This window comes from Myotis daubentonii, chromosome 2 (genome assembly GCF_963259705.1).
Source record: "Myotis daubentonii chromosome 2, mMyoDau2.1, whole genome shotgun sequence".
Taxonomy (NCBI): domain Eukaryota; kingdom Metazoa; phylum Chordata; class Mammalia; order Chiroptera; family Vespertilionidae; genus Myotis; species Myotis daubentonii.
Genome location: NC_081841.1, coordinates 193646715 through 193871335, shown reverse-complemented (window position 1 = coordinate 193871335; position 224621 = coordinate 193646715). Strand labels below are relative to the sequence as shown.

At 48.6% G+C, this 224621-nt stretch overlaps 3 protein-coding genes and 1 pseudogene across 3 annotated transcripts; 3 read left to right on the top strand and 1 right to left on the bottom strand.

Moving 5' to 3' along the window:
* Positions 1-31182: 31182 nt before the first annotated feature.
* Positions 31183-38048, bottom strand: CFAP97D2 (CFAP97 domain containing 2). The gene is made up of 3 exons (XM_059681091.1): positions 37959-38048; positions 32221-32301; positions 31183-31305 (listed from the first exon to the last, which is right to left on the bottom strand). Exons 1-3 carry the CDS (start codon positions 38046-38048, stop codon positions 31183-31185), a joined length of 294 nt encoding a protein of 97 aa, XP_059537074.1.
* A 917-nt stretch (positions 38049-38965) lies between these two features.
* LOC132228836 (small nucleolar RNA U3) lies at positions 38966-39141 on the top strand (annotated as a pseudogene).
* Positions 39142-72032: 32891 nt separating this feature from the next.
* Positions 72033-191306, top strand: RASA3 (RAS p21 protein activator 3). The gene is made up of 24 exons (XM_059685205.1): positions 72033-72193; positions 110147-110264; positions 131153-131256; positions 144849-144943; positions 151395-151471; positions 162444-162524; positions 162912-162984; positions 166203-166279; positions 168952-169056; positions 171296-171452; positions 171873-172021; positions 172830-172944; positions 173738-173812; positions 174661-174784; positions 176051-176157; positions 177048-177125; positions 178291-178368; positions 179342-179415; positions 180245-180351; positions 180928-181010; positions 184418-184626; positions 185703-185806; positions 188255-188438; positions 189714-191306. The coding sequence occupies exons 1-24, from the start codon at positions 72139-72141 to the stop codon at positions 189787-189789; spliced, it is 2505 nt and encodes an 834-aa protein (XP_059541188.1). The 5' UTR covers positions 72033-72138; the 3' UTR covers positions 189790-191306.
* A 2063-nt stretch (positions 191307-193369) lies between these two features.
* Positions 193370-204563, top strand: C2H13orf46 (chromosome 2 C13orf46 homolog). Its single transcript, XM_059681216.1, has 8 exons — positions 193370-193559; positions 198245-198296; positions 198863-199091; positions 199181-199228; positions 200312-200359; positions 201611-201678; positions 204173-204253; positions 204426-204563. Exons 1-7 carry the CDS (start codon positions 193370-193372, stop codon positions 204237-204239), a joined length of 702 nt encoding a protein of 233 aa, XP_059537199.1. The 3' UTR covers positions 204240-204253; positions 204426-204563.
* The last annotated feature ends 20058 nt before the right edge of the window (positions 204564-224621 follow it).

Sequence of the window (224621 nt, the reverse complement as noted above, 5' to 3'; positions counted from 1 at the left end):
TATTACAACTAGGTATATATACGGATCAAAGAAAATTCACCCTTCCAACTGGAAACGAACTCAAAGTACACGGACAACCTTTTCCAGGACCATCTTTTCTATCTAACACTGTAGCCAAGTGATTTATCTACTCCTTATTCGAGGACTGCTAGGGCGTGGGGAGGAAAAACCTCTTAAATGCAGCCAGAGGCATAAGTGTAATAAAAATGAAGGCCAAGGAAGACCTATGAAAAAACCGAACCATCCTGCAGGGCCACACCATGGGGGCGACAACAAGTGTGTTGTTTGGTGAGAAAGGGGGCACTGGAGTTAAACTGCCTTGGTTCAGATTTTGGGGAAGTTTCTCAACCTCTCTGTGTGTCATTTTCCTCATCTGTAAAAGGGGGATGGTAATAGCTCATACCTATAGCAGGGGTGGGGAACATTCCGCCTGTGGGCCGTGTGAGTCCTGGGAAATGATTTGGTCTGGCCCTGGCAAGGCATTGGAGGTGAGTTAATTAAATGTTTGACCAAATATCGCAGGCTAATTTTTACGTTGATAATTTTGTATGGCCCATGGATGATGTAATAAATATCCAAATGGCCCTTGCAGAAAAAGGGTTCCCCACCCCTGCCTTATTGGATTGATGCATGTAAGGATTCAATAAGATTATTAATGTAAAGTGCTTAGAAATACAGTGATGGCGAACCTATGACATGCGTGTCAGAGGTGACATGCGAACTCATTTTTTTTGGTTGATTTTTCTTTGTCAAATGGCATTTAAATATATGAAATAAATATCAAAATATAAGTCTTTGTTTTACTATGGTTGCAAATATCAAAAAATTTCTATATGTGACACGACACCAGAGTTAAGTTAGGGTTTTTCAAAATGCTGACACGCTGAGCTCAAAAGGTTTGCCATCACTGGCTTAAATAATACAGAAACATATTCTTGTAATTATAAATAATGCAGAGTAGGGCAAAAGTAGGTTTACAATTGTGAATACATGAAAGAGCTTATTCTTGTACTATTATTTATTATTGTATTATTTTCCATGTAAATAACATAGTGCCCCACACTATGTCTATCTATATATTGAATTGCATTACATTATACATTTTTAATTTAAATCATTTTTTATTTTTTAATTACAGTTGACATACATTATTATATTCATTTCAGGTGTACAACTCAGTGGATTGAAAATTATATAATTACTAAGTGATCATCCCAATGACTCTTGTACCCATGTGGCACCAATAGATAGTTATTTAAATATTATTGGCTATCTTCCCTATGCTGTACTTTACATCCCCATGACCAGCCGTGGGCAAACTATGGCCCGTGGGCCGGATCCTGCCCGTTTGAAATGAATAAAACTAAAAAAAAAAAAAAAAGACCGTACCCTTTTATGTAATGATGTTTACTTTGAATTTATATTAGTTCATACAGACACTCCATCCATGCTTTTGTTCCGTCCCTCCGGTCCAGTTTAAGAACCCATTGTGGCCCTCGAGTCAAAAAGTTTGCTCACCCCTGCCCATGACTATTCTGTAACAACCAATTTATACTTATTCATCCCTTCACTTTTTTCACCTATCCTCCCAACCCCCCCCTCCCCCCATCTGGCAACTGTCAAAATATTCTCTGTATCTATGAGTCTGTTTCTGTTCTGCTTATTTTGTTTTTTAGACTCAACTGTTGATAGACATGTATTTATTGTCATATTTTTAATATTTTTTTTCTTCTTCTTAAAGAAGAACCTTTAACATTTCATGTATTACTGGTTTGGTGATGATGAACTCTTTTAGTTTTTTCTTGCCTGGGAAGCTTTTTATATGTCCTTCCATTTTAAATGATAGCTGTGAACCAAGGTTGGCTGCTGATGGTGGTGGACCTGGGGCCACTTATTGTGAGGTACAGGGCATGCTAAGGCCAGATGCTGCTTGTTTGAGAGATTTTAGGAGAGCCTAAAGCATGAGCCAAGACAAGTTGTTCATATGGAAAAGCCACTGAAAACAGCTTGGGTGGGCTCCCAGGTTGGGTGGGGCAGGGTCTCAGGGAATCACCAGGGGTGAACAGTGTGAACTTGGTTGATAGAGAGTCAGATATGGTGCCCCTCTTCTGGCTCTGTGAGGGGGTTGGGGCTCAGAAAAAGAATAATGGCCTCTGCCAGAAAGCTGCCCCTGCCCCCAGCTCTTACCATGATGCCAGACAATTCAGTTTCTCCCCATATGTCCCAGTTTCAAGCTACTGCCCCAGTGATGGAGCTCAAAGGGAGAGAGTCCAAGTAAGTACATGTGCCGGCCCTTTAAGAGGAACTGCTTGGGACTCCAGCAGCCTGCTGTCTTAGTCACAATCCCTGCTGGTTTTTACAGCCAGAAGTCATGGGGACTTCTTTTCCTGTCACTGGAACCCTGGGCTGGGGGGCGAGTTATGGGGCAGGGACCCTCACTCCTTAGGGGATACAACTGAGATATTCCTCTGGATTTTTATCCACCACAAGTGGGTGTGGGACCAGCTCCTTCCACATGTCCACCCCTCCTGCTAGTCTCGATGTGGTGTCTTCTTTAAATCTCTGGTTGTTGGACTTCCACTGATGGTCATTCTAGTTTAGTTGTAATTTTGATATGGTTTTGGAAGGATGTTAATACCACATTTACCTACTCCGCCATCTTGACCAGAAGCCCCTACATTATATTATTAATTGCACTTATTAGTAATGATAGTAGTAGTAGAAGTTTTGCTAATAATTCTGAGAGACAAAAATTAGCAGCATGAAAATCTGTCCTAGCTATTTCTCAGGGTCTGTTTCAAAATTAGACTATTTGCCCTGGCCAGTGGTTGCTAAGTGGTTAGAGCCTCGGCCTGTGCACCACAGGGTTGCTGGTTCAATCCCTGTGTGGGAGGCAACCAATTGATGTGTCCCTCTCACGACATTTTTTTTCTCTCTCTGTCTCTCTCCCTCCCCCTCCCCCTTCCATTTTCTCTAAAAAAATCAATGAAAAAAATACCCTCAGATGAGGATTAACCACAAAAAATTTAGACAGTTTGTCCAGTTCCATTTGAGGTCCTTGTGCCAAGACAGTTTTTATTTACCTTCTGGCCTGCTTAACTCTATGGGATGACTAAAAAGCAGGTTTGCCAAATGAAGTTTCTGGGACCTCAGATAGACCTAGAATTTCTCTATTGTAGTAAAGGTGGCCAGGCAATTTGTCATAGCTGATTTCATGCTTAGAGTTTTTACTGAGCATTTTTTAATTAACCTAAATGTCCTAGTTAGTCTTATGTTGGAGATGAGTAATTAGTGAAATCACAAATATAGCCTTAAATTTTCTTTCCATCAAACTTACTTTTAAAAAGACAAAATAAAATAGTGGATTAAGTTTGAATTACAAGCTCTTGGTATCTTGATCATGTTGACATTACCCAGATGTGCTTGAAGTTTATACATCTTCTATTTCATTCTGTGCAGCCAAGCTCTCAAAATGTTTTCATGTCTTAAAATCTTTGCCGCAAAAGATTTAATAATGTAAACACATACCGTTGAGGGCACAATTTATCGCTTCTTTCCCCCCCCCCCCCCCCCCCAGTTTTTCTTTTCAGCTCTTGACGGCAGCTCCAGAATCCTCTCCATGGCACTCAAATCAAGACGACTCAGTGACTTTCGACTATCTGAAGAATTTAAACCTTGGAACAGTTCATTTCAAAGTCCTAACAAGCTTAAAGGAATAACCAATATCCATATGAGACTCCCCCCTCTTCTAAGTGCCTTCCTGTGTAGCATATCTTTCACCTCGCACCTTCCTGTTTTGTGGGCGCCAGCCATGTTGTGCAGGGTGGGCTCTGACTCTCAGAGGTTTGCTGAGACAGCACCAGGAAGATGACTCGTTCTGCATCTTGTGCTTTTCTGGGTCACCTCCCCTCTCCCCCGAAATAACTATTCAGAAATCAATGATTTGCAAACATGTCTGTTGTCATTTTACAATGACAGTTCTATAAATTTGGAAATAACTTCTACCCAAACATTAAATCTCAATTTACTGTGCATTTCTCCATGTCTTGATGTGCTTGCTGTTGGCATGAGACTAAGGGTCTGAACCAAACACCTACTTAAAAACTGGCCAGTTGGATCCATCTGAGCTCTGATGGGCTGCTAGTGTCTCCCGCAGAGGCAGGCGGTGGAAACTCAGTGCGCAAGCCCTTCCACCTGTTGGAACACCAGCACCACAAAAAGGCTTTGTCTGATGACACAAGGAACGGAGGCCCTTAAGGAGAGACCCAGAATCTTCTCAATTAATAGCTGTCCTCTGAATTAACTCTATTCAGATAAATAATGTTTGAGAAATAAATGTGTGTTCATTTACATGGGAGCCGTCTGTTGGTTTATAAGTGTGTAGCTTGTGATACTTTATGGAAAGTGAGCCCTGCAAGGATCACTTGCCTGTGCAATGTCATAGAGCCCGTCAGTACCAAACACAGTGGAAGCGTGGACGTTTGACCAACAATGACTTCTGTTGTCTGACTCATTAGTGGCTCTAACTGTGGGGTTTTAAGGCAAATGCAAGTTCTGGGGGAAGTCTTTGGGGGTAAATGATCATCTCAGAATCTTCAGAGTACTGCTGACTGCTTGCTTCTGTGACCCTGTGTTACTAGCGCACTGGAAAATTGATTACTTCTTTGTTTCACCTGGCCTCTCACAGTTGAATGAATGTGGTATATTAGTTTGAGCATATTTCCATTATGGAATACTATTGACTTATGCAATTGGTCAAAGTTAGGGCACGTGATTGGGGGCATTCCCTTGTCAGTGAGAGTCGCAGCTAACTCATTTGCATGGGGCTTTACAGGAATACCAGTGTCGGTGTAAGAAACATCCAAACCTGTAGAGAATTTTTCTGAGTTTATTTGAGCTGAGTTGATGACAATTGCTGGGAAGCAAAATTGATGACAGTTGCTGGGAAGTAGGTTATAGTAATCTCAGCAAATGGAGAAAATGCTCCAGAGAATGGCAGGGTTTTTTTGTTGTTTGTTTGTTTGTTTTTCTGTATTTTATATATCACAATCAAAGGAGGAAATGTAAGGAGGATTGCATGAAATTCATTGGTAGGTTAAGGGGGCAGGAGAAAGCAAAGCAGGATGGCGGAGTCTCTCGGACTGGATAAATAGCTAAATAGAAAAGGCATCCTTCTTTTGCGTCGGTGGGTCCAGGATAGTTGGCAACGAACATGTACAGCACATGGATGTGGTGTGGGGAACAAGATAACAATGGGGGAGAAGGGGCTTCCGGGGCCTCATGGTTTGGTGCTAGTGGTTGTGCCTTGAGGGGTCTGGGAAAGAAGATTACTCTGACATTTCAAAGATACCTTATCTTAGATACAAAAAGACAATAGAGAGGCTCACTTGAAGACTGACTTTTGTCGAGGAAGCTACAGACCTAGAACATGACTACCACCATGACCCATATTTAGTTAGGAATTTTTTTTTAAAATTAAATTTATTGGGGTGACATTGGTTAATAAGATGATATAGGTTTCAAGTGTACATTTCTATGATACATGACCTGTATATTGCATTGTGTTCCCACCACCCGAAGTCAAATCATCTTTTGTCACCATATACTAGTATTTGGTTCCTTTTACCCTTTACTACCCCCCCACCCCGCTTCCCTCTGGTAACCACCATACTGTTGTCTGTGTTTACGAGTTTCAATTTTATATCCCACGTATATTAGTTAGGAAATTTTCTGTTCAGGCCATCCTCTGTGGTTACTTTGAGTTCTGAGTTTGTAAGGCCTGCTCTGCAGGCCTTCCCTGAGCTTGTCAGATTTAGTAAATGGCTCCTTCTTCCTCACTGGGAATTACTGAGTCTATTGCCAGGGATTTATCTTGTGGGGGAACTGGGTTTGAGGCTTGGGAACATGAGCACATCAGCATGGTGTTTGCTTTGTGCAGGGGATAGCTTGACCAAGAGAAAATGCCTTCGTGTTGGGGCGGGGAGTGATCTTATTCTGCCTGTGCAGGTAAAGTCTTACCAGGTAAAGGGATGCCTGGAGAGGCTTTACCGTGTCTCCGTGTCTCCAACCATCACCTCCTGGAACTGCAGCATTAACATGACTGCAGAGCTGCCTGCAGCAAGCTACGTCACCTGGGCATAGCATCTAGTTCTAACCAGCAATCGGCACATCCTGCCACACTGTCTGCAGGACAAAACAATGACGGGTGCCCCTCTGCAGCTTTGCAGTCTGTGGATGTGGGCAGCTGGTCACGCGAAGGTGGCAGGCCTGACCAGGCCTTTACATCAGGTTAAACATCCAATTCACAAATGTCTTCTCTAGCTGGTTACCGTGTTATCTGTCTAAATGTATCAAATTAAGTGAATAAATCTCCGATGTGGTGTTAAGCAGACACGAACCTCATTATTAGCTAAGGAGTGGTCATCAGTCTTACATTGAATTTCAAATTCAGGAAAGCATCTTTTAATATAAAGTATTCTCTTTGCTTCATTCACGTGTTTATTTTAGTCTCATGTGTCCACTGCTGAGCCAGGAGCTGGGATGACAAAGAGGGAAAGGACAGAGCTATAAAAACAATGAAGAGAGGCAGTGAAAGAAGCACGTTTCTGAGTGTGGAGCCTCATGAAGGAATCGCAGTGTGGGCTCCGGGAACAAGGCCCATGTCTGGAGGGGGTGTGGAGTGGGGGAAGAGAGGGTGGAGGGATAAATTCCAACGAGAAAGATGCCCTCCTTGCACCAAGAAGAAGAGAACATTATTGTCACCAGATACGAAGGCAATGCAAGATGAATCTCTACAAACACACCTACTAAGTTAACCCTTACTTCCATAATTTTTCCCCTATATTTCCTATCCAATGTCACACCCGTGGCTCAAGCCCCTTTGTCTTGTGACATTCCCACAATTTATCATTATTTGTTCAAAAATGTATATAAACTTTTGGCCTAATGGTTTCTTTAGGTTTTCATTTTCCTTTTGAAGACTCCCATGTGCACGTGAGAATAGTAAATCAATTTGTGTGCTTTTCTCCTGTTAATCTGTTTTATGTCAGCTCAGCTCTTAGGCCAGCCACAGAATCTAGCAGGGTAAAAGGAAGTTTCCCCCTTCTTACTCACTGCTCTTTACACATGATTTTGTTAAGATTCTTGGGGAATCAAGTATTTTTTCCCCAAACTGAATTTCATAATTTGGAGAATCTTCGTATAAAACAACAGTCCATAAACTGTGCTGAGGAATTGCTGGTTTCAATGAAAGTAGCACTTGGTGACTGGATGTATTCTTCTTGATCAGGTCTCAGTTTTCTGGGTTACTTGGTACATATTGGTTGAGAACAATCAATTCTCCTGCTACAATTTACAATTTGATGAAGATATTGAGGAAAAATGTGAAAAAATAGATGTTAATTAGAGGAGTTGAAGTGTGGGCTCCTTAAAATTCTTCATCAAACTTGTAGAAAGAGAGAAAACTTTAAATTGTCCTTGAGTGATTTGGAAATGCTTTGTGGTTTGCTTCTTCCACCAATCGGAACATCTTCAAGTTGGCTATGCAGTTCCAGAAAACACCACTAGTGGGTGCCCCTTCTCCATGAATCCATTGGCTTTTCCCTAACCTCTGTGGGGGACCACAGCTGGCCCGAGACATTTAATTTTGTGCAAGTCCCTGGCCAGACAGGTGCTTGGTCAGGCTAGGGACGTTGGAAGTTTGTCATGAGGCCCAGGTTAGAGCTTGAGAATCAACAAGGACTACTAGGGTTCTTTTGAATTTGAATTGAAATTATTAAAGATTTTGCTCCCTGGCCAGTTTGGCTCAGTGGATAGAGCGTTGGCCTGCGGACTGAAGGGTCCCGGGTTCGATTCTGGTCAAGGGCATGTATCTTGGTTGCGGGCACATCCTCAGTTGGGGGGGGGGTGGTTGGTGCAGGAGGCGGCTGATCGATGTTTCTCATCAATGTTTCTAACTCTCTATCCCTCTCCCCACCTCTCTGTAAAAAATCAATAAAAATATATTTAAAAAAAATATTTTTCTGACCTTGGTGCAGTCATCAATTTAAATGGAGACTGCAGCCAAGAAATCGAGAGAAGGCTGAGACTCAGAAGAGCAGCAATGAAAGAATTGGAAAGATTGACAGGAGTAAAGAAGTGTCACTAGAGCCCAAGGCTAAGATCATGCACACCCTCATATTCCTATGCATGGATGTGAAAGTTGGACAGTGAAGAAGGCTGGTAGGGAAAAATGGATTCATTTTAAATTCAGTATTGGAGGAGAGCTCCACAGATAGCCTGGACCACCAGAAAGATGAACGTGGATCCTAGAGCAGATTAAGCCTGAAACATCTCTGGAGGCAAAAATGACAACACTGAAGCTGGCCTATTCTGAGCACATCATGATAAAGTAGGGTTCTTGGGGAAAGACAAGAATGCTGGGAAAGAGAGAAGGCAGCAGGACAAGAGGAAGACCCAATATGAGATGGATTGACTCCATCACAGAAGCAGTCGGCATGAGTCTCCAGGAGCTGGGCCGGGCTGTTGAGGACAGGACACAGCGGACATAACATAGTCACAGGGTCATCAAGAGTTGAAGCTGACTCAACAGCACAAAACGCATCGGGTTTTGAAGATTGGTCCTATTTGTTGTTTTCCCTAATTTACTAAGGGTTACATAAAAATTAATGTGGTCCTTAAAAATGTATTACTGTCTGCAGTGTTTTAGGATATTATAGTGAATGTTGAGGGGAGAAGACAATTAAACGCTACACAACAGACCTAGTTGATAAATACTAGGAGCTTCTGCAGTTTCGTTAGGAAAACCAGGCCTCAGTGAATGGCTCACACTCAATGTGACTCAGGACAGGCTCATCCATGGACCTGAAAAACACAGTGTAATTTGCTTTTTTCAATTTATCTTCAAACTCAGCCGCTCTCGTTTCCTGGTGGATTAAACCCGTGTCGCAAGATCCAGTTTCACTTCTGTTTCTATACTCACCCCTGGTTTCTTAATACAACCCAGTTTGTGGAACCCACGTTATTATTTTTTTTTAATTAAATATTTATTGTTCAGATTATTACAGTTGTTCCTCTTCCCCCCCCCCATAGCTCCCCTCCATCCGGTTCCCAACCCACCCTCTACCCTTACCACCTCCCATCCCCACTGTCCTCATCCATAGGTGTACGATTTTTGTCCAGTCTCTTCCTGCACCCCCACACCCCTTTCCCCCCTGAGAATTGTAAGTCCACCCTTTCTATGCCCCTGATTCTATTATATTCACCAGTTTATTCTGTTCATCAGATTATTTATTCACTTGATTTTTAGATTCACTTGTTGATAGATATGTATTTGTTGTTCATAATTTGTATCTTTACCTTTTTCTTCTTCTTCCTCTTCTTAAAGGATACCTTTCAGCATTTCATATAATACTGGTTTGGTGGTGATGAACCCCTTTAGCTCTTTCTTATCTGTGAAGCTCTTTATCTGACCTTCAATTTTGAATGATAGCTTTGCTGGGTAAAGTAATCTTGGTTATAGGTTCTTGCTATTCATTACTTTGAATATTTCTTGCCATTCTCTTCTGGCCTGCATAGTTTCTATTGAGAAATCAGCTGACAGTCATATGGGTACTCTCTTGTAGGTAACTGGCTTTCTTTCTCTTGCTGCTTTTAAGATTCTCTCTTTGTCTTTTGCTCTTGGCATTTTAATTATGATGTGTCTTGGTGTGGTCCTCTTTGGATTCCTTTTGTTTGGGGTTCTCTGCGCTTCCTGGACTTGTAAGTCTATTTCTTTCACCAGGTAGGGGAAGTTTTCTGTCATTATTTCTTCAAACAGGTTTTCAATATCTTACTTTCTCTCTTCTTCTGGCACCCCCATAATTCGGATGTTGGTACACTTGAAGTTGTCCCAGAGGCTCCTTACACTATCTTCATATTTTTGGATTCTTTTTTCTTTTTGCTTTTCCGGTTGGGTGTTTTTTGCTTCTTCATATTTCAAATCTTTGACTTGATTCTTGGGATCCTCTAGTCTGCTGTTGGATCTCTGTATAATATTCTTTATTTCAGTCAGTGTATGCTTAATTTCTAGCTGGTCCTTTTTCATATCCTCGAGGGTCTCACTAGATTTCTTGAGGGTCTCACTAAATTTATCAGTGGTTTCTAGAAGATTCTTTTTTAAAAAAAATATATTTTATTGATTTTTTACAGAGAAGAAGGGAGAGGGATAGAGAGTTAGAAACATCGATGAGAGAGAAGCATCGATCAGCTGCCTCCTGCACACTCCCCACTGGGGATGTGCCCGCAACCAAGGTACCTGCCCTTAACTGGAATCGAACCTGGGACCCTTGAGTCCGCAGGCCGATGCTCTATACACTGAGCCAAACCGGTCAGGGCTAGAAGATTCTTGAGTAACCTTATAACCGTGGTTTTGAACTCTATATCCAGTAGTTTGCTTTCCTCCATTTCTGTCATTTGTGACCTGTTTTTTTGTCTCCTCATTTTGGCTGATTCCCTGTGTTGATAGAGTGGCTTTCTGTGCTAGGTGTCCTATAGGGCCCAGTGGCTCAGCCTCCCCAATTGCCTGAGGTGGACACTCTTGGTGCACCCCCTTGTGGGCTGTGTGCACAGTGTTGTTGTAGTTAAGCCTTGATTGTTGTAGGCATTACTGGGAGGAATTGACCTCCAGGCCAATTGGCTGTGAGAATCAGCTGTGTCTGCAGTGGGAGAACTTCTGTGCTGGAGACACCCTTATGGGGCAAGACTTGCTTCAGTGGAGCTTTGGTGCTCACTGAGTCTGCCCCGTGAGTGTGTCCCTTATGGATTTGAGGAGTTGTAATCTGGATGGTCCCACTCTGACCACTGGGTACACTGGCTCTTGGATCTCTAAGGAGGTGCTAATTTAGCCTCTGCCTGAGGCTACCCAGCAGAAGCTATGGAGAGATCTGCAGAGTCCTCTTCTTTGTTTGGGGTTTGAAGGTGCCCAGATGAGGCCCAGCTGTGAAGCAATGAAAGCTGCTGTGGGGCCTTGGGCCTTCTTTTGGAAGTTCTGGGTCTCTCTGACCCTGTTGCAGTTTGTTAGGTAATTTTCAGATTGAAAAGGGCCAGGCCATTCATATGCAAAAGCCTCTGTCACAGCTTGGGTGGGGCAGGGTCTCGGGGAATCAACAGGGCGGAGCAAACAGCTATGGCTGATCCTCAGTACTGCCCTAAGAGGCCCAGGGTCTCAGTGTCCTCGGTATTCGCTGCAAGCACCTCTGAGAGAAAGCTGCACTCTAGTTCCACCCGATGCCAGACAGTCCAGCTTCTCTCCATATGAGTCTGGGTCCCCAAAGACTCGCCCGGAACTGGAGTTCAGAGCAGTCGGGAGCTTGAGACTCCCACCAGATTGAAAAAGACAACTGTGTCCTTAGTTGCCAGTCTTTCCGCGTGCGCCTCCGTACCTCTGCACTTTACTTCAGCACCTCCTCTGAGTCTCAGTGTGCTTTTCTCTTCCCTTCTACTTGTAGAATTTCCTCTCAGCCAGCCTTCCTGTGGCTCTGGATGGTGTCCGTTTTGTCTTTTAGTTGTATTTTTGAAGTGGTTGTGCGAGGCAGCAATTTCCGGTGTTTACCTATGCCGCCATCTTGGTTTCTCTCCTGTGGAACTCACTTTAGCTCAGAGGCGTTTGCTCCTCTGCTGGGCAAGTCTAACCGTCAGGCCAGACCACTATTTCTGGAAGTAAAATGTTACAGACCTTCAGCACTGGAAGGGCCACCCACACCTGCATTTCCAGAATATTCTCTCGCATTCAGGACTCTACTAGTATCTGCTTGGCAACCAGAGAGGTCTTCATGTACTCCAAGGCCAAAAGAAACAAGACTGCCTTGGATCGTGATCTCCTTCTCTGTTTGGGAGACAGGGGACATGGGACCCCAGGGCAGCCTTGTATGGTGCTTTCAGGCACCTTTGGCTGATTTGGCAGCAAGCAAGAGGGTGAGTAATGTAAAACTTGACAAAATTGGCCCCAAATAGAGTTTGGAGTTTCTGGCAGGCCCATATCTCGCTGTCCTTGAGAAAAGGGAGAGTGGCCACTGCATTGTGGCACTCGCACTGGGGGCTGGGTTACAGAGGAGGGCCCCCCCAAGTTCAGGGTCAGGCCTTGAGGGGAGCACCTTCTCCATGAGGCCTCTCCTTGCCTCACCCGGTGCCCTCCTGGGACACAGCACCCAGCATGGTGCGGCTCTTCCAGGCATGGCTCCCTTCTCTTCCTCTTCTTCCCCCTTCCTCCTCCCATTCCCCGCCCCCTCACTGCTTCTGTTTACTATCTTTATGGTGTTTTAAAAGTATTTCAAAGTTCTACACATTTAAACTAATTTGATGCATGGTGTACTATAGGACTAACACATTTCTTCACCTGAAAACATACCCGAAATGTACTTTACTTTTCCAAGTTATCTTCAAAATCAGAGCTCCTGGATAACCCATTTTCACCCTAAGGGGTGTGTATGGAATAAGATCCATTTGGCAAATGGCCAACTAAAGACTCTGAGCAAGGTTCAGAGAGGAAAGAGCTGCAGTCACCTCAAAACCGGAAGACTTGTAAAAAGCCTGGTTTCCAGTAGAGAGAGCTACTTCTTGACCACGTGTAGTAATTGGACCGTCTTTATAAACTGTCAGCTTTCTGGGCAATGGCAGGTGGAAAAAAAGGGTTATTTTTCTCATGACTACATAGCAATGCTTCTAGTTCTGTGATAGATTTTTAAAATTTCATAGCATTGGGGTTTTTTGGAACAAGGCCGCAGAAGCCAAGGTACTAAAAAACAGCTCAGAGTAATGTGCTCATTGGGGTGAGGAGCAAGGCGTGAAAAACACCGACTGTAGTCAGAAAGTGCACTGGTGTCAACTCTAAAATTGCCACCATTAAAAAGGAGGCGCACATATGAAGGCTTGTAAATCAAGTCAGCAATCGCTACTAAAGGGCCATCTCTCTATCAAATTTAGCACTGATCTGGACTCTTCACACAGCACTTTGCCCAGCTTGAAGTTTCACAGTAGGAAAGGGAAACTTTACTACCGTGGGAACTAGGAGAGGTTCTGAAGGTGCCCCTACAACGCACTGAAGGCTCAGCCCACAGTTGAGAGCCAGGTTCCAGCTCTGCTTTGCTCTACGAGGAGAGGCTCAGAGAGGTTGAATAATCTGACTCCAGATTCAAGATTAAACACCATGGATTAACAGGCCTGCTGCAAGGAAGAGAACAGACCTGGGTTGATTCTGTTTAGATACAGAAACCTGAAATGAGACTCGCTATTGATCACCAAGTATGCTTGAAAGGGTTTGTGTATAAAGGAATAAAAGTACGTTCTTCTTCTCTCTCTCTCTCTCTCTCTCTTTCTTTTTTTTTTTTTGTAGAGAATTCAACCCAAATCTATAGCATGAATTAAATATAGGAAAAGTACTTAGATACCGTGATTTTAAGGAGGGGTCCAGCTCTGTGAGGTGGAGACCACCTATGTCTTCCTCCTCTTGAGTCCCAGGCTGCCCTAGTATCTGGCACATACACAGAGTTTGTAAAATAAATGAATGAATGTGAGACCGAGTATTTAAATCATTTTTTGAGGCCCTAACTATGAGATTATTGTGGAACAGGGTAAGCATGATTGTACCTGGCTGGGCATGGCAAAAAAGAACCATTTCTGAGACTAAATGTTCTTTTTTGTCATGCCCAGCCAGGTACAATCATGCTTACCCAGATATGCTTCTTGCTCTAACCAAGACCCACTGATTTCTTTACATCTTATGTTATGTATCCAGGAGTCATGCTATAGTTTCATCATGGTGAGGAGTTTTTATCTGATTTATGTAGGTATTTGTTAAAGTAACAGTCACGGGTTTTCAGGGTAAATTAAACACATCCACCTGGGAATCATAACAGAGTAAGTATTAATAGCTAGAGAAATAAACATAATACAAAACCCTTGAACTGCCCTGGCCAGAGTGGCTCAGGTGGTTGGAGCATTGTCCCATGTACTGAAGGGTTGTGAGTTTGATTCCTAGCTGGGGTGCATGCCCAGGTTGTAGGTTCCATCCCCAGTTGGGGTACATGCAGGAGGCAACCTCTCTCACATTGATGTTTCTCTCTCTCCCTCCCTTCCTCTCTCACTAAAAATCAATAAAAGCATGTCCTCAAAAAACAAACAAACAAAAAACAGCACAACCACAAACAAAACACAGAAAAACCCTTTTGAACTCCCAATAATCCTGTGCATAATTGTTTCCAGCTATCAGTCTAAGAAGCACAAAAAATAGTTTTGCTGCCTCATCCGGTCAAGCACATTGTGTAAATGCACAGTTGTAGGGTGCTGCCTCATGCACAGTTACAGCTGTTCTCGGTGTGATAACAGTGGAGAGGACCCGGCCAGCTTCCCCCAGACCAGCGCTGGCTTGGGCATCGGGGAGCCCATGGCGGCCTTGCCATTTCCTCATCACTGCTTCTCGTACTTATCTTCTTCTCCCAGTTTGTGTTCTGAGTCCTCCTTTCTGCTTCGCATTTTGAATCCAGGCTTGAATGTAGCCTTGCTTAAAGTTCAGTTTAATTTCCTACTGGAATCAAAAATATACAATGGAAATAAATACTTTCCTTAGGCAAGGACAGTAAAATATCATTATATTAGAATGCTTGGGAAATGGAGTATTTCAATTCATTGACAATTCTAATCTATTTAGAATTAATCATATTATCTTTTAAAAAAATAACAGCTTCATTGAGACATAATTCTATACTGATTCATCCTTTTAAAGTGCTTGTGTCAGTGGTTTTGGTATATTCAGCATTGTGAATCATCAGCAAATCCAATATGAGAAGAATTTTATCACCCCTCCCCCCAAAACCCCATACTCCTTACCTATCATTCCCCATTCCCCTTCCTACCCTGGCAATCACTAATCTACTGTGTGTCTCCAAGGATTTGCCTATTCTGGGCATTTCATATAAATGGAATCCTACAATATGTGGCCTTTTGCATCTGGCTTCCTTCACCCAGCATAATGTCTTCAAGGTTTAGCTTACCCGATGTAGCATGTATCTGAATTTTTATTCCTTTATATGGTTGTATAATATATCATGGTGTGGTTATATCACATTTTGTTTATCTGTTCCTCAGTTGATAGTCATTTGGGTTATTCCTACTATATGGTCATTATAAATAATGCTGCTATAAACATTTTTGTACAAGTTTTTGTGTGGGCATATGCTTTCAGTTCTCTTGGGTATATACCTAGCACCGGAATTGTTAGGTCTTATGGTAACTATGTTTTGAGGAACAGTAGGCTGTTTTACAAAGTGGCTGTACCATCTTACATTCCCAATAGTAGGTGTGAAGTGAGGTCTTGTGGTTTTGAGTTATATTTCCCTGATAATATTGGGCATCTTCTCCTAGGCTTATTGGCCATCAATACATCTTATTTGGAGAAACGTCTATTCAAATATTCAGGTAATCCTTTATTATAATAATAATGGTGTTGAAATATCTTTCTAAAATGCATCAAAGTACTTTTACACTAAACCGGTGCATCTACACGTACACTTTAATGTTGTCTGCTTGTTGGTATTGGATGTGCAGAGCCTTCAGGATGTCACCCAAACCCCAGAGTTTTTTATTTTTTTATTTTCCTCATCCCTCCCTGAAGGCTGTTCTGGGAACCATCTGTGGAAACAGTCTGGAGTAGTGGGACCTAGTGTGCAGGTCTCTCAGGGAGAAAGGTGGAATGGGGTTCTTTCTCTGCTATGGAATCATTTGGACTTGGAAAAGGGGAAAATTAAGGCTCACTGCCATTTCCTCCACCGAAGAGTGTCCATTTACCCTGACCTTCCATAGTGTGTGGGGTTACATTGCACATATCAGTGTTTCATCTAAAATGCTAGTTGAATTCTTAGAGTTGTATTTATTTGCACAATAGAGTTAAGATATAATCAGGCAAACAACCCACCAAGGCATGGCCAATATAATCACAAAATTTTCCCAAAGTTTCTATATAGCTCAAGGGGTAAATAGAAAAGCCACCTCAATAAACACAATGATGGGTTCCTGTGGCTTAAAATAAACCACATTAATTTTTTTTCTATTATCTTAAATGGTTAAAACCTTTAAATAGAACCTATTGGATTATCTTCAACTTTATAAGCCTAAAACAACAAATCCCTATTGGGAGCTATGCTGAGTCTTTGATATATAGTAGGCTCTCAATGAGCACTTGTTGACTGATGACACAGGAATATTTTAATATTAAATTCTTGATTCCAACTACCTATGTAAAAATGTCAACCTATTCCTAGTTCTATACTTTCATAAAGTAATTGAAATAACTTTAACAACAATCACTACTTTTTCATTATCCCACTTATTTCCACACCCCCTTCTTCAACACACACACACACACACACACGTGCACATGCTCACCACATACACTAAATCCTTGAGGTGGTAAATGTCTTAAGGTACTGCCTGCCCACATCTTTTTTTATTATTATTTATTGTCTAAAGTTTTACATATATGTCTTTTTTCGCAGGTTGACCGCCCCCCCACCAGGCCGTTCCCACCCCAGGCAAGCCCCCACTACCCCAGTGTCTGTGCCCATTGGTTATGCTAATATGCATGCATACAAGTCCTTTGGTTGCTCTCTAACACCTCCCCCGCCACACCTCCCCTGCCATTTGTCTCTGGATCTATTCTTGTTCATCAAATTATGTTGATCATTATATCCCACATATGAGTGAGATCATGTGATATTTATCTTTCTCCAACTGGCTTATTTTGGTTAGCATAATTCTCTCCAGTTCCATCCATGCTGTTGCAAATGGTAAAAGTTCCTTCTTTTTTATAGTGGCACTAGAGGCCTGTTGCATGAAAAGATTCGTGCAATAGGCCTTCCCTTCCCCTGGCTGCCGGCACCAGTTTTCCTCCGGCACCCGGGACCCAGGCCTTCACTCCAGCCGGAGCCACCTTCAAGCCTTTGCTGCTCTGGCCAGAGCCGCCTTCAGTCTTAGCTCCGCTGCTTCACACCTACGTATGCAAATTAACCACCATCTTTGTTGGCAGTTAATTTGCATATCTTGCTGATTACCCAATGGGAGGTGTAGTGAAGGTATGGTCAATTACCATGTTTTTTTTTATTATTAGATAAGATAGTATTCCATTGTGTAGATGTTACACACTTTTTAAAAAAATACATTTTATTGATTTTTCACAGAGAGGAAGGGAGAGGGACAGAGAGCCAGAAACATCGATGAGAGAGAAACATCGATCAGCTGCCTCCCGCACGCCCCCCACTGGGGATGTGCCCGCAACCAAGGTACACGCCCTTGACTGGAACCGAACCTGGGACCCTTCAGTCCGCAGGCCGACGCTCTATCCACTGAGCCAAACCGGTTCTGGCATTACACATTTTTTTAATATATTTTTTATTGATTAAGATATTACATATGTGTCCTTATCCCCACGTTACCCCCTACCACCCCCCCCCGCTCATGCCCTCACCCCCCCCCCTGTTGTCCGTGTCCATTGGTTAGGCCTATATGCTTGCATATAAGTCCTTTGGTTGATCTTTCCCCCTTACCCCCACCCTCCCCTACCTTCCCTCCAAGGCCCGACAGTCCAATCAATGCCTCTCCCTCTCTGGATCAGTCCTTGTTCATCAGTTTATGTTGTTCATTATATTCCACAAATGAGTGAGATCATGTGGTATTTATCCACTCTCCAGTTCCATCCATGCTGTGGCAAATGGTAAGAGTTCCTTTTTCTTCTTCCTCTTCTTAAAGAATACCTTTCAGCATTTCATATAATGCTGGTTTGGTGGTAATGAACTCCTTTAGCTTTTTCTTATCTGTGAAGCTCTTTATCTGACCTTCTATTCTGAATGATAGCTTTGCTGGATAAAGTAATCTTGGTTGTAGGTTCTTGCTATTCATCACTTTGAATATTTCTTGCCACTCTCTTCTGGCCTGCATGGTTTCTGTTGAGAAATCAGCTGACAGTCGTATGGGTACTCCCTTGTAGGTAACTGACTTTCTCTTGCTGCTTTTAAGATTCTCTCTTTGTCTTTTGCTCTTGGCATTTTAATTATGATGTGTCTTGGTGTGGTCCTCTTTGGGTTCCTTTTGTTTGGGGTTCTCTGTGCTTCGTGGACTTGTAAGTCTATTTCTTTCACCAGGTAGGGGAAGTTTTCTGTCATTATTTCTTCAAATAGGTTTTCAATATCTTGCCCTCTCTCTTCTTCTGGTATCCCTATAATTCTGATGTTGGTATGCTTGAAGTTGTCCCAGAGGCTCCTTACACTATCTTCATATTTTTGGAATCTTTTTTCTTTTTTTTTTCGGTTGGGTATTTTTTGTTTCTTTGTATTTCAAATCTTTGACTTGATTCTTGGGATCCTCTTGTCTGCTGTTGGATCTCTGTATATTATTCTTTATTTCAATCAGTGTATGCTTAATTTCTAGTTGGTCCTTTTTCATATCCTCGAGGGTCTCACTAGATTTCTTGAGGGTCTCACTAAATTTATCAACGGTTTCCATAAAATTCTTGAAAAACCTTATAAACGTGGTTTTGAACTCTATATCCAGTTGTTTGCTTTCCTCCATTTCTGTCATTTGTGACCTGCTTCTTTGTCTCCGCATTTTTTATGCTTCCCTGTGTCGGTAGAGTGGTTTTGTGTGCTAGGTGTCCTGTAGGGCCCAGTGGCTCAGCCTCCCCCGTTACCTGAGGTGGACACTCTTGGTGCACCCCCTTGTGGGCTTTGTGCACAGTCTTGTTGTAGTTATGCCTTGATTGTTGTAGGATCACTGGGAGGAGTTGACCTCCAGGCCAATTGGCAGTGAGAATCGGCTGTGTCTGCAGTGCGAGAACTTCTGTGCTGAAGACACCCTTCTGGGGAAAGACTTGCTTCAGTGGGGCTTTGGTGCTCACTGAGTCTGCCCCCTGGGTGTGTCCCTTATGGATCTGAGGAGTTGTAATCCGGATGGTCCCCCTCTGACCACTGGGTACACTGGCTCTTGGAGGTTACCCAGCAGGAGCTATGAAGAGAACTGCAGATTCCCCTTCCTTTTTTGGAGTTTGGAGGTGCCCTGAGGAGGCCCAGCTGTGAAGCAATGCAAGCTGCTGTGGGGCCTTGGGCCTTCTCTTGGAAGTTCTGGGTCTGTGGCCCAGCTGCAGTTTGTTAGGTAATTTTCAGGTTGCAAAGGGCCAGGGCATTCATATGCAAAAGCCTCTGCCACAGCCTGGGGTGGGGCAGGGTCTCAGGGAATCAAAGGGCGGAGCAAGGAACTATGGTGGATTCTCAGCCCTGCCCTAAGGGGCCGCGCGTCTCAGTGTCCTGATAATTTAATTGCTGCAAGCACCTCTGAGGGAAAGCCGCCCTCGAGTTCTGAGTTCTGCCCGCTGCCAGACAGTCCAGTTTCTCCCCGTATGAGTCCTGGGTCCCCAGAGACTTCCCGGAACTGGAGTTCAGAGCAGTCGGGAGCTTGTGACTCCCTCCCAATTCAAAAAGACAGCCGCGTCCTCAGGTACCAGCCCCTTTCCGCGCACTCTCGAGCCTCCGTACCTTTGCACTTTACTTCCGCAGCTCCTGACCCTCAATGTGCTTTTCTCTTTCCTTCTAGTTGTAGAATTTCCACTCTGCCAGCCTTCCTGCAAGTTCTGGATGATGTCTGTTTTGTCTTTTTATTGTGTTTTGAAGTTGTTGTAGGAGGCAGCAATTTCAGTGTTTCCCTATGCCGCCATCTTAGTTTCTCCTGTTATACATTTTTTAATCCACTCATCTGCTGATGGGCACTTAGGTTGTTTCCAAATCTTAGCTATTGTACCCACATCTTCTTAATAAATGATTTTTGATCAACAGAATTTAGGGTTTGCTTAAACATTAAAGGCACTGTCCTCACTTTTTTATTTTAACCTTTTGAATTCCTCCACCTATTTCTCTCACCCATCTCCTGCCTCTGGCAACCACTAATCTATTAACTTGTTTTGTTTTTCAAAATTAAAGATATAGGAAATCAGGTTGTATTTGTCTTTCTCTGTCTGACTTGTTTCACTTAGCATAAGGCCCTCGAGGTCCATCCATGTTGTCTCAAATGGCAAGACTTCACTGTTTCTTATGGCTGAGTTATATATATACCCCACAATTTCTTTATCCATTTATCCATCTTTGGAGAGTTAGGTTGTTTCCATGTCTTGACTATTATTCATAGTGCTACAATAAACTTGGGGTGCAGATGTCTTTTTTAGTTACTTTTTTTATTCTTGTTTTTATTCTGTGTGGCAGATGCATACAGTAAAGAAGAAGAAAAAAGATTGCTTGCCAAGTAAATGCCAGGCACTTTCATAGTCATGTTTGCAAACACTACTTATTTAAACCTGATTTGAGTTCTGGGACAGGGTTCGTATCCTCTCCACAAACTAGAAATGGAGGTTCAAGGCGCTGAGTGAGCTTGGAGGCAGCCTCACGTCCCCTGCATCTCATCATGCCACTCTGCACTCATCAGTAAACATTCAACTGTTGCTCCTTGAGATCACTTGTGTTTTATTTTTGTTTCCTGCTCAGGTATGTGGGTTATTTGGGGTTGAGGCACTAGATTAGAGTAATACATACTAGATGTACCAGTTAATAATGCTGATTATTTTCAATAGATGGAGTTACACATATGTTGATATATATGCAATTTGATATGTATGTTATTTTGTTGTATTGCTCCTTCAGATTACCACTTGTTCCGATCGATGGCACACGCACTTTCTGAGCAGCACTTCAAAACATACGAAGAAGTGGAAAAAGTCTGTCTCAAAACAAGGAAAGTTCTATTGGGATGGTATCCACAAATTATCTGAAAGATGGGGGACATGTGGAGCTAGCAATGGACATTACTTTGAAGAAAGAACTTTTGATGTTTCTCTTGAAATTATCGTGTTTTCTTTGATTACAAAAATTCACATTATTATAGTTAATAATGCAGATTAATGATTAACAGTTAATAGTGTGGATTAATTATTAACCGGTTAATAATATGGATTTTGTAATCCAAAGAAAACACGATAATTTCAAGAGAAACATCAAAAATGCTTTATTCTGAAGCAATTTGGCCTTGCAAGTCAATGTTGATAGTTGACCTGGATCAACCCATGATTTTGTGCATTTGGGATTCTCAAAATAAATCCACTTTTCATCACCAGTCACAATTCGATGCAAAAAAGACTTTCTTTTGTGCCGTTGAAGCAACATTTTACTGATGACTTTTCGGTTTTCCATTTGTCTTTCGTTCAGTTGATGTGGCACCCATTTTCCGTCCTTTAAAATCTTTCCCATTGCTTGTAAACGATCGGAAATTGTTTGCTGAGCCACGTTTAATCTTTCTGCAAATGAAGAAACATACAGCGTTCCCTTATAGTGGTTTTCAACCTTCCTAATGCCACGACCCTTTAATACAGTTCCTCATGTTGTGGTGAGCCCTAACCATAAAATTATTTTCGTTGCTACTTCATAACTGTAATTTTGCTACTGTTATGTAATGTAAATATCTGATATGCAGGATGTATTTAGGCAACCCCTGTGAAAGGGTCGTTCGACCCCCAAAGGGGTCGCGACCCACAGGTTGAGAACTGCTGCCTTAGGAGATGCTGCAGGGAGAAAAGGAATCTAGGCTCTAAGGAAAAAGGGCAAGTCAATGAGAGAGGGCATATTTTCTGAAAATTTAAAGGTAAACTGTGTATATCCTGCCTGTCCGGGACCAGCCAAGGTCCCAGACTCAGCTGACCTAGGAGGTGGCATCTGGTCTTCAGATGGCTGGGAAAGGGCGGCTACTGGAGTTTCTTTGGGCCACTTTCCAACTTTCTTGTCCTGTAAAACAGTTCTTTCCTCCCTTAACCTGCAGTTTTCAAGTAGCTGATTTTGTTTTTCTTTTTAAAGGGAAGACCCTTACATAAAAAATGTCCTGCTACCCCGCCCCCACCTCCTGCTGACTAAGTGCCTGATGTTTGCAAGGCTGGGAGGCAGGGCTAGTTCAAAGCCCTCAGACCTGACAGCAGGAAAGGGGGTTTTCTACTGAGGAATTCCATAGCCCTGCTCTCTGCCTATGTGTTTATCACTACCTCCCTCCCTCAGGGACACCCTGAAGCAGAAGGCCCTGGAGTCTTATAAGCAGGGTGTGACATCACGTCACTCGTGACAGAGCTGCCTGTTGATTTGGGGCACTCAGATCACAATTCCGACTTGGGAGGCAATGAGTTGGCAGTTGTTTCTTTCTGCTTTCCATGCTTGTCTTTTCAGGAGGAAGGAAAGCACAGAGCAGGGATAATCTCACCAGTCCCAGTGCTGGGACGCCTGCCACCCTGGCTGCTTGCCTATGGTCTTTGTCAGAACTGAGTGCTTCTCAAGGTCTCTTTGTTGAGGCACCATTCCTTAGGGCTTCATCACAGGGGCCAAACCTGCAACACTCAGCAAGCTGGTGACACTGCAAATAAATGCAGTCTCTGGGCTGCAGCTGCAGGAAACCCCGTTTCTAGAGGCTTGTTTTCCCTTTCTTTGTTTTGCTTTATCTTAACATCTCTTGGGCTTTATCTGTTTCCTGTTATGTAAAAGGAGACTTTCAAGAGAGTCAAAGTAAATGAATGAAGGATGGATTTGAAGCATAGGTTTGGAATATATATATATATATATATATATATATATATATATATATATGATATCTGTTAAAGAAAACAATATAAATGGGAAAGAAATAAGGAAATGAAAACAAAACAAAAAAATCAGAAATGAGCACAAACATAATACTTATGTCTGTGGACGAAAGGGGCCACATGCTAACCTGACAAGCTCAGGGGAGGCCTGCATGGTGGTCTTACAAACTCAGAGACCTAAAGTAACCACAAAGGATGGTCTGAAATTAAACTTTAACTAAAAGCAGTTATGGTGGGTTGTTACATCCTAGGCCGGTATCTTCACTGACAAGGTCAACCTTTGCCTTAACTGAGCCTGTCTTTTTGCATCTATAATAACATACCCTTGAAATGTCTGGGTAACTTTGTAACTTCCCTTTTTCTGGACCCCTTGGGGCACAATCTAATGTGCCTGGGCACCAGGACAGATACCACAGATTCCTTCGTTGTTATCATGTGAATTGTTTCTGAACCTACCTAAGTATGTGTCTATCATTTTACTTTTTATCCAATTCCAGGATTCCTCGCGCCCCTACACCTTTGCTTTCTCCCACCTCTCTAGTCTATCTCTACCAATGGATTTCATATAGCCCACCTTCATCCCTCCTTTGATTGCAATCTCTACTAATAATTGAGGAATATTCAAATTGTCCATGATGTCATCACAGTAACAGTAACGACCAAACAGCAGGCTGTGTGGGGCAACCAGGCCAGCAGGGGGGCAGTTGGGGATGACCAGGCCTGTAGGGGAGGGTAGTTAGGGGCAACCAGGCCTGCGGGGGAGGGCAGTTGGGAACGATTGGGCTGGCAGAGGAGCAGTTAGGCATCAATCAGGCTGGCAGGGAAGCAGTTAGGGGATAATCAGGCAGGCAGGCAGGTGAGCGATTAGGAGCCAACAGTCCTGGATTGTGAGAGGGATGTCCGACTGCCAGCAGTTGAACATCTCCCAAGGGGTCCCAGATGGAGAGGGTGCAGTTCAGGCTGAGGGACACCCCCCTGCATGAATTTTGTGCACTGGGCCTCTAGTCCTATATAATAAAGAGCTAATGTGCAAATGGTTGTCACACCCTCGTGCCCTCACACCCTTGCACCCTCGTGCCCTCACGACAGGGCCAGGGGACCTGGACTGGGCTGGGGGACCTGAGGCCATGCCCCCCACCCCAGTGCTGGGGCCGGGGGACCTGAGGCTGTGCCCCCACCCAGCAGGGCTTGACGGGGGATCTGAGGCTGTGCCCCCTGCCTCACGGGGCTTGACGGGTGGGGCTTGCCGTGTCTGGGTCTTACGCAATTTTGAGGTGCACGTGGGTGGGCGGGGACTTGACTCTTGGTCCTGTGGTGTGACCCAGACTCTGACAGGAGGGAGATTTTCATGTACATTTTATTGATTTTCTTTCATCTCTGACACTTCTATTATAAAAGGCAAATAGCAATATTAAATTATTTCCTCTAATTAATTCTCTTTTAATGTGTACGAATTTTGTGCACTGGGCCACTAGTGTATAAATATAGATGTAACCCGCCATTCTCCGGGGCATTATCTCAACTTGTTGAGGTTCTGGTTCCCAGCAATTCTTGACAGATTGGCTCAAATAAACTCACAAAAATTCTTTACAGGTTTGAATGTTTTTTCTTTATGTTATATGTCAATAAATATAACTGGATAAAATGGAGAGGACAAAAGCCTCCTAGACTAGAATAAAAAGCACAATCACAGTGTTCTTAGAAGACACAAACCTGAAATAAAGTGACACAAAAATACTAAAATATAAAATGTCACCCCACTGGCGTGGCTTAGCGGTTGAATGGCTCAGTGGTGGATACCAGTCAGGGCATAGGCCCAGGTTGTGGGCTCAATCCCCAATGGGGTGTGTGCAGGAGGCAGGCAATCAATGATTCTCTCTCATCATTGATGTTTCTATCTATACTCTCCCTCTCCCTTCCTCTCTGAAATCAATTAATATATATGTATTTTAAAAATGTCAAAAAACAAATTCAACAGATGTAAACTGAAGGAGGGCAGCAGAGATAGCAATGCAAAAAAAAAGATCCCAGTGGAAAAGGGTCCCAGGACATGGAGAGCTCACATGACCAGAACAACTTCAGTGGCTATCATGGAGGCGACTCCTGCTAGCGAGGACCTAGGAATGCCCTGTGTACTGCTGGGGCACGTAAGCCCCTGTAAACCTCTGGAAACCAGTTTGCAGGAAGTATGAAAAATATGATAGGTTTCTGATAATGTAAACTGTTTTTTATTTAACTTGCAATAAATTTGTGGAGGAAATGAACTTTGATCTCTAACTTACACAATGTGTAAAAATTCCATATTTATTAAATTCTGTTACTTAAAGTGAATCAAGAAAACTGTAAAAGCATTAGGAAAATATTTTTCCAATCTTAGCCTGAGAAAGATAAGGGGCATGCTGAGGCCAGCTGCTGCTTGTTTGAGAGATTTTAGGAAAGTCAGAGGAATGAGGAAAGAGAGGCCAATTGTATGTAAAAGCCACTGGAAATAGCTTGGATGAGCCTGCAAGTAGGGAGGAGTGGGGTCTAGGGAATGAGGGTTGGTGGAAATGTGAGCCAGGTTGATGGAGATTCAGGTATGGCCCCTGCCTGTTGGCTCTGTGGCAGGGAGGGATTAGCAAAGGAACACTGGCCCCGGCCAGCACTCTGTCTGGGAGAAAGCTGCCCCTCAACCTCTTGCCCTGATTCCAGACAAATTAGTTCCTCCCTGAATGTCCTAGGTTCCTTTCAAGCTGCTATCCCAGCACTGGAGCACAGAGGGAGTGAGGCTCAGTAAGCCTGTGTGCCAGCCCTTTAAGAGGAACTGCCTGGGCTCCAGCAGCCACAAGCCCCCCAAGTTTTTACAACCTGAACTTTCAGGGAATTCTCTTCCAGGCACTGGAACCTGGGGCTGGGGTGCTTCGTGTGGGGCTGGGACCCTTTGCTCCTCAAGGAAATCTCCAAAGCCAAGGTATCCTCCCAATTTTAAACCACTGCACGTGGGTGTGGGACCAGGCAGTTCCTGAGTTTCCACCCAGCATCTCTGCCCCTCCTACCAGTCTCGATGTGCTTCTTCTTTAATTCTCTAGTTAAGTGGTTCTCAACCTTGGCTGCACTTTAGAATCATCTGGGAATCTTTTTAAAATCCTGATTTCTGGGCCTCATCCTCTGGAAATTCTGTTTCTTTGTCATGGGCTGGGGCCACAACATTAGTAACAAAGAAACAGAATTTCCGGAGGATGAGGCCCAGAAATCAGGATTTTAAAAAGATTCCCAGATGATTCTAAAGTGCAGCCAAGGTTGAGAACCACTGCTCTAGTTGTAGGACTTCCTTCAGATAGATTTCAGGTGGTTCTGAATGATGGTTGTTCTGTATTTTAATTGTAATTCTGATGTGGTTGTGGGAGGCAGCAAGTACCGAGTTTATCTACAGAGCCATCTTGTTAAGAAGCCTCCATTGATTTTTAGAGAATGGAAGGGAACAATACCTGATTATTTAGTCAGGGGCACTGACCTCTTTTCCCTTAATGTCAAATAAAAAATGACAGTAGCCAACACAACAATAGCCAAGTGGTGTGAATGAATAAAAATTATACCATTTTTTGTTAGATCAGCAAAAACATGTATATTTATTTTTGGTGTGCCAGATAATTTTAGTAATTGGCTTATGTGTGCCATGAGATGAAAAAGGTTGAAAATCACTGTGTTATTGAAAAAAATGAGAAATTTACAGAAAATTACATAGAGTATGGCCCACTTTTGTTTAAACAAACAACTAATGAAATTAAAAATAAAGATTTGAAACAAAATGTTCGAGTTTTCAATGTAAATTGCAAAACAAACTTAATTGTCTGAATGCCTTAGTGATCAGTAATTGCTTATTAGTTAAGCTTCTTTGCAAAAGATATTTGTTTCCTCTGTGCCTTAAGATTTTATAAGAAATGTCCAAGGCAAGCAGGCAGGAAGGATTTGGCTTCTCAACGTCCCTACCAGGCAAGGAAAAAAGTGCTGGTGGAGCCAACATCAACTCCAATGCCTGTGGGGACAGCGAGGACCTAAAGGAGCAGTCCCTTTCAGGGAGTAGCATGGTATGGGAGCCTGTGGGGCCTGGAGCATGTTCAGGGGGTGGCGGGTGGGGGCCAGGAGTGTTTGTTTAAACTTTGATATCATGCATTTTTCTCTATGATGGACTAGATTTCAAGGGGAAGCAATGTGCTCAAATGTTCCACTGCATAATGGCTATATATCCAGATGGGGAGTGAGTGGAGATTTTACAACTCTTTCATTTGATTTATTGGGACATTCATGAGCAGGATAATTAATGACAAAATTAAAATTTCTTTTTGTTTTCCATTCAGAATTATGGTTGTGTCACCAGAAAGGATAAGATGAACAGGGAGAGTTTAGAGTTTAAATTATCTGGCAAGCTCTTTCAAATTACTGGTTTTCTTTGCTTTTCTGGATGCAAACTCTTTCTTTGCTTTTCTGTACTAGCAGTGTGTGGCAGCTAATTCAGAATAGTCACATGATTTCTTAATGAGGTTTTATGCATACTATCCTGCTAAGTTATTATTTTTCACTAAATCTTTCTCCCACAGCCTATAATCAGTCAACTGAGCTCATTTTTATCTCCTCACAGTTTTTGTTTGTGTGGAGGAATTCATCAGTTGAGTCATTGTTCCGTGTCTTCTATTATTAGGGTATGACCATTTGGCATAGGCTTGTTGACAACAGAATAAAATGCCCTAAACAAGCAAAGAATAAGTGAGCCCATATGTTTGATAAATCTGAGGAAGTAAATGGAGATTTGAAATAGCTATGGATTTAAAATGAAAAAGAAATCACAGTTACCTTTTCCCTTGCCTGTCTGCCCAATCCCAGGATACTTCTCGAGGGCGTGCCGGTACTTCTCAGTCCTTGTCCAGTCTTCTTGCCATTTTTTAGCTCCATACAATGGCTCTGAGTTTGTGATCCTTCCCAGACTGACTTTGTTTTCTCTTTGCAGCACATTGCTTTCCTTTGAACTCTGCGAAGTTTCTGTTCTCTTTTCCCCCTGTTTAGACTAAAAACAGCAACAAAAACACCATAGATATTTCTTGGAGTAGTGAGAGAGGTACAGCCAGGGACAGAGTTCTCATTCTGCATTCATGAGGGAAGCCTGAGTGCCAACAGAGCAGGAGGGGCTCTCAGAGAGGGGGTGTACGCTCTTGGTGGCAAACACTTAGTAGCCCATTCTTCTCTAGGTGCCCAGATTGGGAGATGCTGGGTTTCAGAGATGAACTAACATACCAGTAGCTCTGAACTCAGGGACCTCATGGCCCAATTAAGGGAGATTAGATGTAGGGGAGAAAATGTAATGCAATGTTATAGATGCAGGTGGGGACACAGAGGTAGGAATGCTCAGGACTTCCTGACCGTAGTGGGAAGAGGTGCAATCAGAAGTAATGCTGCGACAGAGGCTTGGAAGAAAAGTGGGAGTCACCAGGCAAGCAAGGAGAGCAAGGACATCTCAGGTGGCATGGCACATCTGGCAAGAGGGCAGTGGGAAGCTGACAGAGGCTCGTATGCAGCTCAAGGAGTTCTGACCTATGTTGAAGGCAATGTAGAGTCATCGAATGGCTTCAAACCACAGTCAAATATGCCTTTTAGGTCACGATTTGTGAAGTCACCTGTTCAGCTGATGCTCAGGGTGACAACAGGGCTAAAGACGTGGATGTGGGAAGAAATCTGCAGCATCAGAGCGTGTTGAAATGAAGGAAGGGGTACAGGAGAGGCACTGGCGTTTACTGATAAGGAGGAACCTTTGCCATCTTTCTACTTGTTTTCCATATGCTGTACAGTTTTTTGTTCCTCATTTCCCGTATTACTGTCTTCTTTTGTGTGGGATTTTTTTCTTTTTTCAGTGAAACATTTAAATTCCTTTCTCATTTCCTTTGGTGTATATTCAATAGTTGTTTGATTTGTGCTTAATCATGGGGATTTTGTGCTTAACATCCTAAAGTTATAACACTCTTAATTGAATTTATACCAGCTTAACTTCAGCGATATACAAAAACTGTTTGTTATAACTGTCTTCATCTTTTTGGTTATTGATGTCACAAAATTACATCTTTATAGTTTATTCTTCGGTTGATGGGCATTTGGGTAGTTTCCACTTTTTGGCTATTATGAATAATGCTACTGTAAACATTTATGGACAAGTTTTACTTATGGACATGTTTCATTTCTCTTGTGTATGTAACTGGGAGTGGAATTATTGAATCATATGGCAACTCTATGTTCAATTATTAGAAAAACAGCTAGACTTCTTTCCAAAGTGACTGCACCATTTTACATTCCCACCAGCAGTGAATGAGGGTTCTAATTTCTCCACATCCTAACCAACACTCGCTATTATCTGCCTTTTTTATTCTAGCCAACCTAATGGGTGTAAAGTGGTATCATATTGTGGTTTTGACTTGCATTTCCCTGGTGACTAATGACATTGAGCATTTTTTCATGTTTTTTGGCCTTTTGTATATCTTCCTTGAAGAAATATCTATTCAGGTCCTTTACCCATTTTTAAAATTTGGTTGTCTTTTTATCATTAGTCTGTAAGAGTTCTTCATATATTCTAGGTACAATTCCCTTATCATATATGTATATGATTTGCAAATATTTTCTCTCATTTTGTGGGGTGTCTTTTCACTGTCTTAATAGTGTTCTTTGAAGCACAAACATTTTTCTTATTTTTATATTTTTAAATATATTTTTATTGATTTCAGAGAGGAAGGGAGAGGGAGAGAGAGATAGAAATATCAATGATGAGAGAGAATAATTGATCAGCTGCCTCCTGCACAACCCCTACTGGGGATCGAGCCATAAGCCAGGCATATGCCCTTGACTGGAATCGAACCAGGGGCCCTTCAGTCTGCAGGCTGATGCTCAGTCCACTGAGCCAAATGGACTAGGGCAAAGCACAAATGTTTTTAATTTTGATTAAGCTTATCTATTTCCTCCTTTGTTGTTCATGCTTTTGGTGTCATATCTAATATCATTGCCCAATATAAGGTCAGGAAGATTCACCTCTATGTTTTCTTCTAAGAGTTGAACAGTTTCAGCTCTTACATTTAGGCTTTGACCCATATATGGGATGAGGTAAGAATCCAACTTTATTCATTTACATATGAATAACGAGTTGTCTCAGCTTCATTTATTGATAGTACTACTTTTTCTCCATTGAGGGGTCATGGCACCTTTGTTGAAAATAAATCGACAACAGACACATAGGCTTATTTCTGGACTCTTAATACTATACCATTCTATTAAATATATTTTAAATGTCTGCATTTATGCAAGTACCACATTGTTTTGATTACCATTGCTTAGTAGTAAGTTTGAAATCCTACTTTATTCTTCTTTCTCAGGAGTATTTTGATTATTTGGTGTCCCTTACAATTCCATCTGATTAGAACCAGCTTGTCAATTTCTGCAAAGAAGTAAGCTGGGATTCTGATAGGAATTGCACTGAATCTGTGGGCCAGTTTGGAGAATATTGCTATCTTAACAATATTGAGTCTTCTGAACCATGAACATGAGATTTTTTTCCCATTTATTTAGATCTTCTTTAATTTATTTCAATGATATTTTGTAGTTTTTCAGAATATAATTTTGCACTTCCTTTGTTAAATTTATTCACAAGTATTTTATTCTGTTTGATACTTTTGTGAGTAGAATGATATTAATTTCATTTTCAGATTGTTCATTGCAAGTATATGAAAATACAAGAGACTTTTGTATGTTGATCTTGTATCCTGCTACCATGTTGAACTTGTGTATTGGGTCTAATAGCTTATTTTTTTAGTGGTTTCCTTAGGATTTTCTATATGCAAGATCATATCATCTGTGAATAGAGACAGCTTTATTTCTTTCTTCCCAATTGGGATGCCTTTTATTTCATGTCCAATAAGGCTTGGACTTCTCCACACTAGGCTGCAAATGATGCTATTTCCTTTTGGGGTGAGATCAGGAGCTCTCTGTGCTCTGGTCTGCTTCTCTCCCTGGGTAAAATCTCAGAGCACTGGAGCTGAAGTGGGGACAATGGTAAGCTTCTCTCTGAGTGATACCGGGGGTTAACTGTTAGACTAGGCCCCTTCATCACAGCTTTAAGGTAATCAATACTGAACAGTGATTTTACACTCAGATTAAATATCTGTCTTTAAAGTGGAAAGTGATGCTAGATCTAATGTAGGAAAATGGAGGTTGACCCATAGCTCCAGATTTTAATGACAGCAACTGGATAGTGGGGTGCAACTAGGAGGCACAGGATGTTCCTGACACCCAGGCCGACTCCACCTGCCCCAAAGCTTCCTGAGTGAAGTCACGTCTCAGGTAAAACATGGACCACAGAGAAAAAGGCCATTCATTCTCTGGCATGTGGTTGAGGGAGGACGGAAATGCCTCACTCTGTCTCATGGGCAACTCTTCTGCTCAGGCCCTGGAGCCAAGCGCTCCAGGTCCTTCCGGGTGGTTCTGGGCCCCAGTTACCTCCTGTGTGTGTAGTCATCTCTGCTGTCAGTCTGTCCACTGGTCCTCATGATGCAGGCCACCTTCTCCAGCAGCAGGCGGTTGTCCCTGTCGATGACGGAGAGCCTCTCCTCCTCCAGCTGTGGGCAGACACAGGAGCCTCTACAAGCACCAGCTGCATCTGTGCTATTACTGTGCACAGAGTTATCCAGAGGATCCCTCAACCCCTTAGACTTGAGCACCCTGTGGGTTTCCCATTGCCCCCAAGCTCCAGCATGAGTGTGATGTGTGCAGGCTCCTTGGTCTCTGAATTGGAAACCATTAGGATGGAGCCAAATCTCATATGCCCAGAGTGAAAGTCACAGAAAAGATGATATGATTCTTTGTGAAAGTATGTCATCCTCTAAAACTCTGACCTGTGTCAGTGATGCTACTGAGGAAATCACTTTATATTTTAAGAAAGATATCTTACACTGCTCAGAAGAAAAGATTTAAGCCCAGGGAAAACAACAGCCCTCTTGTTTTAGGTTTTCACATGGATTGATCTGTTGACTTGCTAGAAAGTGGTTACATAGTTTTTGTTCTGCTAATTTAGGATAGTATTACTTAACAGGCACATAAAAAGCACATAGTGGTTTGCTTTTGGGGGCATTATTATCAGCATAACCTGTGTGATTCTTAGTTTCACTTGATGGCTTAAGCATCAAGAAATATATATTCTGAGGTGGCCATGAAATGGCCTGGTATAAAGAAATGATGCTAATTACTTAATTACTGAATAACTAAATCACCACTGTGAATTTCCTCTCCTCCCCGCCCCCCCTTTTCCTCAAAGCATGATGGATCAACATGAAGACTAGAGAAAGATTCCTGGTGCAATTCCCGCCAGTTCCGTTTGGAGCGTGACAAGGTAAATTGGTTGTCTAGACAGCATTTTATCTTTGATAGTGACTTGTTATTCCTCACTGAGCCTGCCTTTTCCATTTTCCTGGGTTTTGAAGCTGACATTTTCTAGTTAGCTATGATGGTAGCCAAGAAGTAAAATGGAAAGGTACCTTCAGCTTCTTGAGGTTCAGGTGGAAGTGGCTGAGAAACAGCGGGGCACGGGTGTCCACGAGGGGCTGGGCCTCCCGGACCTGCGGCACAGAGCGGGCGATGTGACCTCAGGCACACTTGTAGTAGATAATTAATGTCAGCTTAGACTGTGCAGCTTCTGGGTTGCTGGCACTGGGGACATGTATAGATCAGTATTCCTGGCACCAAAGCTTCTAAGTCGGCTGTGGTAGAACGTTCTGAATGAGGCTCAGGACTTGATTCAGAATCCAAATATCCCCTGGAGGAATCAGGCAGCCCTCAAAAATGAGCCTATTGTGTCATTTTCAAGTAGAGAATTAAATGGGTACAGAGTGAGGTTTCATTAACCACAACCATCAGCTGACATTTCTGTTTCGCACTCTGTTGCCAAGGCCTTTAAGACAGTGAATTATGTCCCTGTACCCACCTCACCCTAATCTCTGAGCCTCCAGCAATATTTTTAGGATGAGCGCCTTCGACATTGATTAACTTCAAAATGATCCCTGCAGAGTTTCCTATCAGAAAATGTATAAGCAAGAGAAGAAATGTATGTTTTAAAATGTGATGGGCTAAACGCATGAGGGCTATTTGGCATTTGCAATAAAAAGGAATCCCCCCAGATTCTATACAGATACTTGCTTATAGATATCACTAACCACCGGGACCTATTAGCCGATAATCTGAGAGGGACAGCATTGGGAAGCTCCACAGCTGAGTCTGCTGAAATGATAATGTAAGCACCATGCACTCTGGGAATCAAACCCCCAGAGATGGAACAGAGCCCATGTGTGGAGAGCCAAGGGATGGTGAAAGGGCTGGATGGTGAGAGGGTTTGAGTAACACCTCGTTCTGGAATGCTTTTAACATTTCATTTTGTTTTATAACATGTAACATGTTTACATGGCTCCAAAGTCAAATCTGTCAAACAGCTTCTTTTACTAAGTGGTCTGAGCCCTACCATCTTCACCCTATTCCCTATTGACAAATCTTCTAACTTTATAGTGATTCCTTTCATTTCTGAAAATATGAAGATACATAATATATATACATCCTATATAATAAAAAGCTAATATGCAAATCGACTGAACCACAGAATGATGGGTCACTATGACACGCACTGACCACCAGGGGGCAGACGCTCAATGCAGGAGCTGCCCCCTGGTGGTCAGTGAGCTCCCACAGGGGGAATGCCTCTCAGTCAGAAGCCGGGCTCATGGCTGGCGAGCGCAACGGGGGTGGCGGGAGCCTCTCCCACCTCCACGGCAGCGCTAAGGATATCTAACTACCTAAGCTGTCAGTTGGACATCCCCCAAGGACTTCTGGACTGCAAGTGAGTGCAGGCCTGGCTAAGGGCACCCCCCCCCAAATGCACGAATTTCGTGCACCAGGCCTCTAGTATATATATCACATTTTCATACCCTCTTTTTTATTTTTATTTTTATTTATAACTATTATTTTAATCTTTATTGTTGAAATTATTACATAAGCCCTTCTTCCCCCCTATTAACCTCTCCCAGCTGGCTCCTGCCCCCCCTCCAGATCCCCACGACTCCATTATCTGTGTCCATGGGTTATGCATATATGAGTACAAGTTCATTGGTTGATTTCTTCCCACCCACTCTCCCCTGCCTCCCCTCTTCACTCCCTATTTTTAGATATAAAGAGGACATTTTACACATTTTCATCCATTGTTTTTTTCAAAATACATTCTAGAGATAACTTTATAGTACTATATACAGCTGTTTTTCATCCGTTTTTATACCTGTATAATACTTCACTGTGTGAAAGCATCCTAATCTTTTCACCCAGCTCACTTTTGATGGGCATTTTGGTTAGTTCCAATTTTGCTATTACAAATAATGCTGCAATTAGAATCTTTTGCAATTTCTTCATGTATCTTTGCCAGTGTACCTCCGGAGTGGATACTAAGAAATGGACTGCTGGGTAAAGTAAAAATGGGTGTATAATTTCATTAGACATTGCTAAATCACCCCCTAACCTCTCCCCGGCTACACACACACAGGGCTGTGCCCTTTTGCCCACCAGAGTGCTGCCAACAAGTTTGGGAACTTATGACAATCTAATAGTTAAGAAATGGCATTAGAGTGCAAGTTTAATTTGCATTTCTCTATTACAAGTGAAGTTGATAATCTTTTTATAGGTTAAGAGCTATTTGCAGTTCTTTTTCTGTGAACTTTTGTTCATATCACTTGTCCATTTTCATATGGGGTTGTTTGCATTTTTCTATTCCTTTTTACAAATCCTTTATACATAAGGATATTTTAATATGTTTTTAAAAATATAGTTTTATTGATTTCAGAGAGGAAAAGAGAGGGAGAGAGAGAGATAGAAACATCAATGATGAGAGAGAATCATCAATCGGCAGCTTCCTGCACACCCCCTACTAGAGATTGAGCCTGCAACCCAGGCATGTGCCCTGACCCAGAATCAAACCAGTGACTTCAAGGTTAATGGGTCAATGACTGAAAATCCATTGAGCCACACCAGCCGTGCTATACATAAGGATATTAACCCTTTGTCTGTGATATAATTTGTAATTACTTTCCCCAACTATATTTATTTTTTCATTGATTCTTTTAGATCCATCAGTTATTTAATCATTTCATCCACACATAGAAGACAACCCCAATACCTATTTTCTTGCCTAATGGATTTGTCTTGTCTACTTGTATTGGCTAATACCGCCAACACAATTTTAAAAAACATATAACAGATAGAAGGCATACTTGTCTTATTTCTTACTTTATAGGGAACACTTTTAGTGTTTCCCTGTTAATTAAGATACTGGCTTAGGGATTAGATATTTATATTGCAAATTATTATGTTAGAGAAATAGCAATTTGTATTTTATTAAGGTTACTTTAATTTTATTTTAACATAAAGGTGTAATCAAGTGTAAGGTAGAGGGCTCTGTTGAGATGCCAGGGTGAGACATGGTTCTGCGCATGGTGGTCTCCTTCAAGTCTATTTTCTCCCCTCTATTGCATCAAAGTCCCTTATATTCCCAGGTTTCTCAGCCAAGCAGTAAGAAACAAAATTACTTTAAAGAACTGACTTCCCCTATTCTTAATATAGAAGAATTTGTTCTAAGTCAAGTTGTTGTTTTTTTAAACCCTCACCTGAGGACATGCTTTGACAGAGGGAAGGAGGGAGGGGAGGAGAGAGGGAAAAAATACGGATGTGAGAAAGAAACATTGATCAGTTGCCTTCCATATGCTCCCCAGCTGGATATTAAACCCACAACCCAGGTATGTGCCCTGACAGGGAATCGAACCAGCAACCTTTTGGTGCACAGGACAACGCTCAACCAATTGAGCCACTCTGGCTGGTCTAGCCAAGTTGTAATGCCATGGAGTGTAAAAGGGTCTTGATGCTTCTTCCCTGCTGCCTCCAGGTAGAGCAGGGTGTCTCCCACACCCACAGCCCTCATTCCTCCTCACCCACGTTCTGCTGCAAGCCTGTTTCCTCTCATTCACTGGGGCCTTTAGCATCTGGACCACAGTTTTGTCTTCCCCTAAATGAGTTCTACACCATGGGGACAGCTGCGCCAGGTCTCAGGCATCGTCCTCACAGGAACCACCCCTTTGGGAAGCTGTGCTTCAGTTGTCCATTCTTCACCCACAGTCCCTTTCCTTTCAGCTTTCTTAGTTGACTGTGCTCAAGAGTGACTCCTTGACCTTACGTGGCTCCCAGCATCTCTCCTTGACTGACTCCCCCTCTTTATTTCATCCCCTTCCAGGTAAGATCTGTGGCCCTCCCTTTAACTCCTCATGCCAGGATCACTGGTTCCCTGGCCCCATGCCCTGCTGCTGACCACGAGCTGTATTGGGGTGTGCCAGCACTCCATCGTTAGCCCCAGCAACCATGTGTTTCTGGGACATCGTAGAACTGCATGAGTCGGTGTTATGTGAGTTTATGCTCCCCACCCACACCTGGGGCCCATGCCAACTGTCAACACACTCTCCATTCAATCAGCTCTCCACTTTCCACACTGACTCTTCTGAATCTTCCTCACCTTACAGTTTCTTAGGCACAGTTTCCTCATGTTTACGGGGGGTGTTTATCAGCCACCTCTTATCAGGGACGATTCTAGTCCCTGGGATACAGAAATGAACAACACAACACCCATGGTGTTTACAGTCTTGTCTATTATTCAAAAAGGTGATGCTAATGGTTTATACTTGTTACTGTCATGCATACCCTTTTCTTTTTAAAAAATATATTTTTATTGATTTCGGTGTGGGAGAGAGATAGGAACATCGATGATGAGAGAGAATCATCGACTGGCATGTGCCCTTGACCGGAATCGAACCATGACTTCCTGGTTCATAGGTCGACACTCAACCACTGAGCCACAGTGGCCAGTCATGAATACCTTTTTCAGTCTCTCCCTGGCAACAACGATGTACTAAGCAGGTACTGTGTGCTCTAGGTGCTGAGAATATCTTGGTGACAGGACACAGCCACCCCCTCACAGGCTGGAGGAAACAAACAAAATAATAAATCTGTTACATCAGTCATGAAGCAACACGAGACAGCAGAACAAGAGACTGCAGAGCCAGGTGGAGATATGCTTCTTAGGCACAGACAAGACTTCCAGGAAGGCCAGAGGTCTAGGAAGTGAGGGTGAGCCCTGGAACAGCTGGGCGAAGAGTGCTCAGTGGGACTCTCAAGGAGCACAATGGGTTCAGGGCCCAGTTGTGCATATGGGCACCAGGCCAGCCTTGTAGTAAGTGCCACCTAAGCCTCCCTGAGGCCACCATGTCACACCACAACCCAGCTGGGCAGAACCCTGAAGGAGTAGAAAGGCTTGCCTGGGTCTCGTTATCCTGCAGAAACCTTGGTTCTACTGCCTGGGGGGATCGCTACAGACAATCACAGAGCAATAGTCTGTACCAGAACATCCCCTCAGAGCATTTCTCAACCTGGATGAACACTGATGTGGAGACATGACCAACCCAGCACTGAGCAGTTGGATGGCTCCCCTGAAGTCTCATAGGCAGAAGACCCCGGCAGGCCATTTGGAAACCTCATGGTGACCTCAAAAGATGTCCACATTTGCATCAAATCAAATGGAAATAATAATGAATCTTCTAATGGAGATAAAAAATGGCTTTTTGTCCCCACTGAAGAATACTGATTTTTTTTAACCCTCACCCAAGAATATGCTTATTGATTTTAGAGAGAGAGGGATAGAGAGAGAGCGAGAGAGAGAGAAACATTGATGTGAGAGAGAACATTGATCAATTGCCTCCTGTATGCTCCTGCAACCTAGATATGTGCCCTGACCAGGAATCAAACCTGCAACCATTCAGTATATGAGACCGTGCTCCAACCAACTGAGGCACACTGGCCATGAGGGAGTATGCCGTTTTGATAAGGAAAAGGGTCCCTCAGATCTTTCTGTCTTAAGATACTTTTGAGTGGTTTATGAAAAACTAAGTACTTTATAAACATATGCTTTAATTGAAAAGGAAATGGTCCTAAAACATGACACATGAAAACCATGATCTATTTAATGGAATTTTTATTGTATGGCAACATATGTGACCGACTTTTTAAGGAAATGTCATTTCAATCATTCCATCTCTGAAAAGAAAATTAGCTTTTGGTTTTCAGGGAAAGCCCTGGCATTTCATGGTTACTGTTTTGGGGGCCTCACCTTGAGCCACCAGGGCCTGTCACCCACCATTCCTACCTTTTTCCTGTGATCCTGGTAGGCTTTCTCCCATGTGCTCTGCAAGTACTCACTTCTGCAGGGAAGTGTCAGCCGGGGTGCCCTGAGCATCGCAAACAGCAACACCAACCTGCTCCCTGCAGAGAGAGACTGGTTCAGGCCAAGGTGCTACCCTGGAGAGGGCTGTGTTTGCTGGATCACATGACAGTTGCCAAGGCATCTGAGCTAAGGAGAAAGGGAAGAGGACAAGAGGATCACCTAAGCGTGCTTAACAGAAAATTGAATATTCTTCCCTCCAATGAATATTTTCTCAAGAGATCTTGACTGGCTTAGTGATGCCATTTTGATGACCATCCCTTGCTTCTCCCATAATAGGTCAAAGAATTTCTCCTCCAACTAACTTTTCTCCTTCCCTTCCTTCCTTCTTTCCTTGCTTTCTTCCTCCTCTCTCCCCTTGTCTTTTCTTTCCCTTCTTTCTCATGTTTTCTCCTTCCTTTCTCCTTTCCACCCTTCTTTATTTCCGCTCTCTCTTATCTTATTTTTTATGACCTAATAATCCCTTTATTTGGAAAACAACATTTACACATCTGGTGCTTTGATCACAGGACAAAGTTTAAAAATGGGGCGTGCTTTGCAAACGTCAGAGTTCTGCTTTGGGTGGTCATTTCATCTTCCACTTTCATGTTTTTCTTGTGAAAGGTCCCGGCTTCCACGCCTCGGTTTAAGCTGAGGCTTGTCCCACAGCTGGTGCACTTTGTTGTCGTCAGCGTTTACGTGAACCAGGCGGGGCTGGAATAAGTGGTGTGTGATTGGCCATTCAGTAATTGTATGCTAATTAACGTGTCAGCTTGAACTGTTTCAAAAATGCTGGAGGATTCAAAACGCTTTGTCAAGCTTTGAGAGTGAAAAGGTTTTGAGAAAACTCAGGCCAATATATGTGTGGGTAAAATAGCACAGTTGGAAAAAGTCACCATCACTATGGTATGTGTGGGTTTCGTGCGCTTCGGAAAAACCCCCACCCCCAGGTTAAGACTATACTTTCAGGGATCATTTCTATAGTTTGTCACGTGAGAGAAGTTCCTCTGACCGGGTAGAGCATCCTTTCCTGAGCATGAAGCTGGCTTTTGGCATTGCTTTTGCTGCTGCCACCAGCCATTGATGATTGCTCTTCTCTTCCACTGGGAGAGGATGCAGTCTGAGTGGCTTTTCTCATAGCTCTGGGGGTGGAAGTCCCAGATGGAGGTGTTGGCAGATTTGGTTTCTCTCAATGTTCCTCTCTTCTTGTTGCCTCTTCACATGGCTATCCCTCTGTGCTTGTGGGTCCCTGATATCTCTCCCTGTTCTTATTAAGGACCCAGTCAGATTGGCTTAGCAATTAACTGCCTCATTGAAGCAGAATCTCTAAATACGGTTACATTCTGAAGTGCTGGGGTTGGGAGTTTAACATTTGAATTTTGGGGACACACAATTCAGACTGTAACCCATGGGACACACACAGCTGCAGGATCTCTTATCTTTTAATAATCCTATCCAATGATAGACAAACATGGTAATTGAACGTACCTTTGCTACACCTCCCATGGGCTAATCAGCGTGATATGCAAATTAACCACCAACAAAGATGGCGGCTAATTTGCATACTGCAGGCAGGGTGGGACAGCGCCATCCTGCCAGCCCCACCGCCATATGGGTCTGATATCTATGACCCGGGTCAGCTGGGCGAGGCAGCAGCGATTGGTTGGCCCGCCCGGGTGTCCCCTGTGCGACCCAACCCAGGGCAGCGCCCCAACCCCCGGATCGGCCCTGCCGTGTGTGTGACCCGGGGAGGCAGGGCAGGCACCAAGGGATCGGGCCTGCCATTTGCCACCCGGGGAGCGGGCCTAAGCCAGCAGGTGGTTATCTCCCGAGGGGTCCCAGACTGTGAGAGGGTACAAGGGGGGCTGAGGGGCACCCCCCTCCGCGCCAGTGCACAAATTTTTGTGCATCGGGCCTCTAGTTTATAATAATTTGGACAATTCCAAATACTTTTATTTGCAACTTAGGTGGCAGATCTTCATTAATTTTTTTTCAATTAATTTGAGGATTAGTTATGGAAAGTTTTAGCCATTTTAAGCCCTTCCTTGCTGAATGGCTTTTATCTAGTTGGGATGGGTTTTCTATGAGACAAATGAAGTAAAAGTCATGCTGGCATATCTGTTGAGTCATACAGCTTTGTTGAAATCATATGCATCATTTTGGAAATGACATTAGAAGAATTGGTTAACAACAAAGTAGCAATATTATTTTCATTTCAGAATTCTAATCTTCATGACATTACAGTATCCATTACAGAAAATGTTGTAGTGCAGAATTAGTGAATGGGAACTCATTGTTCAGTTGTGTGTAAATAAAGAAAAAGGGCATTTTATGAGAAATCGTGTTCCATCTATTAGTATGATTCAGTGCCTGTCGGTCTGAAAGAGAATCAATCAAGCTTAAACTGAATCAGATTTGGGAAAAATAAGATGTGAATAAACAGAATATGATTGTCCCTTTTTCTGCTTTAGGCAGCTGAGTTACCTGTACTTTGCTGGTCTGATGATCTTCAAGACTTTGGCAAAAACCTTGTAGGCTACTAAAGTGGTTGATATATTGACAGTTACAAAACAGTTTGGGTTTTTCAAAGAACTAATTTATTTTAGTTCAGAATTACCCACAAGTATTAACTTTAGAAAACTATGCATGTGTAGAAGATAGATGAAAGAATTACTACCAAAAAATACAGCCAACACTTTAAGACATAAGACTTCATTAAGATTTCTTAGCCTACAAAATCTATATGTCATATTCAGAGGAATTCCATTAAAATAATTTCCTTTACCCAATTATTGTCATTGGTCCAGTCCAATATTAAGTAGACGTTCAATAAATATCTGCTATTTTAATGATGATGGAAATAATGATCTGGTTTATGAATGATTCCCCAACTGAGATGTTTTTGGTTCAGACTGTGGGGCTGGTTCTATATGATTCTTATCTTTCCATTTCCTGAATCCTCTTTGCCACATGTGCTGAGAAACTTCTGACAATGCTCATAGTTGCTGCCAGTCAACTGACGAGTGGAGGCAGTGGTCTGTCCAGTTTGCTTACATTCATGTGGACAGACCAGTGGTTGAGGGCAAAATAGAAACTGGAGGGTTTTTTAACTAATGGGAGCACTCATAACGTGTTGATACACACATTTTTTTCAATGGCTCCTGTCAAAGAAGTGACCTCAAGTAAGAGTCCTAGTCATCTATGTTTATTCTTAACTAACCAACCACTCACATAACATTTGCTATTTGATTAAACTTGATGGTAGGGCCCCAAACAAAGGATCTAGAAAAATTTGACATGCCCCCACCCTCCCCCACCATGAACCGGAAAGACCATCATCGACTGCATGACTTGGGTTTCAGTGCACTCACCCTCACAGGCTCAAACTAAGTTTTGGTCCTTAACCGTGTTCTTAACGAGGTCAGGCCAGAAAAGTCAGTTAACCAGTATCTCTGTGAAATCTATCCTGAGGAAATAAACTGAAACACTGATAAGGATTCATATACATCAAGTAATTACTCATAAAAGTAGAAAATGGAAAAATCTGGAGTTTAATTAATAGTAAGTATCCATGTTAATTTCTACTAATGTTCTTTTCCTTATTCCAAGATTGAATCCATGATACCACTTTGCATTTTATGAATTTTTTATATTGAGCTGGGTTTGAACGTTTAATATCACAGTTTCTACTCATACCCTGCAGAAAATAAACAACAAAACCTATTTTTCATTCGATTATTCAGATAATAATTGTGCGTTTGGCTTCAGCCTTCATCAGTGTTTTGGCCCAACAATGACTTGAATATTGAGTTTATTAGAAATGTCCTGAAATATTACCAAGTGATAGGTATCCTGAATGTGTGAAGACCATTACATAGAACTAACTCTTGTATTGTTTATAGTATATGGTACAAAGCCTTTGTTATATACTATATATCCATTAAGCCCTTAATATTCATAATTCTTTCTGTGTGTCCCATGACTATAACTTTATGTTCAAGCTTTGGTTTTTATGTTCCTCTACCCTCCCACAAGAGCAATGAGATAAAAACAAAGCAACAGACTTCGTTCTTATTCTTATTCCTTAGAACAGAATATATAGAGAGATCAATCAGTTGCCTTCCGTATGTGCCCCGACCAGGGATTGAACCCAAAACCCAGGTATGACCGGGAATCAAACCTCCAACCTTTGGGTGCACAGGACTATGCTCAACCAACTGAGCCGCTCTGGCAGGGCTGAAGCAATGCAGTTTTAAGGTAAAAAACATGACAGGGATGTCCCTGTGACCTGCAAGAGGTGCTTTTAGTATAAATTGGATATATCTGTTGGGTATTTGATCCTAAGGCGTTCTAGTTGCCAGTAATTAGTAATGGTGATGTTAACTGTAGCCTTAGTTATGCAATCACTTCTCAAGAATGTTAGTCCTGAAAAGATTCACTGAGGTCTATTAATCCTACAAGAGAGGAAAAACTTAGTACACAAACAATGGATTTTAGTGTTATTTACTTACCGCTAGTGAAGAGCGCCGCCTGCGATGTCCACATGATGGGATATAGTGCCACCGATACTATTACAATCAGAATGATTGTAAACCCAATAAAGCAAGTACCAAATTGTTCCTCCTATAATATGTAAGAATCAAGTATGTCCACAGAGCTAGAAGACATCCTAGGAAAGTTAATTTGTTATAGGTGGAGATAAAAAGATTTTTAATTTTGAGAATGGATTTTACCATATTTGTGTGGTTAATTTTTAAAAAATCTATTTGATGTGCAAATTAGGCCTCGATCATGCCATTTTCATCCCACCCTCTTCTCCCTGATGACACTTTTCTTATCCAATGAGCTTTGAGAATTCAACTAATACATAATTACCACCCCTCCTCCTCCAGCCCCGCAACCCCCACCTACCCCTTCACAAGACAGAGTCTCTTGTAAAGCAAACAAGAATCTCCTTGGCTTCTGATGTCTAAACAGTGCATTCCTGGGTCCTCACATTTTCTGGTCATGTGGTCAGTGAATGTGTCTTTGCTTAATCAACCCCACACTGTTTTCACGGCGTCTGACTGTCTTAGGGCATGTGCACAGGGGAGCCCACTGATCAGGAAAGCACTGAACACTGTGACAGTTTCACAGACACAGAGTATTCCTGGGAAGAATGCCTGGAAAGGACCCTAAGGGCACTGGTCCTTCTTTTTCCCTCCTCCTCTCCCAAGCTGGCCTGAGTGAAGAGCTGGTTTGGATTTTCAGTCTGCTTTTGCTGGGAAACCCGGGCAAAGCTGACCCCTCTAGCAGTCTTGCCAAGAGCTCCCAGCTCCCCGTGTAGAGAAAGCAGAGGCCCAGGACCCACCATGATCTTTCCCAGGGTCTCCACCCAATTTACTTTTTACTCTGCCGATAGAAGGCAGTGAGACTTTCAGAGCTTCTGTGCTCTTTTAAAGGAGCTATTTTTTGTCACTAGTTATTGGTCCTCAGGTCTGGCCTTTGGTGAAGCTCAAGCCATCAGCACAGGGAGGGTGGCTCCCTGGGGCTGAGGGGGCGGGGAAGCGGGTACTGGCTGGATCAGAGGAGTCAGAAGGGCAGCCAGTCCCTGGAGGAGAACCCACAGGCCCTGCCTGCCAGGAAGGCTGCTGGGAGCCGCCTTTGATTGCACACTGGTGTGGACACCGTCTCAATAGCTCTTGAAGTCTGGACTCTGCAGGGGGCACAAACTAAACAGGATGTGTGTGTGTTCTGAGCCCTGCGGGGGTGGGGGGGTGGGGGGGGTCGGTGTCTGGGAGACACTCCAGATGACCGCGAGCACTTCAGAACCGGGGAGGGAATAGGGCCCCAGGCTCTCAACCCCACCATCTTTGCTGTCATTTAATTCGGATGTAACTGAAAAATATAAATAAACCATTTTCTCCATCATACAAACAAGGAAGCAGTTCATGAGTATTTTTGGCAGCATGGCGTTCCCTTCAAGAAAAAGGAGAAAATGAAACTGAAAAACAAACTACACTCTCTCCTCCAATGCAGAGGGAAAATGAAATGTGAGGAGAGAGTAATATTCACCTGAACAGTGAGTGATGAAGCACCTTGACCTCTGGTGGGACAGCAGTTCTGGACAAGGAATTGCTACCACGGTCTTGTGTCTCGCCTGTGACTCCTGACTGTGGGTGCTGCTCTCCTGGCACATTTTAAAGTGGCCAGGAGGAGGCTGTGAATGGGAAGCTTCATCTCAGTCCAGCTCCATGACTGGGGAGCCTTCTCTCTGGCAAAGCTAGCACTGTAGCTCTTCAGCCTGTCCCATCTTAAAGTGCCCCAGGCCCACCACAGCCTCCCTCCACCACCCCCCGTTCTCCTGCTCCTCCTTCCCCAGAATTGCCTATCACAGTTTCCATTACAGACATGATTTCCACTGGGTGCTCCGGACGGAAAACCATCTCCCCACCCCTTCCCATGCTTTACTAAGAGTGCTTATTGCCTAATTGGAAGAACTTCAAGCAAGGCAACTACAAAAATGGTCTAATTCAGGGTTTCTTAAGCTAAGCACCATTGACATTTTGGGTCTTTGTGGCTGAATAATTCTCAATGCCAGCAGAAACCTCTCCCTCCCAGAGTGACACCAAAAATGTCTCCAGATGTTGCCAGTTGTACCCTGGGGAGAGCTGGAAGGTGGTGGGGGGGAGGAGAGGGAGTACAGCTATCAACATCTGGAGACATTTTTGGTGTCAGTTGCGAACCATTAATAGGTCTAATCTGTGAAACTTCAGGCTCGGTAACTAGGTTAATTTTGAGGGAGATTTGTGAAGTCAGAACAGATACTTGTCTTTCATGTGTGATAACAGGGAGACTGATATTTATTGTTATTAAGTCCAGGCAGGCAGGAAGCACAGACTGGCCTAAAGAGTCTGTACCCACGAGGAAGGCAGTTCGATGAAAGGCTGTCTGCCCTTCAGAAGGGTCTGCGCATGTGAAGGGACCATGAAGATGGGCGGGGTTAAGGAAGATGGAGAACATGGGTGCGAGCCAGGAAGCTGGTGGACAGTTGTGTGATATGCAGTGTAATTTCTCCCCACAACTATCAAGACCCCAGTCAAGTTACTAAGCTCTCAAAACCACATTGTAAGTGGGTGTGGGAAATTACAGTGTGTGCCGCTAGTTCAAGATCAACCTGAGGAAGCACTTATGGACCTGCAGCAGAGATGAGAGGCCCAGGAGGTAGGAAGATGGGAAGGTCACAGGAATCATGGAAAAGGTAAAAGCTTGCACAAACTGTGGTTTTGGAAGTTTGGGCCAAGTTTACCAAAACTGGTGAGAAAGATCAGGAGCCCAAATAACAAATAATTTCTTCTTGGCCTCAGCATCCTTTCTATCAGTAGGTTATGCAAGGAAGCAGTGTGTACAACGGAGTGCACACACCCCTGATGGCAGGTAGAGGACTTTTTTGGCTTTTGTTAATCCTCACCTGAGAATATTTTTCCATTGATTTTTAGAGAGAGTGGAATGGAGGGGAGAGACAGAGAGAGAGCAACCTTGATGTGAGAGAGATACGTGCCCTGCGCTGGGGATTGAGCCTGCAGCCCAGGTGCACATCCTTGACTGGGATCGAACCCCGGACCTTACAGTCTGCGGGCTGACACTGTATCCACCGAGCCAAACCGGCTAGGGCAAGAACTTTTGTTCTAGAAGCAAGGCAAGTGACTGAAGCCCTAGGCTAGGTGTCCCCAGTCTCGAGATTATTAGGATATGGGCTTCATAACTTCTGTTCTTATACCTTCCCCAAATCTGTGGCAAGATCTCATCATCTCTGTTCTCTTTCAATTACATTCTTATTATAAACTAGAAGCCCGGTGCACAAAAATTTGTGCACTGACGGGGGGGCAGGGTGTCCCTCAGCCCAACTTGTGCCCTCTCACAGTCTGGGACCCCTCGAGAGATAACCACCTGCTGGCTTAGGCCTGCTCCCCTGGTGGCAGATGGCATGCCCAATCCTGTGGTGTCTGCCCCATCTCCCCCAGTTGCAGATGGCAGGCCCGGATCCCGAGCTGGGTTGGGCGGCTGCTCAGATAGTGCAGCCTCCCGCCCCGCCTGCCCTGTCCCACACAGGACAGGCCCGGATCCCTCGCTGGGGCAGGATTGCGCTGCTGCCTGCCCCGCCCGCCCCGCCCCTCACAAGGTAGGTCCAGATCCCGCGCTGGAGCGGGCAGCGGCTCGGGATCCCGCTGCCGCCAGCCCCAGGTGGGGTGGCGCAGCGGGATTTGCCTGCAGTATGCAAATTAGCCACCATCTTTGTTGGCGGTTAATTTGCTTATCACGCTGATTAGCCAATGGGAGGCGTAGCGAAGGTTTGGTCAATTACCATGTTTGTCTATTATTAGATAGGATGGGTGTTGCAGATACTTTTTGGGGTGTTTGCCCAGCTCCCATGTCCCCCCAACTCTCTAGACCTGCTCCTAGCTGCCATGTTCTTACCATATCATGCCCTCACCCCTGTCCCTGGCCTGGGCCCCAGCTGATTGAATCAATAAAATGATCTCTTTAGAAATTGAAATTAGCATTTGAATTCAGTTAGTCTGTCTGGGCATGTGCTGGCACTGAGACACCCACAAATTTTTGGGAGATGAGAAAGTGATTTTCTTTTCTTTTCTTTTTTAAATCCTCACCTGAGGATATTTTTTTCCATTGATTTCTAGAGAGAGTGGAAGGAAGGGAGAAGGGGGAGAGAAAGAGAGATAAACATCAACTTGAGAGAGACACTTCGATTGGTTGTCTCCTACACTTGTCCCTACCAGGACTGGGGAACCTACAGCTTGACAGGGAATTAAATCCACGACCCTTTGGCCCAAGGACCAATGCTCTAACCACAGAGCAAAACCGCCCAGGGCAAGGGAGTCATTTTCCATCCTGCCGACACGGAAGCAGGGAGAAACAGCCTTCAGAATGGAGAAGGCTGAAAGACATGAAGAAGGGGACAGAGAAGGGGCTCCTGCTGGAGCACAAGTTTAGATCTGTAAGAAGTCTTGTTTCCTTTGGGTTTGTGACAGACTCTAGAACAGGGGTGGGCAAACTTTTTGACTCGAGGGCCACAATGGGTTCTTAAACTGGACCGGAGGGCCGGAACAAAAGCATGGATGGAGTGTTTGTGTGAACTAATATAAATTCAAAGTAAACATCATTACATAAAAGGGTACGGTCTTTTCTTTTTTTAGTTTTATTCATTTCAAACAGGCCGTAGTTTGCCCACGGCTGATATAGAATCTTTTTTTAAAAAATTAAATCTTTATTGTTCAGATTATTACATTTGTTCCTCTTTTTTTCCCCCCATAACTCCCTTCCACCCAGTTCCCACCCCACCCTCCTCCCTCAGTCCCCACTCACTGTCCTCATCCATAGGTGTACGATTTTTGTCCAGTCTCTTACCGCATTCCCCACGCCCCTTTCCCCCCCCAAAATAGTCAGTCCACTCCCTTTCTATGCCCCTGATTCTATTATATTCACCAGTTCATTCTGTTCATCAGATTATTCACTTGATTTTCAGATTCACTTGTTGATAGATGTGTATTTGTTGTTCATAATTTGTATCTTTACCTTTTTCTTCTTCTTCCTCTTCTTAAAGGATACCTTTCAGCATTTCATATAATACTGGTTTAGTGGTGATGAACCAGTTTTTTGTTATCTGTGAAGCTCTTTATCTGACCTTCACTTCTGAATGATAGCTTTGCTGGATAAAGTAATCTTGGTTGTAGGTTCTTGGTATTCATCACTTTGAATATTTCTTGCCACTCCCTTCTGGCCTGCAAAGTTTCTGTTGAGAAATCAGCTGACAGTCATATGGGTACTCCCTTGTAGGTAACTGACTTTCTTTCTCTTGCTGCTGTTAGGATACTCTCTTTGTCTTTTGCTCTTGGCATTTTAATTATGATGTGTCTTGGTGTGGTCCTCTTTGGATTCCTTTTGTTTGGGGTTCTCTGCCCTTCCTGGACTTGTAAGTCTATTTCTTTCACCAGGTAGGGGAAGTTTTCTGTCATTATTTCTTCAAATAGGTTTTCAATATCTTGCTCTCTCTCTTCTTCTGGCACCCCTATAATTCGGATGTTGGTATGCTTGAAGCTGTCCCAGAGGCTCCTTACACTATCTTTGTATTTTTGGATTCTTTTTTCATTTTGAGGCGAACGTGATAACCACTACACTACGGAAACAACTCTTTTTTCATTTTGCTTTTCTGGTTGGGTGTTTTTTGCTTCTTCATGTTTCAAATCGTTGACTTGATTCTTATAATCCTCTAGTCTGCTGTTGGGAGTCTGTATAATATTCTTTATTTCAGTCAGTGCATGCTTAATTTCTAGTTGGTTCTTTATCATAACATCAAGGGTCTCATTAGATTTCTTGTAGATCTCATTAAGCTTATTGGCACTTTCTAGAAAATTATTGAAAAACCTTAAAAGTGTGGTTTTGAACTCTATATCCAGTAGTTTGCTTTCCTCCATTTCTGTCATTTGTGTCCTTTTTCTTTGTCTCCGCATTTTTTATGCTTCTCTGTGTTGATACAGTGGCTTTCTGTGCTAAGTGTCCTCTAGGGCCCAGTGGTTCAGCCTCCCCAGTTACCTGAGGAGGACACTCTTGGTGCACCCCCTTGTGGTCTTTGTGCACAGTCTTGTAGTTAAGCCTTGATTGTTGTAGGTATCACTGGGAGAAATTGGCCTCCAGGCCAGTTGGCTGTGAGAATCAGCTGTGTCTGCAGTGGGAGAACTTCTGTGCTGGAGACACCCCTCTGGGGCAAGACTTGCTTCAATGGGGCTTTGGTGCTCACTGAGTCTGCCCCCTGAGTGTGTCCTTTATGTTTCCATGGAGCTGCAAACTGGATGGTCCCACTCTGACCTTTGGGCTGCCTGGCTCCTGGATCTCTAGGGAGGTGCTAATCTAGCCTTTGCCTGAGGCTATCCAGCAAAAGTCTCCCTGCAGGGCTTGGGCGGGGCAGGTCCCACGGGATCAACAGGGCGGGGCTAGCAGTTATGGCTGCTCTCAGTCCTGCCCTCAGAGGCTTTGCTTCTCAATGTCCCGGTAATCGCTGCAAGCCCCTCAGAGAGAAAGCTGCCCTTGAGTTCCAACCAATGCCAGACAGTTGTATTTTTGAAGTGGTTGTGCGAGGCAGCAATCTCTGGTGTTTACCTATGCTGCCATCTTGGTTTTCCCTCTAGAATCTTTTGATAAATTCCTCTTCTATCTTGAGCTGTCTAGAGTAGACAGAGACCAATCTAGAGAATTTAAGACCATAAGGTAAAGTAATTCCTGTTTCTAACTAGTTTTATTTTTATTTTTAATCCTCACCCAAGGATATGTTTTCATGAGAGGGAAAGACAGAGAGAAATATCGATGTGAGAGAGACACATTGATTGGTTGCCTCCTGCACACTTCCCAACCAGGGCCTGCAACCAAGATACGTACCCTTGACCAGAATCAAACCCAGGACCTTTCGGTCTGCAGGCTGACGCTCTATCCATTGAGCCAAACCAGCTAAGGCTCTACCTAGTTTTATGATTGGTGATAGTTGTCTTCCCAGGAAAATATAGAGAGGTGACCCAGCTTCCTCAATAGAAATATCTTAAATTTCTAGTTGACTGGCCTTTTTTATTTTATTTCACCCCTAGAAAAACTAAGAACTATTTTCAAAATCTTTAGGTTCATATTGCTACTTGAAGAATTTAAAAAATATATTTTTATTGATTTTAGAGAGGAAGGAAGAGGGAAAGAGAGAAAGATCAATGATGAGAAAGAATCATTGATTGGCTGCCTCCTGCATGTACCCCACTGGGGATTGGGCCCGGAATCCATGCACGTACCCTGACCAAAAATCAAACCTGACCTCCTGGTTTATAGGTTGGCACAACCACTGAGCCACATGGGGCTGGCTTGAAGAATTTTTAAGTGCTTTGAAATTTCTGGAACAAGGGTGCTCTGTTAGCCCTTGATAACTGAACAGTCATCACTTAGTTAAAATCTGGAAAATATAGTGAGTCCCTCAGATAGAAACCCAGTTATATTGGTTTATAGTTATGTGGTTTATTGGCTTAAATAGTTATGTTTATTTTAAAAATAGGACACTAGTCTCCCTTTGAGGACCTTTTACACTCTTCCCTACTAGATATCACTTCAATAATAGTAAGTTGATGAGTTCTTAAAGCTTATTCCTCTCAGGACAAAGTTGAATTTTAAATGTCAGAAAAGCACCTTATAGTCATGTTATCCTTGGACCAGAGATACTCTCAGGCTACTTAATTAAAAAATATAGAAGTGATTGACCAGCTAGCATGGCTTGGTGGGTGAACATCAACCTGTGAACCAGGAGATCACAATCTGATTCCCAGTTGGGGCACATACCCTGGGTTGCAGGCTTGATCCCCAGTGCGGGATGTGTGGGAGGCAGCCGATCAATGATTCTCTCTCATCATTAATGTTTCTATCTCTCTCTCCCTCTTTCTTCCTCTCTGAAATCAATTAAAAAATATATTTTAAATAGAAGTGATTATTGTTAAAACGGTACCCAGATCTGATAAATAGTAATGATTGTTTCAACCTTACAACGCAGTCCCAACATGGGTGAGCCAGAGCTGGAAATCAAGTGTTCTGATTTGTGGCCCAGTGACGTCTCCCTCTGATTAGACCTTTCTTTGTGTTTGAGATGTCTTGATGAAATAGGCCTGAGGTGTTTTGATGGTGGTAATTTACCTTCTTCTGTAGACAGCATGATACATATTTTGGTTTCAAGGACATAAAAGTTAGAAGGTTCGACCAGATCTTTAGTTGAGAACAAGCTGTTGCTTTCCTTAAAGTAATAAGATTACAGTCAAAGGGTTTTAATTTCTGAGTCACTAACCCATCAGGCCTGGGAAGGTGAGGGAAGGGACAGGGCTGGCCCCGGGCTATGATGTCCTTCGTTCCTTCCTCTGATTCATAGGTTGCCATGAGCTGTTTCTACCTCTGTGTGAGCTTCCTGAGAACTAACACTCACTGGGCTCTTTCCAGTCAGGTTCCTGGCCTCCAGTCTTTACAGAGACCACACTGATAAAGATTTCTAAAATCTTACTTGGTCACTGCCAAACTCAAAGATGTAGGGGGGTGTCTTAAAGTGGCCGAATGCCCTGAAGGTCTGGGCACTGTCCTAAACTTGAGCTGAATATGATGGAGTGGGCTGCTGAGTGCACTGAGCACACGCAGCCTCCTTCCTCCTTAGGCCCCACTGGACTGGCAGAAAAACAAGCAAGGAGAATTAATCCGTAACGGCAAAGAGAATGGAACATAGGATGACAGATGATCTCTGAAGTTGGAAAGGGGATGGAAGGTGTGGGTGTGTGGGAAGGGCAGAGGAGGGTGACAGTGAAGGCTGGTGTCATCTTGCTGAAGGAACCCTAGAGAGACACTGAGATGTGGGGTGTTAACTGTAACTGGGGTGTAATTGTGAACAAGCTTCCAGCAACTGCCCTGCCCCCTACACACACATAGCGGACAGGTTCCCAGCAGGCAGACACCAGAGGGCGCTTCATCAAACACCTTGAATCAATAGCCTGGGTTGGGCTACAGCTTCTAGCATGCGTCTGAGGCCCCAGAGTAAAACCTTCCCTATTTGGGCTCGGGATGGGGCATGTCAAGGTATATTTATCCATCCTAAATAAAGCACAAACCCCATCTGCAGACACAGGATTTGCAGCTTCCCTTTCCATTCAGAGGAGCCCATGGCAAACCCACAATAACTCATCAGAATGAACCACGGATTCTTAACATTCTCAGACTTCCAAGTATCCCCAGACTTTCAGAAGAAAATCAGCAACATAGGGAGGAAACACCTAAGTTAGAAAACAAACACAAAAATAAATTAAAAGTCTAATTATTGTCCTCAGGAAGATTCAAGAAACTATTGCATAGCTGTAAGTTAAGAACCGGAAGATATTTACAAACAGGCAGAGAACAAGAAAGATATTAAAAATGTGATTGCTGAATTTAAAGTACCACAGGATAGATGGAGGCTGGAGCCAAAAGTATCTTTAGAACATAACGCCAAAAAATGGAGGACTATACAAGGAGAGAGAAGAGATATAGGTAATCAACTGGGGAGTAAAATGCCTGACCACTATGAGTTCTAGAGAAAAAAGAAGGATAAGCAATCATTAAGACATAACAGGAGAATTTCCCAGAACGGAAGACGTGACTCATGAGACAATCCCATTGAGGGCTGAGGCTGTTGGGTGTCGTGAGCACATGGAGACCTGGCCGCAGGGACTCAGAACATCTGAATGGGAGCCCTCTGAAAGCTCCAGGAAGAAAAGGCCAGGTCACCTGCGAGCATCTAGAACCAGACCATTCCAGACCTGTCAGCAGCATTTTAGAAGACACTGGAGCACGTGAGACTTCACATGTAGAAGGGCAGGGTGAGAATGACATTTCCTCCCTTCTCTTTTGGGGGAAAAAAAGGAGAAAAAGAAAGAGAAACACACTATAGCTCCAGCAAAACAGGAGACAGTGTGAGTCTCAATTGCAGTAGGCGGGAAGGTGGTTCACAGGAACACCAGCCTGAAGACCCTAAGAGGCTGTAGGTCACAAGCCTTCAGAGTAAGTGTCACATCCTCAGAGGCAAACAGTGTGGGCCTCAAGCCTTGCTTGACATGAAGGAGGAGAGATAGTACCACTGGACAAGACGCACCTTCAGGAAGCAGCACGTTGCCTGCACTGCTCATGGGGGCAGAGCGGGCAATCACTCATGCCCACCCTGGTCTTGAGAGGAGTTGTGTCAGCAGGACTGGGTCGTAGCCCCCCATGGAACTTCCTATAATTAGCTGATCAGGAGCACTCACCACACTTGAAAATGACTCATAATCAGAAACAAGCCAGCACAGGATTTATACAAAGATAGAGCAAGAATAAAAAGTATAGAACAAAGGGAAAGGAATGAGTAAAATACACTGTAGAAGAAGCAGAAGACTGTGACATGAAGGGAATGAAAACCGTGACCAAACATCTCCTGTAACAAAAATGTCGCCCTTCCAAACTAAGAAACACATACATAGTCAATGAAAGAACACAGTCATTTTTTTAAAAGGAGAAGCAATTATAATTAAAACTATAACATGAAATATGATGACAAACTAAGACCAACTTGTTGTTCCTATCAATGAATGTCCATAAATAAGCTCAACTCACCTGTTAAAATAAACACGAGGCTGAAGCACAAAGGAGAACACAGCTTTAGGCTATGTAAAAGCCTAAAACAGAGGTGTATGGAGGGCTCACAGTGAAAGGATGGGCAAAGCCATGCCAGGCAAATGATCCTCACAAAATGTCAACATGTGGTGCGTATTATTTTTTTAACTAGACAGGATAAAGCATCAAAAACAGCTACAACAATATCTCAGAAAAAGGACTCATGGTAGTGGGGGAAGTGCTGGTAGATAAATCAATGAACAAATTAGAAAGCCCAGAAATTCACTCATGCTTATTCAGGAATCTATTGAGAAAAATGACATTTCAAATCATCAGGGAAAGGATTAATCTACATGTGATCTTGAAACAACTAAATAGGCATCTGAAAAATTAACTTCAATTCTTACCTTGCACCTTATGCCAAAATAAATTCTAGATCAATCAGCATTTAACTGGAGAAAATAAAAGCATGAGAGTAGTAAAAGAAAATAGGAATGATTTTATTTTATTTAAAAAATAAATTACCTTATTTTTTTTTTATTGATATGTTTTTATTGACTCCAGAGAGAGGAAGGGAGAGGGAGAGAGGGAGAGAAACATCCATGATAAGAGAGAATCCCCTCTACAGGGGATTGAGCCTGTAACCTGGGCATGTGCCCTGACTGGGAATTGAACCAGGACCTTCTGGTTCATGGGTCAACACTCAAACACTGAGCCACACCAGCCGAGCACTGTGAGTGATTTTAAAAATAATGAGAGGGGAAGGTCTTTCTAAGTGTGACACAAAACTTTAGAAGATAAAATAAAAGATTAATAAAAATAATCCTAAATAATAAAATGCTAATATGCAAATCGGCCAAACAGCAGAACGACTGGTCGCTATGATACCCACTGACCACCAGGAGTCAGACACTCAATGCAGGAGCTGCCCCCTGGTGGTCAGTGCATTCCCACAGGGGGAGCGCCTCTCAGCCAGAAGCTGGGCATGGCTGGCGAGCTCAGTGATGGTGGGAGCCTCACCTGCCTTCGCGGCATTTGGACATCCCCCGAGGACTCCCAGACTGCGAGAGGCCGCAGGCTGGGCTGAGGGACTGCCCCCCAAGTGCACAAATTTTATGCACCGGCCTCTAGTTTAAAAATAAAATAAAAGATTAATACATTTTATTACATAAAGACAGAATATCTCCTCAACCAAAAAAATGTAAACACAATTCAAAATAACCAAACTGAGGTCAATATTTGCAAACTTTAATCATAGACAAAGCTAAATTTCTTTATTAAATAAGGAGTATCAACAAATTAATACAAAGACCACAGATGTAGCAGAAAAATGAGCAATAAAGATGAATAGATATTTCAGAGCAAAAGAAACAAATTGGCCTTAAGTTATGAAAGGATGCATGATACTAAGAAATGCAAATTTGCATTACACGGAGCTCTCTGGTGGAGTTTGCACAACGTCCACCAAAATTCATTCCCCCCTTTTTTCTTGGACATATGGCTAAATGCATCTGCATCTCCCCCTTGCAGTTGGCAGTGGTCATACGTTAACTCCTAGCCAGGGAAATGGGAGTGGGAGAGACATGTGCTATTTCTAGGGTTAGGCCTTTGAATCATAGATTTGTTTCCTCCACCCTTTCCTTGGGTGGGGACCAGGGCTGGCCATTAAACTGTCATATCTCCACCCAAAGAACACCCAGTGGGAAGTGGTGGGTCGCTTGATTTTCAACCAACCAATGAGCTTTATTCAGCCAAATGCGGGTGGTTCTTCTAAGCGTGGGATTTACTGTAGCCTAGTGGAAAGAGCTTGTGCACTGGAGTCTGGGACCCATTTTGCACCTTTATGTGTAAGCAAAGGAGCCCCTTTGTGTGGTGATTAAGCATGAACTTGGGACAGGGGACAGGTTCAAATCATGGTTCTGCTGCTAACTGACTATGTCATCTTAGGCAGGTGCCTAAACTCTGTAAAAAAAAAAAAAAAAAAAAGAATGCTAGCAAAAACACCTATTTCATGGGATTATAGAAGAATTGAGTGACTTACTACACGCTAAGTACCTAATACAGTGCCGGCATATACAGTCAGCGATAATCAAACAAAGTACAGGCACAGTGCTGGGCCTTGATGAAGGGCAGACAGCATGACCGTTTGGGCTAATGCTGCACTAATAGTTAGTTAGAAGATTACATGCTTATGCAATGAAGATGCTATTCTTCAAAGCAGTTTTATATTCTTCAGAGCCAGTGGCACATTCTTCTGACTATTCTTAAATATGGCAAATCTTTGTCTTGGAAGGTAAATTTGAATATTATTTTTCAACACAGACCAAAGTAATTTGGAATCATTATTTAAATGGAGTGATTAAGACAGGCCAATAGCACTTACCCAAACGTTAAATGTGCCTCTTAGTTGTTGAAGCAATGCAGTGAGGCGGTTACAGCTCTGGCATTGGACTGCCCATGTTCAAACCTCAGCCCTGCCGCTGACATACAAGAACATCTGGGACAATCACTTCGTGTCTCCAAACCACGATGTCCTCATCTGTGAAATGGAGAGACAATAGTTTGAATCTCATGGGGTGAACCCAGGGTGACCAAGTGTATTGGTTTGCCCAGGGCTGAGGGTTTACTTGGATGCCAGTCCTGTGTAACCGGGTTAGTTGGCCCCCTAAAATCTAGAAGTAGAGAAGTCTTGTCAGCATCATGCTTGGTGGGTGCTCTACCAGTTAGCCTTTCCCATTTCTCACAAGTTGCTTTTAAAGACAATTCAGAAACAATGAAGTTTTTTTGTTAAAAGAAACAATGAGGTTGTGGCAGACCTCACAATGGCCATGCCTCTGAGCCTGTGTGATCCCCTTCCACACTGCCTCTGGCTGGGCCACATGACTTGGTGTGACCAATGGGACAGCAGCAGACACTTGAAAAGTGTGTGGATCTTGGGGTGTGCCACTCTTGCAGTGAGGAACCCTTTTGGCACAACATAAATGAGCCCGGTTTGCTTACCTGAGAACATGTGAGCAAATGACCAGAGACACCCCCATACCCGTCCCTGCCCCTCCCTCTGGCGCCCCACTTACCCTAGTGAGCGAGGCCCTCCTAGACCCCCAGCCCCAGCTATCGGAACCATCCCACCAGCCTTCAGAATCAGGAGAATGATGCTGGCTATTCTAAGCCACTAGGCATGTGGGGGTTTGCTATATAACTGATTGAGAGATTTTGCTTAAAAGTTAATGAATGAAGCTAAAGCTGTTTAGTGCATCAATCAAGATGTGGAAATGATTCTATGTACTGACATTAGAAAAGAACATAACATTTTATGAAATTTAGAGCTAAGAGCAAAGAAGTGAAGCATATAAAGTTCCTATTTAGCTCAAATACACAATGGTCTCTTCAAGTGTTTTTTTTATTTTGTGGGTTTTTTTTTTTTTTTCTGTTTGAATGGCTACCTCTTTCGAAGTTCCTCTTTATAAGATACAATTTCTTGTAAACGAATTCAGATTAGGTATTAGAGGCTGATTCTGTTATCTTTCTTGTGCACTTACATCTCAAAGAAGGAAGTCTACAATAAAAACACAAAGTTTTGAACAATTAATATTAGAAGTATAACTTCATCAGAGCAGGGTTCTCAACGTGCGGTCCCCAAGTGAGCATCTTGTGCCACCTCAAACGCAGTTTTAAAACTGAAGTCTGTGACCTGAGAACTCCTCCGTAGTCCCTGGCTGACTGGGACTACTGGCCACTTGGAGCTATGGCCTGACTCAAGGGAGGGGTCCCGACTCAGCCCCAGACCTGGCGAGGTTTAGGAGCCTGAATTTGACAGGGTTGCACTGGGGCCACCTTCCAGACCTCCCTTTTCACTTGGGGACATTGTCATTATTTCCAGCAGGTGGCACATGCTAATTGCCCCATCACCCTCCCACCCTTAGAAATCTGACTGAGTAAATCCATCCTTTGAGTTACTGAAATACTAGGTGTATATATATTTGCAAAGCACTTGCAGTCAAATTAATGCCATCAGCAGTGATGAAGAGAAACTTGTAATTGGCATAATTAGTACTTGAATGCAGTAATGTGTCATCAAAAATATTTTTCTTTGGCTCCATTAACACTAAGACAGATAGGTACAGATTTTTTGAGGGACAAAAATAAGAATGATATTTTAATGTTCAGCACCTGTCTACTCATTCAATTTTTGAAATGTACTGTGCTTTGTAGGATATAAGTTAATGTTGCCCAGTGCTGGTAAAAATCTATGAAATGTTTTGGACAGAGAAGAAAAATAAGATGATTTAGTGATGTGTGTGCGACTGAAAATGCAATCTCTTTCCATTTCCTAAGGAGAAAATTTGAGGCAAAGTAAAGACACTGGCCCCATAAATTTTCACAGATGCCTTAAAATAAAAAGCCCACAGTACAGGTTATTTTCTGCTACCTGACACAAGGAAATAATCCGTGTGTGTTTCCTGTCCTGGGTCTTCTCAATTGCCTTTTAAACTCAGCATTGAGGGCTGGGAAGGCGTGTGAGGAAATTCACCAACAAGGTGTTGCCATTGGATATCAACTTCCTATGTGATATCAACTTCCAAGGTGATTGCCTATAGTCTGGGGATTGGTGTCTTTTGCAAAAACAATAGAGAACAGCGGTCATGGGGCCACTCTGAGCATGACTGTGAGCTGCGGACAGCAAGCAGATGCGAGGTAGGCCCTGAGCCCCCAGATCTACCATGGGCCAACCACGGAACCTTGGTGGGTCCCAGCACCTATCAGGCCCACACCTCACAATCAGCATTGCTGAGAAATTCTGTAATTAGGTGCTCTTAATGCTCCTACCACGGTGTCTGCTGCACACTGCACCTCGGGAATCTTGGCTGCTACCATGACTTCCCAGAATTTGGGAGAAAAGTTAGCATTGGGACTAGCAGGAACATGGGCCTCTCAGAAGTTTGAATAGATGGCCTTGTAAGTCGTCCCAGTAACTTAGCCAGAAATTAAGCATTTCAATATAGCACAAGGAAGTTAAATATAGCCAGTAAGCCTGCCAGGGCCCTGGGTTGAGCAGGGCCTTGCCAATGAGCACAGATAGTCTCATAGAAGAGTCATGCTTCCAAGGGCATTATGAACATGGTTGGGAGTTTTCAAAAATGCTGTTAGTGAAAAGGCCTTTGACTATTTTGGTCTCTCTTAAGAAAGTCTCATGTTGATAATTACACAATTGTGCCTATCTATATATAGTTTTAAATGCTGGCATTTAGTTTAGAGAACAACAACAACAAAACATGAAACAGAAGTATAAGATCCTCTCAAAAAAAAAAAAAAAAAGAAGAAGAAGAAGAAGAACCAAATACTATCCTTTTGAATAGAAATTTCAAGATACTATACACCATTTTTTTGTATTTCTGATTATTTCATGGAGAAATTAAGACAGATGATGCTAATATACACTTGACAAGTGAGACTTGAGCTAGGAATGAAATGGCAATCTTAGATTCTCATTTTGAGCTGCAGCAGTTGTTCCTGCTTACTTTTCCCAACGCTCTTTCTTAAACCCACTTAAAAGGAAAAGGAAATAATCCGTGTGTGTTTCCTGTCCTGGGTCTTCTCAACTGCCTTTTAAACTCAGCATTGAGGGCTGGGAAGGCGTGTGAGGAAATTCACCAACAAGGTGTTGCCACTGGATTAGTGGGTCAGAAGTTGTGCTGGTGGCTTCCATCTCCTCACCACCCGACAAAACGCAGCAAACTTTGACTCTGAGATCCTTGACTCATTACTTAAAATAGATATTGGTCATCGGTTCAGAAGAGCTGCTAAATTAGAAAAAAATCCTCAATTACAGCAATTATGATGCCACGGTTCTTAATTCTCATTTTGACCCACTTTTTAATTTCCATTTGAGTCTAATCACTTTTCTTTTTCTTTCCTTTTTTCCCCCCCAGTTTCTTTTTCAGTTGCTTATTTGAATGGATGTGAAAGTAACCTGTGAGTGTATAAAGGGAGGTCAGGCCGGGGAAAACAGGCCACACACACAAACGGAAGACTTGCTGGCTGGCTTCTGGAGCTGTCCCAAGGAGGCTGGAGTGGCAGGCAATTCTTCTTGTCTCCCCTGCGGAAAGTGCTCCCCCGGAGAGCAGGAAGGAAGTGACTGGCTGGGCAGCATGAGTCATCGAGCTCAGGCCGAGGATCCCTTCAGGGATGGCATAGAAAACATGAGAACATTGGGTAGCTCTGGAAGCTGGGACCAGTCCCCAAGCACCCCTGAGTTTCAGTCCTTTCTGTTTTCAGATTTGTATACTCCATGGCTGAAAAACTACAACGCATGAGGGTCAATTTACCCATGAAGCAGGTTCTCAAATGATAAAAGCATCATCAGTCTGAATGCAGATTAGTGTTTTGTTTATTACTGTAGAGTGAGTTCTCAATTAGGTATTTTCACCCCACTCAGTCTGGGAGAGACAGAAAATAAGCAATCAATTACAGCTGTACTAGGTCAGGTTGTGATAAATGCTAGGAAGAAAAATAAAGCAGAGTGAAGAGATAGAGAATGAATGGGGGTGGGGAGGAGGGTAGTTATTTGATCTAAGGTAATCAGAGAAATCTCTGACAGGTATCATTTGAGCAAAGTCCCAAAGGAAGAAGAGAGGGCAACATGCAGCTATGTAGGGACAGAACACCCAGTAGAGGGAACAGTAAGTGCAAGGTCCTAGGGCAGGAGAGTTTAAGGAGCAGCAAGGAGGCCAGGGGCCTGGAACAGTGAGAAAATGAGCTGTGAAGTGAGGGCAGAGGATGAGTGCGGCCAGATCACATCCAGTCTTGTTTGCATGGGAGGGGTTCAAGATTTTAGGTGAGAGGCCAGCACAGGGTTTGAGCAGAGGACTGACATGGCCTCAATCAAGTTTCCAGAGGAGTCCTCTCACTGAGAAATAAAAAATAAATGTTCATTATCCTTTTAAAAAAATATATTTTATTGATTTTTTACAGAGAGGAAGGGAGAGGGATAGAGAGTTAGAAACATCGATGCGAGAGAAACATCGATCAGCTGCCTCCTGCACACTTCCCACTGGGGAAGTGCCCACAACCAAGGTACACGCCCTTGACCGGAATTGAACCTGGGACCTTTCAGTCTGCAGGCTGACGCTCTATCCACTGAGCCAAACCGGTGCTGGCAAATGTTCATTATTGACTATATTCCCTATAGTGTATGCTACATCCCCATGACTATTTTTAGAACTGGCAATTTGTACTTTTTAATCCCTTCACCTTTTTCACCCATCTTCCCAACCCCCCTCCCATGTGGTGACCATCAATATGTTCTCTGTATTTATGCGTTTGTTTTTGTTTTGCTTGTTCTTTTATTTTGTTTTTTTTAGATCCCACAAATAAGTGAAGTCATATGGCATTTGTCATCCTCTGTCTGACTTATTTCACTTAACATAATAGCTCCATCCACGTTGTTGCAAATGGCAAGATTTCATTCTTTTATATGGCTGAGTAATAGTCCATCGTGTGTGTGTGTGTGTGTGTGTGTGTGTATGTATATATATCTCACATATATATGCCACATCTACTTTATCCATTCATCTATCAATGTGTCAATAACTTGGCTATTGTAAAAAATGCTGCAGCCTTGGCTGGTATGGATCAGTTGGTTGAGCATTGTCTAATTTGATTCCTGGTCAGGGCACATACCCAGGTTGTGGGAATCCCTGGTTGACTGAATCAATGTGATGTCTCTCTTTCTCTCTGTCTCTGTCTCTTTCTCTCTCCCTCTCTCTCTAATATCAATAAAAATTTTTTTTTAAAAATGCTGTAAATGATCACTTTATAAGTTTTATAAATGTATAATCACTATGTTGAAACTAATATAATATTGTATGTCAACAGAAATTTAAAATGTTTTAAATTAAAAAATTAAGTATCTATGCTTTATTATAATAAGACAGTAATCTTTTTTTTTAAAGGATATATGTTTATTCCTGTACTGGGTGGGTCACAGTAAATGTGCTCTACTGCACATATTTATTTTAAAGGTAACTTCAGAGTGATCGCAGGATCAGGTACCATCCCAGGACTTAGTTAATTCATCACCATAAATTTATATCTGAGTCCCTTGACTGTGTGAGCCAGAGTTGAGCTAGAATTACAGGAGATAATCCAGCCGGCGCGTCATGGCTTCCTGCTATCCCAGCTCCCAAACATGGTGTGTCAGCGCAGGACCCCAAGTCTGTCCTGTGGGGTCCTCCAGTTGCCTTTTCTTTCGTCTGCCCAGACTTCCAGAAGCTGCTTCTCTACAGCATTTGGGGTTGGAGAGGTGGAGACAATGAAGGCCCGGGAGCTTGTGCCCGGGTTCCTCGGTGATCTCCTCTTAGGCCGTCATCTCATTAGAGGCGCACTGCAATTTGCAGCTCACTTTTCCTCTAGAGGAAAAGAGGCCCTGCTAATTGTGTCTGTTCTTATTTAAACCTGAAAATTGCAGGGAGAGAGTTGTGATAGGAGAGAGATCTGTGGCCTCACACCTCATCCCCATCAAATATGCAAATGAGGTTAGCAGAGGCTTGTTTTTTGGTCTCAAGGCCCAGAGCCTCAGTGCCCATTCAGTTAAAATATGGAAGGAGACACACAATAGCTTCAGAAGGGAGGATGTAGGGCTCTAGCTGTCTAGGACCTTCATTACAACTGTATGAAGATCAAATGTGAGGAACAGGCTGCTGGAGATGAGCATAGAAACATAGCTTTCGTGTAAAAGGGGTGGGATTATGAGTGCATTCTTTTAAGTTTCCCTAATTGTTGCTTTTATAGCAGTTAAAATAGATGATGAGAGGAAAATACTTTGGAATACTGCAATTAAACATATTTTTAAGAGCAGCAAGGGCCCATCATTTCTAGCAACACAAACTGTTATCAGTGGGGTATCCTCCATGTCCCCACTTATTGCTGGTGAAAGTGGAGCTCTTGGGGTGCCGCAAGAGTCCCCCAGGGGAAGCTGAGGTATTGTGGGAAGCTTTATTGATGATGTAATATTAAGGCATTTCCCTTCCAAGGTCCCATCTCTCTCTTTCCACCATGGAAAAAGTCCCATTTTGTCTTCAGCAGAACTAGGATTAAAGCCACTGCTTGGGGTCTACTCTCCATACTGAAGCACAGTGCAGTCCAGCCATCTGGCCATCTTAGCTGTGTTACCAGCTACAGTCCATTGTGTGTGGGGTCCACATGGCTGGGGCCATGCAACTGCCTAAGGCCACATGGCTATGGAGGTGCATGGTGAGTGCAGGTCATGGAGCAAATGAGAAACAGGACTGCAAGTGGCAAAATGGACAAGAGAGAGAGATAATTCTTTGTTTTGGGGATTATAACTGGGAGCTTAACCAATGAATCCTTCAGAATTTCCACTCCTCTGGCCAGTGATCTTTTTCTCAGGTTAGACTGACAGGCAAGCACCTTACCTACTTCATCCTGACTTCCCTGCACATGCGCCCATCTTCCCCTCTGTTGGACCCCTTCCTTCAGTGACCTGCAGGGAATGGACCAGTGGTTGCCTGTGGGGAGTGTGAAATTGCAACTTCCTGGTGAAGCTGCCCAGCTCACCATGCTTACAATGTCTGGCCTTCCCTGTATTATTAATATTAATAACTAGCTAGTTACGATGGTAACAAAACTACATATAATTTCCCCATCAGACAGTCTTTCCAATTTATGGGCAACCTGGAGAAACAGTTCGAAGGGCTAATGTTTTTAGTCACTCTAGGTTTTCTTCTCCTGCCTCCTAACTAACATGTCATAAGTAGGTTTAGAAGGGGCAAATGAAGAAGTACACCGAGGAGAGGATGAATCAGGAGGACAGAAAGCAATGATCGCACATGTCCCCAAAGCTGAGTCTACACAACTGCCTTCCCTTGCCTAGCACCCCACCCTGGCTGCGTATCGGCTGCCTGACCAAGAAGACTAAGGTCAGCTGGTCGTGGTTCCTGGGACGCACACGGGCAGAGTGGATGTGCCTGGAGCAGGGACCTACTCCCTGCCCCTTCATGTCTACATCTCAGAAGGACATGATCAGCCCTAGATGGGACAGGGGTTCTGTTTCTAACCGCAGAGCCTCGCAGCCCAGCTATGTATAGACAGTCCTTACCTCCAGACTGGGGTGAAAGTTAAGAGGCAGAACTCTATGGGTGACAGCATTGTATCAGAATCAGAATTAGCTTGAACACTAGCTAGTCCTGTATCATGAGCTCTTTTACAAATTCCCTTCAGTCTCTTCACATAAAACATGAAAGTGGAATGGGACTGGTGAGGAGAATTGAATAGAATAGAGCATTTCAAACATGAGTCGCAACCAAGGATGTGCTGGTAAATGCTTAACAACCAACTGGAAAAAAGAGGTGGGGGCAGTGTGTAGCACTTGCCAATGTCCATGGTGTAAATACACCAAGTTGGGAAGATATGCAAAGGGCATGTCATTATATAGTATTTCCACCATATATTAGATATGGATAATCTCAAGAACATGGGCTTATATAATTTTGTAAGCATATATAATGTAATTTTTAATAATGGTTCTTTTAAACAATCAGCTGACAAAATTCCTGAAAATTTAATAGTTGGATCTCATGAGCTGGTACCTATCTAATGGAGGGTCCTGAAATCAACTTTTAAAATTAAATGAATCAGATTAGTTTACATGAAGGTGGAATAGAAAATAAAATTTTAGAATAGATTATATACAGTCTGGATAAGTATTGTTTCATAAAATTTGTGTAGCACCCTGAGTGTATCAGGTCATGACCTAAAATGTATTTACTTTTGTAGGTCTTTTAATAAGTTGAACAAGTCTTGAATCAGGACCTCCAGCTGCTTTTCTATACAATGTTAGTTTGAAAGTGACTATCAGGAGAGCCTCAATGGCCATTAATGTAGCCCAAATCTCAGAGTTAAGAGAGCAATTAAGCCTAGTTGGTTGGAGTGCAGGCCTGATGTGCCGGGTTGTGGGCTCCATCTCAGGTCAAGGCACATGCAGAAAGCAGCCAATGAGTGCATAGGTGGGTGGGGTGGTAAGTTGATGTTTCTCTCTCCCTCTCTCCCTTCCTCTCTCTTTCTTTCTCAAATCAATCAATAAAAAATTAAATTAAAAAAAGGGGAACAATTGGGCTACTGAAAGTTTATGTGCTTCCTGAGAGAAATGAAGATTAGATGAGGTCCAGAGAGGCTGAGAAGATTCTGGAAAAGGAGACCCTTGAGAGAAAGGAATGCAGCAGGAGCCAGGTTTGCCCTTGGGCTCCCTGAAGTTGCAGAAGAAAATCGCAGTCTTCAGATGTGGCTGGGTCTCCTCAGGTCAAACAGGGTTGACAGGGTGTTTGCAAGTGAGGACTCTGAGTTTCTTCTGGCCTCAGTCTTCCTCTCATGACAACAAGGGACGTTCTCCTCACATGGTAAGGTGAGTAAACATGAGGTCACGCCCTTCCTGTGTGTAGCCAGATTTCAGTCTCCCCACAGGAGAGGATGTGGGCCCTTGTGGGGCAGGTTTGCAAGCACAGCAGGAGATAGTCAACCAGTTGGTATCCACCACCTTTAAAATTATTTTAAATTCGAGATCATTGTACATGCACAAGCAATTATAAGAAACAATAGAGGTCCCTTTGCCCAGTTTCCTCCAACAGTGACATCTTGCATGACTGTGACGACTATGGTACAAGATCACAGCTAGGAGATTGCACTGATGCAATACACAGATTGTACCAGTTTTACATGCATTCATGCATGTGTGTGTGTGTGTGTGTGTGTGTGTGTGCCTAGATCCATGCTATTCCATTACACGTGTAGAGTTGGGTGGCCATCATCACTGTCAAGACATAGAACACTTCTGTCCCACAGACTCCCTGCTGCTACCTGGTTAAAGCCACTGCCACCTCTTCCCCCTTTCCTGACCTCTACAGTCTGTCATTTCAAGAATGTTGTGTAAATGGAATCGTACAGTGTGTGTAATAGGCATTCCTCACTCAGCTGTGAGACCCATCGGTTTGTTGTACATCAGTAGACCTTTTCGTGGCCTTGTAAAGTTTAACCATTTACCTGTCAAAGGGCAAGTTGAAAGTTCTTTCTGGGCTTTGGCGATTCCAACATTGGTGGTTTTGTGTGCACAATGTCTTTTAAGGACATTTTCTTCCCACCGAGGGGACCAAGGATCTCTAGGTCAACATGGGCCTAACATCACCTTAGATCACCAGAGGACTCCTTCTACCTAGTCATTCTCATGCTTGGGAGTGGGTGGAATCTGGAGGTAGCTGACTTCCTGGTGAGGGAACTGGTGTGGACCCATGCCCAACCAGAGATCCAGAGCCAGAGCTGGTGTCGGTGCTGCACTGACTTCACCAGGCCCTGGTGCTATGTCTCAGGAGAGCTGGCATCTACCAGGTGCTCAGCAGGGCATGTGATGTCTGGAGGGTGAGAGAGGAAAGAGCCCCGCCCTTGCCTCGGGGAGGAACGATGAGAAAGCCACTGAGAACTGACTTTTCTTATTTTCTCGATATTGGCCTCACTGCTGTGCCATAAGCCACATACCAACTCATGGTACCCAATCCTGTGTCAAGGCACTACTGTTCACCCCATTTTACCAACATAGACACTTAGAGATAATCTGGAGGGAAGAGTTAAGTTAGCATCAAATTATTTGAAAGGAATAGAAAGGAGTTTAAGTGGTGTATCAGACCAGAAATATAAGCAAGGCAGTGCCAATCAACCATTTATCATCCTCAAAGTGAAATGAAATTCACTCATGTGCATGGACAGATGCTGTGTTGGCTCCTGAGCCCCGGCTTTACCTTCCTGCCTCTCTGTGGTCACGGGGCCGCCCCACGATGCACAATCTGGCAGGTGTCCCCCTCAGTCAGCTACCATCATCCCTGAAACTGGGAGTAATGGCAACCAAACTTCGCGAAGGGTTGAGGGCCATCACAGGTGGTTCTTCAGTCCCCCAGAGCCACCACATTATCAGTAATAGGCTTTGAGTTTTTCATGCAGTGATATCTATACCTCAGAGACCATGTCTGGTTCTAGGATTTTCTTCTGTTTATCTTTTTTTGCTGTATTACTCTAAACCGAACCAACGGAGAGAACCTGTGGAGAAGGCAAGCCCTTCAGTGACTGAAGTGTCCTGAGGTTAGGGGAATGTGTTGTATTTCTCTGGTGTTCCCATAGAAATTGGCAGGTTCTGGACATATTGTTGGTACTCAATAAAGGTTTGCTAAAGAAATGAATGGCTAAATAGAGTAAACACTCATTCAAACAAATTGTGTGGCCACTGTGTAAAACTGTATGAACCTTGAAGGAAACAAAAGAAATAAAAATCTTTGCATTAGAATGGTGGGCACACAGGCACACAAGTGCATCTTTTTCCTTTTAAAGTTTCTTTACCATTATGTTGGGTCTCTCAATCCAATGTTTTACAAAAGAAGCAACTCCTATGGTCATTGATAAAAGTTGTTTTGCCCAGTTGTGACAATGCTGTAGACCAGCTTAGGACTTGCTGCTGCATCTACCGCCGGGTCTCCAGTGTCTGGTCCCTGGGACAGGAAGCATCTGTGGGTCAGATGCAGGTCTTTCTAGGGCCCATGTTGGGGTTCTGTTTTGAGAATTGAGTGTCAGAATAGAGTCTTGATGGCAAATCCTCCCCCCAAAATGGTGTGAATGGGCACTCTTCTCCTTTTAACTTCTGGAATAATGTGATGGAGATTTTAGGGGAAAAATACATACCTTCCTGTCATAGCTAAGAAGACAAGATTAGAAGTCTAGTTAATTGCTGATTTCAGGGTGTCTTCAAAAAAAAAATCACCATGCTATATGGCTAATTAGGGTAAAATAACAAGTTAAACTCTATTATGATAAGAACAAATAGTCATTTTGAGCAAATGTTCTTCATAATAAGCTATCAAGGCATTATACAAATCTATTCAATGGGTAAATCCATTAGCTATCTGAAATTACACTTTACTATCAACTCAAATCGACAGGTGCTTTGACAGTTACTAAATTGCATCCCATTTAAACTCTATTAGCGTTTTTTATTAATGAAGATAGGGTAGGCTTGGGCTATGCCAATGATCCCCAAGTCTTCTTGGCTTTACACAACAGAAATTTATTTCTTCCTTTTACAAAGACAGCTGCAGATCCCAGCTGCTCTCCAGGGTAGCTGCCCTCCATGTAGTGACTCAGGGGTCTAGCAGCTTCTATCTTACCTCTCAGTTTCAAAATGAGGCCTCTCAATTGTCACAGTAGAAGAGAGACACTGGAGAAGGCCACAGTGGCTTTTCTCAGCTTCCAGTCAGATGTGATGCCACTTAATTTACATTCTAGGCACTGGTTCCTCCCTGATCTGTCGGGAAGGTGGGCAGAGTGGCCCTCCACAGTGCACTCTAGTAAGATCTCCCGACTTCTTACTGCAGAGGGTAGTGTGGGCCCATTTGCCGCTGGTGCGCCGCGTCTCCTTTCTCCTAGCAGTACAGAACATCTGGGCTTCGAGCACCCAGAAAGAACCTTAGTGCAGACATATTCCTTTTTGACTCCTTTTCTCTGTGTGGTCCAAAAAATGAATATTTGAGAAATAGTATTCAAAGGTGGGTTTTTACTCATTTTTAGATTCTCTAAGTGTTTTCTCTAAAGCCTATCAGGTTACTAAGAAGCTACATTCTTTGGCTCCTAAGTGCCTGAATAAATTTTATCAAGAATTATGATTTAGCATAATTCCCAACTTTTAAAAGTTGAGCTTTTAAAATGTGTCAGGCACTGTAGAGAGCATATCAACAAAGGTTAGTCATTTGAGATTGAAAACATCTTTCCCTAATTTGTTGAATATCTTTAACGAAAAAGTTATCTAAAAATTTCTCATGTTGCTTCATAGGCCAAAATACTGTCTTTTCTGAAAAACTGATACACTTCTTTTTATTAGATAATATAACGTGTGTAAGATACCATATTTCCATCTTTCTCCTTTTCACCTTGACTAGTAGGAAACTCAAAGCTGAGCGCAGATATTCATTGCAGTTGCTGTTTTTTCCATAGATGTTTGATACGAGAATGTCTTCCTCCAATGCTTTTGTTGTACTCTTTCAAAATTATTTTATTAAATACTGGTCATTTAATTTTATGTCACTTCAAATCCTTTGAAAGTAGGTTGATCTGATATTCATAATAAATGATCTAATGATGCTGTCTTAATAATAAATAAATATCCACTTGTTGATAGATTGTGCATCGTGGGGAGGCCCCGTGACCACAGAGAGGCAGGAAGGTAAAGCCGGGGCTCAGGAGCCAACACAGCATCTGTCCATGCACATGAGTGAATTTCATTTCACTTTGAGGATGATAAATGGTTGATTGGCACTGCCTTGCTTATATTTCTGGTCTGATACTCAAGAAATATTTTTGGGGCATACAGAAGAGAATTCTATCAAAGAGAAAAAAATGTAACTGAGTTATAAACAAAAGAGATTACAGATACTTTCTGTGAAGTCATCCCCTTTTCCTTTCATCTTTCAACATTTTCCTGTCTCTTATTATCACACTTCTTAGCAGCAGTTCTCAACCAGTGGGTCGCGACCCTTTTGGTGGTCGAACGACCCTTTCACAGGGGTCGCCTAAGACCATCCTGCATACCAGATATTTACATGACGATTCATAACAGTAGCAACATTACAGTTATGAAGTAGCAACGAATATAATCTTATGGTTGGGTCACCACATGAGGAACTGTATTTAAAGGGCCAGAAGGTTGAGAACCACTGTCTTAGGGAATAGATCCTAATTTAGAAAACTAATGATCAATTCCTTTGTACAGAGCACAGATTTGAGAAGGCATGGTGCTTGCATAGTTCTGTGGAGTTTAGTTTTGTTAAGGAAGGAATCCCGGAAGTATGCTGTGCAGGCCTCTGTGCTTCTTAAAGGGAAAGAGAAGCCCAGGCTCATGAACATCTTGCCCCACTCGTGTGGGGATCTCCTGAATCTTCATACATTTATGTCCTACTCTCTGAGCACATGTCTTATCAAAGCCTCCCACGGATTGCCAACTTCTAGCTCATCTACCTGATTGAAATATCACCAATGTAGTGATCCAAATTGATGTTCTGCAAACTGTCCAGATGGTCCAGGTCTCTACAGTATATTCTAACAGAGGGCAGGAAAGCCTTGTGGGGGTGGGGGGGTGGGTGGCAGGGAGGCAAGAGTATATGTGCTAGAGTCTATGCCATATGATGTAAGCTGCCTTCTTTTTAGGGTTGGAGAAGAGTGCATTTGTCAGCTGCACGGCCACACACCATGGACCAGAGGCTGTGCTGATGTGTCTTGGCAGTGGCCCACAGCTGGCACTGCAGCTACCGTTGGGGCTACTGTGTGGTTTAGCTTGTGGCGGTCCACTGTCATCCTCTAGGACCTATCTGATATCAGAGGCGGGACTGGTGAATGAAAGGACCTTTTAGGATAGTCTTGATCTCTGACTTTCTGGGTCAGCAACAGGTTTTCCTATTTTATGGAGTATATTTACTCTCCTGTGTCACTTCTCAGAGCATTTGGATGCCATCCTCTGCTGTGTGCTGTGCCCATTTGGCATTTCCACTTTATTTAGTGTGGGACATCACTGTCTACAAGCTTCCACATGGTCTTTGCCAGGGTGCCAAGTTCTGTACCAGGGTTGAATAATCCCATATCAGTCAACTCTAACCTGATCTTTCTTTATGTTATGCCTCCCCTAAGTCCAACTTTCTCTGGATTTGGCTTTGCATTTACTCCCGAGCTCCCTCTGGCATAGGTTTCATAGACCCTGAAGCTCCCTGGTCAGGTCCAGCACTTTTCCAGCTGGGTGATGCAAATGTTGTGGAGGAGTGAGTTGGAGGCAGACCGCTGGGGTGTCTGTATTGCTTTGCAGAAGCCTCTGTATCATCTTTAAGCATGGAGAGCACTTGCCTTAACAGGGAGTAGTGAGACACCTCTCCAGGTCCAGAAGATTCAGAAAACCTGGGGTTCAAGATTTTTGAGTGCGTTAATCCAGAGGTTGTTCCCCCAAGCCTCAAGGACTCCCTTCTTCCCAACCAGGGTCCTGACCTCAGTACAGCAACCTTCCTTGGGTTGAGCAATCAACCTTCTCTCAATCTTCATGATTAAGTCCTGGCTCTGATCTATGCCTCCCTCCCCCCCCCCCCCCCCCGCCTTGCAGGAGATGAGAGTGTCTTCACATGGTACTAGGAAAGCCCTCTTTCTGTCATATTTTTTGTTAGATAAGTGATTTTTTTCCATTGCCTTGCCCTCAGCAAGAGCAACCTGATCCCATAGTCCAAATACTCACTGCTTTCCCCAACCTCTGCAATGCCTGCGACACTGCACCCACCCCTGTGTTCCTGGCTCACCCCTGCTACAGCACCAGGGCTGCTGTGCCTCCAGCGATGAGCCAGTGGGAGTCCAGCTCTCAGATTCCCTCACAGAGACTGCTCCCAGACGCTCCTGGTCCAACTACCTTATGTTGGGTTCCCCTGGAAACAGACTCGGAGGCAGAGATCTGTGTGCAGGATTTTATCAGGAATGTTTTCAAAGAAGTCCTGGGAGCGTGAGAGGCAAGAAGGATGGGCAGAGAAGCAGCTTAGCCACAATCCTCTGAGAGGCTCAGGAGCTGGGGGGGCTATTCCGTTATCCGACTGGAGGCAAAGCCTTGGTTTTAAGGGGGAAATCTGGAAGGCACGGCACAGCATGCACGACGGAAATCTCCCCAGGCCCCAGAGTTAGAGGCAGCAGCACTGAGGTCTGAACCAAGGAGCTGCTTTCCTCAACTCCCACGTTAAACTGCCAGTAAACACCAGAAGTGAAGGTCTTGAGAGGATAAACTCAAAACTCAAGGATGATTGAGGGTAGTTAGGGTAAGGAATGGTTCTTAATGCTTTAAACACATACTCAAGCATTTATTTTTATTTTATTTGTTTTAGGCAGTGAGGATAAAGCAGTGAAAAGAACAGACCCCTCTCTTCATTAAGCTGTTATTCTGGTATATGCAGGGTGTGTGTGTGTGTGTGTGTGTGTGTGTGTGTGTGTGTGTGTGGTATAGGCCCCATGAAGATAAAAGGGAGAAGGGAAGTGGAGAGGAAGTCAGGAGGGGACCTTGAGACAGAGAAGTAAAAGAAGTGAGGAGGTTAATCTCTTTCCACCCCCTCCCCAACCGCAGGACTTGTATGCATGCATATAAGCACAACCCATGGACACAAGACACTGGGGGGGGGGGGGGGGAGGGGGGGAGGAGGGCATGTTCCAGGGGGTAGGGGAGGCTGGGGGAAGGCCAATGGGGGGAAAAAGGAGATATATGTACTACTATGTGTAATACTTTAAAGAATTTTAAAAATAAATAAAAGGCACATGGAGAAAAAAAGAAGTGAGGAGGGGACCCTGCAGATGCCTGAGTCAGAGAGCAGACAGCAGGGCTTGGCCGGTTCCCCCGCCTCCCCTACTAGCCCGGGACTCGCTGCGCCTTCCCATCCCCAACCCCCGTCTGGTGCCCCCCCCCTCACCCTCCCTCACTCGGTCCCTACCGCGCTGCCTCCCCGCTCTCCTCTTAGGTCCCTCCCCCCGCCCCTCCCGCGGCCTCCCGCGGTACCCTTCTCCGCGTCCCCCTTAGTCCCCCCATTCCCTGTCCCCCAGCCACCTCCACCCGCTCCGGGTCCCTCGGGCTCCCACCGCTGAAGCAGACCCCGCCCCTCCCCCGGACTCGGCCAATGGGCAGTTGGGGTCGCGCGGTGGGCGGAGCCGTCACGTCCTCGCCCCTCGGCCGGCCCTCGGCCAATGGGGAGCTGGATAAGAACGCTGGGCGGGCGCGTGGGTGGGGCCGGGAGGCCGGGGCGCCCCCGACCCGGCGGGCGCTGGGTAGGGCGCAGAGCCGGGACTGTGCGGCCGCTCGGCTCGGCTCTTCGGCGGGACTCCGCGCGCGAACCCGACCAGCATGGCGGTGGAAGAAGAGGGACTCCGGGTCTTCCAGAGCGTGAAGATCAAGATCGGTGAGCGTCGGGGAGCCGGCGGGGCAGCGGGGTCTTCGCGGGTCTCGCGGTCGGCGCGCCCAGGTCCCGGATCCGCCCCTGGAGATGCGCGCTCCCCCGAGGCCCCCTCCTCACCCCCCGGGGACTGCTGGTCCGCGGGCCGCGCCCCTCCCCCCTCGTGGGCACCAGCGGTCAGTTGGCTGTGCCCCCAGGACGGCCCCCTCCTCACCTCCCCCAGGACGGCCGGTCCGCCAGCCGCGGCCCCCTCCCCACCTCTCCCGGAGGTCGGTGACTGGGCCGAGCCAGGCCCGGCGGCTTCGGGAACTCAGCTCCCCGAGCCCCTGGAGGTGCATTGTCGGGAGTGGGGTCGCCTGCACGGAGGGGGTGGTGCGCTGTAGGACGCGGGTCCGTTCCCTCTAAGAGTGTGTGCCTGTGTGTGCGCTTAAATGCGTGCGCGCGTGTGGAGACTCTGGATGCGTGCATTTCAGGTGTCAAATCCACCCATCTCATGGTTCAGCATCTCCTTGGCTGCTGCACCCAGAAACTTCCTTTTCTGTGAACGTGTTGGCTCTTCCTCATGTTCCCCCAGGGCCAGGGCCCGGGTTGGGCTGTTGACCGGTGCCCGTGTGTGCACACCTCTGTGTGGGTGTGTGCACATGTGCCCGTGTGCACACGTCTGTGCCGGTGACTGCGTGTTTGTGTGCGCATATGTCTGCCTGTGAATGTGTGGAGCAATCTCTGGCCCCGGGCTCCCTCAGGGCAGGGAGCCACCCCTCCCCCACCGTCCATTGAGAACTGGCTGAGGGAGCTGTTGGCCAGGCCCTGTCACCCAGGCCAGGAGGATTCTGCCTTTCTCACTGGACTCAAGAACTGGGGGAGGGAAATGAAATGCAGATTTTGGAGGGGGCTGGAGGGCTATATCTGGATTTCCTGGGTTTATCTGGAGAGATTTGTGTTTTTTTTTTCCAGTTCTGTTTTATCTTTGGAGGGTGATGAGCAAGTCCCCCCTCCATCTCCTCACTCCCCCAAAAAACAACACAAAAAACCCAGCAAGATCTATGCCTGGAATTACTGTTAGACGTTAATGCCATGAAAGTGCCGGGTGAGAGGACAGTTCATGTTGGAGAGGGCTTCTGAGGACCCAGCGTGTCGTCACGCTCAGGGTCCTTCCTGCCCGCTGACCTCCCTGTCACTGGGAGTGCTCCACATTCCCATCTCTTCCCCCGTGAAACAGGGCCACTGGGAACCGCGCCAGGCACCTAGTGACTGCTGAAGTGTCAGTTGCTGATGACATTTGATGCTGCCTGAGGAATTCCAGCTACCCCAAATCAGCATGTTGTTTCCTGTCTGCTTTATTTTGGTTTATGGATCATTGCTGAGGCGCTGTTGGTTTTTGGCTCAGAAGCACTGCAGATAGCATGTGGCAGCGCTTCAGCCCGGGGAGTCAGCCTGGAGAGGGCTGCTCTTGTTTACTTGGTTCAAGTCTGCTGCACTCTCACACTGAGAGATTCAACAGTGAACGCCACCCAAAGCGGGGGCAGGGGAAAGTGCCTCTGTTAGGGTTCCCTCAGCCAAGAGCCCTCGCTCATTGCCTGGGTCCAGTGCGTTTCGTGGTGGACCCCCGAGGATTTGAGGTGCTTCCTTGGAAAATCAAGGGGAGAAGATAGGGGCATTGGAGTGTGGGTGTGGCGGTGGGGAGTGTACCAGGTTCTGGGTGCAGCAGACAGGAATGGCTCTGGGGACTGTGTGGTCCAGGGCCCAGCACAGCAAGCCGGCCCCAGACTCTGCTTAAGGAGGGCTCTGGAATGGCGGTTTATTAAGTAGAGAGCATTGATTTCTTTCCAGGATGGCATAGTGCGTGAAGCAAGAGGGCGAGGAGACACTCAAAGATCCAGGGGAGGCTGCCCCACTGCCTGTCAAGTGCACACTCCTGGGAGGGTTCTGGACCTCAGCACGGAGGGGCCTGTGTGGAAGAAGGGGGTTAGACGACACTGTTTGGTGGTCTCTCTTGTGTGCTGCACTTTAAACAAGAGAGAGAAACACCCAGCTCAGCTGAGGATTAGTCCAGTGACGGGAACATCTGCCATCTCTAACCCCACATGGGGGATGGGTATTGTCAGAGCCTCTGGATCCCCCACCCCCATGTTTGGGAGCTATAGCAGTGAGGTAGAAACGCCTGTGCAGCAGCCATCCAACTCCCTGCACATGGTTCCAGCTCCGAGAAGCCCCTGTTTTCTCTCCTTCCTGAGGAGGGTCCTTGCCTATGGGGCTGGGCTACAGGAGGGTGACATCTGTGTCTCACCTTGGTAGCTGCGGGCATGCAGAGAGTCAGGGCCTACACACAGAACAGGCAGGGCCTCCTTCTGTGTCTGGGCACAGAAATGGACGAGGCTGTGCTGCTGAGTTAGAGCCTGGACTGGGCTGGACTGGGCTGGAGACCCGGAAGGTGAAGTGTGGGTGGGCTGGTTTGGCGCAGTCTCCTTTAACTTGTGGGAAAGCCGTTAGTAGAGCAGGATGATGATGATCCCGAGGTGGGTGGTGTGCCGATTTCTTTCCCTAGGCCTCTATTTGTGGCCAGTGTCGGCTCTGACTGGCCTAAATGATGAGGGACGCTGGAGTTGATTTGGGGTCTGATTGGCCTAAATGATGAGGGACGCTGGAGTTGATTTGAAGGAGGGGCAGATGTGCATGAGACACCGCACACACCGTCACATGCATGCTCGCCTCTCCTTCTTTGGAGAGACACTGGCCGAGCTGTCCATTCATCTTTGAGCCTTGTTTCCAGGCTAGCTGGCTGCATGCCCGTGTCTGCTGTTGGCTTGCTGGATGACCTGGGGCAAGTGTCCTCCCCTTTCATAGCCTTATTTTTCCATTTGCAAAATGCAGGCTCTTATTGTCCACTGCATCCGGTGGGAGCTTACAAGACCCGTTGTTCAGCCTTGCATTAACGCCTGCCTGCCTCACTCCCAGAAAAAGGCAAAATGAAAAGTTCTCCCTAAAGTTATGCCAGTAAGAGCAATATCACTGCTGTTGCTAAGAAAAAAGACAGAACACTTTGGAGGGGATAAAGAGGGGTTTTTTTGTTTGTTTGTTTTTTACGTGTAAGAGTTTGGCCTTTAGTCCTGAAATCATTTTGGAAAGTGTGATGGTAACTTGGTCTCATTGAAAGGCTAAAGTTGGGGGAAATGGAAAGAGTCTCTTTTTCCCTCTTCCCTTTTCTTTTTCCTTCCACCTTTTGCAAATGAGATAATACATAAGAAAGTACCGAATACAAGTGAGATGTTTTTATTGTAACTATTTGGAGTCCTTGTCTTGAACCTGTTGTTTTCCCCATGTAAGTCTTGCAGTGTTATCCTGGATAGCTCTTCAGGACACTTAAAAATCTTAAACACTGTCTGTCTCTGGTGCCGGTTATTAACTGTTTTTACACCAGCGTCTCTTGTCTTGTAAACTGGACGCACTTCCTATGGACTGACCGCTTTGAGGAAGTGTGTTCTGACTTTCCATGAGTCAGGACTTCAGCGCTGAAAGGGAAGCAGCTAGAAGATTTCTAGACTCTGGTTGGGGAAGAACCCACACGAGATCACTTCTGCTGGGCAGCGTTGTTTGGGACCCAATGCTCCTTTCTTTAAGCATTTGCTCGATAGCCTCACTTCCCAGGGATATATTCCTTTTCCATAATAGTTACTACTCATTTTGAAGTGTCATCTTATCTTGATAAATGTGTTCACTTAAGAGCAACAGACAATGGTGTTTCTCTCAAGCCCCCCCGCAAAAATAAAAAAGCATAGCCTTGCACTTCAGAGTGAAGAAAGCCCGCCTGCTCTGTTAATGGTTTTCCGCATCCGTCTGAGGGTGCCGTTGGATCTGTTCGGTGTGTTAACGGCTGTGTCCCATGGGAGGCTGAGCTCCGCCTGGTTCCTTGCGGCAGGCCTTCCTCTGACCCTGTATCTCCCCTCCTTCTCCTTGGATCCGGCTGCACCTCGTTTGCTCACTGGGCTCAGAGCAAGCTCTCATGTTCCTTCTCTGACAGATGAGGGCTTGTCCGCCAAGAAGGGCGATGGCAGTCTGGGTCCAGCACAAGCACATCGGAACTGGCCGTTCCTCCCATTCAGCAAAACGTGGCCCTGCTGCGGGCCTGCCCCAGCCTCTGCCTTCCCTCCACCGAGTGGCAAATGTAATCCCATCAGGAGCCGGGGGTCCCTTAGGCAGGGCAGGGCGCTGAGTGAGAGGAGAGCAGGGAACTGTGGAGAGGGTCCCTAGCCTGCGCCTCCCTTGGCCACTCAGCTGTGAGGAGGGGAGATGGCACAAAGACTCAGACCACAGGGGTTGGGACCTCAGGGTTCTAGGTGCGCTCCGCTAAAAGTGTGATATGTAACCCGATTTCCTCCATGGGAAACAGTAGTGTGACCCTCACAGGTTCCTATAAGGATCAGTTGAGGTGGTGGTCCTGTTTACTAAGTTAAAGTAGTTATTGTTAGTTGTAGTGGCTTCACAGGGCAAAGAAAAATTGTGTTCTCAGAGAAAACCTTTTGTGAATTTGAGTGATGTCAGTGACATTAGTTGTGTGTGTGTGTGTGTGTGTGACAGTGTAAAAAGAGGCTGTGCTGGCCACACGTGGTTCTTGGCATCAGGGATTTTATATTCTCCTGAGCTTTTTGATGCTAAAATTAACCTGGATATTCTATTAACCGAGATCAGCTAGCTGCCTGTGCTATTTTTAACCCCTAAGGACTAATGTGCAGAACGGGACTGTGCTTGGGGAGCAGCTGGGCTCAGGGCCAAGGGTGATTTCAGCCTGTGGCTCCAGGTTTTGCCTGGGAAGGGGGTGGGTTTGCTGTGCATGCATGTGGGGGTGGAGAGGGATGCAGACTTCAAGTGTCTACCTTGTGTGTATTATCTCACTGTAATTCAAATTCTCACAACTCCAGGACACTTGCTTCGAGGAAGGGGGACTTCTAGAACTTAAATAACTTGCCCAAAGTCACCCAGCCTGTAAGAGCGGAACTGGGATTTGAACCCACTTTTGTGTTATGCCAGCATTCTTATTCTCCTCACCACTTAATACTATCTGTCTTTTCTTTGTCCATGATCTTGGGTTTGAATGGTGATGGCGGTGGTTGGAGGTGGGGATAGAGAAGGGCTGGGAAACTTTGCGGCAAGTGCTGGCCCGGTTGCTCTGAGCCACTGACCAGGGGTCGCCGGGGTAGGAGTCTGAGAGGAGAGAAATTGTGAAGATTTGATCTTGAACAGAATGCAGAAATCCAGAGATGGTTCTTCGAGAAGGGCCGCCCCCCTCCCCCATACAACCCCCAAGGCACTGGGCAGGTGAGCCTGAGGCAGCCTTGTAGATGGATCACCTGGCTGCAATATAGCATTTGGTAGAAAACTTTAGATTTGCTTCTCTGAAGCCAATGAGGCATTTGAGTGTATAAACACGCCCACCTTCCTGAAGGTACTTGGGGAGTGAGAAGACTTAGTCTTAAGACGAATACATGTTTAGAAGGAGATGGATATATTCGCTGGGAAGAACCAGAAGTGTAGCTGCTAAGGCCTGAGATGTGAAGTTTGCAAGTCGCACTTAAGTGAGTGAAGATGGTCGGGCTTCTGTGTTCACAGGTGGAGTTTGCAGGCCGCCGTGGGGACCACAGCCCCGGGAGCCAGCGCTGGAGAGGGTGGAGGGTGTAGCTAACCACAAAGACTGAGTCACGGCTATGTTTTCTCACTAATTCTGTCTCTTCAGACAAATCCAAGTTCCCTCTGCCTCAGTTTCTTTGTCAAAGTGGAGAGTAAGACCTTTTGGGGGAGCTTAATGAGCTTGCAATACTTCCACTGCTCTGCTCTTTATTGACAGGTGTTACCAGTGTGATTTGAAGCCCCAATTTGAAGCTATTTGTTATGTTAACCTTGCAGCAAATTAGAGTTCCCACTAAACAGATAGGACAGCTGCACTTTGTGCCGATAGCAGGTGGGCGAGGTCAGGCATCAGGGGGAAAGCAGCCTTGACCCTACCATTACAAGTTTGGAGAAGGAGGGAAGCATTGTGTGACATAGAGCCGGGCAGTGGATGCAGCTTTGGGGGACAGCAGTGGTTGGCTGGAGCGGCCAGTGAGGCGTGTGGATAGGCCTCTGGCCTCGGAGCGGGTAGAGTGGGACACTCGGATGGGCCTTGTGGGGACTTGAATGTCGAGTCCTGCAGCTGCTGGTCACTCCTGGAGAGTCCAAGGTGAGAGAGCAGATGTAAGATCTTGGCATTGGCAGGGTCGGGTGGGGGAGGTGAGGGAAGTGAGGGCGCATCCTCACTGGTTGTCTAGTTTTCTGCATCCTGATATCAGGGTGGGGGTCTGTACTCTGCAAAGGAGAGGAGGAGCTCACAGCGTGACGGAATGCTCTAACCTCGACTGGTAGGTAGAGATGTACAGGAATGCTCATGGCAGCAGCACTACAGTCAGGGTTAAATGAACACATAGCAAAAGTGAAAACAAAGTGTATGCCAATTGGAAGGGTGCTTCCACAGCTTGGAATATTATGCAGCTTTCAGAGGAATGAGTTAGAACCCGGCCAGGCCATATGACGTGCAGGAAGTTCCATGGGGTATGACTAGAAAGGAAAGCAAAATACAGAAAGTCTATCTCCGATCATCCCCTTAAAGAGCAGTAAAAGCCAGGTAAACAAGTGCAGACGTGGAAATCAAGACCTGCACAAGCCCGTCAGTCGGACGCCTGTGGTGGGGAGTGTGGAAAGGCTTCGGAAGGAAGAGGGAAGCAAGTAAGAAATTAAAGGTCTGTTTTGAAAAAGCAAGGGCATGACTCTCATGCACGGATATGAAATTTTGTATCTAGATAAGTAAATAGAGATTTTAAAAACACAACAACTTTAAAAATGGATAGAACCATGTTCTGTAGAGGAACCAAGGCCCAGAAGAGAAAATGATTTACCTGGATTATAGAAGGCTCGCTCTGTACAGGGAGAGTGTGAGAGAGACAGGAGTAGGGCTGCCGCCGGAGTGCAGAAATGAGTGACTAGCCAGCTGGAGCACAGTGGAGGCTGCTGGAGCGGAGGGGCCAGGATTGGCTCATGAGAGGGGCCTCGGACCAGCTCCGACACGCCGAGCGGGTTTGGCGCCCCGGCTGCTGTGTTCAGAAAACTCAGACACGGGTGAAAGGGAACTTAAAGGCACGTCATCCGCAGCAGATGGCCCGGTGTTTTCTTGAAGTGTGAGGCAGCTTCCAAAATTAACAGTTAACACATTTAAACTTTGGTATAAATGCAAGTCCCGTGATCATCCTTAGAAATAAGGAGATGAGTGTCTCCCAGTTCCTGGCTCCTCAGCTCTCTCCGTGGGCCGGAACCCAGGAAGTGGTTCTCACATGCGGGAACCTACCCAGGGATCAGGGTGTCTGGGGAGCTTTTGGTTTGAGTGTGTGTGTGTGTGTGTGTGTGTGTGTGTGTGTTTTAATCCCTGCTGGAAATGATGGATCATCAAGATGACCGTGGGATCAGAGATAGTGATTCCTCGCTCTTGGAGTGTCGGCAAATGCTAGGCGTGTTTCTGCATGCAAGGCTGGATTCCCCAGGGCCGCAGCTCCCTCTCCTGAAATTTGGCATTGTTTCAGTTTTCGAGTAAGTTTGAGCCCCACATTGGGGACAGTTCGCCTCCCGGGATAAGCCCGCGGCTGGTAAATGCTGCATCTCAACATGTAAAACACGTTGTTACGGTCAGTGTCTCCCATGGGGGCTGGAGGGAGGCTGGGAGCCATGCTCAGGGTTACGTAGGACATCGGGACCTTTTCTAGATAGAGCACAGTGCCCTTCGCTCCGAGTCAGCCGAGGAATGTGTTTTCCTCTCACATTGCTTCTGTTCCTGTGATCTGAAAATTTCCCAAATGTAGAGAATTCTTCTATCTTGGCCCCCAGTTTCCAGCAGGATACAATCCAAAGGTCAAGTCCTCCTGTCGGGCGGCGGTGCTCTCCTAACCAGGTGACTGCATCCCCCTGAGCACTGGACGCCGCCGTGCTTCCTGCTCAGCAGCCGAGTGCACCAGGACCAGGACCAAGTCACCAGGCCTTGCCTGAGGACCCTCTTCCCCTTTGCCCGCCTCTGGGACAGACAGGATTCTGGGATTGGGCTCGGGCTTCTGGCTTCTTGGGGACAATGAACAGAGTTAAGGGTGCTAATTATTCGTGTATCTCTCTTGTGAGCTTTGTTGTTGGAGCCACACGGGTCCAGTTAGGTGTGATCTGTGTGCGGGCCACTTGAGTCAGGGCCAGTTTCCTCCTTCCTTGTCATGATAAGAAGCCACACAGAGTAACCTCCAGTGATCCTCACACAGCCAAGCCCGTGAAATGGTTGAGGATGCTACATCTGCCCCCAAATCTTCTCTTTAGCTTTGTTTTATGTTGTTTTTCTCTTTTGAGGAAAAAAGATTTCATTTTCTTTTTAGCTCTTGTAGTTTCTCCGTTGGGTTCTAAATCCATTCCTGGGAGTTACCAGAACAGCCGGTTTGTTTGATTTTGTGTACGCTGTCCATTTTCACAGATCAGGCCTGGCTCCGGGAGCCACGGGCCTGCCGAGGGATGCAGAGACGGCTCCTGTAGGACGTTGTACTGATTCTGTGCAGGGAGGCTCCCAAGGTCACACAGCAGGTGCGTTTATGACGGCTACATTGTCCTGTGATGAACTTGCAGTTACCCAGGTGCTTCTGTGGTTAGTAAGGCGCAGCCTGCTTGGGTGTGTATCAAATCACTTCCTCAAACAGAGAGCCGATTTCCCACCTGAGGCCTTCTCCTTCTCAGTGAATCTTCAAATGGGCATTTATGGGACTCACTGAGGTCCTCGAGAGGCCACGACAGCTGGGGGCTTGCAGCCTGCTGACCCACTTCCCAGCTGAGTGTCTTGAGTTGCCTCAAATGCCTGAGCCACTTCTGAGACCTACAGACCGAGGCTCTTTGGCAAGGCAGGTTAGGGGAGAGGCGGGGGGAGTGGGGCAGTTAAACTTGGGCATACAGGAGGGGGCTTCAGCCCCAGGCCTCCACGCCTCTGGGCATCTGCTTATGTTGGCCCAGCTAAATTGGGGCTTTCCAAGGCTGGGGTCAGACTGTGGTACAGAGCTATCAGCAGAGATCCAGGAAAAAGAACTGTTCCGGAAACTCCATCAGCGTGCAGACCCCAGGGGACCTGACCAAACTGGCTTCTTGTTAGATGTCTGCGTAGGATGCCGTGATGGGCTGGCTTTCCCATGGCCTTTGGGCTGGGGGCTGGGATGGGGAATTCCAGATTACTAGGGACTGGGCTGCCTTTTCCGGAGGCTATGCTGGCCTGTTGGACAGCCATAAATGGTTTTTAACTTAGGATCAAACAATTGGCTATTTTATCTACTTCATAGGAGTGAGTTTCAAGTGCGGTAAATTCTGCTTATATCATGCTCACATGGCAAACACACACCACACTCCCCAAGCCCCGAACAACTTCTGGACATAAACACAGAAACATATGGGCACAATACATGGGCACATGTGCACACACATGCAAATATGTGTACATATAAACACGTGACACAGACAAACATGTATACATCTCACACACACACACACACACACCACACAGGCTCTGGGGCCTGTTTCAGGGGTAGCGGTACATAGTGCTGTGTGCCCAATGTGGTGGTGGGATGGAGGTATAAGGAAGGCTCACAGCAGCTTCTGCGGATCGTTTCCCCATAGCCAAGATCTATGGCACCAGAGAACCAGCCTTGTGTGCCGGAGTAAGGAGTGTGGAGTATAAACATGGGTCCTGCCCAGCCAGCATGGCTCAGTGGTTGAGCATCAACCTATGAACCAGCAGGTCACGGTTCAGTTCCCAGTCAGGGCACATACCCAGGTTGAGGGTCGATCCCCAGTGTGGGGCATGCAGGAGGCAGCCGATCAGTGATATCAGTGATTCTCTCTCAGTGTTGATGTTTCTATTTCTCTCTCCCTCTATCCTCTTCTCTGAAATCAATATGTGTGTGTGTATGTGTATGTAGACATACAGTACACACACACACACACACACACACACACACGCACACAATGGATCTTGTTTCTCAAGCGAGCCTTAATCTTGTTTTGTCTTCCAGACACAGTGGAGGCTGCAGAGACACTGCAGTGGTCACATGGCTCATGCAGTCTGGTCCCAGGGGGTCTGTGGGTGTGTGTTTGGGGACACATGCAGTCTGAGAGCCCTGAGGGCTGCTTGCTGAGGCCCCCACCGCCTGCCCTGGGGCCTCAACTGCTGGGACACCTGCCTTTCCACTTTCTATGGCTTGAGAGCTTTTACTACAATTGTTTTTGGTTTTTTAATATTTTGTATTTGTATCAGAAACCTTTAACTCTTTAGGCCCCCAACCTGGGGGTTTTCTTATAGTTTTTCCCCTGTTTCTGGCCTGTTCTCTCAGTTGCATGTAGTCAGGTGGGAGCTCCCAGTCTTCCACCAGCTCTGAGGTCCCTGGGCTGGGCTCTGCCACTCAGGAGAATATACTGGAATTCAAGTGAGAGAGATGTTAGTCTAGGGGACACATGAAAAAGAAACCATTGCAAACACTGGTACTTGAGTTGTAATCATTTAGAAGTGAGCAGTGTCCCACCTCGCCTAATGGAAGTCTGCTCCCTGCAGGGGAACCGGAGCGTGTCTGGTATCAGTAAGGGGAGGCGATCCCTGGACGATTCTGTAGTTTTTGATGGGAAGTTCCGTCCACCTGTTAACTTGGGGCAGAGTCAGAGGGTGTTTGTATCCGGCTCTTGCTTCATACCAGGTACAAACCCCAAGGACTAACCAGCTTGCTTCTGTGAGAGCCCCTAGCTTGGCAGCCCAAGCCAACACCTCCCTGGAAGGGGGATGGCCTGGCCTGGTGGGAGTCCCTCTGAGCTGGGTGGGCTACAGATGGCGCGATTGTCCCCTTGCAGTTGTACTTCCACGGTGATGACTTCCTAACAAATCATGGGAGGTGATGGTCAGACCTCAGCAGCTTCCTGAGCACCCCCAGCTGGCTCCATCCATCTGGAATCTGCGGCATTCCTTTCTCTGTTCATCATTTCCTGCCCCGTTCAGCTCTGCATCAAGTATTTGGAGAAAGGGTTTCAGCATTTGGACCCAAGAATGTGTTTATTCACGTCCTGACTGGAAATAAAGGGTCGCGTGGGAAGAAAGAAACCACTTGTCATTATGTTTTTGCTCAGGACCTTGGTTTTCTGTTGATTTTCTTTACTAAAGCACATTCCGGTGTTCTCTTCGGGGAAGCCTTTCTCTCTCTACCTATGCCCTTCCAGGGCAAGCAGACTGTTTAGTCCAGGAGCCGAGGGGAGCGGTCAGGAGGCAAGAGGAGGGAGCAGGCTGGGTGTCTTGTCCTTCAAATTAGATTGGTCTTTTATTTCTTTTTCTTCTGATCATGATTCACTGTAATATAGAACTAACAATTTAGTTCTGTATTTTTCCTTTTTTCTCTCGGAACACTGGAGAGGTGGTACTACCCAATCCTGCCCTTCTGTGCACTGCCGTCTCCTCTGCCCCAGTCAGCTTTCCTGTTGGTAACTGCACTAGAATCCGCCAGATTTGTGAATATAAGAATGTAGTTTTATTTAAAATGTTTTTAATTGATATATATATATTTTTTTTTTTAGAGAGAGAGAGGAAGGGAAGGGAGAGAGAAAGAAACATTAATGTGAGAGCGAAACATGGATCAGCTGCCTCCTGCACAACCCCCTACCAGGGTTTGAGCCTGCAACCCAGGCATGTGTCCTGATGGGGAGTCGAGCCAGCAACCTTCTGGTGAATGGGACTATACTGAACCAACTGAGCCATACTGTGCCAGAGCAAGAAAGTTGTTATTTAAAGGTAGGATATATCTGCTGATTCTCCATAATGAGGGCCAGGCAACGGCAAGTTGGGTCTCTAATCCATCATGGACTGATGGATGGTTGCCTGAGCACATGGCTCTCTAAAGCCCTGCCTCTTGCTTTAGAACATAGTCCAGGCTTTAGTATCACCATGGCCTCAAAGTGGGGCTGGCACTGTTTATAAAATACAATATTTAGAACTATTTGGGACATTTCCGTATGCATCTGATCTGGGAAGTATTGTGGGATATATATATATATATATATATATATATATATATATATATATATATATATATGTTTTGTGTGTGAAGACTGGGGGTGGACCAGGATGGGGTAGCATTCAGAAGTCAGTGTAAGATAGATGACTTTTTGGGGTCACTCCAATAAGCAATGACAATAACTTTTAATTTGACTTGAGGCATTAGTCACAAATACTAGCTGTTCTCCTCCCACTCTAAAGCACTCATGGGTTGCTTAGGTGGCAGTTCCAAAACACACAGGCTGACTGCTAGCTGAAGTCAGCCCAGGGGGATCTGATGTGCGCCACCTGTGTGTTTCATGTAGTTGGGTCCATGGAGCCATAAACTGGGGGTTTCACAAGATGCAAAGAAAACATAGGCCTTGCCTTCCAAGATGTTAGAGACTAAAGGATAAACAAGACAGACTTATTGACATAGTCACTTGTGTATGGGAATAATAACTGGGGAATTTTCAGGTCTTGGGGAGGTAAGCTCCCCTTTGTGCTAAGGTAAACTGAGACAGGTCTAAGCTGCTCTTCCTATTCTTCCAGAAACAGATACCTAGGTGTACAAACGCATGCATGCATGCCTGTGCATGTGCACACACATGTACACACACTGCATTCAATGTATTTTCCAAACCAGTGAATTCTCAGAAATAACAGAAACTATAAATGCAGAATTAATTTTCATTATACACAGTGGTCTCATTGAGTAAGAGCAGAACTTTAATCATTAGAAAGAAATAAACATTAACTCAGTGTTTTACCTCTTTTAAAGATTCATCTATCGGTAAGTGTAGTTGATCAGTTCTGGAGAAGGTGCGTTGACAAGCGACTGTGAGTGTTTCCCATTTTCTTAGAGGGAGATAACAGTGGTCTGTCTTGCAACAGAGGCTTCTTAGGTTCCTTGAAATGTGCCATTTTCCTTGGAAAGCAGAAGCAGGGAAGACTAGGAACGGGACATAGAGATTAACAGGAGTGCAGGACAGGACATTATTTGCACTGTTTCGTATGTTTATGTTTATATGTGTGCTTCAGCGTTGCAAACCACATTCAGGTAAAATAGGGCCCATTGGACATGGGATGGGGCGGGGGGTAGGCCTGGCACACTTGGTCCATCAGGTTGCCTTCCAAGGGGACCCCAGGATGTGGCCAACTTGACTGTAGGATGCTTCTGAGCCTGTGTGTTCTCTTCTTAGAGAGTGTCATGCTACTTCTTGAAGCATCTGGTTATGACTTAAAAGTGAAATGTTAACCAAGAAGCATAGTCGCACATATAAATGCAGTTTTGTAGGAATAAATATTGTCTGTAGCAACATACTAACTAGGAGGCTGTGTTTTTCCCCCAAAATGCAGTGGAAGTAGGGAGTAGGAGGTGTTTTTCACTTCTGGGCTAGTTAGAAAGCATTTAGTTTAGTTAAAAAAAAAATCCATACAAGGCTGCACATGTTATGGAAAAAACTGGAAAACAGCGGGCCACGCCACTCCATTTGATTCTACGGACTTTAGGTGACAGTTGAAGTTACTTAGCATGTTGTTTTGAATTCTGTAACTTTTTTTTCTGGATCATTCTATGGTTTTTATCTCTGTGGCACAAGGCTCTCATGACAGGAAGTGGGTATTAGTGAATCAATTAACTATTTTAAAAACTGTAGGAAGTTATCTTGTGATGAGCCTGCTCTTAGAGCTTGCAGGCGCCACCCAAACACAGGCACCGAAGCACAAAGCATTGCTTTTGTGTGCTGGGTGGGGGTATGATTGCTCTAACCCTTGGCTGCTGTTCTTGGATCCTGTGGGCCTGGTCATTGAGGCACTATATTCATGTGCTAACTATGCCCAAGAGATACTAGAGGAAGCTGTTGCTTCTCTCACAGAGGGACAAGGCTGTTACTACTGTGTCTCTGGATGCAAGTTTGAGTTGCAGATTACCCCACAGCAAGGGAAGCCCTCAGTGGGCCAGAGGTTTTTGTAAGTGGGTAGGCCTTGCCCTGTGCCCCTTGCAGCAGTGACCTCTCCATCAGGCGGGGCTGCGGCCTGGGGTGCTTTCTGCACAAGGTGTCATCCGAGCAATAGACTCACATCATTAATCTGCGGGGTTCATTAATCTGCGGAGTTCATTGGGAGTTCTGGATCATTTCATCCGTGAGTTAGAGAGTCTGCCTTCTCCGTACACGTGGAAATGGGGCTGCTGAGAAATCAACACCAAACAAGTTGTGGAGGGGGTATGTTTAATCTACTCTCAGGTTTATATGAAAAACTTGCCCAAATTTTATTAGCATAAGAGTAAACAAAGATTAGGGAAGGATGAAGAAAACCAAGTTGCTTTTATCAGGAAAAATTAAATACATAATAATACTCCACTCATTTTGGCCTGTGCAGTTTAAAGACCAGCCAAGAATAAGGTATGTTGTGTTGTTTTTAAGGGTAGAATGGGGGTCCTGGCCCATTTTGCACCATTTAGCAAGTGAACAGCTAGGTTTTGTGGCTGGACCGCACGCCTGCCAGAGTCGGAAATGCCCACTTCTCTGGCCCCTTCTGGTCAGGAGCGATTGCTGATCACTTCTCATTGCCTTCCTCCCACCCCGCACTCCCCTTACATGTGCAAGGCCGAGATGACCCAGACTCCTTTCCAAGATAGTTTTGGACTCAAGTTTAATAAAGGAAACCCCAGGAAATCCAGAATAGAAAGTTAGCACATGACGGGAGGAAATTCATTTTGAGCTCTGCAGATAAATTTGTGGTTTGGCTTTCTAATATCGCAGCGAACTCAGCTCGTGGAGGGAGTGAAGGTCGGGTGGCCCCAGCACCAGGCACAGTGACTGCTTGCATTGTAAGCGATCTATAATGGTTTGTGGAATAAAATTGTGGGTATTGCGCAAACTAACAAATCTGTGGTATAAACTGTTTCACAATTATGAAATTTAGGTAACAAAGGCTACCAATCTAGTTTTCTCATTAGCATGTTTCTCTCTTTTTTAGAAGTTTGTCAGAAGCAACTTGGTTATTGCTGGTGGGCTTAGCAGGGATCTGCATTATATTTCAAATCTACTTTTTTGACATTTCTTTTGTTTCTTATCAGCGTTCTGTTCTGCAGTCACAGGTAACGAACGCACTGTCTGTCAAAGTGACATGTGAGGTTGCTGTCACTGAATGCTAGGAGGATGCAGGGGCTGTGCAGGAAGACCCAGCCAAGACTGCTGGGTCAGAGTGCCTGCTGGGCTGGGGCCTGGCCCTGGGGGTGGGGCTGGGTCTCTGAAGCCCCTGGTGCCCTATGTGGGCCTGTCCTAGGAAAGAGGTGTTGTCCATGAAGGGGCAGGACCAGTGAATAGCAGTGGAGCAGGGGAAGGGTGCCTGGAGTTGTGGCTCCTGACCAACGCAGGGTTGCTCATGTGGGCTGTCCCAGGTCCACTCCCTGCCCCTTCCCTAGTCAGGAGAGGTTTCCCAGCACCTCCCTCTCTCAGATCCTGGTCAGCCTCCTCCAGGAGCGCCTAGCTCTCTCCTCTGAGCTTAGTGCCCCCGGCCCGGCTCCCCTCTCAATGCCCCCTGTTCTGTGCCCCTAGCTCCCTGCCCTACATCGCCCAGCCACCCCCTTCCTGTACCTTTGCAAGTCCCCCGTCCCTCCACCCCATTCCCCTTCTGAGGGGCATGGCCTCCTTCCTGCTGAGGTTTCTCTTTGAAACCCTTTGCTCTGAGAGCTCAGCCTGAGGCTGGGCTGCCTTCGGGAGAGGAGGCTGTTGGGTCCACCTGGAGGTGGGCTAGCAGGGGACACCTGTGACAGAAAGAGCTGGCATGCCCACCATCCCTTCCTGGAATTCTTCCCCTCAAGTGTGGTCCCCACACCAACAGCTGCAGCACCTGGGCACTTGTTTGATGTGCAGATGTCCAGGCCCCACCCCAGACCTACAGAAGCAGTAACTCTGGGCAGGGCCTGGCAGTCCTTGTTTCCAGGGGTTCCTAATGCAGCAAAAGTCGGAGGGCCCCTGGGCTAAAGCCGCTGTTCCCTCACCGCTGAGCTGAGAACCCCACAGCTCTTTCTGCCCTGTCACCAGTGGAAAGTGCTCCTCATCTGACGTTTCTGGGCGAAAATCCTGCTGCTGCCGCCAGGTTCCAGCTCCCGTGGGAGAAGGAGGAGCTGGCCCAGCCCAGCTACCGCCGCTCAGGGAAGGAGCCCCTCACCGGGAACCCTCTCTGGGTGCCATGCCAACACCCATGAGCAGTAGACGGAGGGTTTTGTTCCCTTCTCTCTATTCGCTGTCACAAAATTGGTCTGATTACACACCAGCATTTCCCACACAGACTGTCTGATGCGCCCAGTCTTAGGTGCCGGTGCGGCGTATGGGGCCCAGAGTTAATAGCACAGGGCGGGACATGGTGCCACATACCCGACCACACAAAAGGGCTTCTCCACTTTTGTTTCGTCCACTCAGGCGCCCACTCTCCCGCCTAGTCTTTGGAATTAAAGGTTAGGGTGCGATCTGTACCAACAGCATACATGGGAGCTATTTTAAGTTGATCATGTCCTGGTTGGGATTGCTGCTGCCGTGCCTTGTTACCCCAACCACAATGTAGGATTTGACGCACCCCTCGAAGTCCCGGCTTTGCTTAAATTGCAGGCAGGGAGAACCCTAATTACTGACCTTGGAGGGAGGTTTACATGCTCTGTTATTACATTTGAGGTTTTTTTGAACAGCCTGTGTGGTTAGAGGCTATTTTGGAAAGAAAGACTGTCACGCATGTCGTTGAAAACACTGAGCCTTTTCATGGGTGTTGTGGAGAGGCGGGGCTCTGCGTGGGAGCGTGGGGCGTGGGAAATGATGCTTCTTTCCTAAAGACACCACCCCTTCGAAGCTTGTCTAGAGCTCACTTGTGGCATCAGCAACTTGCTGTTCTATGTGGTAGTTTTAATGGTTTTGCCTGAGCAGCCCTGAGTGATGATGCATGCCAGCCTGACCTCTTTTGCAGGATCTCACAATGGAAGCGTTGGTACAGCCCCGCCTTCAGGGTCTCAGCGCCAGAATCCCTCCCATCAGCCTGAGTGGCTGATCAGGTTTTCAGGGTGGATTCATGGTTCTCAAAACAAGCATCAACCAGGGGTCAGCTTGTTATTTTCAGAGGAGTGTGTCCCTGTGCAGTGAGGCCCTATCCTGGCCCCCTCAGGGGCATGTGGGGCTAAATGCCTGAGTGCATGTGCCACACACTGTGCCAGGCGAAGGCTCATGCTGCCGGCCCTGATAGCCTGGCTGCCTGCCTTGTAGTGAGATTCACACAGACACGTGGGGTGTTCCTGTGCAGATGTGTTGCAGTACCCTTAGCTCAGAGAGGAGTCCCTGGGGGCCGGTGCCCATCTCTGTGTCTCCCTAACCCAGAGGGAAAGCCCTCAGGCTGGGTGCACATCACAGTCCCCTGGGAGCTTTAAAACACCACCAGTGCCTGGTCCACCCACTGAGGACCTGATTCCATGGGTCTGGACTGGGCGTTCACAAACTTTCCATGCCCCCCCCCCCCCCCCCCCGCAGCCTGGGGGGCGGGGACCTAATTTTTGCCAGGATTCAGGAGAAGAAGAGCAACATCACTGAGGAATGCAGCGGGGTTGAGGGTCTTCTGCTGTGTCACCCACTCCTGCTCTCCCCTCCCCTCACGTTTCTGCTGTAAGCGTCTCTGGCCCAAATGCTCTTCACTCCCATCCTCTGAGCATTGCCAGCAACTGCTGGCTTTGAGTCTTTCCGATGCCGTGTGTGTGTGTGTGTGTGTGTGTGCGCGTGTGTGTGTGTGTGTGTGTGTGTTTATAAGAGTAAACATTTTCACTGAAGAAGATATTTGGGGAGTACAGAAAAGCAAAAGCAAAGTTAGAATATGAAAATGTGTAATTCCACACCGATGCCTTTTGCACGTCTAAACCCCAGACACGCCCTTTGCGCAGGAGAGACTGGACTATTAGTGTGTCTGAGAGTGGCTAAGACACGGCACATTTATGGGGCACCTGCTGCAAGGAAGCTCTGAGTGCTAACATCCCATGTGGGTCCAAAGCTGTCAGTCCTATACTTAAGCTTAGAGATCCCCCCCTTTGTCAGAGGGCACCTCTCCCTCCCTGGCACGTGGAGCCTTCTCAGTCTCTGCCTTGGAGCTTGGAGCCAGAGGACTGATGGCAGTGTTTAGAGATTTGAGGGTCTGGCCTCAGCTTCCTACGTGATTGTGCAAGACCTTCGTGCAATGTTACGAGGACAGGTTGAAAGCCAGTTGGTCCCGGGTTCACTTTTAGCTTTGACCTTGACTAGTTGTATGCTTTGAGAGAACAGGAACTTAGCCCCTCAGCCTGGAATTCACACAGCTAATCTCCTTGGGAGAAGATTGAACAGAATTGTGGATGTCAAGTGCCCATGGTATGCACCACATAAATGCTGGTGGATTTTATCCTCACGTTCTTGAACGGTCATTGGTTTGGGATTATCTAAACGTGACTGGAGTGTGCCCTGGAGTTGAGCTTCAGAACTGATGTTGGGGCTGACGTTGGAGATGAGAGGAGGCTGTGAACAGGCCCCACGTGCTCTGCTGTGGATGGGGCTCTGCTGTGAATGCGGAAGAACCGCACAAAGCGGTGACCAAGTTAGATACGTGAAGGGAATGAAGGAAGAGACGCTCAGTGCTGTTTATGCTTTTCTCAAGATGAGACCACAGGGCCAGAGGTCTGGCCTGAAATGAGGCCAGATGAATGTCCCGTCACTGAGGTGAGGCTCTGAGAACTTGTTCGTCAGGCCTGGCTCTGCACTGCCTCTTGTCCGACCAGAAGGATTGACGGTTTCTCAGGAGAGTTTCCCTTGGGGAACTCGTGGGCCCTTGATCCCGTGAAGGTTGTAAGCCAGTGGAGGTGGGCACTGCTTCTGGCTCTGCATGGCTTTGCCCTAACCCACCACGAAGCCCCTTGCCCATTGCAGCCCCAGTGGCCTCCTTCTCCTTTGCTCTAAATTGAATGAGGTGACGTCTACATCTGCTGCCTGTTCTGTTATTCTGATATACCTCTCTGTGTTAGATTGAATATTCACTATGATAATTTAGTGGAGCCAGAAATTTATGGAAAGACAATGATTTACTATGGAGATATTTGGGGACAGTGCAGAGTAACTCCAGCTGAATAGCTATTATTGTGATTCGGGGAAATCATTGACACATCTCTCCTCGGATCCCAGCCCCAGAGCTAGGTTGTATCTCTGGCCTCTAAAGTCATTTTGATCATGTATGGTCAGCAGGTCTTACTCCCTGTTGTGTTCTAGCACCAAGAAAGTTATGTGGTGAAGACAGCCATTGGTCTCTGATGCTAACCTCAATGACATCAGTGTTTTAAACTCTCGAGGGGGTTGTTGACTGCTACCTAGTGAGTGTGCCAGCACCATGCTAAGCATGTCATAGGCAGTCTTATCCCTATTTAACTGATGGGGAAACCGAGGCTTAATGAGAGTCTCATACCTGATCTGAGATAACAGTGGGGAGGGCAGCTTGGCTGAATGCTGGCCATCAGCATAAGCCTCTGGTTTGGAGAGAACCATGCTTGGCTCCATTCTGGAAAGCTCAGCAGTAATTTGAGCCCCTCTCAGCTGGCCCCACAGTTCATTCTCCCGTTGCAGGGCCCTACTCTCATCCTGGTGGCTTTGAGCTTCCCGGGAGGATTGGGATGTGGGTGGTGGTGGGCCAGGATGCCCTTTCAGATGGGAGTGGAGCTGCCACATGAACCTCCTGGAGAAGCTTGGCCTCCTGCCCGGGTCATGGTGATGTCCAGGCTGTGAGTGGCACAGCTCCAGCTCATGTAGGAGAAGGAGCTCAGGCCTGGAGGGGCACAAACGTGGGTGTGCAAAGAAACAGTGTTGCACACTTTGTCCTGATGTGAGATGCTCACATTGAAAGAGCAGGTTGTGAGGTTGGAAAGTTAAACCCATAGAATCATGTTACATGAAAGCAGGACACCAAATGTACGTCTGCTGACCACCAGTGTGTAAAAAGTATCACAAAAGCATACAGGCCACCAGGGGCTGCGCTAGGGCCATGGGCTTATGTGTGAACTTTCCTCCTTTTTTTGAATTTCTGATGTTCCAAGAAGTCATTGTATGGCGCGCGCACGTACACACACACACACACACACACACACACACACACAGAAACACACACAAGTGGTTAGTTGTTTCCTGTGTTTCTAATTCATGCCACCGTGCAAAATGTCTGGAACATTCCCTCTGCCCTTGTGCCTTCACCTTCCCTGACCCCTACCCACTTTGTCCCCACCTCCTGTGGCTTGACCTCCATCTCTCTGCCTCCTGGTCCACTTGTCTCAGGCCATGCAGGGCCTGCCCACTTCATCAGGGTTCCGGCGGGGAGAGGCCGACAGGAGGTTTCAGTGGCACAGAGTACTTTAATGTCTTAGACATCATGGTAGGAAATAGGATTGGGGATTTTCTATGAACTCAGTTTATTTTAATTCATGGAAAATTGTGAATTGGCCCTTGATTCCGTACAAGCCGTCTAGACCAGCCAGTGGCTCAGATTCCGGGAGCTAAAAATAGAAGTGGTAGGGAAAGGGAACGCCTTCCTGGAGGAGAAATCTCTAGATGGAGCTGAAGTGAGCAAGTTTCCGCAGGTAAGATGGCAGCTCCCAACTCTGACAGCTGGCCGGGGAGCAGGCAGCTCAGGGTGAGCTAGCGCTTTCCTTAGTTCCGAGTGTTAGTCAAGCACCAGTGGTGTACTGTGAGAGGTCTGTGGACAGTTTACATTTAAATGGCAGTAAATTAAAGAATAAATGTGGAATTTTCAATGTTTATTAGCTGTAGCTACACTTTAAGCCTGAAAAAATTATTCAGAAGGTAAAAGCGCTAGGTGCCTGCTTTGTATATATGTTAGTGGGTGGAAATAGGATCATAACTTGGAGACTAACAAAGGTGATAGAATTGTTAAATAGGTGTTTCATATATATCTATATAGTATTTTAATATATGTGGTCAACTTTTAAAAACGTTAAGCAGGATATACTTAGATTTCTAATAGACAAACTATATAATAGAGAATACAGAAGTAAATGAAAATATATATTGGAACCTAATTTGTTATAAAGATGGCATTTTGTTTTAGTTCACTGGGGGAAAGAATGGTATATTTGATAAATGGAGTTGTCTTAATTGACTGCCTTGAAAAAATTACATCCGAACTCACACCATATAAAACAAACTCATACAGAGTAAAGGTTACAGTGTGAAAAAATAAAAAACAAAAATATCAGGACCATTTTGGAAAATACTGTGAATAACCTCTGGAACAGGGGAGAACTTCCTAACTAATTACTAAGCTAAAAAGCTGAAGAGGAAAAGATGACAGAGTTGGTTACATAAGAATTTAAAATCTCTGTATGGAAAAGACACTAAATGACAAATGGCACACCTGAAGGAAATGTCTGTGACACCCATTCATGACCCATCTGCTCACAGTAGACCTGGGCGCTCACACGCTGGGACAGACCTATGTTCCAGAGGCACACGGGCTGGGAAGTGACAGACGAGAAAACGCAGGTCGTCCCCAAGGCCAATCTCTGGAGAACGGGCCAGGCACCGACGGACCAGCACCACCAGCACAATCCCAACAGCATCACCAGCCTCCTGGAAGTCAGCCTTACACACTGCAGAAGAAAGGATATAAAAGCGGCTGCCAGGTGGCTCTCGACAATCAGCGCGAATGTCCGGGATGGATCTGTATCCCGGACTGGCAAGGGCATCCCAACGCCCACCCAGAGGTCTGATCGTGTCCTGACCCCCTTCACCCCCTTGGGACCCTACCCATGCACGAATTCGTGCACTGGGCCTCTAGTGGGTATATATTTCTTTTGTAATTAAAAACATTTAAAAATGGATAAAGAAACAAATAGTGTTTCTTTATACAACTCTTAACTTTACACATAGAGATTTCTAAAAGGGACTATGCATATCGTTCAGTTACTATGGATTACCAGTATGTACCTACTGTGTGCCCAGAAATGGGGAAAGGTGAGCCCACCTGGGTGAGGGGACGACAGTGCATAGAGCAGAATGTGTCACAGTTTGGACCCCACATCCTGGCTCAGTGTTGCCAAAGGCTTTCTCTGTTAGAATCTCCCATTGCTGAACATTTAATTTTTTTCTCCTTTTTGGTTAACATAAGTATTGTTATAATAAACATTATCCTTCATAAATCTTTGTTTTATGGACTATTTCCCTAAGAGACCTAGGTATTGACTTATTCATGGTTTTTAAACAAATATTATTAAAAGATGGAGAAATGGCAACTTTGGAAGTCACAGGCAGGCATAAGGGGAGGACAGGAGCAGCCTGGAGGGCGGCGGGCGTGTCTTTCCCTTTTCCTGTACACCTGTGACTGGTAACAAAATGTAGGTGCCACACCATCGGCTGCAGGTGTGGAAGGTGCATTTCTGTTTTGTCAGCCTTTACCCCTTCCTTGATGTGGTGTATCTTTTCAGGGAGGTGGGAGGCAGGCGGGAGGGGTCTTTGTCCCCACGTGGGAGGCTGGGGTTGCTGGGGGATGGGTGCTCCACTCTTTTCTTTTTAAAAAAAATATATATTTTATTGATTTTAGAGAGGAAATGAGAAGGGGAGAGAGAAACATCAATGATGAGAGAGAATCACTGATTGGCTGCCTCCTGCACACCTCCCACTGGGGATCAAGCCCGCAACCCAGGCATGTGCCCTTGGCTGGAATTGAACACGGGACCCCTCAGTCCCCAGGCCGACGCTTTATCCATTGAGCCAAACCAGCTAGGGCATGGGTGCTCCACTCTTGTCTGAGGGGCAGCAGAACCTCTTCCCCCCCCTCTCAGCCCCTTGCCCTGGGCACCACTCCCACAGGTTGGAGGTGCTCCCTCACCAGCACCTGCTCTCTGTGCTCTGAGAGCCTCCGCTGATGTTATAAATAAACCTGCCACTTGCTGGTTATACAGCCTCAAAAGATGAGCCCACCTGGGTGGGGGGATGACAGTGCATAGCACAGGTGCAGCCTGCTGGGGATGTAGCTGGGAGCCCACGTGAGGGCTTACACCCCTAGTGGGGGAAGCTCTTCTGTTCCCTCTGCTCAGAGGAGCCCACGCCAGCTTTCTGTCTTTCTTCATCTGGGCTGGGAGAGCTCCCTCTATGAGGTCTGCAAGGCGGGCGCTGCCTGCCCTGGATGGGACAGAACGCGTTCTCCGTGGGGGCCTGGGGTTTGGGACAGGCAAGGGCTTCTCAGTGCAGTGTCCACTGAGTTGGAGAGGATGCTGGTGACTTGGATGCATTTCTGTGTTTGCTAGTGTTGGTGACATCAGGAGTATGGAAAAAGGTTCATGCACCAGAACCAACCAGGACATGACAGTCTCTTTGCACTTAGAATCTCATCTTTCTCCGGGGCAGTCTTTTACAGTAATAAGTAAGAAAGGAAAAACCAAAGTTTTAATTCTGCAGTTTTCCTCGATTCTAAACTGACCATTAAGACTCACATCCAGTGGCCAGAGCAGGCTTTGGTTTGTGGTTCTCTACAGGGGACAGTAGATCAGAGACCGTCTTTGTGGCTGGGTTCACTGAAGTAGGGCCAGACGCTCACACCATGATTGATGGGGCTGGAGGCGGTGCCCTTGGTTGTTATCCCCTGAGGACCAGGGTCAGGTAGAGAGGACCATTTCTGGTGGCTGAAGGTTCATGTACATGAAAACAACCCAGAGGCACAGGCCTTCCTGTGGGGTTTCGTGAACTGTGCTGGGCTTGTTGATTCCAGCAGCACCTCAAGGGAGGGGCGCTCTGCTGGTGTGTGTGGCAACATGGGCTCATCTTAAAATGTGGCTGCATTCAGCAGTTAGCCCAGGTTGTGGACCCTGCCTCTGTGGCGGGAGCTCGCCCTAAGACAAGGCCCCATGTGCCGTGAGCCAGCTTGCAGGTCTCTTTGGAGAACAGAAGTCTCTGGAATAGACGCATTGTGCTTCTGGGATTCTTGGCGCATTTGTTGGTGCCTTTGAGCCTTTAAGTCCCTTGCGCTTTGATTGGACAAAGGAGTATGCTGGGTTCTTCTGAGACACACCCCTGCACCAGCCACGGCTGCTCCAAAGGCATCCAGTTGGACCCGAAGTCCAGTAGGTGCCAGGCAAATATGCACACATCCCTCAAAGCATCTGGAGGGACCCCTAAGTATTGTCACATCAGCGAGCTGGCAAATGCCACCACAACGATGACAGCAGCTCCCTGGAAAGGAGAGGAGTCAGCTCATTGCTTGGTGCTCCAAGAGCTGCATCACCCGGGCTGCCATGACCCACAGTGCAGGATGCTGCATGTGGGCGTGGTCCCCACAGGCCAGCACAGGGGTCCATCTGGCCCTCAGTCCTGGAGAGTCTGTGCAGCAGGAATAGTTTAGATCAGGAGCCTGACTCTGGAAGACCTACGTCCAGGTGTGAAGGTCCACCTTGCCAGGCGGGTCTGCACTATCACTTGACTCCATTCTTGGCAGTGGGCACCTCGGACACAGGACCCTGACCCCCTGTGTCTGAGTCCCTGGGGCTCTACCTCCGAGGAATCTCCACCAGCTGGAAAACAGGGCATTTTCAGAGGAAGCAGACACTGTGTCAGGAAGCCTCCGGGAATGCAGTCCACTTCCTTAAGGAAGTAAGTGCCTTTGTGCATGCAGGGCCCTCCGAGGCTCAGGTTTATCTCAGGATGGCGCCTGAAGCAGGAAAGGCAGAATAGGCCTGTGTCTCAGAAACACACACAACCAGATGCCAGCCACAGTGTGGTGAGGAGCCCAGACCACCCCAGGGTAATGGCCTTGGGCCTCAGGGCAGTTTCACAGATGGAATGGCTGGTGTGGGAGGGCCTAAAGCAGAGCCTTTGCCTGGCGAGGTCTGCAAAGCCAGCAGCATTGTTGGTGATTTGGTGCATCTGATCAGTGCTGGGCTCCTCACTTCTTTTGCATATGCTGGAGTAGGAATTCTCCACAGCTCTCTGTTTTTAAAGATAAGGTGTCCGGGCACATCTCTAAAAGAGGCAGGGGAGGAGGGGAAACATGGAGGAGGGAGGATGGCAGTGAAAAAAGGGAAGAAGGAGGGGAGGAGAGAGTAGGTAGGGAGAGGGAGAGAAGGGGAAGAGGGACAGTACAGGAGGGGCGGGGGCAGGAAGAGGAGGAGGAGAGGGAGGACTGGAGGCACAGGAGTTCCATACAAGTGATCTGGCTGGTGTGCTCCCTCTCCGAAAGGATGATCCGAATGGGGAGATAAAGTTAGAGTTGAGTCTCCTACAAGTTCTTTTATTCGCCTTTTAGTTTCTTCCTTATTTCAGCAAAGTTAAAATAAAACATCCTGACCTTAGTCTCATCTGTAATGGCCCATGGTCCTTCAAATGCAGCCGGCTTGTAAACTTGGCAATGTTTCTTGCCTAATTAGACCAACAGTGATGTTAAAAATAATTTTGGAGTTTCAAACAGCTCTTGAGCTCAGCAAAGAGAACTCTAACTTCCTGTGTGAGATGCTGGAATGCCAAGGGGCTGCCGTGTGTGTGTGTGTGTGTGTGTGTGTGTGTGTGTGTGTGTGTGTGTGATAGCAGTTGGTGGTGCCAGGCTTGAAGCAGCCTTATTTAGACTGCAAGGGGAGGGAGGGGCCACTCAGCATGGGATGCTGGTCTGAGCATGACTCATGCCCAGTACACTCCATCCAAATGTGCCGGTGGGTCAGGATCTCATGGTGTCTCCTTGTGGGCCGGGAGACTGTGTTGAGCTTTTCTCCTCTTGTGCATTTGAGTCACAGCTAAAAGAACAGCCCATATCCCATCAGAAATAATTTATTTTTAAAATGTTTTTATTGCTCTTTAGAGAGAGGAAGGGAAAGGGAGGAGAGATAGAAACATCGAAGAGAGAGAAACATCGATCAACAGTCTCCTGCAACCTGGGCATGTGCCCTGACTGGGTATCAAAACAATGACCTCTTGGTGCATGGGTTGATGCTCAAGCACTGAGCCACACTGGCCAGGCCCGTTAAATAATTTTAAAACTTTCGTTAACTTATTCTTTATAACCCTCCGAAGGTTCTGCCTCTTCCCACCTATGCGCCTTCCAGTTGCCTCTCTCCTTGCTCAGTCAAGAGGAAGCCTGCATTCTGCAACATTTCATGGGGTTTCATGTCTCCTCTGGGTCTAAGTCAGCTTCCACCTCACCTGCCCTTCCTTCGTCTCCCCTGTGGCCCGCAGTGGGTCACGTTTTCTGTGAAGCCTTTGACTCCCCAGCCAGAATGTGCTCTTACCACACCTTTCTGTGCCCAGTCTGCAGTCTCCAAGGGCAGCTTCCACCTGGCACATGTGTTTTGCACTACATGTGCCTAGTTAACCTGAAGCTCATCAGGGCAGGGGCCATAGGCTCCTATGAGAATTCTTCCAGCCCCTTGACTCCAGCCATGCTGGCCCCTGGGCTAGTGCAGGACACAGATACCCACCCGGCCTCTGTTCTTTCTGCAATTGTCCGTATGACAGTTTCTTCCATCTTCAAGTGCTTGTTCCTGGCAGTGAAGCTGTTATGAGCATTCATGTACACGGTTTTGTTTGCACGCCTATTTTTAGTTATTTTGAGTAAATCAAAATAGGAGTGGAGTTGCTGGGTCATGTGGTAACTGTTTAACTCTTTGTGGAACCACCAAACTGTTTCCCACAACAGCTGCCCTGTTGTAAATTCCCACTGGCATCCCATTTTATCTATATTCTCACCAATACCTGCTATTTTCCTTAAAAAGAAACCCACCAATACCTGCTATTTTCCTTAAAAAGAAACCCCAGCTGTCTTCGTGGTGCGAAACGGTATCTCATTGTGCTGCTGAGAGCAAGAAGAAGGAAGAAGGGATTTTATTGGTTTATTATGAGGAAGCAACCTCTCTGCTTTCTGCAAATGGAAGTTAGATATTGCCAGGGTTTCCTTAAATGCCACCTTCTTACAGAGGAGCAATAACCGGCGGGCTACACACATGCATCCCCACAGAGGTTACACCTGTCCACATGTGAACAGTAACAGGCATGTTACACACATGCATCTTTATAGATGCCACACATGCACAGTAACAGGCTTATTACACACAAGCATCTTCACAGATGTTACTCTTACTTAAGTGTGAAGTCGGATGAGCAAATAGCCTTGCATTGAGCTGGCCATGCCATTATTGCCTTCACGCGTGGGGTATGCCCCCCGCACCAGGAAGAGTCAAAGACAGCCCTGACTACAAAATCAGAACTGCTTGAGAAACTGAGCCTGTTGTGTATTTAGCCAACTGCAAATTAACAAATCATATGTGAAAATTTCAAGCTTTTGGGTCAGGAAGGCCTCTCTGAGTCTTCTGTAGCCCCAGAGTAATAGATGAAAGACAGGTCATTCCATGTGAAGTCTGGTGTTAGTCATGGACCTGGAATATTCCACAGTGTGTCTGAAAGTATTTATTTAGGTGGTTTCCCTTTCAGGTTAGACGTGAATGAACAAAGGAATGCCGTCTGTTTAAAATACTTTCTGGAACTTGTGTTTTGCACTACGTGTATTAATGGAAGACTCTGAATTTGTTAACATCTAAGACATTTTCTTTCTCAAGTTCAAGCCAGGACTCTTTTACAGAATGATGTGGGGAAAAGAAAGAAAAGCAAAAGTAGTACCAAAATATACTGGGCGGAAAAGAGCAGGGGCAAATCGTATGTTGATTGTTTCCGAAAAGTAAACTCGGATCTTGAAAGGGGAGATTCTCTTTCCACCGCTAATGGGGAGCGGTTGTCTTTGGCCAGGTCAGGCGTCTTGTTTTCCGCATCAAGACCAGTCCGTGGGCTTATGGTAGCAGTAGGCACACTGCCTTTCCACAAATTTGTTATTTCCCAGATTGTCTTCCTTCCTTAACTTCAAGAAACACTTAATGTAAACTATGAAGAATTTTTTGCTGTCAGAACCCAGGAACCTGCACTGCAGTGGTGACAGCTAGTTGTTAAACTGGTCATGACGAGGTCCTCAGCCTTCACCTTCCTCAGGGACGAGTCCGGTTCAAGGGCGGGGAGAGCCCCCAGCATCTGGGCTGCCCGGGGCCCAGAGCATCTGGCTCCCCAAGGCTGTGCGCCACTGGCTATAGAGTTAGAAGCAGTGGGTCCAGGCATAGTTGGAAAAACTATTTGACAGCAAAGATGATTTCCGTTTCCCTAAACATTGTTTCCGTGGATCCCATTGGAATGGTGTGTGGCCAGCCTCTGCCAGGGCTGGCTTGTGGGGACCTTGCTTATGGAGCACAGAGGGGGGAAAAGCTGTGCAGGGGCCTTGGGCTTTAACTTCTGAATAAATGGAATACAATTAGATTCTTGGAAAAAAAAAAAAAGAATCCTTTGTAATAAATTAAGTGCATTACACACACACATCATTTTTCCCAGATCAGATTAGCAAAGACCCACAATTTTGATAACTCATTACCAGCAATGATATTGGAAAATGGCATTTTCAAACATGGTAGTAGGAATGCAAATTGCTATTATAGAGAACTGTTTGGCACTATGATAAATTTGTATGAAAATTACAAATTATCCTTTGTGCCAGAGATTCTGATACCAGGAGTTTATTGTTTAACCTACAGAAATGGATTCTGTGCATGGTTATTTGTTGCTGCAATCCTGGTACTAGCACCAGCCGTGGGCAAACTATGGCCCACGGGCCGGATCCGGCCCGTTTGAAATGAATAAAACTAAAAAAAAAAAAAAAAAGACCGTACCCTTTTATGTAATGATGTTTACTTTGAATTTATATTAGTTCACACAAACACTCCATCCATGCTTTTGTTCCGGCCCTCGGTCCAGTTTAAGAACCCATTGTGGCCCTCGAGTCAAAAAATTTGCCCACCCCTGTCAGCCAAAGACTGAAGATAACTGAAGTGCGCATCCTTGAGGGAGGGTTAAATGGACTGTGTTCACTTAATGAAAAAAGGTGCAGCCCTAAAAAAGGGGAGGGAATTCTAAATGTACTGATAATCTCCCCAGATGTATTGTTAATGCCCATTTTAAGAAGCATGTGCTGCCATTTATGTAATATACCAGCTTGTATTTGCTCCCAAAGCCTCCAGGAGGAACAAGGAACTCGTGGCATTGTTGCCTGTGAAGGAGGCTGCAGGATGGAACTTACATTTGGACCATTTAATGCTCTAAAGAGCTCTTACAAATAGAACAGTGCCTTAATGTTAACTCGAACCTGGCTATATACTTGGTCAAACTGTAAGGACACTTGGGCTGCAAAGATGCATCCTCCTGCACCCCAGAACCAGGTGCGTGGAGGAGGTGCTCAGGCCAAATGAAAAAGGAATGAAACAAAGGTGGCAGAGGGTGAGAAGCAGTAGGGTCTGGGTCTGACATGAAAGAGGCCAGAATGCTTTAGGGGGGAGCTGCCACCACATATTGGGAGCGGTGGTCTTTGGCCAGGTCAGGTGTCTTTTCATTGAACCTTGGTTCTTAGAGGGCCTACTGGTCTTGTGGGCTTAAAGATTTAGAATCAACTTATAAAGAAAATAGGCAAGACAATGTAAAAACAGTCTGACAACAGAAATTGGGAGTTGGGGGTGGGAGATGTATATGGCTTTCAGTTCTTTGTTTTTCATAGCAGGGAGTTGACGGAGGAGTTTAAATTAATAAACCAGGGACTGTTAGTGAGGCTGTTGTTTATATTTGTCTTGCTTGCTCAAAGGACTAAGACACAGGTTACTAAACAAGGCTATTTCTAGAGAGCATGGGCTACAGACAGACTCTTAATGTTTAATCTTGGACTCCTACATCTGGAAGTTTCCTACTGTGCATTCCTGGTACTACTGAACAATAACAGCAACAGAAAACATGCATATAAGTCACAATGGAAGACTCCGAACCGGAGTCATAATCAGGCCTCTGGAACCGCTCCAGCTTCCTCTAGAAAAGGGAACTGGCTTTCTTTTCTGTGCCCACGACTCGGGGCCAGCTCTGGTGAGCTGAGCGGAAGCAGATGGATTTCATTTTTGTGTGGTTAGTACCCGAGCTTCCAGCAGAGATGCCCTTGCAGATACGCATGCCTGCTCATCAAGTCTGGCTCTCTTGCGTGACATGTTTTTCTCTCTGTGTTTTCAAAGCCAGTGCTCGGCCATGTGCATTGTAAACCCAGAATCTCTCGCGCTGGGATTAGGGGCTGGGGAGGTCACTCTTCTGGTCAGAATGGGACACGAAATCCAAAGTGATGCATCCTGGATGTGCTGCCGTGTGTAAAGAGCTTCATCTGTGCTCTTCGGAGACAGTTTCATGACCTGCCTGGATGAGTGCCAAAAGTACTTAGTCTTAATAAAACTGTTGCCATGGTCCCCCACCCCCATTTTGCCATCATAAAATAAATGAAAACCGGCCTGGCCGGCGTGGCTCAGTGGTTGAGCATCGACCTATGAACCAGGAGGTAAAGTTCGATTCTTGGTCAGGGCACATGTCCAGGTTGCAGGCTCCATCCCCAAGAGTGGGGTGCGGGTGTGCAGGAGGCAGCTGATCAGTGATTCTCTCTCATCATTGATGTTCCTCTCTCTGTGTCTCTCTCCCTTCCTCTCTGAAATCAATAAAAATATATTTTTTAAAAAAGGAAACTGCTATTTCTTTGATTCAAAGTAAAGCTATAATTGAAAAGCTGGACAAGAGTGTCAGTGAGGAAGTGGAGAAATTGAAACCTTTGTACAATGCTGGTGGGAATGTAAAATGGTGCAGCCGCTATGGAAATGAGTGTGGAAGTTCCTCAAACAATTAAACACAGTTACCGTGTGACCCTGCATTTCCACTCTCATGTATATATAACCAAGAGAATTCAAAACATACATTCACACAAACACTTGTACAGAGAACCCAGAGCCACATTCTTCACAGTAGCCCAAAGTTGGAAACATCCCAAATGCCCATCAGCAGAGGAATGAATGAACATTGATGAAGAGACCATGCCACATTCACACCATGGAATATTACCCAGCTGTGCAAGGGACCAAGTCTGACACAGGCTGTGGTGCGTAGGGACCTTGAAAACATGCTGTCTGAAAGGGGTCACACTCAAAAGCTCGCATAGTCTATGATTCTGTTTGTATGAAATACCCAGAATAGGCAAATCTGTAAAGCTAGAGAGTGGGTTAGTAGTTGCCAGGGCCTGAGGGGAGAGGGTGCGGGGGGGGGGGGGGCGCGGGCGGGTAGGAAAGAGGACATGACAGTAAATAGTTCCTGTTTCCCGTATGGGGACAAAAATGTTCTAACATTGATGTTGGTGATAGTGGTGTAACCCTGTGAATATACTAAACATCATTGGACTATACACTTCAAATGGTATGCTGAGCCTGTCTTAATAAAGCTGTTTAAAAAAGCAGCAGTCAACACACACATGTACACAGACATGCGCACACACAAGCAAATGTGTAATACACAGGTACGTCTATAGCAGGAAATGACCACTATGGCCATGTGGGGCTGGTGTCCACTCCTGGCCGTATACCACGTGGTAGCAGGCATTCTTCCCTTTTCTTGCTTCTTTCTTTCTTTGGGTCACATTTCACTGGGTGGGGTGGGGGGGTGGGGGAAGAGGAGCGCCCGTGGAGAGCATTCCCAGTCTGCAGTTCCTTGTAGCACTGGCGGCATCCCACGGACCACGTGTTCTGTTCTGTGTGGTCTGTGCTCATTGGCACCTCTTGTTCACTGTCCAGGTGCACAGGGATCGATGTGGAGGTGGCCTCCCTGTCCTGAGTCTTGCTCTGGGGAAGGCCCAGGGCTTGCCTGGGGGAGAGCTTGTAGTTTCCAGCGGTCCTCATCTTCCAGAAGTTTCCATAATATCCTCACCTTAGCAATACATGTCTTCATTGTTGATGGCCTGCTTGCTGTTTTCTGGTCTTAATAGCCACTAGATAGAAAATACAGCATTAGATGAAAAAAAATATTTTGTAAACGGAGGCATAACATTTTTGTTTCAAAGGAGTAAAAAATACCCATACAGTATGACACTTTAAAATTAAAAGGAAACTAGTGGTTTCTTTATTCCTTTTCTTGGCTTAATTTTACAGTTTTTATTTCAGGATTGAGTTATTGTCAAGAACACTATTTTCATGTCTAGCATAATTGGAAAAGCGCAGGAGAATAGAGCATGCTTTCTTTTTCCCCAGTGGGAAAAATACCAGATTTTAAGGGAAAGAGCAAAGTTAGCTAATGTTTTGTGTGTATTTAGGTGCTGAATAGGTTGAATTCAGTTCAAAACTGAAAATCTAACTAATTCTGGAGACGTGCTCTTGTCTATAACATTAGTCTGAAAATGGAGAAGTGGATGATTTTCCATCTGCCATTCTTAGTATCTTGGGCTTTTGTTTCTTGTCTGGAGCCTAAAATGCACTTTTCTTTAGACTTCTGAGGTCTCCTTCCCCCAGCCCCACTCCTGTCATAGCAATTCTGATCATCCCGTGAAAGCAGAGAGACATTGAAAGTGTCCCGGCACATGGACTTGCATAAATGACAACAGGACAGCCCAGAGTGGAGCAGGAAGAGTGGAGGAGGGAGGAGAGCAGGAGATGCTTCAGGGGTGTTCAGGGAGGGGAGCACAGTTCCAACGCTGCAAGGGTGAGAGGGGCACAGGGTCCCAGGGAGCCAGGTGGGTGGGTGCCAGTCTGTGTTTTGTAATTACAGAGTTGCCACAGATTTTTGCCCGGAGTTACCTCCTCCCCTACTTGCAGCCTGCCCCTGGGCCGTGCATCCAGTCAGGAAGTTCCCATTACTCAAGGTGACCCCAGATGCCACTTATGGGAGGAGATGGGAACTTCTAGGGACAGTTGCATCTTGGCGTACAGACCAGCACTCTGAAGAGCTGAGGCACAGGACAGACAAGGTCAGGCATGACTGTGAGAGGTGTTGGGAGTGGAAATGCCAGTCGGAATTTGTCCAGTGTGTGTGGATCTTGCCTTGAATCAGATGGGGCAGTACAAAGCAGCCCCTCCTTGGTTATCACCCACCTCCTCTGCAGAGAACTCTTTTCACAGGGCTAGCAATTCATATTGTGCACCCACTTCTCCTGATGGACAGAACAAGAAGTAACGTGGAGCACGTTTATGTGCCGGGTCCATCACTTAATGTCTCCCAGATAAAGCTGCCAGCCATGGACTTGCTGTAGAAAGATGTTTCCTCCTGGAGAACTGGTGTGTTTTGTTTTTAAATAAATTATGACATTGATGTGCTCCACCATATTTCCATTTGTACCATAGCTACTAGGAAGCTTGGCACTCAATCACTGAGTCATCCACATTGGGGATGGATAGATGTAATTTTCCTTCCTTTTACCATATTTTAAACTTTTAATTTCAAGTTCAACAGCCTTATTGTATACTTGGCTTTTATATTGTAACGCACTACCTACCCCTTTTGGAAATTGGAGGAAATCCGAAACAGATGTAAGTCACTATTCATGTACGGTTCTCCTCCGGGAAGCAGATGTATGCTGTGACGGTGGTTGGGTGATGCCCTGCGGGCGTCCAGGCAGCTCAGCATGGAGTTTTCCAGACTTCTAGATCAGTATGCAATAGAGGAGGCTGTTTATAATGTGATTTAGAAATCCAATCTCATCTGGCTTTATGGAGTTTTGTTCTATTTAATAGCAAGTGCTAAAATAGCAAGGCAGCCAAAAATATATTCAAGGAAATAGAATTTTTAATCATGAAACTGATCTCTGTGGGGAAATAGCTTTTATTTTGTCATAATCAGCTATGCTGGCTACCAGAATTCGTAGAGCCATTTGCGGTGTAAATCAGGAAGGCCTGCCTGAAGATGGGGAGCATTAGGAGCGGCCACTCTTCCTCACATCTGCTTCCAAACATGAAGGCCTCTGGGTTGGGGGGGGGGGGGGGGTTGCTCTTACGGGACTAGGGCACTTGGCTTACAGACCTGTGTGTATTATTCAGTGAGGTTCATCTGTAGTTGAGTTGAAAGGGCCGGAGTTGTGTGGACGGCTGGTAGAGGCAAGCACCTCTGGGTAGCCTGCTTCCAGATGGTTCTGTTGGTGTTGGCCCCAGGCTCACAGCTGGAAGAATGGTGCTTTGTCAGTTAAAGCCCTTAACCCTCACTCTTCCCTCCCAATGCCCCCTTCATCCTTTCCTCCATCCTTCTCTTCTGTGGGTTTTGTGAGAGCACATTGGCCTCTCTAGATGCTGGAGGGCAGCAAACAAGACCAGACCACCCTTAGAGGTGACATGGGGTTGAGCTCTTGCTACTTACTCCTAGAGTGCCTGGTGTCTGACATCCCCTCTCGGGGCATCGAGGGCATTGTTCCTGAGTGCCCTGCAGGGAAGCCAGCCTTCCAGACAGGCAAGGGGCTTCCTTATCAGAGCTGGTCCCAGGGCTGGGGCACTGAGACCTTCCACGGCCCCTCCAGTGAGGCACAGGCATTCACCCATGGCTCTCCCCTCTCCCCAGCTGCCTGCAGGTTTGGGTTTTCTGGCTGGTTCATTGAGAGCTTACACAGGAATTATCGCCGGTCAGGGATGATGACCGCTTTCAGAGCCTAACCTTTGCTTTCCTCACCCATTGCCTGATTCCTGTAATTAGAAAGCAGAGATTGCCGTTTCAGCACTGTTTATGTTACTGTTTTTCAAGTGCTGCCTTTTACTTCTGTTAGTAAATTAGGTGTTCAGAGATGATATCACATACCAAACATGCTGTCTTTAGCAAATCTACCGATGAACAGTTCAGGTTGGTGAACAGTAAATTTTAGAGATGTGGTTAATAGGAAGAATCATATAAAAATGATTACTTATTTGCTTCTTAGAATGAAGCCAGAGTTTTCTTTTCTTCTATCTTGTAGTCATTTATTCATCCATTCATTAAACAAACAGTTTAGCATTTACTGTATAACAGGACCAGCTTTATATTCTTATTAAATGCCTCTACTTACTACGGAAAATAATGCTTTTTCTCTGAGAGAGAAAAAAAAGACCCATAATATGTAGTTAGGAAGTGATGCAACCCCTAGCCTTTGGCATAAATAATCAACATGGAAGAAACAAATCTGTTGCAAGTATGGTTGAGGTGAAATAAGCCCTAAGAGCTGGGACATCCACCCTTGCTCTGCTGTGGGGCTTCAAGCAGAGACTTGGGAGTAACCCATCATTCTTGGCCCTTTTTGGTGGGGTTCCCAACTGTAAGGGCAGATTATATGGCCCAGGGCGGGGTGCTGGCTGCTGCTCCCAACCCTCCTGGCCCGAGTGGTTTGTTAATGTTGGCACAGGTCCACTAGCTGGCTCTCTAGTGTTGTCATTGTCATAGCAACAAGGATGTTTCTATAACAGTCCAGATTGGGAGCCTGTAGGGTGGGAGGAATGTGGATGAGACTGCATTCATATCAGAATAATATAATTTGGCATTTTCACATTTTTAAGTATCTGTTATTCAGCTCTTCTTTCTTTCATCCTACAGTCCCCACCTTGAGAAAGAGAGAGAAACATCAATGATGAGAGAGAATCATTGATCGCTGCCTCTTGCTCGCCCCCTGCTGGATATTGAGCCTGCAACCCAGGCATGTGGCCTGACAGGGAATCCAACTGTGACCTCCTGGTTCATAGGTTGAAACTCAACCACTGAGCCACATTGGCGAGGCCAAAAAATAATTTTCAAAGGAAAATAGGGTACGCCCCAATTCACATCATAAAGGTGACAGTAAGAAAGTCAATAAAGTCAGGCTGGTTTGAGGTTAAAGATTGTGAACACTGCAAAAATGATCAGTTCCAGAAACAGAACTGGAAAACTGACAGGCCCCATGGTGAGCTTGGTGTGTGTGGTGTGGCTGCCCATTCAGGTCTGCTCAGCGGAAGGAGCAGCCACCAGGAACCTGTGTCTGCTCCTCCTCATACCTCCCCCTCCACCTCCCAGTCTGGAGATGCCCATGGAGTCACGTCCTACCCTTTCCTGTTGGTGGGTTCATCACTCCCTCTGCATGCATATGCATGTGCGCATATGACCTTTCACATCTGCCAGAAGCCTTCGGAGAATCTGTCTTTTGACATTTAACAACTGACTCGAAGCTTGGCTCGGATTCAAATGCCTCTTCCCAGATTGGCCATGTTTTCATTTGCTCAGCTCATGTAAAATGGCACGTTCTGGAAGGAAGCCTTGTGATGTGAAGGTGTTTTAAGGATAATGGCTATAAAAAGACATTTATTTGTTATTTATTTTTCTTCACCAACTGATAGCCATTGATGATTCCTTGATGAGAAAGAAAAATTTCTGGAACCTATTGGGTTAGAAAAGTCTCAAAGCTAGAGGGGCCTTGGAGAGTTCTTTCTTTTAGAGTTGGGAAACTGAGGCCCAGAGAAGAAGGTAGGTCTCATGCCAGAAATGTCCATAGGCATAGATTAATATTGGTGCTGTTGGAAATCCCCCAAAACACCTTTGTGTATCAGAAATAAGATTTATTGGCACAGAAGTAAATTATCAGCATCTACCTGAACTGTTGTTGGCATGGTGCTATGTGCCCACACCTGTCCCTCTTCCTAGTGCTGAGTCTGGTGCCAGTGCACGCCCAGAGCCAGGCATCTTTAGAACTGAAATGACTCGGTGACAAGGAAGACTTTGGGAGGTGATAGCATGTTCGAGGCATTTCTTCCATGTAGTGGTCTTCACCTGGGCATCAGCTGTACTGGTCGAAAGCCACCTCTCATTCATTCCTGCTCGCTCTCAGTTCACAAGTAAACAGAGCTGTTTGGACAACCCCTCATGCTTAATCTGAACTTCTAGCAGAGGATGCTGGCCGTTGTGGTTTTGATAATGATCTCTAGACAGACCCAGGGTCAAATAGGGGGTTGTGACATTGTGGACATTTCCTGCAGGGCTGGCCAGGCAAGCTGGCTTTCTTGAAGGTTCCTCCTTTTTCTCCAAATGTGCTTGTGTGTGAAGGAAGGGGCTTGTGAGTGGGAGACACTCAACCTAGAGCCGCTCTCTCTTTCTGGAATTTTTTCCTAACTGATTAATCACTCTGTATTTTAAACAACTGTAGGTCATAGTTTACTCTCATCAATAGTCTTTCTCCTTAATTATTGCCCCAACTTTGACTAATATTATCAAATTAAATTCAGAATAAAAAGGAACCTGGGGATTGAATGGTTAAGCAAAATGTGGCACATACACAATGGAATGTCATTTAGCCGTGAAAAGGAAGGAGAGTCCGGCACATGCTGTAGCATGGGTGAACCCTGAGGACATTAAGTAAAATAAGTCAGAGAGAGAAGGACAGATACTGTATGATTCCACTGCGATGAGGTTTCTAGAGCAGTCAGATTCAGAGAAACAGAAAGTAGAAGGGTGGTTACCAGGAGTGGGGGGAGGAGGAAATGGGGAGTTGTTGTTTAGTGGGTACATAGTTGTTGTTTTTTTTGCAAGATGAAAAAATTCTTGAGATTGGTTGCACAACAATGTGAATATATTTAACTCTACTGAACTGTACACTTGAAGATGATTGAGATGATTAATTTTAACTTATATATATTTAGCGTAATTTAAACATTAAAAAAATTAAAGAGACTAATGTGAGTAAAACAAAACAAAAATCCTTAATTCCTAGGTTGATGGATTCCTACTCTTATCAATTTGTTTTAGAGGTTACTGTGAATGCTACGTTGCATTTTTAACACCACCGATGGTATTTTCATCAATATTTTGACTTGTGGTAGCACGAAAACCATGACCTTATGAAGACCTAATGAATGTACAAAAGTGAAAGCAGGTGCCTTGCTATGAAATAAACCCATTATTTGGAAACGTGTCTGTGATTAGCAAGGGGACCAAATAATTATATGCTATGTTGGTGACATATTTACACTTGCTTTTTAGGTGAAGCCAAAAATCTTCCCACTTACCCGGGGCCAAACAAGATGCGAGATTGCTATTGCACCGTGAACCTGGACCAAGAGGAGGTTTTCAGGACCAAAATCGTGGAGAAATCACTCTGGTAATGTCTGCTCTTGCTGTATTGGATACCGATAAGTTTTATTCTGTATGGAAACGATCCTGAACACATATGGCATCTTGCCATCTTCTGTGTTGCTTAGTTTGCGTGAGAATTAGGAAATGTCCACATGGGCTCTGGCTTATAGGGCAGTTTTAGCCAGAGCATCCATCCTCAGTGGCAAACGGATACTCCCCAGACGCTTGTAATGCCCAGGACTGGACAGCATTGGGAACAAAGTGCACATATGTGACTGTTTGTTTGCCTCCAAGACAGTCTATAATAATAAAAGGGTAATATGCTAATTAGACTAGACATCCTTCCAGGCGTCATTCCAGACATCCTTCTGGATGAAGCCAGGGCTGGAGGGAAGCAGCCTGTGTCCCGGGTGCCAGAGGGTAGCCGGTGCCGGCAGCCAGGGGAAGGAAGGCCTACTCTTGCACAAATTTTTGTGTATCGGGCCTCTAGTGCAGCAGTTCTCAACCTGTGGGTCGCGACCCCCTTGGGGGTCGAACGACCCTTTCACAGGGGTCGCTTAAGACCATCAGAAAACACATATATAATTACATATTGTTTTTGTGATTAATCACTATGCTTTAATTATGTTCAATTTGTAACAATGAAATTGGGGGTCACCACAACATGAAGAACTGTATTAAAGGGGCGCGGCATTAGGAAGGTTGAGAACCACTGCTCTAGTGTCTTATAAGACATGGACTGGAAAGTGTATACTGCACCAGAAGAGTATAAATCAAGGATTTTGAGTGGGTAAATATTTGGAAAGCACTTTTTTTTACCACCTTCCTTTAAATTTATCTAGAGAGGCATGCCCAAGATGGTCATAGAAGTAACTATTCACCGAGGTAGGAGCCCTAGAAAACATTTATTGATAGAATTTGAGCTAGACAGGGTTCAGGTAAGAAAGAGCAGCATCTAACAGGTCTTAAGACTGAGATGTTTGCTGTATAATTGAAAACATTAGTGTTTCTCAACTTTAGCTTGCTTAAGAATCACTTGGAAGGTTTATTAAAAACAGATGTCTGCCCCAGGATGTCAGGGGTGGGGCTGTGATTTGCATATATAACAACTTCCAGGAGCTTCTGCTGCTGGCCCTGGACCACACCCAGGGGGTAGGAAGTGATGGCAACTAAAAGCCACAGCAGTTACAGGGGGTGGGAAGTGAGAAACCAGAAATTTGAACAGTGAGACGGCAGAACATTTTGGTACATATGTGTTAGCAGTTGGGGGATGGGGGCAGTGGTTTGCAGTCTGGGGGAAGCACACCAAAGCCAGCAATGGGGCCCTGAGCGTGTTGTTTATATGAAGTGAAGAAGAATCCCTGTGCAGCCAGTGACTCCACCTTCGGGTTTTGAATTATGGGTTGTGTGGGTCCATCCAAACAGCTATTTTGAGTTTGAGAACATTTTTAGCAGATGAATTATATCCTTGCATATTGCTGCTTCTAAGTGGGAACAAACAACACATTCCAATGACTTAGTGAATTTAATTTTTTGAAAACTGCAAAGGATCTCCTGCCCCTGAAACATGGAGACATTTCCTTCTCCATCTGCACCATTGCCACCAACACTGGCAAGGCTCCGAGCTATTACAGTTGTGTTGTTTTAATGCATACACCAGATTCTCTGGAGTGCTTTCCTGAAGAAAAATGAAAAGCCTGAGGAATTTGTCAGAGGTAAAGTCTGGTTTTGGGTTGATGATAAGATGACATTGGGGATGGTGATGTTACTGAACCTTCAAGGGTTATTTCCATTTGCCTAATGTGAGAAAAACCCTTTCCGTGTTTAGTCAATGTTAGAGGCCCGTGGGTCATAGACTTGGAGGATTACTGTCAGTCCCTGTAAAGCGCTACTCTCCATAGGCTTGTGAATGAGGGTCTTTGGGAAGGGAATAGATTTGGGAACCTCTCTTTTAGGCAAGGTTGAGAAATGGGGACCACTGTCTTCAAAATATTTCAGGCAAATTGAGAAGTAGAAATCATGGTTTCTGGTTTTGGTGGCACTAGAAAATGTTTTTATGAAGCCAAAAAGGGAGGATGAGAGTTAAATAATGACAATGATTTACCTTTCTGGGAAACCAGCTGTAATACATCCAGAATCAGGTGTGAGCCCCTAAAATGCTGCCATAAGAAGCTAGTTAATTATAGTGAGTGCATGAGGTAATACTCCCAATTCATCAGAACTTCTAATCCCTCCACATACTATTCACACTTTTCTTACAGATAGTTTTAATAAACTTAGTTATTTTTGTTTATTAATTTATTCATTAGCTTAATGAATATTTATTGAGTGCTTATCTAATACTAGAGGCCCGATACATGAAATTTGTGCATTGGGGGGGTGTCCCTCAGCCCAGCCTGCACCCGCTCCAATCTGGGACCCCTCGAGGGTGGGGTTGGGCCTAAATGGGCAGTCAAACAGCCCTCTCACAATCCAGAACTGCTGGCTCCCAACCGCTTGCCTGCCTGCCTGATTGCCCCTAACCGCTTCTGCCTGTCAGCCTGATGACCCCCTAACCCAGGGGTGGGCAAACTTTTTGACTCGAGGGCCACAATGGGTTCTTAAACTGGACCGGAGGTCTGGAACAAAAGCATGGATGGAGTGTTTGTGTGAACTAATATAAATTCAAAGTGAACATCATTACATAAAAGGGTAGGGTCTTTTTTTTTTTTTTTTAGTTTTATTCATTTCAAACGGGCCGGATCCGGCCCGCAGGCCGTAGTTTGCCCACGGCTGCCCTAACCACTCCCCTGCCAGCCTGATCGATGCCTAACTGTTCCCCTGCCGGCCCGGTCACCCCCAACTGCCCTCCCCTGCTGGCCCAGTCACCCCTAACTGCCCTCCCCTGCAGGCCTGGTCACTCCCTACTGCTTTCCCCTACAGGCCTGGTTGCCCCTAACTGCCCTCCCCTGCAGGCCATCTTGTGGCCACATGGGGCAGCAATCTTTGACCACATGGGGGTGGCCATCTTGTGTGTTGGAGTGATGGTCAATTTGCATACTGTTAATGAATAATTAGCATATCAGGGCTAATTAGCATACTCCTCTCTTATTGTGTTGGAGTAATGGTCAATTTGCATACTGGTTGTGACTAATTAGCATACCTGGTTGTGACTCTGAGGGCCTCGTGACCAATTTGCATGTTACCCTTTTACTAGTATAGATACCAGGTAAGGAAAGAGGTACTGTTAGCAGAAAGTTAAAACTGACAGCAAAGAGATAAACCTACACAAAATAATTACATAGTTTAAAAAATATTAGTATATGTGGCCATTTAGTATTGAAGCAAAAACCCTATTCCCACTGATGGACTTTGCAAGCTTGCAAACTAGTAGCCCCAAAGCTCTACTCTACAGTATAAGAAAAAAGACAAATGAGCCCACTTTATAAAAGAAGTTAGCAAGGGGCTGAGAATCAAGATAATGGCGTAGGTAAACACCAGTACTTGCAGCCTCCCACAACCACATTAAAATTACAACTAAAATACAGAGCAGCCATCATTCAGAACTGCCTGAAAGCTGGCTGAATAGAAGTACTACAATTAAAGAAGTAAAAAAGAAAGCACACAGAGACTGGTAGGAAGGGAGGAGGTGCTGAATGGGCTGGTCCCACTCCCATAGGAGGCCTCTGCAGCCAAGATATCCCACCCAATTGGGGTAGCTTTCTCCCAGACAGGGGTGCTTGCAGGGTTCATTGTTTCTATGCTGAGACCTCCCCTGTTGCAGAGCAAGCTGGCAGCCATATCTGAGTTTCCATCAGTATGGCTCACACTGTTCACTCTGCCCTGGTGATTCCCTGAGACCCCACCCCATCCAATTTGCAGTCTCACCCAAGCTGTTTGCAGCAGTTTTTCCATATGAATGGCCTGTCCTGGCTCAGGCTTCAGACTTTCCTGAAATCTCTCAAATAAGTAGCAGTTGGCGTCAGCGTGCCCCATACCCATCAATAACAGGCATAAAATAGCAAGCCTTGCCTGGGCACTTCCAAGCCCACCACAAGTAGTAGCCATCTGCAGATTGCTCTGTAGCACCAGCTGTGTGGCCCCAGGCAGTGGCTGACTTTGCACCTCCCAGGAGGCCCCAGAGCCAGTGCACCTGGTAGACAGCTTCACTGAAGCCCAATTGAGGCATAGAGGTGTTTTCTGCACAGCAGCTCTTCCACTGTAGTCACAGCTGGTCCTCACAGACAATTGGCCTGGAGATCAATTCCTCCCAGTGATGCCAACAGCAATCAAGGCTCAACTACAACAAGACTGTGCACACAGCCCACACAGGGGTGCACCTAGAGTGCCCAGCTCAGGTGACTGCGGAGGCTGAGCCACTGGGCCCTAGAGGACACCTACTACACGGGGCCATCCGCCAACTCCAGGAGACATAGCAGCTCTACCTAATACATAAAAGCAAACACAGGGAAGCAGCAAAAATGGGGAGACAAAAAAACATGTCACAAATGAAAGACCAGAAGAAATCTCCAGAAAAAGAACTAAATGAAATGGAAGCAACAAAACTACTAGATACAGAGTTCAAAACCATGGTTATAAGTTTGCTCAAGGATCTTAAGGAGAGCTTCAAGGGACTTAGTGAGACTTTCAAGGACCTTAGTGAGAATTTCAAAGACATGAAAAGGACCAGTCAGAAATTAAGCATATACTAACTGAAATAAAGAATAACTTACTGGCATTCAACAGTAGAGTAGAGCATTTTGAGAATCAAATCAACAATTTGGACTATGAGGAAGCAAAAAACACCCAATCAGAAGAGCAAAAAGAAAAAGAATCCAAAAATATGAAGATAGTGTAAGGAGTCTCTGGGACAACTTCAAGTGTACCAACATTTGCATTACGAGGTGCCAGAAGGAGAAGAGAGAAAGATATTGAAAACCTATTTGAAAAAATAATGACAGAAAACTTTCCCTACTTGGTGAAATAAATGGACTTACAAGTCTGGGAAGTACAGAGTCCCAAACAAGAGGAACCCAAAGAGGCCCACACCAAGACACATCATAATTAAAATGCCAAGGGCAAAAGACAAAGAAAGAATCTTAAAAGCAGGAAGAGAAAAGCAGCTAGGAAGAAGGAGGAGGAAACAAAAAAAAGATATGAACAGTAAAATGGCAGTAAATACATATCTATCAACAATTGAATCTAAAAATCAAAATAAATGAACAAGGAATCTAATGAACAAAATAAACTGATGAATAAAATAGATCCTGGGGCATGGAAACATGGAACAGACTGACGAATCTGAGGGAAGGTGGGAGGAAGAGGTGGGAAGAGATTAACCAAAGAATTTATATTCATATATGCATTACCTATGGACATAGACAATAGGGTGGTGAAGGCTTAGGGTATGGCAGGAACCAGGTGGAGGGGGCCAATGGGGTACAAAAAAAGGGGACATCTGTAATACTCTCAACAATAAAGATTAAAAAAAATAAGTTAGCAAGGAAAATTGCCGGTGCCACATGGTCCTGAATATTTGAAACCAAAAATTGTCTCTCTTGTGAGTTTGCTTGCTGCCTGAATCCACACCACATTCATGATAGAAAAATCTCAATCCATGCATATTGATTAATGTAGTTCTAGATCAGTAGTTGGTAACATCCGGTGAGGCAGCAACATACCTGTCAAAAGCAAATCCAATCATTACTTTCAAGCCAAGTCCCAAAGAATTCTCCTTTATAAAGTTCCACGGACCATGAGCTAAGAGGAGAAAATACACAAAGAACAAGGAAATAAAGATTCCTGTTCATTTGCTAAGAGAAACAACAGACAGAAGAATCAGACCTGCAGAGTTTGCAGAATATCAACTAACAAAATTTAATGAATTTAAAGTAAAGACAACATTCAAAACATGAGCAGGAAAAGAAACAATAAAGAAAGACTGAACCAATTTGAAAAAGAACAAAATAGGATTTTCAGAAATGAAGAACACAAGAATTTCAATGAAAAACTCAGTGGATGAATTAAATATCTGATTAGACATAGCTGAAAGGAAAATTGGTAAACTAGAAGGCAAATTTGAAATACACCCCAGAGACGCAAAGAAATGGAAAGTATAAGATAGGTTTAGAGGAGACATAAAGATAGAATGATGTCTAAACATGTCTCATAGGAACTCCAAAGGTGAGAGGGGAGATATGGTGGGGAGGCCGTATGTGAAGATTGCAGGAAGATTCACTTACAGTCTTGAGTGGCCTTGATTAGAGGGGCAGAGTTCAGAGGCAGACCAAGTGGCCGCTAATAGAATGGAATGAAGTGAACAAACCTGAGAGACAAGGTTGGGCAGTGCTGTCTGGACTAGGCCACCTATGCAAGCATTTGACAGCCACCACACCCACAGTTTAGTTGTTGCCTTCAAGGAGGTGGCTGCTCCCTCTTCTTGCAGCTCCCCAGCATGCCTCCTTCAGGCTCAGCATCGCCTTTGAGATCTGATCATTTATTTGGCAAAGCCACTGCAGAAAACAAAAAGCCCGCATCTGCTTTCTGAACTCAAAAGAGCTTAAGGGCTTGGCTTCCTGGCAGGCTGCTGGTCAGAGCGGGCAGGGCCTTGCACTCTGTCCAAGTGAGGGATGTAGTGCTACAGCAGGAGCCTCCCAGCAGCCTCCGGGGGAAAGGGTAGCCTTGCGCTCAGTGGCTGCTCCGTGTTGTCTGTCTTCTGACTCAGCATTAAGCGCAGACCGAGTGTGAGAAGAGGAAAAACACATCTCTCCTTTGCCTCCTTTTCACCAGCAGAAGGTTGCCCCCGGGGATCAGAGCAGGCCGATCATGCTGTGCGGAGTGTTCCCCAGCAGTCGCTGACTGGTCTACAGCATCACTACCTATTCCTGAGTGGGTATCTGAGGAAAGTGCCGCATTTGTTCCTTTCTTTCCTTTCTCTTTATTTTTTTAATTTTTTTAAATTTATTTTTTAAAAATATGTCTTTATTGATTTTAGAGAGGAAGGGAGAGGGAATGGGAAATAGAAACATCATTGATTGGCTGCCTCCTGCAAGTCCCCCACTGGGGATCAAGCCCGCAACGCAGGCATGTGCCCTTGACCGGAACCGAACCTGGGACCCTTCAGTCCGCAGGCTGACGCTCTATCCGCTCTGCCAAACAGTTAGGGCCTTTCTCTTTTTTTTTGACATGGGGGACTGGAGGTTGAGAGATAGCATCTTTTGCAGATTTATTTGTTAGAACTCACTGGCTCTGACACATTTGGGAGAATAAGCCCTTTCTCCCTGGCCTCATCCCTTCTCCAGGAAAGTGATTTGGGGCAAAGTTTCTGTCCTGCTAGGAAAAATATCTTCCTGATGTTGAGAGTGAACTATTTTTTAATCATGTAAATGGTAGCTCATTATTTGTGTACTGTTTGTTTAAACGAAAAGGCTCTATTGGCAGGGCTGTGGCTGCACAGTGTGTCTGCAAGGGCACCCAAGCACTCTGCTGCACAGGGCTGCCTTTTGCTTCTAAAACAGGGTAGGGGGAGGTTATGTCCCGGAGGAAATCACCATTTTATCCAGTGAAAAGAGCATATTGATGTTATATGAACAAAAGAGTTAAAAATAAGAGCTAAAAGTAAGTATTGGGTTAAGCCAGTCATTTGCAAGAATATTCCATGAAGTATTAGTGTTTTAATTTCCTTTTCTCCATGTAAGTGATTCCTGTGAGGATGATATTGCCTACCTTTCCCCAAGAAATCCCCACAAAATATGCTGAAAAACAAAACAAAACAAACCCCAGCTCCTGGCTCAGTGAAGTGCTGTCCCAAGGTTTCCGATCTGCCCCTCACCTCCCCCAGTGGCAGTTCTGATTGAGGCTGTGCTGAGCCTCCACCCCATAGCCCACCCTGGACCTCTGCCCCAGGTCCAGCCCAGAAGCCCCTGCCCTCCTGCTTCCTCCCACCTGTTTCCATTTGGGTTGCCATCTGGAAGGGAAGGGGTACCACATGGTCCTGGCCCGAGCCTGGCCCACAACTGGCACCACACTAGCTACCTTTCTCGTTTTTCCCCAAAGGCAGAGCCCTCACTGCTCCTCACATTCTGGTTGGAATGGTGCTTACCCTTCTGGGAGTTTGGTTATCTCTGCTAAGTGATGAAGGCAGGTAACAAGGCTGTGTTCATAGTACGATGCCTTTTTGTTTAAAAAATTGGGATTGCTCCAAAAATGGTCTTGAACATCTATATGTATAAAAGCCTAAGCAACTGTTATGACAGAACAACCGGTCGACCAGTTGCTATGTTGCGCACTGACCCTACTGGGGATCGAGACTGCAGCCCTGACCAGGAATGGAACCAGCAGCCTCTTGGTGCATGGGACAATGCTCCACCCACTGAGCAACACTGGCTGGGCTGAAGTTAAAGCTTTAAAAATTCTTTCTGATATAAATGTAGACCTCTGGCCCAGATATTCCATATCAGCTAGAGTAGATAGACCCATCCCCCGACAGTGCTGGGTTACACCAGGTGGTGAGATCCATCCCTCCATGATTCTGGGTACTCCAGGTAGGAAAACATGTCCCCCACAATCCTGGGGTGCTCCAGGTGGGGTTCCACACCTCCATAATCCTGGAGCATTCCAAGAGGTGAGATCCACCCCCCTCCATAGTCCTGGGGTGCTCCACACAGGGAGACACATCCTTTCAAGTGTCTCTGCATGACTGAGAGGATCAGGGATCCAGTGCACTCGGATGTTATTAGTGATAATCACATCCTCAGTGGGTTTTCCGGGAAAGGCCTGATTTTGGTCACCATAACCTTTGCGATGCTGTGTTTATGGGTGAGTCTTGTGAAAAGAATCTTCCTGGGTAGCTTTATGTAAATCAGATTTTCCGAAGACCGTGTGTGCTTTCTGTCACCGCACTTATTTTTATCCTTTATGCTAGTTTCTGGCAGAGGGCTGGTCGCATGGCTCTGACATGGTTACAGTGTTTCACACCGGCCCACAGGGTCCCAGGCTTGGTGCCATGCTTCAGTGCCGGAGCAAGGGCAGAGGTGGGTGAGGTCGGTAAGAACATCTCTTTACTGCCATGCCATCCTCTCTCTCCTGTTTCTTTCTCCCAATCTTCCAAGAAGGGATATTTGTATCTGGGGCAATTCCGTGGTCAAGGAGCCCATCTGAGTTATTTCCACGTTTAAGAACGGTTTAGGCCAAAACCGGTTTGGCTCAGTGGATAGAGCGTTGGCCTGCGGACTGAAAGGTCCCAGGTTCGATTCCGGTCAAGGGCATGTACCTGGGTTGCGGGCATATCCCCAGTAGGAGGTGTGCAGGAGGCAGCTGATCGATGTTTCTCTCTCATCGATGTTTCTAACTCTCTATCTCTCTCCCTTCCTCTCTGTAAAAAATCAATAAAATATATTAAAAAAAAAAAAAAAAGATCGGTTTAGATTTGTAGTATTCTAAGCAAGGACTTTCTTCTCAACTCGAGAGGTGGGCAATGCCATCAACACCAAGGTCCTGGTAGTCTCAGTTGTTGTGGCCTTGGGGACTCCTCACATTGACATTTGGCGGAGTGGGCCTTGGGAGTTCCAGGATCTCCGTGGGTTGGGTGGTGGGTCCCTGGAATTTATGACGGCTCCAGGGACCTCCTGGGTCCAGGGTGAGCCTGCAGTGTCCTGAGCATCCTCTTCCTGACATCCAGCTTCAATTTCTCCGTCTGTTTTTCCTAAGTCACAGGATCGTGACTCGTGTCTGAATGTGAGGATCCTCTCAGAGCTTCACAGGAAAGCTCAGCTGATGGCGAGCGCTGGTTTGCTTTCATTGCACAAGCACTGAGCGCCTCCTGCACACCGAGGCCCCGGCCTAGGCCGGGTTGGGGCTTATTGGCAGTGTGGTGCCAGGTGCGGTGGCACCCGTAGGGGAGACTGTGAGTGTGCTCACAGCTGGATGGGCTTGCACGGGGAAGGAGCCATCTGAGTAGGGCATTAAGGTGGCTCCCTTCCTTTCTCCTTTTGGGACCGTGGGCTGGGCAGTTTCCGGGCTGGCAGGATCTGGAGTTAATGGGGTTACCCTGCACAAGTTAGAACCTTTTGCAGGAGACCCTAAAAGCTTCCCCCACAGGGTTCCCACCCCTCCCTCCTCTGGGCTCCTGCCTGACACTCTTCTCCTCTTTCAGGGCCTTTTTTTGGAGTTTGAAATGTTTCTGCTGTTACAACTGGCCAGCATGTGACTCGGTCTTCTAAGAATTGTTGTCTCAGCCACTGTGAAAAGCGCGGCCAGGCCTTAATAAAGATGATCTGATTGTAACTGGTTAAGAACATGTGATTTCTGCCCGGGAGACACGGGGAGGGGAGGAGAGAAGCTGCTGTGGACGACAGGTCTTGGCGTTTTGGGAGCTGTGTGCAGCGGTGTGAGCCGTGCACAGCATCCAGTGGACCCGCCATAACCCTGTGAATAGGAGTTTTGCAGATGGGGAAACTGAGTCTTGGAGAGGTGAGGTAATTTGCTCGGGACCCTTGGACCTGGGTCAGGCCCGGAAATACAGGCTGCAGATCGCCCATGGAGGGGGTGGTCGTGGCCAGTGGACTCAGGTCCTGACACACAGATGTCCAGCTTGGCTCCAGGCCCTCCGGGAAGAGCATGAGCAGCTCCCTGTGAGCGTTTCCCAGCCCCGGTCCTGTACCTGCCCAATGTGGACTTCCTGCTCCTCTGGCCTGGCCTGCCAGGCCGGGCTGCCTACTGCTCTTGGTGGGTGTCCCCGTTACCTGGCAGCGGCCACCATGGCCCCTTCAGCGCTTCACGGAAAGCGTCCGCAGCCCCAGTGCTTGTGCTACGTCCCTGCAGTGCAGGCTGTGATTGGCCCAGATGACAAAACACGTGGGTGAGTCCAGCCAGGACACTTCTGCCCCAGCATTTGGACAAAAATTGCTCTGACCTCAGGTTCTCTCCTTCCCTGGGGGAGGGTTAACTCCAGTCCCCACTTCAAATCTGCAAGACGCTGTGCAACACGCCATGCATGTCTTCATCCGGTCCCGTGTGGCGACAGAGTGGCGTTCTCTCCTGGGAGCTGCCTCTCCATGGGGAGGCTGCTGTGTGAGTAGTTCAGGCAGTGACAGGGGTGAGGGGTAGAGTTCAGTATGAGACTGAACATCTTGCCTTTCAGTCAGGGGCAATATCTTTTTGGGAACCTCAGGGGAAAGCACAACCGTTTGTAATGAAAGGTCACAGATGCCAAGGGTCCTTGCTGCACAGGGGTTTTTAAATCTCCACCTAAAGGAAATGAGAGGTGCACTTCGCAGAAACCAAAACAGCTTTCCTCCTGCCTCTGGGTGCCTGCAGGATAACTGTGGCAGCAGGAGGCCCCTTCTGGAACTCGATCGCCAGGCCTTCCCAGGCCAGGCGCAGCACTGCCTGCTGCAGATATTGCACCCCAACAGTCCATGTGGGGTGCAGGCTACATGACTTCCCTCCCATGCCCGGACCTTTGGTTTAATGGCATTTGAATCCAGCTGTTCGTTAATGATTTAACCACATGCACATTTTATTAGCTGAGCACTGAGCTGTTCAGAGATAGGCTGGTGCCCTTTTTGGAAAACTGGCCTTACTTACTTGGCTTCAGTTCACGTGGGGCCGGGGAGGAAGTGAGCCCTGAGTTCCCCTGGGAGCCACAATCCACTGCTTCTGGATGCTCAGCCCTCGACGGTGGCCTTCTCTGTGGTGTATCCATAGCTCAGACTTTGAGGCACAAAGACCCTCTTAAGAATAGCCCTCTCACAAAGAGACGCAGTGCGGGCTCCCTGTTCTTCAGCACGCAGCCTTTCTCCATCTACCCAGACTGTGTCTCCATCTACCCAGACTGTGGAGCTGCTCCTCAGCTCCCCCCACCGGCCCCCCCACTCCCCCAGACCTCAGAGGTTAAGAAATAGATGCAGGCATTTGCGAAATAACATGAAACCGGGGAAAACCAGGCTGCCGGCCGTTTTCTCATGAGCAACATCGTTGTGCAGTGGCAAGCAGCCTTGGTGTGGGATGGGGCGTGCCAGCCTCGCAGATGCTGGGAAATGACTCATGGAGTTCTCTCTGTTGGGTCCCCAGTGCAGCCCTGTCTCCACCTCTGTGCCGCACATCTGGGCTGTGGGAGGAGGAAGAGGAATGCAGGTTCCCCCTTGTCAGAGCGTTCCTTAAAGATCAACCTGGTTTTCTGCAGGTATTGTTATGCTTTCCTTAGGAGAGTTTGCTTGATTCTGTGAAACTTCATTTGCGCTCCTCTCTGTAATCACTGGGGGCAAGAGCTTGTCACTCCGGCCGGCCTCAGAGGCGGGTGCCGCTGCATGCATTAATTCCCCTCTGTCAGACAGTGGTATTTAAGGCAAGCCAAGTCCTTTGGGGGGCGTTTTTCTCTTTATTTGGAAAGAGGGTTCTGGAGCCCTAAGGCTGTAACTGGGAACTGACAGTGCAGGGACATTAATCACGCCTCTGACTGGGCTGACCTTGGACTGGGGACAAAGCCAGGCCTGTGGGGAGAGGTACCCCAGGTTAAGCCTCTAATGGGAAGGGGAAGCCCAAGGCTGTGTGGCCCCTTTGAGTCCACCAGAAAGAATATATTGTCTTGCCAGGCACATGCAGAGGGCGGGGGTGTGAGAACTCACCCTGCTCCCGATCCTTGACAGTCTCCTTTTTCTTTCGGCATGAACTTCCCACCCTGCTGCCCATGAACCGACAAGTGCAAACTTTCTTGTTCACTGGGAAGGAGGGGTGGGTTGTCCAGGTGACCACTGTGGTGGTTGAAGTAGTTGGCACCTGGGGTTTGGGGGGGGGCCTTCATCCCACCTCTGTCCTCTGTCTGCAGGGCTAGAGGAAGGGGAGACTGGCAGTGTGGCCCACCCCACTTATACCCCATGTGGGTCCTTCTAGAAGCGGGGAGGGTTGAGATGTCCCGAGAGATGCCATGTCGAGGCTGAAATGGTCCTTCTGCTGTGGGCAGCGTCAGCTCCTTGCACGGGGACCCTCTTGCTCTTCTGGTGGCGTGTATGTCAGAAATGGCAGGATCACATGCCCGTACTTGCCCATTTATGGCAGATATTGTTAGCAAAGTTGTGGTGTCTCTAGTTTAAAAAGATATTCCTTATTTGTTGTGCTTTAGTTATTTGTCTTTTAATTTGCAGCATAAGTTTACAAGTTCTCAGTGGATTAATATTCCGAGCATGGAAATAATATGAAAGATGGGCATTTAATAGGAGATGGGCCAGAGGCATCTATAATGATAAAAGCATAATATGCTAATTAGACCGGACAGCCAAATGACCTTCTGGATGACTTTCCAGATGAAGCCAGGGCTGTAAGGACCGAGCCCCTTGCATGAATTTTGTGCATCGGGCCTCTAGTTTTAACAGAAAAATGAGACAGAAAATGCTCATATGCACATGAAATATATTCAACCTAAACAATAATTTAAACTTTTCAAATGAAAGCAGTAGTTTTTGTTTTGTTTTTTGCTGTTACTTTAGCAAAGTTTACTTTGGTAAATGCTGGTAAGACTCAGGGTTGGTGGGCATTGGGGTAAATTGGTCCCCCCTTCGGGAGGGTCATATAGCATTATGCATTAAAACCTTAGGACAGTGAATACTCTCCCGCCAAGTGGAATTTATCTTCCGGGAACAATTGGACAGCTGTGCAAAGACCCCCTGCCCTAGAGTCTCATTCTGTGCTGCCCCTAATGATAAAAGTTGGGAGGACCCAGGTGTCCGTCGGTGTTGGAATGGGTGAATTGAGCAGTTGTCGTTCAGACCTCAAGTACTGTGTGGCTGCTAACATCATATAGATATTTCAGAGAGGAAAGGAGAGGGAGAGAGCGATAGAAACATCAATGATGAGAGAGAATCATTGATTGGCTGCCTCCTGCATGCCATACACGGGGAATCGAGCCCACAACCTGGGCATGTGCCCTGACCAGGAATCAAACTGTGACCTCCTTGTTTATAGGTTGACGCTCAACCACTGAGCCACACCTGCTGGACAGACATTTTATATTCTTATTTGGAAAGCTGTCCATGGCATGATGTGAAAGGAAAAAGCTGACTACATATCAGAATCTATACTAATACAAGGGTAATATGCTAATTAGATCAGGAGACCTTCCAGACATCCTTCTGGACAAAGCCATGGTGGCAGGGCCCAGGCAGAGGCAGTTAGGGGTGATCAGGCCAGGAGGGAAGGGCAGTTGGGAGTGACCAGGCCAGCAAGGGGGGCCAGTTGGGGTTGAGCAGGCTGGCGGCGGGGTGGGGGGGCAGTTGGAAGTGAATAGGCAGGCAGTCAGAGTGGTTAGGGGCGATCAGCAGGCAGGCAGGTGAGTGGTTAGGAGCCAGGAAAAAGTGGTTAGGGATCGGGCCTAAACCAGCAGTCAGACATCCCCTGAAGAGTGCCAGATTGGAGAGGGTGCAGGCCGGGCTGAGGGACACCCTACCCATACACGAATTTCATGCACCAGGCCACTAGTATATAATATAATCCCACTTTTATTTTATTTTAATATATTTTTATTTATTTCAGAGAAAGGAAGGGAGAGGGAAACAGAGAAACACCAATGATGAGAATCATTGATCGGCTGTCTCCTGAACCATCCCCACCGCCACACACATACATAAACTGGGGATCAAGCCAAAACCCAGGCATGTGCCTTGACCAGGAATTGAACTGTGACCACCTGATTCTTGGACTGATGCTCAATCACTGAGCCACCAGCCAAGCAATCCCACTTTTATTTTAAAAATATGTGCCACTGTCTACTTCTATTTCTAGTCTATATCCATACATCTTTAGAGAAAAAACAACCCTAGGAGGATATACCCTACAATGTTAATTCTGTTTTTTGCTTTGTGACATCTTTATGTATTTTTTAAATAGCTTTATTGAGGTATAATTCACATACCATATAATTTACCCATTTAAAATGTACAGTTCTATGGTTTTCAGTATATTTAGAGTTGTGCAGCCATTACCACAATCAATTTTAGAACATTTTCATCTCTCTAAAAAGAAACCCATTCCCTTTAACTGTCTCCATTTCCTGCCAACACCCTGCTACCCAGCCCCTGGCAGCCACTACCACTTTCTGTCTACGGATTTGCCTATTCTGGGCGTTTCATGTAAATGGAATCCTATACTATGTGGCCCTGTGGGTCTGACTTTTTCCAGGCTCATCCACTTTACAGCATGCGTCAGGGCTTCATTTCTTTCTGTGGCTGATAATATTCCAGTGTTTGGCTGGACCACATTTTGTTTATCCATTCATCTGTTGATGGACATTTGGGTTGTTTCCACTCTTGGCTGCCATGAATTATGCTATTAATTTGCATGCATGAGTTTTTGTGTGGACATGTGGTTTCATTTCTCCAGGTATATATCCAGGAGTGTGGTTGTTGGGCCATGTGGTTACTCTATATTTACCATTTTGAGGAATTGTCATTGTTTTCCAAAGTGGCCACACCACTTTACATTCCTCCAAGCAGCAAATGAGGGTTCGAATTTCTCCACATCCTCACCAACACTTGTTATTATGTCTTTTTTATTCTAGCCATTCAGGTGGGTCCAAAATCCTTGATAGAATGTCATTCTTAAAAAGAAAAAAATAATTTTTGGTTTTAGTTAAAATGAAAGGAAGTATTCTTTTGAAAGCAAATAAAATTCAGATCATAAAAGAGTAAAAAAACCATGAAGAAATTCAAAAAATTTACACCTAAGTCTAATTATGAATCAACTTAATGTGAAAAAAAATGTCTTCCTGGGATACATATTCCAAATGTGGGGGAAGGATTAGGCATAGCCTATAGGTGATGGTACCTGCAGACCAAGCCTCCACAATAAATGGCCACAAGACCTTCCAGGTCAGTGCCCATCCCCCATTTAAGTCACTGCCATATCCTTCATGTGTCACACACACACACTCAGACACACATATGTGTGTGCACATGCACCCCCACACATACCTCCATGTACACAGGCACACCCACACACATCTGCACACTTGCACACACCCATACACACACACAATTTATGTGTACACGCACACACATGCGCGCACGCGCACGCGCACGCGTGCACACACACACACACACACACACACACACTGACCTACTTATTTTCTAGTCACAGGTCGAATAAGTGGGAACTAAGAGAGCTGGCACTAACAGGAGGAGTGGGTTGCGGAACTGAAAGTTAACCCAGTTCATCACACTCCTGTAGAGTCTGTTGACAGCAGACAGAGACTCACAAATGCAGACGACGAGTCACAGGAAGGCTCATTGAGGCAAAAAGTCCACTGGGGAGAATATGCTTAGGTGGGGTTTCTGAAAGAGCATTTGTTAAACTATGGACCTTCACTTGATGGAAGTCTTAGGCATCTGCTTTCATTGAAAGATGGAAGGATAGTTCTTGTGTTTAGACGGCTACTTCTCTGAAATACTCAGAACAATTTAAGCACTTGAAATCTCCCTCTGAAGATTTTGTTTTCATTACGAAGACATGGTTTTCTAAGTAAACCACCTAGTCTCTGGACAAAGTTTAAAAAATGATGAAATCAGTTAAATACAAATGAAAGTTGTATTGTCATGAAGGTATGGGTCTGAGTGAGAAGAGGTGGGTGTTGCCTGGTCTGCCCGCCTTGGTCCCACAGCTCCCTCCTGGGGGTGACGGGGGACAGGGAAGGGCATGGCTGTCACCTTTCTCCCTTCTCTCCCTTCTAGTGCCCTTGGTGTAGCAGCAGTCAATCCGTGTGTCAGCCTAGGTCTGAAGGTCCGCGCAGAGCATTGTCCATGCTCCACTTTGTCGGGAGAGCATCTGTCTGCCAGATGCCCCGGATCCTCATCCCTAGCGAGCTGCTGTGTGATGCCCCAGGAGAATAAAACACCAAAATCACTACAATCAGTGTCGGCTGGGCAGGTGCCTTCTGAAGGCCCAGGGCAGAATATATCTTCTGGCTTATCCAGCCCTGTCTCGAGGCCCTGCTTCAACACAGCCTCTGCTTCCATCATCGTGTGCCCTTCTCTGGCTCTGACCCCTCTTCTGCCCTCTTCTGAGGATCCTGAGATCCACTGGGCCCACCTGGATAATCCAGGATGACTTCCAAACTCAGGATCCTTAACTAAATCCCATCTACAAAGTCCCATTTACCATGTGAGGTAACATATTCACAGGCCCTGGGGATTAGGACCTGGACACAGTGGGATTCAGAAACGCACACTATTTCTTTGCTTGTAAACATACACTAGCTAACCTGCCCAGTGCCTCAGTTTCCCCACCTTGTGAGGGCTAAATACAGTTGACCCTTGAACAACGAACTCTCGGGCTCCACTTGTCCATGAATTTTAAAACCCGTGTTCTTCAAGGGTCAACTCTATTTGCTACCTGTTGGGGTTCAGAACAGGACCTGGGATGTCATGGGTGCCCAGGTGAAGCTGGCCAACCCACTGGGCACAGGCTCCCAGGAGGCAGGCCCAGTGCCCAGAATGCAGGAATTATTTTGGCTTCCCTTCTGAGGGTGAGCTGTAAGGAGGAGAGGCGCTAGGGAAAGGGCTATAAAGAGTCCTCTTCATGCTATAGGAATTTAAAAAAAATTTTTTTAATTCTCACCTGAGGATATTGATTTGAGAGAGGGGAGAGAGAGAGAGAGAGAGAGAGAGAGAGAGAGAGAGAGAGAGAGAGAGAGATATCAATTGGTACTCCCCTGCCCCAACACCCACACACATGCCTTGACTGAATCAAACCCACAACCCTCTGGTACACTGGATAGTGCTCCAATCAAGTGAACCACCTGGCCAGGGCTGTAGAAAATTTTAAAGTGTAAAATTGAGCAATTTTCAGTAAATTTACAGGGTGTGTTTTCATCACTATATCCATTTTAGAACACTCAAGAAGAGCCCATTGCAGTTACCTCCCTCCCACCTCCAGCCTCCCGCATTCACTGACCTACTTTGTACACATCTGCTTTTTCTGGACATTTCTTATAAATGGAATATTAAAAAGGGGGGGTGGATTTTTTTTATTTGCATCTGTATTCTTTCACTTAGCATACTTCTGAGATTTCCTGTGGTAGCATTTATCAGCACTTTGTTCCTTTTTTATCACCAAACAAGAATCTATTGTATGGATTTACCAGATTTTGTTTTTCCATTTGTCACTTGTTGACATTCAGGTTGTTTCCACCTTTTGGCTGTTGTGAATAATGCTGCTGTGAACATTCATGTATAAGTTTTTGTATAGACACATTTCCATTTCTCGTGGGTATTGCTAGGAGAGGAATTGCCGGGCCCTGTCATCACTCTGTGTTTAACTTTTTAATATCCTGCCAAACTGTTTCCCGAAGTGGCTGCACTAGTTTGCATTTCCACCGGCAATGTAAGAGGGTTCCAATTTCTCCACATCCTTCCTAATACTTGTTGCCATCTTTTTTATTATCACCATCCTAGTGGGTGGGAAGTGGTATTTTGTCAATTAATTTGCATTTCCCTGATGGCTAATGATGTTAAAATTTTTTTATATGCTTGTGGATCATTTGTCTTCTTTGGTGATATATCTGTTCAAATCTTTTGCCCGTTTTGCAATTGAACTACTTACCTGCTTCTTATTGTGCTGTAAAAGTTTTTTTTAATGTATTCTGGATACAAGTTTTATATCAAATACATGATTGGCAAAGATTTTCTCCTAATCTTTCTTTGAAGTTTCATAATAGTGTATTTTAAAGCACAATATTTTTAATTTTGATGAAGTTTGGCTTACTGATATTTTTTCTCTTAGAAATTGTTTTGATGTCATATCTAAAAATGTTATACCTTCCTCTAGGTTACAAAGATTTATTTCTGTATAGTTATAGTTGTTACTGTTTTAGCCCTTTGTGATTACTTCAAGTTAATTTTCTTTGTATGGTGTGAGGTAGGGATCTGTCTGTCCCTGGGCCAGGACTACACTGTTTTGATTACTATCATTTTGCAGTAAATTTTGAAACCTGGAACTGTGAGTCCTCCACCTTTGCTCTTCTTTCTCAAGCATGTGCTGGCCGACGTGGGTCCTTTGTCTTTCTAGCCGGAAGGATTGGCACACTGGTTGGTTTCTGGGTTTCTGACAAGGGCTGTCAGACCTGCTGGTTTCCTTGCCTCTCTCAGCCTTTCCTCCTCACTGACTCTCTTGCCCTGGCTTAATGTGTTTGGGTCCAGGCATGGGCAGTGCCTGCTGTGGGCCCATTCAGGATCCCAGACTTGTCCTTCTCCCTCCTTGCCTACTGCTTTCCTCTCCTGCACTCTGCGCCCCATCCCTTCTGAACCAGGTTTCACTTTCCCATCATGCCTTACTTCTGTGGTGGCTTATTTGTTTCTCCCACTTCTCCCTGAAATGACCCTGGAGCTCCTCAAGGCTCCAGCTCTTTGTGCTCGTGACCTTCAAGCAATGACGTGTCATGCTGTCAAAAATTCTGTATTTTATGGAAGCTGTGACATTTGTCAGTTATGGGATGTACCATCATTTTATGTACACTAACAAAAACAATGCTAATTAGTCTATGAAACAGTTTTTTCTGACATTGATTGTAGGATACATTCTGATTTCAGAGGTGCTGAACTTGAGAAAATACAGCCCTGGAGCTCTCTTAGTTGGGAACTGATTCCCCACTCCCTCCCTTTCTTTCCTATTGTCATGTCTGTGTCACTCACAATAAACTTTCACTAGGAGACACTCATGGTATGAAGTCTTTCCATCTCTCTTTTCGTACTTGGTCAGCAGCCTACATCCCTCTTTCTCCTAACAAAATGAAGCACACTGTTTTAGTTTGTACTTGACCTAATCGGTTTCCTATGCTGGACCTTAGCCATGAGCATGCATAAAAGTGGAATCATGCCAGATTCCAAGGTAGTTGTAGGTGTGTGTGCTGAAGTAACTGTTCCATTTCCTATCCGGTGGATGCAGGTATGGCGGGGGCCGTGTTCTGTGCACATTCACCGTGACTTCCATGAACCAGTGTCTGCTAACCTCTGCCCGCGCCTGGCTAGGACAGCCCAGGGGTTCCGGCCCTTCAATTAGAATTTTTAGTTTATTTTGAGTCTCCACCTGTGGGTGAATGAGCCTCAGGGTCTGTGTGGACAGTTGGCTGTGGTGGGTAAGGCTCCCCTCCCCGATGAGAGGTGTGGATGGTGGCCTGGTCGGAATTTAACCCCGACTCCTGGAGAAAGGGGAGCACTCTGTACCATCTGAACGCTGGGTGAGGCCTGCCACCTGCCACCCCATACCCTCAAGATGCAGCCCAGGAGCGTTTGTGCTAAAGCTGGACACACACAATAGACATAGTTTTGTTAATGCCACAATCTGTGTCGAGCTCTCTGGTTTCCCTGAGCTGTCGCCAAACCAGCACAGCGATTCATTCATTTGACGCAGCGATTTTCAACCAGGGTGCCACAGGAATTTTTAAAACATGCAATACCTGACTGTTAGTCAGGGCACTGACCTCTTTTTCCTTATGTTGTCAAATTAAAAAGTGATAACAGTCAACACAACAATAGCTGTCTGGTATGAATGAATCAAAATTATACCTATTTTTTTTTTGTCAAATCAGCAAAAACTATATATTTTGGTGTTCCGTAGAATTTTAGTAATTAGTTTACTTGGGCCACAAGAGGAAAAAGGTTGAAAAACGCCGATTTAACTTGACATGCCTTCAGTGCTGGGGCCACATCTTTGAAGATTTTTACAGCCTGTTCACTCTTAAGTTCATTTATATCCCAGTTAAGAAATTGCAGTTTCATGTCTTACAAGCAAAATGCGGAATGGCGTGTTCGTGGTGCTTAAAAATGAGTGCACGTGTGTGCCCCAGGTCGGTGCTTGGTCTGCGCCCCCACCACGACGCCCACACCACGACTGAGGATGAAGCCATCACCTCACAGAATCTAACGGCGCTCGTTCTGTTTCTTTGTCCAGCCCCTTCTATGGAGAAGACTTCTACTGTGAGATCCCTCGGAGTTTTCGTCACCTGTCATTTTACATCTTCGATAGAGACGTTTTCCGGAGGGACTCCATCATAGGTAGGTACTTCAGTGGGTGTCGCATTCTGGTGTAAGTGGATGTCTCTTCCAGGCATCCTGTCTGAGACAGCAGAGGCGTGTGGCGTTTTCAGCCTGGCCTTCCTGGTTGTGTTCACAGTGGCAGGAAGCGGCCTGGGCAGCCTCCTAGCCTGGCTGTGGCATCCCCCAGGGCTGGGACAGGTCGCTGAGTCCCAGCCTGGCAGCCTGTGGAGGGATTTCACGGCATAAGATCGCATGGGAGAGACCAGCACACGCCAGCAAAGCCTTGGGAGCTGTCCTTTAAGATGAGGATACAGCAACCTCCAACCTTCTTCAAATGACTCCCGAGGGCTCCTCCAGGGGACTGTGTGCAGAGGAGAACCCCTCCCCCCACCCCCAGGCCACCTCTGTTCCTGACTCTAATACCCTCCATAGGCTGTCAGTTGGTATTGGGTGCTCTCAGAAGCACTGGGGTGCTCTTAGAGCTATTGGGGTATTCTCAGACATTTTGGGGCTCTCTCAGGTATTGGATGTTCTCAGATGCATTGGGGTGATCTTATAGGTATTGGGGACCTTCACAGAGGCATTGGGGCGCTTTCAGAGGTATTGGGGTATTTTCAGAAGTATTGTGGTGTCCTTAGACATATGGGGGCTCGCAGAGGTATTGAGTTCCTCTCAGAGGTACTGGAGTGTTTTCAGAGGTATTAGGGTGCTCTCAGTATTGGGGGATGTTCTGAGAGATATCGGGGTATGCTCAGAACCATTGGGGAGATCTCAGGAATGTGGGTTATTAGCGGCATTAGGGTGCTCTCGGAGGTATTAGGGTGTGCTCAGAGGCACTACCATTTCAGTGGGGGACTCCTAGGGAGATTGAGGCCCAACCTGAATGTGGAGGACAGGTGTGGAATAGCATAGAAGCTTCCCGAGTTCAGTAGTGCACCTGTGTTCCTATTCATGTTTACTGTGGCCCCAAAAATAGAATCGAGAAGCCAAACATGAGCACGACTGTAGTTGCTGGAATCCAAGCACCATGTAACGTCCGTGTGGTGGCCTTGGCCTTTCTTGGAAGAGAGGCTCTTGGGTAGAGCACTTGGCATTTGAAATGCACTTGAGTCACGCAGACAGTTGATCACCTTTCCTCTGGATCAGGCTTGGGGTTCCAAATGGTTCCTACTCACTGCCCAGACCTCTTGAGCAGGTCACCCACATAGCCAGTAGGGATGTTTCATCCACGCCGCAGCAGCCTCCCAGCAGCACGCAGGACAGTTGGCCGCCTTCCACGCAGCTCTTGCTCAGCCTCTGGCCTCACCCCCTCTGGCTTTTACTCCCAGCCTGCTGCTGCCTCCTTAGTTCTCAGCCTGTGGGTCCAGCTGCCCTGCAGGATCCCTGTGGTGTCTCAAAGCATCTCGGATGGATCATGCTGAACTCAGAGTGGCCACCAAAGGTTCCTCATTGCTGAGTAAACCCTGTATCTGCTGCTTCCTCACCCTCCTAGCTGCCCTGCCAAGACTTGGAGCTCAGTTCCTGCAGGTGCCACCACATCATGCTACACCAAGCATGTCAAACTCAAAGGCTAACACGGTCCAAATAAACGAGGTATGCAGCTCGCGGGCCGCGAGTTTGACATGCTTTCCCTACACCGACCTTTCGCCTGCTTGAACTGTAGCCTGCATGGCCTCAGAGTTTGCCCCACGAGAAGATAAGACGCTCCTCCCTTCATTCCACGGCCTTTTCTTCGGATGGACTGTGAGCATCTCCTCCCAGTTAGAGCTGACCACTGATATCCCACTGTACTTACGAAAAAGCTCAAAACATGGCCAGGGCCCAGAAGTGACTCCATCGTGTCTGTCCCCAGCATCTGGCTTCGGCTTAGGAGGCAGTCACTAAACATTTGTGAAAAGAATGGACAACTTTTGAAAATACCTCAATGCATTCCATTTATTCCATTTTAGAAATTCAATGTTTTATAGATAGTTTCCCATCTGAAGAAACCCTTTTCTGGAGGTTCATGCTTCCATTTTAGAGCCTGATTTATTTTTTAAAATATTGCCAGGTTTGAGGCCACACTGCCTGATTTGGCCTGGAGAAGGAAGTCCACACTCCCCAGCATGCAGTCAAGACCTTTCATAATCTAACCAAATTGTGCTCTGGGCTTAGCTTCTCAATGGCCTTTCTAGCCATCTCAACATAAACACACGTGTGCATTCACCCCACTTGTGCCCCTGTGCAGGCCTCTACCCTCTTAACACTAGAAACTTTTAAAATATATCTCAGTTTTCTGAAATCTGACTAGTCCCACAAGCAGCATGCTTCTCCTTTGCTACTGGGGAGTATGTTAAAATCCAGGTACCCAGGCTCCCACTCATGCTGGTGAATCCAGATAGGCTGAACCTAGAATTCCACAGTTTTATTGAGTTCCCCAGGATGACATTTACAGTTAGAAGGAAACTAACATGTGCTGAATGCTTCTATATGCCAGGTATAAAAGCATGCCATTTATCCTTTGTATTAACCCCAGGAAGTAGCTATCCCCTCTATTTGCTATATCAAGAAGAAACTGAGGCTCAGAGGAGATAAGACACTTACTTGTCTGAAGATGCACAGCTAACGGGTGGTGAGCCAACAAGTCAGATATTTCCTGTCATATTGTAGAGAAGTGAGTACCAGTGTTGGCTGAGACTGGGGAGGAGAAAGGTGTCTACACCTGCTTAGTCATCCCATGAAGTCATCTCCCTCCCTAAAGACTCGTCAGTGGGTGCTGCCTATCCCCAGAACTACCTCTCACTCTGAATGTAATTCATCCTGCCTGATGTGAGAGAGGTGGCTTCCCAGAATTCAATCTGAACCTTTTATATTTTAATCAAGCATTTGGATAGCATTTAGATGTATGCTTTCTCTGGGACTCTGACGATGCGCAAGTGTGACAGTGTTTCTAAACCTAAGTGATCTGGACTGACTAGAGCAGTGGTTCTCAACCTTCCTGCCTCGACCCTTTAATACAGTTCCTCATGTTGTGACCCAACCATAAAATTATTTTCGTTGCTACTTCATCACTGTAATTTTGCTACTGTTATGAATCGTAATGTAAATATCTGATATGCAGGATGTATTTAGGTGACCCCTGTGAAAGGGTCGTTCGACCGCCAAAGGGGTCGCGATGCACAGGTTGAGAACCGCTGGACTAGAGGAAGGGAAAGCAGCAGTCACCTTCTCTGCCAGAATCGCCAGATCTGCGGGGTCTACAGCAGATGCGGGGCTGGAGAAAGTGGCACACACCCTGCTGCTCTGCTCTCCAGTCGTTCCATGACCGGCAGAGAGGGGATGTGCCTTAGTACCCCCTCCTCTCCCTCCCCTCCCCCACACCCACCCATATCCCCTCCCTCTCCTCCCTTTCCAATCTCATGCCCCATCATTTCCTTCTCTTCTTCACCCTGTTTTCCTTTTTAGGATCTTGGTCCACATGTGAATTTCTCCTTTAGTCCATGCGCGTGGCTTATTTCCCACCCTGAGTCATCTCCATGAGCCTTCACAACGCCTCTTACTTGGTCTATTAAAGTTGGGCAAATAAGGCGTCCAAGGCAGTACAGACTTAGGGCTTAGCAAAGAAACAGGTGGGGCAGTGGGGAGCCTTTACACAGAAGCAGGACGTGTTGATGCTTGCTTTATTTAGGCTAGGGTGGCTTAGTTGAATAATAAAACTTTATGAAAGCTTTATCAAGCATTCATGTGTTGAGACTTAAGTGAACTCTTGCTTATACTAAAAATGTGTTGCATACATGTAGATAGAGAAGAGTGTCTGACCCTAAGAAGTTAAACCCAACTATCCAACATTAATGAGCCATCTGGTGTGTCAGTGAGCTGCACTTTTGTTGTCAGTTCTTCCACCTTTCATACTCTCACTCTGGAAGAATGGTAAGTGCTGCCTGTTTATTCTGGAACTGTCTGGCAGGAATTCATATTGTAGGAAAGGAGGAGAGATGTAAAGTGAAGTATCTGGTGCATATCTGTTCTAATCATGTATATAAAAAATACTTAGCACTTACTATGTGCAGGTATTGTTCTAGGTGCTTTACAAATATTGACTCATTTAATATTCATAACTCTGTGAAGTAGGTGCATTTTCAGATGAGGAAACTGGTACAGACAAGTCACACGGCTTTTGGGTGATGTTCAGACCTTGGCAGCCAGGTTCCCAAGTCTGTGCTACTGAACTCTTTTTTTTTTTAAAATATATTTTTATTGATTAAGATATTACATATGTGTCCTTGTCCCCACGTTACCCTCTACCCGCCCCCGCTCATGCCCTCACTCCCCCCACCCCCGTTGTCCGTGTCCATTGGTTAGGCCTATATGCTTGCATAAAAGTTCTTTGGTTGATCTTTCCCCCTTACCCCTCCCCTCACCTACCTTCCCTCCAAGGCCCGACAGTCCAATCAATGCCTCTCCGTCTCTGGATCAGTCCTTGTTCATCAGTTTATGTTGTTCATTATATTCCACAAATGAGTGAGATCATGTGGTATTTATCCGCTCTCCAGTTCCATCCATGCTGTGGCAAATGGTAAGAGTTCCTTTTTCTTCTTCCTCTTCTTAAAGAATACCTTTCAGCATTTCATATAATGCTGGTTTGGTGGTGATGAACTCCTTTAGCTTTTTCTTATCCGTGAAGCTCTTTATCTGACCTTCTATTCTGAATGATAGCTTTGCTGGATAAAGTAATCTTGGTTGCAGGTTCTTGCTATTCATCACTTTGAATATTTCTTGCCACTCTCTTCTGGCCTGCATGGTTTCTGTTGAGAAATCAGCTGACAGTCGTATGGGTACTCCCTTGTAGGTAACTGACTGTCTTTCTCTTGCTGCTTTTAAGATTCTCTCTTTGTCTTTTGCTCTTGGCATTTTAATTATGATGTGTCTTGGCGTGGTCCTCTTTGGATTCCTTTTGTTTGGGGTTCTCTGCGCTTCCTGGACTTGTAAGTCTATTTCTTTCACCAGGTAGGGGAAGTTTTCTGTCATTATTTCTTCAAATAGGTTTTCAATATCTTGCCCTCTCTCTTCTTCTGGTACCCCTATAATTCTGATGTTGGTACGCTTGAAGTTGTCCCAGAGGCTCCTTACACTATCTTCATATTTTTGGAATCTCTTTTCTTTTTTCTTTTTCAGTTGGGTATTTTTTGTTTCTTTGTATTTCAAATCTTTGACTTGACTCTTGGGATCCTCTTGTCTGCTGTTGGATCTCTGTAAATTATTCTTTATTTCAGTCAGTGTATGCTTAATTTCTAGTTGGTCCTTTTTCATGTCCTCCATGGTCTCACTATACTTATTGAGGGACTCATTAAATTTATCGGTGGTTTCCATAAAATTCTTGAAAAACCTTATAAACGTGGCCTTGAACTCTATATCCAGTCATTTGCTTTCCTCCGTTTCTGCCATTTGTGACCTGTTTCTTTGTCTCCGCATTTTGGCTGCTTCCCTGTGTTGATAGAATGGCTTTGTGTGCTAGGTGTCCTGTAGGGCCCAGTGGCTCAGCCTCCCCAGTTACCTGAGGTGGACACTCTTGGTGCACCCCCTTATGGGCTTTGTGCACAGTCTTGTTGTAGCTATGCCTTGGTTGTTGTAGGCTCACTGGGAGGAATTGACCTCCAGGCCAATTGGCAGTGAGAATCAGCTGTGTCTGCAGTGGGAGAACTTCTGTGCTGGAGACACCCTTCTGGGGCAAGACTTGCTTCAGTGGGGCTTTGGTGCTCACTGAGGCTGCACCCTGAGTGTGTCCCTTATGGATCTGAGGAGTTGTGATCTGGATGGTCCCCCTCTGACCACTGGGTACAGTGGCTCTTGGATCTAAGGATGTGCTAATTTAGCCTCTGCCTGAGGTTACACAGCAGGAACTACGAAGAGAACTGCAGATTCCTTTTCCTTTTTCTGGAGTTTGGAAGTGCCCTGATGATGCTCAGCTGTGTAGCAATGCAAGCCACTGTGGGGCCTTGGGCCTTCTCTTGGAAGCTCTGGGTCTATCTGGCCAGGCTGCAGTTAGGTAATTACAGGTTGCAAATGGCCGGGGCATTCATATGCAAAAGCCTCTGCCGCAGCCTGGGTGGGGTGGGGTCTCAAGGAATCAAAGGGCGGAGGAAGCAGCTATGACGGAGCCTCAGCCCCGCCCTAAGGAGTCGCGAGTCCCAATGTCCTGGCAATGGCTGCAAGCACCTCTGAGGGAAAGCTGCCCTCAAGCTCGCCCGCTGCCAGAGAGACCAGTTTCTCCCCGTATGAGTCCTGGGTCCCCAGAGACTTCCCGGAGCTGGATTTCAGAGCCGTCGGGAGCTTGTGTCTCCCTCCGGATTCAAAAAGACAGCCGCGTCCTCAGGTGCCAGACCCTTTCCGCGCGCGCGCGCGAGCCCCCGTACCTCTGCACTCCACCTCCGCAGCTCCTCTGGCTCTCAGTGTGCTTTTCTTTCCTTCTAGTTGTAGAATTTACACTCAGCCAGCTCTCCTGTAGTTCTGGATGAGTCCGGCTTGTGTTTTTGATGCATTTATCAATTGTTGTGGGAAGCAGCAATTTCCCGGTGTTTATCTATGCCGCCATCTTAGTTTCTCGCTACTGAACTCTTGACCTTATTTCAGATTATGCTTCATTGCCTGTACTTAGAGGCTATAGTTGATTGAATGTGAAGCCTGATGCGGGGCGGGTAGTTTATGGATTTACAACACCAGGTGGATGGTGGGTGGTGGGACATAGATGGGGCTGGAAAATGGTGGATGGTGGTCGTGGGGATGGTGGTGGTGGAAGGTGGGTGGGAAAAGGGGGTGGTGATGGCAGAAGGATGAGTTATTCATATCAGAACAAAACATCATCTTCCATGACCCACTACTACCATCCCCTCCAGTGAGCTGCAGTTTGCTATCACCATCCTCCATCCTCCTCTCATTATGTACCAACTATCCAACATTCATCATTCATCCTCTGTCCTGTACGACTCTCCACTCACCACCTACCATTTGCCATCCACCATCACCATTCCACCACCTTTCACTCATCACCTACCATCTACAATCTACTACCACCCATTATCCACCATCACCATTCACCCATCATGTACTATCTTCCACCATCACCGTCCACCACTCTTTACCCATCATGTATTATCCACCACCTGCCATCGATCATTTGTCTATCTTCTACCACTCTCCATCCGTGACTTATTAGCTACCATCTATAACAGGGGTGGGCAAACTTTTTGACTCGAGGGCCACAATGGGTTCTTAAACTGGACCTGAGGGCCGGAACAAAAGCATGGATGGAGTGTTTGTGTGAACTAATATAAATTCAAAGTAAACATCATTACATAAAAGGGTACGGTCTTTTTTTTTAGTTTTATTCATTTCAAACGGGCCGGATCCGGCCCGCGGGCTGTAGTTTGCCCATGGCTGATCTATAACCATCCATTATCTACCATTTATCATCACCACCACCACTCCCCCCATCACCATCCACCATCCACCATCACTATTCACCCTCTTCCATCATCCACCATTACTGTCTATCACTCTCTACTCATCTATACTGGCTACCTTCTACCACCACCCACCATCCACCACCCACCATCACTATCCACCACCTTCTACCCATCACCTACAATCCACCAATCATCTTCTCTCCTCCATTATCACTTGCCATCCTCCATCCTCAAGCCCTCCTCCTGTCCCTTGACCCACCATCCCTTTCCCACTACCACTGTCCACAATTTTTCAGCTCCATCTATATCCTGCTACCAAAAATTCACTTGGTGAAAACCCATAACCCAGGAGTCATCCTGGATTTCCCATCCCCATTTATATCTGTCTTAGCCCCTGACATACATCTCCTCTTTATTGGAATGGGGCCATGTGATTATGGAACACTTCCTTTTTAAGTGTCTACATATAAACATCAGGGCCTTGCAGTAGATTTACTTTCCCCTAAGAGGGTAGCTCTCTGCAGGCAAGGATGATGTGGGCCTAAGGCCAGGGAGGCCTACTGCTGCAAACCCTGTTCGTGGAAAGCGGATACTCACCCTCTTCCACCAAAGCTCCTTTCTGCTTGTGCCTTCTCTGGTGTGAGCCGCCTTGAGTGCCCCCACCCTCCTGCTTTCCCAGTCCAGGGAAGACACCTCCCTTGGTGGTGAGCTTCCACTTGACACATAACAAGAAATTCAAATTCAAAAACTCTAAAGGCAGCTTTGGTGCTGTGGTAGCATAAAGCGGTGCTTATGGCGGAATGATCCAGGCCTCTGGTGATGTTTCTGGCAGCATAGCTCAGAGCTTCACACACTTGTTAAAATGCAGGTGCTGATGCATGAGTCTGGGGAGGGCCTGAGAGCCTGCATTTTCAACGGATAACATTCTTGGAAACGGCTGTGATTTAAGTGGAAACACCTGGAGTTCGTTCAGGAAATACTTGGCATGGATCGCATAGGAACTCAGATAATTCACATCTGACTTCATTTTAATATGGAACTGTGATAGGAGCTTCCCAGTGGAATCATTAATGCTGAAGGAACTGATGAAGAAGGGTTTGCAAGCAGACAGCGCACACTTTCCAGGTCTTGAGGGATCTCCGTTGGTGTGATGGGTCTGGAATTCAGATCTGACCATAGGACTCCACTGCTCAGGTCCTGCAGGGCTCCCTTTGCCTCAAGATGACTCCCAAACCCTTAGCCAGATGTTCAAGCCCTTTGTGGTTGCCCTGCTGAGGGCTTCCTCCTTCCTGTCCTCCTCGATCCCAGATGTGGGCCCAGGTCCTCCCGATTCCTTCCAGTCCAGCCGTGGGCAAACTACGGCCCGCGGGCTGGATTCGGCCCGTTTGAAATGAATAAAACTATTGAAAAAAAAGACCGTACACTTTTATGTAATGATGTTTACTTTGAATTTATATTAGTTCACACAAACACTCCATCCATGCTTTTGTTCCGGCCCTCCGGTCCAGTTTAAGAACCCATTGTGGCCCTCGAGTCAAAAAGTTTGCCCACCCCTGTTCCAGTCTCTCTCCTGGTGCCCCCTGCCTCCTGGCCTTGGCGCACACTGCTCCCTCTGCATGGCGCCCACCTCTGGCCCTTCTCCCCACCCTATGCCCACCTGGCTACTGCTGCCCATCTGAGACCCTGGTTGGCCAGAGACGACACCTGAGCGAGCTGCCCCTCCATGTGTGTGTTCTCCGTGGCTTCACCTCCTGGAGCATTTCTTTTGCTTTTTGTCACGTGTTCACTGGACTGTACTTCCTATGGCCTGGAGCTCCTTGAGGGTTTGTCTCTATCCACCACCTACTGGGTGCGCCAAGGTTTGTTCAAGGAGGGATGGAAAAGAGCAGGAGAGGGAAGAGCAAAGTGTAGAATCTTAAGCTGCCCAGTTAGAAGTTGACATTTTACCCAGTGACCCTGTGGCTGCATTGGTTACACCAGTATGATAGGTGGAAGTGAGTATGAAGATAGAGAATTGACCTTAGTAATGGGCTCAGATTATACTAGAATGAGGAGGATATCCATTAATCCTTGGAGGCATATGAAAACTTTTTTGAGTGGTAATCCTAAGGAAAAAACATTTTTAAATATTTTTGTACATTTTAATCAGAGAACCTGGTCACATTGGTTCTGGGGTTATTTCCCCTTAAAATAATCAAAATAAGATCTTTATTAATCATTCTTCTTCAGGTACCTGCTAATTTTGAAGATAACCAGCAAAATCATGGTTTAGCCGTGCGTGGTGGCTTTAAAATTATGGTGTGTCAGTTGCAATTGGACTTAGCTGTTTTCACTGTCGTTTTTACAGCTGTAAAAATAAGCGGCTGTCTGAATCTCCAGGAATAATTTAAAGTTATGACTGGTAATTATGTTGTTACAGTATGAGAAGCCAAGTTCTAGGGTATAAATTTGTATCACGGAAATGAGCACAGTGTCACCCGCTTCTCACGGTCTCCTGTGTCTGATCCGCTGGCCTCACAGCAGCAGGAGCCCACACTCACCTTTAGGCTTTCCTGGTGCAGTTGCACGTGCGCCCCTCTGAGGGTCGAGTCCAGGAGGGAGGGGTGTATCCAGTGAGAGTGCCACCAACTTTGTTCTTTTCCAAACTCTTTTTGCTATTCTAGGTCTTTGAATTGACATTTACATATTTTAATCGGCTTATTAAAAAAAATTTTTTTTTCAACCACAGTTTATAGTCATACCATTCTGCACCAGTTTCAGATGTACAGCAAAGTGGCTGAAAAACCATGCACTCTACAGAGCGGTCCCCCCACTGCTCAAGTACCCTCCTGGCCCCATACCCAGTTATCTCAATATTATTGACTCTATTCTCCATGCTGCAATCCGCATCCCTGTGACTATTCTGCAACTACCAATTTGTACTGCTTTTTACCCAGCCCTCACCACCCCCTTCTGACAGCTGGCAGTCTGTTCTTTATGAGTCTGTTTCTATCTTGTTTCTTTGTTTATTTTGTTCATTAGATTCCCCATATGAGTGAAATCATATGGTTTTTGTTTTTCTCTGAGTGGCTTATTTCACTTAGCATAATACTCTCTAGGCCCATACATGCTGTATCAAAAGGTAAGATTTCCTTCTCTTTTACATTGTGTAAATGTACCACAGCTTTTTTATCCACTCGTCTACTGATGGACACTTGGATTGCTCCCATATCTTGACTATTGTAAATAATGCTGCATTGAACATAGGGGTGAGTTGGGCAACATATTTCATTGAAAAAAAATTTAAAAATATTCCAACTCCATGATTAATTCAGCTGGGTGAAATCATTTGGCATTTAGGCAGTTCCATTTTTAATTTTTTGAGGAACCTCCACATTGTTTTCCATAGTGGTTGCACCAATCTGCATTCCCACCAACAGTGCGCGAGGGTTCCTTTCCTCAATATCTCTGCCAACACTTGTTGTTTGTTGATTTATTGATGATAGCCATTCTGACAGGTGAGAGGTGATATCTCATTTTGGTTTTGATTTCTTTGGTGTTTTATTAACTTAATTTCCTAAATGACTGAGATTGCTTTGATCTATGGGTTAATTTGCAGAGAATTAACATCTTAACAAAATTTCAGTCTTCAGATGCTCCAACATGGCATATCTTTCTATATACTTGGGCCTTCTTTAATTTCTTTCATCAGCATTTGCAATGTGTTTTCAGCATACACATCTTGCAGACATTGCATGCGCACACACACACACACACACACATTTATTTATTTATCCTTATATATTTTGTTTTTGATGGAGTAGACAAAGATTTTTTTTCAGGTAGTATACTAAAATCACAAGCCATAAAAAGATAATTTTGTGAGAGATACTGTTGTTGTTTTTAAATTTTCAGTTTTTATTGTCATTGCTTCTATGCATAAACACAATTGCTTTTTATGCATTGACTGTGTATTCTGCGGTCTTACTAAACACAGCTATTCTACTAGCGTGTCTTGTAGATTTTCCTATAGAGTCTGTGAATAAAGACTTTTATTTCTTCCTTTCCAGTCTACATGCCCTTGTTTCTTTCTCTTGCTTTCATGCACTGGCTAGGATACCAGGTTGACCAGGAGAGATGAGAACAAACTTCTCTTCTGCTGGCTCCATCTCGGGGAATGTTGGGCTGTGCCTCATTGAGTCTGCTCTTAGTCGGCCTTCCTGCAGGTTTCACCCCGTGATTCGCCTTCCCCTAGGTGCTCTGCCGCCTCTGTACCTGGTTTCCCACATCACTTGCCCTCTGATGAACTACCTGGCGTGCTCTGCCTTCAGGTACAGCACCCACAGAGGAAATCATACACGGGATTTTAGAGGTGAAGGGCAGGTAGCACCACTCTGTCTAAATGAGAAAGTGAGGCCCAGAGTCGTTTAGCGAACTGCTACTGTCACTCTGATAGATTGGGACAGGTCTGCGGATTAAGGCATTTAAGTCAACACTGTGGCTGTGGATCAGGTGTTCTCTCAGAACAGCACTTAGAAACACTAATACACATGTTTTAAAAAGTACGTGTTTGTAGAGTCTTGACTGTGACTGAGCTCTTGAAGGACAGACTGGAAGCTGGCAACCAAGGTGACCCTTGAGTCAGGAGCTGTGTAGCAGGGGAAAGAGGAAGGTATTCTTGGCTGTATTTTATATGTATTTTAATGTTTCATGTTTTGCACTATGTTCCTGTATTGCCAACTTAATATTACATTAAGTACTTCCAGAAGTAGAATAATGATGTGTAAATTGTAGGACTCATATAAGCATTAGATACATGACTCCTCCCTATGACAGTTGAAGCTCAAAAGCATTGCAGTTGCGTAACATTTCAAACTTCAAATGTGATCCTCTTACCCAGCTGAACTAATCATGGAGTTGGAATATTTTTAAATTTTTTTTCAATGAAATATGTTGCCCAACTCAGCTCCAAGAAATGTTTTGTTTCATGTGGCTTTATTCTTGCAAAACTCAGAGTCATATTCCCATGGGGGGAAAGAGTTTTACTGGAGCCAAGCAGAGGAAGGAGTCTTCTCTTGGGGGCTGTTCTTCCTAGTGACCAGGTGTGCGGAAGGGCAGACGGCCAGAGGTGGCAGGACCCACCGCCAGGACCTCAGCAGGACACCCACCAACTCGATTAGTGATGGCAGGGGAGGACAGAGGCTTAGGGAGGGGCCTGAGAGGAGCCCTGAGGGTGCCATTCTGTCCTTGTAACCTGACACTTGCTGGAGAGTGTTCCAGGGGGCCTGTAATTTGGGTCTCTCTGAATTTCTGTGGAATATACTTTTTTGGCAGCCTGTGTCTTCTGTGTGTTTCCTGCATCTGTTGCTCTTCCTCTCCCACCTGCGGACTTTGACTGTGTGCAGTGGCTTAAGCTGTTATGTAGTATGTGGCTGGATAGGATTCGGCTCCAGATGGCTCTGCCCGGTCAGAGCTGGACCAGTGAGGTTGGACGTGGGCAATGTTGTTGACCCTTGGAGTGCTCACGTGCTGTGTCACTTCGCAGGTGGGCAAAAGTGCTGGTTGTGTGGAATTAACTGGCCTGGACCCGAGGAGCCCGGCTGAATGATTCCGGGGTCTTCCCCAAGTCTCCTTTGCCTGTGGGGAGTGTGAGGCAGTCACCTTCCTTTTGAGAACATGAGATGATGAAAATTTGCTGAAATAACAAATGGCACAATGACGAACAGATTGAGATTGAAGGCAGGTTATTGGTGGGAGTGAATTGTCCCGACTCTCTGGGCGCCTTCACCCTCTGGACCTGCTTTTTCATGTTTGTTTTGCCTTTCAAATGCCCCATCTGTGCTGGTGGATGAGTCTCTGGGGTCTGGAGTCCAGAGCAGAGTTCATATAAGGCGGCCCTGTCCACACCCAGGCTGTGCTCCCAGTGTGAGAGCAGGCAGACCTGTGACCCTCATGGAAGTGACATGTGATGCTTTTTCTGCTATAGGGGTGGGGCGCGGGCCCCTTCAAGATGAAATGTCGCATACACTGATCTTACATAAAGGAAGACAGTGTGGCATTATCCATGAACCCGATTATTTGTTTTGGATTATAACGTTTGAAATAATTGGCAGTAACTTACAAACCTTGCTGGGCCTGGAGGATTTGTTCTCTCCTGTGACTGCTTTCCCTCTGCCCTGTCTGTTTTAGGGAAGGTGGCCATTCAGAAGGAAGACTTGCAGAAGTACCATAACAGGGACACCTGGTTCCAGCTGCAGCATGTTGACGCTGACTCAGAAGTTCAGGTGAGACCCTCTGCGGAGCCCGTGGAACGCTGGAGGTCTTGGGGAATGGAAGACTTGATTGTGGTTAAAGGACTAGAGACAGGGTTTTGGTCCTAACAGGGAATAATGTTTAGCAAATCGTGTCCTTCTATTTATAGTAAGTATAGGCTTGCTAATTTTGTTTGTTCTGTTGGTGATTGTCACACTTTGTCATGCATGATTGGAGCACCTTTAAAAAAAAACAAATGTGAAAGAGCAATAACATAATGAAGGTGAAGAGAAAATATGGGTAAGAAAAATGAAGCTGTAGGTGAGAACAGCACACAGAGCCTCCCGTGGCAAGTCCCTGTGCTTGTTGGAGGTCACTGCATGTGTTGTCAAGCTCCCTGCACTCAGCAAAGAAGCATCTAGAGCGAAAAGAAGTGGCCGCTCTGAACAGGTTCCCATCCTCTGAGGGTCCTGGACTCACCCTGGCTCACCTGGGTGATGTGTTAACCGGGACTGACGTCCCTGGCCAGTGGAAGGAGCTAACCCCCTAGCAGGGGAGGCAGCGTGGTTCCAGGATCCCAACCCTTCCCTTAAGGCTGCCCTTGGACTTGGCCCCTGCTGAGTGTCCAGGAGCCCATCTGAATACCTGTCAGGAGGGTGGCCACGTCTTCTCTTCTCTTGTGACCCTGGCTTGTGTGGCTTCCAGTCAAGCCTGTTCCATGCCCGTGTCTAGAATTCCACGACTGGGAGCCAGCACAGCCGGACAGCACGGCTCCCTGATGCTGAGACGCACCAGTGTTTTCATCAGTGGGTCTGTGAGACACTGAGGTGTGGCAGGGGTGCCTGACCAAGCACAAGGTCTCTGGCACAGGCAGGCCTGGCTCAGAGCTTCGTGCCCCCAACCACTAGTGAGGTATGCCAGCAGTGTCCTCTCCAAGCCTTAGTCTCCTCATCTGTAAAGTGGGGTGTTGTGAACAGCTGGACAGTGTCTGACACGTTGCCGTAGGCCTTCCCCTGGCCCTGCCTGGCAGGCAGCATTCCTGGGCTCCTCGCCCAGCATCTGGAGCCGGCTGGCCCTCGGGTCCTCATACTTCCTCCTAAAACCTCGGCCTCAGCCAAACTCTGAGGGGGAAGGCACGGGGTTCAGGGTTGCTGCCTGGTGAGGCTGTGGGGCGCACTGGCCTTGTGCCCACTGGGAAGGATCCACACACTTTAACAAAGAGGCAGCCAGAGGGAAGGCTGAGGAGCTGAGCCAAAGGAAAGCATCGTAATGGTGCTTCACGCTTAATTAATTCTGACCCAGGGGCCCAATCATGCCGAGTAAATTAGAAAACACTGTAATTACTGCAGAACTAGGAACTGCCCGGAGTTGGAAGCAGAGTTCCGACAGTGAAGATGGATGACAACCGGGATAGACAGCCCACCGCGCCGCTCAGGTGACTGGCAGCCTCGTCTTTAGGCAGGAGTTCCAGAAGCCACTGCTCTGCAGTGGTGCTCTGTAATGGAACCATTCCCGCTTTTTATTTTGACTGTTTACCCCAGCAGTTTTATTCTGAAATAACACAGCTGTGGCGCCATAATCAAAATGGCTGTTACCCAGATTTAAGTTGGATTTTATTGGCAAGTGTGATTTTTCTTTTTATCTTGCCTTTTTCTTTTAATTTTGAAATGGTGACAGATTCACAGGAAGTCACAAAAAAAGTGCACAGGGAATAATGATTAGCAAATTGTGTGCTTTCCTACTTATACTTAAAGACTAAAAGTAATGAGGAGGCCCATGTGCCTTCCCCATTCCCCCATGGTACATGCTGTGTACCTCGGGGAGATCACAGCCAGGACACTGACATTCCCACAGTGCAGACCTCACTAAGATCTCACCAGTTCCACATGTCCGCATGTGTACCAGTGTGTGCGTGTGCATGTGTGCACAAGTGCATGTGGATATTCTGTGCAGCTTATCACATGTGTGTGCTTGTGTGTGCACATGTGTATCCTGTGCAGTTTATCACATGTGTAAATTTGTGTAATCACCACCACAATTAATATCCAAAACTGCTCTGCCAGCACAAATCTTATAAACAAACATGGGTGTGTGTTCATGGTACAGATGTGTGGAATATTTTCACTGTTTCAGAACTGATGCCCTCTGCATGCCCGTGGACAAGCCCCTTGTCCTTCTGAGCCTGGTCCTTACCGTGTATGAGATGGTATACTGACCCTCACTGGGCCAGTCTCCTCGGAACTTGTGAATTATGAACGGCAAATGCATTATCGTCATAACTCTGAAGAGAGGGAGGAAGGACAGTGCTTATTGGTTGCTCGCTAAGTTCCAGGCAAGGAGCTGAGCACTTTGCTGAGGGTAGTTAGTTCTTAGAGTACCCACACATGAAGCGGTCACACCACCACGGAAGCAGTGCTCCCCAGATTCAAACTGGCCTTGCAAGGTGTGACTGCGACCTTTTCCCTGCAGCCACAGTTTTGTTTTGAAATGTCACATGTATGGTCTTTAGAGGGGCAGAGGATGGCATATGTTTCCTTGAATCCGTCTGTTGTATAATTCATAGTAAAATACATGTGTCCAACCCCGGCTGGTGTGGTTCAGGGGTTGAGAGTCGGCCTATGAACCAGGAGGACACGGTTTGATTCCCAATCAGGGCACATGCCCGGGTTGCGGCCTGTTTCTATCTCTCCCTCCTTCTCCCTTCCTCTCTGAAATCAATAAAAAAATATTTTTAAAACTTTATAATAATAAAAGTGTAATATGCCAAGTGACCAAACGGCCAAACAGCAGAGTGACCATCCGGACGACCTTCCTGACAACCTTCCTCAAAGCCGGGGCTGTGAGGGCCGAGGCAGCCGGGGCTGTGAGGGCCGAGGCAGCCGGGGCCGTGGGGGCCGAGGCAGCCGGGGCCGTGGGGGCCGAGGCAGCCGGGGCCGTGGGGGCCGAGGCAGCCGGGGCCGTGGGGGCCGAGGCAGCCGGGGCCGTGGGGGCCGAGGCAGCGGGGCCGTGGGGGCCGAGGCAGCCGGGGCCGTGGGGGCCGAGGCAACCGGGGCCGTGGGGGCCGAGGCAGCGGGGCTGTGAGGGCCGAGGCAGCGGGGCTGTGAAGGCCTACTCTTGCATGAATTTCATGCATTGGGCCTCTAGTCCTATATAATAAAGAGCTAATATGCAAATGGTCATCATGCCCTCATGCCATAATGCCCTTATGCCATCACACCATCAGCCGTAACAGCTCAGGCACTCAACACTGGGGAGAGAGGAATGGGGACCAGCCAGGCACAGATTGGGACAAGCCGCCCTCCCTGTGATCCCGGGTGCCAGTGGCTGGGGCTGCAGCCCAGGAGAGGGACAGGTCACCCGCCTTGCAGTCCTGGATGCCAGCGGCTGGGGCTGCAGCCCGGGAGAGGGACAAATCGCCTGCCCCGTGGTCCCAGGTGCCTGCAGCTGCGGCCTGGGCAAAGCTGCCCACCCACGGTCCCCTGCAGCTGCAGCTGCGGCTGGCCTGGGCGAAGCCAGCCCGGGTCCTGGGTGCCTGTGGCTGGCTAGAGGGAGGAAAGCCCAGGTCCCAGGTGCCTGCGACCAGCCAGAGGAGGGAATCCTGAGTCCTGGTGCAGGTGAGGCAGAGGTGGTTAGGGGCTATCAGGCCAGCAGGGGAGCAGTTAGGGGCGATTAGGCAGGCAGGCAGGCAGGCAAGTGGTTAGGAACCAGAGGCCCCAGATTGCGAGAGGCAGTCAGACATCCCCCGAGGGGTCCCGGATTGGAGAGGGTGTAGGCTGGGCTGAGGGATTGCCCCCCACCTCCCCACACACACAGATTTTGTGTACCAGGCCTCTAGTAATAAAATAAAAGGCATGTGTCCGAGAGAATCACAAAACTGGGGCCAACAGGAGCTCAGTGAGTCGCAGAATGGGGGGAAAGGACGATTTAAAAAACGTCTTGCTTCCTCTGGAATTGACGTTTTTATTTATTTATTTATTTATTTATTTATTTATTTATTTATTTATTTTTTATTGCTTAAAGTATTACAAAGGGTATTACATATGTATCCATTTTATCCCCCCGCCCTAGACAGTCCCCTAGCCTCCCCTATCCCCCAGTGTCTTATGTCCATTGGTTATGCTTATATGCATGCATACAAGTCCTTTAGTTGATCTCTTACCCCCCTACCTCCTGCCCCCCAACCCTCCCCGGCCTTCCCGCTGCAGTTTGACAATCTGTTTGAGGCAGCTCTGCCTCTGTATCTATTATTGTTCAAAAGTTTATAATGGTCTCTATTGTCCATGAATGAGTGAGATCATGTGGTATTTTTCCTTTATTGACTGGCTTATTTCACTTAGCATAATGCTCTCCAGTTCCATCCATGCCGTTGCAAATGGTAAGAGTTCCTTCCTTTTTACAGCAGCATAGTATTCCATCGTGTAGATGTATTTAAAGGCCTCTGGTAGATGACTTTATTAAAAAGAATTAGTCACTTCTGTTCCTTCCCTGACCCTTTGTGGGTAACAGAACGAGGCGACTGGCAGGAATGGCCTTGTCTGTGGTCTGTGCTGCACAGCCCGTCACAGCTGCCAAAACGTCCGCTTGAACCTGGAAGGCTCCCTTCTTCCCATGCTTCGCGTTCTACCGGGAGGGCGGTCGTCCCCCAAGCATCCATCTGAGCCGGCCCCCCGGAGCTGCAAGGGAGTCCTCCCCGGCCTCTTCCAGGGACGCCCAGCAGCCACTGTGCTCTGCTTTGTGCTGTTTTATTTTAGTGAACTGTTATGAAAGTAGATATGCAGAAAAGAGCTCAGCTGAGCCCTCCCAGCAAACCCCAGCAGCCACATCCAGATCGTCTCTGAGAATTTGACTCATGTTAGACAATCCTACTTGAAGGATTTCCCAAACAATCGGCGTCCGCAGCTGTCCACACACCAGGACCCAGCTCAAATCTTTCTAAGGGTTTTACGGAATTGCAGGAAGGAAAGGGCAAGGCCAGGCTCCTTCCTCCCCCACCTCACCTTGACATGTGTAGCCGAGCAGGTTAACGCTCAGACTGGCATCTGCACCCAGGGCTCTGTGAGCCCAGACACCAGCTGTGCAGAGGCTGCGCTCCGAAAACCCACACTTCCGCCCTGCGCTGAGGTGTGAGGTGTGGCCCTCAGCCCCTCTGGGCGTCGGCAGCTGTGGCTGGGTTGTTTGTGCTGGAGGTGGTGTGATGCCCACGCCGCGTGAGGTGTGGCTGAACCGTCAGTTACCCTGGGTAACAACAGATGTGAACTTCTGAACTGCAGATCTATGAGTTACCTTCTGGGGGGAAAGTCCTTTCAGCTGTGGACAGTGCTTGTGTTGTTTTGTTTTACCTCCTACCACCATCTCCTAAATCCCCACAAAGAGGTGACAACACAGATTAGCTGGCAGTGTCTGCCACCTTGGTAAGGAAGTGTGTGCCCCCGAGAGGAAACGTGCGCAGCCACGGGGTCTGCTGGTGTGGACTTGCTGGCCTCTTCTGGGAAAAACAGGAAACAGGACGGTGAGCCCGGGCGTCAGCAGCGGGGCTCCTTCTCACCCCAGAGCGTCTCTCACTTCTTAGAAGCCCATTTAGAACGAATTAGGGAAATGTCGGTCTGAATGGCCATGGCCCATGACAGAGTTGGCGCCCAGTGCATTTGGGAAGGCGGTGAGGAACCAGATGTCACAGGTGACCGCTGTGGATACGTTCTCACTCCGCTGTATCACACGCTCTTGTCCTGGGTTTGGTTTAGAGGGCAGGCTGGCGGTTGCTATAAGCCTCAGTGTTCTCACCTTAACAGAGGACGACCGTGCCCGCTTGATGGGCTGTGCTGAGATTATGGGATGATTCGAAAGCTCTAAACCCTGGCGGTGCAGAGTGAAAGGGAGCCACAGAAGATCAGCTTTGTCAGCACCACTGCTGTCACTCTCGGCCTTTGTCTAGCCCCGGCAGAGCTGGCATGGTGCTGAGGTCCCCTCCTCAGTCACTGGCTATGAGGACGTACTCATGTCTAAGGAGGTCAGCCAGGGGGGCTGGGCCCAGACCTGTGCTCACATGGAGGGGATGCTAATGGATGGTCCTGTGTCCAGGACTCATTGCTGGGCATCCTGCCTGACCATCACTCCTGCCCTCCCTGTGGCCATTCTGTCCTGCAGGTGAGAAAAAGGCCCGAAAGGACAGTACCGGGCCCTGCCCACAGCTGGGCAGTGGTGTGGGCGTGTTTGCTGCCATGTGTGTCCAGGCCGGGGTCTGGGCTTCTCTGTGCCTGTCTCCCTCACGGTCAGCAGAGCTGGGAGCCGAGTGTGCCCCATGGGTTAGAACCTTAACCCTCTGGGGGAGTCACACCCACCTGGTCCCTGAGATCTGAGTGAGGCTGGTGGGAGTATGGTGGACGCCACATGGGTCAGACGTCACCACCATTTGCGAACAGACACCCTGCACCTCTCCACTTTGCGAGGCTGCTCCCCATGACCCTCTATCCTTGTGCCTTTCAGGGCAAGGTCCACCTGGAGCTGAGGCTGAGTGAAGTCATCACCGACACGGGCGTCGTCTGCCACAAGTTGGCCACGCGGTAAGGCACGGGTCCGCCCAGGAATACTAACTCTGACCCCCGGCAGTGGGGCGAGTGTTGTTTTCCAAACAAATGAATCAGAATTCCCCGACTTGGTGAGTCCCCAAAGTGACGTCATTTGTAGAGGTTCCAATGCACTAGAGAGTATTTACTTCAATGTACCCAGTAAAGCAAATGCTCATCCTAGAGGTACCTATCCGTTACTGTGTGCGACATCTAGGCAAAGAGGTTGGTGTCGCATATGGTGTTACACACGAGGGAGCGGATTCCACACTCTGGCCACCAGCAGGGTCTAGAGCAGTGATGGCGAACCCTTTGAGCTCGGCGGGTCAGCATTTTGAAAAACCCTAACTTAACTCTGGTGCCGTGTCACCTATAGAAATTTTTTGATATTTGCAACCATAGTAAAACAAAGATGTATCTTTTTGATATTTATTTTATATATTTAAATGCCATTTAACAAAGAAAAATCAACCAAAAAAAATGAGTTCGCGTGTCACCTCTGACGCGTGTCATAGGTTTGCCATCGCTGGTCTAGAGGAAGGTGGTGAGGAGTGTCCCCCATTGCTGACAGTCCAAGAGGGCCCTGTTCTGGCTGCCCAACCCACACTCGTCATCCGATGTTCAGACACAGTGTAGGACATGGTGAAGGACATGATGTAGGGACACAGTGTAGCACGTGGTGTAGGAACACATATAGGACACAGCAGAGGACAGGGTATAAGACATGTATAGGACGGGTAGAAGGCGAGAACTCCCTGTTATCTGAAGCTTGGGCCTGGCACATTGTAGGTGCTCAGCAAACACCTGGGCCCTGGGCGTGTTCCAGCCCATTTATAGGCCCATCCTCTACATGGGAGATGAGTTCAGCGAGTTTTATCCTTAACGCTCTCATTATTTCCATTCTTAAAGAATAGTTGCTGTGCTCTCAGAATTTGTAGCCGTGAAGACAGAGTTGCCTATTTTCTTTCTTTCTTTATCTATCGGTTTATTCCTTGTTCAAGGCTGCTCAACACAAGCCTCACATGGAACCGGGGGAGAGGGGAGAGACAGAATGGACCAGTCTGGGCAGATGTGGGCCTGGAGCCCTGTCCTGAGAGCGGCCCCACCTGGGCCCCACGACTCCGAGATGCAGGGATTTAAGTGTCTGCTCCCCGCAGAGTCCACGGGTGACGCACCAGAACTGCAGCCGTCCGTCCCTGCGTCTTATCAGGGTGCATGTCAGGCTGTGGTTTCCAGGAACACAAGTGTCTAAAGTCAGGACGCTACTTCCAGACGCCCACTGCTGGCACAGGAAACCCCAGAGCTGAGGGCTTGGAGTTGTTTTGAAACACAGGAGCGTACTGTGCACATGGCCCCTGTTTTTGGTTTTGCTTTTCTTAAGGAGCTTTGGTCTAGAGAAGATGCAAGGGTGGGATTCGGGAAGGTTCTGTGCATCCTGGTGTTTCTGGGAGGAAAGGCCTCCAGCCACTCAGACAGATCTGGAACTGTGGGCCTCAGGCCGCACAGGCTGTCTTGGGTCCTTGCAGACACTGCTAACTGGAGCAGGCCTTGTTAGGACTGGAGCCTGGCCAACACGTTTTCTAACTGGGTTCCAATTCATGCAAAGAAATGAACTGTGTTTGCTCTGAAAGTGCTTTCTTAAATCTGTATATCAATGTGGCTCTGTTGACAGTTTTCCTGCTCAAATGTCTGTTTGAATGTCAGGAGGGTGCTCACCACCTGCCTCACCAAGTTCTGGGTCCTGTCCGCCAGTGATCAGCTGTACCTGTTTTTGTTAGCGCTGAGGTCGGCGTTTGGTTCCCTCCCCGTGAGGGACAGGAACTAATGCCAGTGGGTCAGGGCCTCTCTGCCCATGCTGCCCCAGCCACGGCCTCCTGTAGGTTCTCAGATACTCGACCACCCTGCCTCGGCCTTTGCTTCTGTGACCCTCTGCTTGGAGCACCCCTCCTCCAAATCCCCCTTAATTCAGGTCTCTACTCAGATGTCCCAAGAATTCGCCCCCTTCTGGAGAGAGCACAGCCAGGCCTCTGTGTCCCGCCCCATGACCCTCAGCACTACAGCATGCGTGTGGCTGATGACGGCTGTATTTTGTGCACTTCCCTTAGAATGTGAATTCCCTTGTTCATTGCCATATCCCTGACACTTGGGGCAGGGCCTGGCACATTGTAGGTGCTCAGCAAACCCCTGGGCCATTTTATAGGCCCATCCTGTCTAGCGGAGCAGGAAGGAGCCCCAGAGAGGAAACAAGCTGAGGCTTCCCCTCCTTGCTGACTTTCCTGGGCATGCTGAGCAGCACTTGGGCCTCTTTCCCGTGTGGGAATTGGGCCTGTCACACCCATTAGCACATGCACTAGCACACACTAATATACACAACCAGTATGCTTACTGTACATGCTAGCACACAGTAGTACACATCCTGGTACACAATAGCACACATGCAAGTGCACATGCCAGCATGTGTATACTGGTATGCATATGTATACATGCTAGTACACACTAGCACACATATACACATATTCACATTCACACACATGCTAGTATACAATGCGAGTGCATGTGCCAGTACACTGGCATACCTACTAGTATGTACTCATACTAGTACACACTATCACACACAAGTATATTCACAGTCACACACATGCTAGTACACATGCTAATACATAGTAGTATACTTGTGTACTCGCACTAGTACACTTTGTTCAGAGTCCTGGGGCAGAGGGTCCACCAAAGGGGTATAACGATGGGGAAAGAGTGGGGAGTCCCACAGGGGCTCATGTTCTCTAATCAAGGAAACCAGAAGTTTGTGAGGGACCAGTGGCTTTTCTTTCCTCACCTCACCTCATCCTGTAGCTTTTCTTTTAACTAAAAAAAATATACATACTATGAAATTTAGTATTTTAAAGTGCGTAAGTATAGTACATTCCCAAGCTGATAAAACCATCACCACTCACTACTGCCTAACAAACCTCATCTCTGTGAGCGGTCACACCCAGCCCCTCCGCCAGTCCCTGCACCACTTAACCGACTTCCTGCCTGTGGGCTTGCCTATTCAGGACGGTTAGTGTAAATGGAACCATACAACATGTGGTCCTTTGTGATGGCTTCTTCCACTTAGCATAATGTTTTCAAGGCTTATCCAGGTTGTAGCATGCGTCAGTACCTCATTCCTGTAAAGGATGAATAACATTCCACTATGGATATACCGCATTTTCTTTATCACCCATTGGTGGACATTTGGCTATTGTGAATAATGCTGCTAAGAACATTCTTGTATGAGTTTTTGTACAAATTTATGTTTTTATTTCTCTTGGGTGTATACCTAAGAGTAGAATTTCTAGGTCATATTGTAACTCTATGTTTAACTTTTTGAGAAACTGCCAGACTGTTTGTCATAGTGGCTGCCTTATTTTACACCCACCAGCTGAATGTGAGGGCTCTCATTTCTCCACTTCCTTGCTAACACTGTTATTATTGGCTGACATTTTTATTGCAGCCAGCCTAGTGGGTGTAAAGTAGTTTTGATTTACATTTTCTCAAATGTAATGACTGGTGATATTGACTTTCTTGTCTTTGTTGGCCATTTATGTATTTTCTCTGAAGAAATGTCTACGCAAGTCCTTTACTTATTTTTTAATTGGGTTATTAGTATTTTTATGATTAAGTTGTAAGAGTTTTTCATATATTCTAGATACCAGACTTTTGGCAAATATGTAATTTGCAAATATAATCAGTTATTCTGTTGGTTGTCTTCACTTTCTTAATAGTATTCTTTGTAATACAAAAGTTTTAAATTTTGATGAAATCCAATTTATTTACTTTTTCTTTGGTTGCCTGTGGTTTTGGTATGTACCTATTTAAGATATCATTTCAAGATCTTGCTAACCCAAGATCATAGAAATTTACACTTATGTTTTCCTTCTAAGATTTTTATATTTTTGGGTCTTCGATACATTTGGAGTTAATTTTTTATATATGGTGTGAGATAGGGGTTAGCATTATTATTGTTGTTACTATTTTGCATTTGAATATCCAGTTGTCCCGGCATCATTAGTTGAAAATACCATTCTGTCCCATCAAATTATCTTGGCATTTTGTTGAAAATCACTGGCTATAAATGTGTGAGCTTATGTGTGGAATCTGTTCTATTTCATTGACCTATACCCCTGTGCTAGCACCATACAGTGAGTCTTCCAACTTGGTCCTTCTTTTCCCGATTCTTTGGCTATTATGAGTTTCTTTTATTTCCACGTGAACTTTAGGATCAGCATTTTAATTTCTGCAAAAATAGCAGCTGGCATTTGATAGGGATTGCATTGAATTGCCCAACCTCTGAACATAATTTCTTTCCATTTAGTTAGGTTTTCTGTAATTTCTTTAAAACTTTTGTTTTTGTAAGGTCATCAGTAATGTCCCCTTTTTTATTACTGATTTTAATAATTTGAGTCTCCTCTTTTTCTTGGTCAATCTAGCTAAAGATTTGTCAAGTTTGTTGATCTTCTCAAAGACCCCATTTTTGGTTTTGTTGCTTTTTCTCTCTTGTTTTTCTATTCTCTATTTCATGATCTCTGCTCTAATCTTGGTTATTTCCTTTTTCTGCCCTTTGTTGGGTATAGTTTGTCCTTCATCTGGTTTCTTAAGGTGGAAATTTAGGTTGTCAATTTGAGATCTTTCTCTTTTAATGTGGGTGTTTTTAACTACAAAATTTCTCAGTAACACCACTGTAGTTTTTATGTTTTGTAATTTTCTTTCTTAGGGTTTTCTAAGTCTGTTCTACATGCCTGAGTTTTTCCACAAACAGCTCTGAATCAGGACGGAACAGGAAGCAATGGGCACGAACCTTACTGTAGTCAGGTACAAAAGGCTTAGGACTCAAAATCCTAGTGTCCCAGGTTAGCAGAATCTTCCCTAACTGTGTAACACTGGACACACTGCCTACACTCTGCACGTCATCCTCCTTGTGTAGAATGAGAGTGAGAGCATCTACGCTGGCATTTCTTCAGGATGTGGGTGCTCCCCCCCTCCCTTGTGGCGTGGGGTCTCAAGGTTAGCAGGAGCTCGGGCCAATCTGTGACGTGCAATGGGCTCAGGAAAAATTAAGAGCTGGGATGATGAACCGCTAAAGAGAAACCAACTGGAAAAAGGCAAGTTCATTCCAATAAATAGTCTTCTCTCCTTGTCTGAGAATCCCCTCACCCCCTCACCCCCTCTCGTCGTCCCAGCATCCCTGTGACTTATTCCCATGATACTCACTGGGAAGTGACGGCGATGGGTCAGGGCAAGTGTCCTTTGCCTCCCTGATGCGTCATTCCCTATCACAGGTGTGTTCGTTTCCGGAGGCTGCCTTAGCAACGTACCACAATCTTGGTTGCTTAAAACAACAGAAATGTATTCCCTCATAGATCTGGAGGCCAGAAGTCTAAAATCTGGCTGGGCCGAGGTCCCTCTGCAGGTCTAGGGGAGCGTCTCTTCCTTCCTCTCCCAGCTCCTGGGGCTGAACATGTTCCCGGGCTTGTGGCGGCATCACTCCAATCTCTGCCTCTGTCTTCACACGGCTCTGTGTCTGTGAACCTCCCTCATATTAGGGCACTTAGCCTTGGGTTTGGGACCCACCCTAAACTCCAGATGATCTCCTCATGTCAAGATCCTTCGCTTCAACATCTACAAAGATGCTTTTCCAAATGAGGTTCCATTATCCGGTCCCAGAACTACGACGTGGTGACTACCACCCAGCAGGTGATTCCTGCTGAGGCAGACAGCCCTCCCTGGACTGCCCTCACCTCTCACCTGGCCCACACAGTCTCTCGTGGGGTCCCTTGGGGTGTTCGGGCTGGGCTGAATTCTCTTTCCAGGCCTTCCCTCTCCCCATGGTCAGCTCACCCCTCTCTGCTCCCAGGCCCACTCTTCCCCACTGGCCTGAAGAGCAAACTGCAGGTTGCCCTGGGAGTGCTTGAAGTTTCTTCTCTGAGGTTACCCATTTCCTGCAAAAGCCCCCAGTCCAGGAGGCTGGAGGCTTGTGCCCTCACTCCTTCTTCCTGTCCCTGATAAGGGACATATCCTGAGGGCCTTCCCTGCTTCACCACAGGAAGCACATCACCAGTTCCTTCCCTCCCTGGAAAGCCTTAAGAAACGGGAAATGTTTACAAAATAAGTAGTGACAGAAGGCTTTCTGCCTGGGCTGGGCTGCCAGTGCCAAGCCTTGTGGTGCTGCGAAGGGAGAACCCTCTGATGTGCCCGTAGAAATCTCACCCTCCTTCCACACTGCAGCCTTTCCTGGTCACAACTCATCCTTCTGTCTCGTTTTACTCTCTGACGTCCAGTCGGCTGGCCTGGATGCCCGACGGAGGCCCAGGCAGTTTGGTGACCCGCCGTCCTGAATATTCCTAGTGTCTGTACAAGGACTGGCACTTAGCAATCCTTGGACAGGTACTTGGTCCTGTGTGAGTGGCTTGTCTTTCCAACTGGATTTCAAACTGGGACTCAGGGATCCTATCTCCTAATTTTGTTATTTCCAACAAAGATAAACACAGCATCTTTTAATCATTCATTCTAAACTATTCAGTGAGCCCCTACTAAGTGCCAGCCACTGTGCTCAGCCTTATAGAGCATATGTTCTAGAGCAGGGGTCCTCAAACTGCGGCCCGCCGAAAACATTTATCCGGCCCGCCGGGTGTTTTTGCCGCCGCTGCCTGTCCTGCTTAGCAGCTGACTCGTCCCGGGCCCGCAGTGCGCATGTGTGGAATGTCTGAGGGACAGTGAACTGGCCCCCTGTTTAAAAAGTTTGAGGACCTCTGTTTTAGAGGGAGAGGCACGCTAATGCATTACATTAGTCACACGTAACATTTCATCTCACTGAGAAAAGCCCGAAGGATACGAGCTGGTTGGCCGGCGGCTGCGCACAGCGTGGAGGTTCTGTGGCCACTTATGGAGTGAGTTAAGTTTGACCTGTGTGACCTGGAGGTGTGCTGGGGCCATGGCGGTCTCCACAGTCATGCTGTGGACTGAAGATGAACTGATTATTTGTGGATGTATTTTTGGGCCCCGAGTCTCTTCCTTTAGAACAGCGGTGCGTACGGGAGAAACGCAGCGATCGTTTGTGCAGGAAGTGGGAAGGAAGACACGGTGCCGTTCCTGGCTCTGCTCTCCTGAGATTGAGCGTTGTTCACCTGCTCGCGCAGTCCTTCCTTTCTTGTCCCTGTAGATGGTCTTTCCTTGGGTATCCTGTGCCTGCCACTTTGTCCGAGAGTGAGGTTTCTTGTGTTTTCCCACTTGCAAGCTCTGTCACTTTGCAGACAAAGGTTCTATTGACAACCGGGCAAATGCTGGATGGCTGGGCCGCCCCTCCTGACTGGCCCATGGGCCCTGCTCGGTGGTCAGACTCTGAGACTCTGATCGTCAGAGAAGGCGGCTCCACCTCCAGGAGGCACCCAACCGAGAAACTACCTACTTTCAGGCTTCCAAAATGTCAACTCCAATAAAGATCTCATTTTCTATTATTAAGGAATTACAGAAAGCAAGAACAGCTGACAGGCTCTTGATTTGTGGCTCCTTCTAGGGACAGGAAGCCTTCCAAAGCCACGGGTAGGAGTGGAGGCTGGCCAGGCAGCAGGGGCCCTCTGCTGGTGACTACGGATGGCACTGGCCACCCACAACTGGGGCGTCTGCAGCCCTCATGCTGCACCCAGGCCCGGTCAACATGCAGATTGTTTTCTCCGGGGGGGGGGGGGCGGGGGGGGGCAAGAAGTCGGGCACCAGGATGTGCCCACATCAAGGGAAGGAAGAAGAAGGAAACGAGTTCACAGCTGCAGGCCCTTCCCTCAGCTGTGAGGCATCACTACTTTAAGGGTCAGGTTGACAATAGAAACCTATAAATGTTAAAATAGACATAAAATAGTGTACGCTGGTCCTTGAGAGTCCAGATTAGCTGACTGTTTTAATCACTTGGCATGTTTCAAGTGCCCTTTCTAGGATGGAATAATGCCCAGTGCAGTAAATACTGTATCTTCTCCCTTTACTTACCTGTAGCATGCCTAAGCATTTGTGAGGTTTGTTTTGTGTAGAAACGGCCTGGACCGGCGCACCTTGTGTGTGTATATGTCTTTTCAAGTGAAGTCAGCTTTGGCTTCGTGTGCTCCAAGTCGCTCAGGAGAGCACCACACCCCCAGCCCAGGATCCTGCAGCTGAGCCGTAATCCAGCTAAAGCTGTTAGGGCGCTAACGAAGTGACGCCGCGGAGGAGGGTGTGATGGAGGCTAACACCCTCTTCATTCCAGTTGGTGCGTGCTGCGGGCCAGATGGCAGGGTATTGATTTTCCTGTTTCTTGGAGATGTCTTGGGGTAGCTGCAATCAGGAGCCAGGCTTTGTTCTGAGACAGAGAACAGAGCATCTCGCAAATTGGTCTTTAAAAGGAGGCGTGGAAGTGCCATCTATGCAGAGGCTGCATGTGCCCCAGGTGGCTGCTGCCTGCACCTGCAGCGCTTCTCTAAGACATAAGGGTGAAGAGTCAGTCCTGTTAGATCAGTGGTTCTCAACCTTCTGGCCCTTTAAATACAGTTCCTCATGTTGTGACCCAACCATAAAATTATTTTCGTTGCTACTTCATAACTGTAATGTTGCTACTGTTATGAATCCTAATGTAAATATTTTATATGCAGGATGGTCTTAGGCGACCCCTGTGAAAGGGTCGTTCGACCGCCAAAGGGGTCGCCACCCACAGGTTGAGAACCTCTGTGTTAGATGCTCTGTTGGCTGTGAAAAGCTATTGTCTCTGAGGATCCCGAATGGGGGTGGTCTGGAACTTCTTGATCAACAACTGAATGTAATAAAAATGCATCCAGGCTCAGTGTGTACCATATCCACAAGGAGGGAGCCGGGGCCTCCCCTCACACCCCTGGAACAAGCTGTCATCCTACCTCTGCTTCCTCTCTCAGAGCTGCTGCCCTTTGGGGGCCCCTCTCGCCCCCAACTTAGGATGGGTGAGTCCTGGCCCTTAAGACCTCAGCCTGAGGCCCCCAGGCACCTGAGGGGTTGACTACCACCCTGCATTTTGCCCTCTTGTAGGTAGTTTATTTCCTCCCCATGTCACACATGGTAACTACATGTGCACTCCACACATGAGCTTCCGTCCTCTCACGGCTCCACTCTCAGTCCCGGAAATGTGCCCGAAATGTGAGAGCTCAACAAATATGTGTGTAATGACAAGTTAATGGATGAATAAAGCCTAATTCAGGGATGAATGAAGGGATGAGTGGATTTTTTATAATGATGAGTTAATGAAGGGAGAAAGATAACCAATGACCAAGTCAGTAATCTGGGAGAGAAATGCAGACGTATCCCAGAAAGTAGAGTGAAAAGACAAAGATTTAAAAAATATTAGATAAAGCTCATTGAAGTCATGGGCCGAGCCATGAGGCCCCACCTTCCCTAACAGGAGTTCCAGAAGAAAAGTGGTGCAGAAATGAAGAAATTTACAGAAAACTCCATGGCCAGGACAGGGTGGCACTAATTCTGAGGACCACAATGCCATGGAGTGGAGGAGCAAACCCCTCTCCCAGAAAGGAATGTTCTGGTAAATGGAGAACCTGAAGCCTCCCCAGGAGGGACAGCAGCTCAGTGCAGCTGACATGGGAAGGAATGAGGAGATGGGCACTCAGATGGCTGAGAGGAACTGATCATGCGTCTGTATGTAGCCAACCTGACATGCAGACGTAGGATTAGGACTTTGGCTTCCGGCCACACTGGAGTAGTGGGAACCGAGTCCCCTCTCCCACCACAAACATCTGAAGAGCTGGGTGCCTTAGGAGTGGACCAGCTCAGGACTCGGGCAGCCAGCAGCTTAGCTTTGACTCCCTAATAAGGGAAGCAGACGAGATGAGCCGTGGCACCCAGCGTTTGTCTTGGAGGTGTGCTGTGACATGGGGCGGGGAGTTGGCCCAGGCAGAGCTCGGAGGTGGGCGAGGCCACTGTGGGCATGTTTGGGAGAGGGAGCACTTCCCGGTGCTCCACCAGCCAGTGTGATCAAAGGTGAGGAGCCAGGGTTGGGCAGAGCCAGGGGGCTGTGGGCTGTGGGCTGAGGGCTCCCTTTGTGGGGCTGAGACTTATTTCAGTCCCCAGCCCAGTGGAGAGCCATCAGGACACCCCCCGCAGGGGCCCCAGGAGGCCACACCTGTGAAGCGGGGCCAAACCAACAGCAGTTGCAGGCCGTCCCTCCCAGACAAAGCTTCAACCAAAAATTGCCACGATCGGCCCAAAGCAAGAGACTCTTAACCACCGATCAGCACAAGGCCCAGCGGCTGTGTCCTTTACAGACGACAGCAGAATCAGGGCAGCAGCAGCCCCCCGTCCACTCAACACTGACCTGCCACCTGGGGAGGAGCAGCCCACAGAACAGGCTGGGGCATGAAGATGCGATGGGATTAGTGACAGGACGCTCAGGGAGCAAGTCTGACTCACTCCCTGACATGAGCCAGGACAGCTGGCCCCGGGCCTGCAGGCGTGAGTGTAGCTTGAGACTGGGGCATCCTCCACTGTGTGTGGCATGGAGGTTAGGCACAGGCGGTAGCTGTAAGCCCACGCCTCAACTCCCCCACTTCTAACCTGGACTTCACAACAGTGCGGCTCTGTAAGGTTATGGAGAGGCCAGTGCATGTGTCGTGGACAGCTCTGGAATAGCACCGGCTCCTAGGAGAGTAGGCAGTGCCGTGCTCCTGAAAATTCACTGGAAACGCTCTCTCCGCGCAGGGGCTCCTCTACCCTGAAAGCAGCACACACTCGCTCCCACCCCAGATGTTTTCTGGTTGCTAATCAGTGGATGGAAGCTGCCAGCCCTGGACAGCCACCTCCACACCATGGCTCAGGGCCCTTGGCCTTGAGCTGTGAGACAGCTGCTCTTGAACCCAGGGAGGCCGTGAGCTGCAAGCCTGCGGGCCTTTCATCTCCCGCTCCTGACCACCCCTCCCGCTTCTCTCCACAGCATCCTTGAGTGCCAAGGCCTCCCCATCGTGAATGGGCAGTGCGACCCTTACGCCACTGTGACGCTTGCAGGACCATACAGGCAAGTAGCTGCCACCCGCACCTGCCCCGGCCCCGGGCCTGCAGGGTGGGGCACAGGCACCTGAAGGATGGGGAGCATTCCTCAGTCAGAGGAAGGGAGGATGCGCTGCAGGTAGAATGTGTAATCTTGACTTCCTTTTGTTTCCTTTATTGGCCTCACATGGTTTTGTGAAAAAAAGGAAGACTTGATGTTTTTCATGCTGAGTATTTTTGGCTCGGTAAAGGTCCCTGATTTGCATACCATCTGGGGTTGGAGACAAACAGAAATATTTATAAGATAAATAGAGGCAGCAAATTACTTGTGCATTTGGTAGCTCAGTCTCAAGGCTGAGAGATTTGGCATCGCAAGTGTTATTTCTGATCCCGATCCTTCCTCCCTTGATTACAGATCGGAAGCAAAGAAGACAAAAGTGAAAAAGAAGACCAACAACCCTCAGTTTGACGAGGTGTTTTACTTTGAGGTCCGTGTCTCCGCGGTTTCGATGTTGAGCTGAAGCCCTGCCCCTAGGTCCTTTGGCAAAAAGCCTCGATCCGAAGGCTCTCAGCCAGTTGCTTCCTCTGAAAGTTCTCTGGGTGCCGTCCCCGCACCAGAGACTCCCCCTGCTCTGCAGCCCCTGCTCCCTAGAAAGAAAGGCCACTCCTGCTTCCAGAAAGACTCAGCTTCGAGTTGCGTACTTACCCATTCATTCTTTCCAAATGATCAGGACTTTGGGTTTTCTTAATTGTTTGATTTTGTGGGTGTTTTTTTTTTGGTGGAGTTTTTTGTTGTTGGTGGTGGTGGGGTTTTTTTTGGCCTTTTCCACCCAATCTTTCCTGAGCAGTGAAGGGAGGCTTGTTTCACCAAAAATAGTGAGGGTTTTGAAGCAAAGAGGAAGTGCTTTTGGACACAGAGATCCCCCAGCTGCCTCTCCGAATGTGAACCACCAAGATTAGTAAGCTGCAGGGTGTGAGGGCTGAAGACCGGACCGGAACCACAGTGCACATGGCTGGTGTAGTGATAAGACGGCCCATCTGGAATGTACTGAGGCGGGCGTTCTTTCCGTCCTCAAAGGTTTCTTGAATGCTTACTCTCCACCAGGTCATGGTAGGTGAGGATGACCGAGGCCTTCGCTCCCATCCTCCTCGCGATCCTGCTGCCCAGCAGGAGGGGTCATCCCACTTGCTGCAGTGCCGGTTCAGTTACTGGCTCCGGGAGACAGAAAGCAGTTGCAGCCAGCAGTGCTGCTGGGGGCGTGGGGCGAGGCTCCCAGAGTGGGGACAGTCTGGGAAGGGGACATGCACAGGTGTGGAGGTTGGGAGGGTGCAGGAAACTGTACCTGGAATGCAGAGTGAGGTCGGGGTGAAAAACGAGGAATTTTGGAAAATGAAGTTGGAGAGATGAGTTAGAACCAAGCGCTCATGGGCAGAGGACCTGGGCCTTCTCCGCTGGCCTCTGCAAGCTCACACGTTTCCTCCATGGAAGTCAGTGGCCGGCCTTGTTGGGGTAGCCCTGGGGAGGGTGATGGAGCCAGGAACCTGAGGGCATAGCGAAGGGCCCCTCTCTGTCCAAGATGGACATTGGCTTTATAGTTGGGTGAGGAAATGGTTCTTAACAGGCTGAAGATAAGCCAGGAAGCCCATGCGGCCACCGTCACCTCCAGGGACTCATGCTGTGTCTCCAAAGGCAGGGATGACACCTGGAACAGAAGCTGCAGAAAAGTCCTTAACATGAATGTGCATGAAAGGTGGCAGCACCTTCCAAGGCTCAGACAGGCGCTTTCCCAGCTTTTGATTTTACTGCAACACGCAGTAAGGCACAGACTTCACACCGTGACACACTTCCCGCCAACAGCTGCATCCACTCTTGTGTGGTTCCCACTCACATGAGGAGCGCTGCGTACTTGCTATGGTGTATTCGGCGAAAATTGTGGGTCTCAACTCACTAGATGAGTTTAACGGCCCCAGATGATTGAATGTAGCAGTAGGGGCCGAAGCCTCAGGCTCCCAGAGAAGGCCTAGGCCTGGGCTCTCGGTGCTGCTGGCTAGGGCCTCGCTCTCGGCCTCCACCTGGAGGACCTTTGGAAGGTGCTTGTATGTGGAGTTTCTGTCCTTTGACTCAGAGGCTCAGCCCTGCTTAGCCGCACGCTCCCTCTTGTCAGGTTCTCCTCACCTCCTTTCAGCCTCGGCTGGCAAACAGCCCGAGGCCCAGCCCTGCCAGGGGACCTTGCATCGACGGCGGGAGCGAGGGGCTGGCAGGCAGCCTCCTGCAGGAGTTTCAACAGGAGGTAGTCTCCAGCCCAGCTTATTCCAGGACAAAAGCCAGACTTACCTAAAAACCCTTAAATATCTAAGTGAAATGATTTAAAATTCTGTTAAGGGTCACCTTCATTCACTCGATAGATATGTTAGGTGACAGGCAGGAGTAAAGCAGGGAGGAAGCAGGCCAGCCTTTGCGCCATCCCACTGGAAGCCAGACACCTCGTCATAGTATTGGGGTCATGCCAGGCAGGGGGCGCAAGGGCCTTCCTGGAGGAGGTGGCACTTTAGAGACACCTGCCGGCTTCCCAGCGTGGAGCAGAGTGAGGAATGGCCTCAGGAGTGAGCTGGGCAGGGGCACAGGTTGTGGAAAGATCCCATGTGCCGGGTGAGGAAGACAAGTGGGGACCCTGGGAGACTTCAGAAGTTTTAGCCAAAGGAGATTAGGTTAGGGCCAGTTGGGCTGTGGCTGGTGGGAGCCGGGCTTGGGTGGTACAAGGACAGGCTGCCAACAAGGTGGAGGCAGCAGGTGGGAAAGCTGGGGAGGAGCAGATTGGAGGCATGAGGGAGTGGATGTCAGGAGTGGGAGGTGGTCAGCAGGAGGAGTGGATGTCAGGAGGGGGAGTGGTCAGCAGGAGGAGTGGATGTCTGGAGGGGAGTGGTCAGCAGGAGGAGTGGATGTCAGGAGGGGGAGTGGTCAGTAGGAGGAGTGGATGTCTGGAGGGGCAGTGGTCAGCAGGAGGAGTGGATGTCTGGAGGGGGAGGTGGTCAGCAGGAGGAGTGGATGTCAGGAGGGGGAGTGGTCAGCAGGAGGAGTGGATGTCTGGAGGGGGAGGTGGTCAACAGGAGGAGTGGATGTCAGGAGGGGGAGTGGTCAGCAGGAGGAGTGGATGTCAGGAGGGGGAGTGGTCAGTAGGAGGAGTGGATGTCTGGAGGGGGAGGTGGTCAGCAGGAGGAGTGGATGTCAGGAGGGGGAGTGGTCAGCAGGAGGAGTGGATGTCAGGAGGGGGAGTGGTCAGCAGGAGGAGTGGATGTCAGGAGGGGGAGTGGTCAGCAGGAGGAGTGGATGTCAGGAGGGGGAGTGGTCAGCAGGAGGAGTGGATGTCAGAAGGGGGAGTGGTCAGCAGGAGGAGTGGATGTCTGGAGGGGGAGGTGGTCAGCAGGAGGAGTGGATGTCAGGAGGGGAGTGGTCAGCAGGAGGAGTGGATGTCAGGAGGGGGAGTGGTCAGCAGGAGGAGTGGATGTCAGGAGGAGGGAGGGAACTGGCAGGATGCTCCTGGGTGCTGGGAGGGTACATGGAAGTTAGTGTGACGTGCCCTGCGTAGTTCCACACCCCCACTCGCAGGAATTGGGCCCCAGTCCAGCCTCTGCTCATTCACGGTGAGTGGGGCGGGCCAGGGCAGGCGCTCTGTCTAACTCGCTCTCCCTCCCTCTGCACCACCAGGTGACCAGACCCTGCAGCTACAGCCGGAAGTCCCACTTCGACTTTGAGGAGGAGGATGTAGACAAACTTGAAATCCGGTGAGCAAGAATCAGGGTTTCGAGATTCCTGGTTGGAGGCTGCAGTCTGAACTCACCTCTTCTGTCCGCTTTTGTTTTGTTTCGCTTTGTTTTTTGGTTAATCCTCACCTGGGGACATTTTTTCCATTGCTTTTTCAGAGAGTGGACAGGAGGGAGGGGGAGAGAGACAGAGGAGAGAGAGAAAAAAATATGGATGTGAGAAAGACATATCGATTGGTTGCCTCCCGCACACACCCTGATCGGAGATGGAACCTGCAGCCCAGGTATGTGCCCTTGACTGGGAATCAAACCTGAGACTTCAGTGTGCAGGCCAATGCTCTAACCACTGAGCAAAAACATAGGGGAATGGATAGGGGGGTTTTAACGTTCTTGGTGATTTCAACACGAGGATGTTGGAAATTGGAATCAGTCATAATCACCCAGGTGTTCGGGTGGCTGTGGCTGAAAGGACACTTACTTTCCAAGGGGCAAACTCGGCTTTACAGTCCGGCTGCTTTGGGACTCTCCTGACACAGCCTTCGGTGTGCAGTCCGTACTTGTCACCTAGAACAGGGGTGGGGAAGGCCCTGCCCGCGGGCGGTGTAAGGCCTGAGTAATCATTTGATCTGCATTAGGGGTGAGTTAATTAAATGTTTGGCCACATATAGCAGGCTAAGTTTTAAGTTGATAATTTTGTATGGCCTGTGATTGATGTTATAAATATCCAATATTCTACCCTTCCCTGGAAGATCCCAGCATGAGCTCACCGGCATCAGTTTTAGGATCCCCTCAGGGGCCTACTTTGCCTGCTCTGCCTGTAGGAAGCCCCGCCCACCTGCAGCGCCTGCCCCAGGGGTAAGGTGCCTGAGAGAGAGCATCCATCCTAAGCCAGCTGTGCCTTCCCTCCTCCTGGGCCCGGGTGCCCACCCCTGGGCCTGAGTAGCCGGTTCAGGAGAAGCGTAGGAATGCCCTGATTTGACACGATTTAAAATCTACTTTCCTTTAGGCCAGGGTTTTTCGAGGCGTTCATTTGTGGGGTACTCTGATATCCCTCCCTCTAACCTGCAGCGGTTTTCCGGGCCTCTGAGCAATAACCAAGCTGTGGGGGGCTCCAGGCCCGGTGGGGGCTGACCTTTGGGGTACAGGGTACAGGCCAGGGCTCTTCCCTCTCCCAAGTGCAGGGGGCCCTGGGGCTCTGCTCGGCCCTCTCCTGGGCTCAAGTCCTGAGGGGTCGTGGCCTCCACACACAGATCTCGGTTTGAGCCCAGCTGTAAGTGTTTCCAGGCAGTTTAAATCTTCCATTTCAAAATGCTGAAGCCGAGGCGAAGTGACCCCAAGTCGAGAAGGTCCCCATGGAGGTCCGCAGGCCTTAGCTGAGGTTTGACTGCACACTGCCTGCCTTCAGACCGACGGCTCTGCTTCCTTGTTCAGAGAAAGAAGTGTTTATGAAAGACTCGGCTTTGAATTCAAGCGTGAAGTCCTAGCTCTTTTTCTAAGCATACAAACCAAAGATGCTTTTAAATGCTTCTCTTATTAAAAAGAAAAGGCTGCCCGGCGACTTGTTCGTATTTTGCTGAAGTGTTGCTCAGCAGGTTGAAGGGTCTTCTGCTTCTAATTCTAAGTGTCTGCACGGATCAGTGTTCGTGTCCGTGTCCCAACATGCGTGTTCCTGCGGGACATCCTTTGCCTGCTGTGATGTCCACGGCCCCTGCTCGGGCTTGCAGGGGCAATGGAAGGGCTGCTACAGTCTTCTAGAATTTTCCCTGGTCTTAAATTGCAGCTCATTGAGATCCTCTGATTAAGCTGTTTGCTGTGGGGGTATGCCATGCTTGCTAGTTAGCACTGGGGAGCGGGGAGCGTCGTCCACCTCCAGCTGTCACTCCTGTGCAGTCGCCACGTCCCCTAATCGGAGGGAACAGAATTCTCTCTGGAGGAAAAGGCTCATGGGTGACAGACTCTTTAGCAAGGGAGTGTGAATGTTTCTCAGAGATGGCACCTTGTGCTGAGCTTGCAGCCGGCAGTGACGGGCCCTCGGGCATGAGTCACACTGGTAGGTCTGAGGGATCTTGGGTGCGAGGCTCTAAGTGCAGGTAGGGAAGGAGGAGTCAGACACCATTTTTTTCTTCCAGGTGTACTTTCACGTGCTAGAAGGTAGGGGGCATCCTGGCTGTTCGGTTGGACAGCCTGGCCAGTCTCCCATGGGCACCATTCTCTGCATTAGCCTGAGCAGAGCTAGATTTCATTTATTCCCTCCACTGTGCTGAGCTCGCAGACTGAGGCCACCTGCTGGGTGCTCTGCCCTGTCTGAGACACGGCCCAGCCCTGAGGTCAGGTCCTGCCACACTGGGACCTCTCCCAGGTAAAGGCAGGGGGCGCTCCTGTCTTCAGGGCACAGCACTTCCCTCCTGTTACAAAGACAGGAGGCAGCTCACCGACCTGCCTGAGGCTCGGCCTCTACCTCCTCTGGGTCCTGGCAGCCCGGGAAGTGCACATCTCCACGCCAAAGCCAGGTCCTGTCTGACCTCATGTCCTAAATGCCCTCAGTCCATGTAGATCTCCACAGAGGCTGACTTGGTGGAACCGAAGGCTCCGTGGTGCTCCAACCCTCCTGTGGGGAGAGAGGACGCCGGCGACAGCCTCTGCCTCCCCGGCCGTTCTCCAGGAGCATCCACATGCCAACCGTTGTTTTTCAGGGTTGACCTCTGGAATGCCAGTAACTTGAAATTTGGGGACGAGTTTCTGGGAGAACTAAGGATTCCGCTGAAAGTGCTGCGGCAGTCCAGCGCCTACGAAGCATGGTAAGGTGGCATGTGCCCGCCGTCCATCCCGAGCTGCGGGCGGAGGGACAGAGTTAACAAGTCAGAAGGGCACAGAGCTGCGCCTTTACACTTTACAGCCCAAACGAAATGCACACGTCAGCTTCCTCTCTGGCCACCTGCTCTCATTCTGCCAAGTCCTAACTAGCCTAGCGCTGCGCAGGTTCAGGTGGGACCCTGCAGGTGATCACGCTGACACAAGTGGTGGCTGAGAGCCTAACACAGGGGGTGGGGCATGAAAGCCTTACGGCCGCGAGAATAGCCTTTTGGGTCTGCTCACTGGGGGCAGGCGCCTGGCACGCTGGGAGCGCCATCGGCGAGGCTCTGCCCTGTGGCAGCAGTCTTGGCCTCTGCCTGTCGTCAGAAGGGTCACCGGGCGAGGAAGGTGTGCAAGGTGCTGCGGGTTCAGGTGACTCTCCATTGCAGTCTGCGCACCTAAAGCGAGGGTCCCAGCTCGGCCTCAGACCTCACTCGCGTCACCCAGAAGACTGAGGTTTCACTTCCCGTCTCTTTGGTTCTCGTTTCTCTAGGCCACTTTGTATTTTGGCATAAGGAACGTGCCTTTGTTTCATTCCATGTTTGGTTCATAAATCACATCCTATCACAGTGCACATCATGACGGTGAAGCTGCAGACACTGTGGCTCCGTTTCACACATCTCCTTGAACAGACACACAAAGTGGGGAGGCGGTGCTGGACACACAGCACACGTCACGTCATATGACACACATCTCACACCACTAGCCACATGTCACATGACATGCCACACACTGTGCAGCATCGCCCTGCACGTCTAGACTCACCACGTGGGTGGATTTTTGTGTTGTGCCCAGTGGCAGTTTCTTATCATCAGGAGACTGTGGAGTTCCTGTATTTAAATACACACACACACACACACGCACACACTAGTGACGCATAGTGCGAAATTGCGCGAGACTCGGGACCATTCCCTATCCCCCACCCCCCGACCCCCTGGGCCATGGGACTACCTCGAGTCCCGGAGTCTCACCCCATGTGGCTGCCGTGCAGCTGCGGGACAGCTCCAAGTCCTGGAGTGCCGCCCTGATGCCCCGCCTCCAGGCTGTGTGTAGCAGCCGCCAGGCCCTGCCCCCGAAGCGCGCAGGCAGGGCCGCAGAAACCACGGCAGAAGCTGTGCTAAGTGGCTGCCAGTACCCCCACGCCCTCACAGGGCCTCAGGAACCCTGCCAGCTCCGCCCCTGCTGCCCTGCGGCGGGGGCGGGGGGGGGGGGGCCGTGTGCACCGCCATCTTGTGATAGCATTACAGCTTGACGGTCAACTTGCATAGTACCTCTTTATTATATAGGATATTTATTGATTTCAGAGAAGGGAGAGGGAGAGATAGAAACATCAGTGATGAGAATCATTGATTGGCTGCCTCCTGCATGGCCCCTACTGGGAATCGAGCCTGCAACCCGAGCATGTGCCTGACTGGGAATCAAACCGTGACCTCCTGGTTGATAGGTTGGTGCTCAACCACTGAGCCACACTGGCCAGGAGTTCCTGTCTTTAGTTCCATGAGGATAGCACCAGCACAGCCCCAGCTGGGCTCTGGTTCCTGCCAGGAGGCAATGCTTAGCTGAGCATCCCCAGCCTTGTAACCAAGGATGTGGCACTCGCCTGGCGACCAGTGGGAGCTCTCCTCACATTGCATCTCTCACTGCCGGGCCAGGAAACTCAGAACAGGCAGGGTTCCTGCAGCGCCACACGGGGTGGGACCCAGGAGAGGCAGAGCCTGTGGGAAGCACCGATGAAGCGGTGGTGTGCGCAGTGGTCTGCCCGGCCCGCCAGCATGAGCTCCCCACTCCCACCCCCCTCGTGTTGGAAGCTCTGCCACACGTTTCTTAGAATCCTTTCAGTTTTGCTCTGCTTGTTGCTAGCCACTGTCATGTTCATCTTCACAGATAATTGTTTTACTGCAGAATTTCCCTTAACTGCTACACTCCCGCCCCCTCCTCATCCTCTCCTTTCTTCCCACCCTTCCCCCTTTCCCATCGTGATCTCTGTCCGTGGCTCTGTGTCATCAGCCCTGCTAGGAAACATCCCTAGGGGGATGCCCCGGGTGCAGGGACCCTGCAGGGGTGTCCTACAGAATCCCCCTGAGCCCCTCCTGCCTCAGACCCTGACACAGAGCCTGCCCTCGACGGGGGACAGCCCTGGGGGGTGCTGCGGCCTCACGCCCCTGTCCTGTGTCCTGCGCCCAGGTACTTCCTGCAGCCCCGAGACAATGGCAGTAAGAGCCTGAAGCCTGGGGACCTGGGGTCCCTGCGGTTGAACGTGGTGTACACAGAAGACCACGTCTTCTCCTCCGACTACTACAGCCCCCTGCGGGACCTGCTGCTGAAGTCTGCGGACGTGGAGGTACTCCTGTGCTGGTGCACCTGTGACCTCAGCCCCCCCCCCGCCCCCCCCCCCCCGCCCTGTCCCTAATCCCCACAGCCACCGCCTGGCCTCCTTACCCAGACCCACTCCCTCTCTAGCCCCTGCCCAGTTCTGCCTCCCCACCTGCCCCGACCAGCCCCCGAATCCACTTTCCACTCCCTGGTTCCCTGGCTGCCCCCTACACCCATCACCGCCCAACCCCCCCCACCAGCACCACCAGGCTCTGACCACCTGAGGCCCCCACCTGGGCCGCCTGGTCCCTGCTGGTGACTTCCCTGCAGCCTGGCCCCTCTGGGCCCGTTTTGTGCGCAGGAACATCTGAGTCTCCCTTTGCTGCGTGAGGGGGTGTCGTGGGGGGCCTGGAAGCTGCCCTGGGGTCACGCTGTGTCCCTGCTGCAGCCCGTCTCGGCGTCCACGGCTCACATCCTGGGCGAGGTGTGCAGAGAAAAGCAGGAGGCGGCCATCCCGCTGGTGCGACTCTTCCTGCACTATGGCCGGGTGGTGCCCTTCATCAGCGCCATCGCCAACGCCGAGGTCCGGAGGACACAGTGAGTGCCACTGCGGCCTCTGCCCGGACCCCTCATTTCCCAGGGGTCTGGTCTGGTGATGGGCTGGGGGTGGGCTGGGGCTGGAGCTGAGCAAAGTTGGGGGGGGGGCGGGGCAGCAGAAGTCTCCTTCAAAACACGTCACGGCACAGGGATGGGGCAGATAAGGAAACCATATAGATTCCGGTTTTCTTTCAGAGAGACACTTACTTACTGTCTTTAAAATTGCACCTTTTCTCCCGGAAATCTCGAGGTGCGTGTGCAAGAAGGGGGTGACTGTGGCACCGGCTGCTTCAGGAACGGGCTCAGTCCAGTGTCAAGCCCACCTTCGAGGCCTGGGTCGCTGGATCCCAGGACCTGCCCCCACTAGTGGAGAGGGTTCTGCATGCCCTGGGTCCCTCAGTGCGGAAACACCCAGACGCAGCCTGGTTGAACGAGGTTCTAGAAAGCACAGCCCATCCCGCCCCTTCCCTGCCAGATCTCCTGTGCTGGCCCCAGGTTTGGTTCTTAGACGCATTCGTTGGTTCGTTTGTATAAAACAAGCCTCAGGGAGGGGAGCACCGCCAGCTCCAGTCCCTTTGGGTGGGTTGATGGCAGGAGGCGTGTTGCTGACGTGTTACACAGGCAGGACGGCCAGGACCCCTGCTGTGACACGTCCGGTCTGGGCTCGGGCTCCTTCTAAAGCCCCCGATAGCAGACTCCCCGGGCGGGCGTGTGCCTGCCTCTGCGGACGGGCACTCCAGAATAGGTTCTGCTTCTCCTCCGCCTCGCTCGCTGAGGAGACAGAAGTCACCCCGATGCTGTCTTCCAGGGACCCCAACACCATTTTCCGAGGAAACTCGTTGACATCCAAGTGCATTGACGAGACGATGAAGCTGGCGGGGATGCACTACCTGCACGTCACCCTAAAGCCCACCATCGAGGAGGTGGGTCGGGGTCCCCAAGGATCCAGTGTTACAGGGGTGCATGCAAGAACCCACATGTCTGTGTGAAGGACAGGCAGACATACAGGGAACGCAATGTGGACAAACAGCTGTCACTTTAATGTCAGCTGCGTTCCCACCCACCTGCCGTGTGTATTTCAGAATCGTCCTCATTTTCTCAAATTAACAAACCACTTAAGAAAACCCATTATTCTGAAGACAGAGGCCCTGCAGGAGAGGGCACCCCTTCCCACAGGTGCTGGCTCTCCCCGACCTCGCAGAGCCTGGGGTTTTCTCTGGAGCCCCCTGCAGCTGTGGCGGCCTCACCCCGACTTCTCGTAGCTGTTGACACATGAAAGGAACCACACACTTCCTTTCCATGGGACTCAGCGTTTCTTCCCTGAGCCCTTCATGGGCACCTGGGCAGTTCCCTAAAAAACAGGCCCCGTGCTGTGCGAGGGAAATTCAGATCGCATTCCGGTTGAGCCTCTGTGTGGTTTCCTGGCAGCACTTTGAAATGAAACGTTGTGAAGCTTTATGGCGCCGGTTCCATGGGAGATAATGCAGAACCATCTCCCAGGAAGTCCCGGCACCCCACCCCCTCCGGGACTCCAGCCTCGCACACTGTCCGGTCTGCGGCCACTCTTCCCCATGCAGCTGGCGGGGGGCTGGCTGTGGGCAGCTGTGTTCTGAACAAGGCTCATGGCATCCGTCCCTGAGCTGATACGGCTGACCCCCGCCCCCTGAGCTCCTGGGATCTGTCTCGCTCACTCCTGGTCGCAAATGCTCTTTCCAGATATGCCAGAGCCACAAACCCTGCGAAATCGACCCCGTGAAGCTGAAAGATGGCGAAAACCTTGAAAACAACATGGTAAGGGGCTCCGGCTCGTTCATCAACACTTTCCAGAGCCAGCGCCTGTCTTGAGGCTCTGTCAGGTGGGGCGGGGCGTGCTTTGCAAGGGCACGCACAGGAGCCTGAGGCAGATGCTGACTTCACCTGCTGTGAGGGGACCAGTCCCGGACGACGATTGGCCACCGTCTGCCTTTGCTCTTGAGTTCCTTCCTGCCACGAGCACCACTCTGTGGCCAGCCCCTCAGCTCCTGCTCCTTCCCTTCCTGGGACAGCCAGGAGCCCTCCCCCTGCCCGCCCCCTGCACCCCTGCATAGGGTGGCCTCGCCAGCCTCAGTCTCCCCAGCCCTCAACAAACACAGGTCTCAAACCTACCACCCAGGCTGTTCCCAGAGCTGTTTCTTAAAACATCAAAACTCCCTAATTTTGACATTTCACCCTAAATATTTCTGTCTTTTTTATGATTTCTCCATCCAGATCAGGCGATGTCTTTGTCGTGCCTTAAAAAAAAAAAAAAAAAAGACAGGGTTCTCACCTTCGGGAACTTACACTTCAGTGAATTTGTGTTTAGTTAATGAGGTCAGACACGGAGGAGGGGACACGGTGTGGCTTTCCCCATACCCCAGAACCCCTATTATTTGCACTATATGAATTATTATAACTAGTCAGTACGTATTTTAGGAGGGTTTTTTTAAAACCATGATGGGAATTGTATCTTTTGCTGACACAGCTCCCGGAGGCTGCTCTGGGCTGGTCCCTGACCTCTGGACGCGCTCCCTCCCCATGTGGTGGAGGTGCTCCATGCAGCCTGGGAGAGAGTCGGGTCCACATGAGCACTGTTGGGGTGTCCCACCCACATCTCATTGCAGGAGAACCTGCGGCAGTACGTCGACCGCATCTTCAACGTCATCACCAAGTCGGGGGTGAGCTGCCCGACGGTCATGTGTGACATTTTCTTTTCCCTCCGAGAGGCGGCTGCCAAGCGCTTCCAGGGTGAGTGCTCTGGATACGCTCAGCCAGCAGGAAACACCTACAGCCCCTCCCTAGGTGGTTCCCTTCCCCTGCGCCTGACGCCTCAAAGCACAGAAGGGGCGTCTCAGAGCCCCATAAAGAGGCCAGAGCTCAGGTGTCAGCATGCATCCCTCAGGTGTCTGCGGGCAGAGCACCCTAATCCCCATCTGCGCCTGTCCCTGGGTGAGCTAGGGCTGCGGCCCCACACCAGGCAGTGGCTGAGTTTCGTCCAGTGGAGCAGTGTCTACTTACCTGAGTCTGGTTTATGCAGTCAGGAAGCCGCCCGTCCGGGTCCTCTGGCAGTTTCCTACTTCAGTCCACCGTGTCGCCACTTGGTGCTCTGTGTCACCTAACTCTGCCTGGCTATATTTCTGAGAAAGACAGGATGAATTGGGACTGGAAGGGTTCCAGGGATGAGCCCCCTCTTTAATTATGCTGATTCCTTGGGGAGGCGCCCAGAGCTGCCATGGCATCCAGCCCTGTGGGAGGGGTCACGGTAACCAAGGACCTGGGTACAGGGCACTCACCAGCTCAGACCACTTGGTACCTGGCCCCTGCCTGGTCCAGTGAGCACATCCCTAACTCACTTCCTCCATCCCTGGGAGCCCATGAATCAGCCCAGACGTGACCTGCTGCCTTGGGAACCACTGAAACCTCAGCCTCCATGCAGAGCAGTCCCTGTGCCCAGATAGAAGGTCCCCAGGTGAACCCAGCCCCTTCCCTCCACCTGCTGGGGCAGCTCAGCTTCCATAGCCGAGCCCGGCCAGGACCTCCTCCTCTCAGAGCTCGGGCTCCTTCTCGGGCCCAAAAGGAACCCCGTGTCTGGGGCGGGCAGTTACCAAGCACACCAAGCCTCTGATCCTCTTTGGGACAAGATGGAAGGAAGTAAATCAATAGTGAACAGACCACACCCGCCCATCCCCGATGTGAGCGACCCGCCCAGTAACGAGCCGTCTCCCTGTAAGGCCATAGGGCCCGGTGAGCGGGTCGTGTCTGTTACAGCCCAGCTGCCAGACGGTGTGATTAATAACAGTGAGGGGGAGGGGGAGGGGGAGAGACAGAGATAGAGAGGGAGAGAGGCAGGGAAGGAGAGAGGCAGTGGGTCCAGGAGAGCCGCGGGCCAGCACCTCTGCCTCGGGGGGCCCTGGGTGGGTGGAGCAGGGGCTCTGGGGTGCAGCCCCTCGCCCCGGTCCCCGGCTGTGACCTGTCGGAAGCCCGTTGAGTTGGCTCTCTGTGCCCTGGCTACAGATGACCTGGACGTGAGGTACACGGCGGTGAGCAGCTTCATTTTCCTGAGGTTCTTCGCGCCTGCCATCCTGTCCCCCAACCTCTTCCAGCTCACGCCTCACCACACAGTAAGTGAGCACCAGCCCTGCGAGCTGGGACCCAGCCCTCCTGTACCAGCAGGGGACGGTGGCCCAGGCCAGACTCGTTGCCAGGCCTATGGAGGTGGAGAAACAATGGTTCCATGGTGGTGGGGTTGTGAACATGCCACACGCCCTTGCCTCCTTCATCTACAAGGACTTGAGTGACTTTCCTAGGCTGTGTCAGTTCAAACATGGATGCTGTGACCAGGTTTTAACTGCTGACTGCTGTTATGTTCTCCTCTCCCCATGGGAAAAATTGGGTATTTATCATCTTGGGTATATGCAGCCATTTATTCAATCAAGCACCAGATGATAATTGAGCACCCGTATGTGCCAGCCTCTGGGCTTTCCCGGAGCTGATGTCAGTGATGCATCAGCAAAGGAAGTGCCAGATGTGGGCAGTGTTTGGTGGAAAGTCCAGGGTGATGGGCCCATTCCCGGTTCTGTTGGTTCTAAATTAAACTTACAACCACGTGAAGGTGAGAGAGGTGACCTGGGAGTCACAGAACTGGGCATGGTAATGGGACAGGGATGCCGCTACGTTCAAGGTGCTCCCGACTAAGTGTGCCGTAGGGTCCGGAGCGCTGATGTCCAGCAGCTCTTTCCACACGTGGCCACAGGGGGGCCATCGTGCTGTGTGGAAGTGCCGGCGTCTGGGTCTGGAGAGCCTGCATTTCTAGCACTCCCAGGCCACACCGAGTAGAAGGGTCCAGGTGAACGTCTCCGAATCCAGGGTTTGTGTGCTTACTGCTCACTCACAGACAACATGCAGCTTGTAGGGATGCCACTCATTTTGCTGGCGGTGCAATGCTGGGCTCAACCACAAGCATTTCTGTAAAACCGCAGCGAAACTCGCATATCTCTCTCCCGTCTGGCAGGACCCACAGACGTCTAGGACGCTGACGCTCATCTCAAAGACTATTCAGACTCTTGGCAGCTTATCCAAGTCAAAGTCTGTAAGTGATGTCTTTTAATCATCTTCTTTTTAACAAAAGAGTGTGTTTAATGCATTTATAAGGATAAAGAACAATAGAGCCTGCCAGGCGTCCTCCCGCACCAGCTCAGGAGGTGGAATTCCAGCCCTGGCCAAGCGCCTCTGCACTGCGGGCTGGGAACGTGGCTTTCTCGGGGGAAATCAGGATGGCGGGCGGTAGTTACTGTCACCTGCGGGACGGCGGCAGGCCCCCTCCTGTGTATGGGTTCGGAGACCGAGTCTCCTCAGCGCAGCTTTGGGGCCAGTGCTTGGCTCTCTCTGAATCAGAGTGAAGTAAAAGGTGCGCTGATCGCTTCCCTCCATCACCAACCCAGTTTCCGTTGGCTGGAAGTTCAGATAAACAGGCGCCTGCCGGTCAGGGTCTGCCCAAAACCCACCTCACGTTCACATCCAGAAAGAGCAGCGTGACCTCCATGTGAAAGCAGTGCTAACCGGGCTGGGGCACGGGGATGGTCGTGTGAAGGCCCTTCTGAGTTACTGGGCTTTGCCCGACGCCTGTCCGTGTCTCCCCCGCCCCCCAACCCCCCGGTCACAGGCCAGGCTCCATCCCAGTGACCATGCCTGGGTACAGCATAAACTTCATAGACCTGGAACCCAGAAGTCAGTGACCACACGTCGAAGGGGGTTGAGCCATACAGTTAGCTCTTAAAACGCCACTTAAGTGGAATTCGTCTCTTGTGAACGTTTTAGCGTGCTTTCTGTAATTTCAGGTCTGATTTAAGTACCTGGGCTAAACTTCTAGGGCAGCACCTCCCCTCCCCTTCCCCACCCCAGCAGTCCTAGCACCTTCCCTCCGTTTAGTTACCGTAACAGGCTTGCTGCAGCCTGTGCCACTAGAGCAGGGGTGGGCAAACTTTTTGACTCGAGGGCCACAATGGGTTCTTAAACTGGACCGGAGGGCCGGAACAAAAGCATGGATGGAGTGTTTGTGTGAACTAATATAAATTCAAAGTAAACATCATTACATAAAAGGGTACGGTCTTTTTTTTCAATAGTTTTATTCATTTCAAACGGGCCGGATCCGGCCTGTGGGCCGTAGCTTGCCCACGGCTGCACTAGAGTCTTAAGAGTTGGGCCATGAGCCAGGAGACCTGTAGTCCTTTGTTAAGTGATCTGCTTCATTTTAGGCCAGCTTTAAGGAATCCTACATGGCTGCATTTTACGAATTCTTCAATGAGCAGAAATATGCTGATGCTGTAAAAAATGTGAGTACCAACATCAACTAACATAGACTTACCCCACCCTGATTTTATGTTGTTTCTAAGAAACAGAGTTGCTTTTTTAAAATATTGAGTTTAAATTTGAGTAACATAAAAGCGACCGTTCGCCATTTGAAATGTTTCAGACTGGTCCATTCGCGGAATCGTGTGCCCAACCTCACCACAGGGCTGCTATAAACGACTCCTACACCCACCACTCTTTTTGGAATCTGATGTGGGGGGGCCCTTATCATAGAATTTTACGTCTAATTTCTCTCTCTACGTGACTGAGCATTATACCTTCATAGACTCTTTCCTCCTTTTGTCCCACCAACCCCCATGCCTGGCCCAGCCCCAGCCACCTGCCCCTGGTGCCGGCGAATCACAGAGCCCCAGGACCCCAGGCCCAGCGATAAGGACAGCGTGCTTGGGGGAAACTCTCCCAGATCCGAAGCAGTTATACGTATTTACTGCTCAGAAATCATAAAAGCCATAACCTAGAAGGGAAGGAAGGAGAGGAGCTGGGGGCAGCCGCCAGTTGATGGAAGGAATCCAGACAGGCTGGGGGACAGTTGAATTGATCAGGGAGCCCCGCCCCGAGCAAGACCACAAGGGATGAAGATGGCCAGGGAGGGGAGCCTGCAGTGCTTTAAGCTCCAGGAGAGATGCATGCCCCGGTCACCTGTGGAAAGGCAGGTAGACCTCCAGGTGTTACCTGAAGTCCACTGAGACCTGCCCAGGAGGAGCCAGCAGGAAGTCCAGGTGGGGGCTGAAAGCTTCTTAGCCACAGTGGAGACCAGCACGGTGTCCCCACGATCTCCAAGAAGGGCCCCCTGCCCTGGCACCTGCCCCCCAGGTTCTCTCTCTCTCCTGGTGTCAGAAGGGGACACGGCATCCGTGACATCATTTATACGTAAGAATGAGTGTGTTCAGGCACGCCATTTCCCCTGTTAATGATCCGGTTTCTTTCCCACTTCAGTTCTTAGATCTGATCTCCTCCTCTGGGAGAAGGGACCCCAAGAGCGTGGAGCAGCCCATCCTGCTCAAGGAAGGGTAAGGCTGGCGGAGCCACCGCAGCGAGAGAACTGCAGGCGGCAGGCGCTCCCAGTCTGTCTCGGCCGGGAAGTGGGGCAGATCTGCCCCCGGGGCTGGGGGTCTCCCCGGTCAGAGGCAGCGCAGACCCTTTGGGGCCACTTTTAAACTCCCCAGCCCAGGGCAGATCTAAACGTGGTGGTGGTTACTCTCACTTCTCCGTGCCTGTTCTCTGCTGAATTTGCAGTGGAGAAATGCCCGTCCTGGGAGGAAAGGGGAATGAGAGCCCGAATGACCCCCGACTAGTCGGGCGGGTTCATGCACAGTTGGCTCATGCACACCTGAGTTCCAGGCCTTACCTTCCCCTCCCAAGCCCCTCATTCCTGAAGTGCCCTCCTGTGGGGAGACTAAAGCATCGCACCTAAGCAGGTGCCCCCCCAACCCCACAGCTTTGCTCCCCAGAGCACACTTTCATGCCTCCGAGGCTGCTGCCAGCTCGTGCTCTCTGGAAGCATCTTTCCAGTATTTCAGTGTGGGAGGTGGGAGGGGGTAGCTGCTTTGCTGGAGGGCTAAGCCCTCACCAACTTGTAATTTACAGTAATCACCAGCAGGGGGGGCTAAACTTCTCTAAAGCAGAGACATTGGCCTTTTGATTTTTTAAATCTATCACTTGGAAATATGTTTAGAAGATATTGAAAATCCAGTCTGCATCGGGTATCACAGATATGAAAGCGATGAGTTATTTTGATGTTGCAGACGTGACTTTGGGCTGCAGGACGGGGAGGGCGACGTGGAACCTGACCCTGAGCCCTGGGACGGCCCCCCCACCCACGTGTCCTGTTCACAACAGGTTCATGATCAAGAGGGCGCAAGGACGAAAGCGCTTTGGGATGAAGAATTTTAAGAAAAGGTGGTTCCGCTTGACAAATCATGAATTTACCTACCAGAAAAGCAAAGGTAACAAGAAAAATTCGCTTTTCCCTTCTTTTCCCATACCTTTATTCCGAGGGACCAGGGCCTTGTCTAAGTCCCAGTTGGGGTTACCCTCTGCTTTTCTGTAGTGAAACTGAAAGCAGAGAAGGTGTGTTCCCCAACGTGAGCAGTTTCTGTAAACAGGAGAGCAGGGGCGACATCCGCGGGGGCGGCCCGGTCGGGAGCGCGAGGGGTGCAGGCGGGCGCCGTGCCGCCAGGTGTAGGAATCAGGGACTCTCGGGTCTTATTCCACTTTGGCTGTGTTCTCCTGGGTCTGAAATGGCTCCGGTTTAGGTCAGGGGATGGCGAAAAAGTAGTCTCTCCCCATAAAAACGTGGGGACGTGGCTCCTGGAAACAGTCCTGGGTGTTGCTGGGAGCTGAGGCTCTGTTGTCCTGTGGACACAGAGGTCCCATTTCCAGGCCTCCTCTGACCACTGCCCTCAGCCCCCTGTGCCTGTGGCCTGTCGGTTTCTTAGCTTTCTCACCTTAAGAGGGGAGACCTAACCCTCCTAACCCAGCACGGCCTCTGGGCCTGCCCTCATGAACCCCTCTCGCCGCAGGAGACCAGCCGCTCTACAGCATTCCCATCGAGAACATTCTGGCCGTGGAGAAACTGGAGGAGGAGTCCTTCAAGATGAAGAACGTGAGTGCAGCCCTGGCAGGCGCTCCTCCGGGCATCGCTCTCCTCTCCCACTCACACCCGCCGCCCCTGCCTCTCGTCTCGGGGCCCTGCCTGGGTGTCTACAAGGCGCTGTGTGGCTTTGCGCCTGACCTGGGAGCCCAGCAGCCTGGCTGGCCCTGCCTGTCGGCTGGGGCAGGAGAACCTGTGGGATGATGGCTTCCCTGGTGTCCCCGGGGGTCCAGGGACCCTCTGTTAAAGGACGCCAGGGGCAGGCTCTGGGACCGTGTGGAATTTCTTTGAAATGTTTTATTTGGCTCTAGTTTGAACTTCCAGAAAAGTAAGACTAGAACACGGGCTTCCCATGTCCCCTAACCCAGAGTCACTGGTTTTGTCCCATTTGCTGAGCCTATTCCTTCATTCGCCCTCCTCCTCTCTCCACGGAGGATGTACATATTTTTTTCCTGCACCATGTAAGTACTTCCGTGTATTTCCTAAACACAAGGACATTCATATAATCTCATACAGTAGCCAAGCCAGGACGCCCAAGCTGATGCACTAGCACCACTAGCCCACAGTCCGTATTTAAATTCCGCCAGTTGTCCCAGTAATGTTCTCCCCCCCCCACCCCCCAGACTGGCACGCAGTCCAGAGCCACATGGTCTGTTGTTTCTCTGGCATCTCCTTAATCTGGAACATTCCTTGGTCCTTACCCCTGTTTCGTGGCCGTGGCATTTTTGAGGCATGCAGGCCAGTTTTTGTGGACACCCCTCGGTTTGGGTGTGTCAGGTGGTCGCTGGGCATGGTCGGGTCATGGGTTCCGTCGGGAACCCCGGAGGCCCTGGTCACTGGTGCGTCCTCTCAGGGGGCCCGGCTCATGGTGGGTGAGTGGCCGTGGGAGAACACGGGGCTGTCAGTGTCCTGCTTCTCCTCAAGTCCTCCCCTCTGCGAAGACTCTGGCTGTCATTCCCTCGCTGCTTCTCATTGGCTCTCGACTGTGCACAGCTCTTCTTCTCCCCCAGGGAGGCTGGCACTCAGTAGTTGGGACTGTAAGGACTCCCAGGGCCCTATTTTATTCAGGGGCTGGGGTCCCGTTGCCCCGGGAGGAGGGCCTGCTTGCACAGCATCCCGGCCCATTGCTCGCTGCCTCTGCATCTAGCGGCATTTCCTCGCTCAGCCGGCTCTGCGACAGACGCCAGGCTCATGGCGCACAGCACGGGACCTCAGGCCAGGCTCTGCTCCCGGAGCTGCCAGGGAGCTGACCCGTCCTCCTCCCTCTCCTGTGTCTGCCCGCCTCACTCATTGGCACAACTTAACGCTCGGGTATTCAGTAGGTGCCTAAGGCCGCACTGGGTCCGTGGGGGACATGGGAGTCTGTTTTGCCGGGCCAGGGCTGCGTAGTCACACGGTGCTTACACTTCTGCTGGGTCTGAGGTCGGCTCCCGCCCGCTGCACAGATGAAGGGGTGGCTCCACCCTGCATGCTCTGGATGCTCAGACAGCAGCTCCTGCTCCCTGCTCTGTTTTCTTTTCTTTATTTTTTTTAAAAATCCTCACTGGAGGGTATGTTTTTATTGATTTTAGAGAAAAAGAGAGAGGGGGAGAGAGAGAAACATCGATGTGAGAGAGAAACATAGATCAGTTGCCTCCTGATGTGCCCCGACCAGGGATCGAACCCAAAACCTGGGTATGTACGCCGACTGGGAATCGAACCCGTGACCTCTCAATGTTCAGGACAGTGTTCCAACCACACCGGTCAGGGCCTGCCCAGTTCCTGGTCCTTCCCCAGGACTATTTGAGGCCACCTATTGGGCGAGCAGATGGCCCGTGGCAGACGTGGGTTCTTCCCTGGACCTGGGGGTGTTCACACTGTCGCACCTGCTCCCGGGGCTGGAAGGCCCGCCTCCTCCGCAGGCAGCTCCCTGGAGCCTGTCTGGGCCTCGCCCTCTCCAAGGTGGGGGCTGCGAACGCCCGCCCCAGCCAGAGGCATCCCCAGACATCCACAAAGGACACGAGTGTGGAAACGTCCTGGAAGCAGCTGGGAGCTGTTTCGTTCGGCAGGCCCTGAATTTAGGGTTAGAATAATTCCCTAATTTTAGCATTGTTTATTCATCAGCCTGCTTTTTCCTCTTGCCTTCCTCACAGCCAGCTTCCCAGGGCGCTACCTACTAGGCTCACGTCCTGTTCCATCTGAGAGATTTTTTGAAGGTTTGCTGTGTTCCAAGCCCTGTTGCAGAGGCCAGTCCGTGAGGACAGTTAGGACAAAATGCCTCCTTCTAGCGGCCGTCCTTCCACTGGGGACTGGAGCCGTGCACAGATGCGCACGTCTGAGGCCTGGGCAGTAGTGCGTGCGTGCCAGGCAGCATGGGGGACTTGGTCTCTGGCAGTGAGCCCCGACCAGTCACTCAGGAACGTGGACTCACAACTCCCTCTCCCAGATCCACCGGCTCCTGCTCCTTCCTCCTCCCGGTGCTCATCACCAGCCCTTGGGAGAGGCCACTGTCACCCTTCTGTGGCACCCCGACTCCTGGCCTCCCCTCACGCCCTCTGACAAGTCCCGTGTGAGAGCCTCCCAGGGCTCGGCCTGCCCACCTCCCCCGTAACCTCCTTCTGTGTGCAGCTGGCCTGCTCCTGCGGGAGCTCCGGCCCTGCCTGATGCTCAGAACCTTGCGCCTATTGTCTCTGCTGCCCCAGGACCTGTGCCCTGCTGTCCCTGCTGCCAGGGACACTGTCCATCCCTGCCTCCCCCACTCAGTTTAACTAACCCTTAACCTGCTGCTCTCTGGAGGAGTGTTTATTCTGAGCATTTACACTGACGTCCCGCTGGGCTGCCCTCACTCAGCCCCTGCATCTTGTGTTCATTTTCTCCTGCCGGCTGGAAGCTCACGAGGGCAGAAACTCTCTGCCCGCACCATGTCCCCAGGACCGAGGGCAGTTTGTTGAGTGAATAATAAATAGGAAAGGAGTGGCGGCTCCGAGAAGCCTCAGGGCGGAGGCAACACCTGCCTGAATGAGGAAGAAGAGTCCCCAGGCCTTTCGGATGGAGGCAGAGGGGAGGACGGGCGGGTGGGCAGCATGAGCTCTGGTGTGCCTTGCAGGGAGCCCCACCCCAGCTTAAAAAGTAAGGGACCCAAAGAAACCAGTCCTTTGTGTAAAGGCCCCAGTCAGCTTTGGGAGGCCCCATGGGCGAGACAAGTGGTGCTGCTCCTGCCTTTCGAATGGAGACCCCTGACCCCGAGGAAGGAAGTGCCTTGGTCAGGCTGACCATGGCTCCTGTCGCGCCTGCCTCCCCCAGGGCAGCAGAAAGCCCTTTGCACCCACGGCAGCCACTGGACTTGTCTGCCTCTGGGTCAGTTTCAGACCCTCTCGCTGTAGCCCCTGGGCGTGTAGGCATTGCTGGGCTGCCCCTGAGCCCACTCTCCATCTCCCCAGATGTTCCAGGTCATCCAGCCGGAGCGGGCGCTGTACATCCAGGCCAACAACTGCGTGGAGGCCAAGGCCTGGATCGACATCCTCACCAAAGTGAGCCAGTGCAACCAGAAGCGCCTCACCGTCTATCACCCCTCCGCCTACCTCAACGGCCACTGGCTGTGCTGCAGGGCCTCCTCGGACACGGCCCCCGGCTGCTCCCCGTGCACCGGGTAGGTCTGCGGGTTTCCAGCCCCAGCTGCCTGGGGTAGCCGAGCACAGTTACCCGGTTTATGCACTCTTCAAGGAAGTTTCGTCAAGGGGTCAAGTTGGGGCTAAGATGCAGTCCCCACCCACTCAGCCAACTGCACACCCGCAGGCTGAGCCTCCACCCAGGGAGCCCTCGCAGACTGTGTAGCTTGGCAGGAGTTCCAGGCCTGCCTGGGTTCTCCTGCCCCTGCCGGGGGTGCGTGCCGTCCTTGCAGATCGGCTGGCAATGAGGAGGGGGCTCCAGGCAGAGAGGGGACGCCCAGCCTTTTCTGCCTTTTTCTTCTAAGACCCTGCAAGCGCTCTGCCCTCCTGATGCACCCCCATCAATTTCTCCAATCGACACTCCTCACCTTTGGAAACTGAGACAGCCCCCTCGTTTCCAGCCCCTCCATTAGCTGGGCCCCCTGACGGTCATGAGAGGCTCCTCTCCGCCATCCTGGGGGGAGGCCTGGTGACTCACAGTTGGCCTGTCCCTGTGCCCCATGTGACTTGTGAGAAAAGTGACAACTGCTGTTTGTTGTGGTTGTGGTTGTGACGCAGCCCCCCAAAGCTCTCAGAGGCGGAAACAGGACAGGCAGCTTCACAGGCAAAGAAGCTAAGACTCAGGATAAGGGCTAAGTCCCTGCTGTCCAGGAGTCTGTGCCCCAGCCCTCGCCTGTCTCCCCAGAGAGGCTGCGTGCTGTGTCTGGGAGGGGCTGCGGCTGTACCCTCAGGCAGGAGCAGCCGCCCACCGGAGCCTGCGGAAGGAGCGGGACCCGCTTGTCCCTGCCTGGGGCAGCCACCCGACCCTTCAGGGCACACAGCCCAAGTGCATATTTTTATTCTGGGCCCTTTCATAGCAAAATACGTCTGCCTTGTTTGCTTGCTGTCCTGGCAGATGGTCACGGCTCAGTGCTGGTGAATTATTTCACAGGCCCCACACAAATGCCCGTCGGGGATAAGTTCAGTGTTGGATCACTCTGTCGTCTTCAGTGGTCTTTTAAAAGTCAATACCATGATTAACAGCTCAGTGCTCTCCGTTCTCACTGTGTCCGAGCAGCGGCCTCCCAGCAAACATCCAGCTGGACATCGACGGGGACCGGGAGACCGAGCGCATCTACTCCCTGTTCAACCTGTACATGAGCAAACTGGAGAAGATGCAAGGTGAGGACGGGGTCAGCCTCTCACACCGATCGCAGCAGCGCGGGGGACGCCTGGCCCAGGCGAACGCGGAACGCTCCGCAGAGTGACTCGGGGAAGTGCAGGCAGACCCCGTCTTGTTGTGCTTCACTGTATTGATTCCCAGGGACTGTGTTTTCATCAACATCAGGGAAGGCCCTCCACCAGCAGAAAGATCACCACTCGCTGAAGGCACACGTGACAGTTAGCATGTTTTAGTCATAAAATAATTCTAATTAAGGTTTTCACATTGGTTTTCGTAGACATAATGTTACTGCACACATAGTAGACTACAGTGTAGTGAAATGACCTTTGTATGCACTGGGAAACCAAACAATTAGCGCGACTTTATTGCAATATCCACTTTATGGTGGTCTGGAGCCGAACCCACAGTCTCTCCCAGACATGCCTGTGAGCCCCTCTGAGCCTCCCTGGCCTGCGTCCGGTGCTGTCGGTGGTACCTTCTGCAGGTTAGGCACCTGTTTGGGAGACAGGTTAGTGCCTGGGACCGTGGGTGGTCAGCACCCGTCCCGTCGTCTGGCGCTGTGTCCTGTTCCCGGCTACTGTGTGAAAGCGTGTCAGTTGCCTTGCTGAAACCAACATGCACACACTCTGGGCATTTCCCTAAGTCTGGGTTTTATAAACCCTTTTAAAGAGGAAGAAGTGTGCTTATCATGATCCGTTCTAGTTGATGTTGGTTTTATTTTCTCCTTCCTGAGCTTAGCTCATAATCTATTTACTAATCCATTCAAGAATTTTGCATCTGATAGGTGTGTGGCTTACGGCTCCTCTTTCTTTGTGGTCTTGGCAGTTAAGCCCCCTCAACCCCCCTTAGTGCTGGATGCCCTCAGGGCCTGGGCCTCTCCCAGGTTCCTCCCAGCACTCCCCGCACAGACCACGCTCCGTGGTGCCGGGATGGAGTTCTTCCAGGACTTGGAGGCCTCGATGCAGAGCCAGCTTTGGCTTCTGCTCTGAGACACATGGGGCAAGTCACTCACCAGGCAAGCCCTGACTTCCTCTCCTGCGAAATGGGCAGCACCGCCACCAGCCCACTGGCTCAATCCGAGGACTGAGGGGAACAAACTCCGTGAAGCAGTGAGCACAGCACCCGGAGCTGAGGAGGGCTGGGGCCGGGTGCCTGTATGCTTCTCCCGTCACCATCGTCCGTCCTGCTGGCCTTTGGTGACTCTCCTCCGCACCTGAGCCCAGACACCTGTCCCGGCAGTGAGACCACCTTCTGTTTCTGCTTCTTTAACAAGCTTCACAGACGTTTGCTTACTCAGGTCTTAGCTCTCTTGACCTGTCCATGTGGCAGTGACGGTCCTTTGCACCTATCCCTCCCTCTGTCCTCACGAGCCGCCACGGCTCACACTCCCATGGGGCCCGGGCTCAAGAGACTGGGGGGGCACCGGCTAACAGGCTCTGGCGGTAAGTAACTTGCCCGAAGCCGCGCAGTTACAAGCAGTGGCTGGGGCGGGGAGACACGCGGCATGTGGCTGCAGACCAACCTGCGCTTCACTCACGAGGAAGAGGCTGAGCTCACACTCGAGCTCGGGGGCCCTGGGCTCCCCTTCTCCACTCTGTTGTCCCTCGCGTTGAGGGCCCCTTGTCTTTCTCCTGTCACACCCCCTTGTTCTCTGAAATTTTACGTCCTTTCCATCTTCCTTTGCGCAGACTTGTGACTTTTCAGTTAGAACCCAGAGGTTTCCCCTGAGCAGAAGCAGGATCGCAGAGCTTTCTGTGATAATGGACAGAGGACGATGAGGCGAGGGGCCCTCCTGATGCTGGCTCGCCGGGCCAGGCGCCCTGCAAAGCACACGTCTTCCCACCTGGTCTCTCTGTGGCCCTGGAGCACAGGGCCCAGCAAAGCTGTCGGGCAGATGGGAGGGGCCGGGGCCGGGTGCTCGGGGCCAGGACGGGGGCTGCTGCAGTTCAGGTATCTGGATGCCTCCTGTGGATCACGGGCGGCTGCAGGCAGCATGGTCTTCAGCGGGAGTGAGGTGTCCAAGGAGAGAGCTACCTGCTGAGCAGGTGGGGGTGGAGTCTGAGGAAACCGCCTGCACAGACTGGCCAAGAGGCTGACCATGTCCGACCCCACAGGCCCTCAAGCCAGCCTGGCCAGTGTCCAGGAGGAGACAGACATCTGCTGTTCCCGGCTTGATGAGCCGGTGGGGTCTGGATGGACGCAGGTCACCCAGGGGCAGGGCTGTCAGAGAGGTGCTGGGGCCTGGCGAGGGGGCATTGGACCCTCAGAGGCCTCGGTTCCTGGGCCCTGGCTTTCTGGCCCTGCAGGGTCCCCCAGCACTCAGCGTCGGCCAGGCTGGAAGGAACGGCTGCTGGTTCTGGGGCCTTTGCCTGTGAATGGTCAGCCTTTACTGAGGAGTCCAGGTGCTTCCCCGAGCACTGACCTCCTCCCTGTCCCCAACGGTGCAGAGGCCTGTGGGAGCAGATCTGTGTATGACGGCCCAGAGCAAGAGGAGTACTTGACCTTCATCATCGATGACCCCCAGGAGACCTACAAGACACTGAAGCAGGTCATCGCCCGGGTCGGGGCCCTGGAGCAGGAGCACGCCCAGTACAAAAGGGACAAGTTCAAGAAGACCAAGTATGGGAGCCAGTGAGTATGGCGCCCGGGTGCGTGGGAAGTCCCGGCAAGGGTGTGGGGGCTGGGGGAGAGACTGCAGGGAGCTCCTGGGGGAGGAGGGTGCTGCCTGCCCCAGAGCCGGCTTCAAAGCAGGGCTCGCCTCACTCGCCGGCCCTCTGGGCAGCGTCCTGGGAGCAGCACTCTCTCCCTTCTCCCCTCCTGCCTTCCCAACTCGTTCACTTTCAGAATTAGGCTTTCCTGGGCCAGCAAACCGGCCCTTTCCCCCTCTCTTGAGGCCAGCTCTGGTGGGCTGGCCCCCATCTTTGTCTTGTCCCTCCCTCTCTTCCTCCAGCCCCCTCCCTCCCCCCTCCCTCCTTCCTTCCCTTCCTCCCCCTGTTCCTGGCAGGTGTGGCTTTGCTCTGGGAAGGGGAGTGAAGGGCTCTGCAAGAGGTGCCTCCTTTGACCAGTTGCTCACAAGAGCCCGGCACCCAGCGAGCACCTCCCAGGGTCGTGATCCTTCTTTGCTCCTAGATGAGTCATCCTGGCTCCATAGACATTCAAAACATATTCCAGATTCCCTTTACACCCCGCCGTCGAGAGAGCTGTGTAGACCTAAAAATGTTGTCTTTGATTACACGTGGTAAAGCCGAGGTTAAAACAGCCTGGAGCGCATCCTGCTTCCTGTGGCAGCAGCTGTGCAAGCGCTTGGGCAGCTCAGGACCGAGCGCCTGCGACCCTGGGGCCAGGCACTCAGCAGACAGCACCGTGCCCCTGTGGAGTGCGGGGTTCCCACACACGTGTGGGTGCATGGCACACGCTCTATGCACATGGTCATGTGTGCACACTGTGACTAGGGTCCCAGTGGGTGCCTCCACAGGCGGCTTTGGGCTAAGTCTTCTTTTGCTTGTTTATATTTTTCATATTAATTACAAAGAATACACATCACATATATAGATAGAAAAAAGTCTCTTATTTTTTTTAATCCTCACCCGAGGATATTTTTCCATTGATTTTTAGAGAGAGTTGGAAGAGAGAGGGAAGGACAGAAAGAAATATGGGAGAGAAATACATCAATTGGTTGCCTCCTGCATGTGCCCCGACCAGAGCCCAGGGCAGGGAGGAGCCTGCAACCGAGGTATCTGCCCTAGACCGGAATCAAACCCAGGACCCTTCAGTCTGCAGGCCGACGCTCTATCCACTGAGCCAAACCGGCCAGGGCTAGAAAAGAGACTCTTAAAAAGTGCAGGTGAGCACGGGCGGTGGAGGGCTGTACCTCATGTTCTCCTCTCCCCCATCTCCCCTTTGCAGGGAACACCCCATCGGAGATAAGAGTTTTCAAAGCTACATCAGGCAGCAGTCAGAGGTCTCCACCCATTCCATTTAAAGCCTGGAGGACGTCCTGCCCCAGGAGGGCGCTGTGAGCTGCACCAGGAACCCCACAGTCTGCGCAGGAGGGAGACCGACAAGAAGGCAGAGTGAGGAAGCCAAGGGATCCACATTCCTCGCTCGCATAGATGACAAGCGTCAAGCCCACGGGACGTCTGAGGCTCTCCTGGGCTGTTCCCGTGGCTGCCACGCACTTTATTCACGCTGCTGGGCAGCTGCCCTGAGCTGGCCTTTCTGGACCGGGTGCGGGACGCGTGCGCCCTGCTGGAGTGCTTCCGTCTCCTGTGCACTGCTGCCCCGCTGGCCTCTGCGGTGCCTGCCAGGAGCCTGCCTCCTCGCAGCCGGAGGTCCAAGCATTATTCTTTCCCAGGAGCCTGCTGTCCGGGTGCGCAGGCAGGCGGCTCCTGGCTTCAGCTTTCGATGTTGATGGTGTTGCCGGCTAGAGGGTCAGTTTTGTGGTCAGGACGTGCAGAACTGCACGGAGGTCCCAGTTTGAGGATGCTCTTGATATTTTGGGGATACAGGGTTCTTCTGCAGAGAGTTCCTGGGGTGGGGGGGGCTCCAGACTTCTCTCCCGGGGATCAGAGCCCCTCTCTGCTGTCTGCTGAGACAGCCCCCAGCCCACAACGCCCCTGGGCCGCTGAGAGGCGGAGCTGGTGTCCGCCAGGCCCCACTTCAAGCACCAGTTGTGTTGTTGTGCTGTCAGTGGGGCTTAAAAGTAGAAGTTTGGGGAATATTTTAAAAATAGAAATGTGCATTATTTTCAAGCTGATTTTCTTAACGTTTTTAATTAGCTCTTTGATATGAAATAACTCGGATCATCCACACCTGGACTCATTGAAGGGGAGGGTGCCAGAGCAGGCGAAAAGGGAAGGGGAGCCAGTTACAGGTCCTCCACAGGAAACCCACAAGGGGAGAAATCCTCAACTTGAAAGGGAGGCACTCGGCTGTGCAGACGCCCCCTGGGCCCCGGGTGGTATTGCGGGGTGTTTCTGAGAAGCCGGTGGAAGCAGCGGTGGGGGCTGCGTTCCTTGGCGGGGTGGGGTTCGACGCCAGGGGAGCTGTTTGCTGATTTTCCCCAGTCGGTCCTCACAGCTGCAGGGTCCTCACAGCGGCAGGGTCCTCACAGCTGCAGGGTCCTCACAGCGGCAGGGTCCTCACAGCTGCAGGGTCCTCACAGCGGCAGGGTCCTCACAGCGGCAGGGTCCTCACAGCTGCAGGCGCCGGCTTTGGACAGCACTGTTCAAACTCACAGGACCACGTGCCCTCGTGCCAACCCCGTTCTGTTTGCAAGTTCTGTCCTTCAGACTCCATCTAGATGCCAGATAATAACATCACTTGTCACAAAAAAGGGGGAGAAAAATCTTGCAAAAAATAAACGTTGGAACACAGAGCTATTAGGCTGCACCGAATTGCGATTTTTAACATGGATTTGTAACTGAATGTTTCCGTTTATAAGATACTAATGATTTGTGAAGTATTTTACCTTCCGATTAAAACAGACCTTTTATTCTTTCTGAGGACTGGCTTGGTTTCCCAGGGGTGCCCACGGATAACTGCACCCGTGGGAGGTGGGGGGATGGAGCTGGGCAGGTGGGGAAATGGGTGATGCCCCTGTGATCACAGGTGAGGTCCTGGGTGGGGCTTCAGATGGAGCTGGAAGCCATGATGCTCCGGGATGGAAAGGGGTGGGGTTGGCACTCTGAGGGCCGTCGGAAGGTGTTCTGCTAGGACCCTCCAGTGGATGGAGAAGGTGTTACTGTCTGAGAACACTGGCTGCCAGCTCGAGGACCAGCCCAGCCGCCTGCCTCCTGTGCCTCCCGGGAGAGGAGGAGCAGGAGGCTCCAGGCCTCCAGTGCCAGGAGCAGAGGTGGAGTCCCTCCTGGAGGGAGAGAGGGAGGAGTTGAGGGGCCTCTAGGATGCCACCCCCCTCTGGGGAGAAGAATGCGCATTCTCATTTCCTGATTCCTTTCTTTTCTCCATTTGGCTTTCATTCAATCGTGTGTTTTTTTAAATTCCAGCCTGGGTCAGCTCTTCTGAGAAGAATCAGCTGTTTCTGGGGGCGCTGTAGAAAGGGGAACCCCGGGGGAGGGGTGGAGGGGGAGGGAGATAGGGGAACAGAAGGCCAGGTGGCAGGTCACAGTTGGCTCTGTTTTCACCTGCTCTTTCTCCTGAAGGCACGAGCTGTCCCTCAGCGCCCACTGCTGTGACTTTCATCGGTGGCCTCCAAGGTCAGGTGCCACCGAGGAAGGTCTCGGGTAGGTGGGCACCACGTCTGTCCCCGCACTGGCACTTGGCTTGGCGACCGAGGCCTCCCCGTGAGCTAAGATGCCACAAGCAATTTGAGGCGATAGAGTGCAGGTGGGATTAGGGAGCCACTGCCACTTCATTCTGAATAGTCACGGCACCCCAAGGGCCATCGGCTGGTTGTCCCCAAGGTCTTGAGTGATTGGAGGAAGGAAAACCGTGTGCTCGGTTAGGGCATCAGGAATGTTCTGTTAGGCTCTGTTATGGACTGATTGTGTCCCCCCAAAAAATCATGTGGCGAAGCCCTGACCCCCAGTGCCTCAGCCTATGACTGTATTTGGAGGTTGGGTCTTTAAAGAGGCAGTTAAAGTCCGGCCAGCGTGGCTCAGTGGTTGAATGTCAACCTATGAACCAGGAAGTCATGGTTTGATTCCCGGCCAGGGCACATGCCCGGGTTGTGGGCTCGATCCCTAGTGTGGTGTGTGCCTGAGACAACTGACCAATGATTCCCTCTCATCATTGATGTTTCTCTCTCCCCTTGCCCTTCCTCTGTGAAATCAATTAAAAAATACATTTAAAAATAAATAAAATTGGCTTTTAAATAAATAAATAAATAAATAAGAGACATTAAGGTTACGTGAAGTCATTAGTGTGGCCCCTAATCCCGTGCGACTGGGGTCCTTGTGAGAAGAGGAGATCAGGACACAGACACGCCGACGTGCCCAGAGGGACGACTACGTGAGGACGGGACAGCCACCTGCAGGCCCAGGAGAGAGGCCTCCAGTCTAGAAGGAAATGGTTAAGGCACGTGGGCCGTGGTGCTTTGATGCCAGTGCCAGCAAACACGGGCTGAAATGCAGAGTTAAGTGGGGTTTCTCGGTCAGTGCAGCTCCAGCCTGCCCGCCCCAGGCAGCCCTGCCTCTGAAGCCGAGGGCGCCTCTCGTCGCGAGGGTGCGGAGAAAACACTCTGCCAGGCCCTGAGGTGCCCGCAGACCCACCCCCACTTCTGGGTTCTTCATCCGTTGCCCAGCTTTGTTCTGTGCCCGCTCTGCTCCCTCAGGTCCCCTGGCCCCTCTTCCTCTGCTTTTCTGGGGGACAAGCCAGGAAGGCCTGGAAGGAGGGAACCCAGCATCCCAAGGGAAGGGCTGCTCTGGATGACCTCTGACCTCTGACCTTGTGTGATGTCACAGGGGACACTTAGCAACGGGGGCCCACTGGGCACACTCTTGGGCTGCTCGCCTCGGAAGGGGTTGGAAGCCATGCCCTCCGCCTGAGGCCGTGCTGGAGAGCCGGGTCCCTCTTCTTTCCTGAGACCTGAAGGGAGGAGAAGGATGGAGAAGGAGGCCACCACTGTGTACAGGAGGCACCGGCCAGGCGCTGGGGCTCCTCCTTTGGGGATGGCCACCGGACACCCCAAGGGGACCAGTGAGGGGGCTGAACTGCAGAGGAGCCAGAGCATGGGCAGCTTACACCAGAAGGGGGACCCCCCGAGCGGCATCCAGAAGCCGTCCAAGGAGCTAGGTAGGGGCCGCAGCCAGCACAGAGCACCTCCGCCCGGCCGCCCCCACGGCCCCTGCCCCCACCCGGAGGGCCAGGGTGGGGGCACTGCACACTGAGGCTGTCAGGCGACACGACCCGCTGGGGCTCGGGTCAGGCCCGCGTGAGTGTCGGCACCCAGGGTGGGTGGCCCACTGGATGAAGGGGGTGAGGACCCACCAGGCCTCGGGGAGCCCTGTGGGCCGGCAAAGCTGTCAGACATGGAGAACACCATGGCCTCGGGAGGGCTGGCGCGGGCAGTGTCTCAGGTTGTACCCTGGAATCTGAGTCTAGCCTCCATCTCATTCAGGGAACCACAGCGCCTCCCGGGGCCTGGGGTCGGCCCTGACCCTGTCGGGGAGGGTACTGCCCATCAGGCTTGGCACTAAGGTGGCCTTTAAATGATAAAGTCTGTAGGTTTATGCCTTATGCTGGCTGTGTTAGCCACTCCAGGATATTCCTAAACATGCCAAGCGCGGCCATGGTGTGGTGGAAGTGGGGGTGGGTCCCGAAACACCCTGGTCCGTCTGTGGACCTGCATCCTGAATGTTAGCTAACCCAGCCCCCACCCCCGCCGCCCCCAGGCTCCTCATGACACTGTCCCCAGAGCAACAGGATCTGAGCTGGTGGGAGGACGCCAGGGACTGAGAGTCATGTGCTGGTTCTCCTGGGACCCTCTCGCCAGCAGGTGGCCTTTGATGAGTAGGCTGAAGAAATGAAACTGTTAAAGGGAAATATAGCTGCTTGTTCACACTCTAGGGGCGACTGTAAGAGGTCGGGGTGTGAACATATTTCTTCTCTAGTGTCAAAGTCCAAAGGTGTGTGGTCTGAGGAGAGAGGAGCTGCTGGACCCTCCACCTCCCTCCCGTTCAGGCTGAGCATGGCCACACTTTCTCGCTCAAGAAGATCTAAGTTCCCAAAAGAGGAGACCAACCTGAGTCTGTGTGGGAAATTTTGCAAGTAGACCCAGAGGGCTCTCCAATAACGCCGGCCATGGAGGGGTGGCCAAAAGGCTTCCGCGGGGCTTATGGTCCCGCCACCCAGGCCCCAGGGTCCCAGGCTGCACGGGGTCTCGGCTTCCCGGAGCCCGAGCCTGAGGGTGCAGAGCGGGAGCCTCGCCAGCCACACGCCAGGGAGGCGGCTCCAGGCCTTGTCCACGTCTTAAAATGAGGGAAAGAGAAATAGTGTCCCTCTCTTTACTGATTCTTTTTAAAATATATATATATATTTTTATTGATTTCAGAGAGGAAGGGAGAGGCAGAGAGAGAGAGAAATATCAATGATGAAAGAGAGTGATTGATTGGCAGCCTCTTGCACACCCCCTACTGGGGACCGAACCCATAACCTGGGCATGTGCCCTTGACTGGGATCAAACCCGGACCCTTCAGTTCACAGGCCAATGCTCTATCCATTGAGCCAAACTGTCTAGGGCAGTGGTTCTCAACCTTCTGGCCCTTTAAATACAGTTCCTCATGTTGTGACCCAACCATAAAATTATTTTCGTTTCTACTTCATAACTGTAATGTTGCTACTGTTATGAATCGTAATGTAAATATCTGATATGCAGGATGTATTTAGGCGACCCCTGTGAAAGGATCGTTCGACCGCCAAAGGGGTCGCAACCCACAGGTTGAGAACCACTGGTCTAGGGCATGACTCTTTTTGCCAGATACATAATAGGAAGAAAAAGTATTTGAAGATCTGTCTGGGCAGCCCCGTGTCTTCTACTGATTTTTTTTTTTTTTTTTGAGGGCGAGAGAGAGAGAGAGAGAGAGAGAGAGAGAGAGAGAGAGAGGAAGGTAGAGGGATAGAGAGTTAGAAACATCAATGAGAGAGAAACATCATTGAGCAGCTACCTCCAGCATGCCCCCTAACAGGGGTCAAACCTGCAACCTAGGCATGTGCCCTGACTGGGAATTGAACCGTGACCTCCTGGTTCATGGGTTGATTCTCAACCATCAGGCCACATTGGCTGAGCAGCTCCTTGTCTTCTAAAACAGGCACATACAAAGCACATGCACATGCACACACATGCATGTGCACAGGCCCATGGGCTGCTAAAGAGTTTCCAAAAGGAGTCAGTTTCTAAATCCCGGCTTAAACACCATTGACCATGAAGCAGCCCTCTTAACTAAGGTGGAGGCTGTATGCTCCTTTTCTCCCTGAGGGATGTCTTGAGAGCTACCCTGGTCCCCCTTGTCCACGGAGGATACGTGCCAAGACCCCCAGTGGACACCTGAAACCACGAATAGTATTGAACACTAGGTTTGCTATGTGTTCTCCTCCATGTACACACCTTTTCCCTGGAAGGAAGCACTTGACAGCTTCTCTTTGGCCTAGCAGAATGGCCAGGACCACCTCTCGTGTGCTTTGGGGCCATCTATACTAATAAAAGAGAAAGATGCAAATTGACCATACCTTTGCAACACCCACCAGCCAATCAGGAGCAAGTATGCAAATTAACCCAACAAAGATGGGAGGTTAATTTGCATACGCAGGCACCGAGCGGCCGGGAGCGAGGCAGGATGCTTGCGTCGTCACCATGGCAACAACACAGGCGTTCTGCACTGCTCCAGCCGCTCCAGGCCTCTGGGCAGCATGGGAAGGTGGAAAGGCGGCTCCAGGCTGAAGTAAAGGCAGAAAGGCGGCTCCGGGTGGGAGCGAAGGCGGTGCCAGCAGCCAGGGGAAGGAAGGCCCATTCTTGCACGAATCTTCATGCTTCAGGCCTCTAGTTATTAATAAGATAAGAGTTACTCAAACACAAGCCTGGGGATACGACACGGCGGCTCTGACAACCAGGGTGGCTGCCCAGCGACTAACCGGCAGACAGCGTACACACGTGGGTGCGCTGGACCAAAGGATGATTCACATCCCGGGCAGGAGGGAGCAGGACAGTGAGAGGTTTCCTCACGCAACTCAGAATGGCTCACAATGAGAACGTATTAATTATTTCTGACACTCTCCATTTCATATTTTCAGACTACAGGAGACCTCAGAACTGAAATTGTGTGTAAGTGGGACTACTGTCCCAAGTCCAAAAATATTCTCTGAGGACCCAATTGTGCCCCCTCTCATATCCCTGTCCTTGGCCTTCAGGGCTGTTTGTCCCTGGCGTGGCCAGTGTCTGCGTGGGGTCAGCACAGCCACAGATCAGGCCCCTGAGACTGTGCGGGCATGAAGAATGAGGAGGATGAAGAACGCCTAGCTCATATCCACAGGGAACTCGGAGCAGTGGGAGACAATGGCGGGTGACACAGCCCGAGGCCACCTGCGCTCAGCACTAGGAAGGCCCGGCCGTGATGAAAAGCTCCCTTTACAGCGGGTCGCTGAGCACTGGGCAGGGGCACCCAGGTCCCAGGAACGGTGGCCTTGGAAGATGGCAGAGCTCAGGAGAGAGGTGTCAGGGGAGGGCCAGATGAGAGAAGGCAAGGACCAGCCGATCAGACTCCTTAGAACAGCAGGATCAGGGTGCAGGGCACCCACTGGGAACTGGGCCGTCACCTCCTCTCTTGGGCAGTCATCCCAGCCCCGAGGCCTGTGAGCCAAAACAACCCTGAGCACAAGGCCTGGAGTAGCTGATCCCACAACCAGATTCTGTAAAGCGATTCTCCAAGACGGGAGCTGCTCAGAGGTGCCCTGGCTATGTCTTCCATCAACAGCAGTACCTAAAGCTTTGGAACTGCCCCCAGGCTGTGCTTGCATCAGGGCCCTTGGTGTGGGGGGCAGGGAGGGGGGACCAAGCTGCTGTGGGAGGAGCCACTACTCAGAGAGCACCTCAACCCTCCCAGGCTCAGAGGGGACTGCACAGAAACGAAACTTTCAATGTCGCGACCTTGAGTCCCCTCGGAGGCTCGCTCAGGTCCTGAAGAGGGTCAGGGAACCCCTCCTGCATAACTGCTCCGAGGCTCTCCTGGACGACAAGCCTGGCAGCGAGAGGTCTCTGTCCTGGTGAAAACAGTTCACGAAGCTCATGCTCTGATCCTGCCAAAGTCACCAAAACGCAGCTTTACCTTAATTATCTCCTGACAATCGCTATGCACGTGAGGCTGCGGCTGGAAGAACAGCTCCCTGGATGCCAGGCAGATTCTCGGGCTACTGAGTGCACTGGACCAAGATCCCGACTAGCTGGGCCTCGGGCAGCACTTTCCTTGGGAAAATGACACAGGAACCCCCCTGGCCAGGCCCTTCCGAGGAGGAACAAGGAGAGGAGGTTCCTGAACAAGCCCTGTGTGTCTCAAGGGCCACCCCCTGTGGGACAGGCTTGCCCAGTGGGTCCCCGCCCCTGCCCTCCACTCCTGCTGCTCCCAGTCAGTGTGCTGTGCGGGAGGATGTCAGGGCTGCCCGAGGGTCCTGCACATCTAATGTAAAGACAGTGCTTTAGCTTCACCTGAGCTCTGCCTAGAGAGGCAGAGATGGTGTGGGGTGGGGCCTTGTGCAGAGTGGGTGTCGTCGGGGCAGGGAATCGGGAGACAACCTGTCAGGATAAAAACTGAGGCTGGCCTTAGTCATAACCATTAGTCACCAGGCAGACACTGGAGCTGCAGGGAGCCCAGCACCCCATGGGCTGGCCCCACCCTCGCAGGGCTGAGCTGTGGGCCTCGGGTGGCTGGCCGGCGGCGCTCCTGCACCACACGGTGGGAGTGTCTGACAACTTGCTCCTTCCTCCTCAGAGTCTGAAGATCAGGGAAAGGACCTGAAAAGCAACGCCGAAGATCCCGTCTGGTAAGTGGGCTTAAGACTTGGAGGTCCTGAAGGAGCCCTGGGAGTCCTGAGAGGACCCCGGGGGTTCAGATGGGTGGGTCTGAGGCTGGGGGAACCAGGGTGGTTCTCAGGGCTGCAAGCCCCTCTGCTCCCCTCCACCCTCCAACTACAGCTGTGTGGTGGCCCCGGAGTCCTGGAGCTGGCACCTGTCCCCAGAAAAGGAGTAGCGTCATCCCAGGTGGCGGGGCCGGCGGAGGCTCACGCTGGGGAAGGTCTGGGTGTGCAGGAGGGAGGACAGGAGCAACCTGAGCATCACTGCTCATCCTCTGCACATCGCCCCTCCCCTCCTCTCTGACGTGTCTGCCCACCCACCATCTGCCCTCAGGAAGGAGGCAGGCCCTGCACACGCAGGCCCCTCTCTGCCTCCCTGTCCAGGCCCCTCTCTGCCTCCCTGTCCAGGCCCCTCTCTGCCTCCCTGTCCAGGCTGGAGCTGCTCCCAGAGCTGCCGATGCCCAAGAGGGAGAAAGGTGTCACCGGGAAGCTGTCTCCATGACACCGATTCCAAACCCTCATTTCCACTCCTACAGTCAGGCAACCCTAGAGGAAGACAAGCAGGAGAAGAACCAGGATGCCCTTGGAAAGCTGGACCATGGGAGTGGAAAGCTGGACCATGGGAGTGGAAAGCTGGACCATGGGAGTGGAAAGCTGGACCATGGGAGTGGAAAGCTGGAGGTTGAGAAGAGCGACTCAGAGGCCAGCGACCAGGAGGAGCATGAAGAAGACGAGCACACAAACAAATGCTCCCAGGAGGCCAAGGTCAGGCCGTGGTCCTTTAACATCCATGTACTGCTGTCCCCTCAGGTCAGAGTCCTGCCTTTATGCACCTGTTTGGTGTCTTCTTACAGGAACAAGAGTTGGAGTCCCTAAAGCCAGAAGACCTTCTGGAAAAAGAGGCAAGAGCTGTTTAATTTGGTGACAGCAGTCTGATGGAGAGGCCTATCAGGCATAGTCCTGCTGGACCATGAGCACCCTGGGGACATGTGGTCCCAAGTCATCTAGACAGGACCATGGTACAGGCTGGACCAAGCCTTGCCCTGACCCCAGAGAGCCTTCCAGGTCAATCTCTGTGCTCTTGCCCTCATGCTGGGGCATCCTAATTCCAAATAGTGCAGTGGCTAAAGGCATGTGGGTCCTTGACAGGAGGCAATACTCAGCTTGACTAGGGAAACACCCCGAGTCCCAGGCCCTGGTGCGTTGGCCAGAGACATGTCAGTGCTATAGTAGCAATTGGCACAGGGCACTTTCTCAGGGAAGGTGGCTGTCATTCTCCTTCCTAATCCATGTGGTAGGGAATGGAGAGGTAGTTGGATGTGTTTTACCAGGATTTACAGTAGATGGTCCTTGGTGTGACTCAGGGGTTCTGGGGAGTCCTTCACCCACCCCCAATACTTCCCTTGGTGTTGATTAAAGTGCTACCATTGGAAACACATTCTGGACTGAGCCAAGGTGCCAATAAGAGACCCTGGGGCAGCAACACCTGAGCCACCTGGGCTTCTCACACCTCAGTACGAGCCTTCTTGACTGGGTAAAGTGGGGTCCCAGGTAGGTTTCTGGAGGCAGAATTAAAGGTGCTTCCCAGTTGAGCAGGTCTGAAGTGGGCTTGGAGGGGCTGCTCCAGATCTGGACATCGCCTGTCTCCTGGAGGCCCTGGTTCTCAGAGGGCAAAGGTGGGAGAAACCCTCTGGGTCTCAGGGCCCTGATGGGAGGTGAGCAGGGAGATGTGGGAAGGCCGTATTCCTCCCCCTCCCTCCTCTGCCAGAGATGGCCCATGGACACCTTGCCATCCACACTGCCAGCAGCTCTCTCCCCAGCTTCTCAGGAGCCCCCACTGAGCACTGCCAGTGCCTGGTGGTCCCAGTGGTCATTGCTCAGACCCTGACTGGGGGCCAGGAGTCCACTCTACCTCCCAGAAAGTCTATTCAACTCCCTAGCTTACACAAGTCTTTCATCCACGTCTCTTTGGTTTTCATTCACAGAAACCATCTATGTTTGTGGAGATTGATCTGGGAGACCATGCTGAAGAGGTAAAAACCCTTCACACAACAAAGCCAAACCACCCACCAGGAAATGCTTGTGCTCAGGCCCACAAAGATTTTCTGGGGAACTTGCCCCGTGCACGTGTGTGTTAAAGGCTGAGGCAAAGATAGGGACAACAGCATCAAGAAAGCTCCAGGGTGTTGAGGACTGATCTAGGGGGCTGGAGGGCACCCCCTCCTCTTTTTCATCCTCCTTCACTCTAACCTGCATGCATTCCAACACTCTTGGGCCTGGGTCAACCATTGGGGTGCCCGTGGGCCCTGAGAACCTCTTGTGGGATCATGCTGAGGTGTTAGAAAGGGCACAAACTTAGGAATTAGGAGGCCTGGCCTCCATATCCAGCTCTGCCAGTAAGTGCTCAAACAAGTCACTATACCTCTCTGGGCCTCAGTTGTCTCATATGTCAAATGGGTATCTTAGTAGTACCCACACCCCAGGGTGGTTCTATAAAGCCCTCAAACAGTGTCTACTACCCAGAAAGCCTCAGTATTAGGTATCATCATCTAACCACCTAAGGAATCTGGCCCAATCTTTGCTTTGAGTCCCACCTTACTTCACCACCACCACCATCATCAGTATCATAACTATCATCATCATCACCATCATCACCACCATCATCACCATCATTACATCATCACCACTATCACCATCATGTTCAGCAGCATCATCATCACCATCATCATCCCATCATCACCATCATCATCATCATCATCATCATCATCATTTTCTGTAAAGAGGAGTGTTTGACTCAAAGGTCTCTCTGGGCTGTCTTTTCCATTTTTCTGCTGTAGTGAGCAGTCATGCTTGTAGATATTTTTGTCTTGGCCAATTTAAGCTCCGGCCTGAGGGTTATTTTTTTCCCAAATTGCACCTTTTATCTCTTTGCCCTCAGAACATGCTGTACAACGAAGAGAGCTGATTAACTCCTGACAAGGCTACCATGGGGCACCACATGTTCTAAGGACTCAAGGAGGCAGAGTGGAGACTAAGGGCCCACGTATCCTGATCTACAATCTAGAAATCATGGTGGCCCGTATCCAGGCCACAGCTCCTTGGTCAGGGCCCCGTAATTAGAAATCTCCACTTGAGGCTCCCAGTCTTGTGGGCTTGTGCTCAGGGCCAGTGCAGTCTTCAGGTCTCCATCTGCTCCTTGGGCAGGCCCAGCATGTCCAGCCTGGGGCCTGTGGTTGACCCCCTCCCCCACCCATCCCCTAAAGTGCTTCTGCTGCTCCTCGCAGGTGGTCACATGTGCCATGAGAGAAGAGAAGTGGTCCCAAATGGACATGGGGGACTTGTCAGAAGATGAGTGAGTATTGGGCTCATGCTCGGGGAGGTGGGGAGACTGTTCCTCTACCCCGGTTTCTAGTGGGTCCACTGTGCCTCCCCTCTTCCTCTAGAGCAGTGACGGCGAACCTTTTGAGCTCGGCGTGTCAGCATTTTGAAAAACCCTATCTTAACTCTGGTGCCATGTCACCTATAGAATTTTTTTGATATTTGTAACCATAGTAAAACAAAGACTTATGTTTTTGATATTTATTTTATATATTTAAATGCCATTTAACAAAGAAAAATCAACCAAAAAAAATGAGTTCGTGTGTCACCTCTGATACGCGTGTCATAGGTTTGCCATCACTGCTCTAGATGCACGCAGTGTCCTAAGCATTTACCGAGGCTGGGGGGCGGGGGGGGGGGGGGGGCTGAGAGGTGGGCAACAGGGCATCGAACCTTCTGCAGTGGTTCTCAATCTTCCTAATGCCGCGACCCTTTAATACAGTTCCTCATGTTGTGGTGACCCCCAACCATAAAATTATTTTCGTTGCTACTTCATAACTATAATTTTGCTATTGTTATGAATCATAAAGGAAATATCTGATATGCAGGATGTATTTTCAGGGGTCGAGACCCACAGGTTGAGCACCGCTGTAAGGGATCTGGCACAACCTTTGCTTTGAGTCCCACCTAACTCCATAGCCAGACTCTCTCTTCCCATCCAATCAAGCAACAAAATGGGCAGAACCGGGGGAAGGAAAAAGAAGGGAAGAAGGGCAGATGAGAGTAGGATATCACCTCATGGGCTACAAAAGCTCACGCACCTTGGTCCTGCCAACAGTGGGAGGACCCCTCACATGTGTCCTGACCACCCACACTCTATTGGGGTGAAGATTGTGTAGGGCCATTGAAGCCCCACCACTTCCTGAGGCCATTAAGGGTGCTGGGAGAAGGTGGGGTACTTACTTCTAGACCACCCAAGGGCTCATGGACCTATTTTATTTTAAACAATACAGAGAAGAACACAAGGAAGAAAAGAGCATTGTATTCACCGCTCAGAATGAACAACTATATTAATATCTTGGTTTAATTGTTTGCATACTTTCAAAAAATTTCCATTTGCTTTGTAAAACTGACACACAGTCATTTTCAACAACTTAAATAAGGTGGAATAGCACAACAAAGAGGAAATCACCCAAGTTTCTCTCTCAGGAACAGTGAGGACCACACAGGATTTTGAAGTGTAGATTCGGACCTGGTTTTGAAGTGTAGATTTCTGACACACAGACAGGCACTGGTGAAAATTGGCTCCTGGTGAAAATGGGCTCCTCTGTCGGTGCCATTTTTCTGGATCGCCAGCTCTGGATGCTTCTAGCATTACGGCCCTTCGCCTATTTGGCTGTGGCCATTATTGCTACTTTCTGCCCAGATGTGTGTGTATTCGGGGAGAGCGTTTCTGTGAGGCATTTTGATTCCGTCTTCACTCAGACGACCCACCTCTCTTCTGATCTTGACTTACCCAGCTGGTCACGTTGGCTTTTATGACGTGAAAGATTTTGGGATGGTCTTGTCACGCTCTCAAATCTAGGCCTAAAATAAGCAGTCTTTCCTAAGCAGACCTTTATTTTCCTCTTCGCTACTTAATGGACATAGTGACAGATTCAGCCACACTAGGTGCAGCTTGGCAGCTTTATTTTCTGCCCCGAAGGTCGGACAATCCCAGGTCCACCCTCCTGGTCTCTGGGTCTCGGCCCATCACCCCCAGGACCCAGCTGCCCCGGGAAACCTGTGAGGCAGGCCAGCACTCAAAAAGCAAGCTGTGGCCACCGGAGGCCTCTAGGCCAGTGGGAAGGGGTCTGCAGTGGGCCCCTGGAGGGCTAGGCCTGGACACTTGCTGGGCAAGTCACCTGTTTGTTCTGCTGTGCTGCTCACCTGCAAGCTCAGTTCCCCTCAGAGCAAAAGGCTTCTCTGTCCGGCCTGTGCCTCTGGCCCACTCAGATGGTGGGGTCAGTTACCCATATGCCAGTAGCCCATAGCAGCCAGCGGGACATATGGGCACCAAGCCATGGTAGTTCCTGCCAAGGGAGGGGGGCTGCCATCTCATACTGAGGCAGCCTTGGAAGTGGAAACCCCAGCGACCACCCCACAGGGAGGCAAGCACAGGCTGGGCTGGCCGTGGGAACCACCCCTGTGACACCTGGCTCAGCTAGTCTTTAAGGGTCTCTCGTGTCCATGGGTCCCTCCTGGCCCAGGCCTTCCAGGACAGAGGACAGCAGCCATGGTGGTGGGCAGGTAAACCTCGAGCATCTGGAGGAAAGGCAAGCCTGGCTCTGCACTGGAATCCGCTTTTGTGTGCGGGGCCCGGAAGCCACAGAGATAAGACCTTGGCTCCCCGGGACATGAGCAGTGGGGTGCAGTAGAGATTGGAGCAGAGACCCCGTGGCGTGCATTTGGGGTTCAAGGGGTGTTGCCAGCACCTGTGGCCCGGGGCCTGTCTCTCTCTCAGCCCCTCCCCTCCTCTCGGCCGCCAGGACCAGGACCAGCTGGGTGTGCTGCATTCCATACTCCACCAGAAAGAAGGCGAAGGAGAGTGTGTAGCGGCCCTGGAGAAGGTACTTTGCACATGGTGACAGGGGTGAACCGGGGGAGTCTGAGGGGGACAGGAAGTAGAATAGAGGGGGCCGGGTTGCCTGCCTGCCCTCCCCCCAGCTTCCTTGGTTCCCCTCAGCACCCACTCCTTCTTTCTGGCTGGTAACCGAGGGGTCTCCACTTCTGTCTCCTGAGGTCGGCCAGGAGGTGCAGAGGGACGCAGACAAGCAGCCCTGAAAACCCCACAGGAACCTGTTTGAAGGGCACCAATGAGGCGCGTGTGAATCACTGACCCACTGGGTGAGCCATGATGCCATCTTTTAAAAAGACACAATAAAGAGTGAACAAAGACGTTCTCTCTCTTCTGCTGCCCTCGGCAGATCCCCCTTCCTTCCTTCTGTGCATCTTGTTCCATGAAATGTAAATGGGGAAAGGGAGGTGGGCTCAGGGAGATGGCACAATTCTGGGCTCAGAGAGACGGCACGATGCTGGGCTCGGGGAGATGGCACGGTGCTGGGCTCGGGGAGACGGCATGAAGCCCGGGCTTCCCAGGACATGGGCACACAGCCCTTCAGATCCTAGGAAACCTCATAAACAAAGTCAGACCCACAGACCTGGAGTGGGCCCACAGAATCAGTCCCAGATTACCTGGGGGCTCAGAGACAGCCTGAATCAGGGAGCTGAGGTGCTGCCCCAGAGATGAGCTCTCCTGGGCGGGGCTGTGGGGCTGCCCTGACAAATGAGCAGATGACAGAATAGGCCACTGTGCTGAGGGCTCATCACACCTCGAGGCTGGGCTCTGCTGCTCGTCCCCCTGGAATAGGAGAAGCAGGAAGTACCCTGTGTCACAGCCCCCTGTCCCTGCGCCCAACCACAAACTGCTGCCGACTAGAAAGGCACCCAGGAACATTCCAAGAAGCCACTGTTTGTCCCCTGGCTGGTGTGGGAGTGGGAGGAGGAGATTCTGGTGGGAAGGAGGGGTGGGCTGAGCCAGGGCTCTGAGTCCTCGCCACAGAGCAGCATGGGCCTGAGTCCTTTCCCTGGTTCCTCTGCACCTGGCACTGTGCCACAGGCCAGGAAGGTGCCTGGCCCCAGGTCACCCTTTTCCGTTTGTCCATCATCCATCCCTTGCTGCTGTGTGTAGCTGGCCTCATTCTGAGCCACGTGCAGCTCATGCTTGCACAGTGTGGCTAGTTTGGCAGTTTTTTTCGCTACTTCACATATAAACTCTCCCAAATCAGAAGTATATTTCACTGTTCATTGGGCCTCGTCCATGTCATCTGGGGGTGTCTGCGGGGAGAGTGAGTCCAGGGTGACAGCCTAGAGCCGAGGTTGGCAAACCGCAGCTTGCGAGTCACATGAGGCTCTTTGGCCCCTTGAGTGTGGGTCTTCCACAAAATACCACGTGCGGGCGCGCACGTACAGTGTGATTGAAACTTCGTGGCCCATGCGCACAAGTCGTTATTTTGTGGAAGAGCCGGTATTTTGTGGAAGAGCCACACTCAAGGGGCCAAAGAGCCGCATGTGGCTCGCGAGCCATGCTTTGCTGAGCCGCAGTTTGCCAACCACTGGCCTAGAGCAGTGGTTCTCAACCTTCCGAATGCCGCGACACTTTAATACAGTTCCTCATGTTGTGGTGACCCCCAACCATAAAATTATTTTCGTTGCTACTTTATAACTGTAATGTTGCTACTGTTATGAATCGTAATGTAAATATCTGATATGCAGGATATATTTTCGTTGTTACAAATTGAACATAATTAAAGCATAGTGATTAATCACAAAAACAATATGTAATTATATATGTGTTTTCCGATGGTTTTAGGCGACCCCTGTGAAAGGGTCCTTCGACCCCCAAAGGCAGGGGTCCTCAAACTTTTTAAACAGGGGGCCAGTTCACTGTCCCTCAGACCATTGGAGGGCCAGGCTATAGTTTAAAAAAAAACTATGAACAAATTCCTATGCACACTGCACATATCTTATTTTGAAGTAAAAAAACAAAACGGAAACAAATACAATATCTGTATTTGCATGTGGCCCGCGGGCCGTAGTTTGAGGACCCCTGCCCAAAGGGGTCGCGACACACAGGTTGAGAACCGCTGGCCTAGAGGAACCTTGGTTTGCAGACACGGTGGTTGTGGCTCATGCCTCCTGCTCACATGCCAAGCTCCTGAGAGGCGGGCAGGAAAGCCAGGTCTCCCTGGAAGCTGGAAACCATTGAGCGAGGAGATACGTGGAAAAGTTCCGAGCCTCCAACCTGAGTGCACCTGGCCAGTGGAGGCCCCTCTGTCCTTGCAGAGGCTCCCACGGAGCAGGTGCGACCTGAGGAGAGCGAGCACAGCCCTGCCTAGCCCACCCCTCCTTCCCGGAGGAGACACACACCAGACCCAGGGGTGCTGAGAGGCAAGGTGAGCCCAGGAGACAGAGAGAGAGCAGGTGACCTTGGGGAATCTACACCCACAGAGCAGTGAGAGCTGTTTATTCGCCGTTGCTGCCACAATTACTTCCAAGTAGGAAGGAAACCAGAGCCTCCAGCCTGCAGGCCCCTGGTGGCCATCGACCTGCTTCTGTCCTGTCTCCATGCGGAGGCTTGGCCAGCAGAGTGGCCCAGGCAGGGGGCAAGGGCGGAACCCACGCCTCCTGCTTGGCGAGGTCGGCCAGTCAGATGGCCATTTAAATTTAGGGAGGGGTGAAGCCAAATTGCCCAGGTTGCCTATAAATCGTTCTCCTGGACTTCCCGCTCATCGGGGTCTCCCAAAGAATCAGCTTACGGGGATGGGGGGGTGGAGGGGAGGGCTGATGCAAGTGGCTCACTCAGTGACATTTTCCATCACGACAGGCTTGGCCAGTGGTCCCCGGTGGTGGCTCCCTGTAGACCCAGGCCTGACCCAGTTTCCTCCTCTGTCCCTGTTGTCCCCACACTTACTCAGATACCAGTAAACGAGGGAGGTCAACATAGTCCTCCGGGGGCAGGGACAGGGCAGGCCCCAGGCAGCCCTCGGCCACTTCAGCCCGGACACACCTGATGGAGCAACACCAGCGACACCTGGGTGTGTCCCTTCCCAGGGCCCCCAAACACCCATGGCAATGTCTCCATCTTATTCTTTCCAATGTTATCCTTCTCCCCAAAATCCAATATGCATTTTCATTGTGCATCGTGTGGGAAATAACAAAAATAATCGTCGCATTACCTTGTTTATCAGTAAGAATTTTCACATATTTCACTGAGGTGTGTTCTCTCTAGATCAGCGGTTCTCAACCTTCCTAATGCCGCGACCCTTTAATACAGTTCCTCATGTTGTGGTGACCCCCAATTTCATTGTTACAAATTGAACATAATTAAAGCATAGTGATTAATCACAAAAACAATATGTAATTATATATGTGTTTTCCGATGGTCTTAGGCGACCCCTGTGAAAGGGTCGTTCGACCCCCAAAGGGGTCGCGACCCACAGGTTGCGAACCGCTGATCTAGATACATATGGAGAGAGCTATATATGGAGATAGATAAATATCGCTTTTTAACAAAATGGGCACCCTATAGTACCACAGTTTTTTAAAACAAGTTTTTATTCCATCACAAGCATATTCCCCACTGTCATCCATGAATGTTTATTGAACTCCTACCATGGGCCAGGCACTGTTCTAAACACTAGGGGTACGGCAGTGATGGAAGCAGACGCCTGGCCCCTCGGCGCTCCGCTCCCCTGGGGGAGACAGATACTGCACATCCAGCGCCTCTGAATTCATCGGCACGCAGTGCCCTCAGAGTTAGCTACACCCCTTTGAAAAGTGACATTCAGCGCTGCCCCACCCCAGGGCCCGGAGCACCACGCCTCCTAGACGGCAGGCGGATCAGCGAGATGTGGAAATGTTGCACAGTGGGTGGCGCTGAGTGGAGGAGGGTAAAGGGGAGGGGGTGGACATCTGTAACAGTGTCAACAATTTTTACAAAAAAGGAAACGAAAATGTTGCTCCGTGGGCCCAGGTGATGTAGGGGCCGCACAGAAAGAATGAAATGCCAGGGGCCATGAGACTGTGCCAGTGGCAAATGCTTGGAGCATTTTGTGTGTTTTAAGTCATTAATTCTACAACCTACTAAGACGGGTCCTAGTATCATACCTATTTTGTAGTGGAGAAAGTGGGGTGCATAGCAAGTAGCAGGGTTTCTGAGTGTTGAGAGGGAGGCATGAGGTGCTCTAGGGGACGCTGGTCAATAACAGGGCACCCCACTGGCCGCTGCCTTCAGAGGTCGCTGTCCCAGGGCACCAACCTACACACGCTGTTGCTGCTACTGCTGCTTATTTCTAGTCTTTTCCTGCAGCTTCCAAGGAAAGCAATACAAAAGGGGATGCAGCAACCCTCTCCCCTGCCCTTTCTGGAAACCCTGCAGAGACGGACAGCAGCGCTTGCCCAGCGGCGCCCCCTGGTGGTGAGTTCAGGGCAGCACCCTCACAACCTCTCTTTCCGTCTGAAAGTCACCATCTGAAATCTTTCACCAAGAGGAGGCAGCATGAGGCTTCATCACTCTTACAGAATTTTACCTCCCATCTACTTATTCACTAAAGGAGAGGGCTAGACTCTAAATTCACTGTTGGCCGTCAGTTGGTGGGCAGGGTTGGGGGACTTGACCCAGGTTCTGGGTGCACCCAGTGCCCCAGCCGGACCAGTTCAGGGTTCAGGACTTATACTTGCAGCCCAGAGGTCAAGTGCCCCGGAAGATGGCTTTCCCTGAACCATGACCTTGTGACCCCATGAACTCTGTAGAACAGACATCTCCCTGGCATCTCTATCCAGAGTCTCCTGGGTACCTCCCGAGGCTGGACAAAGCTTGGCTTGGGTGGAAACTCACTCTCCAAATAGATCCCTCCCACCAGGACCTGAGATATTTCACTCCACAAGACAAACACTCCCTCGAACTGCTGACATACTAAGGCTGCTGTGTGCCTGGTGTCACGGATGGTCCCAGCCCCCAGTGATGTTGGGGCACCGAGGGCCTGCCTTGGAGAAGGACCGCGGCTGAGTAAGGCTGGCCTGGCCAGGGCATGCAGTGGATTCCATTCTGGGGCTGCTGCGGTCAGAGCTGATGGGACTCCAATAGCAGCTCAAACTGAGAGTGTCTGGGACCAGCCCAGGCCTGGGCAGTAAGGAAGGTACTCCTGTGTCTTGCCTTTTCTCCCGCTGCCCTGTGAGACCATTGTCCCTTCCCAGATGCCACCTGCCTGAGTATTCCACCCGTGTGCCCTGGAGAAGGGACAGGGGAGGAGGGGCAACCAGGGGGCAGGAGAGAGGGAGACCCCTGTGCTAGACCGGGGAGGTCTTCCAGGTACTGACTTCTCCAGTATGTAAAAGTCAACAAGACAGGCATGTGGGCTGGGCTGCAGGAACCCTAGTTAGGACTGGTTAGACTAGCGGTTCTCAACCTGTGGGTCGCGACCCCTTTGGCGGTGGAACGACCCTTTCACAGGGGTCGCCTAAGACCATCCTGCATATCAGATATTTACATTATGATTCATAACAGTAGCAACATTACAGTTATGAAGTAGCAACGAAAATAATTTTATGGCTGGGTCACAACATGAGGAACTGTATTTAAAGGGCCAGAAGGTTGAGAACGACTGGGCTAGACTCACCCAGGACCTCCCACCTAACTGCATTGACTTGTGACAGGTTTTCAGGAAAGGGTGACAGACACAAAGCAGGGCGGTTGCCTCCTGTCAGCTCCTTTTGGGTCAAGCAGGACTCAGTCGCGCCCAGGACCCAGCCAGGGTGTGTGGTCTGAGGGCAAAGTTATTTCTTTCCTGACAAACGTGACTGTGTAGATCAGGGCCCTCCTCCAGGATCGGGGCCTGGCACTCTGTGGAGCAGGACATAGATGGGTTCCATTCCCACAAAGCCTTGAGACTTAGGCAGAGAATGGACGGACCCATTCTACAGATGAGAAAACTAAGGTGCACGGCGGCAGAGAGCCAGGTACCGAGGATGCCTGGTCACAGTCCTTATTCTGCTCCCAGGGGCCTGGGAGCCCTGGCCCACGCTACAGGACCTTCCACCCAGCTGGGCCAGACACTCCCGCTGGCCTCCAGTCCCCCATCCTTGCCAGTGGGGGCCTGACCTAGGCAGGCTCCTTCATGACTCTGTCCCCACGTGCCGTCCATCAAAAACACCCGATACCCCTTTTCTCCACCTGCACTGCTCCCTCCACCCTGAAGCCACCCCATGGACCTCTGGGAAATCAGTTGTCATTCCGAGTGCCTTCCTGGGTCATGTCAGCACACTCCAGGTGGCAAGGGTACTTGGTCGCAGTCTTCCACCCCTCCCCACAGGAACCATTCTGTCGTCCAGGATGCCAGCTGCCCCTCACATTCCAGCTACAGGAAACCCCCATCTAAGACGGCCCCCTGTACGCTGTCGGGTCACCATCTTATTTACTGTGAAGCAACTTCACAGTTGTCCGGCTGTCAGGAGATGGGTTTGTGTCCTGCGATCCTCCTGCTGCAGATGCCAGCAGCCCTGCGTGTAGGGGACCTTCCACGATGACCTGTGGGAGGGAGGGGGCGAGGAGGAGGGGTGTGGGCTCTTGCCTTGATGTCCTCAAACCCCAGCCTCTGCAACCTCGTGAAGGGGACTCCACAGTTGGCACCCCGAGAGTCTGGGCAGGGTGAGAGTAGAATTCCTGCTGGGAAGACCCCCAACCCTGCAAATATCTGGCCTGGGGAATTGCCCAGGAAGGAACTGGCTTGGTCAGGCCAGCCACACACAATGCCCAGAGGAGGAGCCATTGGAACACCCCCAGGCCAGGCCACAAACCCCAGCGGCCGGTCAGAACTTACCACGTGCGCCCGTCCGCCCGCCAAGAATGCCTGGCTCCTCCGCTTGGTTTTGGGCTGCCTCCCCTGCTTGGGTCTCCGAGGACTGGCCCGGGGTTGCTGCGTGAGGTCCCGGTGCTGTTTACTCTCCGAGGCGGTACTGGGAATGCCGACCCCCGAGTCCCAGGGAAGAGGGGAGGGAGGACGCGGGCACAAGGAGGCTTTTCTGCCTCCAGGCCGGGTCCTGACATTTCATAACACTCTGTTTTCCTCACCCTCTGATCCAATTCTGGGCTGCGGGACACAGCCTCCCAGCGCAAGACCTGCCCCTTGGCGCCCAGATGATCCTGTTACAGCCCGGGCTCCAGCCTCTGTTTGGCATGGTTTTTCTAAGTAAATAATTGGGAAATAAATGTGATTTCTCTGGTTTGTTAGATGCCCACATGTCTGTTGCAGCAGCTGCTTTTGTTTGTAAAATGCAAACCAATATTCAACTCAGAGGCATGTGATCGCCTTGGGGTCACTTAAGCTTTCTGAGGCCAAGGGTCCCTGGCGCCCCCCGGTAAATGCCCCAGTCAGAGGTCCCTCAGCCCCACTCCCACCTCAGACAAGAGTTGGTTAGTGGGCAATTAAGAAGAGGTGTACGGGGGCAGGAGGGGGGTGGAAGGGAAGCCACTGACATAGTGGCTGTCACCTGGGGTGGGAGTGTGGGGGGCAGATTTGGGGAGGGATGCAGGATGAGCAGAGCCAACATGTGACTTGGGGGTTAGGATGGATTACACCTTCACCAGGTCCCAAGCCTGCAGGCACCAGTCCCCTCACTTCCAGAGAATGGGGTGTCCTGGGGGAGAAGCCGGTGCCGACTCAGCGCTTTGCTCACCTCGGTCCTTTATATGAAGGACTGGGCTCCGGGGGCTGCAGAGGTCAGAATGGACTGTCCCTTTCCTGTGCTGAGGCCTCCTCCTCTCACACACCCCTTGTCATTCGCGTGGGAACCAGAGGAAGGCAGGTCCAACGCCACTTCCCGATTCTTCGACACCAGCTGGGTGTCCGGCAATCCCACTCTGACACCAACTGCCCCAAGGATCAGTGCTGACCCCACAGGTTAGGGACTCAGCCTAGAAAGCTGTCCCCACAGCTGAGGCCACCTGCATGGAGTGCCCAGGGCATCCACGCTACGCTGGCCGAGCTCCCATGCCCTCCTCGGCTGCCCCACCTCCCACCTCCCAGCACCCAAACCCATCCTCCGTGAGCCTCATCCCCCAATCGTTTTCATCTGCAAGTCAATCCTTGGCAACTGATGATCAGAGGCCTCCAGAAGATCAGAGGCCGGGGGTCACAAGGGGGGTTCCCTCCCTGGAGGCCTCCAGGAGACCCCTCTTTAGCACAAAAGATGTTCCAGGGGCTTGAGGAGCTCAGTGCCAGGACCTGGGACAGAGACCAGACATGCTGACACCACAGCCATGTCCCTTGGCATACTCAGAGCCGTCACTCCTGTCAGCAATGCGTTGTAGTTCTCAGTGTGCAAGCCTCACACTCCTTTTGTCCAGTCGATCCTTCAGTGTTTAATATTTTTGATGGCGGGCCCTCCCAGCAACACACTGTCTGTGATGCACCCAATGGTTGGACCTTTATTAACATTGCTGGGCGGTACTCGAGCTGCGGAGCTGTGTTTGGGCAGGTATTTGCAAACGTCACACCAGCCTTGGACGTGATGAGAGAGGCCCCCAGGTTCCACGCTGGAAGTTGGGAGGACAGCCTGGGCCCTGCCCAGGGTGGGCCTGGCCCTCTGGGGCTTCTGGCGTCCTAGACGAGGCTGCATGGGGGTTCTTAGAAAGGGCAGGAGGAGCACTCCGTGCTGACAGTCCAGAATTATGGGGGAGGGAAGGAGGGAGGGAGCCAGGAAAGCACACATCATCCCAGCCCCCGGCTCTCCCATCAGCCCTCCCCAAGCAGAGGGCATGTGGAGTGCTGATGCCTGAGAGGCAGTCTGCGGGGGAAGGAGAGGGACTGGGATCACCCCCACGGTGACAGAGGTGATAGCTAAAGCGGCCAGACCTCTGGGTTTCCCACACTCTCACTGCCTGCTCACCTGCTTGACTGTGTCCAGGGACCTGCCCGTGTCGGCCAAAGCCATCCTCTACGGGCTCCTGCAGGTGGAAGTTGAGAATCAGACATGGTCCCCAGGGGCCCAGCCCGTAGTGCAGCACAGAATGTCCTCTGGCCACACGTGCGTGTGCACGGGCCAGGAAAAACGCCTGGCCCCTTCAGCAAGCCCTTGCAGAGTCCTGGCCTCTGGTCCCTCCCGCCCTCCCCCACCCCCAAGTCAGCAACTCCTTGAATCTGTCCAAGCCCTTACTCATGCTGGACGCCATCATATCAGGTGAATATATAAGCCCTTCAGACACTGAGCTCCTTGCTTCTGAGGAGCCATCTGCTGGACACTTGTTGTAGGGGAAGCAGGGATAAAATTGCCGCCGCCAGTTCAGCTACCCAGGGCAGTGGCAGCCCCAGTCCTCTCCGGCTGGGGTTCTGGGATAGCCGGGTCCCCGTGTGGCTGCACCCCTGTCGGGCCCAGGAAGGAGCCCACACTTAAGTCCAGGTGGGTGCTCCCGGCTCACCGGCCACAGCTCTACAAGCAGTCCTGCCTCCGCTCGCCCAGAGCTGAGGAGTGGAAGTCGTCCGTGGCACTAAGCGACAGGGTTTCGCACGGACCTTCCGCCAAGCACAGAACCCTGGCCCTCGTTTCCAGGGCCTTGTCCAGTCAGCGGTTTGCATCGGCACACACTCGTGCCGTGTGTGTTATTCTCCGGTTAGAATCCAGAGCCACCTTCGCGCATTTTGCTGATCACGCGGCCCCTCTGTGGCCACTGGCAGCGCCTTCAGGCTGCGCCCAGTGTCCTTTGAGAGCTCGTAACCTTTCTAGTTCATTAAATTTGGAAGCATTTCCAGGCTGTCTGGCCCCACAGGATGCTCCAGGCTCATCTTGTACCGCCCCTGCCCCGGTGGAGTGATGAGCCCACCACTTCCCCAAGAACCTGGAACCCGTTCAAAACCGAAAGACAAAGAGGAGATCAAAAGCGGAAGAGAAAATGCCAGAAGAACACGCTAGATGGAAAACTGATAGGGTAGTTAGGGCCAAGGGCGCACCTCTCTCCTGAGGAGCTTCTGGGAGTCCACCAGGCCAGGGGCCCCTGCAGCTGCCGGCCCAGGTCGGGGAGACCTTGCACGCCTGGGGGCCTGGGGCAGGGCCACACGGAGGCCTGTGGGGGAGGTTTTAGGCGCTGCAGCTGAAGGTGGGAGGAAGAGGTGGTCACATTTCTTAATCACAGACACCAGTGAGCCCAGCTGTGGACGGTTCTCAAGGTCTCCCTGTGAGGTGCAAGCTGGAGGGGCCGGGATAGGCCCTGGCTGCTAGCTCTGCGTTTTGTCTCCATGGCAACCGTTCTGCTGGTCCTGGACTGGTTAGAGTTTTCCTCCCTCCCTCCCCGCTCGCCTTGCCTCTTCAGTGCCTCCTTGGTTAACACCGCCCCTTCCCCATCTCACACACTTCACAACCTTTTATAGTCATAACTGGACCCAGGAGGTGCTGACTTGCGGGAAGTTGCAGTGCCTCTGAGGCTGTGGCTCCTGCTCAGCCCCCGAGGTGGTTTGGGGGTGTGTGTGTGTGTGGTGGGGGGGTAATGGGTGAGACCAGCCATGGCAGGCACATCCTGGGGTGTCTGAGCCTGCTCGCTGGCCCCATCCTCACCACGTGCTTCAGATCCACTACTGGTTATTGCTCACAGCGGCGTCTGCCTTTCCTTCCATTCTCTCCTGCTCAACACCTGGCGCCTTTATGACTGGGGCAAATTCCTTTCACAAGGAATCACGTTTAACATTTACAAGCTCTTCATACGATGATCCATTTGGTCCTCGTGTAAAACTTTGCAATAAGTTTTGTCATTAGGTCTATTTTGCAGAGGACAGCCTGGAGCACCGAGAGGTCATTACAGTGGCCCAGGACACACAGCACATAAGGAAGTCAGTAAGGACCTGATCACTGGCTCCCTGTGGAGGATAGGACTTGTGCTTGTACCCGTTTTACAGCTAAGGAAACTGAGGCAGCCTCGGGCCTCACACCCAGAGGCTATGGAGACACTAGCCCAGCATCCCTGAGGCCTGTCTCCTGAACCCTATTCTGAGAGATCACACACACACCGTTCTGAGAGGTCATCCCTCATGGGCATCACAGGCCTGGGGCGCAGCTATAATGAGAGCTCAATTTCCGAGGAGAATAGGGATGAGCCAGGTGAAGGCTATTGGAAGGGGTGCTGGGCCGTGGGGACCTCTGAGCTAAGACTCGGAGGCAGGAGAGCACTTTGTGTTTTCTGGAATATAAAGTTTGAGGCAGAAGGCATGGAAGACCAACTCACAGTGGTGGCCTGTAGGATGATGACAGCTCTCACCCCAAGACCTCCATGTCTGAATCACCAGGACCTGCAGGTATGTCACCTCGCTGCTAAAAAGGACTTTGCAGATGGGATTAAGTAGGAATGTGGAGATTGTCCTAGATCGTCCTGGTGGGCCCACTGTGAACACAGGGGCCCTTGTAAAATAGAGATAGGAGGGGAAGATGCAGAGAGAGGTTGGAAGGTGCTGTGCTGCTGGATTTGAGGACGAAGGGTGGGGCCGTGAGCCAAGGAATGCAGGTACCTCTCTATGCTGGGAAAGGTGAGGCACAAGCTCTCTGTGGGGCCTCCAGAAGGAACCAGCCCTGCAGCACTCTGACTAGAACCCACTGAGACCCAGGTCTGACCTCCAAACTCCAGAACTGAAAGATGATAAAGCAGTAATGTCTTAATCTGCTGGGTCTGTGGTCATCTGTCACAGCAGCCACGGGACACGCACACAGTCCCTATTGAGGCGCAGTCATCTCAGTCACCCCAGTTGATGAGAGGAGGCTGGGCCAGTCTGAATTGGGAGCAGAAGACCTCCGAATGTGCTGACTCGGAAACCACAACCTGCGCTGCAGGGTGGCCCTGATGTGGACTGGATTTCAGCTGTGACCTTGGGTTGTACCCGGCACACACACACCCCTCCGTGCTCACTGGGCCACTGCTCGGGAGTTAGCAGGGGGTCCTGGAGCCCAGGACCAGTGAGCCCAGGAGCCCTGGGTGGCTCTTTCTGCTTAGAAACCAGGCACAGATTTCTGGACTGTTCCCTGACGAACTTGCATTTATTTGGTTCTTTGGTCGTGTCTGTCTCCTCTAAATCTGAACTTTGAAAAGACCGTTGAACTTGATGAAAACCTAATGTGTGTGAGTGGTGTTTCTGCCCAGTGCTAAGGACGCCTGCATTCTCTCACCAGTTCAGTGCTACACAACTCTTCTGGATGTTAAGACAATAGTCAATTGTGTGTGTTTTTTAAAGGGACAAGGTTGCTCTTACTGTGATCACGATTTATGCTGGTGTTGGTTTTCAGCCACCAGCCCGTGGCACAGAGCGTGACAAGGGGGAGGCCCCGGACTGTTGGCTGCTCCTCCAAAAAGCGCTGGTGCAGCCTTATCTTGCAGGCACTTTGCCAGGGGCCGGTGAGCTGAGCGGGAGGGAAGAAGATATAAAAATGAACACACATTCCCAGAGGCCAGCAGCTTCACCAGGAACCCTGGAGGGCATGGAGACAGTTTATCCCAAAACAGTGGTTGCCATGGGAACAGGAAAGTTTGAGGTCAGATTGCCAACAGCCACCAGTTTGGCCGTTGAGAGCCAGATGTCAGGGGACCCATTCTACCGATTCTGTTCCTCATTAGAGAAGAGAAAGCTTGCCTTTCTGAGAGATATTTAAGAGGACACTTTGAAATCCAATAAAAGCAAGGGCTGGTGGAATCAGGAGGGCTGTTCCGTCCCAAAGGCTAGCCACCCCAAGGCGCCGTTTGTCCTGGCCTCGGCCGGGCCCTATTTCACAGCAGGGGGACGGAGGCCAAACTTTTATTGGTTAAACAGCACATGGGGGCCAAGTTTGCTAGGAGAAAAAACAATGGCCCAGGGCGGAAGAAGGCTTTTCAGAGCTGTTCCTCCTTTCCTCCAAGCAGCTGAAGGTCCTCAGGGCCGCTTTGCGGGAAGCCTGACGCAGGAGGGACCAGGGCCGACCCTGGAAGCGAGACCCCAGGGAGGCAGGAGAACAGGCCCTCTCTCGGTGCCAGGACCTAGGGCAGGGCTGAGAGGAGGCGTTTTAAGATCACTGGTGCCATCAGCCTCACCAGCATCAAAGGAGATGGTTTGATTGCAGGAGGGGAGAGTGCACAGGCTGCTTTGAGTTGGTGGCAGGAAGAGCTGAAAGCCAGGCTTGCCTCAAAAATGAGTCCCTGCTGCCTGGCCAGCTCCCCAAAGGGCCACTGTGTCCTCACTCTGGGGGCAGGAATGACCTTGCCCAGGACTGCGGTGGTCGGGGCTCAATTTTAGAATGTGGGTTTTCTTCCTATTACATTTCCTTTGAGCTGGTTTCTAGAGACCTTCAGTAAGTACCTAGCAAGTGGCATCACCAATGAGTTAGTTGATGCATGAATCCATCAGGACCCATGAGCCTGGCCAGTCATCCAAGTCTGGGGTGCTGTGCTGAACAGGGGAGACGCTAGTGGGGTCTCAGGGAAGGCTGGGCCAGGGGTGATGTGAAGGAAGGTGGATCCAGACACAGGCACCGCAGCCAGAGGCCCATGGGAAGGACACCCTGAATGTGCAGGGGCCACCTGGGAGCAGACTTACTAGATTGAAATGTCAGGATAGGGACAGCCTACTGGTGGCTTTGAATGACAGATAAGAAGGAGGAACTCTGCCCAAGATGGGAGCCGGGAAGAGTTATGGAGGAGGATGATGCCATGAGGAAATCTGAAGGCAGAGCCCATTGAATGTCAAGGACTCTACACTGGCCAGCTCCAGGGGGGACACTGGCCTCCTGGACTGACCATGGAGCACTGGAGCATGGCCAGGAGGATCTTACCCTGGGCCATCTAGTCACCGTGATACCACCATTACAATAGACAGACAGATCAATGGGACAGAACAGAGGTCCCAGAAACAGACCTACGCAGATATGGCCAATTGGTTTTAGACAGATGGCCGAGACCATTCAATGGGAAAGAATAATCTTTCAACAAGGACATTTGGACATTCATGTGCAACAAAACAAAACAAAACAAAACAAAGAAAAGTCCTCAAAACCCTCACTTCACACCACATACAAATATTAACTTGAAACAAATCATAAATCTAAAACTTCCAGAAGAAATATAAGATAAAATCCTGGTGACCCTTAGTTTGGGAGAGTTCAATCAATTAAATTCCATCAATCTTAAACTTGAGCCCTTCAAAAGACACAAAAAGAAATGAAAAGGCAAGCAAAGAGTGGGAGGAAATATTTGTAAAACATATATCCAACAAAAGACTTTATCTAGAATATATAAAGAAGTCTTACAATTCAATAATAATAAGACAATTCAACCTAAAAATAGACAAAAGATTTGAAAGGACATGTCACCAAAGAAGATATATGGATGGCAAAGAAGCACACAAAAAGATGCTGAGCATCATTAGTCATCGGGAAAATACAAATTAAAACCATAAGGAGATACCACCACAAACCCACTAGAATGACTAAAATTAAAAAGACTGGCCAGCCTAATGTTAGTGAGAATGTGGGGCCAAAGGAACTCTTATAGGCTACTGGCAGGATTGTAAAATAATAAAACCACCTTGGAAAATAGTTTGGCAGTTTCCTGAAATATTAAACATATGACCATATAACCCAGACATTCCATTTCTAGGTATGTCCACACAACGACTGCTACATGAACGTTTCTAACAGCTTTACTGTTTTTATTTCTTTTTTTATAAAATTTAATTTATTGGGGTGACATTGGTTAATAAAATTATATAGGGTCGGGTGTATAATTCTATAATGCATCACCTGTATATTATATTGTGTGTTCACCACCCCAAGTCAAATCTTCCATCACCGCTTATCCCCCCTTTACCCTCTCCTTCCTCCCTCCACCCCTACTTCCCTCTGATAATAACCATAGGGTTGTCTATGTCTATCAGTTTCTTGTGGGGTTTTTTTGTTGTTGTTTAATCCCTTCACCTTTTTCACTCAGCTCCCCAACTCCCCTCCCCCTCTGACGGGTGTCAGTCTATTCTTTGTATCTAGGAGTCTGTTTCTACTTTGTTAGTTGATTTTGCTCCTTAGATTCCACATATGAGTGAGTGAAATCATATGGTACTTGCCTTTCTCTGACTGGCTTATTTCACTTAGCATAATGCTTTTCGGGCCCATCAATGCTGTCTCAAAGGGTAAGATTTCCATTTTTTTTTTTTTTACAGCCAAGTAGTATTCCATCGTGTACATGTATCACAGCCTTTTTGTCCACTCATCTATTGATGGGCACTTGGGCTGCTTCTAAATCTTGGCTATTATAAACAATGCTGCAATGAACATAAGGGTGTATATATTCTTTCCAATTAACGTTTTGGGTTTCTTTGGATATATTCCCAGAAGTGGAATCACTGGGTCATAAGGCAGTTCCATTTTTAATTTTTTTGAGGAAACTCCAAACTGCTTTTCATCGTGGCTGCACCAATCTTCATTCCCACCAACAGTGCACGAGGGTTCCTTTTTCTCCACATCCTCTCCAACACTTGCTGTTTGTTACTTTATTGATGATAGCCATTCTGACAGATGCAAGGTGATATCTCATGTTGATTTAATTTGCATTTCTCTGATGATTAGTGACATTAAGCATCTTTTCATAGGTCTATTGGCCATCTATATGTCCTCTTTGGAGAAGTATATATTCAGGTCCTTTGCCAATTTTTAAAAAAATCTTTATTGTTGAAATTATTACAGATGTCCCTCATTTTTCTCCCCATTGCCCCCCCTCCACCCAGTTCCCATCCTGCCCCAGGCCTTCGCCTCCCTATTGTCTGTGTCCATAGGTAATGCATACATGCATATAAGATCTTTGTTTAATCTCTTCCCACCTCCCACCCCCTTCTCTCTGAGAATCATCAGTCTGTTCCATTTCCATGCCTCTGAGTCTATTTTATTCAGTTTATTCTGTTCGTTAGATTTCTTATTTGTTTATTTTGATTTTCAGATTCAATTGTTGATAGGTATGTATTTGTTACCATTTTGATGTTCATATTTTTTATCTTTTTCTTCTTCTTCCTATTCTTAAAGAATACCCTTCAACATTTCATATAATACTGGTTTGGTGGTGATGAACTCCTTTAGCTTTTTCTTGTCTGTGAAGCTTTTTATCTGACCTTCAATTCTAAATGATAGCTTTGCTGGATAGGGTACTCTTGGTTGTAGATCCTTGCTATTCATCACTTTAAATATTTCTTGCCACTCCTTTCTGGCATGCATATTTTCTATTGACAAATTAGCTCACAGTCATATGGGCATTCCCTTGGTAAGTAACTGCTTTTCTCTTGCAGCTTTAAAGATTCTCTCTTTGTCTTTAGCCCTTGGCATTTTAATTATGATGTGTCGTGGTGTGGTCCTCTTTGGTTCCTCTTGTTTGGGGTTCTCTGTGCTTCCTGGACTTGTAAGTCTATTTCTTTCACCAGGTAGGGGAAGTTTTCTGTCATTATTTCTTCAAATAGGTTTTCAATATCTTGCTCTGTCTCTTCTCTGGCACCCCCATAATGCAAATGTTGGTACGCTTGAAGTTGTCCCAGAGACTCCTTACACTAACTTCATATTTTTGGATTCTTATTTCTTTTTGCTCTTCTGGTTGGGTGTTTTTTGCTTCCTTATATTTCAAATTGTTGATTTGATTCTCAGAATCCTCTATTGTTGAATTCCTGTATGTTATTCTTTATTTCATTCAGTGTATGCTTAATTTCTGACTGGTCCTTTTCCTTTTTTTTTTTTTTTGCATTCTCACGAAAATCCTTGAAAGTCTCACTAAGTCCCTTGGAGGTTTCTAGAAGATTCTTGAGTAACCTTATAACTATGGTTTTGAACTCTATATCCAATAATTTGCTTTTTTTCCATTTCTTTAATTTGTGACATGTTTCTTAGTCTCCACATTTTGGCTGCTTCCCTGTGTTTGTTTCTATATATTAAATAGAGCTGCTATATCTCCTTGAGTTGATTGAGTGGCCTTGTGTAATAGGTGTCCTATAGGGCCCAGTAGCTCAGCCTCCCCAGTCACCTGAGCTGGGAACTCTAGGTGCACCCCTTTGTGGGCTGTGAGCACAGTATTATAGTTGAGCCTGATTGCTGTTGGTGTCACTGGGAGGAATTGACCTCCAGGCCAATTGGCTGTAAGGACCAGCTGCGTCTACAGTGGGAGAGCTGTTATGTAGGAGACGCCCCTACAGAGCAGGACTTGCTTCAGTGGGGCTTTGGTGCTCACTGAGTCTTACCAGCCCAGTGTTGGCATGGATGTGTAGAGTTGTAATCTGGTATGGTCTAACACTGACCACTGGGTACACTAGCTCTTGGGTCTCCAGGGAAGTGCAAAGTCAGCCACTGCCTGGGGCCACCCGTTAGGAGCTACAGAGAGATCTGCAGATTCCTCCTCTTTGTATCAGGTTTGGAAGTGCCCAGATGAGGCATGGCTATGAAGCAAGACAGGCTGGTGCTGGTATAGGGTCTTGGGCCTTTTATTGATAGATTTGGGGCTCCCTGACCTAGCTGTAGCTTGTTTGAGATTTTCAAGGACAGGCCATTCATATGCAAAAGCTGCTGCAGGCAGGTTGGGTGGGGTTGTAAATTGGATGAGGTGGGGTCTAAGGGAATCTTCAGGGCAAGGTGGAGCAAACAGAAATGGTTGCTAGTCAGCCCTGCAACAGGGGAGGTCCCAGCATGGTAACAATGATCCCTGCGAGTACCTCCACCTGGGAGAAAGCTACCCCCAAGTTCCTACCCCAATGCCAGACAAGTGTGTCTCCCAGAGCCTCACCCTGGTGCTGGAGCTTAGAGGAAGCAGGACCTTGTAAGTTCAGTTCATGGTGCTGGCCTTGTAGGAGAAACAGCTGGGTCTCCAGCAGCCTCTGTGTCACTGAGCTCCAATCCACACTGGTTTTTACAGCCCATAGTTACAGGGACTTCTTTTCCCAGCTCTGGGACCCTGGGCTGGGGGGGCTGGTGTGGGGCTGGGACCCCTTGCTCCTCCAGGTGGGCTCTGCAGAAACCATCTCCCTCCCGATTCAAAAAGCAACACACAGGGTGCTGGCCCAGTCTGTTCCACGCCTCCACACCTCCTACCAGTCTCAGCGTGCTTTCTTCTTTACTTCTCTAGTTGTAGGACTTCCATTCAGCCAGCTTTCCGGTGGTTCTGGATGATGGGTGTTCTGTATTTTAGTTGTAATTTTGATGTAGTTGTGGGAGGTGACAAGTATAGGTGTTTACCTTCACTGCCATCTTCTCCTTTGCCCATTTTTAAATTGGATTGTTTGGGGGTTTTTTGGTATTGAGTTGTATAAATTGTTTATAAATTTTGGATATCAATCCCGCATCAGATATATCATTGGAAAATATGTTCTCCCATTCAGTGGGTTGTTTTTTCATTTTTTTAATGGTTTCCTTTACTATGCAAAGCCTTTTTAGTTTGATGTAGTCCCATTAGTTTATTTTTTTCATTTTGTTTTCCTTGCCTGAGGATATGTACCAGAGAAAATATTGCTACAAGAAATGTCTGAGATTTTACTGTCTATGTTTTTTTCTAGGAATTTTATGGTATCAAGTCTAACATTTAAGTCATTAATTCATTTTGAGTTTATTCTTGTGTGCAGTATAAGAAAGTGGTCAAGTTTCACTTTTTTATATGTATCTGTCCAATTTTCCCAGCACTATATATCAAATGGACTATCTTTATCCCATTGTATGTTCTTGCCTCCTTTATCAAATATTAATTTACCATAAGGGCATGGATTTATTTCTGCCCTCTCTACTCTGTTCCATTCATCTATATGCCAGTATCGTGCTAGTTTGATGCAAGGTAGCATAATTTCTCCAACTTTATTCTTCTTAACAGCTTTACTATTAACAGCCAAAATCTGGAAACAACCCAAATATCCACCAGCAGATGAAGGGCAAACCAATGATTATATATATATAAATCTCCACATAATGGAACGCTACTCGGCATTTAAAAAGAATGAATTATTAGATGTATCTGAAAAGTGTGACAAGGTCAGGCAATAAAAGCATACATACTGTATTATCCCATTTATAAAGAATTCCAGAACTTGCAAATAAATCTATAGTGTCAGGTCAGCATTCCCAGGGAAAGAAGAGCAGGGAGAGGACAGGTGAAAGCTTTGTGGATGACAGACACATTCATAATCATCTTGATTATGATACTGACTTTATTGTGTACCTATTTATCAAAACTTACCAAACTGTACATCTTAAATACATGCATTTTTTATTGTATTTCAAATATAACTGAATAAAGCTGAAAATTTGACACAAAAACCCATAACAAATGACATCCAATTGTAAAGAAAAGGATTTAGGTACATAGGGTGAAATTTTCTTTAGCAGAGGAAAGGGGTCCGTAAGGAAAAGTCTCACAAGTTTAGTGCTGCATGGGTGAAGATTATATTTAAGGACAAGGAGTGGACACTAATTATGCTAGGTACCCATAGTCACTTCCACATTACTACAGGGCAGTGACATCTATATATGTGAAGAGCCAGGGGCCGTCACATCCGAAACAACCACATGGACAACTGAACAGGCTGCGTGGGGCAACCAGGCCAGCAGGGGGCGCAGTTGGTGGCAACCAGGCCTGCACGGCGGGGGGCAGGGGGGGGGGCAGTGAGGGACAACCAGGCCAGCAGAGTGGGCAGTGAGGGGCGACCAGGCAGGTGGGGGGGAGGGCAGTGGGGGCTATCGGGGGTGACCAGGCCAGCAGAGTGGGCAGTGAGGGGCGACCAGGCAGGTCGGGGGGGGGGCAGTGGGAGGTGACCAGGCAGCAGAAGGGGCAGTTGGAGGCAACCAGACTGGCAGGGGGGCAGTTAGGGGCGACCAGGCTGGTGGGGGGGGGCAGTTAGGGGCAATCAGGCCAGCAGAGGGGGGCTGTTGGAGGTGACCAGGCTGGCAGGGGGCCAGTTAGGGTCGATCAGGCAGGCAAGCAGATGAGCAGTTAGGAACCAGTGGTCTTGGATTGTGAGAGGGATGTCTGACTGCCAGGGGTCTTGGATTGGAGAGGGTGCAGGCTAGCTGAGGGGACCTTCCCCCCTAGCCCCCCACCCCCATGCACTAATTTCATGCACCGAGCCTCTAGTAGAAATAATAATAGAACAGTCACAATTCCTGATTTTGGAACACCCTGCAATCAAAGAGTACATTCATACCCATCAGCTGAGGGACTCCTCCCCACAGCAGGGAGGGTGTCTCCCTCCTGCGTGGTGTTTCTCCTCATCCTCATTGCCCCTTTCTTAATTCATCCTCATCCTCTCTTGCCTGGACAATTGCAGAGTCTACAGACTGGAGAAAGGAGGCACAAACTGTGTCACACCTGCACAGTGGAATTCTATCCAACAAAGACACAGTACCTGCAAAAGGAGCCTCAGAGATGTAGCATGG

Coding starts and splice junctions, on each gene's coding strand:
- RASA3 (XM_059685205.1), top strand. CDS start 72,139: ATGGCGGTGGAAGAAGAGGGACTCCGGGTCTTCCAGAGCGTGAAGATC. Junction 166,280..168,951: donor GTAGACAAACTTGAAATCCG/GTGAGCAAGAAT, acceptor GTTGTTTTTCAG/GGTTGACCTCTGGAATGCCA. Junction 174,785..176,050: donor GGCTGCCAAGCGCTTCCAGG/GTGAGTGCTCTG, acceptor CCCTGGCTACAG/ATGACCTGGACGTGAGGTAC.
- CFAP97D2 (XM_059681091.1), bottom strand. CDS start 38,048: ATGCTCAGGGCACCCCGGCTGACACTTCCCTGCAGAAGTGAGTACTTG. Junction 32,302..37,958: donor ACCAGGATCACAGGAAAAAG/GTAGGAATGGTG, acceptor TCTGTGCCGCAG/GTCCGGGAGGCCCAGCCCCT. Junction 31,306..32,220: donor TGAACCTCAAGAAGCTGAAG/GTACCTTTCCAT, acceptor GTCTGCCCACAG/CTGGAGGAGGAGAGGCTCTC.
- C2H13orf46 (XM_059681216.1), top strand. CDS start 193,370: ATGGAGAAGGAGGCCACCACTGTGTACAGGAGGCACCGGCCAGGCGCT. Junction 193,560..198,244: donor GAAGCCGTCCAAGGAGCTAG/GTAGGGGCCGCA, acceptor CTTCCTCCTCAG/AGTCTGAAGATCAGGGAAAG. Junction 198,297..198,862: donor AACGCCGAAGATCCCGTCTG/GTAAGTGGGCTT, acceptor CCACTCCTACAG/TCAGGCAACCCTAGAGGAAG.